General features: G+C 39.5%; 7 protein-coding genes and 1 long non-coding RNA gene across 17 annotated transcripts in view; 6 read left to right on the top strand and 2 right to left on the bottom strand.

The window, feature by feature from the left end:
- rnf150a (ring finger protein 150a) overlaps window positions 1-21,863 on the top strand; it is a 39,141-nt gene extending 17,278 nt beyond the window's left edge. The window contains exons 6-7 of the mRNA XM_053622032.1: window positions 236-428; window positions 11,121-21,863. Coding sequence (XP_053478007.1) covers window positions 236-428; window positions 11,121-11,239 — 312 coding nt within the window. The 3' untranslated portion in view covers window positions 11,240-21,863. The remainder of the gene's footprint in view (window positions 1-235; window positions 429-11,120) is intronic.
- Window positions 21,864-34,948: 13,085 nt separating this feature from the next.
- tbc1d9 (TBC1 domain family, member 9 (with GRAM domain)) lies at window positions 34,949-92,379 on the top strand. 3 transcript variants are annotated; one of them, XM_053622031.1, is made up of 22 exons: window positions 34,949-35,129; window positions 46,191-46,461; window positions 57,654-57,764; window positions 62,609-62,727; window positions 65,129-65,357; window positions 66,784-67,045; window positions 68,763-68,970; window positions 73,550-73,756; window positions 74,002-74,175; window positions 75,864-76,014; window positions 76,736-76,950; window positions 80,055-80,172; window positions 80,604-80,889; window positions 82,280-82,409; window positions 82,543-82,641; window positions 83,461-83,529; window positions 84,563-84,803; window positions 85,287-85,352; window positions 86,851-86,937; window positions 88,148-88,216; window positions 89,300-89,403; window positions 89,985-92,379. In XM_053622031.1, the coding sequence occupies exons 2-22, from the start codon at window positions 46,341-46,343 to the stop codon at window positions 90,678-90,680; spliced, it is 3,762 nt and encodes a 1,253-aa protein (XP_053478006.1). In that variant the 5' UTR covers window positions 34,949-35,129; window positions 46,191-46,340; the 3' UTR covers window positions 90,681-92,379. The 3 variants fall into 3 exon arrangements, with proteins under 3 accessions (XP_053478006.1, XP_053478005.1, XP_053478003.1); XM_053622030.1 differs by lacking the exon at window positions 34,949-35,129 and adding an exon at window positions 45,720-46,021; XM_053622028.1 differs by lacking the exon at window positions 34,949-35,129 and adding an exon at window positions 45,720-46,091.
- Window positions 92,380-99,290: 6,911 nt separating this feature from the next.
- ucp1 (uncoupling protein 1) lies at window positions 99,291-107,982 on the top strand. The gene is made up of 7 exons (XM_053622021.1): window positions 99,291-99,411; window positions 100,598-100,731; window positions 102,176-102,383; window positions 102,693-102,890; window positions 104,133-104,234; window positions 106,574-106,754; window positions 107,229-107,982. The coding sequence occupies exons 2-7, from the start codon at window positions 100,606-100,608 to the stop codon at window positions 107,341-107,343; spliced, it is 930 nt and encodes a 309-aa protein (XP_053477996.1). The 5' UTR covers window positions 99,291-99,411; window positions 100,598-100,605; the 3' UTR covers window positions 107,344-107,982.
- Window positions 107,983-108,128: 146 nt separating this feature from the next.
- On the bottom strand, window positions 108,129-118,639 carry elmod2 (ELMO/CED-12 domain containing 2). Of its 6 annotated transcripts, XM_053622026.1 has the most exons (10): window positions 118,330-118,639; window positions 118,010-118,062; window positions 116,482-116,629; window positions 114,470-114,498; window positions 113,666-113,763; window positions 113,381-113,510; window positions 111,998-112,131; window positions 111,777-111,845; window positions 111,520-111,653; window positions 108,129-110,216 (listed from the first exon to the last, which is right to left on the bottom strand). In XM_053622026.1, the coding sequence occupies exons 3-10, from the start codon at window positions 116,627-116,629 to the stop codon at window positions 110,047-110,049; spliced, it is 912 nt and encodes a 303-aa protein (XP_053478001.1). In that variant the 5' UTR covers window positions 118,010-118,062; window positions 118,330-118,639; the 3' UTR covers window positions 108,129-110,046. The 6 variants fall into 6 exon arrangements, with proteins under 6 accessions (XP_053478001.1, XP_053477998.1, XP_053477997.1 ...); XM_053622023.1 differs by lacking the exon at window positions 118,010-118,062 and having other exon boundaries at window positions 116,482-117,726; XM_053622022.1 differs by lacking the exon at window positions 118,010-118,062 and having other exon boundaries at window positions 118,330-118,518.
- Window positions 118,640-124,746: 6,107 nt separating this feature from the next.
- On the top strand, window positions 124,747-127,150 carry gprin3b (GPRIN family member 3b). Its single transcript, XM_053622020.1, has one exon. The coding sequence runs from the start codon at window positions 124,798-124,800 to the stop codon at window positions 127,006-127,008; it is 2,211 nt and encodes a 736-aa protein (XP_053477995.1). The 5' UTR covers window positions 124,747-124,797; the 3' UTR covers window positions 127,009-127,150.
- A 16,829-nt stretch (window positions 127,151-143,979) lies between these two features.
- zgc:154142 (uncharacterized protein LOC555481 homolog) lies at window positions 143,980-195,926 on the top strand. The gene is made up of 25 exons (XM_053622019.1): window positions 143,980-144,608; window positions 152,497-152,615; window positions 155,129-155,222; window positions 158,157-158,297; window positions 159,617-159,714; window positions 166,111-166,243; window positions 166,336-166,542; window positions 169,181-169,402; window positions 173,350-173,490; window positions 177,143-177,379; window positions 178,099-178,284; window positions 180,935-181,044; window positions 182,999-183,099; window positions 184,135-184,412; window positions 186,443-186,606; window positions 188,347-188,530; window positions 189,519-189,737; window positions 190,612-190,752; window positions 190,861-191,079; window positions 191,321-191,500; window positions 192,165-192,277; window positions 192,370-192,464; window positions 194,126-194,406; window positions 194,532-194,692; window positions 195,325-195,926. The coding sequence occupies exons 1-25, from the start codon at window positions 144,473-144,475 to the stop codon at window positions 195,520-195,522; spliced, it is 4,158 nt and encodes a 1,385-aa protein (XP_053477994.1). The 5' UTR covers window positions 143,980-144,472; the 3' UTR covers window positions 195,523-195,926.
- Window positions 195,927-198,244: 2,318 nt separating this feature from the next.
- On the top strand, window positions 198,245-286,216 carry fam13a (family with sequence similarity 13 member A). Of its 3 annotated transcripts, none has more exons than XM_053622003.1 (25): window positions 198,245-198,500; window positions 203,008-203,224; window positions 207,406-207,615; window positions 210,105-210,282; window positions 214,088-214,235; window positions 215,104-215,193; window positions 216,325-216,417; window positions 223,420-223,628; window positions 233,258-233,299; window positions 247,852-247,893; window positions 248,080-248,265; window positions 251,881-252,064; window positions 253,928-253,992; window positions 254,531-254,567; window positions 270,410-270,521; window positions 274,807-275,011; window positions 276,266-276,407; window positions 276,558-276,639; window positions 277,072-277,277; window positions 278,891-278,974; window positions 279,845-279,940; window positions 280,264-280,350; window positions 281,395-281,594; window positions 283,292-283,393; window positions 283,482-286,216. In XM_053622003.1, the coding sequence occupies exons 1-25, from the start codon at window positions 198,474-198,476 to the stop codon at window positions 283,603-283,605; spliced, it is 3,168 nt and encodes a 1,055-aa protein (XP_053477978.1). In that variant the 5' UTR covers window positions 198,245-198,473; the 3' UTR covers window positions 283,606-286,216. The 3 variants fall into 3 exon arrangements, with proteins under 3 accessions (XP_053477978.1, XP_053477977.1, XP_053477980.1); XM_053622002.1 differs by lacking the exon at window positions 198,245-198,500 and adding an exon at window positions 199,881-200,216 and having other exon boundaries at window positions 280,267-280,350; XM_053622005.1 differs by lacking the exons at window positions 198,245-198,500; window positions 280,264-280,350 and adding an exon at window positions 199,885-200,216.
- On the bottom strand, window positions 215,644-227,413 carry LOC128606047 (uncharacterized). Its single transcript, XR_008385623.1, has 3 exons — window positions 227,170-227,413; window positions 222,075-222,184; window positions 215,644-218,548 (listed from the first exon to the last, which is right to left on the bottom strand). It is a non-coding gene; the product is annotated as an uncharacterized LOC128606047 (long non-coding RNA).
- Window positions 286,217-288,358: the final 2,142 nt, after the last annotated feature.

Below are 288,358 nucleotides of genomic sequence, written 5' to 3'. Positions count from 1 at the left end.
CCAGAAAGTGATTAGCTGTAACTTGAGATTTAAGACCTGGATTAGATGGTGTGGGCATGTTTTTTTTTGTTTGTTTGTTGTTTTTTTTGCAGAAACAATGGAGCAAACATTAGGCAATGTTTGACGAGTATTATTTTACCAACTGCCACTGCGTTTAGTAATATTTCTTGGAATGTTTGTGCTCAGCTCATGTTACACAACGTTTATTTAACTCGTGTTCACGTTGTCCTGCAAGGTGAATGCAGACTGCTCTGACGACGTCCCTCCTGACTACGAGCTGTCCGTCGGCGGCCCTCCCACCAACCCTGTGAACGGGGGCAGCGACGTGACCGGGAGCGAGAGCTCCATGGTGCTGGACCGCCTGCCATACCTTCACCACGAACCCGAGTCTCTCACACAGCTTGAAGTGGGACCTCGCATCGCCAGCAGTGAGTACTCAAAAAAATATATATGTTTAAAATCCAAAAATCAACAGCTGGAGTTATCCGAGATGCCTTTACCACCTAACTATGCCCTGTCCAAATGTATAAAGTACCACAAACTGGCTACCAGTCCAGTACCAAATGTTCTAATCATTGCTCAGTGGTTAAAACGTTGGATCAGAAGGTCGTAAGTTCAAATCCCAGCACTACCTAGCTTCCCCTACAGGGCCCTTGAGCAAGGCCCTGAACCCTCAACTGCTCAGTTGTATAAATGAGATGAATGTCGTTTATTCGTGATCTCCACGTCGCAAGTGTCGTTTACTCGTGATCTCCACGTCGCAAACGTCGTTTACTCGTGAGCTCCACGTCGCAAAAGTCGTTTACTCGTGAGCTCCACGTCGCAAACGTCGTTTACTCGTGAGCTCCACGTCGCAAACGTCGTTTACTCGTGAGCTCCACGTCGCAAACAAAAGCTGTTTACTCGTGATCTCGACTTAATTTTTTTGTGTATTCGACATAACATGTTGATTTTATTGTTCTGGAAGCAGCAAAAGCTTAGCGCAATCCTGCAGCATCATGGATGAAGGAATGAGTTTTTTCTTTGATCGGGGACTCCCTCAAGCTGAAACGGCTCTACATCTTTCAGTGATTCCACCACTTCCACATTAGTGTCCGACACTTCAGAAGGAGGTCTACAATTGTTATCGTCAAAGACAACATAGCCACCCTGGTTCTCCTCTGGGACACCCCTCTCTTTTAACGTGGAGATAAAGTCCATAGCTACGGTGGGCAATTATTGCATTTGTGCTGGCGATGACGAAGAGGACAACGTACCTGCAACACCAGTCCCATTCAAGATCACTAGAAAACAACTTTTTTGTTATGTGGAGTTAACGAGACAAACGAAATCGTGATCAAGAAAAAACAAAATAACAACGCATCGCCTCTTAGGGCTCGTACATATCCCTTTCAGAGATAAAACCAAATGAGAAGCTCCGGCTCCAAGCAGATTTTGTGTTTTTGTCGTCTTTTATTCATAGCTAATCGGTGGACATGTAGGACAAATTTACTGAATTTCTATAAGTTTAATAGTCAAATCTTTGGCCAAAGACTTCTGCTACATTTAAAACTTTGTTCAGTGATCGTAATCATATACTCATTTGTTTCCATTAGTCTGTATTAATCCACATAACTCGCTAACTAGCTATCTCTCCAGATGTTATCACGTTACTTGTTAACCTGGTCAAGTAGGTTTCGAAGCAAAACCCGGGCTAGCAAATGAATTTACAATTTGTAAATAATTGGCTTGGGATCATGTGTCACAAGCTTCCCAAATCACGAGAATAATTTGACGAAACAAAACAATAACATGTACAGTTACAGTCACAGCATGTGCAGGGTATCCAGAGCTAATCGTCTGCGCAGCACGGAATTTCTAACATGCTAACGTGCGCTAATCAGGCCATGGCTCGGGGGTACGAGGTTGCCTGCTGAGCGTTTACTTTGGCCTGGTCCGCTTTCCTGTCAGCCGAGCCAAGATTCCATTCGAAGTAGTGTGAACACACACCCAAACCATTTTAATGAACACCATGTTCCAGAGAGAAGAGAGAGTGAATAGTTCCTTTATGTTCCCTTCTTCAAACGCCTCGATCAGTACTGGCGTGATGTAACCGATCGCTCGAGTGACTATGTCCATTCAACAGCTTGCTTTAATCAGCGATGCCTCATTTTCTCTGGAGCTTGCTCCTTGTTTAACGAGCCCCCGGTAGTTGTGCATTCATGTTCGGTGCCAGAAGGTTGATTTTAAAGCAAGGGCTAGGCACCCATGGCAAGGGATAACGAATGCTTTCACATTGACAGCATAGAAAACACCCCCTAATGTTAAATAACATTCTTTGATATAATTACATTAACTGTTATGTAGTTCACAGCGGTATGCAGTTTGCATACGGTTTTCTGGCATTTGAACAAGTTTCTAAACCAAGCGCTGCTCAAAGCCGAGACCGAGAGAGAGAGACGGAGTTGGAGAGAGAGACAGAGTCAGAGAGAGAGACAGAGTCGGAGAGATACAGAGAGAGAGAGACACACACACACACACACACACGGAGAGAGCGAGAGAGAGTAGAGAGATAGAGAGAGAGACGGAGACAGAGAGAGAGAGAGTCGGAGAGAAAGACAGTCGGAGAGAGACGGAGACACAGAGAGAGAGAGAGAGACACACAGAGAGAGCGTGAGAGAGAGAAAGACGGAAACACAGAGGGAGCGAGAGAGAGTAGAGAGAGAGACGGAGACAGAGAGAGAGTCGGAGAGAAAGACAGTCGGAGAGAGACGGAGACACAGAGAGAGAGACACACACAGAGAGAGCGTGAGAGAGAGAAAGACGGAGACACAGAGGGAGCGAGAGAGAGTAGAGAGAGAGACGGAGACAGACAGAGAGAGAGAGACAGAGTCGGAGAGAGAGAGACACATAAAGAGAGAGAAGGAGAGAGAGAGAGACACAGAGAGAGCCAGAGACGGAGAGAGAGAGAGAGACAGACAGGGACAGAGGGAGAGAGAGATACACAGACAGACAGAGAGAGAGACACAAACAGAGAGCGAGAGAGAGACAGACAGGGACCGAGGGAGAGAGCGAGCGAGAGAGACAGAGACTGAGAGAGAGACAGGGAGACAGACAGGGACAGAGAGAGGGAGACGGACAGGGACAGACAGTGAGAAAGACCGACAGAAAGATGGGGGAGAGAGAGCGAGAGACAGAAAGAGAGGGAGAGAGACACAGAGAGAGAGAGAGTGAGTTTTGGAGATTAAAATGTTAATAGGGCCTTCAGTGTAATTTTTGCAGCCAGGCTTGAACTCTACTAATACACAATCTGACCTGACTCAGAACAAGTTTCCACGGTTGCGCTCAGACAAAGGTTTGCAGTGTGTCTATCTGCAAACAATTCTAATATGGGGCGTCATCATCACCGCTCACATGCCTTCCCGTATTCCATCAAGTCTCATTCCATTGTCGCTGACGTATAAGGAGAGGAAAAAGAGAGGCAGCTGGGAGCGCTTAGCCATCTGGTTGGATCCCTGCTGGTTTGCGAGTGTGTGTCTAAACGACTGATAAAGCCACAAGTTTTTCTCCTATTCATTTGTGTGATGAAAGTCAGGGTGTTGAAGCCTGTTAAAGAAAGCGTATAGCTTTGATCACTGACAAGTAATCCTCCATTTTAGCAGAAGAAGCCTTTGTTTGTCACATATACATTACAGCACAGTGAAAGTCTTTTCTTCACACGTCCTTGTACAGTACTCTCACGAGAAAATAAACTCCGTGACTCAGTCAGCTTTTCTGAGCTGTTACTACAGTAACTGGTCTGAAAAATATCTTAGCCTCTTAAGAAGTTGGGCTCAGAGTGCAGGGTCAGCCATGATATGGTACCCCTGGAGCAGAAAGGGTTAGGGGTTCAAGGGCCAATCAGTGGCAGCTTGGAGGTGCTGCGGCTTGAACCCACGACCTTCTGCTCAGTAACCCAGAGCCTTGTAACCCAGAATCTTGAGAGTTGCAACCTGATCCTTTCCACACATCCTTGTACAGTACACTCACGAGAAAATAAACTCCATGACCCAGTCAGTTTTTCTGAGCCGCTACTACGGTAACTGGTTTGAAAAAATGTTTACAGCGTCACATCTTTATTAGAATTTTGTATAAAATTGGGGTTCTTGATTTTTATTTATTTATTTATTTTTTTCATTTTGTAGCCATCACTCTTATTTACTTGTGAATGTGTGGAATAATATTCTGTCTATTTATTAGCTTTCTATCCGTGAACATTCTGTCGACAAAACACACAAGGTCCAAGTTTGCGTTATTTATAGGCGACTTGTTTGTGAGTTTTTAAGGTTTGGATTAAAACCTTACGATCACAGACCCCTGGAGGTCCCCGGATCCCACTTTGAGAACGACTGGTGGACTTGACAGTAGATTTGGCGTTTGATGTCCGTTCGTCTTCAGTGACCACGTTATCCTGTTCAGGAACGCCAAACGTTCCATGTTTACTCACTGCTTAAACTAGTCAATGTTTGTAGAATGAGCTATATCCTTCAAGCACTCGGCAGCATGAGCTTGATGGTCTCACAGGACTTGTTCTCCTATATCTTGTGTTTGTCTGTGCCTGGTGTTTTTGTTTTTTGTTTTTTTTGTTTGTTTTTTTTATTATGTTGAGCTAGCTTATCTCCTCTAGTCTTTAATAGCTACAAATATGCTGTATGCACATGCTGTAGTCTTTCCTGTGATCAACTGTCCAGATGTCTTGGCTAGATTTCTAGATTTCTTTCCGTCTCTTCTCATGCTGTCGCTTCAAAGAACTGGTTTGTATGCTGTGGTTCAGTCTATTTTTCCTAAGTAAGGAATTGAACACATGGGGGAGCATTGTTATCTCATCGGCAGTGCTGGGGCTTAAACCCTGATCTTCTGAGCAGTAACCCAGAGCCGTTGAACCAACACTGCCTGTATAATCAGCAGCAGCATGGCGTGATGCAGCACAATGCAAGGCCCGAAGCATTTACTGCTCTTAGCCCACAGCAATTTGCCAACAAGTGCAATTTTTATTTATTAAAAATAAAACGTCTTACATTTTAACCCTTTATAGTTACACTTAATAGAAACTATCTTGTTTTAACATTATCACTTACATCCTTACTCTTTACAACTGATCCTACCTTATCGAGCCTGGGTTCTATCCATGGACAATTTAGAGATGCCGATTAGCCTACAACGCATGTCTTTTGGAGATGTGCTTTGAAACCCTCAAAGCACATGGAGAACGTGCAAACTCCATGCACACAGGGCGGAGGCAGGATTCGAACCCCCAATCCTGGAGGTCCAAGGCAAATATGCTAACCACTAAGCCATCTTGCCCCCTAGCCCTTACATTATAACAGCTATAAACATTCCCTCACTTCATAGTCAAAGGCTATATAATCATCCCCTGGTGGTGGTGTAGTTCTGCTGGTGGTGGTGTAGTTCTGCTGGTGGTGGTGAAGTTCTGCTGGTGGTGGTAGTGTTCTGCTGGTGGTGTTGGTGGAGTCCTGCTGGTGGGGGTGGTGTTGGTGGAGTCCTGCTGGTGGGGGTGGTGTTGGTGGAGTCCTGCTGGTGGGGGTGGTGTTGGTGGAGTCCTGCTGGTGGGGGTGGTGGTGGTGGAGTCCTGCTGGTGGGGGTGGTGGTGGTGGTGGAGTCCTGCTGGTGGGGGTGGTGTTGGTGGAGTTCTGCTGGTGGGGGTGGTGGAGTTCTGCTGGTGGGGGTGGTGTTGGTGGAGTTCTGCTGCTGGTGGTGGTGGTGGAGTTCTGCTGGTGGTGGTGGTGGAGTCCTGCTGGTGGTGGTGGTGGAGTCCTGCTGGTGGTGGTGGTGGAGTTCTGCTGGTGGTGGTGGTGGAGTTCTGCTGGTGGGGGTGGTGGAGTTCTGCTGGTGGGGGTGGTGGTGGTGGAGTTCTGCTGGTGGGGGTGGTGGTGGTGGAGTCCTGCTGGTGGGGGTGGTGGTGGTGGAGTTCTGCTGGTGGTGGTGGTGGAGTCCTGCTGGTGGGGGTGGTGTTGGTGGAGTTCTGCTGCTGGTGGTGGTGGTGGTGGAGTTCTGCTGCTGGTGGTGGTGGTGGAGTTCTGCTGGTGGTGGTGGTGGAGTCCTGCTGGTGGTGGTGGTGGAGTCCTGCTGGTGGTGGTGGTGGAGTTCTGCTGGTGGTGGTGGTGGAGTTCTGCTGGTGGTGTTGGTGGAGTTCTGCTGGTGGGGGTGGTGTTGGTGGAGTCCTGCTGCTGGGGGTGGTGTTGGTGGAGTCCTGCTGCTGGTGGTGTTGGTGGAGTTCTGCTGCTGGTGGGAGTGGTGGAGTTCTGCTGGTGGTGGTGGTGGTGGAGTCCTGCTGGTGGGGGTGGTGTTGGTGGAGTCCTGCTGGTGGTGTTGGTGGAGTCCTGCTGGTGGTGGTGGTGGAGTCCTGCTGGTGGTGGTGGTGGAGTCCTGCTGGTGGGGGTGGTGTTGGTGGAGTTCTGCTGCTGGTGGTGGTGGTGGAGTTCTGCTGGTGGTGGTGGCGGTGGTGGTGTTCTGCTTTCGGTGGTGGAGTTCTGTTGGATGTGTTGGTGGAGTCCTGCTGGTGGTGTTGGTGGAGTCCTGCTGGTGGTGGTGGTGGAGTCCTGCTGGTGGTGGTGGTGGAGTCCTGCTGGTGGTGGTGGTGGAGTCCTGCTGGTGGTGGTGGTGGAGTCCTGCTGGTGGTGGTGGTGGAGTCCTGCTGGTGGGGGTGGTGTTGGTGGAGTTCTGCTGCTGGTGGTGGTGGTGGAGTTCTGCTGGTGGTGGTGGCGGTGGTGGTGTTCTGCTTTCGGTGGTGGAGTTCTGTTGGATGTGTTGGTGGAGTTCTGCTGGTGGTGGTGGAGTTCTGTACTTTTTTTTTTTATTAGTGTACCATTTCCCAGGCTTAAAAAGTGGTGCAGTGTTCTTAGCTTTTGCTTGCAGTTACTTTTACCTCCACATGCATCAGCATTCTGGCTCTCAGGCAGGTTTTAATGTGTCCCTTCCTTTCATTGTGATATAACCGTTTTGTTTGTTTTGCTGAGCGGGAAAATCATCGTGGATTCACTAACATTGACAACCTTGCAAACTCTGCATTGCACCAGAGCCCCTGAAAAATATTCAGCTCTTATGTTCTCACACAGTACTGCTTTACACTGATGTAGTGCTCATATCATCCCAGAGCAGCGGCCTCAACCCATGAAGAGAATTTCTCTGGGGTTTTTTTTTGTTTGTTTGTTTGTTTTTTGTTGTTGTTGTTGTTTTTACACAAAGATGACAAGCTCGGTAAGATAAGCACTCAGAACTCGCTTAAGGCAGAATTCCCAAAAGTCCATTTTCAGATTCTTGTATCGAAGGCTCCTCCTGTAATTTTGAATAAATGAAGGCACCACATCTTCGTGTTATTAGGCCATACTTTTGATTCTAGCTCGTGTATTTCCTCCTGTTCTCTTGCTCCTGAGTATCCTGTTTGTGCGCCAGTATTCTGAGCTACATAGATGTAGGTCAGATAGCATTTTAGGCCACAGCAGGAGCGGATGTGGACACGCCAAAGGCACTGCATGACCTGGTTCTTCACTGTAGATTCAGTCTGATGATAATCTCTATGAGATCTCTGTTCCATGTTAGTATTCCCTCATAAAGTGCTTATACTGTACACTCACCGTCCACTTTAATAGGAACACCTGTATACCTGCTCATTCATGCAATCATCCAATCAGCCAAACATGTGGCAGCAGCACAGTGCATAAATAAGCATGCAGATACAGGTCGAGAGCTTCGACTAATGGGGAAAATGTGTGATCTCTGTGACTTTAACCATGTCATGGTTGTTTGGTGACAGATGGGCTGGTTTGAGCATTTCAGAAATTGCTGATCGCCTGGGATTTTCACACATAATGGTGCAAAAAACAAAAAAAACATTGAGTGGGCAACAGTTCTGTGAGCGGAAACACCTTGTTGATAAGAGAGATCAGAGGAGAATAACCAGATTGGTTCGAGCTGCCAGGAGGGATATAGTAACTCAAATAATCACTTTTTACCACCGTGGTGAGCAGAAAAGCATTTCAGAACGCACAACATATCAAACCTTGAGGTGGATGGGCTACAGCAGCAGGAGACCACAGCAGGTTCCACTCCTGTCAGCCAAGAACATGAATCTGAGGCTATCATGGACACAGACTCACTGTATCTGGTCAGTTAAAGATTAGAAAAAAGCATCACCTGGTCAGAGATCACAATTTTTCCCTATTCTGATGTTCGATGTCAACATTACCTGAAGCTCTTGTCCTGTATCTGCATGATAACTACGTTATGTTGTTTTCATCAGGTCCGACACTGTTCAGATACCTTACGCGAAAAATGAGGGTAGACACGATGATATTAAATCAAACCAAATTTACAGTGATTGAATGTAATCAGTACAATTAGGACTGTTCATGCAACAGTATACTAGCCTCCTATTAAATTGATTTCAATTCATGCCATTGTCTTGTTTTATATCATCATATGAGTCATTTTTAATTTTCTTTTTTAACCTGTCTGCTGCTATTATGTTACATCATATTACATTTGACAACACTGAGGGGGGACCATGTTATTTTCTTCTTCCGTCCTTATTTTCTAACTGTGATTTGGGAAGCCCAGAAAATCAATAAGCAGCTGCATAACCCAACTCTGACTACGAGTAACTTTCCCCATGTAAATATTGATAAACTTGTGAATAACAGACTTGGGATGAGCACAGGTCCAGGTTTATGATTACTGCGGCAGCTTTTATATACAGATCTACAGTATCCAGGTGAAATTATCAACTGAAGCAACTGCTTTTTTTTGGTTTTTGGTTTTTTTTTTTGGAAAGGGAAGATCTTTAGGGTATCCATGTGCTGTGGATCATCCACAGCAACAGAAACTGGAGGCTACAGCCTGGAGATCGCTGACGATGGTACCGCTTGAAGTACCATGGAAATGGTTTTAGACCTCAATTCCACATGGACGCTCTCGCTGTGGTTGCTGGGACTACGGTTGCTGCGATGGCCTTGGGACTGCAATCACCACATGAGTTTTGCACTCAGGTCTGCTTTAGTGAACAGTGGACTAGTTCAACAAACAGACTTCATATAAAACCATAATGAACTTTCTTTTACTTTCACACTATCCAGTGTTACCCAGGTGAGGACGGGTTCCCTTCTGAGTCCGGTTCCTCTCAAGCTTTCTTCCTCATATCATCTTAGGGAGTTTTTCCCTCACCACCGTCACCACCGGCTCGCTCAATAGGGATAAATTCACACACTTAAAATCTGTATCCTGTGTTTATGTTTCTGTAAAGCTGCTTTGAGGCAATGTCCATTGTTAAAAGCACTAAATAAATAAAATTGAATTGAAATTGAGTTTAGAAAGCTCAACAGAGCAAGAGTATTAACAGAGTATTAGGTATTTTCTTATCCCACAGTGGTTTAAAAGGGGTGTGGAAATGTGGTTAGAGTGCAAACAGCAGGTCTAGCCATGACAGTAGAACTAAAAAGGAGCGCCAGGTGGATTACAGTGATGTTCTTTCATGAATCATTGATGAATGAGGTGCTGTATTTATTGTTTTACTAAAATTTATCCAAGCCGCTGCCCAGATGTTACGTGTTCCAGTCATTATACATCAGCACAGACACGCATTCTTACTCTATTGTGTATTTTCCTGTACAGCATATGATGATGATGATGATGCTTTATTGTACTTTGCCACGAGATGACACCGGCCAACTCGAACATAATGAGCAGATGAGTTCAACATCACTTGTTATTTCTGTGGGAAGTTAGCGGACATCAGTGGCAATGTGATATCGGTCAGGTTTCGCTGTTTGCTCCTCAAGTCAAAAGAGCTTCTTTTCTCACTCACCATTTTTCAGTGGCGGTTAATGCATTATTAATAAGGAATCCGGCCCAATATCAGAAAACTTTGGACTCAAAGTCCCAGAATCCCCTGCAGCTATGCAGCAACTGAGTTACTCCAGAGACTTGGCTCAGCTAATTAGCAATCTACTACATGACGAGTGCGGCGGAGTTAGCGCGTACGTCGTAGCTTTGGAAGCGGATCGGTTTGAGGAGAACGTACAGATGAGGAGGTTAGAGAGCGTGACGGCCTAAAGCACCGCTGCATCACTCTCTGTAGGTAGAAATGAAACGAGGGATGAATTCCAAAAGCAGCAATTAAATTTTATGTGTTGCGCTTTTATCAATGTCTCAAAGCAGCTTTACAGAAATATATAAACACAGGATACAGATTTGAAGTGTGTGAATTTATCCCTATTGAGCGAGCCGGTGGTGAGGAAAAACTTCCTAAGATGTTCCGAGGAAGAAAGCTTGAGAGGAACCGGACTCAGAAGGGAACCCGTCCTCATCTGGGTAACAACGGATAGTGTGAAAGTAAAATAAAGTTCATTATGGTGTTTATATGAAGTCTGTTTTGTTGAACTAATCCACTGTTCACTAAAGGAGACCTGAGTGCAAAACTGCATGTCGTAATTACAGTCCCAAGACCATCGCAGCAACCGTAGTCCCAGCAACCACAGCGAGAATGTCCATGTGGAAATGAGGTCCAAAACCATTTCCATGGTACTTCAAGCAGTACCATCCTAAGCAATCTCCAGTCTGTGGCCTCCAGTTGATGAGAGCTCCATCCAGAGATAGGACATCAGGATGGATCAGGCCGGTCCGGAGAGCAGAAAGAGTCAGGATCACTGGCATCTCCATAATATCATGTGTGGGTCGACAGAAGAGAGGGAGAGGGAGGTAAAGAGAGGGAGAGATTATTATGTATGCTTACTATCCCGTGATGGATAAGACTGTGTACTTTGTGTAAAAGGAAGTCTATTCATGGTAAGCTTGAGTAAACAAATATGTTTTCAGCCTGGACTTAAACACTGAGACTGTGTCTGAGTCCCAAACACTAATTGAAAAGCTGTTCCATAACTGTGGATCTGTTCCATATCTTCTAGATTGAGTGTTAATTATAAAGATTAATATGTTTTGATTTTTCCTTGAAATAGTCAGCTATCTGTTCCATAAGCTCTTTCTGATCCACGGTTCTCGTTGTTGTGCCCGTTTCACTTATTGTTTACTTGTTTCTTTACCTGGTTTCATGTTTCCTGCGATTTTCTGCTCTTTCTGCTCTCCTCCAGGTGAGCACCAGCCTCCTCTGAGCAGCGACTCGGACACGTCACTCATCCTGCCGCTGGAAGTTAGCCTGTCTGACGTCGAGCTTTCTGCTGAAGCTGAGCAAGAAGAGGCCAAGTCCTGAGTCGCACAGCCTGGCTGCTACAGAGGCACAGCTTCGGAGGGGGCTCCTATGGAGCTAAATATAGACCAGGACCAGGATGGAGGGGGGGGAATAAAGAGGAAACAAAACGAACACGAGCAATACTTTCCCCCATACGGCCTCGTTGAGTCACAAAAAAAAAAGGGTCTTCATATCTCGCTCTCTCTGGTCACACCAGGTCGGTCTTGATGTCTCCTCTTTATTAGTTTTGCATTGCCACATTGGAAAAAGCACACAGAGTTTCAAGATGCCAGATTTGACAGCTCTGCCTTTTCAAATTTTCTTGTAGGATCACTGCCACTGTACACATATATATATTCCAGAGTGGATATATCTAATTTATATATACACACGCGAGTACGTACAGCATCCGAAGCAGTCCGAGTGCAGTCCAATCAACTGAAAAAAACAATGTTCTGTCGTGTCTCAAGTGGTCCCTTGAGATGTCACCAGTGCTCAACCTTTCTAGAATTTTTTATTTTTTTCCCCAATCTGGCTGCGTCAAACAGCGCTTTAGCCGTCCACGTGGTGCGTTTTTGCGAAACCCCCAAGCGCAACCATCATCAAGAGAGTGAGATATCGAGATGCGAGCGAGAAACGTAGATTATTCCAGAAACGTCTTTGCGTATTATTGAGAACGTTGGGATTTTATTTTGTTGTTGTCGTTAACTTAAAGAAGCCAGTTTGCTTGCTCAGCACACGATTTCTCCGTCCGTAAAAATGTGAACTTCGCTTATAGGGATTTTTGTATTCTGAAGTGCCACTCGAGCTCGTGAAGCTGAGTTTTCCTCGCGTTCATCCTGTCGTGCCATAGAGGACAGACAGGTCTTTACTCAGTGTGAGGATGAGCAGCGATCACGTTGAATGTTTCCTTTTTCTTTCCTTTGGTGTTTTTTTTTTTTTTTTTTTTTAACCACGTCTGAGGATTTCAGTACAAGCACTACTAGACCGCGTCGTCTTCTGCTTCTTTCCGAAGCATCCTCACGCACCAAGTCTCCCTTCCTCCTCACAAAGGCTTAGAGCCCTTGGCCAAAAGTCAAAACTTTTTGATACGCAAGCGTGTCTGCGGTTTTCCAGCGCGGAAGCCTGAGCTTGAATAGAATCGTCGTAGATTAACGTCACTCATTAAAGTCGGGTTTTATTTTCGAATCGCGCATCGCATAAAGGAGAGCACAAGTCTAATGAACGACTTTTATTTTAATATCAAAGTTTTATTTTTCTAAAAAGAAAAAAAAATCAAAGAAATGAACAGGCCCTGTTTACAGTCAGCAAGGAGGTGGGTGAAATAGACGAATCAGTCTCCCATTTTTGCATTTTTCCAATTTCATTTAATCATCCAAAGAATAGAGGATTATTTATTGCGTGTCTGTGTACAAGTTTAGTTTGAGCACATGCCCATGTGTGGTCTGAATCTGTAACTATGTCCTTTTCTACAGCAGGTGTTTTAACCAATCCTTTATTCCAGCATTCACGTCAATTAGTGCATCGGTGTTTATTTTTGTCGAATAATCTTCTTCAGCGCTAAGCTCACAGTTTCAAACATCCCCCCCCCCTCCCCCCCATACACATCATGTTTTAGAACCCCGACAAAAGCAAGTGTTTCCTTTTTTCCCCTGACTTGTCCGAGCTTTTTGTGTGCTGTCGTGTATTTTCCACACAGGCTCTCGAACCACAATGCATTTGACTGCCTGGAACCTTCGTGTTTATTTGAGCACTGAGTAAGTGCTGAAAGGAGCGTGCCGGGAGGAGCTGTGTGCTGGCGGTGGGGATTTATGAACCTCTGACAAGTTGCCCATTTAACAAGAAATGAAATAAAACCACTTTCATTCATTTGTTCAGTGGTGTAAAACTTTTGGGTCTTGACATACTGTAGCGTTAAACAGTGCTGCAGATCATTGGCCGAGAGTGATGTCACTGGAAAAGCTGGTATAAATGGGCTAACAGGGAACTCAGAACTCACAATGACGTCATTTTCGACCTCTGTGCGTTCGAGCTACAAAGAGGATTAAAGAATTATAATGAGTCTTTATTAATCACAGCACAGTGAAATTCTTTTCTTCGCATACCCCAGCATGTCAGGAAGTTGGGGTCAGAGTGCCGGGTCAGCCATGATACAGCGCCCCCGGAGCAGAGAGGGTTAAGGGCCTTGCTCAAAGGCCCAAAAGTGGCAGCTTGGCAGTGCTGGGGCTTGAACCCCCGACCTTCCGATCAGTAACCCAGAGCCGTAACCACTAAGCCAGCACTGCTCCACCACTGTGTGGAATCGATATTTTGTTTACTGTTGATGCTGAGCAGCCATGTTGACTTGATCTCACTTGCTGAACTCGGAGGTTGAGGAGACGGTCACGCGTTCTCAAGTAGGAATTTCCGAATTGTGGGAGTTTTTTTTTTTATTTTATTTTTTTTTATTTGTAGCATAATACATACTACGATATGAAGAAGCGATGCTGGGGCTGTTCTAAACACCCTCTAGACTTGATTTCCAATTGTGCCGATATATTCCAGACACATCAAAAACACATCATCAACAGTGATTAAGAAATCAGCAAATGCCTTTGGAGGACAAACTAAAAGTTTGTTAGTTAGCACATTGTCCAGTCAAAGTACAAATAATAATAATAAAATAAAATAAAAAACTGCAGACAAGAGCACCATGTGTTTAGTGGAGTTTTTTAATGCCTCCACCACTACTTGATTTTGGGTTGTCCATGCATCCATCCCAGATCCTCATTAGTGCTGTATCACAAGAACAAGTGCTTAAATGTTTGTAGGATTTCAATGGAGTCATCACTGTAACCAGCAGATGAACGAATTCGATTTTAGAATTGATCCAAACAAGGTCAAGGTCACAGCGAGGTCAAATACCTGGAATAAATTTCCTTCCTTCCTGTTTGTTACACAGAGATTTTACGTACACATTCGTATTCAGGAACTCCAGGCCTCTTTTCCGGCTGTATTTGATTTCTGCCATAAGTCTGTCCGTCCAGCAGTGTGCGCGTGTGTCTAAGGCTTTTCTTTAGCATGATATCTTCAGACTCAGTGGTTAAATGTTTGTAGGATTTCTATGTAAATATCATTGCAACCGGCAGATTTAGAACCGATTTAGATTTTGGAATTGATCCAGACAGGGTCAAGGTCATAGCAAGGTCAAATGTCCAGTAGCATTACGGACTTAAACGATTTAAAATAACGAATCATGCTGTCTTTAATGTTTGTGTGTAACAATTTTGCCCCACTTCTTGCTTATTATGCCATTGTTAAGACTTCCTGATATAAATGCAACCGGAATAGTTTGATTTTTGAGTTATTGATCTCAACGTTATCAATGATATCACCACCAGCTGTTACTAAACGCACAGTGAACTGAATTATCAAGCAAAACGATACTCGTTTGGTCCGGTTTGCGTCGACGCCACTCTCGGCCATGTATTAAAATCTATCTACCAGCACAAACAGCTTTTTACGGCACAGATTAACACGGACGTTTGACTCGGTTTCTTGTTCGGGTGCCAGCTTCACAGAGCTACATGATGACGATATTAGGAGGATAATAAACAGCTTGTGTTGAGTTTAGTCCTCAACAGTCAGTCAATAAGCAGAAGATATTGTAATGTGTTTTCTTTGAGATTCTTATTGGTTTTGGTTTTCCCCCTACTCATTTTGAATCGTTCTTTATATTTAAATATAAAGCCTTGCTCTCCGCAAGGTGTCTTCATTTAAGTGTCATATTATAGGATTGTTACTGTTACTATGTTATTAATATGTTCTCGTGGTGCTCATCGTGTAATTTATCATGAAAAGTAACTTTTTTTTCTGTTGACCCGTCACAGAGCTTGCTGTAATTCAGGCTGCGTATTTGCGAACCTGTGATCTGCTCTGGAGTCTTAGATTAGGTTATGTAATCGCACAGGGTTCAGCATCTTTCGCCAAATCCTCTTCAGTCTGACACACGGCTTACTGTGTGTGTGTGTGTGTGTCTTTACAAACGCAGCCCTTGTGAGCCAGTAAGAGGTCCATCTTGAATGAAACGATAAGACGATTGTAGCATCTACATGTGCATGCTTTGTTTTGTGTGTTTATCTCGTGTGTTAACTCCATTGCTGGTGCTCGAATGTTCAGCATTTCCACTAATACTCCATGCGTTACTTCCCACAATTCTTTTAGTGATCTAAACACAATTGCTCCATCTTCATACTTAGATTGCGAAAGTTACTGATAGACAGCAGGTTTGATTGGAAGAGTCATGAGTCATGTAGCATTTCATGCAAAAGTGGTTTCAGTGATAATTACGGTAAATCAGAGACCCTGGGAGGCGGTACGATGGCACAATCTTGCTTTTTTGTTAGTTTGTTTGTTGTTGTTTTTTAACTTAAATAATAACGGGCCTCATTTTTCAATCTTGGGTAAGTTGTTTAAATGTTCTCGTAAGCCAAAACCAAAGAATAAATTTTTTTTTTTTTGGGGGGTTAAGATTAGATTTTCCTGATACCCTTGTGTGTTCAGAGAAAAGCTCATTTACATTTACATTTAGTGACACCCACTTTCAGAATCGCTGAGATTTTCACGCTGTACGGCTGGAATACGGAAATGGACACTACTCAATTGCTCGTAGACGAAGTACACACTACACAGTCTTTCACTTGGAGAAATCCCAACTGAAGTGCGCCCCATCCACAAATCCCACTTTCTCACGAAAAATAAGACGTGAGAGCTGTCATGACTATTTTTAATACCGTACGCCGGTAGGAATCGTGTCGTGTTTGTTTTTATTTTTGCCGCTCCTAACAACCATTTGACTATGGCATGTCAGAGTATTTCTTATAGAAACAATTGTGTGTTTACGTTATGCTCTCTTACTCTCGCGTACATAGACGGATGATAAACTGGATTCAGGGATCTGCTGCGCATGAGATCAAGATACATGTTTTTCAGCGCTGTACATGCGGCTAATCGCTGACGGGGGTCACACTACACCATTCGTCACTTAGAAAATCAAACATGCTTGAAAATATCAGCACCTCGGCGATCGCCGAGATGAAGGATGTAGTTGCGAAGCGCCAGAATGAGTCCGTGACCGGATTATCGGGGTTAAAATCACGTAGTGTGCACTAGTACTAAATGGTGAAAGAGCGCCTCCTAACTGCAAAATCTTCCAATAACACAGCTCAGCCAGTGCAGCGTGTCAGCTACCGTAGACACACACTAACTCTGGCTTCTTTTATAGGGAGTCATTACTTTTATCCTCATTTAATACCTAATTTTATTTGTCTTAATTTATGGGTTTGTTCTGGATTGCTTTCTTTCAAGTCATTAACATGAAATGGCTAACAATTTTCAGTACCTTTAATGAGTGCAGTTCGGATGAAATCTGCCAAATCACGATGAGCGATTTAAACTTTGCAGCGTAATCCGTGTAGAAAATTGCAGGAACTTATCAATTATACCACCTGGAGCCAATTGATCGAGTTTCAAATGAGCGAGTCACCTTACACGTAAATTTCATACAAGTCATAGAAGAAAAATACGAATGTTTTTCCCGACTAACTACGTTTTTTGTTTAAAAAAATTTAGGAATACCGCATTTCTCGTGTAAATGCTCCTGCGACCGATTTATGAATAATTCTATTCATATCCAGTTTGATAAATGAGGCCCAATAAGAGTGTAAGCAACAGTGTGCCATTGTACCGTAGCTTCCTTTCGGCACTTACACCACTTCAGTCCTCTACATTTCATCATCTCATCATTTCAGTGCTCCTTATTTCAGTTAAGTTTGTGTACACACCCTTTCAGAAAAGCACTTTATCTCCGTGAAGGAGAGACAGATACAAGAAACACAAGTCCTCCTGATTTAAACTCAGCAGGGTGGTTGCTAATCCTGTAGCATAAGTTAGTTACTCTAGGGCTACCGGTTTACATATGGCACACGTTTAGGAGATTGTATCAGCGCTACAACCAGTCGTAAGTTTATTCCCCTTGAATGACCTTGGGTTTTAAAGATTGTTAAACAACTTGTATACATTATCCAGCGGAGTTCAACAGTATTGCTATTTTGTTATATAGAGGACAGTGTAAATATATTCAGCCATCTTGGTATACTGTTCTAGTACATTGTTGCACGTGTTTGAGTCTTTGATTGTGAGGTACAATAAATTTTATTGCAATTTTTTTCCAAATCTGTGTGTTGAGTCTTGTGTTATTTGTTTTATCAGTAAATTTGTTACAGCAAGTTTGTCATATAGAGTGTACAGATGTATTACATCATCACTGGTCCTGTTAATACATCAGGGTTTACAGTCCATTCTGAAAGAATTCGAACGGCAAGGCGGATACTTTTGTTTTTGCTATACACTGAAGACATTTGGGTTTGAGATGAAATGAATATGAGATGATGGATCAGAATTTCACCTTTCAATTCCTGATATTTACATCTAAATAAGTTACATTTAAAGTGAATGTCTGCTCTTGGTTTGAGCAGTGGGTTTCTCCTGTGACGGCTGCATTTGTTGTTAAAAGGGATAACCCCAAATGAAGTCCAGAGAGCTGTCTATGGGAGAAAAGATGGATCAATCGATTAGAGCCATTGCACAAGCATTGGGCTTAGCCAATACAACAATTTGGAATGTCCTGAAAAAGAAAGAAACCACTGGTAGTCATCAAACAGGCCGGCCAAGGAAAACAACAGCATTTCCTGACAGAAACATTGTTAGAGCTGTGAAGAAAAACCCAAAAACAACAGTCAGTGACATCATCAACAACCTCCAGAAGGCAGGGGTGAAGGTACCACAATACTCCATTCAAAGAAGACTTCAAGTGCAGAAATATAGCGGCCATACCACAAGACGCAAACCACTCATCAGCAGTAAGAATCAGATGATGAGCTACAAAAGGTCTGGAACCAAGATTAACCTCTACCAAAGTGTAGAGAAAGAAAGGATCTGCTCATGAGCTCATCTGTGAAGCATGGTGGAGGTAGTGTCATGGCTTGGGCTTGAGTGGCTGCTTCTGGAACAGCCTCACTAGTCTTTATTGATGATGTAACTCATGATAGTAGCAGCAGCATGAATTCAGAGGTTTACAGAAATAATCTGTCTGACAATTTACAGAAATGTATCCAGTCTAATCGGGAGGAACTTTATCTTGCAGCAAGACAATGATCCAAAACACAACAACTCAACAAAGGACTTTATCAGGGGGAAAATGTGGACGGTTTTAAGACTGGCCAAGTCAATCACCAGACCTTGACCCAATTGAGCAGCATCTCAACTCCTGAAGAGGAGGCTGAAGGTAGAAACCCCCTGAAACAAACAACAACTGAAAGAAGCTGCAGTAAAAGCCTGGAAAAGCATCACAAAACTAAAATGCAACAGTTAGGTGATGTCAGTGGGCTTGATGCAGTTATCGCAAGCAAGAAATACGCAACCAAATATTAAGTGTTACTTACTTTTAAGAACTTTATCTGTTCCAATACTTCTGCTCACCAAAAAATTGTGCCATGTTCTAAGTTGTTTAACACTACTAGGTATAAATATAAAGAAATGAAAGCTGAAATTCTGATCTATCACCTCATTTTCAGCTTTTTATCTCAAACCCAAATGTCTTCAGTGTATGTCTAGAAAATCTGCAAAAGTAGACTGATTAAATGCATTTATTTAGAGATGTTTCGAGATTCAAAAAATGTTGAATATTCGACTGAAATTCAGCTGAATTGTGTAAAGGTCCAGTTACATAAACGTTCTTGTTTACAAAAATCCAGATAAGCAACTAACTCAAATGAATGGCGACAACAGTTCCCCTTTAATGCTTACTGGAGGTTTTGTTTAGAGCTTAATGTTACCTTTTTTTATTTTTTTTTATTTTTTTTTTGACTAATGCCACGGACTCAGATTAACCATTGGTTACAATCTCTTTCAATTCATCTTTAAACATTGTTTTCATCATTGACTTTTAAACAAGCCATGTTGTCAGTTTTCTTCTCGGACCAGAGCGGGTCAATGAAATGAAACATCTATAGGAAGTCTGAAAACTGTTCACTTTCTGAGTTAATGTTTCTAGCCCTGTGAGCTTCCTTCAGCTAAATCATTTACATAAATGCACGTGATTAAATAAGCAGAGGATCTGCTGCAGAACCGAAGCTGGATGTTGGCGCTGCTGGGAACTATAACTATAGTATTACATTAACGTGTGATAGAACAGTGTTTCGGCAACGTGTCGATCCTCAGTTCAACCACATGGAGCCGATGTACGCATTTGAATTAAGTAAATTCAATGAGCTTTTTTTTTTTTTTTTTCCTTCACTGCAGACGGATCAGTTATTATCTAGTTTTGGGCCAACACCAGGGATCAATTCTGAGCTCTTTTATTGAAGATGTACAGTAGTGTGCAAATGTCTTAGGCTGATGTGAAGAAATGCTGTAGGGCAAAGATGCCTTCAAAAATAATGAAATCGAATGTTTTGGCATTAAAAACATACTGTAAAGAGAAGTAAATAGTAATAAATGAAACAAAGTCAGTATTTTATGTAAATAAATAAATAAATAAATAAATAGTAGTCTCTGGTACAATTTGTGCAGTTTTAGCTGGTAATGAAAATAGCTGGTATAAGTTTTACTGAGCATCGTGCAGAACAAGCCACAGTTCTTCTGAAGACTTTGACCGTCATGTGAAACCCAGCAGCCTTCATTATGTTTTTTGTCTGTGAAGTGGTCTCTTACATAACGTGCTGCTTTCTTCTGTAACATTTAACAATTTCGTGCTAGAAAACGAATGTTTGGAAGTCTAAAATGTTTCTTGTACTGACTCGATAATGTATAAGGCATACAATAAAAATCTACAAAAAAAAAGTTTGTACTAAAGAAATAGGGTGTCTAAGACTTTTGCACAGTACTGTATGTAAAACTGTTGCCACAAATATAAAGAATAATAATAATAATAATACTTAGATTTTTGGATGTGGATCCAGAGCTTATCCTGTTGGGAAGTAGGAAGAAAACGAAGGACGTCCACTCTGAGAACATGTTCTGGATCAAATAATATCCCTGGAGATGTGAGGCTCAGAGCAATGCTAGCCAATCTCAGATGCATTGTACCTCATGTATGAGGAACGGGGCTGTGTAGGGCATTCACCTGCCCGAAACATGGCATTTCTTTGAGGAAACATTTTTAGTGTCACTCCTCTATATAGCTACAATACATCAGAATGACATGTCGTTTCTCCAGGACCATGGTGCAACACATAACAATACAGTACACAAGACTACATAAAGTGCAAACACACAACACTGTGAGACGATTGCGAGGCAACATGGTGTTGGTTTGGAATTAGCGATGAATAAATATGGAGAAAACGGGGTAATAATTAGTGTAGACATTATGTCTGAATATCTAATGGTAGAAGAAAAAGAGTGTCAGAGGTAATGGTGTAAGAGAATTACGACAGGTTTATACAGTACACCCTGCCACAGATTAACATATCTGGTTCGCATTAACTGTCTGTCTCTCTCCGGGTGTGCAGTTGTTTCCTGGCAATGTCTTTCATCTGGAAAAGGTTCTGTTTCCTTTACAGCACATTGTTACTGAGCTTCATCTTTCCACCATGTCATTCGATTGGCCCGCAAGTAAACATGGCCACACGGTGACCAGCTGTCAAGACCTCGTAGACGATTATATTGTTTTATACTGCAGCACTGGTGATTTATTTTCTATAACAGCAGCTTGGACAGTAGTTCCAGCTGCAAGGCAGATCACAGCTTTATATTAATGCACTTACATTTACATTTATTCACTTAGCAGACGCTTTTATCCAAAGCGACTTACAAATGAGAAAAATACAAGCAAAGCGATATATAAAGCAGAGAACAATACAAGTAGTGCTACTATACAAGATCCATTAATTGAGTTCCAGAGGAAGCAAAGTGCGCAGAGTAGAGGTGTAAGTGCAATTTATTTATTTATTTTTATTATTATTATTATGAGTTGGTTAGGTGTTCATGGAAGAGGTGGGTCTTTAGCTGTTTTTTGAAGATGGTGAGAGATTCTGCGGTCCGGATTGAGATTGGAAGTGCATTCCACCACTGAGGAACAGTTAGCGTGAAGGTTCTGGAAAGGGACCTTGAGCCACGCTGAGTTGGAACTGCTAAACGTCGGTCACACTTGTTCCGATACGTTTCTATAGTAACTTACACAGAGACTTGCACGGTGGATTCTCTGCATAAACAGATTCAAATAACCTTGTGTTGATGGGGTGCCGTTTTCTGTGAGATGTTTATACACCATTTATGGAAGGAGTCTCCAGTGTCAACGCTTTACAACAGCCAGACGCAAAGCTGTAACTTATAGCTGGTACAAGACAAGACAATTTTATTTTATTTTATTTGTATTTATTTATTTATTTATTTACCCCCGGATGGAGAAATTAGGGTGTCACAGCAGCAGCAAGACAGGTGAAGAAAAAAGAGATAGTAAGGAGAACAATACAGGGATATATAAAGAGTATATACAATGATATCTTAAGTATAAATGTATACTTATGTATATAAGTATACTTATATATATACTTATATATATGTATATAAGTACAATGTATAAATATGTATAGATATAAGCGCAAACTATATATACATATATGTGTGTGTGTGTGTGTGTGTGTGTATATATATATATATATATACATATATACATATATGTATATATATATATATACATATATGTGTATATATATATATATATATATATATATATACATATATATATATATATATATATATATATATATACACACATATATGTATATATATATATATATATATATATATATATATACATATATGTATATATATATATATATATATATATATATATATATATATACATATATGTATATATATATATATATATATATACACATACGTGCAGTATATACAACAATGTACAGGCCCACTATACAAATAGCCCATGTACATATCGCATATGTACAGTGTACACAATACTTTATACATCTTGCAGCTGAACCGTATAGTCAGTGTAGATATATAACGAAAGTGATTTAAAACTGGAAAATGATGCAGGATAATGGTGGTTATTTTGCCAAATAAGAAGCAAATTACATCATCTTAGTCACATTAACTGTCTATCTTTTAACACTAAAATTGAGCTGTATATAAATGTAATGTATAAATGTTTCATGACAACACACATCCAGGTACCGTATGTCTCTGCTATCATTTCTAACATGATTTTTGTAGAAGGTCAGCAGTGATGAGCCATTAGAAATCTGTGAGAAGTGAAAATTTTATAAAAGAAATAATAATTTTAAAAAAATAAATAAAAAAAACTGGCTTTGTGGCCAAAGCTGATGGTTCACACTGGCTTTTATTCATCCTTCACTACATTAGCACTTTTAAACAAGGTTTCTGTTTAATTTGACATGAAAGACCATAAAACATTTTTACGATTACATCCTTTTGGGTGAGTGAATTTAACAAGAAGACCGGTGAAGTGTGAAAATTGGTACTGCAGTACTTTTGCCTTTTTTTTTTTTTTTTTTTCTCATTAAAAGGGAGTTGAAACTCACTGGTAGTGTTGAACATGTAACAGGTAAGTGTTCTTTCATCATAAAAACCAGGCATGTCTAGTACTCACCCTATATACTAGCTCTCTTATTAAACTTTCTGTGATTCCCTCGACTTTCTGAAGCTAACTGCATTTTTTTTAATTATCTGAAATGAACGGTGCCTGAGCGACGATGATCACTTTGGTGACGAAAAGAGCTGATCCACTTTTTTATATATATATATAGATCAGAAACCTCATTTTTGGTCCTGCTGTGTCTGAGAATATCTAGCAGTGTCCTGGTTTTACCTTCGACACAAAAATCATAAAACGTGTCTGGTTATCCTGCCAAGCCTGGATGACGATGATGAACATGATTCATGTCTGAAGTTTTTAGGAGTGGATCATCTATGACAGACACTTATAGAGTCTAGCCCTGACTACAGAATAATGCTGATAGCGATGTATGAAGCATGCCTCACTGGCTATGAAAATACTGCTGACGATTCATTCTTCTCCTCTGGCTCACAGCTAGCAACAATGTGAATAGCAGACAGCTGTTGATGGTTAAAAAAAATATTCGCTAATAACTTTTGTGACAATGCTTTGCCTCCCACTCCTCTCAGATCCCTCTCTGTTATAATATTTACCCTGTATATACCGATCAGCCATAACATTAAAACCACTGACAGGTGACGTGAATAACTGATTATCTCATTGCAATGGCACCTGTAAAGGGGTGGGATATATTTATTAGGCAGCAAGTGAACAGTCAGTTCTCGAAATTGATGTGTTGGAAGCAGGGAAAAATGGGCAAGTGTAAGGATCTGAGCGACTTTGACAAGGGCCAAATTGTGATGGTTGGACGACTGGGTCGAAGCTTCTCCAAAATGTATTAGTCTTGAGTGGTGTTCCTTTTATGTGGTGATTAGTACCTACAAAAAGTGGTCCAAGGAAGAGATGGCACCATGATGCACTATGGGAAGAAGGCAGAGGCAGGGAAATGTTCTCCTGGGAAACCTTGGGTCCTGGCATTTATGTGGATGTTACCTTGGCACAAACTACCTACCTAAACATTGTTGCAAACCAAGTAAATACCTTCCTGGGAACAATTTCCCCTAATGGCAGTGGCCTTTTTCAGCAGAATAATGCACCCTGTTGCACTGCAAAAATTGTTCAGGAAGGTTTGAGGAACATAACAAGAGTTCAAGGTGTTGACTCGGCCTCCAAATTCCACAGATCTCACTCCAATCAAGCATCTGTGGGATGTTCTGGACAAACAAGTCCGATCCATGGAGGCCCCACTTCGCCGGACTTAAAGGATCTGCTGCTAACATCATGGTGCCAGATACCACAGCACACCTTCAGAGGTCTTGTGAAAGTCACTTGCGTTATATCAGCTATAAACAGTCGTTCTGTCCCCAGCATTTTTTCCCTCTCTCTCAAAAACCAAAAAGTCCATGTGAATGAGTTGTTACTATGGAAACAATAACACTACTGACACTGACACTATTGTCAGAGCTGCTGTTATAGAAAATGAATCAAAACACCTTCTGATCAATCAGAGGGAAGGATTCACACAGCATTGTGGTGGAAGCGGCAAATAATAACAATGCAGGATCGCCAATACACGGCCTTTCCATTTACTGTACTGATATTAACTTAGCAGTATTTTAATGATCTTGTATATATGAGGATGTAAATGAGATTCTAGCCTCAATGCCAGCCATCAGGTTATTCACAGTAATGGACTTTTTCTAATTCTAGTTCTAGCCAGAAGGATTTTCAGTCCCGTGATGCCTTGAGTTAAACAGGATGTGTCGCGTTATGTTTAAAATACAAAAGAGGAGGTCATGAAAGTGACAGCAAAAGTAAATAAAAGGATGTTGTTTAAAAAAAATGGCTGTGAGGTAAGTAGAATAAGGGGTGTTAATGTAATATGTACAGCATATACGGTATGTATCTCATTTTCAAAGAAAGGAAGCCTTGAGAGGAACTGAGACTTAGAAAGGAGAACCCGTCCTGACACCAGTGCCTGACCTCACTAACACTCTTGTAGCTGAATGATCACAAATCCCCACAACCATTCTCCAAAATCTAGTGGAAAGCCTTCCCAGAAGAGTGAAGGTTATTATAACAGCAAAGTGGGAATAACTCTGCGGTGAGATGTACAACAAGCACGTGTCCACAAACTTTCGAACACATAGTGTATGGAAAAAAAAACATGTTCTTACATAGCATTTAGGGTGCTAATTCTACTAGAACCATTGCTTATACATGTAAAAATAAATAAATAAATAAATAAATAAATAAATAAATAAATAAACATATCTCTAGCACTGAATGTTATACTTTTCAAAATTGTAAATTTTTGTCAGTTTCACCAAATTCAGCAATATTATACTTTGTGGTTATAACAAAATCTAGTGCTTATTCGATGAAGAATAAAAACGAATTGTTTTACCCCACACAGAACACATTACAAGATACAAGAAAGAAAAATACCAGTGGCAGGTAGTAAAATTTATGAATTTCTTACTTCTTTGAAACCTTATAATTAAGAGTAGAAGCTATATCTGATGTCCATAATGGTGGTCGTGTCGTCAGAACTAACCTCTGTCATAGTGGAGCAGGTTTGAAGTCTCTGTCTTCAATGCTAGTCTTTCTTTGAGCACCTAAAAAATGCCTCAATATTACTATTTTTTTGCACAAATATTCCTCAAAATACAAAATTTTTTTTTTTTGCCATTTTGAAGGAAACGTTTTTTTTTTCTTTTTTTTAAAAATAAATAATAAGTCAGAAACAGCCTCGATATGAGCTTGACTACATGAGAATACAATAGCTCTGGTCAAAAGCAAATAATGTTTACAAGGCAACAACTTTGTAAGATTTTTCAATTGGAAGCCACCAAAAAGTGAAGAATTCTTGGTTAAGTGGATATGAAATGACCCATAAAGCACTTTGGGGCTGTTCTGTTATAGGAAAATAATCAACTTTGGGGTGGTTATAGTAACTCCACTTCACATTATGCTGAGATAAGAGCACTATGTTGTTGATTGTTTTCCTATAACAGAGATCAGGCTTTTGTCAGTTGATTAAGTCTATTGTTTGTATTTGTGTGTGCAATTCTAGAAAGACAATAAAGGGTTCCTTAAGGCTTAATTGGATGGTTTGGGATTCTAGTATACTTACAGTTCTACACAAATTAATGAGCCCTCTAGAGTGCTAGATGGAGCTACCCTTTTTGTTTTTTTTTGTTTTTTAACTAAAACTGTATACAAAATACCCCAGCAAACAGTTTTGCTGGGTTGAAAACTACCACAAACTTCAGCCAGCCATTTTTAATTTGCCCGTGTAAGTCTTTGTTTGTCCACTTAGGGGCGCTGACACACCACAATGATCACTCCGTTTTCAGTGGTTCCTGTTTTTACATTTGCAATGAATGACAACTGCATCACCATCAGTCATTAGTCATGTATCGTTAAACGCATTTGCATTTTGAAAACATGACACATACACAGAAATACTAGATTTAATGACAATCCCTATTCAGATTCCCAAAGGACGTCGTTAGTACAAGATTCTAGTCTCCCTCGCCCACAGATAACATCTAACATATTAGACTTGTTGCACGATTGGGATGTCATTTGTGTGCCAAATTACATTTACATATGTGATATTACATTTACAAATTTGTGTAAGTAAAAAGCACATTTTTTCACACTAGGCTCTTCTGTATTAACTTTCTCAGCTAAGAGACTACGTCCTCTATCTAAAAACTTATCCATTTTAAATAGTCTTTGGTTTTATCAGTAACAGTACAGTACACTAGTATATCAACTAGGGATGTCACGAGAACCGATACTTCGGTACCAAGTCTTTACCAACATTCTTAAAACGTGACGGTACTTGCTTTTCTGCAGTTGCGTTTGTACCGATTGTAACGAAAGTACTGTGGCTGCGATTCTTCCGGACGTGATGGTGTTTGAGTCGGTCCACAAGTGGTGAAGAAGAAGAAGAACGCCTACAAGCACATGGGAAAAACTACAGATTAGCTTAGTTTAACAAGTTTAGCTCCGCCCCAACTCCTTGAGAGGAAAAGAGAGGAAAGCTAGTATCGGTTTCCGGTGTGCAACCGATGCTATCGTTCATTTCAAACAAAGCGAGGAAACACCTGGAATTTGGCGAAGCACCTGAAAGACGGCCCTATATTATATTTGTTTGAGGCAGCTGGCATTTTTGCCGTGAAACCAGCTAACGTTATGCTCCATGTAATGTTAGCGATAGCCTGTTATTTGTTAACAACGCTAACACATTGCAGTGTTATGAACTACCTCCATATGGGCCACCATGCATTGCCATTCAGCCGTGTCCTGTCAGCAACATGTAACCTAATGTCACTAATAATTATTCAAATGTTCATGCTTTTAATAAATCTTTTTGGCCTACCACAATATCAGTGAATTTAAACTAATGCTTGCATTCAGAGTATAAGGTGTGTGTGTGTGCGTGTCTGTGTGCATGCGTGTGTGCGCACGTTTAGGAGTGCACCTCCACTCATTGTCACACAATGTTAGATGACTAAAATACCGCCCCCTCTCTCTCTTCCCCTCTCTCTCTTTGTCAGTGTCAGCCAGAGGAGGATGTCCTCCAGGAGAGTTTTTTAATTTTATTTTTATACCACACCGTGGTATCGACTTTGGTATCGAGTATTGTGTACTTTTGGTGGTATCAGTACCGACTACTAGATTTTTGGTATCGTGACATCCCTAATATCAACAGATGTCTCTGTTTGGTGTGTGTCTTAGTGTGCTGTGTATAATTTAATTAATTTATTAATATTTCTCATTTCTATGTACTTCATAGTTCAAAGGATGACAATCCTGACTTACATACAGTTCAAATTATTTAAAAAATAATAATAATGTCCTAGAATTTCTATGCGCCCCTGCCCCCCCCCAGCACCATCTGGCTCCAGGGGGCCATGGCCCCCAGTTTGAGAACCGCTGCCTTACATGAGGCAACCCTGTTGTTACATAGCATTTATGGTGCTTTAATGCTTGACTCTGAGCTTCATCTGTCAATTAAAGGAACCTGCTAGTCTTATAAAAGCTGTTCAATTCAGCTTAGAAATAAGGGTTATAGTATTAGCGTATGAATCAGTTTATTATAATGGAAGATATGTGGTTAAATAGGAAGTGAAATTATAGTGTATATTTTTTAAATAATTTGTGGTTCATTTTGCTAACCAGACAGTCGTCATTGCTAAAAATATATGAATGAGTCACCTCATGGATCACTACACGAGCCCGCCATCACTACCCCCTCTCTTCTTCTCCATCTCTCTCTCTCTCTCTCTCTCATTGGCTTTCGACTCAGGACGGTGTTTGGGAAGAGGAGGGATTTACATCCTGCATCAGAGCGGAAAATAAACCCAGCACCTCACGTGTTATGTCCCCTGTCTGAGAAATAAGAGGAAACAGGTGTGATATAAATAGCATCTCTATAGACAGATAGAAGAGGAGGAGAAAAAGGAAACCGGTTTCAGATATGATGAGGGTGCAGAGCTGGAGTTTGACACGTCAGCACCGAGCTATTTTCCTACCCACATTGTATATCATACAGTACAACATTGATTTTGTGCCTCTGGGGATGTCAGTGAGATTCTCATCTCAATTCCGGCATATTCCGGTCTTCAAGAATACAAACAGAGCTACATTGATTTTGCTGAATGCTCCAGATGTTCAGGAGAGACCATAAATCGTACCCAAATACTCCAGTATTACCACTTATTTACCTCGTCACGAGGCTGATAGTAACCGAGCAGCGGTAGAAAACTTGTCATTTTGAACATACTCTCGTTTGAGTGTTTTCTGAGATTACACTACATTCTAGTTAAAAAAAGACATTGTGAAGAAAACACCGCTTAGTCATTTCTGAAATGTGGTCTCAGACCTGTGATGTGTTTCTGACCTGTGAAAAATAACAGCGCAGAGGTGTGATCATTGGTGCTTCAATGTAAAGTCTGGGAATCAAGACTGGTATTAGTGCAGTCTTGATCTTTCAAATCCTTCATTGGGATTACGTTGCATTTCTTTAAATCTGGGAGGAAACATTTATATTGGCACCTAGTCACAGCCAGAGACATAGAAATCAAGTGAAAAGCATCAAGTTAACAGACACTGAATCCACCATTCTGATTGGTAAGAGGGTATTGATTCATTTTCTAGAGCGGCGGCTCTGACGGTAATCCCGGCTATTATTCAAGACACATGTTTATGTTAATGCACTCGTTCTAATAGGTTATTGTTTCTATAGAAAAAAAACTTACACAGGGACACAGAGACCCTCCGCAGAAACTGATTAAAAATGTGATGTTTCACAAAGAAAAATGTCTAATTGCCGATATGGTTAGGTTTCCTGTAGAGAGGTTTATTTGGCGTTTATGGAAAGAGTCTCCAGTGTCAGTGCTTTGTAATAGTCAGAGGTCTGGTAAATCTTTTCTGGATGATCAAAATAGTGCAGTTTCAGCAGAAAATTAAGATGTCTGAGGAATCAGGAGACCAAGAGCCAGGGTATAGTGCACACAAAGACAGCATGGGCACTCCATCGTCTAAATATCAGATGTTCTCAGCTAGCTTTTTATACTGGAATGTGTGTGTGAGGAGATCAGGCCAAGACAGGGAACAGACATAAATTAAGAGCAAGGATAATACATAAAAAACAGACACGTGCACGTTTATGGACAGACACGTATGCCTTTACATGTGTACATTTATGGACACAGGACAGGCATGTATACAATTTTAGACATCACAGAGAAGCAGAAATCACATAGGAGGAATCCGTCATGATTAAACCACATATGTTCACACATAATCATGGGAAATAAGAAAAAATGTGGCACTGATGGCTCCGTGGATAAAGGCTCTGTGTTACTGCTCAAAAGGTCAGGAGTTCAAGCCCCAGCACTGCCAAGATACCACTGTTGGGCCTTTGAGCAAGGCCCTTAACCCTCAACTGCTCAGTTGTATAAATGATTGATAAAGGCGTCTGCCAAATGCCGTAAATGTAATGAAAAATACTCCAAAGTGGTAAATCTATTGCGTTAGGTTTCACGCCACTGTAACCCAGGAAGTAACAATACAAGCTGTGTTTTCCGTCTTATTACATTTTAAGAGCGAGAAAAACAGAGGCTGGTGAGGAAATAACTGTTTATAAGTGTTATAACATACAGTAAGTGATAACAGGAACTAACTTGTTCCACAAATGGATAAAAAAGTGTAACGTGTCGTTCTTAATGAACCAAAAAATATTGGCATTAAATAAAATAATAAAGTTCGACTTGGTAACAGTAAACCTGCTAAATCATTTATTATTTTCATATAACAGCAGGTCCCAAAGTGTTTTATTCCTTACTTATCTAAAGCATACACAATGCCACAAAAATATTTGAAGAGTCCTCTTTGAAGCTCTGAACGTTTATTCCCAGTATGTGAAGTGCTGGATCTGAAAGCTTAAACCTGAGCTATATTGTGTACGAGTGTCAGCGTTGATCAGAGTACTATGAACATGACCTTGTCGTGGAAATTAGACAACACTCGCAGACTCGTCCTCTGAAGGTAAAAAAAAAGGTTTATTACAGAAAGATGGTTAATACAGGATAGAATAAAGCAGGATAGAATAACGAGAGCGCTCTGAAGTGCTTGTGCTGAACCACTACTATATATATGAAACACAGAGCATGACACACTTCTCTGTACGGATAAGAAGCAGTTTGAGGCAGTTCAAACAGGCTTTGTTTCAAGGTCTTGGAAGATGTCCAGACAAACCTTGAACAGAAGAACATGTTTGTGTCTCTGCGTGTAGATAAACATTCTGTACTGATCTCAGTGACATAACATGGCCTTCTTTCACGGTTCAACTGAATCCTTTCATGGTTCAACTGAATTCATCATGATACAGACATAATGAAGGTGCTAAGACTGTTTTTGCGGATATAAAGTATCCTGTAGTCAAGCAAGCTTATTTTAGAGTGAAATGAGAGTCGTCATTGTCAAATGTATATTTACAATAGACGTGAAATGGATGTCAATGGGTCCTCATCGTCAGTGTCGCTGGCAGAATCTAGTTCCCAGATGCAGCTCGGGTTGATCTTCGTAAGGGTCATAGTCACTTTTTGTGAACGTTTTAATTAGCATCACTGTTTGGTCATCAGTCATTGCTCTTAATGGGCAGAGGTAACTCCCCCGCACGCAGGAAATTACACATGGAGCCATGATTAAGACAATTAGAATGATGGTGAATATCCATCCATTCATCCATCCATCCTCTACCGCTTACTCCTTTTCAGGGTCACGGGGAGCCTATCCCAGGGAGCATTGGGCACAAGGCGGGGTACACCCTGGACAGGGTGCCAGTCCATCGCAGGGCACGCTCACATTCACATTCATACACTACAGACATTTTAGACATGCCAATCAGCCTACCATGCATGTCTTTGGACTGGGGGAGGAAACCGGAGTACCCAGAGGAAACCCCCGCAGCACAGGGAGAACATGCAAACTCCGCACACACAGGGCCACGGTGGGACTCGAACCCCGGACCCTGGAGGTGTGAGGCGAACGTGCTAACCACTAACCACTAAGCCAATGGCAATGATTCTTCTGACGAAAGGCGATACAGAACGGTTTACAGAGGCGGCCAATGTCTTGGCATACTGGCTTTTAACTTCTAATTGTCGTCCATTCCGCAGCAATAGTCTACTAAAGAACTTATGTGGGACCTATAGAAATCACGTTGCCTTAGGCACTTAGTCCCGTCACCACGATCAGCTAAATACCAAATTTGGGTAAAAGTGTGTGCGTCATGCACTCTTTCTGCTGTAATGATGTGATTAGCGTGATTGATCATTAAGTCTTCCACCCAATAAACTTCAATATCACGCTTTGGTGTATCTTTCCAGCTTAAGGTTCTACCCCCGGACCCCCAGTGTTTTCGGGAACGGTCCCAGTGATTTGTGAGTTTATTTCTATGACAGGGCTTACTAACAGATACCACCTATACCCGTAGAAGGGTGCACGATTAGGAATAGGTTTGTAGGTATGAGCGGATGTGCAGGTCGACATCTAATGATTTGTGTCTAGTCTGCAACAGTAGTCTGTGGTCAGGGAGTTTGGGACGTAAGAGGTGAGGTAGCAAAGTCACGTTATCTAACCTCTGTCCTGGTCATGTGGCTATATAGTATGCACTAATGAAGTTCAGTCCTCCTAAAGAGTGCAGTTTCCATGTCGTCAACATTTTCTCCAAAAACAACATGTCTGTGATTTCGCAGGCTACTAGATACCACTTAAGACCGTCTATCGTGGAGTCGCGTGGGATTGGTGTGTTGATGTGTCAGGGTGTAGTGTGTCGTGTGTGGGTGTGTATATGCAGATCGTTGCTCGTGAGCATAGGTCTTCCTAGAGGCCTCTTGATAGAGAATTACGTTTCTAGTTCTCCTATGGCAGTCCCATCTTCTCCAGCTCAATGCTTGGCTCTGGCAACCTCCTGCAGTGGCTCGCATGCATCCATGTGGCTCTCTGGTTGACTTTCATTGCTGAATGAGTGACAAAGAGAACCTGGAATGGCCCAGATCACTGTGGCTTGTTCCACCTGGTCCTGCGGAAGTCCTTGATCACGATCCACTCTCCGGGTTTCAGATCATGCAGCGGGCCCGTGGCTGGAGCTGGAAGTGCTGCCTTTACCTGCTTGTGGATAGAGTGCAGAGCAGAGGACAATGTTGCACAGTAATTTAACATTGCATCATCACATGCTGCAGCGTCGGGAAGAGGAGCTGTCACAGGTCCAATTCCTGTGTGTGGAGGTCTCCCAAACAGTATCCCAAAGGGGCTAAGCCCATCCTAAGCCTGTTTCAGAACAGCATTTGCTCAATCTGTTTTTTAGTGTCCCATTTTCTCTCCCTACCGCCCCACCACTAGCTGGATGATATGCACAGTGCTGCTTTAAGTCAATACCCAAATATCCACCCACCTCCTTAAGGGCATGGCTCACAAAAGGTGTGTCATTATCACTGGAGATTTTTTGTGGGAGTTCCCCATCTAGGAATTACTTCTCAAAGCAACACCTTTGCTACCACGTCTGAGCCCTGTTTAGACATAGGGACATGGCCTTCTCTACCTTCAAACCTCAACCCATGTTATGAGTTGCGCAAACAGCATAAACCATTTTTTTTAAATTTTTTTTTTAGAGTAATTAGAGAAACCAATCCTTTACGCAGCTATCATTGCCCCTTTTGACGCATGGTCCCTGCCATGTGTCAACTTTGAAGACAAGGACAGCCCTGGGGGCATCGCCAAACTCCGTCAACAACTGAGCAGCCTGCTTTGCGCCACACCGCCTTTTCCTCGTCCGTAGCTCGTGCTTGGAGGTCTGAAAGCTGTAAAAAAGTAGTAATTATTTTCTTTTGAGTTTTGGGACCATAGACGCAGCTGCTTGCTTTGCTGCACTGTCCACTCGAGCGTTTCCTAGGAAAACAGGGTCTAATTTGTTAGTGTGTGCATCACATTTGCATACTGCAATAGCTTTGGGGAGTAGGACTGCGTCCAGCAGCTCAGAGACTAGTTTGTGGTGGGCTGTGTGTGTTCCTGAACTCATCAGGAAGTTCTGTGTTTCCAAATTGTTCCAAAATCATGTACTACCTCAAAGGCATATCTACTGTCTGTGTAGATATTTACTGACTGTCCCTCAGCATGTCTTCATGCCTCTATGAGGGCATACAGTTCAGCTGCTTGTGCTGAAAGGTTTGAGGGGAGACTTCCTGACAGACCGTCTCGTGTGCGGTTACTGCTGCATAGCCCACTCAATTTTTATTTGTCTCTGGGTCACGTGACACTGACCCGTCCACAAAAAAGATCAGATCTGGGTTTTCCAATGGAACATCCTTCAGGTCGACTCTAGGGGAGCAGGTTGGGATCAGCTTTCTGCAATTTAGCACACTGAGAAACAGATGAGGGCCCTGCCTGACATTTTTTCACTCTTTTATGTGCCTCGCTCTGCCATTCAGAAAATACCTTCCAGTCAGCCGAAAACTGCACTTCGCTCTTTGTTTTAGGGGTCTCTCTCTCTCCTTTGTCTCTAAATTAAGTTTCTGTTGTTCTAACTGTCTGAGACTAAAACTACCTTTTTCAGGGAAAGCACATTCTTTAACCCATACAACATATTGGTTCAAACATTCTTCCCCATAATTCACACGCATAAATGTGATATTAGGATCAACATATGAGCACCCTGTACATACCATAGCATGTGTCTCAGGATGTGTTTTGCTACATGTTTTCCCCATATATTTTTTTTTTCTTTTTACACCTTCTATAACTTTCAAAGTTTTAATCAATTTAACATGCTATGAAAATCAAGTGAATATGCATTCTCGTGCACAGACAGAAAAGGTTCAGAATGTGTGCCAAATCTCTAGACATTCAATTAATCATATAACTTATAGGTTCAATAGAGCAAACCTTAAGAATGTAAAAGAGTTTAACTGTCAGGGCGAGTCCACATACAACAATTTGGTAGGACTTACAGTTTTCTCTTCCTTTCTTTTTTAAAAAAAATAATAATTATTATTGTATTTTTTTTTATCTCAGTAAAATTTAGTTGTGCATTAAATTTGCCAAACGTATCATGTACTGCTGATATGATGGAATGAGTCAATGGAGCATGCAAAAATACTGCGTCTCTTGCGCTTCTTAATAAGTACTCTCTTTACTTATTTATTGCTTGAACCGGACTCTTTCCGTTAGCAAATATTTTTACCGTTATTATCTCTCTCTCTCTATATATATATATATACCCGTCGGTATATATATTAGTTTTGTAGCTGTGATCTAAGAAACACCAATATCTCTGCCATCGCAGAGGTGAAGTTCCTGGAACTTCTTATAAGAACTCGCTCCATGTAATACTTCTCTCAATGTAATACACACATTTCTTATATCAATGACTCCCATCCATACAGACAGCAATACACAATGACTTCATAAAATTCTAATTCTAAATCATTGACTCCAATACACTATGACTTCATAAAATTCTAATTCTAATTCTAAATTCTTGATGATTCCTACCCGTCAGTGGTAAGTCTGCATCGGTCAAGTGGGCAAACCGCCTTCGCATCATCACGACTTCAGGGTGAAACTTTTCCATGGGCGTCCTCCGGTTTACTTGTTGTCCAGAAAAGCTGAAAAGATTTGCGCAGCCCAGCCAGGAGACGCCAAATTGTTCTGGAAATTAGACAACACTTGCAGACTCGTCCTCTGAAGGTAAAAAAAGGTTTATTACAGAGAGATGGTTAATACAGGATAGAATAAAGCAGGATAGAATAATGAGAGCGCTCTGAAGTGCTTGTGCTGAACCACTACTATATATATGAAACACAGAGCATGACACACTTCTCTGTACGGATAAGAAGCAGTTTGAGGCAATTCAAATGGCTTAGTTTTAGGGTCTTAGAAGATGTGCAGATGAACCTTGAACAGAAGAACATGTTTGTGTCTCTGCATGTAGATAAACATTCTGTACTGATCTCAATGACATAACATGGCCTTCTTAGGCGTTATCCTCTGATGAACAGAAAAAGAACAAGAACAAAACTACTACAAAGTAAAAATGAGAAATTCCCCTCACATTTCCCCCATTTTATCATTACAAAATATGATAACTAAAATTAACAGAGAAATTACAATGCTGTGAGTACATCAGAACATCAGAATCCTTTCACGGTTCAACTGAATTCATCATGATACAGACATAATGAAGGCGCCAAGACTGTTTCTGTGGATATAAAGTATCCTGTAGTCAAGCAAGCTTATTTTAGAGTGAAATGAGAGTCGTCACGGTCAAATGTATATTTACAATAGACGTGAAATGGATGTCAATGGGTCGTCATCGTCAGTGTCGCTGGCAGAATCTAGTTCCCAGTCAGGTTTAAGATACAGCTCGGGTTGATCTTCGTAAGGGTCATAGTCACTTTTTGTGAACGTTTTAATTAGCATCAGTGTTTGGTCATCAGTCATTGCTCTTAATGGGCAGAGGTAACTCCCCCGCACGCAGGAAATTACACATGGAGCCATGATTAAGACAAGTAGAATGATGGTGAATGTCCATCCATCCTCTACCGCTTACTCCTTTTCAGGGTCACGGGGAGCCTATCCCAGGGAGCATTGGGCACAAGGCGGGGTACACCCTGGACAGGGTGCCAGTCCATCGCAGGGCACGCTCACATTCACATTCATACACTACAGACATTTTAGACACGCCAATCAGCCTACCATGCATGTCTTTGGACTGGGGGAGGAAACCGGAGTACCCGGAGGAAACCCCCGCAGCACAGGGAGAACATGCAAACACAGGGCCACGGTGGGACTCGAACCCCGGACCCTGGAGGTGTGAGGCAAACATGCTAACCACTAAGCCACCGTGCGCCCCGCATGTGTTTAAGAACGGCATTATAAATAAAGATCTATATATTCTCTATATATTGTAAATCACAACGATGAGTATTTATGACCAGTTATAAACCTGAGAGCTGAAATATAAACCGTGTTTTCGGGTCTGTATAAAAACCATGTGTACTTACAGACCTGAACGACATTATATTCATTCGTTAAGTTAAACCATGGGCCTGAATGAATACTTATTGTAGTTTTTAGAGGTTTATGAGAAAAATCATTAGCATCTGAAAAAGGTGCTTGTGTTTTTGGTGTGCTATTTTTGGTTGCGTTTCATCTGAACTTCTTTTAACACGTTATAAAACCTACACTGGAATCATCGGATATCATGACATCATTGTGAACTTCCCAAATCTGTTTCTGAATAAACTCTTTTTTTTTTCTCCCTTGGCGTTCTACGTCTACTCTCACAACCTACATCATAAAATCTATTACATAGTATATTCACATTAGTTATTCAAACACAAGTGTCATGAAAACCCCACAATTATAATCAGCCTAAACACATGTGTCAAGTATCTAACCACCCTGTGGATGAGAAATGAGTCAGCTAGGGAGAATAACGCCAGAAAGCACAATGTTCTTGGTTTCATTCTGACAAATAGGTCAGTGTGGATTTTTAAAAAAAGTATACATATGGTGAGAGAAATTCGAAAGTTACGGAGCTCCAACAACAAAACAAAACAACTCAATCCATTTTAATTTAACAAACCACAAAGATAAAGAATGAGTAGAAGAACATGATTGTATTTTCATATTTTGTTTCACGAATGGAATAATTTAATTTGCCAGCACGTCATGGACATTGAATTTATCTCAGTAGCATTAGCTTGGGGACACTGTATATTAGGAGGGAATATTCACAATGCAACATATTCCATTCATTCATTCATTCATTCATTCATTCACCTATTCAACTCAAGTTTATTTGTATAGTGCTTTTAATAATAGCCGTGTACATACATTGTACAGACAAGAAATAAATAACATTTATTTATGTTTATCATTAGTAAAGAGCTTCATTCCAGGTCAGGGTCGAGGTGGCTCAAGAGCACTTGCAGGCGTAGGGGAAGCCTCACTATTTATATCAACTGTTCAACAAATATTAATCTTCATAAGGTCCCCATTCACAACTCCATCCATTTTAAATTGTACTGAAATACTAATTACCTCTTTTGAGTGATCAAAGATATTAATAAAAATGTTGCTATTTCACAGATATAAGCTGATGCTTACGGTTGCTATTAAGGCCCCGGGACTGCAATCATCATATGCAGTTTTGCACTCAGGTCTCCTTTAATGAACAGTGGACTAGTTCAACAAACAGACTTCATATAAACACCATAATGAACTTTCTTTTACTTTCACACTATCCGTTGTAACCCAGATGACGACGGGTTTTCTTCCGAGTCCGGTTCCTCTCAAGGTTTCTTCCTCTTAACATCTTAGGGAGTTTTTACCTCACAACCGTCGCCACCGGCTCGCTCAATAGGGATAAATTCACACACTCAAAATCTGTATCCTGTGTTTATATATTTCTGTAAAACTGCTCTGAGACAATGACCATTGTAAATAAGCACTATACATCTAAAATTGAATTGAATTGAAACTGAATTGATGGCTATCTAGAGGTGGCACATCACTTGGCAGAGCACTCATGGCCCAGGTTAGCTCCATAGAGTTATTATTGCACCTAGTGGTTAAAAATGGGAACAGTAACCAGAGTTCGAATCGAGGGGGTCCAATTGATTGTTTAACCTGGGGTGTGGGGTAGGGGTGTCCCCTGGTGTTTCACTGAAACTAGAATACTAGAAACATAAAACTAGTTTTTTAACAAATTATTGAAGGATGTGCACCCTCCAAGTACTTTGACACAATTCGGTATAACTCTTGGTGTAACAAAGGCTAACAGGAAGGAATCATGCGGCCTCATACTCAGGGGAGGGGTAGTGGACAGAGCTGTTTATGGGATTGCCAGAGTGAGATAGTTTAAAAATGTTCTGTGTCCACCAAGATGTTGTTCTATTTCAAATAATCAGAATTAAATCTAATAATTCAATCAATAAATAAATAAATAAATAAAGTGCAGACCGTGTGCCTAAGATGTACAAAAAGAACATTTCTATTGTAAGATATCATAAAGATTGGGAGAGGAAAAGGGGAATTATAGAGTTGATAATGTCCGTACATCAGAAATACATGTGAAACACTTGTTCTGAGAACACACGAAAAATGTCTCTTTTTTCCAATAACCAGTTTTTTGGCGGCTAGTTTCAGGTCTTCTGTGTGGTTTTTGAGGGCTGGATATTTTTCTGAAATCTGTAAACCCCAGTTAATGATGATTAACTCAAGCACATTTGAACAAAGGTACGTCTAAAATAATTTAGTAAACCAGCTGCTAGACTGCATGCTGTTTATTCAACACTCAGCTACCTAGTACAGGGTTACTAGATTGAATTCACTAGATAGTATCCTATAGCATAATTCAAGTGACTTCATTTTGTTTGAGGTTATGAAGTTATTCAAGTCGCCCTGCCTCACCAAAAGCTATGGTCACGTGCCACTGCTGATCCAGAACCTATCCCAGGAACATTACACTCTGACGAAGGCTTGCGTGTTACCATTTTTATTTTCAAAGCAATGCATTGTGCATTGCATTTTTGACAGCAAACATCTGCTGCAATCAACCACCATCTGCATCCCCCCATGTGAACTGTCTATTTGGATCCCTCTCTCTAAAAAAAAAAAACACTATGTTGATAAATTTTAACATAGATCCTTTGACTTCCCCAGATTGACAAGCCAAAGTAATTGTCTAGGGTTCTTGATGGAACCTTTTGTATAAAAAAGTCTAAACCTATACCATTAGGGAAAAAGTTTCTTCTTGACTTCTTAAAGGTTCTGGGAAGAACCCTATATGAGGCAGTTTTCCTATAAAAGGCTATATGAAATGATTCCAAGTAGAGTTTTTTTCAGGGTTGCACGGTGGCGTTGCGCAACCTGCAGTGTTGCCCCTAAGCTGTTCTTCCTGTGTTCACGTGGGTTTCCTCTGGGTTCTCTGGTTTCCTCCCACCTCCCAAAAATATGGCAGTAGGTGTATTATCTAAAATAAAATGGCCCTAGATGTGAATGTGTGTGTGCATGGTGCCCTGTGATGGACTGGCATCCCAATCAGGGTGTATTCCTGGAGTGCGAGAATTATTTTTGGACACTAAGAAGCCTTAAGGAATACTGAAGAACCCTTATTTCTAAGTATATGACAATGGCCTTAGTTAAACCCATCACATTGGTGCATTCAGTAGATTAATATAAGTCAGTACTGTTTACTGTTTAGTGAGTGAATGCGAGTGGCTGCCAACAGAACATCATTGCCTTTGAGGAAAGGAAGAATGAGTAATGATAAAGATCAAGATCGGCGAATTGCTGGAGGCTGTGCGCGACAGACAGACGGGTGGTGCAGATGGTGGTTGATTAAGCAGAGATTTGCCACTGGGAAAGAAATTCTTCTGTAGTTGTCAAAAATGCAATGAACAAAGCATTGCTGTGCAAAATCAGTACAGGGTGTAATGTTCAGTTGTTTATATAACATAATGGATCAATTTTTGGTCCATAATGCACAAAATGATGATTGTAACCAAATTTTATTGCAATTTACTCTCCCTATGAAAGTACACCCATCGTATTTACATCTCAATATGCACTCTCTACCACACTGGAAAAAAATCATTCGCATGTATTATTACAAAACAAAAATAATAAATCGAACATTCTAATGACATCGGTTAAAGCCGAATGTTCATCTCCATTAGCACAACTGAAAAACAAATGAACGCCAGCACCATTTACTGTTTATTGAGCGACTAAGTGGCTTCCAACAGACCACCGCTGTCTTTGCAGGAAGACATAATGAGTAGTGATAGAGATCCATGAATTGAGTTCAGCGAATTGCTGGAGGTTCTGTGAGACAGACACAGGAGGTGGATTAAACAGAGATTTGGCACTCTTTAAACACCTGCTGCTTTTGTTATGAATGGATGTAAAGTGCATGTCCTGGATTTTGAGGGATCTACAGCAATCTGGAAAATATTACACTGCTGCGAGGTCACTTCACAACATCAACGAGGTACAAAGAAGGAAGCATCGAACTCTTTATTATTAAATGCTGAATATCAACTTTGTTGATACTCTTTGGAAATAAATGGATTTGCGTGTCACAAGGATTACAGACCTGTGGGCTGCTGATGTGATATGTTTTAAGATAGCAATACTGTCAAGAAAGCACATATAGAGCTCACTTCTCTTGGATGGATACATTTATTAGCTTTATTTAATAATATATTATGCAGTAGCATAAAAAATGAACACATTGGGGGTGGGGGGGGGGGGCTTGGGAACTTTAGAAGACACCATAATGAAGGAAAATGGTGCACTTTTTGTGTTTGAGAGTATAAAGAGTGTTTCCGTAGGCATACAGTCATGACCTTGATGAAGTTTGGTCTTCAGTTAGGTTGCATCACAGCCCAGATCAGATCGATGCTGATAGATAAAAGTTGTGGTTTTTTCAGCTATGACTATGTTGAATTATAACAGGGTGTCTGTCAGAGGTCACAAAGGGGCTGGGTGTTTCTGTGGGGTTTTTTTTTTTTTTTTTTTTGTATTACAAGGATCAGAAATGAGATTTCCTTCTACAGTTTTTCAATAGCATTTTCTCAGGAGTCATGTATACATACTGCATGGGACACCACTCCATTACAGGGCAACATGCACTCAGTATTCACACCTAGGGGTAATTTCTAGTAGTCCATCCACGTACCAGAAATTTATAGGAGGTGGAAGGAAACCCACATGGACACAGGGAGGACAAAATCCATGTGAAACTCCACATGGACAAAATCCCTCATTGTGAGCTTGGGATCAAACTGGGGACCCTGAAGCTGTGAGGTGGCAACGCTACCCACTGCACAATGCCACCTTCATCTTCATCTTCCCTTATGTACCTACTTCCATTATTTTTCAATGAATACATCTATGATGTATGTTTCCTCTTGTCATTTCATAAGCTGGACTGAAGCATCACCAGAATGGTAGTCATTGGTGAGTAGAGCAGAGGCTCTGTACCATAGAATATATATTTGTGATCATCCAATCAGGAATCATGATGGATGGTTCAAACCTGATGTTGTAGGATGAAATGAAGACTGGTACTTATAGTACAACATCTGTAAAGTCAGCAGATCAATAATAAAAAAAACATTAATGTTGTTTCCATGAAATATGTAAAGGTTTTCCTTTCCTTTCAAATTAATATGAGAAAAAAAGAGGGTTCCTAAGCGGTTCTTTGGGTGGTTAAGAGCTCTAGCTTTCTAAAAGGAAATCCCTCTTTTATAGTGTTCTGCCTAAGAACTGCAACTAAGAACCATTGATGAACCTTTTTTGAAAGTGCAGAGCAAGGAAAACCTTTGTGGTGTACCTGTACTGGTAGTCTATATACTTATTTGTGATAATTGTCAATGTTTTAATCAGGGATGATGATAATGTAAAGCTAAAACCCATTAAGACATCTCTTTTCTCTGTACACCAAATGCTGTAGGATGAAGTAAAGGCTATTAACTGCAATACATGTAGTTAATTGCCACATCTATAAAGTCAGTAGATCAATATAATTCACTACAAATGCTGTGGGTGGTTGTCGTGAATGAAGGGTGAATGAAGAAGTAGTAAATAATGGGGATGCTGAGAGAAAAGGGTCTGTTTAAGTGCTGGGCAATTTGTAAGGAATAAAACACTTGGGGCGTGCTGTTTTAGTAAAGCAAATATTGCCGAGGTGGTGTGATGTGGCCTAGCATGAAGCAGAGTTACTCTTTCCTATGACAGAAAACATAGTTACAGTTTTACCTCTGACTGTAGCACTGACACTGGAGACTCCTTCCATAAATGTTCCTCATTGAAAACTTCACCATATCGACAATTTGTGGACTGTTTGCTACAAAGGTGCCAACCCGTCGCAGGGCACAATCGCGCACACACTCCAGACAATTTGGAAATGCCTTCAACGCATGTCTTTGGACTGGGGAGGAAACCGGAGTAACAGGAGGAAACCCTGGAAACACAGGGAGAACATGCACACAGAACTCCATGCACACAGGGCGGAGGTGAGATTTGCACCCCCAAAGCTTGGAGACATGAGGCAAACGTTCCAACCACTAAGCCACCATGCCTCCCTAGATGAAGGTCATGAAGAATAGGTGTCCTGCTGGTGGTACGTGATTAAGGTCAAACTGCTGTGAAAGGACAGTTAAATAGCTCTTCTTTGTCATCAAAGTCTGCAATAAGGTGGTAATGTTGTTTACTGAAGTTGATACGGATTCAGGTCAACGCGGTACTTTCCCAGTCTCATTAACCATGATCTGTAGTTCCCCAGTGCAGCTAGCTTTACATTTATATCAAAGTCAGTATGGGTGCTGAGGCTTTGTGGTTGAGGGCTCTTGATATGTACCTACTCACACAAATACCATATGTTTACCAGAGAGAGGGGAAAATTAACCATAGCACTCGCTACAGACTCAAAACGAAAATTCTGTCTGCTCCGTTTGGAGATATTTCAGTCTGGCATGGTTTGTTACTCATCAACACTTCCATTACAGTAGCTCCGTGACCAAAATGACCTACTTTTTATGTTTGTGAAATGTTTAACTATAAAGTACAAGCCTTATTGTCACCCTGTCAAAATACAGTCTCTGTGAGTCACTATTTCTTCAGTCTAGGCTCCTAAGGACTGTCCCTCCCCATAGGGGCCCTAATCAGTATTCCCCATTCTGTGAAGCTCTGAGCTTAAATTCAAATGTAGCATGATCTTAATGGGAAACACTTTCACTGGGGACATTTTGTTTTCGTTCAGAAATGACAAAGTAAAACTAAAGCATAGCAAAGTTCCACTTCCTATATTCACACCAAACGGGTTTCCTCTGGGGCATGTTCTGAAAACTGACGTATATCTTGTCTTTCAACCTGAGCTTTTTCATCCCCATTTTAGTCAGCAGTCACCATATGCTTAAAAAGAGTGCGTGGAATGCACACAATCCAGCAGCCTTGTTAGTTTCAAAACAATTTATAGAATTGCACGGGTTTTCCTTTTTAGTAATCATTTTGTTTGAACATAGGCCACCCACACTATATGCCAGACATATAACTGGAATTGGAAAGACTTTTTCCCAGAACTTGTCATTTATAGGAATTTTGCTTTGGCATTCAGGAAAACCCATGATACCGAAAGAGAACATTCTGGTCCTTTTCTAGCTATAAGTGGTATAAACAGTCATTTACGACCAACAAGTTGATATTTAGGGCCCTTGTAATAATTTACATACAGAGTATATGGTTTCCAGGGGTGTAACGAGACACAGAATTGTATTTTGGTATAATACAGTGGTGTCTTGATATGATAAGAGTACAATAATTATATCTTATTAATGACATAGTGTTTGTGTGATCCATTCAGACTCTTAGCAGGAGATAATCCAACACTTTGAATATAACTAAAGTAAACATGGTTTGCTTTCACTGGTGTGACTCTCGAGGGGTTGTGTGTGTGACGCACAGGACTTTTTCTAATTCCGCCATCTGAGTTATGCAGCTGTCTGTAGACCTGGGTGTATTTTTGAATACTGTTTTCTCCAACTCTAGTAGTGTTGCCTCTGAAAAATGCCATGCTTTGGAGAAACACTTTTTTTTTTTTTTTTTAAATCCCCATAGCCTAGCTTGATCTGATCAAATAGTAAATTACTTATTCAGAGGAGGGAGTCGCATAATATAAGCAGTATTTTATCACAAATAGCGTACTTAATTATGCAGTCTGTTGAATGTATTGGTTGATATTGCATCGAGAACCTTGCAAATGAAATGATGCACCTTGTCGTTACACTCCTAATGGTTTCACTTTCTACAGCCTCGGAAGCACTTTAGCGTATCAAAGACTTGTGTCTGTAATGGCCTAAAAGTACAAATGACTAAAAGAAATAACTGGAATGTTCAAGCAATTGTCCCTGTGTCCATTTTGGTTTCTTCCAGCTGATTTACTCTAGTTTTCTCCCACCTCCCAAATACCTGCTTGTGAGTGGATTGGCTAGGCTAAATTGCACATAGGCATGAATTTGAATGATTGTGTGAACAAGTCCTGTACTATAATGGCATCCCATTCAGGCATTGCCTTGTTCCCAGTGATCTGATCCAGGGATAGACTCTGGGTCCTTTATAACTCTAACAAAGTGGTTAATGCAATGAAGGAAGGAAATACTTTTATTTACCAGGAGGTACAAGGGGTAGGAGACAAAACAAGGTGTGTATGGGGTGAAACATTCAGTAGTCTTCTGCAACGAGACAGCCTTGATCTCTCCTGAGCAGAGCAGCATCTGCTATATAGCAGTTATTCCATCATGCTGCTTGATACTTTATTTTTAAGTTTAATATTAGATAACAGCATAAGAATGTGTAGGATGGACTAGGTCTTGCTGCATGCTGGTTTTAAATAGGTACACTATAAATACGAATCGAAGTGTTTAGAGGAAAACGCTGTCTCAGTGTAATGGTGTGGACTTCAGTTTGTAACATATAAACATCCTTTTTACACCTGCCTGCTGCGGTAAGACACACACACACGCACACACACACACACAGTTATTTTCCTTTGTTTCACCAAGGCAGGAAGAACCTCGGTGTAATAGAAAAACAAACACATTTACCCAGCAGTGAAACCATCAAACCGACACCACTGCTTGGTGTTTCAATTCATGCAGTGGGGTTGAGGTAAGGGTGTTGTACAGGACACTTGAGTTCTTCCACTGCAACCTCGTCAAACTATGTATTCATGGACCTCGCTCTGTGCAGGGGCATTTTCTACAGCATACAAATACATTCTATACTTTGTGTAATATATACATTATTGTATATTGTATACACACACACACACACACACACACACACACACACATATATATATATATATATATATATATATATATGTGTGTGTGTGTGTGTGTGGTAACAGCTTGGAGAAGACCCAAACATGGGTGTGATGGTCAGTTGTCCACAAACTTTTGGCCATATAGTGTATATACACAGTATACTACAATATACTATATAATCATACACTGTATATTATGCACAGTATACAGCACTTTTTATTATCTCTATTATTATTATCATATGTATACTTTAACTTTCTATGATTGTAGCTTTTTTTGTGAATTTAAACTACTGCTTCCCATCTCAAACAAATAAATATCATTTCTATAATAAGCATTTCACCTTAATCCTGTGACACTCACAACAAGCTATGCTGGTTTATCGTTGTAATGTTGTCACTCCACTTCAGCACTTACATCCAACAGTGTTAATAATAAAGCCCCGCTGAAGCCCCGCCCATTGTGCTGGCACGCGGGGGCGTGGTTTCGGTCGTGACGCGCGTCTCCTCCGCGGCGCTAGAGAGTCGATTCACCTCCTGCGGAAAAACGCATTGTTTATTTGCTTTGGATTGGACGCTCAGGTTTGTAGCGATGGATCAGTAAATAGGCGAATGGTTTCTCCTCCGATTCAATCATTTGGCACTGTGGTCTGATCTGAATTCTCGGACTAGACAACGACTACCCGAGGTGCACCTGACCATCAACAAAAGACTCTGCGGATTCATATTTATCCATGCATGTCATGTAAATATATGGCTAATTATATATTTACATATTATATAGAGCCATACAAATCTTACACTATTTTTTCCAGGTGTGTTTTGTTTAAGGTTTATAAACATCCCATTAGTCCCTTTGTTTATTATTATTATTATGATTATTATTATGATGATTATTATTATTTTCATTTTAGATCGTGTCATTTAAAGCTCGAGTCGTCCGAGTACGCAACCTCTCCAGCCCGCCTGCGCACAAACACCGCGGATCTAAGCTGAATCGGATCGGATCAGATCGGATTTGGATGCCGTGGTAAAAGAAATAAAGCGAGGCTGTGAAGGTGAATATGTGGCTACACCCGGAGGAGGTGTTGCTGGCCGGTGCGCTTTGGGTCACCGAGCGCGCAAACCCATACTTCATCCTGCAGAAGAGGAAAGGACATGGAGAAGGAGGAGGAGGATTAGCTGGTAAGATCCTCTAGCATCCATTGTAATGTTGTATACAGGCTATAAGGTGAGCCTCTGGTCTGGACAGTTTCAGGTTTTCCCTGATCTAGATAATATGAGCACCTGGACCAGGTGAGTGATGGGGGGGCGTGTGAGAACCTATACAGTACAACATAAAAAAACATCAAAGTGCTAAACTCTAGCTCTCTAGGGCTACAGTCGTGTGCCATTGTCAAGATCAGAGGTTCTTAATTCAGTCCTCAAGGACTCAACCCACATTTTTACTCTCTCAGAATAACCTAGCACCACCACAGCCCTACAGAGATTTGTGTTTTCCCTTCTCTAACACACCAAGTTCACTGTGAACACATTAGAAATTAGCTGATGAGCCATAGACTATGGCTCAAACCACATAATGGCATAGAAGATATGTATACCACGCTAGATGGTGTTTTATTCTGACTCACTATTTAGTGGAGTAGTGTGCAGTTTTGGATGTAGCATACACCTCCGCACTACTCGATTCCTTGATTCAGGCTGAATTTGTTGTTTGCTTTATACAGTGTTTTATACAGTGTTCTGTCATTTCTATCCTTATCATTAGCCAAATATCATTGTATTCACTACAAAGTGCACTATTTTGGAAATATTGCCTTTACATGGCAGTGTATGAAAGTGTATGAGAGAGTATACACTATGAATGCACACTCTTTGAAGGTTCCTCAAGGATTCCTAGTTTCCTAAATGGGTTATCTTTGGAACATTGTAAGGTTCTTCATAGAAGGTTCCCTCAGAGGAGAAAACCAAAGAGCTGTGCAGGGTGAGGGATTTGCTAGATTGAGCCTTTTACACTCTAAAAGTGTAGGTGGTACACTCTGGGGTAAGGGTAAATCTAGAACCTCTTGAGGATTCACAGCACTTTATTCTTGGAAGCAGATACCTTGCACGTTTTATGTACCGTAGAGCTTTACAGCAGAGTGCTGTGAAGATATTCTCTACCCTGTTCAAAAAAGGCTGTAAAGTGTATACTTTGTGCTGTTTATCAGGACAGTGTTTAAAACTCACTCTGGTTTCGTAAAGGTTCTTTTGTTAAGGGTTCTAGGGAAATTTGATCTTTACATGTCTAAAGGCATCTATAGGGATAGAGGGTGAAGCTAACCATTTGTGGTTTCTTAAGGCTTCTTTGCTTAATGGTTCTAGCTTTTGTAATCAGTTTTATTTTAAACTTTAATGGGAAGCTTTCTGTTGCAGGGTTCTACAAAGAACCGTTAAGGGTTCATTTGGAGTCTCGGAGTAAACAACCAGTATGAGTGCTAGAATGAAGCGTCATGTTGTTATGTGAGAGCCCCTGAAAGGGGTTGGTGTTTTATATGTTTAATTTAGAGCCTGTTCTACAAACTAGGAACCCTCCACCATCCATAAAGATCCTGAAGAACCCTTTTTTCCTCCCCATGGAGTATATTCTTTATGGTGTTTCTATGGATAGAAGGTGAAGGACACCATTTTGAAATCACTTTGGATTCTAGCTTTTTAAGTGGTTATACTTTGGAACTTAAAGGGAAGATGTCTGTTGTTGGGAACAATTTAGGATTTACAAAGTGAACCACCATTGAGTGTGCTGGATTGATCCTTTTTTCTGAAAGTTATTTGTAATTTCACAGGTCTTCTAGAACAACCTGTTACTGAATCCTCTGATTGTACCCAGAAATACATAGGTTACATAACTTTAAAATCACACAGGCTTGCACAAATGAAGCCAATCTAAGCTTTTCCCGTGTTACCCAATGTTTATCCTGATCTACTCAGCAGTGCATTGCGGGATAAACCCTCCCCCGTTTCTCTGCTTTAAATCACCCACAGGGCTTGTAGGTGAGCTCAAGCATGTTACAGCAGAGTAAAATTTATAAAAAAAAAAAAATTTATATGTGTGTGTATATATGTATATATATATATGTGTGTGTGTGTGTGTGTGTATGTGTATATATGTATGTGTATATATATATATATATATATGTATATGTGTGTATATATATATATATATATATATATATATATAAAAGTATATATATATATATATATATATATATATATATATATATATATATATATATATATATATAGTTGGAAGGCGGGAAGTACTTAGGATTGGGAAACATTTCAAAAAATCATCCTGTCAGATGATTAGCATGTGAGGTGATGACTGGTATCTGGTGAATAACCAGTGGTTAGTCTCAGATGAAGTTTAATCTTTGTTTGAAAAGATCACCTTAACATTTGGATCAGTGAAAAGTGTTGTTTCTTAAAAACACTTATATCTGGGTACGTCTATGTGATTCATCAGACTGTTTTTATACACGCTGTTCGGTTAAAACTAGCTTCTTTGGAACACTGACAGCGTGTGCAGACAGACACGGAGCAAAACATTCCTGCTGAATCATTGCCTTAGCTATGTGTGTGTGTGTGTGTGTGTGTCTTCGCTGTGCAAACAGTGTAGCTTGACTGGGCTTAAGTGAGCTAATCTCAGATATATGATTATTTACTGATTATTTTTTGTGTGTGCATACATTTTTTAGCATTTTGTTTATAGTAAGATTCAAGATATCTTTACTGGCCAACAAGCATGTTGGAATTCGTACTAGTTTCAGACAGACAATGCAAACACAGCATGTATATGTTTTGTGTGTTTATGTGGGGGCGGGGTGCTATTTTTTTCTTCTTCTCAGAATGGTCATTACTCAAGGTTACTCTCATTCACTGTACAGGAAAGAGCATAATCAAATTAATGGAGGGAGTCTAATAAACTATTCAGGAAAGTCAAGTGTGGAGTATGAAAGTTTAGAGGCTGACACGCTTACCTGGCTTTCCTTATAAATGCCCAAAATCAGGTCAGGGTTTTGTCTCACAAGCCTCTGTGATTGCTCAATTGAAGCTTCTTCATGCTTTGATCTTTTGAGTTTGGGTATCCTGCAGTGAATGATGTACTACTCTGGAGTAATTGATGCTATTAAGGGTTGAGGGGAGCATTTTTGAAAAATGTTATTTTGGTCATTTTTCTTTTACTCATTTGGCTTTTATCCAAATTGAAGCCAATTGAGCTGAGAAGATGAAGGCTAAAGGCTTTTCTCAAGGGCCCAGCAGGGGTAGCTTGGCGAGCTTTCTGATTTGCTGAACTGCTGAGCCACTATTACCATCATTTATAGTTCAAACACAAACATTAACTTCTCAAATTATATTCGTCAAAGTAACCAATTTCACGTATAAGCCATTCAACCAAACGTTAAGAGCATTTTCGTGCTCTTACTTGAGTTTGTACCCAGGTTTGATTCTGAACTTGTGTGGTGGAGGGGAATAATCATCAAGAAATCCTTTTGAAGAATAGATCGATTGCATAATTTTATACATTACTTCATGGTTTTCACAGAAATAAGATATATTGCTTTGTTGTTCCTATTAATATTTATGTAACTATGTATTAATAGTGCAGTGAGTTGCATTGCCACCTCACAACTCCAGGATCCTGGTTTTGATCCTGATTTTTAAATTGCCCCAAGATGTGTGAAAGGGTGTCTGAATTGGTGTTTGAATGGGTTTTTATGTGTGAAGCCCTGCACTGAACTGATGTCCTGTCCAGGCTATATCTCTGCCTTGCATGCATCCCTGACTAGGATAAAGCAGTTATTGAAGATAACGAATGAATGGAGTGTATTATTTGTTTAATTAATATCGCTTCACATCAGAAGTTAAAGCCTTTGAAGTCGGTTGGTAGAATCTGCTCACTTGTATACAGAATTTGTTTATTTATTATGAGGTCCTGCATTTAATGCCTTCTTTGGTTCATATGTCTGCACATATGAAGTTATGAAATGAGTGATGTTTCGGAGAAAGACCACACCTGATGCTCCAACCTCTTCATAGTTAGCATACTATACATCCCATATCTGTCTTTATTGACCAGTGACAAGGTTTCTGCACTCACCACCCCATGAATCTAACCCTCCTGGGCCCAAACCTTGGTCATAATCTGTCATGCTTAGCCCAGCTCTGGCCTACGGGTGTCCACAACACTGTGTTTTTGTTGTAACCATGTGAAAGCACATCTGACAAAAGCGTTGGTTGTTTTTGTAGTTAAATAAAGCACATGTGGTGAGAAGCTGCTGATTGCCCCACAGTAAATTCTCGGGTTCAGTAATCTTCAAGAAAAGCACCGGGTAGGTTATGTGAGGGGAGAAATGTTGGTTGAGAGAACGACGCATGCGCTCGTGCTTGACGATGATGTCACTGTTATGTAAATGGATGAGTGTGATGTGCCAGTTGGTGCTGAAAGGGGAGGCAGAGAGCCTGGCACATGGGTCCTGCCCTCCCTGCAGCCTGAGCCCAGAGGAGGCTGGGAAAGCTAGTGAGAGTGCCAAAGCTCCAGAGGCACATGGCCTGTACACCTAGAGCTCATTCAAGGCAGGGTCTGTGCACGGATCAAACCTTAGCATGTGGCCTTAAGTAACATAAGAAGTGAAGCTCAATCTAAAAGTAGCTTAATTGCAAGGTGCGCGACTCCAAGCAGTACATTTAAATTTAAGCGCTCTCCTTAAATGCATGTTCAGTACAACAGGCATCAGCGTCACGATTTCCTATGGTTGCTCATGTAAAATTAATGAGAATTTATAAACAGTAGTGAAGAAACAATAGTCGGTAAACAGTCAAATCCTCCATTTAAGGTCTCATGGCCAGTGTAGATTTCAATCAGATCTTTGTTTACTTAAGTCACAACAGTTTGTCTTGATGACCATGTGACAAATAAACCATAGACAATGATAAAGAGGAACGATGTTGGTTTCTGTGCTATGGAGAAGTACGTATTCAGGTAGCGGCTTCTCGGTTTATTGCTTTCCTCTTAGGTTCATGTTATTCGAGACTGTATTGATTTTAAGCTTTTGCCAGAGAACAGCAATCAGAGCAAAACCCAGAACCCAAATGGAGAAGAATCGAAAGCTGACTACAGTGAGAAGAAATGACAATGAGAGAAATTATTGTTCTGCTGAAAGCCTGGTCTGTGGTTTTCAACATTGAGCAGAACAGTAGGTTGGTTTGTAACTCAGGACAATACGTTCCCGGTAATAATCTTGCGTCCATCTCTATACTCAAAGGATCATGTGATGCGTACAGTTCCGCTCAAGCAAGCAAGGAAAGCCCAGCTCACCCTTTCCAGTGGATAAAAGAAGGAACTGAAAGGGTTATATGGGCGGGAGGAGTCTTCACTCTTCCACATTTATGGTCAAGATTAGAGAGGAAGCTGGATTCGTTTATGGCTGTTCGCTTCTCAAGGCATTTACAGACCAATTCAACGACTGGCTGTAATTTTTGCCAGGTGTTTTGAGTAATGTTGGCCATAGTCTGTGCTAGTGAGTGTTAAGTTAATAGACCATTTTGAATTAGCATTGGAGGTTGACAAAAGATAGCTAGGCTAGTTTGTTCGCCTCTGTCTCTCACTACTTTCATCTTATCAAAACAGAGCTAGGCTAAAACAGAGCTAAGCTAAAAGCCACTGTATGTACTGAAACTGCTATAGTACTGGTAGTGCAGTATATGAATTATTTAATACAGTAGTATACAATTTGTTATGTCTTCTTTATTTAACTTTATGCTAGGTTTCAGGTTTTCTTATTATAAATATAGACTAATGCCTCCTACTGGTCATGTTGTTTTTGGTCATGTGCTTAAGTGCAACATTTCACATAACATTGAGGCAACAGGAAGTGACCATAAATTGGCACTTGTTAATGATAATGAGTTTTTATTGATCACATATATATATGCACAGGGAAATTCTTTTCTTCACATACCCCAGCATGTCAGGAAGCAGAGTCAGCCATGATACGGCTCCCCTGGAGCAGCGGGGGTTAAGGACCTTCCTCAAGGGCCAAACAGCTGCAGCTTGGCAGTAACCCAGAGCCTTAACCGCCACACCAACACTGATCCAACACCGTTCTTTGACCTTAGGAATATGACTATGTCATATTCCTTCCTTCGACCCATTGGGTTTGTCTGGGACTTTCAGAGGAACATCCAAAATTTTGGAAAAGAATCAGATACTTTGAGTTTTATATGTTTATTATAAGATAAAACTTTGATAAGCGTGTCATTTCCTAGGTATGGGAAATTTGACTCAATATACTTTAATGATCAGGGTTCACTTATCGGAGGGGGAAAAGATTCTTCGGGTTGTCCTGAGAGGAGAACCCTTGAAATGAAGGTTCTGTGTAGAATCCTTCAGCAGAGATCCTGCTGGACCCAACAACAAGGTGACATTAAATTGACCTATTTTTCTAGTAAAAGCATAATAGTTCATGCATGATTCACAGTATAGTGAATTATGACCCTGAAACTGTGCATGGGGAACCATTTACCAAACACAAATGAGTCCCTGTGTTGTTTACACTCATCTAAGCCTGAATCTTAACAGTCATAGCATGCCCCGTGATGTAGCATGAGCAGCAGTTCTAAAAGATATGGCGACCAGTTTCACGTGTCTTGAAGGAAGCATGTGCAGCCTCCCCAAGTCTTGTGCAATAAAAACGAGCTAGTGGGTGGGAATTGGCAAATGACCAAAAATAAATAAAACAGGTGAACTCCCTTCGGAGGGAGGGATGATTCCTCATTTGTGTCTTTTTGGATGCAGATGATCTGGTATAAGTAGTAATTTTAAAGTTTTGTGTGTGGGTGTGTGTGTGTGATAACTATTTGAGTAATGCTGAGTATAGTGTGTCATGGATACGGAGGTGGCTGAGCAGGATGAACAGGTTCACTGGCTGTATGTCAAGTTACAAGAGACTTTGAACTTTTCCTTGTGGCCTAAATCCACAAAAGATGTTTACATCCTGTGTCTTTTACAATGCTCAATTAATATCTAGTCCTGGTGTTCAGAAACAAGCCTCGTATTGTGTTTCATCATATTATTCTTCCTCTGTTTCATCAGTATAACTCTGCTGATTAATTCCGTACCACTCAAGTTTGTGCTAGTCATCACATGATGGGCTTTTTGGGTTCAGTGATAGGCTACTATCAGCACGATTGCTTTTAGGGTTAGCCAAATTTAGATCTCATTTACATTTAGAAGAAAACATCAGATGTATATTAAATAATAAACAAAAACATACATGCAGACCATTGTATTGTATTTATAAGTGTGATAAGTAAGAGAAAAATTCAGATCTGCTTAATAGGTTCAGTAGTTTGATGACTGTGCTTTTGAACTTGGATTTTTTTTTTCTCCAGTGCAAGGAGAAGCAGCCTAAACCACATCTCGATTGGCTTTCATTTGGTCCACACCTGATTTGTTTAGAGCAGGTGCCTTTCCGTTTGTAACCTTACATGCGTGCTCATTTTTGTTTGTTAACATAAACTACATCATAGTCATAAAACACATTGTCCTCTTGTGTAGCTCTTTGTTTCTGGTGTAAAACCATCGCGCCTTTATCAGGTGCGAAGTTGCACAACAGTGCTGTAAAGACCATTTAGGTGTGAAAGTATTCACCTCCAGCAGACGTCTTTTGAAACACAGGAACTAACCATGATTCATCCGCAATCAGGTAACTAGCATGTTTTATCTCCCACCCAACACACACTCGTACAGTTTCATAATTGCACAATAACTGAGTATTACCAAACCTGGAAGTATGTCATGGACATCCCATGATACTCATGTATGAATAATATTTCTTAGACAAGTGCAATATATTAATCACTGGTCTTTGATTGGTCCTTGATTTCAAGGATGTAGAAGGTTATAGATAAGTCAAGGATATCCTCTCCCGATATCAGTACCTGATTATGTTACCCTTGGTGTGAGGAGAGAAGTCAGACGAACAATTCTACAGACCTATATGAAAAGTACAAAAAAGACCCAAGTGCATTAGGGTTACCAGGGTCCACCATTGGAGCCAGGCCTGGGGGTAGTATCCATAAGAGACCATAAGTGTCTGGTGAGCGTCCGGGCACCCCACATAACTTGGTCGATCACAACCCAAAATGGCATATGGGGCCATCATCTTCAAAATGAAGGTTAGAGGTCAGGTGCTATGCCATTTGGGCAGCCTGGACAGCCTTAGATGGAGTAGACCCTTGGATTAATGGCTTGACACCCCTGGAGAGACTTGGAGTAGAGTGTAGAAATGATTGTATGGAAATATCAGTATTCCCATGAACCAAGCATATTATGAGAATGTTCAATAATTAATTCCATCATTTTTTCATAAGAAGCTTTTCAGTGTTCTCCTCACACAACATTCCAAGCGAGACAAAAATGGAAATTATGCAATCTCTTGTATAATGTTTCTACAGTTAAAAATGTTGGAACAGGAATAGTCCCAGGACATCCAGAAACCTGTGACAGAATAATTGTTGTAGAAATCTAAAAATCATGAGATTGTACTTGGAGAACATCACCAGTAAGAGACCACACAATGTCTGACAAGAAAGCATGCAGAAAACCATTGGCAATCAACTCCCAGACCTGGAGGACACCTGTCACTTGTGCTGCCTACACAAATCTGCAAGAACCCCACTCCTCCTAGCTTCTGTTTGCAGCGTTTCCCTCAGGCAGGCATTATAAGACCCACACCTCCAGACTAAGTAAAAGCTTCTTATCCAGGGGAATCACGTTAAGAAGCTAAACCTGTATCCCGAAACATGCCATCAACTCCCAGCTCTGCAAGCACACACGCACACAATTGGTGAACCTCTGAGCACCAGCAACAGATAAGCTGATACGAATGAAAACGCAATGTCACACTTTCCTGTGCAATATTACAGCACTAATCCTCTGCACTGGCACAGACTGCACTCACATCACCGTCACTGTAATGACACACTGTGTGTTCTTCAACAGGTCTGGTCTGTCTATGATGAGCTAATGATCTCTTGTATGAACTTTCTATATACTTAGCCATATATTTAAGGTAGTACTCGACAATGTACCTGTTTTATCTATACAGATTATATATATATATATGTTTCTAGAGTCATATTTTATTCTTTTCTGTGCTATTCTGCAATACTCTGTGATATTCTCTTCTGCAGTATCACATTTTATTCTGCTGTATTCTGTTTTATTCTATTTTATTCTGGCGTGTTGAAGTGTCATTTAATTGTACTTGTACAATGACAACGCTATTCGTATTCGGTTCTGTGCTGCAATATTTTATTATATTCTATTAAATCGTACAACGCTCGATCATGCAGAATTCTATTCTATACAATTCTGTTTAGTTCTATTGTGTTGTATTGTTTTATGCGCTATTCGATTGTACGGTGTTCTATGACGGCGTTTCCCAACTGGGGTGCCGTCTGATGATAGCAGGGGTGCCATGTAAAAATCCATCAAACATTTCTAAAATGCTGAAATGTGGACAAAACATTTCATATTTTTGATAAATATCTGATGTCTGAAATAATAACACAGACACAGAAATAATCATAAGACACATAATAATAATAATAAGAAGAAGAAGAAGAAGAAGAAGAAGAAGAAAAAGAATTCCCTCCCCCTCGACCCCCCTCGCTGACCTGTCAGCAGCACATCAACATCAGTATGCATAACGTATGTGTGTGTTTTATCCTAATAATTAGCGTGTGACGATGTATGTGTCGTGCAAAAGAATATGGACAGATTTCTTTAAAGGAAAGCTCGGATGCTTCTGGACCATCAACTTCGTCCTCATATAGCTAACGCTGTATAGCCTTATTGTTTGTGTAGGGTGCACAAACTTTTTTAAAAAATGTTCAAAGGGTGCCGTGACTGAAAAAATGTTGGGAAACGCTCTTCTATGATATTCTTTTCTGCAGTAGTCTATTTCCTTCAGTGGTATTTTATTCGATTTAACAGTATTCTATTCTCTTCTGTAATCTGGGGTGTTGAAATTTTAATTTCATTGTTCATTGCTTTGTCATTGTACTTGTACAACTACAATTCTATTCTATTCTATTATATCCTCTGCTGTTCTGCAATACTAGATTTTATTCTATTGTATTGTTTGGTGTTTTATCCTGTTCTAACCCCATGTGTTATACTGCATATGTTGTATTCTACAGTGTTTTATTCTGTTCTCTGCTCTGTTAACTATGGGAGGATGATGTGTTAAAAATAATACAGGACATTTTTACTCTGTGTGATATACTGTATATGATGATAATGATGATATTAGGTATGGTCGATATGGACTTAAAATTATATCACGATATTTTCTGGTATTTATCGCGATAACGATATCAGCGACGATATAAATATAGTATCATTCACCACTGTTTTTGGCTACAAGTGACAGCTGCCTGCAGTCTTGAGAGCCTCAGAAACACAAACACTGATCTAAAAGTAAAACTGATTTTCTGTAACCCAACCAGTTCCAGATTGTAGAGGTAGCTCCTCATTTAGCAATAGACTCCTCCTCGGCTTCACGTCCACCTTCCGCAGTGCTTGTTTTCGCTCCGCACGTGAGCTGCGACCGTGTCGCAGACCGTCGCACACAGAAATACATCAACTAGGCTTTATCGTTATTATTGCGGGAAGACTCATTCATATTGTGGGGAGAATTTGTACATCGCAAACGATAAGATATCGCCCGTAACTAGATAATATTTATGCTCGCTAACCGAGTTCCAACGAAACAACAGTGAGGTCACTGCATACTTTTATTAAAAAGAGACAAACATGCAAAAGAAAGAAAGTGTAACATTCTGTACAAAATATTTAAAATATTTTCACATCCAGTCACTTCATTGTTGTAATAATAATGTTAATCAGTGTTATGAGTACGAGTGACACTCGGGGAGCTCTTAGAAACGTGTACTGTTACATCATGTATTTAAACATTGATAATATATTGTCATGTTGTGTTCTTAGTGTTATAAGGTTGTGGTTCTGGGTTAAAAACGAATGGGAGTACCTTAATATGTAATACTAATACCACTAAGCTCTCCATTTCTACCACTAAATCAAAATTATTAGTGAGATTTATATCAACATTAGTGGCTGTATAGAGTCGAACTATATTATTACTATATTATATATGAGAAATCAGCTTTACTGAAACATATCAATTCAAGATATAGATTTCAAATGTGTGAATTTATCCCTAATGAGCAAGCCAGAGGTGACGATATTATTCTCATGGATTGTGACATGGTATTTATTCCTGAATTCAGAACTCTTTTTGCTCCTGCAGGTTTGTTGGTGGGGACTCTGGACGTCGTGCTGGACTCCAGTGCACGTGTGGCTCCGTACAGGATCCTTTATCAGACGCCTGACTCGCTGGTGTACTGGGCTATCGCCCACGGTAAATCACTGTTCTTCAGACTCCGCTCTCACACCTGCTTCTAGAATATTCTCTCATATCTTGCCCCTTGTTCTCCTCCGGCCTCCAAATGCCAAGCATTACCTCATTCTCTACTGGGCTTAAAGGGGAAGTCAAAAGCTGAAAAGTAAATTATCCTCATCTCATCCCCCTCCCCTTTAAATGGTGTTTAGATGTTGGCTGTGGAATTATGTGCATGATCTCAGCCAGTTTTGCGTATATATGTATGATCTCAGCCAGCTAGTTTTGTTCAGGGTTTTGTGTTGGCTTTGCTGTTGTGTGCTTCAGCGTACGCTGCAACTAGTGCACTATTGATTGCAGACTCCAAAATCTCCCTCTTAGCTGCAGGCTTTTAAGAATAGTGCATCTGGGCGTGCTTAATTGAATTTGGCCTTGGCACTTATGCTAGCTGAGCCTGATATTTCTCCACGCGCCAGTCTTTTAAAACCACTGTTAAAGCTGTAGAGTGAGACAAAATAGAACAATTTTATGGGTTAATAATAGGACAAGTTGGATGTCAAATGGCAAAAAGATAGCAGAAGGGCAGTGCAGTCAATTGTGAGGACGTGTGTCTTTATTTCCTTTGAGATGGAACGACCTCCCGCAGTCCCTGGGGAGAGATTCTGTTCACTCCTTTTAGCTCTAATGTGGTTTGAGGAGAGCTGCAGGGTGGGAGCCACTCACTGGCACATTTTACAGGTTTCACTTCTTTACCGAGCTTAGCGTGACATATTCTTGACTCTGTATACGTTATTCTATATTGTATATGCATGTTTGTCTATCAGATGCAATATTCATTTGTTGGCTAAACACTTATAAACAAGGAATTTACTTGGGTTAGATTAGTTTTAGGTTGGATAATGAAGCAGGACAAAGTAAACACAGTGTAATAGTAAACACAGCGTCATATATATATATATAATTTTCAACATATCCATAAAATATATACTGTACATGTATTTTGGCTAATACACATGCAGTCTGGATGTAGGATGTGACTGCAATCAGGCAACATGTAAGGAATGAACCATGACCATGGGTGCTATTCATGCACGTCCTGAAGTGTTTTTAATTAAATGAAAGAATGATCGATGGTATTTTACTGTATAGTGACATTTAAATGTTAGGGAATGTCTGCAACACAATTACCCGATATCGGTTATGTTATATCGGCTATAAACAGGCGCTCCCTCGCTTTCTCTTAAAGACAAAAATATACAACTTGTTATAGAGAAACTGTCCTCCATACGATTTCTGACTCTTACAACGAGTGCTGAGATTGTAGACTCCTGCCGTAAAAGTGAAATAAACGTCCCCTCGCTGAAAACTTCACTATATCCATGATTAAATGCTTCCCATTCGTTCATCTTCAGTAATCGCAAAATGGGAGAATATGATTCGGATAGATTTCTTGTCAAACTGCATATTTTTAAGCTCTTTATTGTTAGGCTTAAATCCTCTGATTCTATAGGAAAATAATTCAAATCTTATAGAAAGCTCTTCCTTTCTATCATAAAGTAATGTGCATCCAGTACACACAATAGTAGTTGATGTAGTCCCACAATGATTCCCATTGTCTTGTCGCTGTCTTTTCAGCAACATACAGATATTCTTTGGAAAAATATTATGGAGCACCACTACAAACATTAGGTCTTGATAAATGGCCCCAATCTCTAGTTTTAATCCAATGGTGCATGGCCTGCATTTGCATACTGATAGAGTGCTGTATTTTCTCGTGCAATAACATTTGCACATAACTAACTCGGATTACCCGATGACATTCAAAGCCCTGCCCCTTTTCTTCACATGTCTCATAAATCTTTTATACTACAAACAGTTTTCCGCTCTGAGAGCTTTTCATGGGACCATCCTTCTCTTGAGAACCTTTACAGCACAATGGAAGACCATCAAATGAACCTGTATACCACCTCTGCAATAGAGTGTATTTTTATGCAGCTCCAAGGCTTTCACATTCTACTGACTGAGCCATAGAGTGTGTTTGTGAGTGGCCTAGTACTAACATTTTAACCAAATGATTTGTAGTTACTGAGAGTAACTTAAAGTCCTGAATTATTATTCAATTGTTTATCTTAAAGCATGTTATTCAGTGATTGGGGGGGGGGCATTTAGGGATGTGCTGTTATAGGAAAATAATCAAGAGTGGGGTAATATGATGAGGTTAGTGCACTGAAGTTGATTATTTTCCAATGACAGTGTTTTATTCCTCGTATACCACAGCAATTAGCCAACAATTACACATTTTTTAAATTTGTTGAAGAGTGACACGTCATACTTTTTATCCATTTAGACGTTTAAATACAGGTACATGTAATACTGTGGAAAATCCTTGAGACAAGTTAGTTACTGTTATTACTTGTGTGACAGCTATAAATCGGTCCCTCTAGGATTTGGCGATTTTGTAATTGCAGAAATGAACGCAAAATCAAGCAAACTCCGACAATATTTGGAGGAGCTTGCCATTTTTCAAAATTAGCGCAGATTTTTCACAGATTTGGGCCGAGACGCGTCATGTGACGTCATCAGAACGCACATTCCGCCAAAGCCCTCTTCGATTCACATGCATCGAACATGAGTACAGCTAAAAGGTCACCGTGAAAGACTGTGCGAAAGACTTTCATACAATTTCAATTTCACCAATTCAAGTAGTAATTTTTTTTTTAAAAAACCTGGCGCAAAATCAAGCATTTTTGGCCACAACAATCACAAAACACAACATCCTCCATGTTGAAAACTTTCCCATAGTAGAAAATATAAGAGAAAGGCATGTGCTTACTGAAGTCTGAACAAGTCTGAACTTGCTAACCAGTCCTTGGAGTTTAAAGGTGAACGATGCTGTTGTAGTAACAAGAAGCTTGTGAGTTCAAACCTAAAGACTGCCATTATTAAGACCAATAACCCTGAGTTTCTCAGCTCTACTCTTGGATTATAAATCAAGTGCATGTAATGTTTGTGAAAAGGAATAATACAGTACACAACAGTAAAATTCTGACCCTTATGTAATCTACAGCAAAACACTGCTTAAGACGAGGGCTGTGATTTGGCATTGTGCATTGTGGATTTTCCATTTTAAAGCCTACAGATTAACTCCAGTCTCATTAATACCATTTTATTAATAAAGTACTTTCCATGCTGTATTGTATTGAACTGCAGAGCAAAATATTCCATGGCTTATCTATGGATTAGAACTTCTTGTTAATATGCACCAAGCTCCAAAGCCCAACACTGATTTCCATAACTCGCATAATACTTCCACTTTATGGGAAACATAAGTAGGAAATAAAACAAGATGGGGTGTGTTGTTCTAGGAAAATAAATCAATGATAAGTTGGCTAGTTTCTGTTATCACTTATGTTAAAGCAGCTATAAACGGTTGTTAGTTACGGTTACATTTATATAGCGCTTTTCTAGACACTCAAAGCGCTTTACATAGTGTGGGGAGGTGGGCGGTCTCCTCAACCACCACTAGTGTGTAGCATCTACCTGGATGTTAGCATCCACCTGTTGGCAGCCATAGCGCACCAGAATGCCCACCACACACCAGCTATTAGTGGAGAGGACAGAGTGATGTAGCCAATTCAGAGATGGGGATTATTAGGGTGCCATGATAGAGAAGGGCCAATTTCGCCAGGACACCGGGGTTATACCCCTACTCTTTTATTATAATTGTCCTGGGATTTTTAATGCGTTTAACGTCTCATCTGAAAGACACTGCTGTTTTTACAGTATAGTGTCAGTATTAAGCCCCACACAGACTCCAGGATGAGCGCCACCTGCTGGCCTCACTTCCAGCAGGAACCATAGTTTTCCCCAGGAGGTCTCCCATCCAGGTAATGGCCATGCTCAACCCTACTTAGCTTCAGTGCAGGGAGATATGGCTCTGTTCCCTAAACACCGTCATCCTGAAGACAGTTACAGCTTTGCCTCTGACCATTACAAATAACTGGCACTTCCCAAAATGTTAAATAAACATCTTCTTAAAGAAAACTCACCATATCAATGATTACACACACTTTTCTGTTTATGTGGAGCATCTGCTATAAAAATCACCACGAATTAGCTGTAGAAATAATGACCTAGAACAGGCACATTAATATAAACCCTGTGATTTGTCTTGCAGCAGGAACTACTGTCCTTTAGACATTTATATAAGAAGTAATTGGTGAATAGTTATGCAACAAAACGTCGCAACCTCTGATAGAGATGTAATGACATTAGCATTGAAGAGAACACAGTGAAGCACTGATACCTTGTGTAGTTACTAAATAGCAGCATCTGAATTTGCTGAGGATTAATATAATATGTTAACCATCATGGCACAGACACATTCTCCGATTGATCTTCAGGTATTTAACTGAAATGAATCTGTGCAGGTCATTATCTTCCAGCGCGCTATTAAAAACTGTTGTATTTACATTTATTTATGCATTTTTCTGTACCGTGATTCAGCAGATAATGCAACAACATGAAACATGACACGTTTTTCATCACTAAGGATTGTATGGCTGGAATTCGATTTCATCAGTCTGGCTTTTGAAACGTGACCTGATACTATTTGCAGTTTTTTTTTCTTCTTCCATGCATGGTAATGTCGTACATTTAGAAGTGGGCAAAAGTCATTTACATTTCAATGGGAGATTTGAAAAAATGTTTTGTGACTGATATTTTAATGAAAATATTAGCATTTGCATAATATCCTTTTTTTTATTCCACAACAATGATGAATGAAAGGGAGTACATCATTTTTTACTCCGGCGGCTAATGGGAATGTGTGTGTCTGTGTGTGTGTGTGTGTGTGTGTGAGACAGGGAGCTCCCGTAGAGAGATCACTGAACACTGGGAGTGGCTGGAGCACAACCTCCTGCAGACGCTGTCTATATTCGAGAATGAGAACGACATCACTACCTTTGTCAAGGGCAAGATTCAGGTAACACACACACACACACATTAAACATTTTACCTTATTATTCCCAACCCTGTCTGAGTGTTCACAAGCGATTCTGAAATGGCTTGCGTTTCTGCATTGAGATCATTTCCTTAACTTCCTGAGCTCATTTCTGCATTTATTTACTGATTTAGCACTTTTTAATAATGGTCTGAATGGTCTGCACTTATATAGCGCTTTTCTACAAAGCGCGTTACACTGTGTCTCAATATCTATTTCCTGCTTTGATTAAAATAAAATGTTTTACACTGTTCAAAATTACCAACAGTGAAAAAATATAGGAAAGTATTGGAACGGCATGGCCAATTCTTTTGTTTTTGCTATACACTGAAGACATTTGGGTTTGAGCTCAAAAGACGAATATGAAACGATGAGCCTATAGATCAGAATTTCAGGTTTCGTTTCCTGAGGGCAGGAGCAAAGGTATCACAATCCACCGTTCGAAGAAGACTTCAAGTGCAGAAATATAGAGGCCATACCACAAGATGCAAACCACTCATCAGCAGTAAGAATCAGAAAGCCAGATTGGAATTCGCAAAACAAATGAAGAGATGACCCACAAAAGTTCTGGAACCAAGATTAACCTCCACCAAAGTGATGGGAAGGCCAAAGTGTGGAGAAAGAAAGGATCTGCTCATGATCCAAAACATACAAGCTCATCAGTCAAGCATGGTGGAGGTAGTGTCATTATTGATGAATTCAGAGGTCTACAGAAACATTCTGTCTGTCAATTAACAGAGGAATTCATCCAGTCTAATTTGGAGGAACGTCATCATGCAGCAAGATCCAAAACTCACTCCTAGCACAACAAAGGACTTCATCAGGGGGGAAAAAGTGGAAGGTGTTAGACTTAAAAAGTCAATTGCCAGACCTTAACCCAGTCACCTCCTGAAGAGGAGACTGAAGATAGAAACCCCCCCAAAACAAACAACAACTGAAATAAGCTGCAGGTAAAAGTCTGGAAAAGCAACACAAAAGAAGAATGCAACAGTTTGGTGGTCAGTGGGTCGCCGGCTTGATGCAGTTATTGCGAACAAGAAATATGCAACCAATTATTAAGTGTTATGCACTTTAATTTACTTTAAGACTGTCTGTTCCTATACTTTTGCTCACCTAAAAATTGGTGGACTGCCACCAAAGGTGCAATGTTCTAAGTTGTTTAACAAATCTTCTCACCAAGACCAAAACCCTAGTTTCAAAATGAGTGTTCTGTGGTTTAGTTTTGGTGGCTTAGTAATTACTGTAAAAGTACTTCATGATGCCTTCTGACATGCAAGACAAGAGCCGTACCTGTTAGTGCTGTTAGTGCAAAACGTCTCATAATACACCAATGATATTAAATGGAGTTGGTGCAAGACTACATCGTATTTTGTTTTGTTTTTTGCATTTTCCATACTGTCCCCAACTTTTTCAGAATTGGGGTTGTACTACTAATGAAAGGTTAACAATTAGAAGCAGTAACAACAATATCTCCATACATAAATAATAAGAGTATTTTGTCAATGTGTTTGCAGTAAAATTAGATATAGAAAATTAGAATATAGAATAAGGTATAAATTTAAGTCAAGTTTATTCTCATATTATACAGAATATTCATTCAAATACAAAAAAACAAAACAAAAAAAAAACAGTTATACAGCAGGGGGAATAAAAATAAAAGTTTATATTAAGGTGTAAAATAAAGTTATAAAGGGAAATATTGTTCAGAATAATGGTCCATATTACTAACTTTCTACAAAAAATAAAAGTAAATCACAGTAAGCCTACAATTTAAACATGGTATATGAATATTAAGAATATTACTTTAGAGTCTTTAAGTTGTTTAGGGAAATACTATTTTCTGTCTTTGTTCCATATACACACACATAAGTTTTAGGTACTTTAATTTTTATATACATTTTCTCTTAGCTGTTTATTATCAGTGGAAACGAGCATTAATTCCCCCTTAAATCTATGTTACAGAGAAATGTTTGTATTTTGTTCCATACAAAGGTAACATAGTATTAAGTAATAGAGTAAATTTCAGACCAAACCCTAAAGTCACTTCCCAGAAGAACTGTGACATGATCTCCAAGATGCAGGGCAAATATTTATATTTTTTTCATTTTCTTGAGAGCTGATGAAATTTCAAAGGCAAATTGTGGTCACATCAAATTTTAACTTGGTTTGTCTTTTTTATTTCATTTTTTATTTTTATTTTTTGCCGCTCTTTATTGTCAAATTTTTCTATGTAGAAATCTTTCTTATTTTTGAAGCCATTTTTGCTTTACAGAATTTCTTTTTATGTGCCTAAGACATACTTTTTTTTTTTTACGCAATCCATTTTACTTATAGTGTTGTTTGTTTTGTTTTTCACTTTCATTTTTCTCTCCTACCTTTAAAGGGTATCATTGCTGAATACAACAAAAATCATGACAATAAGGAGGACGACGACACGGACAAGTTCAAGGAAGCCACTGCTAAGTTTCGGAGGTTGTTCGGGATGCCAGACGAGGAGAAGCTGGTGAACTACTACTCCTGCAGCTACTGGAAGGGTCGAGTCCCCAGGCAAGGCTGTCTCTACCTCAGCATCAACCACCTCTGCTTTTACTCTTACCTGCTCGGCAAGGAGGGTGAGTGAAGCACCTAATGTAGATCCAAGCATATAATATGCACCTGGGTGTAAGTCTTGTTATGCTCTCGTTATTGATGTTTTGTGGAAAATAGATGCACGTAGGGATATTTACAGTTGTGCTCATAAATTTACACACCCCTTGCAGAATCTGCAAAATGTTAATAATTAAAATAAAGAAGGATCATTAAAATTGCATATTTATTTTTATTTAGTTCTGCCCTGAATAAACTATTTCAAATAACAGATGTTTACATCTAGTCCACAAGACACAATAGTATCTGAATTTACACAAATGAACCAGTTCAAAAGTTTACATACGCTCGATTCGTAATACTGTGTGTCGTTACCTGGATGATCATCGACTGTGTTTATGTTTTGTGATAATTGTTCATGAGTCCCTTGTTTGTCCTGAGCAGTTAAACTGCCCACTGTTCTTCAGAAAAATCCTCCAGATCCTGCACATTCTTAGCTTTTCCAGCATCTTCTGCATATTTAACCCCTATATAACTGTGGCTATATGATGTTGAGATCCATCTTTTCACACTGAGGACGACTGAGGGACTCGTACACAACTATTACAAAACGTGCAAACATTCACTGATGCTCAAGAAGGCAATACGGTACATTATGAGCCGGGGGGTGTAAACTTTTGAACAGGATGACTGGTGCAAATTGTTGTTATTTCATCTTCTGGGAAACATGTACATACCTTATGTAGTTTCTGAAGGGCAGTACTAAATAAAAAAAAGAGCTTTAGACAAAATAATAACTATTTACAATGATCATCATGTTCAAAAGTCCTAACACAGCAAGTCCTAAAGTCTTTCATTCATCTTATTCCACAGCAATTTGTCGGTGCTTATAATGGTTTTATTAATTAAAGTCACCTGTGTTATCTGATTATTGTTGAAGTTTGTGGAACAAACAAAGCAGGATAGTTCCTATTTTCACTTATGTTATAACTACTCAATAAACAGTCGTTCCCTCACAGGCCTCTCTTTTTTTTCTCTCTCTCACATACTGTAACACAGCTTGCAATGTTACAGAGAAATAAGAAAGTGCAAAGTCCTCCATCCTGCAGACTTTCCCATGTCTGAAAACTTCAAGTTATAACTTTCCCTCTGACACTTTCAAAGCACTGACAGTGGAGACTCCTTCCAAAAATGTTAAATGTTTAAAAAAAAAAAAACTTTACCATATAAATAATTACACATATTTTTGGAGCGTCCACCATACAAGTTGCTGTAAATGCCCTGTTAATAAAGAAACAATAACATATTAATTAATCAACACATTCTGACCAATCAGAATCAAGAATACAGCAGCACTGTGGTATAAATGTGTGTTTTTAACCACTGAAGCTCTGTAGAGATGATACTCTTTCTGGTGTTAACCCTGTACTTTGTTCCTGTCCTCTGTCATAGCCAAGCTGTTGGTTCGCTGGGCTGACATCACTCAACTGGAGAAGAACGCCACCCTGTTGCTGCCGGACATGGTGCGAGTGAGTACTCGCTGCAACGAGCACGTCTTCTCCGTGTTCCTCAACATCAACGAGACCTTTAAGCTTATGGAGCAGCTAGCCAACATCGCCATGCGCCAGCTCCTGGACAACAAGGGCTTCGAGCAGGATCGCTCACTGCCCAAACTCAAGAGGAAGTCGCCTAAGAAGGTGTCAGCCCTCAAGAGGTCAGCTGAATGTAAATGTACCAATGTTTCCGTAATTGTTATTGCAACATTGGTCTTTGCGATACTCATTGATCAGGAAATATATCAATCAGAACTAAATAATTGCTAAGAGTGTAGAGTAATGTCAATAATTTTTTTTTTTTTTTTTTTTTTTTACATATTGACCAATGAGGTCATAAGTTGGGGGAAGGGCAAGAGATAAATGGAGGATAAAATGTCCATTAAGATTGAACTGAAAATATTTAATTGCCAATATTTCATCATTGCAGTATAACCGAAAATAACGCCTTGTCTATTTTTGGGACGTTCACTGCAGTGCAATGAGATGCCCAACGTTATCTGTGACCTCATATGATCAGGAATTCAGCCCAAACCTATAGCACAGACAAACAACCTCCTCAATCTTTATTCCACCTTCATTACTGATAGCTATAAGTTTAATCTAGATAGCAATCTACTATAGTTGACTCTGGTAAGTGCGTCCTAATGGTGTCTGACGAGTTGCCTTTTTTTTTCTTTCCCCCATATCAACACAAAAAGTGCTCTGTCAAGCATGATAGCATTTCATTTCATCTCAAGGAGTATCATTATTTATGTGTGACCAATCAAACATGCCCTGGTTGAGTCACATGATCGGTGACTTAATCATGGTCAAAATATTGCAGGCTAAAATCTTTAACAGTGAACATCAAGCAGTCATGAATGATTGGGTTTTTTTTTCTTCTAGTTTTCAAGGTCACCATCACACTATAGAGTAAAACAAACATGGCGTGTTTTATTCCACATCATACAGCGGTCTATTGGAAAACTGTTCTGCTTCCCAATACTCACAGAGGTATAGCCTATATTTTACTAAAAGCACCAGTAGTATATGTTAATGCACTTGTACACTTCAGTGTAACTAAAGCGGAAGGTGTTGCTGAGAGCCATGACAATCATCTCACTCTGACTCACATGCTTATGGTGAGATTTAAGCCTCGGCAAGGTGCTAAACCCAAATTGGCTCCATAAAAGGAAATAAGTGTTCGAGCACTCTATGAAGTCCTGAAAGATGATGGTGTAAATCTTAGGAATATGTAGAGCTGCCAGGTTTATAAAGCTGGACGCCCAAATCCGACTTTTTGCAAAGCAAGCACGCAGGAGATGTCGGAAATTCTAAAAGGTCAAAGAAAACTTACGACTGGTGGTGAATATTTTTGATGCATGGTTAGTTGAGGTCGGAAAAGTTTCATTGGCTGTTTGAGAACCTGATAATGTTTGAAAAAGTCAAGGATTTGATTTCAGTAGAAGGTTCACTCAATCAACAAATCACCTTAACATTGTTTATTTTCCTACAACAGCACGTCCTGAAGTGTTTCATTCGTCTTGTGCCACAGCAATTTTCCATCAATTATACATTTTTTGTTTATTAAAGCGCGACGTCATCATTTTTATCCATTTACAGTTTCTGTTTAATGTTGTGGAACGCTGATAACACAAGTTATCGCAGGTTATCACCTGTTATCACTAGTCATATTGCCTCTCTATCTTTTTCCTCTTGAAGTTACTGAGACAAAAACAAAATGCAGCTTGTCGTTTCACATAGAAACAGCAAAGTGCAAAACACTTCATCCTGAAGAATTTCCCACGTGTGAAAACTACCTCTGACTGTTACGTCGAGGAGAAATTGTGAAGGAAGAACCTTTAAAAATGTAAAAATTTTCCCATTTCATTTCAGGGATCTGGACGCCAGGGCTAAAAGTGAACGATACCGCACGCTGTTCCGCCTGCCGAAAGACGAGAAGCTGGATGGACACACAGACTGCACGCTGTGGACTCCTTTCAACAAGATGCACATCCTGGGCCAAATGTTCGTCTCCACCAACTACATCTGCTTCACCAGTAAAGAGGAGACCATGTGCAGCCTCATCATCCCCCTCCGAGAGGTAGGTTTGGGTCTGAAGGAGCACTCTAGTTCCTTTTAAATTGAATAAAAACATGGATATTATGGATATTTCTGTCATATTTTCACTGACATAAAAGTCAAGTACCGGTACAAGGTAAGATGCCGTAGTAGAAGCAGGATTGATAGATGGATGTATAGTAAACTATAGTGAATTTTCATAGCAGTTAGGAATTTAAGTTGAACATTATATAGTGATTTAAAGGTGACTTAAAAGTCAGTAGTGACTGACACACAGGGAAGACATCAGGATGATACACTGGGTGGATGGGTGGATGGACGGATGAGTGAGGTGAATGGATGAGTAGTTTGGATGGCTGTGTAGGGTTGTTGGATGTGTAGGGTGAATGGATAGATGGGGGAGGTTAATAGTTGGGTTGATTGTGGATGGATGGGTAGGATTGGTGGTTGGGAATGGATGTATTGGTGGGTGGATGGTTGGATGGATGTATGGATTTAATAGGTGGGTTGATGGAAGGGGGAATAGATGTGTAGGGTGGATTGAAAGATGGTTGAGTGGATAGGTTGACAGGTGGATTGATAGATGGTTGGGTGGATGGATGTGTAGATCGTGATAATGGATTGATGGATCGATCGTATAATGGATTAGAAGATAGGTTGATAGGTGGGTGGATGGGTGGATGAGTCATTGGTGGTTGGGAGTGGATGGATGGATGGATGTGTGGATTTGATAGGTGGGTTGATGGAAGGGGGTGTAGGGTGGTTGGATGTGTAGGGTGGATTGATAGATGCTTGGGTGGATAGATTGATAGGTGGGTTGATTGATGGGTGAGTGGATGGATGAGTATGGTAGATGGATGTGTATGGTTGATGGATGGATCGGATGATGGATTGGAAGATAGGTTGATAGGTGGATTATGGATAGGTGGGTGGATGGATGGATGAGTCATTGGTGGTTGGGAGTGGATGGATTGGTGGATAGATGGATGGTTGGATGGATGTGTGGATTTGATAGGTGGGTTGATGGAAGGGGGTGTAGGGTGGTTGGATGTGTAGGGTGGATTGATAGATGGTTGGGTGGATAGGTTGATAGGTGGATTGATAGATGGTTGGGTGGATGGATGTGTAGATCGTGATAATGGATTGATGGATCGATCGTATAATGGATTAGAAGATAGGTTGATGGATGGGTGGATGAGTCATTGGTGGTTGGGAGTGGATGGATGGATGTGTGGATTTGATAGGTGGGTTGATGGAAGGGGGTGTAGGGTGGTTGGATGTGTAGGGTGGATTGATAGATGGTTGGGTGGATAGGTTAATAGGTATCTTGATTGATGGGTGAGTAGATGGATGAGTATGCTGGATGGATGGATTGGTAGATAGGTTGAGAGATAGATTATGGATAGGTGGATGTATGGGTATGGTGGATGGATGGATGAGTCATTGGATGGATGGATGAATGGGTGGGTTGTTGGTGGGATAGATGGAAGAATGGCTGAGGTTGATGGGTTGAGAGATGGATATGTTTTTTGTAATACATTTTTGCAAAAACCAAATCTAAATTTTGACAAACTGTTTACTTTCAGCTCTGTTTACAGAGTGATCCATAAACTCATAGTTGTATGCTCATAGTTACATCTGTCTATCCAAATAGTTCATCAGGACCTCTTAATTTATTTAGACATTACATCTCTTTACTAGAGGTCATGGATCAATCTTGGATGCTGTTAGCATGATGTCACATGATGAGTTGCAGTGTTTGACCATCTTAGACGTTTCCTCTATTGGGAGCTGTATATCCGTTTTAAAACCTGCAGCCTGAGACTACTTCCAGCTGATAATCTTTCTAAAGCTTGTATTAAATCCTACAGAATAGCAGAATAATAACCATGTGACATCTTTGATCTGCTGTGTGCAGGAGATGTGTAGAGTGTCCTTTTTAATAATGGTCACACTGACGAGCTGCTGATTTACAAAATGGGTTTCGCCTTTGTGAAGCGCGTGTGTGGGTGTGCGAGTGTGTGCACACAGGTGGGTGGTAATAAAAAAAACCATGATCAACGTGACATGAATAAAAGGCTGAAGCAGCGAGCTGTCAGACTCGCTTAGTATCTGGAAGTGGTTGCCATTGCCAGCTGTCTTCCCTAAACCCCTAAACTCCCCTCCACCTCCCGCCCCAACATTTATTATTTTATTTTTTTTGTGGCCACTGTGTGACATCAGTGGACTAGTTCAGCAAAACAGACTTCATATAAAAACCATAATGAACTTTCTTTTACTTTCACACTATCTGGTGTCACCCAGATGAGGACGGGTTCCCTTCTGAGTCTGGTTCCTCTCAAGGTTTCCTCTCATATCATCTTAGGGAGTTTTTCCTCGCCACCGTCACCACCGGCTTGCTCAATAGGGATAAATTCACACATTTAAAATCTGTATCCTGTGTTTTATATATTTCTGTAAAGCTGCTTTGAGACAACGTCCATTGTTAAAAGCGCTACGCAAATCAAATGGAATTGAATTGAATTGACAGACTATGGGACAGTTTTCACAATAAAGAGCAAACCGCCTTCGCGTCAATACAGACTTCAGGGTGAAACTTTTCCACGGGCGTTCTCCGGTTTGCTTGTTGTCCAGAAAAGCTGAAAAGACTCGCACAGCCCAGCCAGGAGACGCCAAATTGTCAATTAGACAACACTCGCAGACTCGTCCTCTGAAGTCCTGTAGCTCTAAACTTCTTCATGTCTGAAGCTTCCTCACTGACTATTTACACCTTGTGAACAGAGATCAAGTTTCATCATGAAGATCCTCTACATTCACTTCTATCTACTTGTGTTCTGTGGAGCTGCAGAACGTTGCACAGAGAAGTTGCTAGATTTGGGACAAAATGTGACTCTATAAAGTGTGAGGTGTATATAAGAGATGTGTTCTGGTTCCTGATTAAGCCATCAGAACCTCCAATGTTTATATTACGCTCTTTCATGAGTAAACCTTCAGTGCCAGAATACAGAAACATGACCTTCAGCAAGAGATCTTCAGTGCAATATAACAGCAGTTTATTTATACACAATATCAGTACTAATGAATTAGGAGTGTATTATTGTATTCAAACTGGTCCACCTTTCAAAACCAGCTGTGGAATCAGACTTTACATCCAGAATCATTCAGCTGAGGATCAGACGTGTGAAACTGAACAGCAGCCGAATCAGACAGCAGATCAATGTGAAGACGTCGGACTCTGGAAGATTCACTTCATCGTACTCGGAACAGTAAACTGTCTCATCATTGCTGTAGTCGCAGTCTCGATCGTTACCTGCTGTGGGAAAAACCAAATCTCCAAACTGTGATGTGAAGATTCAAGAAGTCAGTGCATCACTGAGTTGGATACCAAAAGTGCATAAGGAAAGCAGCTACACTGTGGTGTAACACACACACACACACACACACACACACACACACACACACACACACAGACGCACACACACACACATTGGTCATTTTTTTTTTCGTTCATAAGCTGTGCTACACGATTGTGGTTACAGTCTGCACGCTAACACGTCTCACACATGTCTATGGTGTACAGCTCCATCTTCCGCTTCTCAATCTCAGAGTGTGACCTTCTGCGGTAAAATTCTCACAGGAGATTTTCTCTACATCATCAAACTAAACCTTTGACCATGTTTCTCATATTTAGCTGCTGATTCTGACAGTGTAATGTTTCAGAAGGGAAGATGGCTGGAGTTTTACTGCACATCTCCTCTCGCTGTCTTTGTAACTGTTTAACATCAGGCCATGAAGCCACTGCAAGTCAAAAAAAAAAAAAAAAAATTTACTGTGTTTATTACCCCTGATTCAGCATCAGCTGTTTTTAAGAGGTTTTCCAAATGCAGACACATATAGATATCTCTTTTCTTTTACACATATATGATCTGAGCGTTTTATGAGGAATTACTCCACAGCACTGTTGAATTTGGACTGAAGGTGTGTGTTAATTTTCTATAACAGCATCTCTGACAGTAATCCCAGCTGTGATGCAACTCACTGGTTTGTATTAATGCGTTCGTTCTAATACCTTATCGTTTCTATAGTAACAGCTCATAACACCGGGACTTGCATGGTGGACGCAAGTTTACGCTTGAAGTCTAAAAATACACCGATTTTCAAAAATGTGCTGATATTTAAGAAATAAAAACGGTTATAATTGTCGATATGGTGACGTTTTCTGTAAGGAGATGTTTAATTTGATATTTATAAAAGGAGTCTCCAGTGTCGTTAAGCTGGAATTTTTCCGATACAGGAAAAGTCTTCATGATGGTTGGTTTCTCAGTAAAAATCTGCATCATTTTGTCTGATCAACTCTAAGAGAAAACTAGGCAATGGCTGTTTGTAGCTGTGATCGTATGATGACTAAGTAGTTTTGCAAAAACACTCCACAGTATTAAATATAATTGTGATTTAATAAATGCAAAATTGTAATCACTGGCAAATTGCTGTGCTATAAGAGGAATAAAAAACATTAGGATATGCTACTATATGAAAATAATGAACCACTGACAAGAAACTTATTTTTTTGTTTGAACTCCTTATTTATCCAACACTATCAGGTGACCATTGTGGAGAAGGCAGACAGCTCTAATGTGTTACCCAGCCCACTATCAATCAGCACCAAGAACCGAATGACCTTCCTGTTCGCCAACCTGAAAGACCGCGACTTTCTGGTGCAGAGGATCTCTGACTTCCTGCAGCAGACCTCCTCTAAGATCTACTTCGAGCGAGAGATCACAAGCAGCTTCACCAGCTCAGATGATGAGGTGAGTGTTGAGCTTTTTTTCCCTTCATCTGTATCTGTGTTTTATCAAAGTCTTCAAGCTTTGTGTTCTATCTGGTACACGTCATGCTGAGGTTTTTCTTTGAAGACCTTTCCTGGAGATTTTAAAGATATAACAAGATCTATTGCCACGTTAACTATAATGATCCATCTGCTGAAGGTTGTGTTTGCCACAGCTACAGATTTCTCCTTACTGACTTCAATCCGTGTGTGTCTGTGTGTATACAGGTGTACTCCCAGCACAGCAGTCTTCTCTCCTACAGTCCACAGCGCAGCAGTCTGGGCTCAGAGGGCGAGAGCGAGCGCCAGTTCAACCTCAACGACAACAGTGTTCCCACGGCAACACAGGCCCTCATGACAATGTACCGTCGTCGCTCGCCTGAGGAGTTCAATCCCAAACTGGTAAACACTCAAACGCACATTGTTCACATGTCTCACATGCTTAAACACTTGCTCAAGTTTTTTTTTTTTTTTTTTTTGGCGAATATATTTTTATTGACCCAGAATGTGTAAGGATTAAAACACTGTTCTAGGAATAGGAGTGGTGTGATGCAGCCTGACATGAAATGGAGTTACCGTTGATTATTTTCCACTAACAGAGCGCCTTATTAACAGAGTGTTTTATTCCTCTTACACAGCACCGATTTGCCGATGATCACAATGTTTATTTCTCATAGTGGGGAACTGACTGACTGTTACAAAGCCATGACTCTGGAGACTCCTTCCATAAATGTTAAATAAACGTCTCCTCACAGAAACGTTCAGCATGTCGACGATTTGACATTGTTCTTCGCTAAATAACAACGCAGTGTTAAAATCCATTATTGTTAGTCTTCGGATGATACGATAACGTATTAAAATGAGCGCATTAATTTTCATGTGATTTGCCTTGCAGCTGGAACTACTGTCAGAGCTGCTGTTAGAGAAAATTAACATGACACCTTCTAACCAATCAGAATGAAGAATGCAGTCTAAATCACATGTGACATTCTCTAGTTTTAATATCGAAACCCTTCAGACCCACTTTGCTGTGTCGACATGATAGTCTTGTGCTGAAACACTCATAAACAGAATTTATTTTTGCTGAGAACAGTGCTTTTTCTTTCACACTTTGTTGATCTTAGCAGCTTTAAACTCTACACACAGCACACATGCAGTATGAAATCAGGAAGAATGTGCACTAATGGAAGTAGATATGTACATCATCAAGTTAAAGTGCAAGGACAGCAGAGCCTTTCCCAGAGAACTCGGGGCACAAGACGGGGGACATTGTGTTGACCCATTGCAGAGCACAATCGCACACACACTCGCACACTACGAACAATTTGGACATGCTAATCAGCCTACAATGCATGTCTTTGGACTGGGGGAGGAAACCGGAGTATCCAGAGGAAACCCCTGAAACACGGGGAGAACATGCAAACTCCACGCACACATGGCGGAGGTGGGATTCGAGCACCCAATCCTGAAGGTGCGAGGCAACCGTGCTAACCACTAAGCCACCATGCCCCTCCCCCGCCTCATTTTCATCTATCTCTACCTATTATTAAAACCTTATTATATCTGTCCTAATAACTAGTAACATTAACAGTCATCACAAAACAAACGCAAGCTCCAAAACAAACGACAGCTGAAAAACGTATCTAGCTAAAGCTAGCTAGTTCGCGTATTTGCAGTGATTAGCTGGTTGATGCTAGCTAGCGAACTAGCCTTTTAGTTTATGGCATGTTTGTGTTTGTTTCACAAAATATAACAAGCTACAAAACAGTGACACAAGATAAATCTGTTGTTAGCGTTAGGTTTGTTTTTCTTAGCAAGTTAGCGAAGTAGCATTAGATAGATATTGGGTGTGTGGATACTTGGTGTTGATAAATAGCACATAGTAATGTAGAGGGCTTTATTCAGTTAATTGTACTTTGTAAATCTACAAAGTAATCTATATAACTGGTCGCTGTATGTCCGATGCACTGATTTATCTCAGAAGAAAATCTGCTTTTAACCAAGAAGACTTTTCAATTCTCAGTGAGAGAACCTGCGGCACTCCAGCAGTCATGTGGTAACAGTGTGTGTGTTTGATGATGTGTGTCCAGGCTAAGGAGTTCCTGAAAGAGCAGGCCTGGAAGAATCACTTTGCAGAATACGGCCAGGGAGTGTGTATGTACCGTACAGACAAGACCAAAGAGCTGGTGCTCAAAGGCATCCCAGAGAACATGAGAGGAGACCTGTGGCTTCTGTTCTCTGGTGAGACAAACACACACACACACACACACACACACACACACACACACACACACACACACTCTCACACACACACATATATTCCCTTCAGACAGACAAACCTGGGCCAAGTCTGGAGGCACTTTCTGATTTTTTCCTTTTTTTGCACTACATGAAAACTGGTTCAATCTGGAACCTAGAACCGGTCACATCAGGGACTTGAGCAGTGCAGTGCCATTTCTTTGAGCAGTTTATTTCATGACATGAACAGTCAGCTGGGTTTTGAAGACTGGTTTTTGGAAGTAAAATTAAAAAATGCCAAAAAAAAAAAAAAAAAAAAAATGGGCCATGGTTCCTTGTCGTTTCTTGTCAACTTACATTGACACGTCCATCCCAAATAATTCATTATTTAAAAGAAAATCTAAAGGAAAAGCTTTTGAGTATGAACTTATAGTGCATGTTGGTGATCTAACACCTTAGTAGGACAACTTATGTTGGTTTTTTTCCCCTTTAATATGCCACCTGTCTGTATAAGCACACACACACACACACACATATATATGTATAGCTACACCAAGGAGTTGACCTACTTTCTCATTGTTATTAGTAGACCTCAATAGCATGTGCACACCTCAGGTTATCTTAAACCATTTCCTGTTAACAAAATGAAACATAAAGTAGTTTAAGTTCAGATCTCAGATTTGTGTGTGTGTGTGTGTGTGTGTTTGTGTGTGCTCTCGAATAGGGGCGATTAATGAGATGGCGACTCACCCTGGCTACTATGAGGACTTGGTGGAGAAGTCGATGGGGAAGTATAATTTAGCAACAGAAGAAATCGAGCGCGACCTTCACCGCTCGCTGCCCGAACACCCGGCCTTTCAGAACGAGATTGGCATCGCCGCACTGAGACGAGTTCTGACTGCATACGCCTTCCGCAACCCCAACATCGGCTACTGTCAGGTATACACACACACACACACACACGTTTTTATATATATATATATATATATATATATATATATATATATATATATATATATATATATATATGTGTGTGTGTATACATTCATTGATCAAATTGTTGCAGCACTGTAATATGTAGTGTGTAATGTATAGTGTGTAATATGTAGTGTGTAATGTTATTTTTTCTTGTACAAAATCACCTCCTCAGTAGGAGCACACATGTACACATACTGTGCTTCCTGATACATCAGGTGTAAGTGATTTGTGCTTAAAATATGTATAAAACACATTGACCTCCTTTACAGTAATGTAAAAGAAATGATTGTGCATGTGTGTGTGTGTGTGTGGGTGCATTCGTGTGCGTTCGTGCGTACGTGCGTGCATGCGCGTGTGCCAGTGTGTGTGTTTGTGTGTGTGTGTGTGTGTGTGTGTGTGTGGTTTTGTTTTTGTTTTTCTATCAGGATGTCCCTCATTAAAATTGCATTGAACCCTGCATATATTTCACACCATGCATGAACAGGAACATACAGTAGAGACTACTTTTAGTTCAAACCACATACATACTCTGCAGGGTGAGTTATCACCTGCAGCACACACTCCTTCAAACCCACACACAGTGCGCGTTTACCGCTAACACACCTCTGTGTGTGCGCTGCATACACCTTCTGCATAAACACCACTTGCATGCACAACTTGGACAAGTAAAGTTTTTCAAGTAGTAGGACACTTTCACATTTAGCATCAAAGTCTTGTCACACAGGTTGTAACATAGACTGCATAATTGTTGAAAGTGGTATTTAGGACTAGGTTTCAACTGTGAGTTTGTTTTAACACCTGCATCTCCATTTACAGTCCCCTCCAAAAATATTGGAACGGCAAGGCCGGTTCTTTTGTTTTCGCTATACATTGAAGACATTTGGGTTTGAGATCGAAAGATGAATATGAGATATTTCCGCTTTCATTTACTCGTATTTACATCTAAATGTGTTAAGCAACTTAAAACATGGCACTGTTGGTGGCAGCCCATCCAATTTTTAGGTGAGCAAAAGTATTGGAACACGTAACACTTAATATTTGGTTGCATATGCCTTGTTTGCAATAACTGCATCACCCACTGACATACCCAAAGTGTTTTATTCTTCTTATGTGTTGCTTTTACTGCAGCTTCTTTCAGTTGTTGTTGGTTTCAGGTTGTTTCTCGCTTCAGTCTCCTCTTCAGGAGGTGAAATGCTGCTCAACTGGGTTAAGATCTGGTGATTGACTTGGTCAGTCTAAAACCTTCCACTTTTCCCCCTGATAACGTGCTTTGTTGAGTTCTCAGTGTGTTTTGGTTCATTGTCTTGTGAGGAACTCATTGTCTTCCTCTCAATTCGACTGGATGTATTTCTCTGTAAATTGGAAGACTGTAGACGTCTGAATTCATTCTGCTGCTACCATCATGAGTTACATCATCAATAAAGATTAGTGAGCCTGTTCCAGAAGCAAGCCCAAGCCATGACACTACCTCCACCATGCTTGACTGATGAGCTTGTATGTTTTGGTTCATGAGCACATCCTTTCTTTCAGCACACTTTGGCCTTTCCATCACTTTGGTAGAGGTTAATCTTGGTTCCAGAACTTGTGTGGCTCAATCTCTGTAGTTTTTTGCAAATTCCAATCTGGCTTTCTGATTCTTACTGCTGATGAGTGGTTTGCATCTCGCTTCTTATGGCCTTTATATTTCTACACTTGAAGGATTGTGATACATTCACCCCTGCCCTGTGAAGGTTGTTGATGTCACTGACTGTTGGGTTTTTCTTCATCGTTCTCACAGTGTTTCTGTCATCAACTGTTGTTGTTTCCCTTGGCCGACCTGTTCCACGTCTGGTTGTTCTTTTTCAGGACATTCCAGATGTATTTTATTGGCTATGCCCAATGTTTGTATAATGGCTCTGATAGATTTTCCCTCATTTCTCAGCTTCAAAATGGCTTGCTTTTCTCCCATGGACAGCTCTCTGGTCTTCATGTTGGTTTATCCTTTTTAACAACTAATGCAGTCTTCACAGACGAAACCTAGGCCTCAAACCAAGAGTAGACATTCAGAGCACATCTAGATGTAAATATCAGGAAATGAAAGCTGTCCTTCTGATCTGTTGTCTCATATTCATCTGTTAATCTCAAACCCAAATGTCTTCAGTGTATAGCACAACAAATATAGAATTGGCCTTGCTGCTCCAATAATTTCTGAGTGTGCTGTACATTATTAGCCCACATCTTGTTCTTATAATTTCATCTTCAAATGGCCAACAGCTTCTTTTATTTTTGAGTCACTTTTGAATCACGGATTTCCAGATATTTTTTGTACTGTTATTGTTCTTCATTGGTGTTAGATTTCCAGTTCGTGATTCAAAAGCGTCAGCACGTCATATAAATAAATAAATGCTAGAGATGGCGCAGTACCACTTTTTCTTTTCTAATATCCAAATCCAATACTGAAACCTTGCGTATCAGCTGATAACAATACCCATCCGATATTTTTTCTTTAAATACTACAAAGCTTTAAACTGTATAATTTTTATTGAGCGCTTCACAGTTGAACTCTTTCACAAAAATCACTTATACTGTAAATGTAATAAATATAATAAAGTGTCAAGTATACTTTATAAAAATCCTAACTAAAGAAAAACACACTTAAATCTGTATATATGTAAACAATTCCAGTTTCAAAAGGACATTTCTTTTCCAGTCTTTCCAGAAATTCCAGTCTTGTTACAGGATCTCTGGTATCCGATCCACCATTTTATTTTATTTAATTTTTATTTGCTGGTATCAGCCTAGTACCGTTACTATTTTTGTCTGTTCACACATTCAGATCATTTTGCAGAACTTGTACCAGGCCTCATACGGCTCGATTGCTGGATAAGTCTTCACAGGATTTAGACTCATTGCCTTCACATAGAAATCTGATTAAGTACTGTTGAATTCCTGCATAAAGTGCATGTGTGAAAATTTCTGCACACACATACACACACACTCATTTCAGATGCACTGCATCTCTGACCATGATAAAGTGTTGACTGAAGATGGATGGATGCACTACATTATGTGTTGTTTCTGTTCAGGCGATGAACATCGTGACGTCGGTTTTGCTGCTCTATGCTAAAGAGGAGGAGGCTTTCTGGCTGCTGGTAGCACTGTGTGAAAGGATGCTTCCAGACTACTATAACACCAGAGTCGTGGGTCAGTCATGATTATTAAACACACACACACACACACACAGATCAGATTTAAGCATTAATCCAAGGATTCACAAATTAGACCCCATATAGGGTCGCTTGATTTACAAATGGGGTCACAGAGAAATCTCCTCTTTTCTTTCATTCGTTTATTTTTTACAATTTTAATATAATACATTTTGTGTGCTGCTATTTTGAAATGTTACTTGTTAATATTCCAAAAAATATGACATTGAATTTGATGATTATTATTTTTATGCTCATGTAATTCTAAAATTTTGATCTTCTTGTGTCTCTTATTTTCTACCCTTATTTTCTGTGGATTGAAATTTAAAACAAAATTGTATCTAATCCTGTTCTTTATGCGCGTGTGTGGGCATGCCTGTGTGTCGTGGATGTGTGGATGCTCTCTCTCTCGCTCACACACACACACAGGTGCGTTGGTGGATCAGGGTGTGTTCGAGGAGTTGGCCCGTGTGCACGTTCCTCAGCTGTACGACTGCATGCAGGAGCTGGGTGTGATCTCCACCATCTCTCTGTCCTGGTTCCTCACGCTCTTCCTGTCCGTCATGCCATTCGAGAGCGCCGTGGTGGTGGTTGACTGCTTCTTCTACGAGGGAATTAAGCTCATATTTCAGCTGGCGCTGTCCGTGCTCGACGCCAACATCCACCAGTTACTCAACTGCAAGGACGACGGAGAAGCCATGACGGTACTCGGCAGGTCAGAGCGAGTCGCTAAAGCGTTCGTGTAGCAAAATAGCAAAAAACTGGCGTTGTTGCTGATGATTATTGGTTTGATTTGGATTGTGGATAAACTCGCCACTAAGAGGCGCTCTCAAAGTCACTCAGCTTTATAAATTTCAGTTTTTTATGATACAGGAAAAAGAAACTGGTGAATCTGATTGAGCGTTGAACGACGTGGAGGAAAATAACCACCTGACGTGAAGCGGAGTGCTTTAAAAGCATGTAACGCACACCTAGTCACAACTCGCCAACATTGACACGTTAAAGCCATCAGTGATGTTTGCAGCGCAAAACTTGACAGAAAAGATGACAATAAGGGTTCATTTTCATTAGTTATTTTATATACGGGTCATTAGATGTAGAATTCCAGCTCTAAACAATATACAGAGATAAAGTAGTGCGATAAGATTACGTTTATTTGAATGAATTATAATAAATAATTATTAGACAGAGAGAGAGAGAGATCAGGACAAACCATGGTATAAAACATAAGAGCCAATCGTATTTCAATATGCAAATACGGGCCACACAACATGAAGAGGACAGGGGACAGGGTGTATCGAGTTGGAAACATTTCTAATTTGCATATTCATAAAATCTAAATATCTGACTAAGCTATATTTTGTGCATGTTTAATGTTGTCTAATAACATTTATGTTTAATCGTTCCATAAATTATTTTATTATTAAATATTGAACAAAATTATGGTCCTAAAAACAAGTTTTTTGGGGTTATTTTAAGCTTGATATGCTTAATAATACTACGGTGTAGCAAAAAATAATTACTTGATAGTAGTTAATAAGTTGGTAGTTACATAACAATAACAGAATAATAATAACAGTAATTTAAACTCTTAACTCATATGAATTTTCTATAACGACAGCTCGGCCAGTATTTCCAGATGCAAATCAGATCACAGGTTTATATTAATGCACTTGGTCTAATACATTCTCGTACACAGGGAAAAAAGTCTAATCATCGATATGATGACGTTTTCTGTAAGGAGACGTTTAGTTAGCGTTTATGGAAGGAGTCTCCAGTGTCAGTGCTTTGCAACAGCCGGAGGTTAAAAGCTGTACGTTTTAAGTTTTCCATCATGGGAAAGTCTTCATGGCTGAGGATGTTGAAAAGCAGTATTTATGTGCTCATTCGCTTCAAGAGAAAGTGACGTAGCGACAGTTTATAGCTTTTTTTTAACATGAATGAGAACGGGATTAATTGTTAACAAATTGCTGTGGTATAAAAGGAATAAAACCCAGACCTGCTTGTGTATGAAAATTCATTTTATCGTTTATTTTCCTAGAACAGCATATGACAGTGTTTTATTTCTGACATACATCATCATACCATGTTATGTGTGTGTGTAGGTATCTAGACAGTGTTACCAATAAGGACAGTACCCTTCCCCCAATCCCACACCTGCACTCTCTCCTCACTGATGATGGAGAGCCTCATCCCGAGGTGGACATCTTTAAACTGGTCCGCAGCTCCTATGAGGTATGAAATTGTCAGCTTTTGTGTGTCTTTTGTGATGATTTTTGTATTTATATTTTATTTTGCTTGTGCAGTTCAGTTCAGATGGTCGCAGAGCCATTTTTCAGCCGATTAACTCATCTCTCACTGTGTGCAGAAATTCGGCTCTATTCGGGCGGATGTGATCGAACAGATGCGCTTCAAGCAGAGGCTGAGGGTCATCCAGACTATAGAGGACACGACTAAACGCAACGTGGTAATCGCTCACTCCGTACACTATCTTAACAAGCTGACTTATGGTTTAGGAATGTTTTGTGTGTATTATTCAAACGCCCTACAGTACATTTACCCCAAAGATCATTGTTTATTTATTTATTTATTTATTTATTTTATTTCAAGAGCTGTAATGACAATTTTTGGGCATCAAATTATATATACATTATATATGTATATATATCTCACAAAGTGAGTGCACCCCTCAGATTTTTGTAAATATTTGATTATATCTTTTCATGTGACAACACTGAAGAAATGACACTTTGCTACAATGTAAAGTAGTGAGTGTACAGCTTGTGTAACAGTGTAAATTTGCTGTCCCCTCAAAATAACTCAACACACAGCCATTAATGTCTAAACTGCTGGCAACAAAAGTGAGTACACCCCTAAGTGAAAATGTCCAAATTGGGCCCAATTAGCCATTTTCCCTCCCCGGTGTCATGTGACTTGTTAGTGTTACAAGGTCTCAGATGTGAATGGGGAGCAGGTGTGTTAAATTTGGTGTCATCGCTCTCACACTCCCTCATACTGGTCACATTTGATTTTGAGGATGTGTGTATATATATATATATATATATATATATATATATATATATATATATATATATCCTCACAATCAAATGTGAATTCTTTCAGGAAGTGGTTAGACACTTTGACTATTCCATGTGTTTAGGAAAATTCAATACCACTGGCCACCATATACATTTAACATTATGCATTATAGTCACTTTACACATCCTTCCCCTCACTCTTCCTTTTCCATTTCTCTCTCCTCCTCTATTTCCTTCCTCTGCTGCAGGTTCGAACTATAGTAACAGAGACAGCGTTCAGCATAGATGAGCTGGAAGAGCTTTACTCATTATTTAAGGTAGGTTACAGTCAGTGCACTTTTTTTTCCCCCTAAGAGCCTGAATTTTTGGCTCAGGCCACTTTATTCCGCTGCCGATCCAGCCAACATGTAATGTTTTAGGATTGATTTTTTTTTTTTTTTTTTATAGCACCCTACAGTTTCAGTAAATAATTTCTCCCCAAATGCTCATATTATCCATATATTACTGCAGTCTGCCTTATTTTATTTTATTTGTTTAACCACCTAATATACATAAGAATTTTAATTAAAATATATATATATATATATATATATATATATATATATATATATATATATATATATATATATATATATGCCCTATGTAGTGAGTGTGTATAGTGAACAGAAGGCCTGTGTATTGCGTTTAAAAAGCTGATGGATTTTTATGTTGATTCCTGATAATGTAGAAAATAATAATAAATTGTGTTAAAATATCAGCAACAACAACAACAACAACAAAACGTGTCAAGTGTTAAAGTTACTGATAAAATAATGCTTGGGATTGTTTTTGTTTGAGAAAGCGACACCGATTTCAGTTTTATACCGGGTTTATTTAAGACGTTCACTCTATATGTAGCGGTATAATATTATAGGCTTATTAATATTTGCATGCAGGTAATTCATGTTTGGTGTGATTTTTAATGGAATTTGACAGCCATAATGTGAAACAATTAAGCAAGCGTAATTAGAAGATGTGAGTGTGTTGGACAGAGATGTTCTTTATCTTTGAAGAGGCTGCCAGTAGGGTCAAGACCTCAGTAAAATGAGCTTCAGTTTGATGGCTTCACTGTGCGCTAGCTGTTAAGCAACACACACACACACACACACACGAGTCACCGAAGCGTATCTGGCCTTACTACTGAGATTTATGGCTCCTCTGGAGCCGTTAATTCAAGAAAATCCTGCAGTGTGACACTGATAACACACTGCTGCTGGACAAATCTCTCGGTTTGCTTACACTGCGCTTTTATTTCCGATATTTGTTAATACTGGGATTGTAATGCTTTTCCTCCTCTGCTGATCCGTCCAGGCTGAACACCTGACCAGCTGTTACTGGGGCGGCACGAGTAACCCGATGGACCGTCATGACCCGAGTCTGCCCTACCTGGAGCAGTACCGCATGGACCTGGAACAGTTTAAGGGGCTGTTCTCGGTGCTCTTTCCCTGGGCCAGCGGTACACACACCGATGGCCTCGCTGTCCGCTTCTTCCGCCTGCTCGACCAGAACGCAGACGCTCTCATCAACTTCCGAGAGTTCATTAACGGCCTCGGTGAGTGCAGGGTGTGAGTATTGAGTGTGAGACTTGATAGCGCTGTTACACTGCCCTGTGCTGCAGCATGAGCAGCAGTTTGAAAAGATGCCGTTGGTTGACATCATGTATCGTCCAAAAGAGTTCTGATCATTTCTAAATCCTGTTTCTTTTGCTATATTGGGCAAATGCTTCATCCGAATAATTCCTGGTTTAACAAAAACTACTAAATCTGTGTGGTTAGTGGAACTATCAAAGGAACAAAAATGAGCCCTGTTTCTTGTTTTGGAAAGTTCATGAAAAAGTTCCTGCAGTGGAAACATGGTCTTTCACATAACCCCAAAGGAACCTGAGTGCAGGATGGTCTTATGTAATGCCCAGAAATGGGTCGAAATGTTTTAATTAAGCAGTTCTATTTCCTAAGTCACTGTATCTTGAGCCTGAAGGTGGTGCTGCATGAGGATGTTCAGCATGTTTATGTGTAGCTGTTGTTCTGTGTTGTAGGTGTCCTGTGCCACGGTGACCTGACTGAGAAACTAAAGCTCCTCTACAAGATGCACATACTGCCAGGTAAAACAGGATCTGAGTGTGTGAGTGTGTGCAGATCTGCATGTGTATCTGCATAGTGCTTTGTTCCTTCCTTCCTCCTCCTTTCCTCTCTCTCTCTCTACCTCTCTCTCTATCTCTCCCTCTCCCCCTCTCTCTCTCTCTCCCTCTCTCTCTCTCCCCCCCTCTCTATCTACGTCTCCCCCCTCCCTCTCCCCCTCTCTCTCCCCCCTCTCTCTCTCTCCCCCTCTCACTCTGTCTCTCTCCCCCCCTCTCTCTCCCCCTCTTTCTCTCCCTCTCCCTCTATCTCTCCCTCTCCCCTCTCTCCCCCCTCTCTCTCTCTACCCCCCCACTCTGCCTCTCCCTCTCTCTCCCTCCCTCTCTCTCTCTCTCTCTCCCTCTCCCCCCCTCTCCCTCTCTCCTCTCTCTCTCCCTCTCTCTCTCTCCCTCTCTCTCTCTCCCTCTCTCTCTCTCTCCTTCCCCTCTCTCTCCCCCCTCTCCCCCTCTCTCTCTCCCCCCCCTCTCCCCCCTCTCTCTCTCTCTCTTTCTCCCCTCCTCTCTCTACCTCTCCCTCTCTCCTCTCTCTCTCTCCCTCTCCCCTTCTCTCTCTCCCCCATCTAACTGTGCTTGCTTAATTACTTCACATTACTACTGTCAAAAATCCATTAAATAGTGCACCAAATTGTAAGCACTTGCTTGCAAATATTAATGAGCATATCATTCATACTGCTATATTTACTTTAACTGCCTTTCTGAATATAATATTATATTGATTTTTCTGTTCCTTACCAGTTTCCATACACCACACTGCATTTTCTCATTATTATGGATAAATGTCTCCTTAAACACACATTTAAAAATGTAATATATGATAAAGATCGGTAATCAACGGTGGGGTGAGTTGCTGTAACTTTTCCTAATTCCCCAAAGTTGTGATTATTTTCCTATAGCATCACATCATGTGCTGTCTTACTCCTCTTAGTTATTAAAGAATGAAACGTCATTTTATTTATTGTTTGCAAAACAAGTTACTTCCTGTTATCATTTCGTTTATAGCCGGTATAAACAGTGATTAATACGACAGTCATGTTACTGAGAAACCACAAACTCTGCTGTCCTGAAGTCTTCCCCATGTGGAAAACTTAAAGTTACAGCTGTACGCCTGACGATTACAGCGGACTGAAACTGCAGACTCCTTCCATAAATGTTCGATAAACATCTCTTTACAGAAGACTATCAATAATTGCACAATTTAAAAAAATAAATAATAAAATCTGTAACGACCATTCACATCAGTTACATGAAAAAAATATTCGGTTAATTAAAGCAGGCCAGTCTTGAATTTCAAATCACCGCCTTGTTGGTTAAATTTGATATACTTTAAGGCACCATCTCTGTCACAGTGTGTAGCGCGAAGTGCTATTTTCGGCTAGCTCACACAGCTCTACTGAAAGACTTGGGACTTCACATCAAACAGCAGCAGCACTCATTTTTTAATTTCTTTCTTTTTTCCCCCTCTCAGATGTACATCATGAGCAGGATGAGCCAGATTCGGCTTTTGAGGCCACGCAGTACTTCTTTGAGGACATCACCCCTGAGACTTCCAACGGTACACACACAACACAACAGCATGCACACACTGACAGTGCTGTCGCTTCATATATTCAGTGTGTCTAGTTTGTTTCATGCTGTGTTTGCTTTCATGAGTTTATTACCAAGATATTTTAATATTTTTGTTTTTCAGTGCTCTATGGGCTCAGATCTTTTAGCTTAAAAGATAACGGCATAAAGTTAATAGGAAAATACACTATAATATAGACCGTATTCACAACATCCATTCTTAGAGCCTTATATATTCTTATATTTTGTTGTAATATTCCTGTTTCTGCTGTTTGAGTTTGAGAAATTCAGTATTGTGATGAAAGCCCTGTGTACTATTCTATGTATGGTTATAGGGTTACTTTTTAACCATATATAATAGGGGTGTAATGATACACTGTGATGCAAAAAATCATTGTGGAAATCGACGTTCTGTTAGTTATGCATGTGATGCAATTGCACAGTATGAACACCAGAGGTCCCAATCTGAGGAGCACAAAGTTAAAACATATATAGAGCACGCTGGTCACATGATCGGGTTCTTTCGTAGAGAGTCAAGTGCGAGATCTGTACTTGTGGAGTCCGATAGACAGATAGCTCTGGATTGCGAAGATCAACACGCATTATACGTTACAACAATTACAAAAAGAGCTCTTCAGAACACGGTCATTTTAGCCGACTTTGGAGCTCTGTTACAGCTACAGAGCTCATTAAGGTTAAGTCAATCATTTAAGTCCTCAGGAGAATTTATAAATGTGTTTATATATTTATTTTGAATATACGGTGAACCTGTAGTACATTTTGTTTACAATATTAAACCTATGTTTATAGCAATGTTTCATATATATATATATATATATATATATATATATATATATATATATATATATATATATATATAAATGCACATCGTTTTGCATATTTTATGATTCAGAAATCAAAAAGGAGTCTTTTCAATAATTTTTTTCTTCATTCATATTTTGTTCACAGTATTCTGAGAATCGACTTGAATCAAATCGTGACCGGAGTGTACCCTAATATACAATTATACCGACTGATATTATCAGAATTTCTTTTATTATCGTAACTTTATTGTATTGACTTATGTTGGGACCCTGATACCTTCAGCGTATATAGAATAAATATGTAAAAACCCCTCATACGCAAACGCTCTGTAGATAGTATTTGAGTTAACGTGACCTGTGTTCTCTTTAACACAGGCCTCGTCTCTAAGAGCAGGAGCGAGAAAGATGACGGATTTGTCAGAGTCACGTTCAAGAATGAAAAAGGTAGGAAACACACAAACACACACACATACACACACACACACACACACACACACACACACACACACAGAGGACTGCGTCCTTTCACAGCTGAATTGTTTTGCTGGCAGTTTTTGTCTCTAAGTGCAGTAGTTAGCGCCCTCTGGTGGTCTTTCTGTCCACTTTCTCTATTTAAAGCTTTGTGTTCATGCTCTTTTAATCATTGGTGCAAGAGTTTCATCAGATGATGTTTTCATATTTTTAGTCACTCATTGTGACCAAAGTTCAGGAATCCTCAGAAGTCATGTGACCTCTGTAGGTCTGACCAGACCATAGCAAGAATTTTAAAGGGACAAGACTTCCCCTTTGCCCAAATTATAGAGTCTAACGTAGCTAACAACAAACTAGCATTGTAAAAACATCACACTTTACAGTTTCTTTGTAACATGACAAGCTGTAATTTTCCATCTTGCCATATCACACCACCCTGTCATTGTTTATCATCCTATAACAGCACACCAGCATAACAGCATAATGTTTTATCCTGGCTTATTGCTAGATGAAGCTACTGCAGTTTTTATGTCTAGTTGTACATTTTTATAGACAGTTGTGCGTCATTCAGTGTCAGAAACCATATAAACAGGTCTGTTAGAGATACTGAACAACTCATGAGTATTTAATGTGCCATTTTAAGCATGTACTTTGATTGACGCTATACTGGTGTCTATAAGACTCCATTATCTGTATTGGCGGGGGAATCTAAAGATCTAAAGAAGCAAACTTCAAACCCTAAACATGTTAAGGCTTATAAAGTACATTTGGGGTAAGAGGAAAATAGTTCTGTTGCTTTAATGTGATGTTGGGTGTGAAATGAAGGCATGTGAAGCGTGACCGCTCTGCTCTTTTGGTCCGTAGCATGTACGTGTAACGTCTTTAATATCCGTTTGATCTTTTTAAACCCTCACCATGTCAGAAATCACTGCGGGGTTTAAACTTTAATGAGAGCAGCTTAACGTGCAGCGATAGACCCTTTTTGAAATGTAATCTCTGGTTATATGACTTTAATTGGGTTTTATTTATTTATTTATTTATTTTTAACGACTCCAGTGAAGAAAATGCAGACGCCGGATTATCGTACGTACCTGCGCCTGTGGAACCAGGAGACAAAATCTAAAACCGAGAACATGAAGGATCTCCCAAAACTCAACCAGGTACCTAAATAGCTCTCTGTTCATTTTCCATATTACAGCAGTTTACTTTCAACATGATTAATACTGTGCTGTGTTCAAGCAATCCTTCATTTTAAACTACAATCTCTCTTTCTAACTCTTTTGTCCTTACCTTCTTCCATTTCTCCCTCACTCTACCACATCTCCTTCCCGCTCGACCTTTCTGTTTCTCGTTTCTTCTCTTGCTCTCTATCTCTCCATTTTCCCTTCATTTCTTCCTCATCATCTCTCCCTTCTATACTCTTCCCCTCCTTTCCATCCCACTTGCTTATCCCCCCTCCCTCCCATCTCTTTCTTGTCTTCTCTCTCTCCCTTCTTCCACCTCTCCCACCTTTTCTTTCTCCCTCAACTCCATTTCTTTATCTCTTCCTACCTCCCTACCACTTGTCCTCCGTTCTTTCACCACTCCCTTTCTCCACTTCTCTGTCCCTTGTGCCTCCCTGTTTTTTTTTTTTGGTCCCTTTCCTCCCTCTGCTGTTTCCCTAAATACTTCCTTCTCCTCAATCTCCCACTCGGTCCCTCCGACTTGACTTCTTGTTTTTTTTCCTCCCTCTGCCTCTCAGGGTCAGTTCATCGAGCTGTGTAAGACGCTGTATAACATGTTCAGCGAGGACGCTAATGAGCAGGAGCTGTACCACGCCACAGCCACGGTGACCAGCCTGCTGCTGGAGATGGGGGAGGTGGGAAAGCTCTTTTGCAGCCCCTCTAGCAAGGAGGATGATGCCGACGATGAGGAGGAGGACGAAGACGAGGAGCGGTCCACCACCGTAAGATGCAGGAAGCAGCAGAGGACTCGGGAGGATTCGTTAAACCGCTCCGTTGGAGACAAGATTCCCAACACGGCGCCTATGGAGGACATCAAGCTGGACGAATCACCCAAAGACACAGGTGCATCTTCGGCCATGCTCGTCTCAGATGACGAGACCAAAGACGACACGTCCGTGTCCTCGTACTCGGTGCTGAGCGCCGGCTCACACGAGATGGACGAGAAGCTTCAGTGTGAGGACATTGCTGAGGACACGGTGCTCGTGCGCAGTGGTGCAGGAGAAGAGGGGATCCCACACAGCGCCAGTATCGATAAGGACTGGGCCATAACTTTTGAGCAGTTTCTGGCCTCCGTGCTCACTGAACAAGCTTTGGTGCGCTACTTTGAAAAACCTATGGACACCGCGGCTCGCATTGCGAACGCTAAGAACGTGCGTAAGGCGGGGCAGACGCACACGTCCGTCAGCGATTATGAGATCTCGCTCTCGGGCTAAACTTCTTCTGGATGGACAGTCTTACAATACTGACTGATGTCCTCCGCGTTTACCTTTAAAGTTTACGTCAACGTTACAAACATGCACAAAATGAGACAGGCCACAAACTCAAAACTAGTTTTCAACACCAGAGAAAACGTTGCAAAACCATGTCTTTTAAAAAAAAAAAAAAAAAGCTACAAAAGGTTGATCCGTATTTCAAACTGATCTCCAATCCACGTTTAAAGATCTGCATATGTACACACACCGCCATCATCTCGACTACCTTTTTCTTAATCTATTTAAATCCTGTATATTTCTCTGAGACACTGGATATTTTAGAAAGGAAACAAGTGGCTCTTGGCTGCGTATTTTCATTAATGTGAATTCACCCTGGAGAGTTTGAGATTCTGGATCAGAAGGACTGTGAAGGATCTTCGCTTTTGAAACAGGAACGAACAGATTCTCATCTTTTTAATCTGTAAAAAGCCAGGAAGGACTTGCATACATATTATATGCTTGGTGTACTTTATATGGAGTAATAATGTTGCTATTTAACAGTATGTAATACAGGTAGACAGTGTATAGTCGTGTCATGTCTACACTTATATCGATTGCCTATTCAGGGAGTGACCAGTCCTCGTCTTTGAGACGCGAAAGGAACTTGGTTAAGTCGACTTAAAGGAATACGTCACTCAAAAAGTGCTGCTTTTGGGATGCTGAACTGTTTGGGTTTGGCTAAGAGAAGCATTTCTGAGTGACGCTATTCCTTTAGCACGGTGATTATATTTTGAATGTAGGACACACGAGAAGCCATGAGACTGGAAGTGGACGAAGAGAACTGAAATGACCGGATTCCCTGCTTTAAAGACGAAGCATGACTGATTCGTCTCCGATTCAACTCTCTCCTGTCGGAAATCACTACATTAATGCTTCCAGACATCTACGGTCTATGGCTGTGTCTCCTTATTTTTGACCAATAATGCACTAGATAGAGCGCGTAAGGCTTGAACAGTGCAATATGTGTTGAAGAGGAAGCAGTCTAGGATTCATCATCTATCCACTTTGCTGTCGGTCATTGTTCTGTTTCTGGCACCTGCACTTTGAGTTCCTTTAATTCTTCGCTGTAACCCATGTAATGATGTACTGTATTTTACCATACCGATCTCACGAACTCCTTTATCTCATACATAACGCACCACATAACAACCTTTCTGAAGGTTTACAGTTTATTTTCCTCCTTTCTTTCCTCACCATCACACGCATGTGGCATGACGGTCCACTATCACGTATGCTTTTATGTTTTGTTTTGTTTTGTTAAATCATTTTAATGCTGCTGTTTTTAGTAGTTTCTCTGTGAACTGTTTTAAGTGTCCCGTAAAGATTTGCTCCAAATAATTAAAAAGTACAAAAGAATATGTACTATGCTACCTATCGAAAAGTGTGCGATCCTCTTATTCTCCATGCGTGTATTTTAATGTAGGAGTGTTGCCATGTGCGTGCCACGGCTTTGCCCTGCCCAAGTTCTACACTTTATCGGCTACATGCGAGAGATTTATTACGTTAGGAATAAAAAAAATAAAGAAAATAATTAACAGTGGGGGTGGTGTGGTGAAGCAGAGTTACTTTTACCACCCTGATATTGAATATTATCCAATAACACTGCAGAAATTGACCAATGCTTATTTATTTATTTATTAAAGAAGGACTCAAGAATGTACTTTTTATCTGCTTATAGTTACATTTAATATTCTGGAAGATGTGCAACAATTTAGTTCCTGTTATCACTTACATTCTAACAGCTATAAACAACTAGCCTCTCTTTTTTTTCTCTTTTTTGAAGTTAATTGTCATGTTAGCAAGAAACCCCAAAGACTTTCTCATGATGGAAAACTTTTACAGCCTCTAACTGTTACGAAGCGCTGACACTGGAGACTCCTTCCAAAAATGTTGAATAAACATCTCCTAAAGAAACATATCACCATATAATATATTACATTATATCACATCATATCAACAATTATACAATTTTTTAAAAAAAAATCTGTTCAGGCCATACAGGATTTCTCAGGTTTTTTTTTTTTTTGGAAAATCACATTTACATCAATGCACTCCCTTTAATACATTATTGTTTCTATAGTAACAACTTACACAGGGACTTGTATGAAGAACGATCCGCATTAACAGACAGTCCCTCTAGGATTTTGCGATTGTAGATATTAACGCAAAACTAAGCAGACTCTGCAATTTTTCAAAATTACCGCAGGTTTGGGCCGAGACGCGTCATGTGACGTCATCACACCGCGCAATCAGCAAAAGCCCTTTTCGAGTCGCGTGCGTCGAACACGAGTACAGATAAAAGGTCGCATTTACCAACAAGCATCACTGCGAAAGACAATTTCGGGCAATTGCACGAATAGTTTGCTATTGTCAGAATTGCTATCATAGAAAATTCATCAACACCTTCTGACCAATCAGCATTGAGAATTCAGTGCTGTGGTATAAATGCCGTTAATCAATCAGTGCAATTTGATCAAATGCATGTTTTGTCAATTAAAAGGAAGAGTATAATTTAATTGAATGATTTAAGCAATAGACAGGCAAAGATGAATAATAATTTTAATTATATATAAAATATATATAGATATACACACACATTTGATTATTTTGACAAATATTAGTCTTTGCCTATCTATCACTTTCGAGGAAAAAAGGGAGGAGTAGAAAGAGTCATCTCTTATTGGTCAGCTGAGTGAGTCGAACTGATTTGGCTTTCTTTCCATCTAGCTGATGATGCGTGTGGGTGTTGGTCTAATCATCCAATCAGGGCAGTCCGGTTGCCTCAAACCCTTCCACAGTTCGTTTGCAAGATGATGCTCATTATTGACATTTCTTCATGTTTCACTTGCACACACGGAGCACTGACTGACACTGAGGTTAACACTGTGTCCGTGAACTCCTGGGAATTTAGCATGTTTTCCCCCAGCTATTCAGTCATAACAGACCTCAGATAATTTTTTCTCTCTGTACATTAATTAGTTAATGATCTCACAGGTGCTTTTATCACTGTGTCTCCTTATTGGATTAGTATGTCTATCTGCACTAGACATGCTGAGTCAGCTGCACTCATTTATTCTCTGTAATCAGAGATTCAGCTAAGGAACATGTTAAAGTTTACCCTCAGGACAGTGTTTTATCTATAGGCTGGAGCTCTTCGTAGTCAACAATTGAGCTCAGCAGTTTCAAGCTTTTTCTTCCTGGTAAATTAGTGAGTTTCAGTAAGTTTCAACTGAGCAGTCATCAGTTATGTCGGGGAGGGAAAGATAATCATGTATAGCTATGTAAAACAAACGATTAGCTACAGTATGTTTTTTTTATTTTTTTTAAGTGTTAATTCAATCCATTACATTTTACTCAATCTACTCTAAAAAAGAAAAGGCATGCATTTGTGTCTAAAGTTTAAGCTTTAGTGTGACACTGGAGCTGTGAAGTTATAGTCTGATGGTTTAGAGATGAATTCGCATGTCGTAGCTCCATTGCAAACTTCATATACCAAACATGTTTGAGCTAATGAACAGTGTAAATTGCATTATTTGTCCATAGTGACTACGTAAGACACTATCCATCCATCCATCTAGCCATCCATTTACTGTATCCATCTATCTACTGTATCCATCCATCCATCCATTCATTTACTGTATCCATCCATGCATCCATCCATCCATCCAGCCATCCATTTACTGTATCCATCTATCTATCTATCTACTGTATCCATCCATCCATCCATCTATCTCCTGTATCCATCCATCCATCCATCCATCTACTGTATCCATCCATCCATCTACTGTATCCATCCATCCATCTATCTATCTACTGTATCCATCCATCCATCTATCTATCTACTGTATCCATCCATCCATCCATCTATCTCCTGTATCCATCCATCCATCCATCCATCTACTGTATCCATCCATCCATCCATCTATCTATCTACTGTATCCATCCATCCATCTATCTATCTACTGTATCCATCCATCCATCCATCTATCTCCTGTATCCATCCATCCATCCATCCATCTACTGTATCCATCCATCCATCTACTGTATCCATCCATCCATCTATCTATCTACTGTATCCATCCATCCATCTACTGTATCCATCCACCCATCCATCTATCTACTGTATCCATCCATCCATCTATCTTCTGTATCCATCCATGCATCTACTGTATCCATTCATCCATCTATCTATCTACTGTATCCATCCATCCATCTATCTACTGTATCCATCCATCCATCTACTGTATCCATCCATCCATCCATCCATCCATAAATTTACAGTATCCATCCATCTATCTACTGTATCCATCCATCCATCCATCCATCCATCTATCTACTGTATCCATCCATCCATCCATCCATCTATCTACTGTATCCATCCATCCATCCATCCATCTATCTACTGTATCCATCCATCCATCTATCTACTGTATCCATCCGTCCATCCATCTATCTACTGTATCCATCCATCCATCCATCCATCTATCTACTGTATCCATCCATCCATCTATCTACTGTACCGATCCATCCATCCATCTATCTACTGTATCCATCCGTCCATCCATCTATCTACTGTATCCATCCGTCCATCCATCTATCTACTGTATCCATCCATCCATCTATCTACTGTATCCATCCATCCATCTATCTACTGTATCCATCCGTCCATCCATCTATCTACTGTATCCATCCATCCATCCATCCATCTATCTACTGTATCCATCCATCCATCTATCTACTGTACCGATCCATCCATCCATCTATCTACTGTATCCATCCGTCCATCCATCTATCTACTGTATCCATCCGTCCATCCATCTATCTACTGTATCCGTCCATCCATCCATCCATCTATCTACTGTATCCATCCATCCATCTATCTACTGTATCGATCGATCCATCCATCCATCTATCTACTGTATCCATCCATCCATCCATCCATCCATCTATCTACTGTATCCATCCATCCATCTATCTACTGTATCCATCCGTCCATCCATCTATCTACTGTATCCATCCGTCCATCCATCTATCTACTGTATCCATCCGTCCATCCATCTTCTATAGCACTTATCCTACAGGGTCATGGGGAACCTGGAGCCTATCCCAGGGAGCATCGGTCACAAAGCAGGGTACACCCTTGACAGGGTGCCAATCCATCGCAGGTACTTAAGAGATGACAGCTATTAACACTGTTAGAATCCATATTAAGTCTATGCTATTGTTATTCAGATAAACTTACACAGGTGTCATGCTGGCACAGCAGGTCAGGTTTCCCCCAGGGTTTTCAAAAATGAGCCAGTAAGTGGTCTGGCAGCTCTAAATTGCCCCTAGATGTGAATGAATGTGAGGATGTGTGTGTGCATGGTGCCATGTAATGAATTCACAGCTGTTGTTCACTGCTCCTGGGATTTCTGAAACGGGTAAAAACTTGTCCCAATTGTATTATTATCGGAATATTAGTATTTATGTAGTAGTATTAGGTTTTTGGTAAAAGTCTTTAGTGTATTTAATGGCAAAATGCTGTAATATTTATGCAGTGGCTTACACTTGTTAAGTTTTGACATAATTCTGAGTTCTATTAAATAAATAAATAATTATAAATAATAAATGTCATCTCTGAATATGTAGATATTCTAGATATTTTGTGCTAGTCATCAGAAGGTTGTGAGTATGAATCAGAGTGCCAGTTCTGGTATTCGCAGTCGAGATGCTCTGTGCTTGGTCTCTATTCTGCCTCACTTGACTAGCTTTATATAAAATCATCTGCCAAATTTGATTACTTTAAACTCTATTGTGCACAGAGTACAAGTATTTCATCTGTGGTACTCCTGCTGTATGTGTAGATTAAAATCCCTGAACCTCAGCTTGTCCCTAGCTTGTCTATTAACTGCATTGTCCTGAAGTTGAATTTTAGGATATTTTAGTGGCATTTCAAGACTTAATCTAATCCAAACACCAAAATCCAATCACTTTAAACACACTGGCACTAATGCTTTTCCCTTGTGATAACAGATATCAAACTTTATTTTCTCATAATTAATCTTGTAATAAGAGGAGCTGTGACTCAGTAACTGCCTACATCTCTTCGATTAATTCTATGCTGCAGGTTCATGGTGTAGCGCCGGAAAACGTTACATAAGGAAGACTCCTTTGCGTTACTCAGGGCCAACAGATAAACTCTTGCAACAGTAAGAAGGTCTTATGTGCGCTGGGCACATTTTTTACGTAGGCACTCCAATGAGAAAACATGCAGTGAAGCAAGAATGTTATCTGTCTCCCAATGAACTTCAGTCACAGACGTCACTCTCTGAAAACTAGGACGTTGACTGGTTTTAACGTGTTTACCTGCTTCCTGCTTTTAGATGAAGGTAACTTGATTAGCATTAGCATTATTTAATGTCATGATATCATAAAATGATAAATCAATACAGTTATACGTTTACTCTTTACATAAGTGCAGAGGGATTAATATAACTTGATATTGACTTGTGTCTGTAGGCGTTACACCTAATTTGATTTTAAACTGATTCAAATACACTATAGGGCCAAAAGTTTGTGGACACCTGGCCCATCACACCCAATACGTGCTTGTTGAACAGTGCTTGTTCCAGATTTATTCCTTCTTTGCTGTTATAATAAGCTCCACTCTTCTGGGAAGGCTTTCCACTAGATTTTGGAGCGTGGCTGTGGGGATTTGTGATCATTCAGCTATAAGAGCGTTAGTGAGATCAGGCACTGATGTTGGGATGTTGAGGAGGGCTGGGGTGCAATCTGGGGCGTTCCAGTTCATCCCAAAGGTGTTTGGTGGGGTTGAAGGTCAGTGTTCTGTGCAGGACAGTCAAGTTCTTCTACTCCAACCTTGGCGAACCATGTCTTCATGGAGCTCGCTTTGTGCACAGGGGCATTGTCATGCTGGAACAGATTTGGGCATCTTAGATCCCGTGAAGGGAAATTATAATGCTACAGCATACAAAGACATTCTATACAGTTGTGTGCTTCTAACATTGTAGCAACAGTTTGGGGAAGAACCACATATGGGTGTAATGGTCAGGTGTCCACAAACATTTGGCCATATAGTAAGTATGTATATATATATATATATATATATATGCATCATGTGCAAATAAAATTTTTCCATTGTGTGATGTAAATGATTTTGTAATTGTATTATAACTATATATCATGGGAACACATGGGCGCTCCTATCATACAAGGTTTTTGTGTGTGTGTTTGTTACACTGCAAACATATTTTAGAATATATTTTCATGTATATTTAATATATAGGGCTTTATCTATTATTGTTCATTATACAACTAAAATAATAAGATAGAACCTTTCTATCACTCTAGACATGTTTTATATTAATTGTAAGTAAGGAAATTGTCTTATTCTATTGGTAGATATGCTGAGTTTGACTTAACTGGGATTTCAGAAATCGGAATTACATAATTTTTGACCTACAAAGAGGGAAAAAATTATATACGAATATATACAGTGAAAATCGTTTAAAAGTAGTGTGTTTTTTTTTCATACTGATGCTGTGAGCAGGCATGTTGATTTGATCACTTGCTGAACTCGGAGTTGAGGAGACCATCCTGTTTCCAAGTAAGAATTCAGTGTTGGGGAGGTTTTTCCTAGTCAGAGGTCTGAGTTATGAGTTTTAGTTGTATCAATAGTTTTGCTTAATTAAAAAAAAATTAAATGCATAAAAATAGAAAAATGATCTCCTGATAGAATGAGTAGCTTATAAGTTAATTACTATTATTATTATTAAAAGTTAATTACTATTATTATTAAAAGTAAAATATCTAGAAATGTGCTGTCTAAAAAAAAAAAAAAAAAAAAATTATGCCTAGAAATTTCACCAATAAAACTTGCAACATTAAAAATGTCTATCAGAAGACATTTGTACTATTTTTATGATTTTATTTTACCTGATGCAATTACTTAAAAGTAAAGTCAAATGGTATAGAAATGGGTTGTCTAGGAATTTTTTTTTAAAATGTCTAGCATTATATGAGATACAATAAAAGTCATACCAGATACGCACACCATCCACATCATGAGTATTTGCTCATAATATGCAGTAAACATCACTCCACTGGGCGTCCAATCGTCCTTTTAATACCCGGAGTGCTTGGTCCCAGAGTTGAGCATTGATTGGCTGCGAGCTCGGTCGAGCCTCCTGCCCTGTTGGAAATAAGGTCAAGCAAACAGCAAATCTGTGTAATTTAGTTAATAAACATGCAAGAATAATCCTTAACCTTTGTACAACAGTTAATTGGTGTCCGATTTAACACACTGTAAGACAAACACCTTGTAACAAATCTGTCTCAGTGAAAAGCAACAATAAATCATAGTACAGTAGATCATTCATTTTCCTGCTAAAAAAAGTGCAGCTCTTACAAATTCCTAGAGAAAGGTGTTTTTAGCTTTTGTGAAATGTGTGTGCGTGCGTATCTGAGCCGGCGCTGAAGTGGACATTGACACTCTTGTGTGTGGGTGGACTTTGAGTTCAGTTGTGATTGCAGAGAAACGCCTCTCCGAGTGTCTGCAGAAATGATGGATTATATAAAGAGGGAGAGATTAATCTGCCTTTCTCAAGGTTTAATCCAAACTGTCTGCTGCAGACACAAAACTACTGCCATCTCCAAAGGGATTACGTACCTGAGGACTAGACCGAAAAATGTAAGTAACACCTCGTTCTTCTCTTTCTCTAAATTCTCATAACACACTCGGTGAACTTTTCCTCAGCATGGATTAGATCTGGTTTTAATTCCAGACGATGATCAATCTAAATTACAACACCACTACCTCCTCCAGGGTCGGGGGTTTGATTCCCACCGTGGCTCTGTGTGTGCAGAGTTTGCATGTTCTCCCCGTGCTGCGGGGGTTTCCTCCGGGTACTCCGGTTTCCTCTCCCAGTCCAAAGACATGCATGGTAGGCTGATTGGCATGTCCAAAGTGTCCGCAGTGTATGAATGGGTGTGTGAGTGTATATGTGATTGTGCCCTGCGATGGACTGGCACCCTGTCCAGGGTGTACCCTGCCTTGTGCCCCATGCCCCCTGGGATAGGCTCCAGGTCCCACGTGACCCTGTAGGATAAGCGGTATAGAAGATGGCTGGATGGATGGACGGACAACACGACTACAAATTCACCATCCAGTCACACTTAATCTGAGTTTGGGAAAAGGGAAGACTACAAACTGCTTTAGTATTATAATCATTATAGTATTTAAATATTTTTTTTAATTGAAGAAAACAGAACAGGCTATGTTTTTAACATTTATCAGATATACAGAAGTTTCTTAAAGCCTGAATGCACTATTTGAATTTTTTTAACTGAACTGATACTTATTATTAAAAAATGTAAAACTCTGACAAATCTTTTTGTTTGTTTGTTTTTGTTTTGAGAAATCCATGTATGAAACTGAATTATATTTGCACATAATTTGTTTATTTCTTTTAATAACTTGATGTAAATGATTTTGTAATGGTATTAATATTACATTAAATTGGAACACATGGATGCTCCTAAGACACACTGTGTCACACCCTCTGTCTCCTAATGTCTAATGCCTGATATTCACTCAATTTGTAGATTTTCTGTGTGTTACATTGTAGACATTAGAGGAATAACAAGGATTGTAATGCACTATTAATAAAACTATTACACCAATTTCTGGAAACGTTGACATTTGCATGAAATTGCCATATTTTAAAGTCAGCGTAGGGGGAAGGTGTGACTCAGGTTGTTAATGGCTAGATATAGATATATGTTCAGTTTGATTAATAAATCTGTTGTATTGTATTATCACTGCTTGAAAACTATACTTGGATACAACCTTGTGATTCTGTTCTCTGTGTCTGTAGCTGTGATCATGGTGGGACTGAAGCCATCTGATGTTCCTCCTCCTTTGGGAGTGAAGGTACTGAGTGCAGGTACAGCCGCCTGCATCGCCGATCTTGTCACCTTCCCTCTGGACACGGCTAAAGTCCGGCTACAGGTACATACACACACACAGTCCAGTGCTGTGCATTAGTGTCTAGTTTGAACTGTATCCTGTGACATACCATTTGAACCTTTTGAACCTATATTGATTTGCAAAGTGTCTCATGAACTGCTTAGCGTCAGTGAAACAGTTTGGGTATCAGGGTATGTGACCTTTCAGGTTAAAGACTAACCGATATACAATAGTAAGATACTTAGATATATCATATTCTCCTCGTGTCTACGCTTTCCTCCCACTTCCCAAAAACATGCTGGCAGGTTTTGGTGAGTATTAACTGCCTCTAAGTCTGAATGAGTGAGAGTGAGAGGGTGAGGGAGGGAGAGAGAGAGAGAGTGAGAGAGAGGGGGTGAAGGAGAGAGGGAGGGTGAGAGAGAAACAATGAGAGAGAGAGGGTGAGAGAAACAATGAGAGAGGGAGGGTGAGAGAGAAACAATGAGAGAGGCTGAGAGAGAAACAATGAGAGAGAGAGGGTGAGAGAGAAACAATGAGAGAGAGAGAGTGAGAGAGAAACAATGAGAGAGAGAGGGTGAGAGAGAAACAATGAGAGAGAGAGAGGGTGAGAGAGAAACAATGAGAGAGAGAGAGTGAGAGAGAAACAATGAGAGAGAGAGAGTGAGAGAGAAACAATGAGAGAGAGAGGGTGAGAGAGAAACAATGAGAGAGAGAGAGGGTGAGAGAGAAACAATGAGAGAGAGAGAGAGAGGGTGAGAGAGAAACAATGAGAGAGAGAGAGAGAGGGTGAGAGAGAAACAATGAGAGAGAGAGGGTGAGAGAGAAACGATGAGAGAGGGTGATAGGGTGAGAGAGAAATGATGAGAGAGAGGGTGAGAGAGAAACAATGAGAGAGGGTGAGAGAGAAACGATGAGAGAGAGGGTGAGAGAGAAACAATGACAGAGAGAGGGTGAGAGAGAAACAATGAGAGAGAGAGCGGGAGAGAGAGCGAGTGGGAGAGAGAGAGAGAGAGAGCGAGAGAGCGAGAGAGACAGAGGGTGAGAGGGAGAGAGAGAGCGAGAGACAGAGAGACAGAGGGTGAGAGGGAGAGAGAGAGCAAGAGTGTGTGCATGGTGCCCTGCTCTCCACAGTGTATTTCCTCCTTACACCCAGTGTTCGTGGGATCACCCTTACCAGGATAAAGTTATTATCATTGCCAGTATAACTGGGTTAATGGTGGTGTAGTTGGGATTATTAGTTGACTTTAACATCTTGAAATATGCAAAAATGTTCCTTAATGTGTGCATGAAAACATTACATTACATTCTGCTGAGGCTACAACCACAGGAGAATTTTTTTTTCTTAGAAACATCCTTTGACACACACATGCTCCATGTGCAATATTCAATATTTAGCTAATAATCCCAGTAAAGCAGTCCGTCCGGTCTCATGTCCGAGATTTCCTACATACTCTCTGATTTGTGCCTTTTCCTGTTTTGTGTTCAGATCCAGGGTGAGAAGGTGGCAGTAGAAGCTACCAAGAACATCCGTTATCGTGGTGTGTTTGGGACGATCAGCACCATGGTGCGGACAGAGGGGCCTCGGTCACTCTATAACGGCCTGGTGGCCGGCCTACAGAGACAGATGGCCTTTGCATCTATACGAATCGGCCTCTATGACAACGTCAAGAGCTTCTACACAGGAGGCAAAGACAGTGAGTGAGATTAAAGGGCAAACTAAAATATATATATTTTATCGGTAATATTTATGCACACAAAAATGAACAAAAACTACATTAACCAGATAAGACCTAGGGATTGCATTCATACAGTTTCCTTTTCCTGAATACATGTTAAAAATTGTATGAAGGTATAATTCTATAGTTTGTGGTTATATTTTCACCTCACATCAATAATATAACAACCAGGACATTTTAAAAACAGGGATTTCAAGCTTTATATTGAAATCTAACAGAAAATTGTCTTTATTTCTTATTTATTAAGCCCATTCATTCCATCTACAGACCCCAATATAGGTATCCGCATCCTGGCCGGCTGCACCACAGGGGCGATGGCCGTTTCCATGGCTCAGCCCACAGACGTGGTGAAAGTGCGCTTCCAGGCCCAGATGAACCTACAGGGAGTCGCTCGTCGCTACAATGGGACCATGCAGGCGTACAGACAGATCTTCCTTCAGGAAGGCCTCCGTGGACTCTGGAAAGGTCAGTGGAGTAATCTGTACAGAAACTGTATGTTTTATTGTGAGATAAGAAAGCGTATTCACCCTGTTGTGTTTTTAATTGTACACCGTGTCAGTGTTCTATTGGTGACCGATGTTACTGACGAGAGATTCTCAGTCGTGGTCACGGAATTGCTGCAGAGCAGGTTTCCCTGTTTTTCTCGCTCTAAAACACTCAGCAAGTTATTAATAAACCTTTCATCAGGTAAAATAGTGTGCTATTCCTGTTTTCACAGAACTCTCCAATGAGAGTCTCAAGGCAGCTGCTCGACGTTTAATATGTTACTATTTAGGATGAGACTTGTAAGGTGTTCTTCTAGAGCTTTATCCATTTTAACTGAAACCTAACCCTGGAAAGTTGTGCTGTTTTTTTTCTGATTAGACTAGATTTAGATTAGACTAGACTAATTTTTAGTCATTTCTCACATTTCTTCACTAAACATTTCAATAGTAAACATTTCTCAATTCACATATGTATTTTTTTGGTTTATAAAACAAAAATAGAGCTAAAATATGTCACCCAGATGAGGACGGGTTCCCTTCTGAGTCTGGTTCCTCTCAAGGTTTCTTCCTCATATCACATTAGGGAGTTTTTCCCTCACCCCCGGCTTGATCATTATGGATAAATTCACACACTTAAAATCTGTATCCTGTGTTTATATATTTCTGTAAAGCTGCTTTGAGACAATGTCCGTTGTTAAAAGCGCTTTTATATATTGAATATAGGGTTATCAGAAAACGTTTGATATGTTAATTCATATATAAATACTGCAAGTTCAACAACTTCACTTAGACTTCCATTAGAAATTTGATTAGAGGTTTGATGTGTTGGAGTACTTATTTATGAATTGGAGTGCAGGGAATTCCGAACTACCATGGTAAAACCTTGGATTAGACTATAAAAATGTCTAAATCAAATGATAGAGTTATAGAAAAAAAACTACAATTAAAGCCTCAGGACTTGCTGAAATCGCATTACCTGTAGTACTGTTTTGCTGGATTGACTTCATTCATTATTAATGTGAAAGTAAATGAAAGTTTCCTCCAAAAAGCATGCTGGTAGGTGTACTGGTGACTCTAAATTGTCCCTTGGTGTGAATGAATGTGTGAGTATGCGTGTGTATGGTGCTCATGTGTAGTCCTGCCTCGTACCCAGTGTTAAAGTGAGTACTGATGATGAAGTAAAGAATGAAATATTCTAATAATGCATTTCATTATCTTTCAGGAACGCTACCCAACATCACCAGGAATGCCTTGGTCAACTGCACAGAGCTTGTGTCTTATGATCTGATCAAAGAAGCCATTCTTGGACACAAGTTGATGTCAGGTACGTGTGCTTAAAAAGAATTCACTCAAAATGCTGAAATGACTGACGTGTCACCTATGCTTATTAGCTAACAATGCTAATAATAAAACAGACATTGGGTGCATTTCATTATTAGCAATTCAGCATTATTCCCACTGTTGATCTGAGATCAGATTAATCTCCAAACCTGTCACTGGTTAGCACACACACAGGACAAAGCATCCGATTCCAGTTGAAGCCAGTTTAATCGACCAAAATCCAACAGCAGCATCTGTTTACGTCTAAGACTGATTGGCCAAAATACACACACCTCCTGTTCTCTATCCAGCCTATCCACAAGAACGTCTTGTGAGATAAAACATCCTGTGAGATAGACAGTAGAAGTCTTTTATTGCTCCATTCACAAGATACCTATATAACGCCATGTCGGTGTGCAGAGGTTTATAAGGCAACCTTTGTCACTTGAACTTTATACTGTAGGTTATATTACTGATCAGGTTAAAAATGAGGTTACATAATGAAATAATTATGATACAGTTACATAATGATAATCGTAATGATAGCGGAATAGTGACTGGTATCCAGTCATCTCCTGTGGGCATTTTAAATTTATATTAAAATTATTTCATTATTGAAGAAGCAGTATGGTTTTTTGTTTAAGTATCGTTTTTGAATATTTTAAAAGTGTTTTTGAAATATCTGTGACAACACAGATTTAATAATTAAAAAATAAATAACTAAAATATAGATTTAATCCACCATTTATATTTAAACTGTGATCTTATAGAACACCTGCATATACTGTACACTACTTCTCTTTATTTGGTATAAAATGAGCTTTTAGCAACAGTCTGCTGAATATTAATTATATAGATTTTTTTTTAATAGGCCAACAGAAGTGGAATGCAAAAAAAAAAAAAAAAAAAGTTTCTTAGGTGACTCATTGAAGGACAAAGCATGTTGTTTGCAGATGTTGCCTATGCAGATGTTCTCTGATGTTTTGCAGCATGTGCCAGGTATTGCTGAATGCTGATAGGACAGGGTCATAGGTGTGAACCTCAAAAACACTGTATTCTGCGTAATCAGCTTCACAGAAGTACACTGTTGCTTAACCTGTTAGATTATATAACAGCACATGGAGAAAGCCAAGCATGGATTTTCTATTCATTAATATTTGCCTATGTGACTATGCAAAACTGGGGAAATGGATAACAGATAGCATGCGCATCAGCAGATAGTAGATGTTCAGCAATATCAGCGTTACTGTGCTATAGCCACAGTTCCCTATAAAACCTGGAACCAGAACATGACTGCCTATTGAATAGTATCAATGGATTTGAATCAAAATTATAAGATTTGCTCAAAAAATAAATTTGAGACCATAAAGCTTTATGCCTATTGAGTAATGAACTTAAAAAAAAAAGTATCATTAGTCCAGAATGATAGTTTTAAGTGCAGGTCATACCAGTCTTGACTAGTATTAGCCAACAACCTAGCCTAGCTTTTTATCTAGATTACATTTATCATCATCATCAGTAATAAAGATGAAATAAAGATTGCTTTGGCATTGAGGAGGTTGTTTGTCTTCACTTTGGAGGCAGAAAATCAAGACAAGAGGAAGGAGCTGCTTGTATAATATGACTGTATGTAGCCACGGTTTAAATGAGACCAGTCCATGACAGATACGCTATATGGCCATACGTTTGTGATCATCAAACCCTTCACACGCTGTTGCCACGAAGTTGTAAGCACACAATTTTGTAGAATGTCTTTGTATGCTGTAGCATTATAATTTCCCTTCACTGGAACCAAGAGGCCCAAAACTGATCCAGCATGACAATGCCCTTGTGCACAAAGTGAGCTCCAACATCAGTGCCTGAGCTCACTAATGCTCCTGTGGCTGAATGAGCACAAATCCCTACAGCCATGTTTCAAAATCTAGTGCTTCCTGGAAGAGTGGAGGATATTATAACAGCATAACGGAGGACTAAATCTGGAATGGGATGCTCAACAAGCAAATATGGACGAGATGGTCGCATGTCCATATAGTGTACTCCACACAGATGAACATCTGAAAACAGATCTGTTATCTCTGGCTACATTGCAAAGTTCAAATATTAGCATAAAAAGAAATTGATCAGATTGAACAATCGCCAACACCACGGAGATGCACCCTCATTATTCGAGAGATTAAAAAGCCTTTGTCACTCTGCTCTTTTCTAAAAAGTTGCTCAAAACTATTTATCCAAACTATTAAATATTGCTTGCAATTGTGCATTTTACATAAACAAGCGTTTTGTGTAGCTTATATTATTATTAAACTATCACAACTCCACTTACTGTCTACCGATCCATTACAGATAACCTGCCGTGCCATTTCGTCTCTGCGTTCGGCGCCGGCTTCATCACCACCGTCATCGCCTCTCCCGTGGACGTGGTGAAAACTCGATACATGAACTCTCCTCCTGGTCAGTACAAAAGTGCCGTCAACTGTGCCTGGACCATGATGACCAAAGAAGGGCCTACAGCCTTCTACAAAGGGTAAGATAAACCCTCACACACATTCTTACTCATTTCAGTCTGTCCACCAATCAATCAATCAATCAATCAATCGAATAACCAGTTATAATAACCACTTTGGAATGAATAGTAATTAAATTATTAATTTAAAAAAAATGAACAAATTATTATTATTAAAGCAATTTTGTAATCAGTCAGTCAAGACTATTGTACATCTTTAGTTTTGCACTGGAGCTACAAGGCTAATGTACATTTCCAAGTAACAAAAATCATCCAAAGAATTGAGATTTTCACTTTCTTGCTAGCTACATCTGGGTGTGATGGGCCGTATACTGTGTTTTCCGAAATTCCATACTTTTCCAGAACCCTGGATTCACATACATGTCATGTTTTATACCAAATCGAGGTGAAATCAATGCCTGCTATAACCAAACCTCCACCAGTTTCAGTTGTGGTATATCTGACATTGGTGTGTTTCTGTCCATTTCCTTCTAGATTTGTGCCTTCCTTTCTCAGACTGGGATCATGGAACGTCGTCATGTTTGTGTCGTTCGAGCAGCTGAAGAGAGCCATGATGGCCTCTAAAAAGAAGATGGAAGCCACCATGTAGAGAAAAAGACTGCCGCTTCCATGTGAAAAGCACTGACTCGCTGAACAAGCTGCCATTTGTACTGCTGAAGGAAAAAATGTAACTTATTAGTCTGAACTAAAGGAAAAGAGGATGAATGCTCACCCTAAGCGTTAGTCTATACAGCGTTTTTGAGAGAGATGAAAGCATAGCCAGTTCATGTTTACTGCATGATAAGAATGATGCTTTCTCTCAGGGCCTGGTGTGTGTGTGTGTGTGTGTGTGTGTGTGTATAAAGCATTATGATGTACAGGTCCAGTGGTGCTGCGGTAGCTGGTGGATGATGAAAAGCCATATTCTGCACTTTTTTCCACTTTTTACGCCCCTTTTTTCCACTAAACTACTGTGTGTACAATGTGGCTTTACACACAACACTGCCCATAAGATGTCTTTGTTTTTTTTTTAAATAATTATTATGAATACAAATGAATCCTTTGTTTAAAAAAGGACAGTGTTTTTAATTTATATTGAACTGTTTACTGTATGTCTACTCACCGCTCGATTGCTGCAAGCTTGCAGGAAAAATGTGCAAGCCCCACCGTAAGCTATGACAGCAAACGACCTGAAACGTAGCCTAGCAAAGTCCATTTCTAAAATAAATACATATTTAGGTAAAGTACACTGAATGCTTTACAGCCTCTTGTTTGTTGTTTTCATTTGGGTCTCTCAACTCCATATCTACTTACCCCCTTCCTCCACCTACCTCAACCACATCTTCTGACTTCCAATTTGAACATATTGCAAATATAAAACAACACATATTTAACCATTAATCCATTTATTAACATTAGCCATGTAGCCAGCTGTACAAAGCAACTGTAATACAGGGGACATTAGATACATAAACTCTGCTAAACGCCTATACTTTGTTAAGTTTAGCAGACTTAAAGCAATAGTTTGGCCAAAAATTTTAATTCACGTGTTGCAACATAAATGTAGCCGATCAGATCAGCCAAGAACGTGTTTGGTGTCCACAGGTTGCTTCTTTAAAGTAATGAGGCAAATGTGACGAATATGCAATGAAAGCTAACTCTAAAGTCACTCGTCGTCTCATCCAAGTCGCTCATGTCGCCTGTACAGTAGATTCTCTGGTGGGCGTGGCCTGTCCAGTTTTTTATTTTTTAAGTTCTGTTGAGAACGGTAGTAGCCAAAATGTACAGCATACAGCTCCCTATACAATTTATACACGGCACTTGGGGTATTTAAGTTTGATTTACATTTACAGTTACGTGGCAGATCAGAGACACAAGCCAACTCGCCAGACGCACCGACGATCGCCGCTCCTTCCTTAAAAGCTTTTCTTTTCTTCAAATGTCTCTGTGCACATTTAATATGAAGTCATATAAGAGAAGATGAGATGAAACCACAAGTCTACATTTTCCTTCTATGTTTATGCATCAAACTAATGCACTGGGGACTAACTGCACATACAGTGCATCAGGAAAGTATTCACAGGGCTTCACTTTTTCCACCTTTTGTTATGTTACAGCCTTATTCCAAAGTGGATTAAATTCATTATTTTCCTCAAAATTCTACAATCAATACCCCATAATGACAATGTGAAAGAAGTTTGTTTGAAATCTTTGCAAATTTATTAAAAATAAAAAACAAAAAAAGCGACGCCGTAGTGTTGGTCGGAGGAATCATTCAAGCCAATTCGATTTGGATAATCGGAAATGTTGCTTGCTTCACTGTCGCTGAAATCGTGGCTCCATATCACAATCACATGCCTGTCGCTTGCTAGTGTGGACATCTACAGTTCAGCATCATGTAGGTGTAGATCGTCGCATACTCGCCTCAAATTGTTCAGTATTCAACAGATTTGCTTGGATGCTATTACACTTTATGATGTTGCAGCGAGAAATACATCAGTAGCTCCATCTTGAAGCTGTTTTTTTGTCTTCCTTAGCACATAGTTTGGTGTTACTTGGTGCAAACAATGCCTCAGGTATGAGAACCTAACTCTAAAATGATAACGAAAATGAAAACAATGCTGACACGTAAATTATATCTTCTTTTTTTTTTTCAGGAAAGTGTGGGCACAATGCTAAAATCAGACACTATAAGGTTCCCTTATTTGTTAGCAGACACCTGCAAAGAGTATCCCTGATTTAAAAAAAAATATATAATAATTTTAAGCCAAACTATGACTTTAAAAATAACTCCAGTACCATACAGCATTTTCACTGTTACTGATTACAGAATAACACATCAAATACATAAACAAACCGTTAATGTCGGTTATAAAGCTAGTGTTCGGTAGGGCTAAACGTATTAGCGAACGCATTAAAACATGCAAAAACACATTGAATTGTCCATGTGCAAGACAATTTAACATAAAACAAGTTTCAATTGGATCATATGCGACTTTCCCTATCGTCATAAATATCAAATTCCTGAGATGAACACTTAGGAAACTGACAGGAACCATAAATATAACTCAAATTTCAAGTATTAGGAGAATTGTTAATCATTTTATAGTATGTCCAAAATAAAAATCCTACTAGTAAATAGTGGTGAGAATTCGGCTCTACAGTATAGCATTGTGCTCAGGAAGGATCTTCAGGTTTATAAATCTGCTACTTGTTACTGTGTTTAAAAACAGGAAGCATAGGAGAGGGATGTGCTTCAAAGCTATTATTCAGTCATCTTTTTTGGTTAAATCAGTCACAGAACAAAAGACTCTCAGTCATCTGGGCATTTTTTAGATTCAAGCTTTAAGATGAGGGAGACCTCCGGCTCCAGAAGGAACCCTTTCACCTTGTCGTGGAACTTCTCTCTGTAGATGTTAAACTCCATGATGCTCGCAGGCTTTTCTTCCACCCAGAACTTATCAAACTCGTATGCCAGGTAACCTAAAAAGAAAGAAACAACACAAAAACATCTCGTTTGGAAAGCGGTAGCTCAGTGGTTAGTCGTTCTTGATAAGATCCTCTACCAAATGCCATAAATGTAAATGCGTGTAATATATTTATAGCAATACAGACAATGCTAAAATCCACAAAAGACTCTTTTGAATATTTTTGGATGTTAGCGTTAGTATCAGAATATCATTAAAAAGTTATTATAGCATCACACGGTTCAATTCTCCATCAAAATGCAACAACCTCTTCTGTTTTTTTTTTTTTAAATCAGCAAGCATTTATAAACAGTTATGAAAGTTAAACCTTGGAGTTGAATGCCACTTCAGTGGTATTTAACCTGAAAATTATTCACTGAAGAAAAGAAAAAAAAAAGAAACCCCACACAGATAGTAATCCCTCCATTTTCTATATCGCTTATCCTACAGGGTCACAGGGAACCTGGAGCCTAATCCAGGGCGCATCGGGCACAAGGCGGGGTACACCCTGAACGGGGTGCCAATCCACAGATAGTAATCTTTAAAACAAATTAAGAACAACAAAAATGAATGGAGAATTATACAACGAAGCAATATTTTTTTCCTCTAAGCAGACACTATTTTGGGGGATATAGTGCATTTAATAATTGATCAAATACGCTCATTTTTATCCCAGCTCTGTCTTAATCCATTTTTAGAGAGAATACCTCCAGCACGGCATCACCAAAATGGCTATTAATAATTTTTGGCCTCCTGATTAGCAGTCTATCATGCAGTATACAGAAGATGGGTTGAATTCAAAAATGTAATATTACTGTTTTGACTGCTTTTCCGTCGAATAGTGTACATAATCGCGGCGCACAGAAAAGTAATCACTCGGGGTGTTTGGTTGTAATCATGGCAAAAACATTTGTGAGTTAAAAAAATAAACCTTACAATAAACGTAACTTTTTAAAAAGACATAAATGGCATAATGTAGCTGCCCTTTTTTTTGCTTTTGTGTCCTGGGTAAACGTGTTGAATTCCTAGCGCAAGACTAGGACTCACTCAGGGAGACTACTAGTGAGACTGCACCCCCTCTAGTGAATAAATTATGAATCGCTTAATGAATGAAGCACACCTTGTTTACTGAGGGTGAGCTGTAGTCATGCATTATATTTAATTATTTCTTTTTTACTTTATCTTGTAATCTAATGTCCCATTGAGAAGTGCTTACATCCCCCACAATCCCCCCCACGGACCGCAAAAACCACTGGGTCACGCGTATGTAGAAGTGTATGTAAGACAAGTAGGGTTTAAAGGTTAATAAGCTAACTCACAGTAAAGCTGGTGGAAGTGGTGCATGTGCGGTTTCCCTGCCACAGTGTTGTAGAAGTGAGGCTTCAAAGCACCGCTCCTCAGTAAACTGTAGGCCATCTCAGTCAGGTTAATACCCACTATGGCGTACGAGTACCTGTGTGGAGAAACACACCAACCGTTAGAATGTAATATTTCATTGAAGTCTGAAAGAAAACAACACATGTTAGGGGAGAGCCTTTAATGTAATTAAATAGGTAAAAGACTAAAAATGATTTACCCCAGAGAGGGATGATTGGCATGGGACAGGACGTGCCATGCTGCTTTATTGTAGTTCTCACTGAAAAACCTTTTTTGACCAAACACACACACACACACACACACAAAAGCGTTCTCAACAGCACCAAAAACAACCGTGTATAAATCAGTTAAGTTCAGTTTGATTATTATTATTACTATTATTATTATTAACACAGATATTTCTGATGTTCTGAGACTTACACAAGGTTTACCAGGCCAAGCATGCCCATCCCTCTGAAGTCAGTCTTTGGGTCGTCACCTTGAAACCCGATGTCGCCCCACTGCTTGGTGACTCGAGATTCCAGCTTAACGGACGGCATCAGCAAATCCCACAACTAAGCCAGAAATCATTAAAACAACAATGTGGTTTGTTTTGGTATTGTTAGTTCATCTTCTCAAATCACTTAAAATATTCGAAATGTTCTTTTATTTACGTAATCTCCCATCTAAACGCCATGGTTTTCCCACCTCTGAACCTCTTCTGATTTTTAACCCCTTCAGAGATGGTCATGGTAACACACTATCGTGGAGTTAATTATTTTTAAGTGGCAATTACTTACTTTTCATTCATTAAACAGCACGTATTCTCTGCATACAGTTCAGTTTAACGTCGCCACAAGTTAGTTCTTATCATCACTTAGTACCGCAGCTGTAAGCAGTTGTTCCCTTTGCATTATCTTATACTCGATGTGTAACTTTACATTTCTAATGTATTTCTCCTGATTTCAGCCCAAATTTATGAACGCGATAAAAAAAATATATAACTGCAACAGATTTTTGAGTCAAGAGGAACAGGACAGTTGACCAACGTTTTAAGTCATTTCTCTTTTTCAACTGCACAATTAACAAATATATTAATTGCTGTTACATAAAAACTGATTCTTTTTATTGAGAGTTACTATGATTTTTGGTTTTTTATTTCCATCTACACTACCGGTCAAAAGTTTTTGTTTTTTCACCCTTTTTTTTTTTGTCACAAGACCGAGGCTCACAAATTCACAGGTCAAACATCACCTGGATAAATGCACTCCATACTCCAAGTAACCACTTCGAGAAGCAAATGCAGGTCTTGTGTCCCTGATCCTTTTCGGCTTCTCTTTCAGGTGAATTTTATTCGTGTTTGGTCTGACTGCTGCTAGGGCTGGGCGATATGTCAATATAATATTGCTATGGCGATAAATGACTTCACGATACACTTTTCTGAGATACCGTTGGTATGGTGATGTGTGTGTGTTTTTTTTTAATAATTACAAAATAAATGGTACTGACCAGATGCCATTGATTTGACTTTTTTTTTTAACATAATCTTTGACTTTGTAGGCATTAAAGTAAAGAATCATAAAACACAGTTTAACTTTTATTTTACTACTGTTTTACCTCCGGTTTGTTAACTAAATTATATATTGTGATACACATTATGTATCATAGAAATGCCCTCGAGTATCGTGATATAATATTTCTGTCATATCGCCCAGCCCTAGCTGCTGCTCTATCTGAGAAATCCTGCATCGCCGTAGAAAGGGAGGGAAAATTCATAGTAATGAATCTGACTGAAGGGTAATAAGAATCTCAAAAATCACACACCTTAAGAAGCATTTTCTCATGTTCTTCATTTTCCGAGTCAAACGTCACTTTTCTTAGCTCTTCAACTGTCGTGAACAGGGTGTTGTAGCCACTTATTTGTATGAGGCACTGATGAAGATTCACCTTAAACCTTCAATTGAAATAACAATGAATATCACGACAAGAGCGTCAATAAATCACTAACACTATGGTGGATTTTGAAAACAACGTTAACACCAAAGCGTGACTGAAACTATTTACGCTCTCTGTGTCTCTGAAAACGAGATCTATTGTCGTCACACTTACTTGGGATCTTTCTGCTCTTTGATATTCTTCTCTTTCACGATTTGTGTCACACAGCCCTCCACTGCATCTTCCTTCACATCCACAGCATCTTGCAGCACCTGAACAATACAAGGCATTTAATACAGTCTGAGAGAAGAAGTCACTCATACTGCGTTATAATCAGCATTACAACATGATGTTGCAGGGCTAATGTTCAGTATTCAGAATGGACTAACAAGTTCATATGCAAATCAAATTTAATTTAGGCTTTTTTTCGCCAAAAATTAAAAAGGTAAGAATCTTTACGTACTTCAGAGGAACTTTTTAGGTAATGTCTGAAAACTTCATTACAATTGTTAAATAACAAAAAATGAAAAGATGAACCGGTCCTACCCTACAATCGCACGACTTATTAATAAAATGCAATATTCATTAATAAGTTACATTTACAGATCGGTTTTAGTTTATTTTTTCCCCTCTGCTGAGAGATATAAATGTCATCTTTGAACCAAATTATCACTTATTTTGTGATAAGATTACATGTCTTTCTTTAATCCAAGCACATTTTCCAGGCAACTTATAAAAAAATAAATAAAATTAAACAATAATAAAAAAAAAGCAGCACTGGGAACATCATCCTTGTACACTAGCTAACCTGAAGAAAAAAACAAACAGAATAAACAGAATTTTAGACCCCGGGTTAGCCTTGACTAAGCCTAATGAGGCTCTAGCTTGAAACTGAATTTATTTATTACGCCGTTCTGTCTTGATCCGTTTTAAATAAAGCATCAATAAGTGATGTCACGGTGGAGAAATATATCTCACCTTGTTTTTTGAAGATTTCAAGGAGTTCTCTGAAATGAGAAAAAATACAGAGATCAAATTCTTCCTCGTTATTAATACAACTGACACGGAGATATACGCCAAGTCGTTATGCATATAAAGTACAGCAAACATGCATATATGAAAATATAATACAAAATATTTGCATCCAAAATTTTAAAACAAAATTGACTAATGAGATGCTGCAGTTTTCTTGATAAGAGAAATTGCTGAAAATATCTGGGTACGTCAATGATATTTGGTCATGCTTTTATGTATTGTATGATATTAGAATTAGAAATCCAGATGTTAAATTAAAACAAGCCTGAAGGATAGTACACTATATCTCCAAAAGTTTGTGGACACCTGACCATCACACCCATATGTGGGTCTTCCCTAAACTGTTGCCACAAAGCTGAAAGCACACAATTGTACAGAATGTCTCTGTGGGCTGTAGTAATGAACTTTTGTTTCACCTGTTCCATCATGACAATACCCCTGTGCACAAAGCGAGCTCCATGAAGACATGGTTCGCCCAGGTTGGAGTAGAAGAACTCGAGTGTCCTGCACAGAGCCCTGACCTCAACCTCACAGATCACATTTGGGATGAACTGGAACACCGACTGCAACCCTGACCTCCTCAACATCCCAACACCAGTGTCTGATCTCACTAACGCTCTTGTAGCTGAATGATCACAAATCCCCATAACCATGCTCCAAAATCTAGTGGAAAGCCTTCCCAGAAGAGTGAGCTTATAATAACAGCAAAGAGTGGACTAAATCTGGAATGGGATGCTCAAAAAGCACAGATGGGTGAGATGGTCAGGTGTCCACAAACTTTTGGCAAAAACCAACGTTTTTTTGTAGTCGCTGTGACTTTTATTAAGAAGTTCTCTGTTCTCAGACACCAGTGATAACAAGGACTCAATATCCATTCTCTTCTCTCTTCCATAATATTCTTCTTGTGTGTTTACGCTGGTTTTCAAAACAGCTTTCTGTGTTATAGTGTCACCAACCTCGCCCTTTTGGGCAACAGCAGCGGCTCGGGGCATGTGATCTAAAGCTCAGATCTAACTGGACAGCCCGTTTCATCACGAGACGACGGGGGAAAAAAATCCACACGCTGGTCGGAAAAAAAATCTTGCTTTATTGCGTCGGTTGTGAATAGCTCCACAAGGGTGTACTGTTTCGATTCAAGAGCGTCATCCATTCGCGTCGCTTAATCATGCTCGGTGTGAAAGGACCTTGAGCATGAAAGTTAAAGCTTTGGAAGGTGATCTGTTTGAGCAGAGTGTACAAATGAGGGGGTGAGAGCTGGACGGACTAAAGCGCCGCTGCATCGCTCTCTTTAGGTAGAGATGAAGTGAGGGCTAAATCCCAGCTGCATCTGCATCACTACCTGCAGGTAGTCAAATAGCATTGAAGGTGATGTAGGAAACCATTAACCAAAGTGAAAGTACAACAATTTTGAGGGAATGAAATTTAAACTAAAAATGTCAAGTTTATTATAAATTAAATAAATGGACGCTGATGATGATTATAAAGATTAATACACCTGTCAACCATAACATTAAAACCACTGACAGGTGAAGTGAATAACTATCTCATTACATTGAATGGTGAATAAGTATCTTGTGATTATCTCGTCACAGTGGCACCTGTAAAGGGGTGGGATATATTAGACAGCAAGTGAACAGTCAGTTCTCAAAGTTGATGTGTTGGAAGCAGGAAAAAAGGGCAAGCGTAAAGATCTGAGTGACTCTGACAAGGGGCAAATGGTGATGTCTAGACGACTGGGTCTCCAAAACTGCAGGTACCTTCCAAAAGTGGTCCAAAGAAGGACAACCGGTGAACTGGCAACATGGTCAAGGGCGCCCAAGGCTCATTGCTGAGTGAAGGCTAGCCCGTCTGGTCCGATCTGATTTTTAACGTTATGGCTGTTCAGTGTATGTGAGTGGTTCAGGGTGACGTTATAACAGTGTATTTACAGCTCAATATCTCACAGTGAGCCTCACCGATCCGTGTGGTCCTTGGTGCCCCAGGCTCATATCCGTGGCAGATCCGCTGCAGCTCGCATTTTCCAGTGATTTGTCTGAGAAACCATTTAAACCAGAACCGCAGAAAGGAGGTATACAGGTACTGCCAGATAGACCCCAACATCATCTTTAACACACACACACACACACAAACCTCAAAAAGGATAATCAGTCATGAAGAGCAAAGCTGTGTTACAGTTTTGTTTTTTTACAATCGCTAGGACCCATTTCTCAATACCCAAGTCACGTTTTCAAAACTCTTGAACACGGTGAGCACAACAGAGGAGTACGTATGCGAGAGGAAGATCAAGAGCTGTAATCTCAGATGAGATTAGGGTTACCGTAATTGATCATGTAATAAATCATGGTCTATCGATGAGAGAGGCTGGCGTGAGAGTGCCGCCAAAGGTGTAACGCTCAACAGTGGCATCTATTGTAAGGATTTTCTGGCAAAACAACAGGTAAAATGCGCGTTCTGAAAGGACGAGTGACTGAACATCACCCAGGATTCGAACCCAAGGCAACAGCATACCAGTCGAGAACTCTATCGCCTCCCCAACACACTTCCTTGTTTGACAAACAATTATAAATTGTTTATAATTGGTTATAATTCATCAACGCTTGTCTGAATCGCTGTCAAAGTTGTTTCAGATCAACACCTACAAGTGACCACTAGGTGTCACCGTGGAGACAAGTATGGGATTGTTGTGACACAATATGTTGCATTTGCTTCAACTGTTTTTGTTCCACGAAGCCTCGCTCTGCCCACCGCTAATAAACAATACATCAAGTTCAATTAATAGGTTATTACCGTACATAAAGTATGTATTAAATGGCACAATACAGAGCCATTCGTTAAGGAAAATCCTCACTTCCTCAGTGCATATTTAGTATCGGCTCGGCTGGAACCTCAACCGAGGTGGTACTAAATAAAGGTACCAGGTACTATCCACAGTGGAAAACACCAATAACCGAGCAGATTCGAGTCGAGCCGAGTCGAACTGTGCGGTGGAAAAGTGCCATAAATTTCCCCTAGGTGTGTGTGTACATGATGCCCTATGATGGACTGATGTCCCATCCAGGTTATATTCCTGCCTCATGCAACCCTGAGCAAGATAAAGCGCTTCCTGGAGATGGATGGATGGATGGATGGATGGATGAACAAATGAATGAACGAGCTAAAAATCCCAATCCTGCTACTTATTTAGGAGCAAAATGCAGCCGCTGTGAGGAAAGAAAACGAGATTATTACCTGGGATAGGTTAAGACATTAAGATGACATATTAAAAGCATGTTTTGTCAGATTCAATGTTGAAAAATGATTTTAAAAATGTAAAAAAATTTAGGATGGGACCTCAATCATGGACTCACCCCCCTCCCCGTCCCTCCCCGTCCCCGTTTGACCTACAGTAACAAGTACACATGTAAACAGCTCATCAGTCCTACAAATTAAATCAACTTGATTAAAGAGTATCTTGACTAATTTAATCATTTATTAGAAGTTTACCTTGGCTGTGTCCCAAATCCCAATAAGTGTAGTGCACTTATATAGGTAGCTAGCTAGTGTTTGGGAGTCAAATGCACAAAACAAAGTAGTGGAAACAAAGTTAAACTTATTACCTAACTTATTACCTAACCTACTTAGAAATTAGAAGTAAGTACTAATGAGAGACAAGTCCAAAAGTGCTCCAGTTAGCTAGCTAGCTAACAAGCTAAGTGACTCAAACAGGTTGTCAGTAGTTACCACTATAGACAGTTAGCTTAGTTTGCTAGCTAGCCGGTCACCAATATATTGTGAAAAGTATCTGTTTGTTTGTTTTTTCTTACGCCACTGCTTCTGGAAGAGGAAATTAATCCTTGGAAAACTTCAGTTTAAGTTTAAGTCACGGTGAAAAAGGAAAAATAATCCGTGTTTAATTCGGAGTTAGCGAAAATGCTAACTGGCGTAAAACCAACTGTCTGAACTGTATTCTGTCCTGACTCAATGGCCCGATCCTAACTGTGTGTCAATAGTAATATCTAGTGCACTAGATAGGGTCTAGAATCCACTAGTGTGACGTCAGTGTAGTCTCCCTATGTATGCACTACAAACCTATTTGGAACGCATTCAAGCGTTTATAGCGCACGCGCGGAAAATTTATTACCGTCCATTTTAAAGGCGAGACGGATTTTCGGCCACAAGATGGCGGCAGTTCACTGCAAATACATTAAACTAACGGCGTTGTAATAAACGTTGTGGTTGATGTCTCTTTCCAGTTTTTGACCACTTATACACCATTACAAATGGCCTCATCGTGTCAGAAAATATCCACTATAAGAATAATAGTGACTATTTTTTCCATTTTAAAAGGAACACCTGTACATCATGCAGTTACCCAGTCAGCCAATCATGTGGCAGAAGAGCAACGCATCAAATCATGCAGCTAGAGGTCAAGAACTTCACATCAAACATCTCAATGGGGGGAAATATCATGTGATGGCATGGGAGTTGGTGCTAGATGGGCTGGTTTGAGTATTTCAGAAACTGGGGTTTTGTCCGGGGTTGGTTTTTTTTAACGCACATCAATCTCTAGAGTTTATACAGAACAGTGAGGAAAAACAAAAAAGTTTAGCATTGAGGAGCCATTTGAGCAGGTGTATCACATAACCAGTGAATGCAGCTAGTTTGGTTTGAATGCAAATTGAATACTCTTCAGTAAACACTTAAACAAGCACTAAATCTTGATTTAGTGATCTAAATTATTTATTAAATAATGATATATATCTTATATATTTATTATATAGGGCGCACAGTGGCTTAGTGATTAGCATGTTCGACTCACACCGCCAGGGTCGGGGGTTCGATTCCCGTCGTGGACCTGTGTGTGTGGCATTTGCATGTTCTCCCCGTGCTGCGGGGGTTTCCTCCGGGTACTCCGGTTTCGTCCCCCATGGTAGGCTGATTGGCATGTCCATAGTGTATGAATGGGTGCACAAATGGGTGTGTGAATGTGCCCTACGATGGACTGGCACCCTGTCCAGGGTGTACCCCGCTTTGTGCCCCATGCTCCCTGGGATGTGCTCTAGGTTCCCGGCGACCCTGAAGGATGAACGGTATAGAAAATGGATGGATCAATATATTTATTATATAAGAGCCTTACGATATTCCTTAACGTATTTCTGTATGTCACTCTGGGTAAGAATGTCTGTTTAATGTTGCAAATGAAATTAAACGAAATGACAACTTATTTAAAGATAATACATTTCTAAAAAGCCTAATAAGAGTCCCAGGTTTTTATTGTGCTGGCATGCACAGGTACAGCATTGTATAGCTTGTACAGGTCTTATGTCAGTACTGAGGTCCGGAGGAGAAGTTATGCAGCGCAGCCTACACTATTTTCTGCAGAATACAGTAAACCCTTTTCATGTGATTCTAAAGACTGCAGTGCATCATGGGAGGAGCAACTCCTGCAAATCATTCATTCTCCTTCATCATCTCAGTTGGGATTCCTTAAAGGCAGAGGTCATCAGTCCAAACTGCTCTCTCTCTCTCTCTCTCTCTCTCTCTCATGGACACACACACACACACACACACACACACACACACACACACACACACAGGAAACTATCCTCTATCTCCCTTTAGTGTTGAGAGTTTACCCTGTGACCTTGTGTGAATATGTGTGTGTGTGTGTGTGTGTATGTGTGTGTGTATGTGTGTGTGTGTGTGTGTGTGTGTGTGTGTGAAGTTAACTGTGTAGTTTATGGGAAATTTTAATTTCATATCAGCTAAGAAAAATCAGCATTACACAAATCAAATGCATCTTAATTGCAGCCTGTTCAGTCTGCAATACAATGCCTTTATAAGTGTATAAACACACAGCCATGTTAGATAGCTCGTACTTATGGTTATTTAGATAGACATATTTAAATTAAGTAGAAACAATTAAAGAGCAATAATTGTTTATATATGTCAGGACACAATAAAACCATGATGGAGAAATGTTTAATAGAAAACCATTAGACAATATTTAGACTATTTTTATGTGCTATTTTAGCTCAATTCAATAAGCATAATCTTGTATGGGGGTGATCACACAGCCAGGAAGTGCTTTAACTGTAAAATAAATTCCATGGGTCCCCTCGGTAGAGAACATACTCAAAATATTCATATATTAAGCTCTTTATTTAAATGTTTACAGCAATATTCTGGCTATTTATTGGTGCCAACATGCTTTTTATTCCTGAACTTTACATCAACAGAACACATTAGGACCAAGTTGGCATTATTTATAGGATACATGTTTTTGGAGCTTTGGACTAAATCCATAAATTCCAGTCAAAGAGGCCTAATAACTATAAGAAACCAATGATAAATAATAAACTTGATAAGAGTGGGTTACGATTTCCACTAATGTAACGCACGCAATAAGAAAAAAAAGGAATGGCTATGGATCCCTGCGTTCTCACAAATAAAGCAAAAAGAGTTAACTTAGCGTTTAAAGCTTTAAGGGTACATTAGGTTCTTAAGTGGTACTATTATTCATTCATTCATTCGTTTACGTTTACATTTATGGCATTTGGCAGAAGCCCTTACCCAGAGCGACTTACAGAAGAGCTTTGAAGTCTCTATCAATAAATACATCCTGATTCTGCTTCACTAGGTCACAAACTAAGAGGGCTATCAGTCTAAACAACCCTGCTGTGGAGGTAGTTCATCTTCAGTAAGTGCTTTATTTTGGCCAGGGTTGTCGTGGATCCACAGTCTATTCTGGGAACGCTGAGCGTGAGGCGGAATACCCTGTGAATGGGACACACACCTGTGCAGACTTAGGGGCAATTTAGGGTAAACACCTTGCCCACCAGCATGCTTTTTGGGAGGTGGGAAGAAACTGGAGAACTCCGAGGAAACCCACACAGACACGGTAGAACGTGCGGAACTCCACAGCGGCGCTCAGGGGACCGTGAAGCTGTGAGATTGCAATTATTTTAAAAGATTAATGCGGCATAATAAAGATGTACTTTTGATGATAATTACCCCCCCCCCCCACCCCACCTTAGAGGAAATGAGGGCAGTTTGATACCTTCATTTCTGAGAGTGTGAGGGTTCCCAAGTACCACTCCGATAACCACTGCTCATGTGTAGTTACAATTTTAAGATACCATTTAAAATATGATCAGACGATCTAATTTCAAGCCCACTTGCTAGTTCAACAACCACAAAGCGACTATCATTTAAATTAGGGGCGTTTCCAGCTGCAGAGCATTTTCCAGAGGATCTGGCCAATCAACGAGCCGCGTTTGGCCTAATTAGCATATTCTCCGCTCCGGAGGGCGTGGCTTCGCGCAGCTGCTTCCGTGCGGCTGAAATCCTTCCATTGATATTCAGCCCAGTGTCCTATATGTGAGAAGAGCAGAAACACACACACACACACACACACACACACACACACACACACACACACAGCGCAGTGTGCAACCCTGAGCATGATGTGAGACTGAGACAAAGACAAGAGCAGGTAGGATTTCTTTTTCTTTCTTCTTCATGCACGTGCTTTCGCCTAGATTCTCCTAATAATGAATTTAATGACAAGGTCATCCATAGCACTCCCTTCCCACTGACCACTGCTTTGATCCATTTCATTAGAAACACTGGCGCAATGAATGTGCTGTGTAAACAGGAGGAGCAGGACAAATCCGTCCTAGTTTGTCTCTTAGTCTTTATCCCATGATGCACTCATGATCCCATGAACTGACAGGTGATGCTGAGTGTTTTTATTCACCTCTACTCATTTGGGTCTAATTAACCAGTTCATTTTCAACTTCAGTGCTTCAGTGTGACCTGCATACAAGATCTGAGTGCTGGATCCAAATTTAACCAGCCTCAATTTAGTCCTGTCTTTGCTGCTCATTGACTTATTAAATGATATAGCTTCATAATAACTCATATCAATGCATATTAATGTCATTATTAACATGCATGAGATTTTTGGAGCACGTTGCACTGGATTGCTCCAACACTATATTTTTCAGTTTTAATTCATCACGGGATATTTCACATTACAGTTTCAATATGAGACCCAGACGCCACATTTCACACAACCTCCTTTCTTTCAGGCAGTCCGTAGAGAGAGAGAGAGAGAGAGAGAGAGAGAGAGAGAGAGTGTGTGTGTGTGTGTGTGTGTGTGTGTGTGTCCTACAACATCCCCAAATTGTCTTCAAAAATCGGCATTATAAAAGTGGTGTCTCTTTTTTCAGGGGATGAAATACATTGCTCAAATGCACTTCCTTACCTGGCCATTTTTGATTCACCATTTATCATGATGTAAAACTGAGTTAAAGATGATCATGATGCAGGCATTTTACTCTTTATGTACACTTTTGGTCATCATTTTCCCAAAAGCACATAACAGCTCTTACCAAGCGTGCAGTTTATTTCTGTATTTCCGCCAGAGGTAAAAGGAAAAAAAAAAAAAAAAACCCCGCATCAATCATTATAAACTTGGTGCAGTGATGTTTATTATTTACATGCAGCCTGTATTCTGGCCAAGACATCAGGCAGCCTGCCAAAGTTTTAGGCATTACTGAATAAGAAGCTCTCTAATGGGACGAATTTAATAACTACATGGACAAAACAGTGCAGTGTGTCTCAAGTGAGGTTCACTGCTTGGATATGGTGTGATAAACGGGGAAAAAACCCACTTAATTATGGTGTAATTGGCTTGTTTTACAGTCCTGTGGGTGTATTTGTGTGATAGATGCAGAATTTTTTAATCTGTCAGGTCTCCAGGGCTTTGTCTTGTCCAAGATTTATTGCAAAATCACAGAGGAATATCCTGATGCTAAACAATTCCTGTCAAGATTCAATACATGATGCCAAATATCCAGTACATTCTTGCTAGCATCACTATTATGATATAGCAGGAAACAATGACTATATTATCGTGTATCATGTCACTCCAATGTAGCTTAAACCAAGCCGGGTTAATGTCTAATGTCTAATGTTAAGTTTAGGTTAGCGGTTCTTAACCTTTTTGTCAGTTTGACCCACTTTTAAGAATGACACCCCCCCGTCAGCCCGAAAGATCAGCACCACCCCCACCCAGTGTTTCGTACTACCTGCTCAGTGGGATGGTTGGGCTTTGATAGAGTATACGAGGCGATCCAGTCCGTAGGGCTGAGGAAAAGACGCGAACTATCTTCAACCATGAGTTTGGCTCTATACTTGTTCTTCAGGTAGACCGGCGCTGGAAAAACAGCCTCACAGAGATAGGTCGATGCAAATGGGAGAGTTTTTCTCTATGCCATTTCATTCAGTTCTTGGTATTTGGCGTGGATGGATATCACAACCCCCAGGTTAAGTCTAATTAATTTGTGGTTTGTTTTTCCTTAATAAATTCTTTCTGAAGGAGAAAAATGCTTATATCAATTAATTCTTCTTAAAACATAGTAAATGAAACTCCTTTTGTTATCTTTTAATGATCTTTTTGTCTTGTCAGGGCCTTCGTGAGTGTTTATGTCTTCTCGAGTTGTTATGTCTAGCAGTGCTGTTGCTTTGGGCTGAGAAAAACTGCAGAGAATGTATTTCTTTGTCTTCACTCCTCAGATTGTCCACCATCTTGACCTATTGCAGTCTGTAGTTTGAACCATAATTGGTGTGTGTGTGTGTGTGTGTGTGTGTGTTGCTGTGACATCTACAGTGATGAATCTTACAACTAAACTCAATGATTAAACTCGATCATAAACTTTAAACTGGAATTGGGGCTATCCAATGCGGATATCTGAAAAACATTGAGTAATGACCCAGTCGGTTAGAAATAGTAGTTTCCTTATGGAGCTGTTAGGTTTGAACTCATTTTTTTTCCTCAGCTGTTTGTATTCTCATTTAATATTGTCATTCAGATATCCAGACAAGATGCTACAGCACTACAAATCTCTCATGATTTTCTCTTTCTGAGTCTTTTTCATAAAAATGCTTGCACTGTTAGAAAACATCCCCTTTGGGGAAACCATTAAGGTGTTTTTCCTATCAGAGAAGCTTCTAAGTAAAATCGGAAACCCCATAACTATCTAAAGAGTCTTTGAAGAACTCGTTTTGCTATATGAGCTTGTCCATAGATAAAAAGCAAAAACATTAATCAGTTGGATAATTCTTTGATGTAGATATCATACTGTATATGGTTGAAACTTCTGGTGTTTTTATTATATATTAATTTACTACAATATGTCTAAATTTTGTGTGTAAATTCCATTCTTCCAGGATAGCCACCTTGATTTTGGACTAACAACAAAGGAAGCAATAAAACTGGATTCAGAATGGGAACTGTCCCTAACCCCAAAAGGACTGTCACTGTTCAAATGGTACCTCGACTATCTGGTACGGATACTTTGGGCAACAAGGACGCAAACACAATTTGCCTCCAAGACTCAGGTTTAAACCTGACAAAGGATTGTGCTTCTACCCAAAAAACAAAACCAGAGCAGGATAATATGCAACACAAGTCTGCAAGTAAAGGGAAACTATTGGAAGGGGCATCCAACTCTCCTTCTTCTAATAGTGAGGATCACAGAAAACCTGATGCGCAGGAACCTCATGCAAACACCAAGATGGAAAACAGCAATGTAAATTCAAAGCTGTTACCAACAATTTCTGCCAAAAGCAAGGATATTTCTTCAAGTAGCCCATCATGTGTAGAAACACTGCCTAAAGATGATAAGGGGAGAAATGGCAGTCTTGCTAAACAAGGAATTGAGGAAGAGCAGAGTGCGGAGAAACTACAGAATAGACCATCTGAGGAACCCACAGCACAAAGTCAAAAGCTATGTCACACATGTGATCCTAAGCTCACAGACTTACCTGCCAGCAACAGGAACTCAAACAAGGACAATTCCCATTTATATGAACTTAAAGAATCGAGCTGCACCATTAGTTCAGATCTAGCTCTGATCACCAGCATGGATGAGACTAATCAACCACATCCTGATTCAGCTAGGAAATTGCAAGGAGGGACTTGCCCACAAGGCCTTACAACAGAGGTTTTCAAATCAGTTCCTAAACCAGCAGAGGCCTCTCAGCCAGCAAACAGCATCGAGAAAGCTGAGGCAGATCTTGCTATATTACAAGCAAACAAAAAACAGTCCACACCTCTTAAAGAAAAAGAGTCCTGCCCCAAATCTGAATATGATGCAAATGATGCCAAATCCCATACTGTCACAATAAACAGCACTTCCCAGCACTCCGGGGACATCTCCTCATGTCACTCCTTTCATGCTGAAGTGATAGACGAGGCAATTCAAACACAAGGACCTGTTTCAGAGGAAAATAAGATGAAACACTGTAAGCTGTACCGTGAGGCCTCCACCATGACATCAGCAGCAGACTGTGGCACCTCACCCTGCAAACGGCACCAGGATGTAGAGGTGCAGGCTGTGGCTTTAGTCTGCACTCGAGCTGTTGAAACAAGTCCCAGCCTTTTCCCATATCATCCCAAACGGGTGTCTATTTGTCTTCAAATGGAAGAAATGGAGAGCCTTGCAATGGTATATCATAAGGATAGTACAGAGGCACCGATTATAATGGAAACGTCTGGCAGTTCATGTGGCCCATCTATCACAACCTTGTCAGAGGTACTTCCCCAATCTGGAGGTATTTTGGTGCACACAGATGGTGTTTTACAACACGAGACCAGGCTTGGAGCCAAGCCCAAGGAGCCTGGGCCACCAATTTACAATGCCCCAAAAGGATGTTCACCTCTTCAACCAGTTTATCAGATCAATATCGAGACATGCAATCAAAATAAGCTATCGAACGAAGCTAGTTGTCAAAGTCAGAGCTACAAAGTCTCCCCTGTGCTTTCTGTTTCAAATTCTGTGAAACAGGACTCCAAGGGGAAGGGCTTTGGTGAGATATCGACCACAACAACTGATCAGGCCTGTCAAGCTCTGTCTGTAACAAGTCCTCAGTCAGAACAACCTGCCAGGCCTCCTGCTGCTAAAGCCCCTATTTCACAGTCAAAGCCCTCTCCACATGTGGTCGGTCTTTGCTCAGCAGCTAATGATTCCAAAACAGAGGCTTCTGCCCCACCATCAAGCTCCACTTCAAATTACAAATTAAAGATGGAGCAGCTGGTTAACAAATCCATAGCCAAGCCTGCAAAGAAAGGTTCCAAGTTGGGGCCAGAGAGGGATAAGAAGGAGGATGAGAAGGCAGCCAAGCCGACCAAGAAGAGTGTTCATGACGTGGTGTGGGATGAGCAGGGCATGACGTGGGAGGTGTACGGTGCCTCGCTGGATCCAGAGTCGCTTGGTTTCGCTATCCAGAGTCACCTCCAGTGCAAAATCAAAGAGCACGAGAAGAAGATCATGTCTCAGACGACACTCAGGAAATCCGTTTCAGCTCCAGCGTCTGACTCACCATCGGGCAGAAAGACCAAGCGAAGGCAGGCTAACGCCTTCAGGTCCATGTTCCAAAATGTCCGACGGCCCAACTGTTGTGTACGTCCACCCCCCTCGGCAGTGCTGGAGTGAGAACTGCTGAGTAATCATGGTCCGATGATTGCCTGGTACAGAATCTTCCTCGAGGTTGTCCTAGTGCAAAGCATGACAGGACTATTCCCCGGTTCATCATGCAGAACGTGCGGCATTTTTAAAAAAAAAAATGGTGAGTGTGTAAGTGAAGGCAGTAAACACTATTATTAAAGGAAGTATTTTTTAGAAATTAAAAAAATATGCAGAGAGTAAAGTTCTAACAGTATTTAGAGTGAAATGGCAATAATGATAACTTATAAAATAATGAGGATAATGGAACATATTTAGTTATATGCATGTATATTGGTTCAGTTGGCTGTCTATTAACTTCCCATTGTGGGATCTGCAGTTATACATTGCACTGAATATCAGATGTAAGCTTACTGCTGTTACTTTTTACAAAACCTTGTGCAGTGGAATTTAAAATCTTATTGTATTCTGAGTTTGGTAAATAATTGTTTTGCATTTTTGAGGGTGTTTGCCCCTATTATTTATGATATTCATATTCATGAGTTTGTTTAAACCATAAGCTTTGCAAATCGAAATAGGTTGTTAATTAGAAATGATAACGTGCAAGAACAACAGCAACAAAAAAATCCTAAATCCGGTGTGCTTGTTGTCATATGTATAGTAAAGTGCCAGTGTACCCTGATTTTATATTAAAATCATCAAGAGAATACCATTCACTCCCGGTTTACTCCGTTCTTCATTACACAGTGCATTTGCCTTAGGTATTAATTTTTTTAATAGTTTTTTTTGGATTTTATCTGCAGTTATATACCATGATGAGAAGGTCATGTTCATGTGTATGTGTATGTAAAACACTGGAAGGTATTTCTGTCCATTTGCTCAGGCATGTGTCTGCATTACCTGCTGATGCATCGTATGACTTATCATATTTCGTTGCTTTGCCATAACTGTAACCATTTACTGATGTGACCGATGGTGGCATTTCAGCCACAGATGGAAGCCATATCACCATGAATGATATCACAAATCTGTTTTTGGAGGTCTTGACCTCTACAGAGTGAGTGATATTGAAATTGGCAGCAGGGCTTTTTCCTTCTCGCTTGCTCTCCTTCTCTCTCTTTCTTCATTCTGTCCCTCCATGGCACTACTCCTGCAGCTTCGTTCTCTGTCATTTCAACACATCACATCTCTTAATTAGCTCCTGTTTCAATATTTAGCGTCCTCCCTATCGCTGTCACAGTATTGTTGCATCCGTTTAAAGGCTCTGATTAGATCTTCAGCAAAGGCCCTGCTTTAACTCTGGAAGAGATTAATGCTACCGAGCTCTTCGCAAAATTCCAGTTGGCTTTCGGGATCTTCATTTCCGTGATGCAAGGTTTGAAACCCGAAGCCCACGGGATGATATAAGAGATTGTTTGTCAAGTTATTAACCGAAAAAAACGTTAACAGATAGCTGGTCTGTCCAATCAGAGTGTTTAAGAATGGCTGAAGTGAGGACGTGTATGTATCAGCGAATTCCAGCCAGAGGGATTGTTGAGATGACACATAATAACACGCATTTTATGGGTTCAGTCACATTGAAACATCTGGTGCAATAGAGCAGTGTTTAATTTTGCTTTGGAGGATGTTTCTGTGCAAACCCCAGGAGGCTGTTTGATGTTAGATATGTGGTGTGAAAAATGTACATGATAACCTTAACTCGGTGTGACAGTTTTTGGCATATCACAGTATCTGCTAATGATGTTTCATTTTGAAAGATGATGACATTAAATGCCAACACTATGGCAGCAGTGCAGGTTTTAGATGATCTGAAAATGGAAAAAAAAATTAAAAATTTAAAAGAGGACTTGTTATCATTAGCTGTTGGTAGTTAATTAAAACAACTGCCTTTTCACGTGGTATATTTGATCAAATGTAGGCTACTTGGTCTTTACATTTTGTAGAATGCACCATTTCCTCTGTAATGACATTATATATTTTATACATTATCTAAGGAATAATACACAATGGGGTATCTTGTTATATGAAAATAATCAATGACAGCATGGTGTGATGTGGCCCAACACAAAGCAGAGTTACTGTTACCACCACAAAGTTGATTATTTCCTAATAACAGCATGTCCCAAAGTGTTTTGTTTCTGATTATATCACAGCAATTCGCAAACTATTACAAGTCTTTTTTTTTTTTTAATCATTATTATTAAACAACAACACGACATATATACATTTATAGTTATGTTTAATTTTGTGGACATCCGCAAAACAAGTTAGTTCGTGTTATCACTGAAATTATAGCTGTGTAATTATTCACGGTCATTCCTTCGCGTTCTCTCAAAGTTAATACGACAATAAAATTCAGCTCAAAACCTCAAAACCTCAAAACACAACGTCCTGAAGTCTTTCCAGCTTTACCTCTGACTGTTACAAAGCACTGAAACCGGTGACTCCTTTGAAATAAAATAAACATCTCCTTATCGAAACCATAGCAACAATTACATGTATTTGTTAAATAACATCTTTTGTTAATCAAGAATGAGTGCATTAATATAAACGTGATTTTCCTTGCCATCAGAAGTACCATCAGAGATGCTGTTAGAAAATTAATCAATAACTTCTGAGAATCCAGAAGTGCTATGCTATAAAATTTTAACATTACATGGTGCAGAATTACATTTATGGTATAAAATATTCAGGTCACGGTATCCCATCGTAACAGTGTAACAAAATGAAACCTACTATTTAACAAAAAAAAGGTAATTACCATATTAGATATAGATATAGATATAGATTTGCTAGCAATGTTCAACTTTCAACATTTCAATAAGAATTTTATACGGACGTTTATACTGTGTCTATTTACAGTGGAATGACTCTACAGATAGTAAAGAATAATAAAAGTCTGACTGGCATGATGCAGACTGCAGTGTTAATGCACTGTGAGAACGCTGACCGTACACATCACTCAACGTCCACTGAGCTTTTATAGATTGCAGAATTGAATGCTCTGAAATACTCACTCCTTAGTGATTGCTTTTCCTCGGGGAAAAAAAAAAAAAAAAAGACTGAAGTTCAGAAGCAGGAAAAAGGGAGTCTATGGACAGATTGGGGTCGTTATTCTTTCAACATGATATATTTCACCTAATCTACTTATTTGAGGTTGGTTGTTTGGAAGGAGGAGTATTCATTAACAGGATAGCAATCTTGGTAGTGGGAACACTGCAGAGAACTAAATGCTGATGTAAGGATCAGCTCTTAATCACAGCCCATTTTACATGTTTGTTAAATTTTCAAGTGACTGTGGTTTTAATTGCTTTCAGACTTTTCACACAGTACTTAGTCCGTGAACTCTGCATGAATTTTTGGTCTTAAAGTGCTCCTATTATTCTATTTTTAAGGTTTCTAATTTTGTTTCGGAGGTCTCCTACAATAGGTTTACATGCATCCAAGGTCAAAAAACACTTTAATTTTCTCATAATATACACTGCAGTATTACCTCTTTTCTCACAGTGTCTGAAACTGTTCGATCAAGGATCCGGACTCTCTAAACTCCTCCTTTCCGAGAGCCTACTCTGCTCTGATTGGTCAGATGACCATGTCTATTGTGATTGGTTTACCGCTTACAGCGCGTGTCGCAAACGAAACGCCCATTACCATATCTGAATTTCAGATACTTCCGGAGGCTTCCTCTGCAGTAAAATGATGGGAACACAACGAAAGGTTGGAGTTAATCTGCTGTATTATCATTGTAAAAATTTAAGAATTTTAACCACTGACTCTTCACATCCTCATTGTTTGAACGTGCATGCGGCGTGGATTTGCTTTCACAGCGTAGAAAACAGCGTCTTCCCGACATGCCGACAACACGAAACAAACTCTTCCAGGCCTCCGCTACAACTGTAGTGTTTGAGGGCGGGTCAAAGTAGACGTTGTTCGCGGGCAACCAATGAAAACCATAGGCAGGCTTTATGCAAATTTGTTACAAACCTACATATTTTCGAGCAGGAAGTAAGGCTGGAATTACCGACAACTCGTTTCAGTTCAGAATTGGTTCTTTCTTTTAGGAGAAAATAACTCCAACTGTCGTATACTTTAATCTTTGAAATGTTGCAGACCATTTACATTCACAAACAGCTATATTACACAGTGCATGAAAGGGAATATCCGAAAAAGTATAATAGGGGCTCTTTAAATGCGCAGTTGTTTCAGGGACACACCAAGTCCTAAAACTGGGCAGCATGGATAGGATGGATAGGATGGTAGTCTATCACAGGGCATCATGCATACAAACATTCAGACACTCATTCAGACCCAGGTGCAGTTTAGAGTCGCCGATCACCTACTGCCATGTTTTTGGAGACGGGAAGAAGCTGGAGAGATTGGTGAACATGTGAATCCTCATCAACCCTGAGCTTAGGAATGAACTTGGGTCCTTGGAGCTGTGAAGTGGCCCTGCTACACACTGTATGACTGTGCCACCTTTTATTTAACAGTAATAATAAAACTATCCAAGTTAGCTTAGCACTCAGATTCTGTGGCTTGTCGTTCCCAGGTTGATCCTCTAACATATTAGTAGCTGCTGTAAATACTGTGTAAGTAATAAAGAAACGGTTTGACAGTTCATTATGAACTAAGCAATAATCATTGAGGTTTGCATATCTCCTGGAGAACTACTAGCTAAATACTAATTAATTAACCACATCAGCATCTCAAATGCTGTCTTACCTACATGGTAGGAATGTAACTGACTACGAATATATACTCAGCAAAAAAAAGAAACATCCCTTTTTCAGCAGACTGTATTTTAAACATAATTTTGTAAAATCCAAACAAGCTTTACAGATCTTTATTGGAAAGGGTTTAAATGATGTTTTTCAAGCTTGTTCAATGAATTATAAAGTATTATTGCACATGCACCTGTGGGACAGTCCTTAAGACACGAACAGTTTACAGGTGGCAGGCAATTAAGATCACAGTTACAATAACTTAGGACACTAAAGAGACCTTTCTACTGACTCTGAAAAACATCAGAAGAAAGATATCTAGGGTTCCTGCTCACCTGTCTGTAATGTAAGACAGCTAAGACAGTGCTATAGGGAGACAGGAAGGACAGCTGATCGTCCTTGCAGTGGAAAATCACATGTAACCTTGTGTCCCCCCAGAATGATTGAGAACTTGCAAATGTCTTGGTGCAAGAGTGAGGGAACATCTCACAGCAAGAACTGACCAATCTGGTGCAGTCCATGAAGATGAGATGCACTGTAGTGCTTAAAGCAGCTGGAGGCCACCAGATACTCACTATTACTTTTAATATTGACCCCCCCCTCCCCTTTGTTCAGGGACTCATTATTCCATTCCTGTTCGTCAAACGTCTGTGAAACTTGTTCAGTTTATGTCTCAGTTGTCGAATCTTTTTATATTAATACAAATATTTACACATGTTAAGAAATTTTCTGGAAATAAAAGCAATTGATTGCGAGAGTTTCGTTTTTTTTGGCTGAGTATACTATTCTGGTTGAACAGATAATGTGTTTTAAACAGATAAAAATGTAGTAACGAATAAGAGGTGTGCTATTGCACTAGTTTCATCTTCTTTTTCTTCATTATTAAAAAAAGAAAGAAAAAAATTTTTTTTAAGAAACTTTCCAGAAAGGTTCACATGACATCTGGTTGAGACTAGATGTGTGTATCAGCTTGCGTGTATGGGATCCCACAGGATGCAACAAAAAGTTGGGCAAACAGGAGGTTTTTGCCTTCATGCAGGTGAGAGGTCAGTTATGAAGCTTGACCACATTCATTAATTTGAACAATACATACACAGTGTTCACAAATTCATCCTTAGTAACTGCCTGGTGGTTTACATTGAGCTACTAGTTTATTTATATTTTGGGGGAAATAGAACAAACTACTACATTTGGCAGAAAATATGTCACAGACAAGTACAAACAAAATACTAACTGTGCTAATGGGATAAAAAAAAAACAAACAAAAAAAACAAAACAAAAAAAAACAGTCCCATGTGTCAGGTATACAGGTACAGACACATGTGCTGGTATACAGAGCTTCATTAATCGTTGCAAACAGTACCAAGACGTAATCCAAAATAAAGGGCAAGGTTCAGGCAATCAACAATCAGCATGGGTAAAGGCAGGCAAGAGCAAATAGAGAAATCCAGAAACGAGATCAGAAACCAGAATAGCAACGGCATGGTAACGTCTTGTATAAACAAACGCACAGCGTATACTTCGCCACGAGGGTTTAAATACACAAACTAATTAAGGTGCAAACACTAGACACACTAGGGAGACAACCTATGACAAAACATGGGAGGAGACAAGACATGAATCAAAACAAAACACACGTGCAAACGTACGTATACAAACACCCGACAACACGGAGATATGTGGCGTAGTGCTGCGAGTCGCTATGCGTGCTGAGAGCCTCGCCATGCAGTGCTCAGCATGAGGGGGAAATACGTGACACTGTGCACATCCTAATGCAAAATCCAAATCCATAAATCAAAAAAAAATAAAAAAATAAAAAGCCATTGTTGGACTAATATGTGAATATTTGGAGCACTAAACAAATACAGAAAAAAAAAATACAGATACAGATAATGTCATTGCTTTACACCCCTACTACATGGTGTCACTGTGTCCTTTCTAAAGAGTTAATGATGATCTGGAATTTATTAGTCATTCTCATTTCATTACATTTGCGACATTTGGCAGATGCCCTTATCCAGAGCGACTCACATTTTTCTCATTTATACAATTAAGCAGTTGAGAGTTTAGGGCCTTGCTCAAGGGCCCAACAGTGGAAGTTAGGTAGTGCTGGGATTTAAACTTACTACCTTCTGATCAGTAGTCCAACGTCTTAACCACTGAGCTTCCATTGCCCTATTATTTACGTTATGTGGAACACTAGTTAGCTTGTAGTTCTACCAAAGGACTAATAATTCCTAAGAATAGGCTAGGATTAGGATTAGGAATACTAATCCGATGAAATTAAAGTTACTGAGTTCACAGCCACATGTGGGTGAAATTTACCTGCAGCTATGATAAATTGGTGGAACTTTGGCAGCAATGTTCCCACTTCCAGTATATTAGCTGTACAATACATCTACTTTTAGCAAGCCTGTTAGCAGTTATCAGTAAGCCTTATGTCTAGAACGCCATTTTGCTTCTCGTCTCTCATGAATAGCCCTGCGGTATCCACCCACACGTAGAATAACGGTACACACGCAGGGTAAAATCACTCTGCAGCACAAGGTCACCTTCCTCTAGCTTCATTAGAGACTGCTTTATTACCGCTGACAGATGCATTCATAAATCACTGGCCCCGCAGTGGCGAGAGCCGCAACACAAACCTAAATCTTTCTTTCTCTTGCTCTTTCTTTCTCTGTACTTCTGCTCCCATTCTGTCTGAATGATATCAGTTAACCTACAGTATTTCAGTGAGGATTGCCGTTCATTAGGTGTTACTGAACACCTACGGTTAAAGGGATCGGATAAAGTGAAGGACGTTATATTGTATTGTGTTCAGTTTATGGTTATAGATTTCTCACTGTTCAGAACTGGTGAGTTTTCACCTAGGCAGGAGAAAGGCAAGACTTCATTTTGAGAAATGGCTTGCGTTATGATGAGATTGAAAGGAATTTCCCTCAGTGGAGAGCTATTTGAAAATGTTCTTGTATGTTAGCGGCAGAAAGACAAACAAAAGAGACTGAGCGCAGATGAAATCCATCTCATTTTGGTATCGTCTTCAGATTTGTCACATAAAAGAGCTGTCATCTGTAATGCTGCCAGTAAATCCCTGTACACTCCTTATATGTGTGGTGGTCTGGGAAAACACGCCAGATGTGGCTGTGGCTGAATTCTGGCAAACAGCCACAAAAATAAAAAAAGGTTTTGGCCAAAATAGGTTTTTTCTCCTGCCTGTAGCATGCTTCGACAGCTCTCTGACATCCAAGAAACCATAAATATTCTGTATTTCAACGAAATGACATGGAAATGGGGCGCATGGTGGCTTAGTGGTGAGCATGTTAGCCTCACACCTCCAGGGTTGGGGGTTCGATTCCCGCCATGGGCCTGTGTGTGCGGAGTTTGCATGTTCTCCCCGTGCTGTGGGGGTTTCCTCCGGGTACTCCGGTTTCCTCTCCCAGTCCAAAGACCTGCATGGTAGGCATGTCCAAAGTGTCTGTAGTGTATGAATGGGTGTGTGAATGTGTATGTGATTGTGTGCCCTGCAATGGATTGGCACCCTGTCCAGGGTGTACCCTGCCTTGTGCCCCATGCTTCCTTGGATAGGCTCCAGGTTTCCCCGTGACCCTGAAGAAAGGATAAGCGGTATAGAAGATGTATGGATGGATGGACATGGAAATGTTGTTATGTACTGTCTAACCTTACCTTGGTGTCTACTTGCAAAGATAATGTTGTGTAAGAAGCCAGTTTGCTTAATGATAATAATAATATGTTTAATTTTAATAAAAGCCTTTCCAGAGCTCAAGGATGCTTGAAAGATTTCTGAAACATTGCTAGTTAAACCTGGGTTTACACCATATGATTTTCAGCCTGTTTCTGCCATCACAGATAAAAATCTATTTAAACTATTAAACTCTGCTACACACCAGAACTGATAAACTGAACTTTTTTTTTTTTTCCATGTCTTTTGCTATGCTGCTAATTTCTCAGCTTTCAGTGCATATATATGTGTGTATGATTGGGTAATTTGTGTTTATTTATTTATGAGTGGGTTAGCTGTTATTACTTATGAGTGGTTTTAACCGGACCTTTGGTACTTAATTTCGTGTGTTGGAATGACAATAAGAATTCTTGAATCCTTGAAATCTGTGCATTGGAAAATATCTCTTTGGTCATAGGTTGAGACAGATGGTTGTAGAACACATAATGTGACATGCTCATTGGCGAGCGATTTAGTGCCATTTCGACCAAATACAGGTGATGACAAAGTTTTAGCAGTGTCAGAAACTTCTGATTAAAATCTCAGAGTGTTACGTTAATAAAAGCGAACAATAGGAGAACGGTGTAGGATTACGTGAATCTCACGGGACAACTACAAATACGGTAGCAGCAATGACAAAACAATCTAACAACAGAGGGAAAAAAATCATATTAGTCGAGTTGGCAAAGATTCGATACCCAGTATAAGTATCGGTGTGATACTAGGAAAAAATGCTAGATCGGATATCAGAGAAAAAATATCGGATATCCTGTAACAAATGTCAAAGATTGGAATTGGATCTGGAAAAGAAATTTATTTTCCGAACTGGAAATATTTACATGTAAAGATACTTGAATTTTGTTGTTGTTGTCAGGATTGATTTTATTATATTTAAACTTAATACTTATTATTATTAATTACTTATTATTACTTAGTATATTTACAATATAAGTGATTTTTGTGTGAAAAAGTTTAACTTCTATCCATCCATGCATCCATTTTCTTTACCGCTTATCCTGCAGGGTCGTGGGGAACCTTGAGCCTATCCTAGGGAGCATCGGGCACAAGGCGGGGTACACAATGGACGGGGTGCAAATCCATCGCAGGGCACTGTTAAATTATCCTCTGATTAACAGCTAAACAGCTGAAATATCAAATCAGTACCAATGGTATTAGTGTGTTTATGTTACTGTAATGTTTCTCGTCTCACACCTAGAGCTAATACCTAACATTAACCAATTAGCAGTCGATGTTTGGAGTCCAATGTTTGCTTCTTTAGCTTTGCATTGATATGAAGAGAAACAGTAATGGAAGCTAACAAGAAATGGAAGTCTGTCTCACGCATAATTGTGTTGCTAAGTACATTTAAAACTCCATGAGAAATCATTACTTTTCTACATAATGTTAACGCTACACCATAAATATATTAAGTAATGCCACAGACGTGCCAATAGTTATGTTTCCGTCCATGTTGCGAATTTAATTTATGCGAAAAACTGGAATATCGCACAAAACATTTGTGAATAGAGCACCGTTTCCATCCCGTGTGTTCAAGAGAACAAAATTGCCACGTACAGGGAAACTGGTGCAAAGTCGTCTATCTAAACATACCTCTCTGCCATTTTACTTTTCTGAGACAGTTATCCAATCACATGATTTGTTGAGGCAAAGCTATATGACTTATTTGACGTGCATCGAGGAATTTATTCGATAAATGTGTTTCCATCGTAGTTTACGCGAAGTCTTCTTATCGCATAAAAAAAAAAGATCTGCCTCAGTTGAGCGCACAAGTTTTTATGCACATTTTGTAGATTTTATTCGCATCTGGTGTTTCCAACCAGCAATTTTTTTATGGAACACTATGGAACAATTTATCCCAAAATTTGCACCAAAATATGTGGATGGAAACATACCCAACTTGGATTAGTTTTAATGAGTCCGAGTCACTAGTTTTCCAAGGTGAATCCATATCTCTCTGGTGAGTCCTAATGCATCTTTGAGGTTTCTTTTTTTAGTCAAACAGTGTTATCTGTGCTAATCTCAAAATGGAAGACTACAAATGGAAGACTCGGAGGTTGTGGTTCAGGTGGTAGAGCGGGTTGTCCACTAATCATAGGGTTGGGGGTTTGTTTGCCGGCCTACGTGACTCCACATGCTGAAGTCTCCTTGGACAAGACACTGAACCCCAAGTTGCTCCCGATGGCAAGCTAGCGCCTTGCAGGGCAGCTCTGCTACCATTGGTGTGTGAGTGTGTGTGTGAATGGGTGAATGAGAACCAGTGTAAAGCGCTTTGTAGGTTAAAAAAGCACCATATAAGTGCAGACCCATTTACAAATTACCATTTACAAAGGATATAACTGGTGCATATACTGGTGCATACTGGTAATATGGGACTTGATGATATTGGAATTTTTTTTCCTTGCATGCAATCTGAATTTCTTGAGACAGAAATCAGTGAAGAGGAAGTCCATGTTAAGTTGTGGAATCCTGTTTTTTTAAGGGCTTGATAGAGAGAGAGAGCAAGAGAGAGAGAGAGAGATAAATGTCCCCATGACTGTATAATTTCTTCTGATTTTATCTTTATGAACAAACCTTCATTGTGTAGCTGAATACTGTAACATTATCTATCTTAACTGAAATCCCTTTTTTCCCCCCCTTAGCACAATTTCCAGACACATAATAAACAGTATTGCAGCCAAACCCAGGAAGTGATGAGGACATTAATATAGGTCCACTTTGAACTCTTGGGTAAGATAGTTTTCTATTACCTGTTAGTTACTGCAGCTCCATAATCTTACAGCGTTGTCACATTTTTCCGAATACCAGAGCGTGCACCCTGAACTGATTCTAGGCTCCTTTTTGGAAGGGGCTCATAATCACAGATGTCACCTTGAAGAATTCCTTCTAAAACATGGCTTTATTGTGCAGTTTCATTCCTGTGTGCTTTTGTGGTAGGCACTTGGTCAATCTGTTCGCTGGCTTTTATTGTTATCTATTTTTGTACCAAAGATTCATTGCTTTTTGGATACATGGCATGTCATCATGCAGGAATAACTCCAAACTAGAGCAGTTCTCATACAGTATAAGAAGACTTTTAGCCCCGCAAGCCGCGTGAGATGTGCATTTTTCGCCATGCACTCAATGTAAACACTCGCAGAAGAAATGTGAACTAATTCACAATGCTCCAGTCATGTGAAAGTCTGGTTCCATTGTTTTGCGAAAGGAAAAAAAATAAAACAGTGGTTACACGGGAAGGCATAAATCTGTCCGCCCTATCTGCGTGACCAAATAACAACACACAAATTATTGTTCGATTAACAGCAGTATCAAACACAGCTATCTCAGTTGGCCATGCAAACTGGCCATGCAAACCTAGCACAATCACAGCATGGCACCTCAGATAAAGACATGGTCAAGGCCTCTGGAGGAATGAGTGTAAAGTGACAGCATAATCTTACTGATAGCAGTTAATAACAGGCTTCATGTCTTTATGGGAGCTGCAAACAGCCCTTGTCCTGCTCTCCCATTATCATAATGAGATAGTGAAGTGCCTCTCACTGCAGGCAAGCACCATCATATTGGCCTGACGCTTCCCTGAGCCAGATAACACACACACTTGGGTGGGTTAACATGTTGAACAAATGTAGTGACTCAATTAAATACAGTATGCAAAAGCTGTCCTTTGCTGTTGTCTTGAACTGAAGTTAATTCATCTCTAATACAAGAGAAAGGGACGTAAAACAATACACAATGCCTTACTTGTGTTTCCTCCAAATACCAAACATGATAAACAGAAAAGTTGTCATTTGCTTGTTCAAACCGCACTAAGAAACATTAAATTTACAGTTCGTTCATCTGTCCTTGTGTAATTTGTACTTGTACATAGTGTGTGTGTATGTGTGTGTGTGTGTGTGTGTGTGTGTGTGTGGCTTATCTTCTTTTAGTTTTTCAAGGTAAAAAAATATGTTACCGGTTTCTCTGTAACATGACAAGCTGCGTTTTTTGCCTTATTAACTCCAAGAGCGAAATAACGACATAAGTAATATGTCCTGTGTCGTGAAACTTACTAACTTTTACAAAGCGCTGACACTCCTTCGATAAATGTTAAATCAATGCAGTATCTCCTAACAGAAAGCAGCACCATATCAGTTTTTCTTTGTTATATAACAACATGGTTTTAATCAGCTAATTATTCGGCTAAGATTATGTACTTTTACATTTATGGCATTTGGCAGATGCCCTTATCCGGAGCAACTTACATTTATCTTTCTGAGCGGTTGAGGGTTAAGGCCTTGCTCATGGGCCCAACATTGGCAGCTTGGCAGTGCTGGGGTTTGAACTAATGACCTTCCGATCACTAGTCTATTATGTAGCTACGATAACGTAGTAGAACAAGCGCATTCATATAAACCTGTCATTTATGTTACAGTCCTAAGCATTCAAACTCGTGTTGCTATTGACGAAATTAATCAACACCCTCTAATTGAAGAACTGAGTCATGCTGTAGAATACATGTTGTAATCAACACACAATCTCTGTTAAAAGAAAAATTATTTAAATATCATTCAGGTTTGACCAGGCTTGGGGAGTAACGGTGTACATGTAGCAGTGTTATGAAATCAGGATACAAAAAAACTGCACAACAAAATCTCCAGTGTTGATTTCACACACAGAGGGTTGAATTTACACCCTACAGTGTATATATAAATCCATTGGACTGAAATGAACACTCTGGGTGTTAATTCAGGTCTAGGGATTTTACTGTGTGGTAGATGTAATCCATTATAGTTAAGTCAAAAAACAAAGTAATCAGATTACAGGTGCATTTTGTGAAAAATGGGAATACTATCAGGATAAATTTTTTTTTCCATTTAGAACCAGAGAAATTAATGTTTTGACATAACACAATATAGACAGCTGCTTGATTATAATTCTGATTCTCTTTTTCTAGTCGTGGCACATGTGAGCAACCTCCCGATGCATACGCAAATAAATTTTGCACAAAGTTAATCTGGTGGAAATTAACATAAATTGTTCTCTGGAAAGCTTTTGTTAGGGTGAACTTACGTCCTCTTTTCCCGGACATGTCTCTTTTTCTGAAAATGTCTGAGATTCAGATTTAGTTTCATTATGATGTGCTTATGGTCTAATACTGCATCATGTGTGTGCATGTTTGCATTGCTTTAACCCCTCTCTGTAATTCCCGCCTTCTCGCACACCAATCGGTCGATTATAAAAGGCTTGCAGCAACTATTGCCCAAATTCCTGCCACTCAGCCATTAGCGTAGTCTCAGTGAACGCTCGAAGGTGAAGCGCTGTTGTGTACGGCGTCAAACAGTTCAGCAAACGCCAGCTGTCCTGAGTCGAAACAATGCCCATGGCCATATAAGGTCATTTTTAATTTCGTGTTATCACATTGCTTCATATCACATGGTCATTCAAATGTGTAAATGATGGCAGAAGGTTCACTCACGGAATTTTATTCCATGGACATTCAAAAGAATCTAGGAAAAAATGTAAAACGTGGGTAGAGTGAAACCAATTTTATATATATATATATATATATATATATATGTGTGTGTGTGTGTGTGTGTGTGTGTGTGTGTGTGTGTCGCTAATAGTTTGTCTTTTTCAGTATATTAAAGTCTGCATCATAGTAACACTGTTTTGAATGCTTTTAAGACACCCCCGCACCGCCCCCCAATTTTTTTTTTTTTTTTTTGGTAAAGGTGTCCTCTTTTTGGAAAACCAGAAAATGGTCACCTTAGCTTTTGTGATGTAATGTTACAGTGATCTTTTTTGTATTTATATATTTATTTATTTACTTCATTAAAAAAAAAAAATCCAAACATTGAACATGTTTTTAAGCTCTAAATAAAAGTATTTTAGATCGTGTTGCTTTTCTCTTGACTTTATTTACATATGTGACCTTGAAGTAATCCAAAAATGATCAATTACTTCACTTTCATATTGTGATACTTGGATTACATTACTGATGACATTTTTTATGAGGTAATTTGTAACTCTGACGGAATACGTTTTTAAAGTAACCCTCCCAACCCTGTCTGTGACTTCATCGCTCATGTCACTTGCTTAAAATACCCACAACCCCCAATGTAAAACATGTTCCAATTTTCCTATTGGGGAAAATGATGATAGACTAAATAGTCCACTGCATTTCATGTGCATTTTATTAATCACTCCTGATCACGTGATTAACGTTACAGATGTCTCAGCAAAGCAGGCTAAAAAATATGAGCCCAAACGAAGAGCAAATCTAGGTGTATTTTACTCAGTGTAATCCCCTGACCTGGCCTTCACTGATAACCTGCATGAATCTACAGTCTGGGCTAGAAAGAAATCAGCCCCAGCATCAGTTCTTCATACCATTCTGTGCTTTTCTTATGACCATCGTTGGTGGTGTTGTACTTGGTTCCATAAAAGCCTTGCCATTAGATCTGACCTCATACTGATGTCTTTTGAAAGACATGGTGAGCTTAGCCCTGCGGTTGTGGCTCATGTGGTAGAGCAGGTTGTCCACTAATCATAGGGTTGGCTGCTTGATTCCTGTCCCGTATGTCTCCACATGCCAAAGTGTCCTTGTGCTCAGACACTGACCCCCAAGTTGCTCCCAATGGCAAGCTAGCGCCTTGCATGGTGTGTGAATGAAAAACAGTGTAAAGTGCTTTGTAGGACCGCTAAGGTTATAAAGCGCTTTATAAGTGCAGATCATCCAGAAACCTCTTTTTATTATGGTCTATAAAGATCCTGTGATTTCAGCTCTTGATCTCTCAGCATCCACTGGTAGATCCAGACTTAATTATTCACTCTCATAACTACACGTTTTTCCTATTCGCTTCACTGCAGTTACAGAATAATTTATAGCAGGTATTGAATTCATGCTTTAAGATAAATAATTGAATAAGCCAGAGAGTTTGAGCTGTTATGGACAGATGTTCTTAGCTAATGAGCATATGCTGTGTGAGGAAGATTCCACGGTAAGTGTTGAAGGTTAATGAAAATATTGCTTGGTCATATACACCACACAGGCACGATTTACGAACTTAATATAGTAACAGTGGTGGAAATCAAAACCCCTAGAATTTTCAAAGTTATTATGTTTATCATTACATTCTTATAGTTATAAGCCTGTTTGTCTGGTCAGTTGAATTGAACAGCTTTAATCCAAACAGCATAAACTCAAAAGCAAGTAGGTCTAGAAAAGTCAGCTTGAATCCAATGACAGTTTAAATAAAAATGATTGGAAAAGTTTAGAAATTAAAAAAAGCTCCATGGCTAAACAGCCAAAATCATAATACAGACATTATACACATATAGACATTATATGATATGTTTGTTAAATTAATCTGTACTGAGGGGGTCCTGCAGATTATTATTATTATTATTATTTTTTAACATGTGAAGGGGTCCCTGGAAGAAAAATGTTGAATAACTGCTGTCATATACAGTATGAGTTCATTTGAGAGGGCGTGCGAGGGAATTCTCTTCAACTGGTTTATAAACATTCATCATCTTATAAACAATCATCCATCTTATAAAATCACCATGCCTTTTTTTTCACCCTGTTCGGATTAATGTCATTATGTGGCATAACATAAAATGCCTGCTTTAACAACCTTAAGAAATAGCAAAGTGAGAACTAAAAGACATATAATAATAATAATAATAATAATAATAATAATAATAATAATAATAACAATATTTTAAAAATAAATAAATAAAACTATATGCACTCCTGCTAGATATTAGATATTAGGAGTTAATTAAATAGTACATTTGAGGTTGGAGGTTTTATTCTTGGGAGCCATCATGATATTTAATATTGCTAAATCACATTAATTAGTCTACTGCATTATTAGGCTAGTTAGATAGAGACGTGTGATGAATTAAAGGAAAAACGGTGACTCTGTGAATGATGTGAGGGGCGTTTATTTATTGTGCTGGCATGGTTTGGCTCCTCTTTGAGTGAAGTGTCACTGCAAATCAATATAAAATCCTTCAGGATGACTCCACCTCCATCTAATGGCATGAGCGCTCACTGAATAGTTTGATGAGTATTAAGATGATGTAAATGATATGATATGCCTTCATGCCTTCACACTCACTACATCTCAACCCAACTGAGGGTTTTTATCCCTCCAGTACAGTTCCAGAGATATGGTGCACTGAAACTGGTTCTGGTGATTCATGTTGGCTCAACACCTTACAAAGACACTTTATGTTGTATTTTTCATTCATTTTTGAGCAATCTGTAGCTTTGGGTTTTGTGGTCTTTTCCTGTCCAGTGAAGGTTAGCGTGGCATTTTATTCGTTGTAAAAATGGGATTTAAAATGGTGTTTTTGGATGAACTGAAAGCCATCTGGAAACACCTTGACAGCTAAATTCAAAAATAAGCATTTGAATGTACCCCTAAGCACGGCCTCATTTGCAACCCACCTTGAACCTTGAAATGTATCTCCAACAATTTTTACCTCCACTCGCTGGACTTGTGTTAGATGAATAATAAATATATTTCACCACTTATCCAAGGGGCTTCATCAGATTATCAGAAGAACATCATCTGAACTGAGAAAAGATTCCATGGATTCCACATAATGTTGTAGACACGTAAAATGACCTCGATGACCAAAAAAGGGGGCGAAAAGTTCAAAGAGAACCTGCTGTGAAATCTGGTTTAGGATTTGAACAGAAATGGTATAACATAAATCATTTTCCTATTGATACTACAATGTAAATCTAAATCAGACTGCAACACAGATCCCATCCTAAACCGCATACTGAACTCACACACCGCTATCAATGCTCAAAAGCTCTAGGACTGATTGCAACGAGAGATCACTATCACCAGCAGGACATTTGCAGATGCAGCCTGTCAGCGTACCAGAGAACAAAGTACAGCCTTACAAAGTTCAACATGGAGCGGCATTTATAAACATGGGGTAGTTATGTGGGAAAGCAGCATTACGCGGCCACCTGAAGACGACTTGTGGGTGGAAAAGCAAGAAGAGCAAGATGCCATTAAGGTTTGGCCTGACCTCCCTGGAGAAGAGCCTCATTCTTCTGTTTGTGGCCATGACTGCAGCCTGCATCGGCTTGGTTGTGGTTTACGCCACCGGGGCCAACAGCTCGACTGGTGGAAATGGAGGAGGTGAGATATTCCAAATATCATATCGTGATAATTACTATGAAAAATGTATTGTGATACCCAGTGCTGATGATATTTAACTGAAAAGTGCAAGCCAGATTGGAAAATCGCAATAAGTTCATCAATTTCTTTAGCCATAAGTGTTATAAAAAGAAACTACTTACAAATAAAAATGGTGAAAAACTTAAATCAGTGATTAAAGAGCATCGAATTTAAAAAATGAAATCAACTACAATCAGATACACTGTAGGTGTAGTACCGACAATGCGCATAATACTGGATCAGAACAAATGATCACAATATTGATGCCATACTGACATACATACACAGCAGAGATAGAGTATATCGCAGAATACACACTCATACTCCTACATTCATTCATTATTAATGAATGAATTTATTTCAAAAATATATTCAGTGACCGCTTTATTAGGTTCATGTATTATGTACCTGCACTCACTGGCCTTTTTAAAAAATCTGGTTTAATTCCAAAAAATATATGCATGTATGCCACATTTTATTTCTATTATACATTATATTACAAACTGGATCTCACAGCTCCAGGGTCCCCAGTTTGACCCTGAGTTCAGGTGACTATCTGTGCAGAACTGTGCATGTTCTCCAAGTGTTTGTGTGGGTTTCCTTTGGGTTCTTCAGTCTCATCCCACCTCTACTGACTACTCTAAAGGATAGACGTCCAAGGATAGGCTTCAGATTCACTGTGACCCTGACCAGAAAATGAATGAAAATTATATGAAAAATTGTTTCATTTATTTTAGAATATATACAATAAGTCAGCAAAATTATTTTTGAAAATTATTATTTAATTTTTAAAAAACAACAACAACAGTTTTTGTCTGTTCTCATTCTGGCCATAATTGATGAAATGGTACAAAAAATCCTGGTCAAGAATTCAAAAAATAAAAAAATATAATATAAACAATATCCTGTGATATATATTTATATAGGAAACACCCACCACAAGGTTTCACTACTGGATATTTATGATTTATGTGCTAAACAACAAAATTCTACAATACTAATCTCAAACACTAGAACTTGTGTTTTAGATCTGTGACTTTAGTGGCTATGGTTTGTATTTTTTAAATAAGGTGTGGCCATGAATCAATATATTGAGGCCATGAGTTAAGTTCTATTTTGTGGCTTTAAAATGTTTAACATGTAGCAATTAGCAACTACATTTTAAAATAGATAACACTGAGAAATCAATTTTAACCACAAGAACCTAGGCATGGAGATGACTCTTTAATTTTTAAAAGACGTATGAAGACATACTGGAGTCCTTGGCTTTACGTCTTTGGGTACACCATTAGGTCATCGTAAGGTCACCTTACGTCACCTACGTCATCGAATTCTTCAAGTGAATAAACTCCCCCCACCAGTTTCCACTAAATAATTAAGTGGAGGCCATGTATTAAGTATGATGCTCTACAACACATTAAGTTAAGAACTCAACTTTGATGAAAACATAATAAATTGTGGCCAGGAGATGCTTAGTTTGTGAGCTCAATATATTAATTAAAATAACCACCATGCCACCTCGATGCTTCTGTAAAGATCTGCTCTAACGAAGCTTTCTAGGATTGCTGTAATTCACCACTAGCATAAAAAATTGTTACCTATTAAAATGAATGTGTAATGAAATAAAGAGTGAAGTTACGTTATGAAACATACTGTATTGCTGTAGATAATATATTTAGTGTTCATTGTTCATGTTCATTGATTTATTTGCAAAAATACTTTTCTTTTCTAGTAACTGCTCTTTTATATATACATATATATATACTGATATATATATATATGTATATATATATATATATATATATATATATATATATACTGATATATATATATATATATATATACTGATAATGTATGAAGTATATGAAGTATCAGAGTACCAACTCTAGTAACACCTCTATGTAACATACAACCCAAATCAATGGATTAAACCGAAGAGTAAAAATTGTGAGTAATCCTGTCCGATAGGCTACCCCATGCTAGCTTCATTAACTCCAGGGACATCTGATCTATTATCTCATTTAGGAAAATAATTAAATGACCCGAGTTTAGATATTACTGTAGTGCTGCACTTTCACTCCCTTCAGCAAGGACTAACTTAATTACAATGGCCTGAAGCCATATTTAAAATGGGTTTTGGCTTAATGAACACTAATCTATGTTGACAGTGCTGGCATTCAGCTAATACTGTAAAAAAGGAAAGAAATCTGAATAGATTACAGATGTATCCTAATCTACTGAATTGGAATAAAATGTGTGATGACCCCAAAGATATACTGAGTTATACAAGTAGTGTGTTTTTACTTTGGTTATAGTTAATGAGGAGTGTGTTTGGAATATTATCCAATGTTAAATACTAAAAACACACCACCAGAAACTGTTCTAGAGATTATTGATAGACTGTAACAGTGTTGTGGTTCTAAATTTTAGTGATCATTGTGTAAATATAAGGCATTATATATATATATATATATATATATATATATATATATATATATATATATATATATAATATTATATATATATATATATATATATATATATATATATATATATAACATTATATTATAATATATAATAATATATATTATAATAATATTATAATATATAACATAAAATGTTGCAAATATATATATATATATATATATATATATTTGCAACATTTTATGTTCATTCTCATATAAATCGCAGATAACCTGGCACAGAGTGAAATAATTGTAAAAAGGGGTGGAGTTAAAATGAATACATTATCAATGCATGTATTAGATCAAGAGATGTCAAAGATCTAACTGATATTTTTCGGTGTAGTGATTTTTCCTTGTTATATACATTATAGTGTACAATGTTCCCTTATAAATGTAACACAAATGGGGTTTCTGTCTTGTATACTATAGTGGGTGACACTCGCAGGTAAGACAAAAATTGGCTAACTTCCAATCTTTATTATTATGGCAATATATTTAACGAGTCTGCTATTTACTTTATTTTTGTTAGTCAATGTTATTCATCCACCCATTTTCCATACCGCTCATCCTACATGGGGTCACGGGGAGCCTATCCCAGGGAACTCAGGGTACAAAGCAGGGGACACCCTGGACGAGGTGCCAACCCATCTCAGGGCACAATCACACACACATTTACACACTATGGACAATGGAAAATTTGGAAATGTCAACCAGCCTACAACGCATGTCTTTGGACTGGGGGAGGAAACCGGTGTTCCTGGAGGAATCGTTGCCACGAAGCAGTTTTAGAGGAACAGTTTTACCACTTCTTGACTTCTAATGAGAAATCTGAAGGCTACAGTGGACCTAGGAATGTTAGGAAAACATCTTGAGAGTACTCAGTAAAGGAACTCATCCTCCACTGGTCAACTTGTAATAGTGAGATTACAGTAAGACAAGTACATGTATAGAGCAAGCAGGTCAAGTGAGATTGATTGACGGAATTGGCTCAAACTGAGATCTCAGTGGTGTTAAACAAATCTTTACTTAAGAACATGACTAGGGATGCGTCAATACTGATACTGGTATCAGGTACTGGTCTGACACCATCCAATACCGGGTGATACTACTATGTGACGTAAGCCCGGTGTACATTGCTGCGCTAATTAAGAAATGACTTGAAATGACAGCGATCTGTCAAATTTAAGCGAATCAGTTAAAGCAATTAAAGCAAAATATGTAAAAAGGAAGAATTACAGCATTTGCCTACAACACAAGTTATCTGACACACACCTTTCAGAGTGGTAGAGCAGTATCAGTGAGCGTGGTCATTAAAAATGAGCAGAGGTTTCATGAATGCGATGTCAAATGAGAGCACTTCACTTCTGCGAGCACTGAGCACGCAGACATTCACGGCACACTGCGCTCATTTTTACTGACTACTTTCGCTGATACTTCTCTGCATGCTCAGGTCAGCTTAGTCTTTATTAAACTTACTGTTTAAATGCCATAACGTAAATAACATTAAGCATACATCTCAGCACAAGGAATTCATTCGTGGCAGCCCACAACAGCAACCCACTAAAACAAAGCGAAATAAAATGATTAATGCTAAGTAGGTAGCTCCTTTCAGTACCACAATCAGAATTGACAAGTAGCAAAAACATGTACTTGTACTCATACTTGGTCTAAAAATAAATGGTATTGATGCCTCCCTAAATATGACAGCTTTTGTCATGAATCAATGCAAATTTTTTTCCAGCTCTGCAGCACACTTATTATCACTTCGAGCTTTCCAGAACATCTTTCTTGTGAGAAAACAAAAACATCGCCTCACACTTCCGAGGGTGAGATGCAGCAAGAACGTTCTGGAGCCTTCTCTCGTGTCGTATATCCATCAAGTGCAGGAGAAGAGAGTCATTTTTCAGAGGGTTCAGGCTGACAAGAGTGGCACTGATGTGTTCAGCAACTGGCCACAGTTCACACTGACAGACTCAGAGACACAGATGTACACGAGGGAATCATCACTATGTAGGTTAACTTGTTCCAGAAAGGACAGCCATGCTGCTCTTAGGAAACTCATTTGTTTAATGATTTATTGATTGATTCGTTTCAACTGCACCGGCATTTCCATTCCCCAGTTTGAATTTTGTATCTAAACGTACTCAATGTTTCATGGTCAAGTTTTAGAAGAACAAAACCTTTCCTTTCCTTTCAAAACTCTGGACCCTGTAAGAATTAAGAATTAGGAAATGACAGAATAGGAGACTAATATGAGACGAATTTATAATCTCTTCAGAGTACAATCACACCCTTGGGGCTTGTCAGCATTGCAGGATATTTTCACTTATGGTTAGATGATGTGGCGTGTCATCCTTACATAATCAATTAAATTGCTGTACTCTCTTCTATAATGTGCTGCAGGCAGGACATTTTGTGGTATAAGAAACATGATTTTGTGAGTAATTATTTTGTGAGTATGCAACTCATCACGCTATGCCCTGAAACTGCACATATTATCTCAAGTAAACACATCAAGTCAAGAATTGTGATCACACGTGCAAATTAAACCACATGCACTACAGGTGAAAAAGCTAACATTTGGAAAGAAATGAATCATGTGGAAGAGTCACGTGTGAAAATGAATGAATCAAGTGGAAAAGAATCACATGAAAATAAAAGTGTCATGTGGAAGAATCACATGTGAAAATCAATGAATCGTGTAGAAGGATGACATTTGAAAAGCAAGGAATCATGTGGAAAAGAATCTTGTGAAATTAAACAAATCATGCAGAAGAATCATGTGAAAATCAATGAATTGTGTGGAAGAATCATATGTGAAAATCAATGAATCATGTGGAAGAATGACATTTGAAAAGCATTGAATATGTTGAAAGGAATCACATGAAAATTTATGAATTGTGTGGAAGAATCAAACGTATAAATCAATGAATCATGTGGAAGAATGACATTTGAAAAGCATTGAATCATGTTGAAAGGAATCACATGAAAATACATGAATCGTGTGGAAGAATCAAACGTGAAAATCAATGAATCATGTGGAAGAATGACATTTGAAAAGCAATGAATCATGTGGAAAAGAATCACATGAAAATCAATGAATCATGTAGAAGAATCACATGACAAAATTGATCAGATTAAAAAAATACATTAATCCTATAGAAGAACAAATGTAAAAATAAATTAATAATGTTGAAGAATCACATGTGAAAAACAATGAATCATGTAGAAGAATCACATTATTTTTTTTTAATCAGATTTATATTTTAAAAATAAATTAATAATGTCAAGAATTACATGTGAAAATGAATGAATCATGGAAAAAATCTCTTGTCTCATAATCAGATTCAACATTAATACTGAATCTAAACTTTTTTTTTTTTTTTGGTTTTACAAAATGCTGTATTGTTAAAAAACAAAAACAAAACACTGTATACATTACTGCACTTACCTTCTTTAGCCAAACATCACAGTTTACTTTATAGTAATGTATATCCTCAGTCTTTTAATCTAGTAGAGTAGAAAACAGATTTTATGGCAAATGGTACGTTTAAAATAATAGCACTCTAGCCTTTTTCTGTGCTGCTGTCGAGTAGGCTTGAAAAGCGTGAGTTACATCAACTTGCACAAAGAAATAATCCAATATAAATCTGCCAGGAGCAATCTCAACAGTGCACATTTTTTAAAGTTTAATTTACTGTCTGACATAAATCATAAATATAGCCTTTAGTTTAGATAAGATAATCTATAAATTTTATAGTGGAAACTCTGCAAAGCAGGACAACGTTTAACAGACCATCTGTCTGCATCGTACATTTCATATACAACCTCTTTTAACAGACTATGAAAAAAAACCTGCCAAAAGCACCTGAGCGCCATTTAAAAAAGCCCAAATCAATGAAAAGACATTCTGAGCCGCAGCATTCATTCGGCACTGTTGATGCTTTCATTTTCAGTCAAAATGAACAGCTAGAAAAACTGCTGAAATGATTTCTCCTGTCTTGCTGCTTTATACTGCAGTTTTATACTGTACAGTTCAGCCTCAGGTGGTACACACTCAAAATGTAGAACCTACGTATAGTGGAACCACAAAACCCATCATTCTTTTTGTTTATTAAAACTATAAGAGGATAAAGTAACAGAATATGAAGTGAAACTGTTGCTGTGTTGTTCTTTAGGACTCATCACTACACATTCACTGAACAGGCTTTGATCTTGAACCTTAAATGTGTGTTCATTTGACGCCAAATTATGTACAAGCTTATAAAAGCCAGTGCGTGTATAAATAACCTGCTGGCATTTTATACACCATTGAGCCAAAAGTTTACGGACACTTGACCATCACATCCATTCTTCCCCAGAATGTTGCCACAATGTTGGAAGCACACAATTAGCATAGCAGAATAGCATTATAATTTCCTCACTTGAACTAAGGGGCCAAAACCTGTTCCGGCATTACAATGCCCCGGTGCACTTCAGTGCCTGACCTCACGAATGCTCTTATGGCTGAATGATCACAATTCCCCACAGCTACGCTCCAAAATCTAGAAGAAAGCCTTCCCAGAAGAGTGGAGGACATTATTAGAGCAAAGTGGGACTTGGAATGTTCAGCAAGCACATGGGTGTGACGGTCAGACGCCAATAAACTTTTGGTCATATAGCTTATTTCATAATCCACTATGTAAGCAATAAAACACATGTGGTCATCCTGTCATAGGAAAATAGTCAACCTCAAAGCAGAGTTACTGTTCCCACCCCAACGTTTGTTATTTTCCAATTTCAGCAAATTGTATTCATCTTATATCACAGCAATTTGCCAAACAATTGTGATGTTTTATTTATTAATGACCAACACATACATTTTTAAAATAAATTTACAGTTACATTTAATACTGTGGAGCATCCATGAAGCAAGTTGTGTTATAACAGCTATAAACAGTCACCACTTCACTTTCTGTTGAAGTAAATATGACAAAAAAAAATGCAGCTAGTTATATTACTGAGAAATCGCAAAGCAAAAATTCCTGTCTAGACTTTCCTGTGGCAGACAACATAAAGGATCAGCTTTAGCGCTGACTGTTACAAAGCACCGACAATGGAGACATTTTTAGTAACTGCTGCATCCAGGTCAGGGTGGCAGTGAATCTATAAATGTTCAACAACCCCTCCTTACAGAGAACTTCACCATATGCTACCCATGTGTACATTAGAACGTGCGTTACGATAACCCTGTGATTTGAATCGCAGCCGTCACTAACGTAAAAGCTGCTGTTATAGACAATTAAACAACACCTTCTGACCAGTGAGATATAAATTATAATTCACACATATGATTGACCTCATTGATGTCGATCGGCTGTGTGCAGGGATCGTGTCGCTTTCAGGATGTGGGACTCCGGCGCAGCTGAATGGTCAAATGGGGGAGTTCAGCAGCGAAAATTATCCCAGCAGCTACGACAACGGCAAGAGCTGCAGCTGGACCATCACTGTGGACAGCAAAAAGGTGGGCAATCTGAAGAGTCTGGAGACTGAACAAGAAGGGTCAAGGAGGTCAAGTAAAAGCTAACTTATTAAAATACAGATTTTAGAGACTCACAAAAACAAACAGCCGACTGGGTCTTATTACCCTGCTGAAAAAAACAATATAAAACCCTCATGGAATTTGTAATGGTTTTAATGGTTTTAATGGGACTTGTATTGGTTTAAATGGAAGCCTTGGTTGTAATGGTCCCTTCGGCTACCTACTTGTAATTTGTTGCCTTCTATTGGTGGCATGTTATGTTTACTGGATACCATTAAGGACCAATAATGGTAATGGTTTTAATGGTTAGATGATGGTCTGTAATGGTATTTTGTAGTGTGATGGTTTCTAATGTATTTTCAGCGGAGTAATGTTGGATAGAAATATCTGATAGACGGAGTTCCGATGAAGTCATGGAGGAGTCAAAACCGTACCAATTGAGGAGGTAAAACCGTACCAATGGAGGAGTCAAAACCGTACCCATGGAGGAGTCAAAACCATACCCATGGAGGAGTCAAAACAGTACCCATGGAGGAGTCAAAACCGTACCCACGGACGAGTCAAAACCGTACCCATAGACGAGTCAAAACCGTACCCATGGAGGAGTCAAAACTGTACCCATGGACGAGTCAAAACCGTACCCATAGACAAGTTAAAACCGTACCCATAGACGAGTCAAAACCATACCCGTAGAGGAGTCAAAACCGTACCCATGCAGGAGTCAAAACTGTACCCATTACATTTTACATTAGAGACTAAAGGAGGTCTCAGAGGCAAAATGTTTAGCATTTTACCACATGCAACACACTAAACTATACATCAACTAATTAGCAAACCTTTACATGCTACATCTGTTGTGTTGTTGGATCTGAAGACCTAAAGTGCAAGAAGAGATGCTGTAATGTTAAATAACACCCTGGTTGACATGAAGAGAACAAAGACTCAGGATGCATACATGAGACACAGAGAGAGAGAGAGAGAGAGAGAGAGAGAGAGAGAGAGAGAGAGAGATCAGTGTTACATTTATTTTAGTTTTTTTGAGCTTTTCAGCTCAGCAACTCTGTTAACTGGAATAATTCGACATCAACAAAAACATCAAAATTTGAATGAGCAGACACAAGCTCAGCAGGAGGCTGTCAGAGAAAGTCACATTCCTCTGCACCCCTGTCCCTCTCTCTCTCTCTCTGCTGTGTGTTTCATGCCTCACTGCAAGACACACATGCTGCGTCCCGATTCGCCTACTTATACTGTACTCTTTTTTTGTAAAGAAAAAGTACATACTTTTGAGTGTGTAGCAAAAGAATATGGAAGTTCTGGGACATACTAACACGTCACGTAACTGAAGAGAACGTAGTTGCCTAGATATGCACAATGTCACTGTAAACTAACTCCTTGGTGCGTTTCTTCATTCATTATTCCTTATTATAATTGAATTTATCATTCCCTTGATTTATTTTTCCACATTTCATTTGCATTTCTCTAAAATGTGTTCTTTAATTTTTAATTAATTAATTTATTTACTTTTTAACAAAACTCCTCCTCCCTCGCGCAAGGAGTCGTGGGCAAAATTAGCTGAAAAAGATCCACACTTTGAAAATCTACCGGAAATAGTAGATCATCCAGGTACCTTTGGGATACTCATTTCAACATACTATGATTTGGGACACACTCATTCTAATCTCGGATACTATTTAGGATGGAATGTAGGCGAATTGGGACGCAGTAACAGTGTATAAATAGAACAATATCCACAGGTGTACACATCTTCCTTCAGACTCCGCCCTCCATTCATGAGCAGCATTCGACCATGCCCCTGAAACCACAGGGGTCCATCCATCCATCCATTTTTCATACCACTTATCCAACACAGGGTCTCAGGGAACCTGAAGCCTATCCCTAGGTACTCGGGGCACAAAGTGGGGGACAACATGGACGGGGTGCCACATTATGGGCAATTTAGAAATGCCAGTCAGCCTACAACACATGTCTTTGGACTGGGGGAGGAAACTGTAGTACCAGTAGGAAACCCATGAAGCACAGGACGAACATACTGTACAAACCCAGCACACAGGGCTGAGGAGGGAATTGAACCTCCAACTCCAGAGGTGCGAGGCAAACGTGCTAACCACTAGGCCAGCAGAAGTGTCAAATTTCTAAAACGGATTTTCATTTCAAGTTTATATCAAATATATAAAATTGTATGGACTTTGACCTTAATGACGGTTGAAACTTTAATGCTCAGAGAATTGTCTGATGGCACTTTTGCAATTAGATGATTTGCCTTCAAAGCAAACGTATTAAAGCTACATAGAAAATATATCATCATTTGTTTTTGAGTGATAAAAACAAGTAGCTGAGGCTAATTTTTAATTAGAAATATGGAAAACAGATAATGTGCAGATTGAGAGAACGTGAACGCGACCTCCATCCATCTTCTGTTTAATTAAAGTAGCTAAAGCCTTCCAGAAACACCCTGCATGTGTTTATCTCCCCAGGTGATCGCTTTGTGGTTCCAAGACTTCTCTCTTGAGGACTCAGGCACATGCAGCGCAGACGCCCTCACACTCCAGGATGAGATAGGGATCATCGGTGAGAATCCTACAATATCCCAATTTAGACTGTAATGTTCTTAGGCAGGAGTGTAGTCAAGCGAAAGCTTTTTTTTTTCTCAGTAGTGAAGATGAGGAGTGAGAGGAAATCAGTAGGCTAGGGAACATCCACCTGTGCGTATCGATCATCTTCAGGTTTGGCTTTTACACATACTGCTCTGTACTGAGTGAAGGATTTAGTGTGCATCAGTCTTTGCTCTTCCAGGGAAATGCAATGTTTTTAGGCCATGCCAGTCCTGGGTGTGCAGTTTCAAGTTTATTTTGCCAAGAGAATTAATTCGGAGGTCTTCAAGGATTATAGCTCAGTCTTCAGATTTTGAGTAGTATTCAAATACGGAGTTTCCACAAATCCTCACACACATCATGCATATCACACAAGTGCAGGCTCACTATTCAAACACAGCAGTACAGATTATACAGTATATACAGAGCATTAAATCTTGGTTTTATTGGTAGTCCAACTTTTTAACAACTTCAGCATGGATCAGTGCATTTTTTGTATCATGCAATAGTTTATTTCATTTGATTTAATTTTTACTTATTTTATTTCTCTTTTTTTTTTGTTGGTTCAGTTCAATTCGATTTTATTTATACAGCTCTTTCAACAACAGACATTGTCACCAAGCAGCTGTACAGAAACCTGGATATGGATGGATATATTTTTCAAATTCTATACAAATTAATGAATAGTGGAAGGGAATTTTAAAACTTTCCCATCCATCCATCCATCCATCCATCCATTTTCCATACAGCTTATCCTACACAGGGTCATGGAGGAGCCTGGAGCCTGGAGGGTACTTGGGGCACAAGGTTTTGGAAATCCTGGATGGGGTGCCAACCCATTCAGGGCACAATCGCACACATGCACACTCATTAACACATTATGTACAATTTGGAAATGTCAATCAACCTACAGCACATGTCTTTGGACAGGGGGAGGAAACCAGAGTAAAGCGCTTTACACTGTGTCTCATTCACCCTTTCACACTTACACTCACACACCAATGGTAGCAGACCTGCCATGCAAGGCATCGGGAGCAACTTGGGGTTCGGTGTCTTGCCCAAGGACACTTCGTTATGTGGAGTCATGTGGGCCAGGAATCGAGCCGCCAACCCTACGATTAGTGGACAACCCGCTGTACCAGTAGAGTACCTGGAGGAAACCCCTGAAGCATGGGGAGAACATGCAAGCGCTGCACACACACATGGCAGATGCACTTTCCCATCCAATTTGAACTATTTTTAAGTTAGAAGCTCTGAGACATTTCAGTACTGTACCTTTATAGCAGTGAAGGTGAATAACTCTTCATGAGGACAGTAGCTGGTTAGATTGAGTCGAGACCTCAGATCTTGAGATTAGCTACAGTACACACCTCATGCAGTGTACTCGTATAAGTGTGGTCATCTGGGAAAACCCGTCACATATTGCTGTGGCTGAATTCTCACAAAATGTATTTTGACGCCTAAGCTTAAAAGAAAGAAAGAAAGAAAAAAAACTAGGTGACAATGTTTTTAGTTACCTTTTAATCTTTCCTTGGCTTTTAAAAGCCAGTTTAATAAATGCAGTCAGTCTGTGTACAGATGTGTCAAATCTTGTAAATTTTCTCTAACCCCCCCCCCCCCCCCCAATAAAAAAAAATAGAAACAAACACACTCTGAGTGAAGCAATCACAGTGAATAATATGCTTTGCTGATGTTATTGGATAAGTACATGCCAGAAATGGACATAATCCTTATCAGAGGCACAGTTGTTATGGCATAAATTAAAGGCAATATTCTCCTTCTTTGCTTTCAAATGCTAGAACTTTTTTCTGAAACATTTTTCAGTTCAGGAAATAGCTTTTTAGAACCACATGTAGTAGAAAATGTCCTCTTAACCACGTGAAGGGGTTTCCCAAGGCTCATACACATTTATCCACCCTCTCTTTATAATTTTATATAAAATATTCAATAAAGTATGAAACCCAGGATTAAAATATGGCGCCATGCTGCAATACACTTACGACTGGATCATTACACTGTGTCTTCAATTATCATTCGCCAGATCCAACAGAGGTTGTGCTCTGAATCTTGATAAGTAGATCTTAGGCATTATATATCTATAGGAAAAATGACACTGTGCTTTCTTAAGTGGTTTGAGATGATTCTCATTTTAGAATAAAACAAAACAATTAGACGAGCAATTTATCTCTCACTGGCAACCGTAAAACTGAGCAATTGCATAGGTTTCTTAAAATTGAGACATACTGTGATTTGAGTATTCTGGATACTGATACTTATAAAATATTGATTGCGGGCTCTGACCAACTTAGGAGCCACACACACACACACACACACACACACACACACACACACACACACACACACACTTCCCCCCAGCCCTACAGCTTCAGTCCTCCTGACTCCAAGGCTCAGAAGATTGCGCTTTGATGTCATGCCCCAAATTAGTCCCCCACCACAAACCACTTGGGATTCTGGGTCAGATGGAATGTTCCACATTAAACCATCCATCCTAACTAAACTGGAGTCAGTGCCGTCCTCCACATCTTAAGGAGGACTGAGTCATTTCATTGAAACTTTCAGATTTGCTGGAGTGGGATTTTATTGGAACATTGTAGCAGTAGATCATATTAAATTGTTGAATGAGTCACAGAGCAATATCTCTGATAGTTTTGTTCTATTGTGCCCCATCCCCCCCCCCCCCCCAAAAATCTGTTCCATGCCATTTCTTTCTCTTTCTCCAAAACAAGTTCAAAGAAACAAAGACATTTTGATTGAAGCAATGACTACTTTCCATTTAAACCCTATACATACTTCAATTCCTGAAGTACTTTTTTATTTATTCATGCTTTACCATGGATCTGCCATTTTGTTATTGTTTATTGTTTTTGTTTTTTTGGGGTTTCTTTTGCAGGGAAATACTGCGGTTATTCCAAGCCTAAGCCGATAGTGTCTCTGGGAAGCAGTTTGATGGTGCATTTCAACACAAATGACAGAAACACAGACAAAGGATTCAAAGCTGTGTACCGTGCTGTGGACCCTAATACAGTTAATGGTAATTGGTTAAAATATAATATGTAATGTTTACTCAACTGCATAACAGTGCTATTTACCCTTACAGGGACCTCTTGCTCAAAGAAAGGGTCTTGCTTCGTCTACTCTAACACATTTGAGCCAATTTTTGATCACGAATGATAATCATTTAAAATTGTACTTCAATGTATAATGTCATATTTCAGTTTACTTAGGGATAAAAAGTGAGTGAAATTCCTAAGCTGTAGCACTCCAACAAAGCAGTCAGTTAAATAAGAATAGGTAGAGGTAAAGGGAAATAAAATACAGAAATATACAGAAATATTCATATGCAGAATAAAATACAGAGGTAAAAATAACATTGTTTGGGAGCTGGGAGCATGGTGGCCGTACTCGGTGCCATCTTGAAGACCCCATTATGTCCCCAGGGCTGGAGTTATTTTGAACATATCAGCTTTACCTGATTGCATTTGGAATGATTTTATGTCTGAGCGATAATGAAAATAAAATAATTGTACTCTGTTCAGCATGAGGATTGAGGGAGGGCGAAGTGTGCCTCTGTTGTATTTGACCTAGAAAACCAGCAGCTGCATCAGTGATGCAGAAGGGAGATGGGATTCATAAACTCAATTCATTTTTATTTGTATAGCACGTTTAACAATAGACATTCTCACAGGCGGCTTTCTGGATGTAGATTTAGATCCCCAATGAGGAAGCCAGAGGCGAGAAAAATACTTCCTGAGATGGCATGAGGAACAAACTTTGACTCAGAAAGGAACCCATGATGCTCTGGATGACACTGGATAATGTGATTATAAATCATTACAGTATACAGGCGTAGATTGTGAACAGATTGTGCATATGAATAATTACAGCAGCAGTTCTTAGATATAAACCTACAGTATCCAGACGAGATTAACCACTGAGTCTGGTTTTTGGGAATGCAAAGCTTAATTTGTCACATATACATTACAGCATATGAAATTCTTTCTTCGCATATCCCAGCTTGTAAGGAAGCTGGGGTCAGAGCGCAGGGACAGCCATGATACGGTGGCCCTGGAGCAGAGAAGGTTAAGGGCCTTGCTCAAAGCCCCACCGATAGCAGCTTGGCAGTGCTAGGGCTTGAACCTTCTAGTCAGTAACCCAGAGTGTTAACTGTTGAGCCAGCAGAAAGTGAATACGAAGGGCAGAAGTAGAACATAAGGATGAATCGGGCAGGTACGGAGAGTGAGAGGAACCACCTCTGACACCATGAGTATACGTAGAGCTTGATATCTCCACATCATCTCCAAGTCATCGATCTGACCCACTTTCTGAACCACTCTCTTCCCCTCATTCTAGATATTGTAGGAGCTGGTGGCTTTCTGCAAGGTGACCATGGGGACCTAATGACCCCCAGCTTCCCGGAGAAGAACTATGACAACGGTGTGGTGTACCAGGTATGCTCAAATAATTTCCTTATTTGTTTTTTTTTTACTCATTTCCATCTCTGTTTTTTTCTCTACATCTAAATCATTAGTATATGAGTGACATGACCACCCATGACTTTGGCATAAACTGTTCATGAATGTGCAGGAAATCCTTTATCATAAACCTTTTAGTATTTGCTCCTAAAAATAGATAAACAAATAAGATAGTAAATAACAATAGACATGCTTACCATGACTCTCGCTATATATGGTACCATAAAAGTCCTGTCATGTGGTGTGACTATATTTTTTAATGATCTAGGTTAAGAATAGTGTTCCTATCATAACACAGCACTGTTGAATTCTCAAAAGGTGTTGATTCATTTTCAACAAGCTTTTCTGATCATAAGCCTGTTATGTTTACCTGCTTATTTAAAATGAAATATCCAAATCCCAGAAGCCAGTACACTGGACTCATATGCTCAGTTCTACATCTAGTGATCATTTTTCCATGTCTTTTAAGGAGGCTTGACAAACATATAATCTTGAGTGCCCTTCCAGTTAATTAAATGCAGAAGAGCATCTTATGATGTTTAATTCTATCTGTACTGACATCTTGGAATTTGTAGCTCCAGTGAGAATAAAAGAGCAAAAACCTAAGTCGGATCCTTGGTTAAATAACACCACACAGGCACTAAGATGGGCTTGTCGAAGAGCTGAGCGGAATTGGAAAAAGAAAAGTTACAAGTGTACTTTGAAATATTAAATGACTCACTGAACAGATATCAGAAAGCAGTCAAAGCTGCATTCTAAGTACAGTATGGGAATGCTTTCTAAAGTTTTTCACAGATAAAATAACTGATATATTGTACCTTCAAACTATGATCCGTCTGATCCTCCTTGGTGTATATCGCTTTTTAAAAAAAAAAAGAATTTGAGCTGATTTCTTTAAGCTCATTTCAAGATATAATTAAGCAGTTAAAGCCTACCATGTCTCCATATGATATTATCCACAAGCACTTGATATTATCCCCAAGCACTTGATATTATCCCTAAGGTGTTGATGTTGTTGGGCCGAGTGTTTTAGCAATAATAAATAAATGTCTTCTTACAAGGATTGTTCCAAAATACCTTAAACATGCAACTGTTAAACCCCTGCTTAAAAAAATCAAACCTTGATCCGACTCGATTATCTAATTTTAGACCAGTTTCCAATTTACCTTTTATTTCTAAAGTTTTAGAGAAGCCTGTTCTCATTGAATTGCAAAGTTTTAAGTAGTACTTTTGAAACATTCCAGTCCGAGTTTAGGAAACACCACAGTATAGAATCTGCTATAACTGCGATAACTGGGATTCTGTGATTCGTCTGCTTTTAGACTTAAGTGCTGTGTTTGATACCGTAGACCACAGTATTCTTATTTCACATGTTCAACAAAGTGCAAGCATTAAAGGTTGTGCTCTGAATTGGTTTAAATCTTATTTGGATGATAGAACCTTTTTTTTTTTTTTTATCACCGTCCAAATCCACTCTGACCTGTGGGGTTCCTCAAGGCTCCATTCTGGCCCCTGTTCTGTTCTTAATATATATGCTTCCCTTTTTTTTTTTTTTTAACAGACATGGGGTGTCATTTCATTGCTAAAGATGACACTCAAATTTATCTGCCCTTGAACTCCTTATCCGCTTGCCTGCTGAATATTTTAGGCAGCTTAAATTATGATTTGGGAGATTTGGTGTCTTAAGAAAAGACGCCCTGTGTGAAAAATGTGGGTGTTGCATTCGATTCTGCACTGAAATTTGACCAGATTATTGATGGTCCCAAGCTCTAGACTGAAGTTGTGAAGTCAGTGACCGTGCCTTTGCTATTGCTGGACACAAACTGTGGAATCTTTTACTGATATCTCTCAGATCAATTTAGACAGAATCAGAATTTAAATCAAAGTTAAAAAATGTATCATTTTTTTGTGCAGGCTTACAATTGTTCTTAGAGTCTGAAGGTATGAATTTATAAATGTGCTTTGATGTATTTCTTATCTTGCGTTGCGGTCTGTACACCATAGTTGTATTGATGCATCTGTGTGATGTTTCTTTTATTATGGTTGTACAGCACAGTGGTCAACTACTGTTGTTTTTATTGTGCTGTATAAATAAATGGATTGATTGATTGAATGATTGATTGATAGTGGAAAAAAATAATTAAAAAGTATGAACGTGTCATTCTTTAATAAATACAATTTGTATCCATTGGCAAATTGCTGTGTTATAAGAGGAAAACACTTGAAAACGTGATATTTATAGGAAAAACGTGAACCTTGGATTGGGAACAGTAACTTTGCTTCCCATTACACCAGCCCGTTGTTGTTTACTTTCCTATAGCAGCGCTCCCCTTATTTTTTTATTATTTTTTTTCCTGACTTCAAATCAAATAACTGTTTATCGGCTCATGTCTCCATATGGAGCATTGCCTGCAAAAATGTCATAAAATCAAGTGCATGCAGCTGGATTAAAAGCTTGATTAAAATAATTATTACATTTGAAAAACAAACAAACCAACCAACAAACAAACAGTAAGACATCTTCAAACACAACCTCCTCCACGTGAGCTTTACTGCTGTGCTTGAACAGCTAAAATGTTGCATTCGCACAATTTGTGTCTGATATTTTAGATAATGTTCAGAGCTCCTGTAGTAACTCTTCAAATTTGCTACAGTTAAATTTACTGTAGTTCTTTTTCAAAAATACTTTAGTTCCTCAGAAGGTTCTGGATCCTCTGTGGAACCGTGCCTTTATCCTTGTACTGGTCACTGTAATATTGTGAATATTGGCAGTGAAGTGTGAAAGTGATTAGCTATTTCAGTCACATTTCCTCAAGCAATAAATAAATAAATAAATAAACAAACCCCATCCCTTTGAGGCGATTGTGACATGAGCTTGTTTGATTATGGAGTTTGGATCCTCGGGAGCTTCTCTGCTGCTCGGTGGCTCCATCTGGCCGGGCGTAGAGCCCACGTCGGCTAATCTGCAGTCAGTCTGTCAAGCTGCAGTACAACAGACGGATGCGCGGCAACATAAGGGCGCATACAAAGCAGGATAATCTGAATCACTATTGCAGTCACTGGGTTTATAATTGGATGGTAATTCTTGTGTGTGTGAGGTAGTGAAGAGTGAGAGAGAGAGAAAAAGAGAGACTGTGTGTGTGTGTGTGTGTGTGTGTGTGTGTGTGTGTGTGTGTGTGTGTGTGTGTGTGTGTGTGTGTGTGTGTGTGTGTGTGTGTGTGTAAGGCAGATTGGTTTAGCGATTAAGGTAATGGGCCAGCAATCATTGAGCGGCATGTTCAATTCCCAGGTGAAATCTGTTGTATGCAGACAGATCGCTGTTGTCATGGCCCTGAGCAGGACATGGCGTCACTTTCACTAGCCGCAAACACCGAGCATCTGCTCCGTGTACAACCTGTAATGAAGCGAAGTCGTCAATGAAAACGAATCTGGTGTTATTTATATACATCACCGCGTCAACGATGAAGTAAATACAGTACAGTTTGGAAATGTCCTGCATACAGCAGGAACGTTTAGAGCTAAACCAATCCTCTACCTTGTTTTATATCTAATTAAACATTTAGTTTAGAAACAGGCTCAACAATTTTCTTGCATTCTGATTAGACAAATAGCATACTAAGACTTAGAAATATTGCTAACATTGCTAGATTCCAGTTCACGCGGTGTTCGTGCGATCTTTCTAATACATTATCGTTTCTATAGTAACCACTTACACAGAGCATTGTCTGGTGGATGCGCTGCATAAACAAATTTACACCACCAGAGGGGCTAGTAGTGGCTTGGCGGTTAAGGCTCTGGGTCACTGATCAGAAAGTCGGGGGTTCAAGCCCCAGCACTACCAATCTGCCACTGTTGGGCCCTTGAGCAAGGCCCTTAACCCTCTCTGCTCCAGGGGCGCTGTATCATGTCTGACCCTGCGCTCTGATCCCAGCTTCCTGAGATGCTGGGGTAAGCGAAGAAAAGAATTTCACTGTGCATATATGTATACTGTATGAGATCAATAAAGACTCATTAACATTATATGTTTGATAAGTTATAGGGTTGATAAGTTGTAGTAAAGATTTCTTTGAGAAGATGTTAAGTTAACATTTATGGAAGGAGTCTCCAGTGTTAGTGCTTTGTAACAGTCAGAGGTAAAGCTGTAACTATAAATTTTGCAGCACAGGAAGTGGTTTTGTGTTTTATCGTTAAGCTAAATCTGACCTTTTTTGTCTTATTTCTTTCATATGTTTTATAACCTAAATGGTAACAGGAATGAACTTGTTTTCCAGACGTTCCACAACATTAAAGGTAGGTGCAGATGGATAAAATGTATGACGTGTCATTCTTTAATAAGTCAGTAATTTACTGTGGATTAAAAGCAAGCTGCATCACAGCCCTTAGACAATCCTCTACCTTGTTCATACATCCATCCATCCATCTTCCATACCACTTATCCTACACAGGGTCGTGTGGGAGCCTGGAGCCTATCCCAGGGCACAAGGCGGGAGACACTCTGGACAGGGTACCAAGCCATTGCAGAGCAAAATTGCACACACATTCACACACTACAGACAATTTGAAAATGCTGATCAGCTGACAACGCATGTAGTTGTACTGAGAGAGGAAACCGGAGTACCCCGAGGAAACCCTAGAAGCACGGGAAGAACATGCAAACTCCACAAACACAGGGAGGTGGGATTCGAATCTGCAGATATGCGGGGCAAATGTATTAACCACTGACCCACCGTGTCCCCCCCCCCCCACCTTGTTCAATTAGTAATCAAACATTTAGCATTTTTCCATTTTCTAGCATAGTGGTAACATGCTAACACATAGCTAGTTTAGAATATTGCTCAAATTACTATATAAATGGAATTTCGAATACCTAGCATAACAAAATGTTTTCCACACGTACTGCGCACAGGATATCTTGGTTAACACTGTTGTGAAAATATTCTGCATCTAGGACTGGGACTGGAGGATTTCTAACTTATTCCAGTTCCAGTTCATGATCAGGGCCATCCATCATTGCTGTCAAAGTAAATTCCATCAACTTTGATTAGCATGACAGATTCAAATGAACTGGCACTAATGAACGCCTTCACATGCCACAGGAGAGAACAAATGAGTTATATTTGAGCACTGAGCATGGTACAGTCACAGCCTCAGATGCTTCACCCACCGCCATGGTAGCAACTGATACTGTATGTATTGTACATTCAGAATCGATGGCTGCATCTGATTGGCTCTCCACACGTTTGTCTATTTTCACTTAAAACCGAATGAACGTTTTGGAGCAAGGCACAGTCACTGGATTGAAAACAAAAAAGTTCATGGCGTTTCGTTGTTATTTTATTGGTTTTGATTGTTCCTGTTTACCGCCGTTTTAACCTCATGAAGAGTTTAATGATGAACAATTGAATTGAATCAGGTGTGTTAGAGAAGGAAAACAGTGAGATCTGCAGTACAGGAGGACCAAATGAGCAAAAACTGGAGCAAGTTACTACGTCCTGTGGGTTACATTTACTGTACACAACGTGATTCCTCAGCAGAACTGATAGCACGGCCAATAGTTTTCTACTATGCTACAGAATGCTACGGAGCGTACATAACATTTTAAAGATTTAAAGCTTTGATCCTTAAGTGAGTAAATGATGTCATCTCCAGTTAATGACTAGATTTCTGGACAGGCAGTTTCACTCATTTATTTCACTCACTCATTTCACGCAGTTATTCATTGGTCGTTTTTGCTTTGTCTCTGATGCTTGCTTTAAGTTTATAGATATGACAGATTTAAACGCAATGCCTGTCTATTAGTATGTAAGGAATAGAACACGTTCTTCATGCTGTTAAAGGAAAGTAATCCACAACTGGCTTTTGTAATATTTTATCACCCCAAAGTGGATTATTTCCTATAGCAGCACGTCCCAAACTGTTTTATTCCTCTAATACCAGGTCAATTTGCCAACAATACGCTTGTCAAGGCAATTACCATGAGAAATTGGTAAGTGTAAAATCTCCTCTGTCCTGAAGACTTTCCGCTGGTGGAAAACGTCTGTTGCAAAGTGACACTGACACCGGAGACTCTTTCCCTAACGTTAAATAAACGTCGCCTTACAAAAACGTCAACATATCACTGATAATCACCATTCTGACCAATCAGATTCGAGAACTTTGTCTTGTAATGGACATTAGAACATTTAACATACTTGAATTCATTTACATTCCCAAATCCTCCTTATGCAGTAGTTATACATTGACAGTAAGATTAAACAGCCCACCATATCTTAGAATATAAAAAAGCTTGATTGCTTACAGCGATGTTCTTTTAGATCAGTTAAGTGTTGAAATAAATGAAGAATTGTATTCTCCTGTGTTTTAATTCCACAGTGGAGGATAACAGTCCCTCATGGAGAAAAGGTTCTACTCACGTTTACGGCCTTTGACCTGGTCCCGGACTCCTGCGCTGACTTTGTAGACGTCTTCGAAGGTCGTTCAGATGGTGTCAGTGCTCCCAAACTTGGTGAGTCACCGTAGAGAGCAACAAATGATCCTTGTCATCATATACTTTATTGGTGCAATCATTAAACAACAGCAAATTATCAACGATTTCAGGTCACTTCTGTGGAAACAAGGTGCCTGAACCGGTGTTGTCCAGTAACAATGAAATGGTGGTGCGATTTAAAAGCGATTCAAGCCACAATGCTAAGGGCTTCAGTGCAGTTTACACTGTGGCCAGTGCTCCAGCCATTACAACCACAACCACCACCAAACCAATCACAACCACCAGCACTAGGCCATCCACCATCCCTGAACCAACAGGTGAGTGCTGAACCCATTTTCTGAACTGATTTCTTGGTAACAGTAACAGTACATGAATAACGATGCACACATACCTGAATTAATACTTACTTAAATATGAACCAATGATGAGTTAAGGCATGTACTAATCACGAACCAATGACAAGCGAACCTTAACTACGATGTGAGTCTTGTAAAGCGTTACCGATGTATTTCCTGATCGCATAATGTAAAGGAGGTTCTCTGACACCATCTCCAGTCTTTCCCCCTTGCAGTACGACGCATATGCTGATATATTTATATCATAATAATTCACTTTGCAATACCATCACAGTAAAGTCACATATATTAAAGAGGGAGTTTTCTTTGAGTTCTCTTTATGACGTTGCATGAGAAGCTGTACGGAACATTGGAGGAAGCATGTGTTAGCCATCACTGTCCATCACTGTCCCAGACTGGTCATGCCATACAGGGGAAAATAGCTAAGGGGTGGGTTGCTAATCATCTCGCAAGCCAGATTTTTAGCATTTGTTAATAAATGTGGCCCAGAACGGAACACTTTCACAGAAATGGAGGATCACCAATCACAGACATGCAAAATGTTCAAAAATGTGTCTTCCTGATGGAAAATGATGTACAGGAGCGTATATATACGTGTAAAGAGCGAAGCTATGGATAGCATTCACTCAGCAAGTGGCCCTTAGCAAGAGAGTCTGGGGCTGAGATGCTGTCGGAAATGGCTAACTTGAGAGAAAATGATGTAAAAATCCAAAGTAAATGTATAAATAGTTAAAATAAAAAAAGGTTAGCTGCATGTAAGTTGAGTGCAAAAGTTTGCACCCCCTTGAGTTTATCTACAAACCAGAATTTAATGATAGTTTAATGTTCTGAAAGCACATTACAACATACAGCCTTAATGTTAGATTCAGGACTCAGGCTCTAATTTAATTTATTTTAATGTGCCTCATTATCGCATCTAATGACTTAAAACAGTAAACACATTCATTTTGCTAAGTCTTATTTAACATATGACGTCAAATTAAGAGTCAACAGAATCAGGAAATCCAGGTATCCAGTTGTTTATCGCCACCCGGTGAGATATTTCACAGTGCTGGAGAAGATTATAAAAGGATAATAATGCAAATAGGGATGCTATTTTTAACAACAACACAACATTAATACAAAGACACAGGCCAATGCTGGAAGAAAAACAGCGTACAGAGATATTCATAAAAAGAAGAATAATAATAAAGCAGGATTCCGTAAAGGTTAAAAGAGGTAAAAAAAAAAAAAAAGTTAAACGTGTAAGTGCACATTTATAACACAGTCAGCAGAGCTGTTAAATTCCCCCCATTATTTTTAGGAGAAAATTAGGAGGAGGATTTACAATTCATTCTGACAGACACCGTAGTCATTGGAGAGATTAAAAGACTGGTGTAAATGATTACAGTAGTCTTACTTTACACGAAAAATGTAGGCTTTTTTTGCAATCTGACAAGGCATGCATTTCGTGTAGTATTTTGGAGATCATGTGAAGATGATAGTAAGCTGTTTTGTATGGAAAAAATGGAAATTATGGAACAATGTCGCTTGCAAAAATACTGGGTGACCTATATGTAGTTATATATGTAAAGTGATGGAATTTATTGACCCCTTAACCCCCAACTTTCATAGCTCACTCTCATAACCGGGTGTAAATTAAGCAAAATATTATGGTTGATATTTTCTCTCTTGTTTCTTGTTTCTGACTGTTTACCGAAAAGGCAAACATTAAAAATGCACGAACACTGGGTACAATAGTGTACGATACTGCAGCTAGCAAGCTGATTTGGCTAACAACACTCACATGTATATCCTATGTTCTGACATAAACACACACACTGATATCATACTGTTTGCTACTGTATGTCAGATGTCTCTCAACAAGAAGTCTGGAAATATCCAAAACAATCGACCTGACACAAAACAACCCAAATTACCCCAAGGCGCAGATCTCCATGTCCTCATAGCTAGTTATGTCCAGGCTCATAGCTACACAATTTAGTTATTCAAACAACTTTCCTCCCATGATTAATTGACTTAAAGTGTCTTTTTTGGTGGGGGATCGTTAACCTGGATAGCACAAAACTGCCTACTCAGCAGCTGAGTAAATAATCCTCTCCATGTTTTCTCCAGCTAATGAAGCCTTAAACCCAAAGACCCTGACAAACATTAGCAAAGTAATGGAACATAATGGAGTGCATTTCTTTTCTGAACTCAGAGTAGTTTGACTTTCTGATGGAAGTACTCTAGCGACGGAGGCCAAATTGACTTTCGTGCAATCTCTCTCTTACAAAAATTGCTGCAGGGCAGCTCATGAAATTAACTTCTGTTTGCCTTTACTTTTTCCTTAATACTAAGACTAATATGAGTTAGGGATTGCTGAGCAAAGACCTGAATACTGAATTGATATTTAAAGCTCTATGACATTTAGTGATCTTTCTTATATTGAGAATACAAAGACAATCATTTTACTGCAAATATTTGTCAGTTAGTGATTGTGTGCTGTTTACTTAATGCACTCTTGACGCGCAAGACATGACATTTATCCACATAACATAATAACACACCATTAAAAAAAATAATCATTTTTTCATTTGTTTTCTTATTGTTTCTACAGATTCGGGGTGCGGTTCTCAGGGGAGTCTGTTCGGTCGGAAAGGCGAGATCCACTCTCTGGCTTTTCCCAATGCATATCCTGCAAATCTGCACTGTTCCTGGAGCATCAACGTGCCTGAAGGCTTTCTGGTCAAACTGCACATCACTGATTTAGCCATCGTGGGTGAAGCAGGACAGTGCAGTCAGGACAAACTCACCGTCACTGACAGCCAGCAGTCACTGGGTAAGACCAGGTGTATCATTAGTGTGCACATTACACTAGCTGGTCTAATCTTCATGTTCATTCACATTCATTTCGAGTATTCTTTCAGTGAAATAATTAGTCAGGGTGATTCAGTTGCTGTTCAGTGGAGAGCAACTCAAAGTTTGCACATATGTAAATACAGGTGTTCGCTATTATTTTCCAAAATGTTTAATTCAAAATAAAATTATGTAGATTTAGGGTCATTTGAAAAAAAAAAAAAAAAAAAAAAAAAAAAAAAAAAAAAAACGTATATGGGGATGTAGAATTAGGGAGGTATTTAGGAAAAAGTATGGTTGAGACAGTCTGGATAAATTAAATTTTTGGGCGAGCTATGCCTTTATGATGATAAAATTCAATCAGAGTGACTAAAAATAAAAGTTTGGGTTTTTTTTTAGCTAGAACATCTCTTCAGTCAGGCGGTTTAGCACGTTTGCCTCGCACCTCCAGTGCTGGGGCTTCAAATCCTGCCTCTGCCCTATGTTCCTCCTGTGCTCTGGGGGTTTCCTCAGCACACTCAGGTTTCCTCCCCCAGTCCAAAGACATGCATTGTAGGCTGATTAGTGTTTTGGCTGGCACCCTGTCCAGGGTATCCCCTGGGATAGGCTCCAGGTTTCCCACGACCCTGTGTAGGATAAGCAGTCTGGAAAATGGATGGATCGCTTCAGTCATGCTAAAATGCATTACAGTGCTGTCCTAGAATTCTCAATTCTGATTGGTCAGAAAGTGTCGATTAATTTCCTATAACTTTGACAGTAGTGCCAGATGCAAGGCAAATCTTCTAAGGTACTCAAGTTTAAATCCAGTGTGCTGGCTTTAAAAATCCATGTATTATTAGTCTGCTGTTATTTAATAAATCAAATCGTAGAATCATTGATATAGTGAAGTTTTCTGGGAGGAGGTGTTTATTACACATTTATGGAAGGAGTCTCCGGTGTCAGCATTTTTGTACCAGACACATGGATAATCTTCAGGACTGAAGAGTTAGCATTTTCTAGTTTTTTGTTAACATGACATGCAACGTTTTTGTTTTGATGGGGGTTTTTTTTGTTTGTTTTATTTACTTCAAGAGAGAGTTCAAGAAAAATAAAAAGAGATAGTCCTCACTGCATAACTAAACATCCAGGGGGCGGAGCTGGACCTGATCCAAAACGTCCTATCCAAGCCTAAGCTCTAATCCTAACCTACACAGTGATGTACAGCACAAATTACTGTACTCCATACAAATTACTCTACTCCATTGGATTTTTGGTTTGACCCCACACAGACAGTAGGCGCTAGATCAGGTCCGACTCCACCCCACGGACTTTTATTAGTTCCTCACCGAGGGGTTCACTTCAGGATTGTGCTGTTATAGGAAAATAATCAACTTCATGGTGACTCAATTTTGTGTCTGGCCACATCACTCAACCCTGTTGTTCCCCAGCACGTTCCTTATTAAACAGTACTGATCACAGAGATAGTGATGACGTCCTATGGGTTTGGTGGCACGCACGGTTCAGCTTTTTTTTTTTTTTATCCTTGCTTTGTATCTGTACAGATTTGTGTTAAAATCACACTCCTTTTCATACAACATGCATTAATGAGTAACAAATTGCACTGAAGCTCCAAACACGACTCAGCTTGTGGCCAATTACAGAACAGCGACTAAACCAGGAGCAGTCATAAATATAAGTAGACTGTACGTTCCTATGCTGGTAAAAATGCTATCCCTGCTTCATGGATGGAAAAAGTATTTTGAGTTTCTGATGTGTGAGACTCTAGTGCATTGCTGTTCCTTTTTTCCTGCTTTGTCCAGGAGCTGTAAAGTCATCTGACTGTAAAGTCCCTGGAGACAGACAGAGGCAATGAGCTAGCTAGGTGTAAATTATTGCCCCTTATTGCTGAGCTACAGAAGGACAGAGAGCCTGTACGTGTTTTATCCACATACCTTTCTCAAGGACTTCTTCGCTAGATTCCGTCAGCTAAAATACACAGCAGGAAGAAACAGGAAGAGGCGGGGGTGGTGGTGGTGGCGGTGATGGGGGGGAGTATGACAGTATGACAGTATGACACAGAGTATGACAGTGAACAGAAATGCACTTCTTTTATAATTGGCATCAAACACATTTTGCGATGCAGAGCACAAGTTTCAGTTTCGACAGTTTACGTGAATAGAGTTTGAAAACGACTTCCACGGCGTGGCAAGAAAATCACATATTGTACAAGCTTGTTTCGGCTCTACGGCTCACTGGCGGTGGCAGTTTGTCCTTGGAAGTGTGCGTGTGTGTGTGTATGTGTGTGTATAGGTTGCATCATGCTGTACTAAGCAAGCATCACAGGGACACACTCCTAAACAGAATACACTGTCATGCACGTAATTTGGCATGTGCTGTTATACAATTTACAATCACGATTATTAAACAAGTCTTTTATCATGGTTTACAATATCATCAGAAGAGCTTATTGAAGTATTGCTACTGCTTTATTGTCCTGAATTACGACTGAGTAGCACTTTGTTTTACAGTGCAGCTATTAAATTGTCTTTATAAGGTACATACATACATTACATATTGGATTGTAAAGTGCATAGTAACATGCAATAATTACTCAGCATTTTAATAGGTACAGCAATCGTGTAATACTTACTTCAGACTGAATACAGTAATGTGCTAGTTAATAATAATAATAATAATAATAATAATAATAATAATAATAATAATAATACATAGCATAATATTAGGAGGAACTATAACTCTACTATTTTAACTAAATTAATATGAACTATAATGACATGTTTGATTAAAATAAAATAAAAAATACAATTAAAGAATAATGGATTATGGGAAACAGCATGTTTTAGGCATCTACTTAAACACTTAACCCCACCCTGTCCTTGATTATTTTCCTTTACCAGCATATAGTGTAGTGATTTATTCCTCTTATCCCATCTCTTACCAAAGACTACACATTTTATATATTAAGAAGTGACACATCATACATCTTAATGCTGTGAAACAAGTTTCTCTTATCACTTCCATTATAGCGACCATAAATCGTTGTTCCCTCACCAGGTATTCTTTTTTCTCTCTCTTGCAATTTATAAGATTCATTGACAAAAATGCAGCTTGTCGTGTAACCGAGAAACTGCAAAGGACAAACTTCTACGTCCTGAAGGTTACAAAGTACTGAAACCCCAAACGCCTTCCATAAATGTTCAGTAATGTCAGCATTCATCATACATAAGTTATGTTATCTCATTTTTAAAAATGAATAAACGATAAGAATGAATATTTTATGGTTATAAATTTAAGTTCAAAGCTATAGGTCGCACGATTGTGAGTGCAATAGTTCTACAAACGAGAAATTAATATCAAGCAAGTGAGATTTCAGAGACAAAATGGCCAAATGTTCTATTTATTGTTGCTCCGCTAGTGGAAATACATCCCGAAGAAGCCACATTCCCTTTATAGCATGTCATCTAGCTGGTTGCTTAGCTCACTTTGATTTGTACATTCCCATTAAGGCTGAAATTTTGCGTCACTTCTTCCTTTTCATCTTCATGTGATGAGCTTATATATTTTAAGCCAAAAGATATTGTTTCTGAAATGTATTGTTTGTTATGTCTGCTGATGATGTCACAAAAACCAGGAACTAGGAAGTGGAATTTTACATTTACATTCAAGGCATTTGGCAGACACACTTATCCAGAGCAACTGGCAATTATCTCTACTTTTCTTTTTTTTTTCTTTTCTTTCTTTTTTTTTAATATAACTGAGAAGTTAAGGGTTAAGGGCCTTGCTCAGGTGCCCAGCAGTGGCAGCTTGGTGGTTCTGGGATTCCAAAAAAAAATGTGTAAATTGAATTTTCACTTAAATTCATGTCTTTAAAGTGCTGATGAGTGCCTGCAGGTTCTGTCTAACTGATCTGTCTCTTTCGCTCTGTCTCAGGCATACACTGCGGCTTCATCCTTCCTCCTGTGCTCGTCAGTGTCAGTAACGAGATTGCTGTGAATTTCCAGTCTGACAGCCGGCTAGCTGACCGTGGTTTCTCTGCCAGGTGGGAGGCTGTGTACGCAGAGGACATAGCTGGTAAAATACCTGCTTCACACCTACATCAACACACATCCACACAACACACACACATCCATCCACCTAATGCTGAGTCCCGCTGGGGCATCTGTTCATGGTCATACCATCAGCTGTGCATTTGGGTATGTGTGAGTGTGTGTGTATCTGTGCATTGGTGGTGCCTGTGTGTCTAGGTCTGTATCCATGAACTGTGTATTGCCAGAGCCATATCTCCTTACAGTTCTCGCCTGGTTTCCCTGGGTTGAGCCTGACCAGTACCTGGATGCAAGACCTCCTGGGGAAAACTAAGGTTGCTGCTGGAAGTGGTATTAGTGAGGCCAGCAGGTTGTGCTCACCCTGTGATCTGTGTGTATCCTAATGCCCCAGTATAGTGACCGGGACACTATACTGTAAAAACAGCACTGTCTTTCAGATGAGACGTTAAAAAACCGAGGTCCTGACTCTCTGTGGTCATTAAAAATCCCAGGATACTTCTCGTAAAAGAGTATGGGTATAGCCCCATTGGCCGTTCTCTATCATGGCCCCCTAATAATCCCCATCTCTGAATTGGCTACATTACTCTCTCCTCTCCACTAACACCTGGTGTGTGGTGGGCGTTCTGGTGCACTATAGCTGCCATCGCATCATCCAGGTGGATGCTACACACTAGTGGGGGTTGAGGATAACCCCCCCCCCCCCCCCCCCAATGTAAAGTGCTTTGAGTACCTAGAAAGGCACTATATATTTCTAAGGAACTATTATTGTGTGTGTGTGTGTGTGTGTGTGTGTGTGTGTGTGCGCACACACACCGATGCTGGGGTACATATCAGAAGGCTGTGAACGGTTATTTACACCTATCGGCTGTGAGCAGGAAGCACTAGATTACTATCATTTGGCAGTACATTCATTGTGGCCTTAAGTGCATTCCTGTAGCAGCTTCCCTGCTGAACGTTCTCACAGACAGAGCCGGAGAATGGAGATTACCTAGCCTCAGTAAACAGATTGATTGAACATGCCTGCGTGGAGATTTCACTTTATAGTCTTTACTGCGGTTCTCACCTGGCACCGTGCCTTACAGCTTCTGTGTCAAGGCTAATAAATACAGACTACCCGCGCCGCCTAAACAGCAGCTCAGGAAGCTATATTTCACACTGAATATAAATATAGCTGGATTTAGCTGGACGTGTTTTTCTGCTCCAGCCTCAAAAGACCCTTTAAACTCCCCTCTGTCCAGCAGGGGGGGGGGGGGGGGGGGGGTTGGGGGGGGGGGTGGTCCATATTTTGAGAGATCTAACACTGCACCAACATAGACTAGTGCTGCTGTTTTCACAGCGTGTTTTGATACTCTACAAAAATTCTCTCTGTAGTTTCCTTTTCAGTGGAAGAGAACAAAACTGTGTTTTATAGCACTTTATTTTTACAATACAGAGCAGATTTAAACGCCTCATGTTTGAATAGTAACACTTGAGCCTTATTTAATAAGATTACCATAAGCACATCAAATAATAATAATAATAATAATAATAATAATAATAATAATAATAATAATAACTTTTATTTATGTAGCCCCTTTCTCATACCCAAGGTCAAATTTGGGAAAAGGCACCAACTAACTAACTCTCAATCAGAAATGGACAGTTGTCATATATGATCATATATGAGTTATTGTTACTAGGCTATTGTTTTCTACTACTACTACTACTACTACTACTACTACTAGTACTACTATTAAAAAAGAAAGAATCACAGAAAGAAGAAAAAAGAAAGAAAAACAGAAAGAACGAATCACAGAAAGAATCGCAGAAAGAATCACAGAAAGGAATAAAGAAAGAAACCCCAAAAGAAAGAAAGAAGCAAATAATCACCAAAAGAAAGAAAGAAAAAAGAAAAACAGAGAGAAAGAATCACAGAAAAAATTGCAGAAAGAAAGAAAGAAAGAAAAAAAGAAAGAAAGAAAGAATCACAGACATAAAGAAAGAAAGATAAAAGAAAAAATCAGGGAAAGAATAAACAGAAAGAAAGAAAGAAAGAAAGAAGGAAAGAATCGCAGTAAGAATCACAGAAAGAAAGAAAGAAAGAAAGAAAGAAAGAAAGAAAGAAAGAAAGAATCACAGACAGAAAGAAAGAAAGATAAAAGAAAAAATCAGGGAAAGAATAAACAGAAAAAATTTGAATTCCAAAAGCCTTTTATTTACAAGAAAGAAAGAAAGAATCACAGAATAAATCACAGAAAGAAAGAAAAAAGAAAAATAGAAAGAAAGAATCGCAGAAAGAATCACAGAAAGAAAGAAAGATAAAAAACAGGGAAAGAATAAACAGAAGAAAGAAAAACAAGACAAACACCCAGGTAAATGAAACAAAACAACACAAACACACAGGTGAATGAGACAAAACAAGACAAACACACAGGTAAATGAGACAAAACAAGACAAACACACAGGTGAATGAGACAAAACAAGACAAACACACAGGTGAATGAAACAAAACAAGACAAACACACAGGTAAATGAAACAAAACAAGACAAACACACAGGTGAATGAAACAAAACAACACAAACACACAGGTGAATGAAACAAAACAACACAAACACACAGGTGAATGAAACAAAACAACACAAACACACAGGTGAATGAAACAAAACAACACAAACACACAGGTGAATGAAACAAAACAACACAAACACACAGGTGAATGAAACAAAACAACACAAACACACAGGTGAATGAAACAAAACAACACAAACACACAGGTGAATGAAACAAAACAAGACAGATACACAGGTAAATGAAACAAAACGTCTTGTCTTGTTTACCTGTGTGTACGGCTTGTTTTGTCTCATTTATCTGTGTGTATGTCTCCTTTTGTCTTTGTATATATCACATTTTGTCTTGTCTTCCTGTGTATACATCTCTTTTTGTCTTGTTTACTTACGTATATGTCCTGTTTTGTCGCATTTACCTGTGCGTATATCTCATTTTGCTTGTTTGTGGTTTGTAAAGTCTTTTAAATTCCATAAGGCAATTGTAATTCAGGTCTCTGCAGCTCCTAGCTGTTCTTCATCGCTATATTTTCATGTTTCTAGTTCCTAGAGCTGTACTTTCTGCTCTTTCCTTGAACTTAGCTTGACTGTTCATGATTTTTATGACCGTGTTCATCTGTCATCTCACATCCTTGCTCTATATATCCACCTTGAATATTTGATATGTCTAAATAAAGAGATGATTACTTCCTCCCACCTCTGTCTCCTGTTCGGGATAGAAATATCAGCTGTCGTGGCAGCGGGTGCTGGTCTCATGCTATGATTATAGCCACTATTTTTTGTAGTTCTGTTCAGAAGGAATGTATGTACTGTATATTGGAGCTCTCTGTCCAACTACTCTATATGTGCTCAGTTTCACTGATATTACACTTTAATTTCACTCTTCATTCTACAGATAACTATAAGAAATAATGTAAGGATTAAGACTTTCTTCATTCCATTCTCTTAACATTTTAAAGATCAATTTTCACTCGTGAGGTTTGTCTCCGTGCAGTCATCTTCTTTTTTCTTACCCTGATATTGGTAACAGTGTAGGCTTGTTCCAGTGCTGTTGATGTGTTATCTGGGTTTCATTACACACTTCACACTTCACTCTCACACCACGTCAAATCTTTTGTGTTCCCCCCACTCAGAAATCCAAGGCTGTGGTGGTTTCTCTAGTGAGGACTCTGGAGTCATCAAGTCTGATAACTGGCCCATGAACTACACCCCCAACAGAGAGTGTATGTGGAGGGTGCAGGCGCCTGAGGGCAAAACCATCACACTGACATTCACCCACTTTGACTTGGAGGCAGCGAGCATCTTGTTTAGCTCCTGCCTTGACAACGTGGTCATTTATGATGGAGCACATGGCACCGCTAAGAAATATGGTAAGCATTGATTTCACTTCCTACTGTAGTAGTAGTAGTAGTAGTAGTAGTAGTAGTAGTAATAATAATAATAATAATAATAATAATAATAGAATTAATTAATTTGGATGATCTGCAGGTTTCATTTGCCGACTGGCTTTTACTTTCTGAGACAATTTTTTTTATAGTTTTTATGTTTTATATGATTTTTACAGTTACAGTGGGGGGTGACATTTTTCTAGAAAAATTCCACAAAGATTAATTTGACTTTGAATATTGCTTTGTTAGGAGTATAAGGAAGAGGTTATTTTTAATCACAATTTTGAAAAAAATGAAATTGCATGGTATGTTTGACCAATAAATGTAGCTGGTATTTTTGTGAAATTGACATTTTTTGAAAATAAGCTTACATTTAAAAGCCTTAAGACTTCGAAACTAGACGAAACAACAGGTAAATAAGACAAAATAATACACAGGCAAAGGTAAAAGAGACAAAACAAGACATATACACGGGAAAATATCCTATGAAGGGCCACTTTTTACTAAGACTGAATTATTATAAACATTAGAGCAAGTATAAAAGGAACAGAAGGAACAAAAGAAGCGTGATAATTATTATATTTATAATTACTTATTTCTACATTGCGTAACTAAGGCGAAAACCTTTACAGTACGTATCTCTGTTTAAAATCCTCATCCGATAAATTTTCTCATTGATGTGCATGTTCATGCCATTACAGGTCCTTACTGTGGGGACAAACTCCCCCCAGTGATCAAGACGACAGGAAACGTGCTGGTGATGCGTTTCCATACTGACTTCTTCCAGGAGGAGAAAGGATTCAGAGCGTACTGGAGCACCGATCCCACACTTCCTGCTCCCACTGAAGCGCCTGTACCACCAAACCCATGGGACGACATCCCTATCGGTATGTCTGATACTGTTTCATTCACACTGATGCCTTTTATGCAGGAAATCTGACTGGTCAGAAGGTGTTGATTCATTTTCTACACTATATTTTTGACAGTAGCGCTAGCTGTAGTTCAAATCACAGGCTTTTATTAATGTGTTCGTTTTAATATGAAATCTTTTCTATAGTAACCACTTGTTTGGTGGTCTTTCTAAATAATCGTAATACTAATAATAAACGATGTGCTTTTATTTAACAAAGAGAAACGTAATTGTTGATAATAGCACAAAAGCATAGTTTTCTGTGAGGAGATGTTTATTCAACATGTACGGAAGGAGTCTCCAGTTTTAATTTGAAGGTATTTGTATAAAAAGTGCGATTTACTCAGGAATGACACTTTTGTACATATACATAGTGTTAAGAGGCCATGTGTAACATGAGAATGAGCTTATGAGTTGTTTCTTGCTGAGTTACAGGTTGTTGCATCATTTATCCGTGAACAAAAAGGTAAAGATAAAGAAAAGATGAGGCGTGTGTTTGGAGCATTATTATGTTAAAAAAAAAGGCCATGTTTCCTATACATCCTGCATTATAGATGTAAATAACTTTGATTTCAAAATTTTAAAAACAAAACAGTTTGCATTATTTAAACCCTTGAAGATTTATGTTTAAACTATTCCTTTGTGTGAGTTTTAATTAAAAAAAAAAAAGTACTTATGTAAACAGCATTGTACTCATTAACATTTTATAAGTTCATTCACATGAGTGTACCAACTCAAGCTCATCTAAGGTCAAGACTCCCCTCAGCAAAACAACATCCAGTCTGGAAAAGGGCGGGTCCTCTGCACAATGCTGAGTTTAGCCCTGCAGGGATTCAGCAGCTGTTTTGCATGGTCTCAGGTGGCCTTGTTGACTTAATGAGAGTGTGTGTGTGTGTGTGTGTGTGTGTGTGTGTGTGCATGTGTGTGTGCGTGTTTATTATTTCTTCCTCATGTTCCCATAGTTAGTGGTAGGATAGTTAGGGGTCGTTAGTGATTAGCACATTTACCTCACACCTCCGGGGTTGTGGGTTCGATTCCCTATGCGCCGTGTGCGTGGAGTTTTCATGTCCTCTCCATGTTTCTGCTTTTCTCTGGGTAGCCCAGTTTCCTCCCCCAGTCTGAAGACATGCGTTGTTGCCTGTTGGGCATTTCCAAATTGTCTGTAATGTGTGAATGTGTGTGTGTGTTGGGGTGAAGGTTAGGGTTTGTCATAAGTGCATTCATAGAGTGTGTGTATGTGTGTGTGTGTGTGTGTGTGTGTGCATGTAGCCATGTTTTTAACCCTTAATAGGTCAAAATGTGATAAGGATATATGTCAGTTTTGGCCTTTTGTCTGGTCACCATGAGGAAAATGGCATCTTTGGCAAATACTTGAAAAATAATTTCAGAAAAAAATAGAACAATTTGCTTTGTTTTGTGCGTTTCAGCTCCAGAAACAGCTGCAGGACATTCTAAATGCAGGCTGCAATCCACACACAGTGCTGTAAAATACAATCCAGATAGTCTTTAGTGCTGTTAGTGCAGCGAAAAAGACTTAGTGATTTATCTGTGTTTCTATAATGATTTTTCTTTTTTCTTTTTTCCCCCCATTTAGCAGTAGGCTATTTAGTATGCGAATGGACCTGAAGTTCAGTTTCAGGTTAAATCACTTAGAAAGAATGAAAGCTACCTTGAGAAAAGCTCTTTGTAAGAAAAAAGGATCCCAGATTCCCACCTCATTCTGTTTTAAGTGATTAAATAAACGTACAACATAAATGATCTGAGTTTGGCCAAAACCTTAGCAAATTGATCATCACTGTTTTAGATGTGTGATTATGTCACTCTTATGGAACAATATATATATATTTTTTATCATAATAAGTGCCTTACCATTTATCACAATCTATAGCACAGCGATGTTGAATTCTGGAATCTGATTGGTCCGAACATGTTGACTGATTATAATTTTCTATGCATTTATTCTAAACGAATGTGTTGTTGTTGCTATAGTAACAGCTATTTCACAGGGAATTTTGCACACAATCTAAAGCTAATAATAAAAGGGTTGGGGGGGGGGGGTGGGGGGGGTGTTGAACATTTAGGGAAGGAGTCCCCAGTGTCAGCGCTTAAGTTTTCCACCATGGGAAATCTTCAGGATGGAGGACTATGTGCTCTCTGTTTTTTCAGTAACAAGATAAGCTGCATTAAAAAAAAAAAAAATCTTATCAATATCAACTAGTGAGGAATCAAATGTTTTATAGTTGCTCTAAAATAAGTGACAACAGGAACTAGCTTGCCTCGAGGATGTAATACCCACCACATTAAATAGTTAAAAAGTGTGATGTCATTCATTACCATATCAGAAATATTGATATAATAATATTATGATATATTGATATAATAAACTGTTGCCAAACTATAGGAGAGAATAAAACAGCAGCCTCACATTACAATACAACTATTTTACGATGCTTTACTAATGTGACATAATGTGAATAATAATATTATATCCACAATAACAATACTGTGCCTTTTATAACACAGTTCTCTCATGTAATCAATTATGATTATATGACAGTCTACTGAGGAAAAAGCAACCCTGAAATCTAATATTTACCCCATGCGTTCTCCTCACCGCTCTCCTACAGACTGGCCGGAGACGTGCGGAAGGCCGAAGGTCCCCCCCGTGGTGAACGCTCGCATAGTGAATGGCGAACAGGCCAAACCTCACTCCTGGCCCTGGCAAGTGTCCATGCAGGTACAGCCAAAAGTCTTCACACACAACCCTGCCCACATACACCTCACACTTCCTCTGCACATGTCTCAGAGACACTGTGATACCAAACACAAATACGCTGGAGTGACTAGTGTAGTGGAGTGATTATTTAGCAGATTTAAGATACAACATAACATCAATGATGTGAGAAAACCTTGTAAGGGAGCAGATTTCCATTAAAGCAGAATGTTACTTACTGTTATTTCCTGGAAACTTTCCATCCAGATCGCTTAGATCTGGGGATCTTGGACTGCTTTCTGTCCCCAGGTCCAGATCAAAGCATATTCCGGACCTAGGCTCTGGAACAACCGGTATCCATTAGAGCAGTGTCAGCTCTTTCAGTTTTTAAATCCATCCTTAAAACTCATTTATTTTCACTGGCTTTTAACTTGCCATGAACCCCTTGTGTGTGTTTTATTTCTATTACTTTCTGTTTTGTTGTTGTTGTTGTTTTTGTTTTTGTTTTGTTATGCTTGTGGCCTGCATTATGTTAATGTTTCCTTATTGGTTATGCTTGTTTTTGTACAGCACTTTGGTCAACTCGCGGTTGTTTGTAAATGTCCTTTATATATAAATGTGATCGATTGACTATACGGTTATTTGTAATTAAACAAAAATAGAAAATACAGATGATTTTTCTTAACTTCCAAGTAAATTACTACCACTACTAACAACAACAACAACAACACAATTTTTTTCATTAGTTTTCATTTTTAAGTCCAGAATATAGTGTTTGTTTAAACAGAAATTGTTTTATAGATAAATTACATCTGAGAATAACTAACAAGAAGGAACAAAATGACTGATGTTTGTCAAGTTATTATTTTGTTTAAAGAGATTTAGACAAAAGTACTGCCCTTCAGAAGTTTCCCAGAGGACAAAAGAATAACAATTTACATCGATCATCCTGTTCAAAAGTTTACACACCCCCAACTCTTAATCTATCGTGTTGCCTTCTTGAGCATCAGTGAACGTTTGCACCTTTTGTAATAGTCCTGTACGAGTCCCTCAGTTATCCTCAGTGTGAAAAGATGGATCTGAACATCATATACTGACTGTTGGAAAGGGGTCAAAGATGCAGAAGGTGCTGGAAAAGCAAAGAATCTGGAGGATTCTTCTGGAGGATTTTTCTGAAGAGCAGTGGGCAGTTTAACTGCTCAGGACAAACAAGGGACTCATGAACAACTCTCACAAAACATAAACACAGTCGATGATCATCCAGGTAACGACACACGGTATTAATAATCGAGCGTACGTAAACTTTTGAACTGGTTCATTTGTGTAAATTCAGTTAGTATTGTGACTTGTGGATTATATGTAAACATCTGTTATGTGAAATAGTTTATTCAGGGCAGAACTAAATAAACAACAACATGCCATTTTTATGATCCCTCTTATTTTTATTATTTCTTAAATTACTAATATTTTGTCGGTCGATTTTATGATCGTAATTGTACATAAGATATACTGGGTAACTATGAATTATGCACACACTGATATATCAGTGAGACAGCATTGAACAAAAGAGCACCTGAGGCAGCATGTCTGTTAAAAAAAAAAAAAAAAAATCTAAAATGATATTTTAAGATCCGTCTTATCACCCCGGTTAAAATGAATAATTAGCCATGAGTCATCATCACATCAAATAACTAATTCTCAAGAGCATGTGTAGTAGTTAAGTCGCCCCACCGGAGTAAGATATTCATTATTATTACATTCTCCATTCTCCATCAGGCTTCAGTCTCTAACTTATCTCACTCCAGTGCTGTGAGAAAATATCAATAATTTATTCACCATAAATAATCATGCATGTGAACCATTCACTTCTAATAGCATCCCGTAGCTGCTGTTAGTTTAAAAAGGCAGCTGTGCTAATACAACCTTTTATATATTATATATTATATCTGAATGATGCGATGTGTTTGTTTGTTTAAAGGTTTGGCCCGAATCCTTTCCCACGCCTGCGTTTTTCCACACATGTGGTGGCACTCTCATCCATAAGAATTGGGTTTTGACTGCCGCACACTGCTTCATCAGGTATCGCTAATAAATAAAATTTTGCCCGTTAGCCACCTGGTAGCCATTTTCAGTGTAGAGCGTTGAACCTTACAGCCTCCAGTTCACCTTAGACCAATTCAAACAGAAGTGTTTATGTGATGCTAAAAGCAGTAATAGCATGTGCAAGCAAGATAGCTAATGGTGCAAAAAACTGAAAAGTTGACAGTGTACAAAAGTTGCTTGCTTGTCCGTGTGTTAGCCTAGCTCACTGTGAACAGAGTGGAGCGGTAGTATCGCTAGTATGGCTGTTAATCACACATTTTCATAACTACATTTACCAGTAGTGATGTGGTAGTACTTTAAATGATGTAGCTAGCAGTTAGCTAAAGTATTTTGGTCTGATTGGTCAAAAAGTGTTGATTCATATTCTATAACAGCAGATCTAACAGTAGTGCTGGCTGTATTTCAATTCAGAAACTTTTAGTGTTATACTAATATACCAATGTTTCTATAGTAACAGCTAATACACAGGAAGTATGGCGCTATGGAATCTATGGAAGTCTAATGATAAGCAAACATATTTTTCAATATATTGTTATTTTACAAAGAGGAATATATGGAATATATGGCTGATATGGAGATGTTTTCTGTGTGGAGATTTAACATTTATGGAAGCACGTTAGCCTCACACCTCCAGGGTCAGGGGTTCGATTCCCGCCGCTGCCCTGTGTGTGTGGAGTTTGCATGTTCTCCGTGTGCTGCGGGGGTTTCCTCTGGGTACTCCGGTTTCCTCCCCGAGTCCAAAGACATGCGTGGTTGGCATCTCCAAATTGTCCATAGTATATGAATGGGTGTGTGAATATGTTTGTGTGTGTGTGTCCTGCGATGGATTGGCACCCTGTCCAGGGTGTACCCCGCCTTGTGCCCCAGGCTCCCTGGGATAGGCTCCATAGATCCCCGTGACCCAGTAGGATAAGCAGTATAGAAAATGGATAGATGGATGGAAGACAGTGCAACTATATGTGTGTACATGCATGCAAGAGTGTGTATATGACAATGCATATCTCTCTCCAGGTACGCAGATGAGATGCAGAGATGGCAGATGTGCTTGGGCAAACACAACCTGACCCAGTCAGAGCCAGGCGAGCAGTGCTACAGCGTTCTAGGCATTTATCGCCACGAGAGCTTCAAGTATCCCACAGTGCCCAGTGTGGAGTTTGACATCGCCCTGGTGCGCCTGGACGGAGAGGTCACCCCTAGCGAACACATCGACTTCGCCTGCATGCCCTCAGTCAAGGAGATGCTTCCAGGAGGAAAGAAATGCTACGCTACAGGCTGGGGAGATGAAACAGGTTTATGCTGGGTTTATGCTAATGCTAACACAGTGTGACTGCAAATGAAGGACTGGACTCAGCACAAATCTGAATTGAATTGATATTTATTCATATGTCATCATATGATCATAGAGCAGAGTATTTCCTTTCTTTAGCTGGCCCGTGTATATGATTTCTGAAAGGACTGCAGTGCCATCCGCTGGTTATCAAGTGTTAATGCATTTGAGCTGATAAATCTTTACATAGCTGATTGCATCATTTTCAGAGTGAGGTAAAGTCACACAGCTGACATACCGTTCCTTCTGTGGGCTGTAGAATAGATGTCTGTCTATGGACATAATATATAGTCACAAAAAATGCAGGGACTTGTTACTGTCTTGGTTGTTTCTGTGATTAATGCTCTCTTTACCTGGTCACTGATTTTTAGTTTAACATTTAGAGAAGGCCTTCCAGGAACAAATCCATTCACCTAATTATTTGACTTCTGATGTGATTTATTATTTGACACCAAAACTAATCATAGCAATGGGCGTGAATACCTTTGCAATCACAGCTTTTACAAAGTTTATTTGAAATTGACAAGTTGAAATTTCAAATGGATTTTTTTCACCGCACTTCTATATCATGGATTAGTTTGTGTAGATTCATGACATAATCCTGATCAAGTCAATTTCAGTTCCAGATACTGCATACTACAAAATGTGGAAATGTTCAAGGGGGGTGAATACTTATGCAAGACACTGTATAATTAAATTCATAAGTTTTGTGGCACTCAAGACTTGTTAGAAATAGCTTTATTTTAGTGACTACAATAGCAGCCACTTAGCAACAACCTAACAACATCTTAGCAACCACCCGCAATACCATAGCAACCACTTAGCAACACCTTAGCACAACGTTAGACGGTTTCTCGGGTATTCCAGCTGATTGCTAGGGTGTTGCTAAGTGGTCGCCATTGTATTCCAGGTAGCTGCCTGGTGGATGTTAAGTAAATTGTAGTTCAAGGACATAACACTAAAAAATGTGGAAAAGTTTAGAGGGGGTGAATACTTCTGCAAGGTGTTGTATAATTAAATGTAAAAATGTTGTTGCAGGACATGTTATGTACAAGCTTACCAAGAAATAGATCTAAGTGAATCAAAAGATGTTTATTATTAAATGTTTAGGAAATTTTAAAAAAAAAATTGTTAGAAATGGCACTCTAACAACAACCTCAATTACCACAGCAAGCGCCAAGCAATACCCTAGCAACTACCTAGCAACACCATAGTAACCACCTGGAATATCAGAGCAAACACTTAGCAAAATCCTGGCAAGACATTGTTGTTATGACATTCCAGCAGATTGCTAGGATGTTGCTCAGTGGTTACTATGGTATTCCAGGTGATTGCTAGATGGTTGCTAGGTGGTTGTTATGGTGTTCCAACTGGTTGCTGGTTATAAGTGAGTCAAATGTTTATTATTAAAAATGTTAGAAATGGCTTTATTTTAGCAACACTCTAGCAACAACCACCAAGCAAACCCATAGCAACCACCTAGCAACACCATCCTAACCACCTGGAATACCAGAGCAACCACTCAGCAACACCCTGGCAAAATGTTGTTGCTATGGTATTCCAGGTGGTTGATAGGTGGTTGCTAAGTGGTTGTTATGTTATTGAAATTGGTTGTTAGTGTGAAGTGATTCAAAAATTCTTATTATTAAATGTTTAGTCAAATAAGAAATGTTAAGAACTGCTTTATTTTAGCAACACTCTAGCATCAACCTCAACTACCACAGCAACCACCAAGCAACACCCTGTCAACCACCTAGCAGCACCATAGCAACCACCTGGAATTCTAAAGCAACCACTTAGCAACACCTTGGCAAAAAGTTAGGCAGTTATATTATTCCAACCGGTTGCTAGCTATAAGTGATTCAAATGATGTTTATTATTAAATGTTTAGGAAATTGAGGTATGGTTATTATTAAATGTGTATAAACTGTATAACATTCCATTTATATTTTACAGTTCATACTGTCTAAAACACATTTGTTTTGCCCTCAGGCAACTCGATGGCTCCTAAAGTGGCAGAGTCTCTGAACCAGGTCGCTCTTCCTGTGGTTCCTTTTGATACGTGCAAACGCATGGACTACTGGTGGTTCCAGGTCAAACCGTCGATGATCTGCTGTGGATACACTCTCCCCGACGAGCTGAAGTCTGTGTGTCAGGTGTGTATCCACACTGGAGTCTGCAGGAGATGCAGCAGCAAATGGCAATCCAACATTTTACCTTTTCATTCCCTTTAATACACTAAGTTAGAAAACATTACTTATATAAAAATTCAATATAACGTTTATTAGCGCTACTTCTAAAACACAAAATACTGGATGGCAATTACATTAGGAAAAATCTCAGACTAGTGTTCCACCAGCATTAACTGTTAATAACTAGTCACTTTTACAGTAAATCCTAAAGTCCGTGAGTGCTTTATTACAAGCAGATGCACAAATTTTAACCCTGTAGGTAAAAAGTGCAATATACTGTATGTTGTATGCTACATGTACTTTAGAGTAATCAAGATTAAGGCATTTTCCAATTTGATCTAGATTATTTCCAATAATAGAACACAAGTTACAAACATTTCTCAGTTCACTTACACATTCTCTCTTACAAAAAAAAACAACAACCTAAATACAAGGTATTCATTGTTAAAAGCTATTTACTTCTTTAACTAAATGTACATGTTTGAAGGTAATGACCCTTCAGTACAATGGTACTGATTCTTACAAATGCACTGTATGTAGTACAATATTTTCATTCTGATTGATTTTACAGCCTCTTGCTTAAAGACTCTTGTTTAACTATATACACTGAGAACATGACAAAAGCTTTGCTGTGCGTCTGTATAGAAAGAGAAAGTCTATTTAAAATAAATAATAATAATAATAATAATAATAAGTACAATATATATATATATATATATATATATATATATATATATATATATATATATATATATATATATGATAGCTCGCAATACAATCAAGCAGTAAAAATGTAATGATAAAATGTATCATTACATATAATTATATCTATATACAATACAATTATATTTAACAATAAAATAGAATGCACAGGATAAAATAAAAGATGAAGTGAAAATATAAGTAAATATGAAAATAAATATACATAAAATATATTTTAAAAAATGTAAATATACATAAAATATTTAAAAAAAAACCCTATAATATATATATATATATATATATATATATATATATATATATATATATATATATATATATATATATTTAATAAAAAAATAACAATAAAAGAAATAAAAGAATTTCACAATAAAAAAATAATAAAATGCTATGAGTAAGTGCTTTAAATTAAACAATAACTAAAATGTTAAATGCTTTTTAAAAGTGTGTATGGTGTGGAATATTTTTTTTAAATAAAGGAACGTTTTTTTAATTTATTTTTTTTTAAAAATTTTTTTACAAAGGGTAATCTAGAAATACTGCATTTTCATTTTCTGATTTCTGAATTACTGGAAAGTGGAAATGAAATCCCATCTGGATTTTTAAACCTTGGTAATAACGTTCTGTTTAGTATTTTTTTTTTTCTTTTTCCAAAAATGAGTTCTAGATATGACATTAACTAATCATGCGACTGAACATACTGTTTGTGAAAAATCTACAAAATATAAAGTTTTGACTATATTTGATGATAAAAACTGACTCAGTATCAAAACCACAGGACTGTCAGCGAGAACCTAGGTGTTGATTTGCCAAATCGAAATATTGTGCTGACGTGACGATCGCTTGTGTGTTCATCCTTGTTGAATTAACACTTACAGTGCACACTGGGGATTAGTGATGCTACACACTGTACACCAGAGACCAGACACATACTGGAGGTGATTATTAAATGTATTGTATAATCTGATTATCTGTAATTCACAGGGAGACTCAGGTGGTCCCCTGGTGTGTCAGGACAACCCCTCGGCCCCCTGGGAAATCCACGGTATCACCAGCTTCGGGCCGGTCGGCTGCATCATGAACAAAAAGCCCAGTGTGTTCACTCGCTCGTCTGCCTACACGTCCTGGATCGAGAACATTATACGCAAGGATATCTACCACCTCACCTGTATGTTAGCATTGCAGACGAATGATATATTCTCTACACTTTAGAGCAAATTTCATACAAACGATCATGCTGAAAAGAACAATAGAAACCATCACAGAAATTCAAATGGTTTCCACTACAAATACCATTACAAAACATCAACTAACCATTAAAACCTTTACCATTATTAGTCCTTAATGGTATCCACTAGATACAACATCCCTGCAATAGAAGGCAATAAATTACCAGTAGAGACCCACAGGGACCCTTACATCCATCCATCCATCCATCTTCAACCGCTTACTCGTTTTCAGGGTCACGGGGGAACCTGGAGCCTATACCAGGAAGCATCGGGCACAAGGCAGGGGGACCCTTACAGTTTGAATTAAAAACCAATACAATTCCCATTATAACCATTAAGACCAATTCTATGAGGGTTTCTATTGTTGTTGTTTTTCAGCAGGGGACCCACTCTCATGTGTTGTACAGTCTTGCTAAGTGCTCTTGAATTCATATGTTAGTAATTTAACAACACATCTGAATGAAAACTGTATTATTAAACTTTTAAAATAATATTACAATATTATTGTTAAATAAAAACATCTCCACGGTGTCTTTTTTTTATCCATATAAAATATTTAGCTAGCTAAATTGGGAGCCATTAGCTAGCTTGGGCTCTGTGTCCATAATTCTTGGTTGCCTCGCAAGTGTTCTCATGACTTTAAGTGTATCATGTGTTCATATGTCAAAGGTACAGGTTGGAATGCCCATTATCGGGGCATTTCCCCCATCTTCATTCCAACAACAAACTAGTACATGAACATGTGATTTGTAATAGAATGACTGTCAGAGCTGCTGTTATAGCAAACTAATCACCACCTTCTGACCAACCAGAATCACAAATTCAACAATACTGTGGATTAAATAAAGTTTTTTTCTGTTGCGTTATACTGTAGTTTCTCCCTTTAATTACCCGGTTTCTCTCTTTCTTATTGCTGTTGTTTTACAGCTTCTGGTTGTGGTGGGCTGATGGACCAGACTGGCACTGCAGGTGTGTTGGCCTCAATGAATCACCCTGAGACTTATGAGAACGGTGCCCAGTGCCGCTGGAACATCCGTGTACCCTCAGGCAAACGCGTGCACCTTCACTTCGAATCGTTCTCACTAGAGGAGAGCCAGATGTGCATCAGCGACAGCGTCTCCATCTCGGACCACCTCAGCCCTCTGGGTATGTGGGGCGTCGGAGAACTCCGAATGTTCATTTATTATAAATGCGTCAACGAGATTTCTGTAAGGAAATATTAGATATAAGATATAAGAGGCAAAAAATGATGTAAACAGCTATATGTCCAATTACATAAGTTACAGTACTACTGCAAATATACAGCCAACATTCATAACTATATATTATATATATAATATTAAAAATAAGATCAAAAAGTCACAACATAATTGAAAATGAATAAAAAAATATGAATTCATACAGCAGGTTCTTAATACAGCACTGCTGAGATGATTGTTAGTTTGTAAAAAATGATAATGAATTATTTATTTTCTAATTTTAAAAAAATATATTATTAACTAATATTAACTTGTGTAGGGGGCATGGTGGCTTAGTTGTTAGCACGTTAAGCTCGCACCTTGGGGGTTTGATCCACTCCCTGTGTGTGTGGAGTGTGCATGTTCTTCCCGTGCTTCGGGGGTTTCCTCCGTTTACTCCGGTTTTCTCCCCCAGTCCAAAGACATGCGTTGTAGGCTGACTGGCATCTCTAAATTATACGTAGCGTGTGATTGGGCCCTGCAATGGGTTGGCACCCCATCCAGGGTGTCCCCCGCCTTGTGCCCCGAGTCCCCTGGGACAGGCCCCAGGCTCCTCGCGACACCCTGTGTAGGATAAACGGGACAGAAAATGGATGGATGGATTAACTTGTGTATATTACGCTATTAATTTTATGGCCACACTTTAAATAAATACCATCATTATATACAGTTCAAAAAGTACAATTAAATGTGCATTAAATATCACTTAAAGTACACTTAAATGCCACAATGGAACTACTCATGAAACTGTCAATGTACACTTGCTTTGTTTTCTCCTTCAGGAACACACTGCAGTGCATATCCTCCAGCAGACGTGGTTTCTGCCGGTGATGCGCTGACCGTCCTTTTCTCCTCCAATACCAGAGTGGTTGACACCGGCTTCAGCGCCACATGGAAAGCCGTGAACCCGACTGATATCAACAGTGAGTCACACACATGCTGAACATGTTAATGTAATCCATGTATACAAGACAAACATATACAACATTAATTCTGCCTTATCCTCTGTCTCCGTATCTGTATGGATATAGTTGGCTGTGGTGGAGAGTTCACCGGACAGCAGGGGGAGCTAGTCTCACCAAACTGGCCCAATAACTATCCGAAGCAAACTGTCTGCACATGGAGCATCTCCAGTCCGTCAGCCAAGAGCCTCCACATCATCTTCACACACTTTGAGCTGCAAGCAGTTAACGTCCTGGGCAAGTGTATGGACTTCGTGGAGGTGTTTGATGCAGCTGGGAAGTCGCAAGGTTAGAGCAGAAGCACGATTGTGAATATCAAAAGAACAAAATTCCCTCGGACAGGAAGTTCAGAAAGCATAGTTATCTTTCCGTGTCCATCTTTCTGTTTATATTTCCACAGCAGAAACCTGTCACACTAGCTAGAAAATGACCTTTTGACTCACCTTTAGCAATGTTATAGCACCATCTGCTGGTCAAAACCTGATTTAAAGTCCTTTAATCCTTGTTTTGGGAATGCTTCCCCGCCTAGGCCAGTTCTGTGGATTTGCACTACCCAAGCTGGCCGTCGCTGGAGACAAAGCCACTGTGCGCTTCCTCACCAATGACGCACGCCAAGAGAAGGGTTTCCGTGGTTACTGGACCACTGATCCGAGTGTGTTTCCCACCCTGCCACCGCTGCCACCCAACCCGTGGGATGACGTGAAGATTGGTGAGTAGTAACTTTTAGATAGTTTCGTCGATTTATTTTCAATAACAACAGCTCTCATTTATGGAAGGAGTCTCCAGTGTCAGCACTTTGTAACAGTCAGAGGTAAAGCGCATGGGAAAGTCATCAGGACAAATGACTTCACGCTTTGGGGTTTCTTGGTAACACAACAACCTGCAGGTTTTTTGTCTTATTAACCTCAAGAGAGAGAGAGACTATAATGTTTATAGTGACTAACATTTATATATATATATATATATATATATATATATATATAGTACAGCATATGGCTGTTAAAATCCACTATAACGGCAGTGAAAACAGGAATTAACTTGTATTGAGGATGTGGCACACCATTAAATGTAACTGTAAATGTATAATAAGTGCATTATGGTGTTTTTAAATGAATAATAACTTGTTAGCATTGCTGTGGAATAAAAGATTTAGTAAGAGTTTATTTAGGAATTAAACTAAACATATCGTGTAAAAGACAACATATATTGTTAAACAATTTCCTGGTATTGGAATTTGCTCAGGTTTAGTTGAAGACCATGCAATTTTATTTGAGCATAGCTTGCCAGTCTGAATGTGCAATGTCTCGCAAGGTTGTCTTGAGTCCAGATGTCAAAAATGTTAGATGTTCTAAGGTTATTTTCTCTCCTCACAGACTGGCCTGCTGAATGTGGGACTCCTGCAGTGGCTCCAGTTACACTTGTAATGAGGGTTGTGAATGGAATGGAGGCTAAACCTCATTCTTGGCCATGGCAAGTGTCTATGCAGGTGAGAAGGAAGGATGAGCACAAGACACGGTTACTCGTCACTGTTGGTTAGCTCTTACTGACAATAATGGATGTGTTTTGTGCCTCCATCAGGTCAAACAGCTTCCTTTTATGCCTTTCCAACATGTGTGTGGTGGCTCATTGATCCATGAGGAATGGGTCCTGACTGCTGCCCACTGTTTTTCACAGTAAGAAAACACACACACACACAGACACACTTACATATGCAGCACAATGCCCTAAAGGGTATCATGAATGTAATCATGCCACAAATATAGCATCCATACATCCGACAACTGTCTTCTATCACCCCTTCGATCAAATTATCCATTTATTCATCTTCCACCATATCCATCTATCTTTTAGCTCATCTATCATCCATCCATCATCCATCCATCCATCTATCCATCCATCCACCAACCTATCCATGTATCCATCCAGCCATGCATGCATACATCCATCAACCATGCATTAATCTTTCTACAAGACTATGCACCCATTATTCCACCATCAAGTCCATCCATCCACTAACCCATTCTCTCATGACCCCATCCATCCATTCATCCATCCAAGCATCCATACATACATCCACCACTCTGTCAATCTACCTACCCAACCATTCATCAACCAACGTATCTATCCATCTTTTCCCACCAAAAGAGCGACTCATCCATCCATCCATCCATCCACCAACCCATTCACCTATAACCCCATCAATCATCCATCCATCCATTCATTAACCAACGTATCTATCCATCTTTTTTCCACCAACTGGATGACTCATCCATCCATTTATCCATCCATCCATCCATCCATCCATCCATCCAGCCATGCAGTAATTCTTCCTAAAGCCTATTCATCCATTATTCCACCATCAATTCCATCCATCCATCCTTCACCCTGTCAATCTACCTGTCCATCCATTCATCAACCAACGTATCGGTCCATCTTTTTCCACCAGTCTGTCATTCAATTCAATTCAATTCAATTTTATTTGTATAGTGCTTTTTACAATAGACATTGTCTCAAAGCAGCTTTACAGAAATATATAAACACGGTATACAGATATTAAAAGCGCAAATTTATTCCAATTGAGCAAGCTGGTGGCGACGGTGGCAAGGAAAAACTCCCTAAGATGTTAAGAGGAAGAAACCTTGAGAGGAACCAGACACAGAAGGGAACCCGTCCTCATCTGGGTAACAACAGATAGTGTGAAAAAGTTAATTATGGATTCATATGAAGTCTGTTTGGCCTTAGAAGCAGCCGTAGTCCCAGCAATCTGGAATTGGAATAGATGAGAGCTCCATCCAGAGGTAGGACATCTGAAACGGATCAGGCAGGTCCGGAGAGCAGAAAGGATCAGGATCTCTAGTATCTCCATAAAATCATGTGTGGCTCGACAGAAGGAGAGAGGGAGAGAAAAGATTATTAGGAATGTGCTTAGTGTAACAGAAAGTCTAGTCAGGGTAGGCTTGAGCAAACAAATACATTTTTCAGCCTAGCCTTAAACACTGAGACTGTGTCTGAGTCCCGAACACTAATTGGAAGACTGTTCCATAAATGTGGGGCTCTATAAGAGAAAGCTCTTCCCCCTGCTGTAGCCTTCGCTATTCGAGGTACCGTCAAATAGCCTACATCTTTTGATCTAAGTAGGCGTGGCGTATCATCTCATGCACACATGCATCCATCCATCCATCAACTCACCAATCATCCATGCACCTAACAAATGATCCCTCATCCATCCACCCATCCATTTATCCATTCATTCAATTAACCCACCCATCAATCTGTTCCTTTTTCCATCAACTTGTCCATCTGAAATCTTGTTCTCTTTATCTGTCCTCTTCAGAATCTCAGTTCCTAATTCATGGCAGATGTGTTTTGGGAAACACCACATAAACTCCAGTATGGACGGCCCCACAGAGGTGTGCGTTCCTGTGGTCGCTATCATCTCACACAAGGATTTCGTCTACCCCCAGATCAATGACCTCGCCAATGACATTGCCCTGGTGCGACTGGCCAAGCCCGTGTCCATGACACGAGAGATCAGCCCTGTGTGTCTGCCTAAACCTGAGTCCCTAATGCCTACTGGCCACTTCTGCTATGTCACTGGATGGGGAGATGAAAAAGGTCAGGAAGAAGCAATCTTCTCAGAAACTAAATTGTACTTAATTATTATTGTAAAAGGAATAACGCTTCCAAAAATTACATTTATATCAGTCAGTAGCTTTTAATTTGGCATATTTGTCTTACAGGCAGTACAGTTCCTGTAGTGGCTAAGAAGCTGAACCAGGCTCCTCTTCCTATTGTCTCCTACGAGACGTGCAGCAAACCAAACTACTGGTGGGACAGTGTGCGGCCTTCTATGGTCTGCGCCGGCTACGAGTCGCCCGATGAGCTTAAATCTGCCTGTCAGGTATGTGAGCGAACGAGAGGAAATGAATATGTGCAATATGTCTCGGTCTAGTGCAGTTTACAACTTCTGCTGAGTTAGTAATTACTGGTTTTAAATACTTCACTACTAAAAATGCTAAACATATTACTACGTATATTATAAGCAAATGTTTCCGAATCATTTCTGCATAGAAATGTATTTTTTAAATAAAAGTATAAAACAAAAATACAGCACAGTGTTTGGAGCTGTTCTATTTCAGTCATCTTTCAATATATCCAAGAAATCCTGCACTATCACTATAGAAATGGCGTAGGCTTCATAGCACTGATGTAATACCTGAGGCTGTAAAATACAAATGGTTGACAGTCAGGCTGAGTCTCATGGGGCCCTGTGCAGTTACATAAGCTCTCACTGTTACTCATAATTGCACTGTGTTATATAAAACCCCGAATGATGCCATGTGGCCATCTAATTAAACTAATGGGTCCAAATTATGGCCTTTTGTTTTAATGACATTCCACAAATTATTACTTACACACTAGGTAATGAGCATCAGAGGTACATAAGGTTTGAATCACATATTGTGCTTTTCTTTTTTATTTCTTTGTCATTTTGTTTAACACGAATCCATCTCTCCCGTTCTCCTGGATTAGGGTGACTCAGGTGGGCCATTCGTGTGCAAATCAGCTGACACTGGCTCCCTTTGGGAGGTGCACGGCGTGGTGAGCTTCGATCCTCGTGGCTGCGTTGTGGACAAAAAGCCATCCGTGTTCACTCGAGTCTCAGCCTTCAACCACTGGATAGAAGACAACGTCAAGCGATACGTCTATGAAAACACTCCAGCTGCTTAAATCTGAGCAAGAATACCTGAAATAGACTCTCCATGACTTTCTCGCCTTTAATCTCACCTTTATTTTTTGCATTTTCTTTACAACAAGTCCTTAGTGGACGCTGGGGGTGGAACCAAGAACCAACTAGACACAGAAAGAAAGATGGAGATGTTATTACAATCTCAGTACGGTGGTTTATTTAGTCAATCAAGTCATGATGCTGAGTTTAACGAGAGTCAATGTAAGTAGATTAACTGACCAAATTTAACAGGCTAAAGTTGCTAATGTAAAATTTTTCTCACACACAACCAAAAAGCCTCATATAATAATCTGTATACTATTATAGTTTATATGATTCAGTAATATCATCAGTATATCAAGTTCTCTTAAATGGTTCTAAACCTCATTCTGTGAAGTTCTTCCTCATGCATATACAGGTCATTCTATGGAATTATTATGCTATTACTTATTCTAATTAACGGACAGTTTGCCATCATGTCAAAATATGTCAAAACATGTCAACAATAGAAGCATAACGCTTCAGGAAAAATAAAATAACCGCTCATTTTCATATGTTTACATTCCTGCTGTTATTTATCCAAATAAATTGATCCAATTTAGATTTATCCAAATAAATCGAAATAATTTAGTTGAAAAATAATGCAAGCCAATCTTTTAAACTGTAAACATTGGGTCTTCAGCTGTGTGTTATCAATATACTGCAAGGTATTTTGGAATAAGCATCAAGCAATGCAATAAGCAATGTTATACTTGTTATATTTAGGGTCCAAGAACCAGGGATCCATCCATCCATCCATCTTCTATACCGCTTTATCCTTTCAGGGTCACGGGGAAATCTGGATCCTATTCCAGGGAGCATCGGGCACAAGGCGGGGTACACCCTGGACAGGGTGCCAATCCATCGCAGGGCACAATCACATACATATTCACACACCCATTCATACACTACGGACACTTTGGACGTGCCAATCAGCCTACCATGCAGGTCTTTGGACTGGGGAGCAGTCCACGGGGAGAACATGCAAACTCCGCACACACAGGGCCGCGGCGGGAATCGAACCCCCGATCCTGGAGGTGTGAGGCGAACGTGCTAACCACTGTTTATTAATTTTCAGCATTGCCCATTTTTGCGGTGCTTGGCATGCTTGGATCACTAGCACCCCTTTAACATTTTACTTAATTATGAGCATCCAGTTTCACCAACACGCACCAAATTTAGTAGTCACGTGTGTCTCCTTTAGCCAAATAATTTCACCATCACATCCTTTAACTCTGCATAACAGGAAGTTAGGAAGCCATTTAGATAGGTATGAAACTTTTACTCCTCAAACCAAATTTTGTCAGTATGATATCAATCCAGGATGCTAAACTGTGAAAGAATGTTCGATATTTTAAATGATGTTCCCATGGCGGTGCAATTAATTAACTTGCAACAACAACGGCACACAAACAGGAAGTGTGGCATTATTCCAATGCACAACATGCATTAAAAACCTGCTGCTCCAACAGAATAAAATGAAGTTCAGGGTTATTTGTTCAATGGTTTGGTACCGGTTCTCTGGCAGTCCTGAAATAGAAACTCACAACCTTTCAATCACTAGCTCAAAACCTTAACCACTGATCCAATACTGTCCGTAATCCAAAATACGTTAGGAATGAAACACAATAAGGTATACTGATGTAGAAAAAATTCAATAGCAAGGTGGTATGATATGGACTTGTGTGATGCGATGTTGCTGAAGGGTTTTATTCTCCTTATATGGCAGCAATTTGCCAATATTTATAGATTGACACGACATAATATGCATGCATTTACAGTCACATTTAACCTTGTCTGACATCTGTGAATCAAATTAGTTCCTGTTAACACTTACTTTACAGCACCTAACAGCTGCTCCCTCACCAGAGTCTCTTTTTTTCTCTACTGAAGTTTCTAACACAAACAAATGCAGCTTGTCATGTTACTGAGAAAATGCAAACTCTACTGTCCTGCAGATTTTAGGTTTACTACTGATTGTTAAAAAAAAAAAAAGTGCTGACACTGGAGACTCCTTCCATAAATCTCCCCATAGAAAAGTGATTTAAAATCCATGTATGTGTAGTGTCCCTCTTACTATAGAAAAGATAGCACATTAGAACGAGTGCATTTATATAAACCTGTGAGTTGGCGTGCAGTCAGAACTACTTTCCGAGCTGAAGCTGTAGACAGTTAATCAACACCTTCTGGCCAATCAGATTCAAGAATTCAACAGCACTGTGGTATAGCCCAATTTAAAGCACAGCTAGTGTAAAACAAACAGAAATGTCAACTTGAATCTACTGTAAATGCAATTTAAACAGCCCTTGGAAAATAACTGTACAATATTTTTGGAATTTCCTGATATTCTGATAATAGAAAGTTCAAGAATAATATTAAATATGATAAGCTATCCCTTTTAAGTGCCTCTAAGAGATAAACATGACGCTATGCTGTATATTGCTTAAAACGAAATAATAGTTGGAGTATATAAGGAGGTTCAGGGGGTTAGTGAACCCCAGCACTACGAATTGTGAATGGAGGAAGTGAATAAAGGCACATGTTGCGTCTTCAGCACTTCACCCCCAGGCAAAGACACACTCAAAGATTCAGCCTGTTGGTCACATGACTCATCTAGCCAACCAACTGGAGTGCAGGGCTCAGATTTCAGTTCAAGAGGAGGCTCTAATCCGTGTAGAGGTTTTCAGACAGAGAAGGAGGCTGACTTGAGGGACTCCCTTCTGTCTCTGACTCAATCCAGACTTTGTTAGACTTCCGCACTAGACTACAAATGGACGACGGATGGATTGAGTTCATGGTTCTTGGCTTTGGGCTTTGTTCTGGAATGTTTCTAGGACCTGCATGAGGAGGAGGGGGTGGATTTAAGGAAATCATCCTTCGTGCTTTAAAGCCACCACGTAGAAGAAGTGAGAGAATGGGGGCAGGAGCACTCACCATTTGTGTAAGTATGGAAAAACACCAGGCCGGAGGCTCCTTTTAAGGCAGAGAGACAGATATTTAAAGACTGAGACAGACTTTTAAGATCAAGAGAGGCTTTTGGGGAAAAAGTTTCGAAAGACGTGATGGTTTTCTTAAGAGGAAAAAGTTGATAAAGAGCAACAGAGCCAGTCATGCAGTGTGCATCTCTGTGTCTGTGTGTCCATGCCCGTGTGTGCTTGTGTGAGTGTATTTGTGTATCTGTACTTTTCTTGGCTGTCATCCTAGACATGACTTTGGGCAAAGACAGTTTGCTCACAGTGGTCAGTTTTTCCGCATGGCCTCTGCTTAAAGGCTTCTCTTGCATCCATTAGGACACGCCAGCTTTTGCACTCTTACACGTCCCAGTTAAAGCTAAAAACTACACATTTCTCTTTCTCTCCTGGTAGTTTTAAGTGGTCTTCTGTAGATGTGAGAGAAAAGGCCATGCAGATCTCTTAAAACATGCAATCCAAACATCCAGTCATTGTGTGTTCAAGGAGAAAGAAAGTAAGGAAGTTTGGTAGTAAAGCTGTCCTGTGTTAGGTGGTTAAAGCCCATTATGGAGGCATGATCATGTTCTCTCTAGTACAGCTGTTGCTGGTGGTCTTCTGAGCCCCAACACGCGCTCCAACAGTTGCTCCTCAGCCCACACAGAAAGAGGCAAGGAAATTGAGAATGGAAAAAAAAAAGAAAGAAAGCGCATGCTGAGGCTTGTTGCCAGTCATGCAGAGTGGAGAACTGTGGGTATTGACTCCATCTGCACAGAATCCCAGATAAAACAAAGCCTTATATTCAGATCATCAAAGCAAAGACTGAAGATTGGGAATAAATCCAGCTTTTCAGACAGAATCAAATCCAAGGACAGAGTTGCGCAGTCAAGAGCCAGCTGTAGGGTGCGACTATAGTTCTCTGGCAGTCCTGGGGTTTGAATTCACCACCATCTGGTGTGAGGGAAATGATTCATTTTTTTTTATCTCAGGAAAATTTACTTGTGCATTAAATTTGCCGAACGTATCATGTACCGCTGATATGATGGAATGAATCAATGGGACATCCCACTTGATGATAACCCTCCACAAAAATACTGCGTCTCTTGTGCTTCTTAATAAGTACTCTCTTTACTTATTTATTGTTCGAACCAGACTCTTTCCATTAGCAAATATTTTTACCATTATTATATCTCTCTCTCTATATATACCCGTCGGTATATATATTAGTTTTGTAGCTGTGATCTAAGAAACACTAATATCTCTGCCGTCACAGAGGCGAAGTTCCTGGAACTTCTTATAAGAAACCGCTCCATGTAATACTTCTCTCAATGTAATACACACATTTCTTATATCATTGACCTCCCTTCCATACAGACAGCAATACACAATGACTTCATAAAATTCTAATTCTAAATCATTGACTCCCTTCCACACAGACAGCAATACACAATGACTTCATAAAATTCTAATTCTAATTCTAAATTCTTGATGATTCCTACCCGTCAGTGGTAAGTCTGCATCAGTCTTTCGCTCTGCATAACAAAGGACAAACTGCCTTCGCATCAACACGACTTCAGGGTGAAACTTTTCCACGGGCGACCTCCGGTTTACTTGTTGTCCAGAAAAGCTGAAAAGACTCGCGCAGCCCAGCCAGGAGACGCCAAATTGTCATGGAAATTAGACAACACTCGCAGACTCGTCCTCTGAAGGTAAAAAGGTTTATTACAGAAAGATGGTTAATACAGGATAGAATAAAGCAGGATAGAATAATGAGAGCGCTCTGAAGTGCTTGTGCTGAACCACTACTACATATATGAAACACAGAGCATGACACACTTCTCTGTACGGATAAGAAGCTGTTTGAGGCAGTTCAAACAGGCTTTGTTTTAGGATCTTAGAAGATGTGCAGAAGAACATGTTTGCGTCTCTGCATGCAGATAAACATTCTGTACTGATCTAAGTGACATGACATGGCCTTCTTAGGTGTTATCCTCTGATGAGAATGAAACAGAACAAGAACAAAACTATTACAAGGTAAAAATTAGTAATTTCCCTCACATTTCCCCCATTTTATCATTACAAAATATGATAACTAAAATTAACAGAGAAATTACAATGCTGTGAATACATCAGAACTTCAGAATCCTTTCACGGTTCAACTGAATCCATCATACAGACATAATGAAGGCGCTAAGACTGTTTTTGCGGATATAAAGTATCCTGTAGTCAAGCAAGCTTATTTTAGAGTGAAATGAGAGTCGTCATGGTCAAATGCATATCTACAATAGACATGAAATGGATGTCAATGGGTCGTCATCGTCATTGTCAGTGTCAGGATCTGGTACTCAGTCAGGTTTAGGATACAATTCAGGTTGGTCATCATAGGGATCGTACTCAATATCCGTCAACCTAAAAATAGCGGCAATTTGAATAGTTCTAGGAAATGGAATTGTCTGGGAATGTACTTATTATTCAAATAGTTCATTAGAGGGTTCCATTGACTTTTTTTTATACACTGAAAGGCATCCTTGGCTGCGAAAAGTTAAGATTGATAACCCCTGCTCTAGTGGGTACAGAAGACCCATAATGCACTTTGCTGTTTGTGGGGAATATGATTAAGACACGGTCATCTGTGTGAGTCAGCTCAGTCTGAGAGATCAGGCATGTCAGGAGCAGCTGGTAAAGGACGTTTGAGTTTTCACAGCAGGTGGGTGAGGAACGGGAGAGCAATCGACACTGCTATCAGAAACAATGGACAAAGTGCCATTAGTAATTAAAGAGCATTGTCAAGGAGATGGCCAGTGAGTGGATAGTTTCCTAGAGTCGACCAAACAGTATTTCGTGAGTCAGTTATGCATTTATTAGGACACTGCTGCAGTGAATAAAAAAACCACCTCGGTGTGTGAATATAAATTAGCATTCTGGTATAAATCTAGTGTTTAATGTTATGTGTATTGTATTGTATATGCAATATTGTATCTCTCTCTTTTAGCTTTTTGATAGACATTCCTATTGTCTTGGGAATCCCTACGATGATCAGCTAATCCTGACTGCTAGATTCTGATGGAAGCGTTAATGAACACATCAGTGCTAGCTTTAGTGGTGTACTGTAGGTCTTACCTTAACTCCTTAAACTTCCAGGATCAGTGAGAATCATTTATAGAAGTTGAAGAATAATATGGTTTAAGCCTCATAGCTCGGAATTGAAGGAGTTACTGAATGTGGGATTAAACCTTGACCAAGGTGATTGTAATGATGCAAACTTAATTATACCTTCACGATGCGTCATGGAAGGCTTTTTGAAGGCTTATAGGTGAACTGAATACTTTAAATTGCCCATAAGTGTGACTGAATGCGTGCATGAGTGTGTGTGTGTGTGTGTGTGTGTGTGTGTATGGTGCCCTGTGATGGACCGGTGTCCCATCCATGGTGGATGTGCTGATGCGTAACAAAGTAAAATGTATAATCATTGATAAACTGATGTTTTCTTTAAGATATTTAAGATTTTAACATTTTGGGAAGGAGTCTCCAGTGTCAGAGCTTTGTAACAGAGAACATTGTGCTTTGAGGTTTCTCCGTCACATCCGTTTTTTTCCCCTTATTAACTTAAAGAAAGAGAATAAATTAGACGCTAGTGAAGGCATGTTCCATAACATTAAACTATTTTATTTATTTCTAAATTTAAAAAATTGGCAAATTGCTGCATTTTTGCATTGGGCCACATCACTGATTATTTTTCTATACCAGTGCTCCTCGAGTGTTTTATGTAAATGTTTAACAGTACACTGACAACAACCGACCGACCGATTGTGTCTGGTCAGTAGTCATCCCTTTCCATTAATTAATCTGGTAAAGAGGAGTTGACCATTTATGAATATCTACAGAAGGGCTACAGTCAGTAATTGTATACAAAAAAAAGTGCACCTGTATATGGCTGGTGTACATGATGTAAGTGTAAGTGAATACAATAAAGTGGCAACAATTGTAAGTACCTGACCTTTTCTTGCTTCAGTAGTTCACTTAATGCTTCCTAACCAAGCCTGTTCTACCCAGAATTGTTCATTGTTCTACCTGCACGATCGTTTGCACAGACCTCTGTTTTGCGCAGGTGATATTAATAAAAATTCAGGCTTCCCCATAGAGAATATTTACAAACAGCTTGACTACTCTGTCCATAAAAGCTCTGTCAGCTGTCTTTTCTGTGTGATAAGTCCCTGCTCGCTTTAACCGTCACCTCTCTTTCCTTAAGATAAGTCTTTGCTTGCTTTAGACGATTCCCTTAGCTACAGGTGCGCGGCAACCAGAGTCCTGAACGTTCCCTGCAGGAACTGGTGCACTCCCTTCTCTCTCTCTGATCCACGGCGTTGTGTTTTGTCACGTCAGACACACCGTTACGTCCCCGTGGAGGCTCTCAAGAAAGTGATCCGAGGAACAGCGACGATGTGGCCGAGGGCAGCCGTGCCCGTGGTTGACTTTTCTCCTTTCTTGTGTTTCTCTAAGCACAACAAAACAGCCGTGCAGATCAGGATCAGGGAGGACATGAAGAAGATGGTCCAACTGCCTGTGCTGAAGAACCTGCCGACTTCTGCCACAGCCGGAGATGAGAGCGGTCCAAGGGTGTTCGGCGTGGCCCTGATGGAGCTGAGCAAACTGGGATTGGTGAAGGACGGCGTGCCCTCGGTGTTGAGGAGCATGGTGGAGTACCTCAGACAGAACGGTGAGTAAGCTGGAGAGTCATGATACACCAATGACAGGCTTTATTAAAAGTATTTAGAATCAAATGTAACATATAAAGCATACAGAACAGAATGAATTCATTTCATACACAATGCACAACATGCTTTAGTGATATGCAAATAACTTTATTTCATAACTATTGACTGTGCACAGTATTTTATTTTCTGAGGTCTGCTAACAAACCGACACCACAAAACAAAACTTTAAGAGGCTGCGAATCAAATGAATTCAATGTTTACAAAAAGGAACAGGAAGAAAAAAAGTCATACATTTGGTTAAAATGCTGTTTAATTGGTTACCATTTTGTTTAAACTTAATGGGGTGAAACCACTGTGGGTTTACACTCTGGGTAATTTCGAATTGTTTTTATAAGTCACTGGTCAGCGTTTCTAAAATCACAGATGATACCCATAATATACCAAAAAAGCATTAAAAAGCAAAAAGACCACTAACCGTACACACAGGAGGGAGTATGCATTGAATTCATGCAAAATAACAAATACAAAATTGTCATGCAAATTTAACCTAATCAAGACTGCTTCATTTATGTAGTACATTTCATTTTCATTCAAATCTTAAGATCCTTTGCACAAGCAAGAGTAAAGACAATAAATCAAATTAATAGAAAAAAGAAAGCAAAACAAACGTAAAGCAGGAAACTAGGACTAAGTTTATTATGCTTTGGGGAGGATTTGGTGTAAGAGCCACTCACCCATGTATTATGTAGTGTATTATATATTAGTGATGTTCTGTTATATGTGCTGTTACTGAGGGAACAAATCATGCTTTTACTTAACACGCTGCTTTGTTTAACATTCTGTTCCAATGTCACACCCAGCTCCACCACCAGGTGTCCCTGCTCTCAATCCATGGCCAGTCCAGACTTTACAGTTCACTAACTCACCTGAACTCTAACTCACCTGCTTCCTGTGTTTAGTAAATCACTCAGCACTGCAAAAAAAAAAAAAAAAAAAAAAAAAAAAAATGGACATCTTAGCAAGTGAACATAGTCCAACTTATTTAGTGTTTCCTATTATAACATTACACTAAACCAAATATAAGATTCAACATATTTTTAGACTATTTATTTATTTATTTATTTATTTTATTACTAATTCCGAGCTTTAAAAAAGTATTGTTCCATTTACGAATACATTTGCTTTTTTCTAGATATAAACACTTAAAATTAGACACATTATACGCCAACAGAACAAGACTATGTCAAGCTTGCAATCAGTGAAAATGTCTCCAAACAGGTTTATATATATATATATATATATATATATATATATATATATATATATATATATATATATATACATATATATATATATATATATATATATATATATATATATATGATTGGTGGTATTAATAGAGCTATCTGAAGGATATTTTACTGCCTTTCTCCTTGGACTACATTTTAATCAGAAAGCTAACAACACTGTATTCAGGATTTCTTTGAATGAAAACAGTTACAGTTTTGCCCTGTTTTCCAACTTTTACTGAACACTAAACAGAATGATAGAATGACTATGCCTGAAGAGTATATACACGTGATGTTGCCTTCACATTTGTCCAGAATATAATATATTGCATAGCTCAGTTCATAGAAAAAGTTCTAAAGGGCAAGGTTAGTGGTAATACCTTTACTTTACTGAACTGATTCATATGCAATCAAATGAAATCCAACCACATCATCCATACTAGAGTGTTTTTATGAAATGAGGTCCTAGAAGACAGCTGTTTTATATTGCCTTTCAAATTGGGCAGCCTTTATACTGGCCACAATTCTTGCCTACCTATGCATCTTCTCCCAAATTCAATGACTGTAGGGCTAGGGACGATATTTTAGAGAGACTACAAAAACAATATTAGGCCTTAATCATTCACAGAAGCATTTACACATGACATATGGTATTCATGACAATGCAGTTAGTTTAGAAAAAAAAAGTTTATATCCCATGAGAGCTGCAGAGTTTGTGTAAATGTATATAAATTTCGCTTAATGGACTTTAAATCATATAACTGGAGAATTACTGCAATTGTATGTACGGATTACTCTGTCAAGTTTACATTGCTTATTTCAAATACAGATATTTAATGAAAATTTTGATATTAATGACAAAGAAAGCAAATCCATAAATTAAGACAAAGCGATTCAATTAGGACAAAGGTAATGGCACCCTAGAAAAGGAGGAAGAATTAGTGTGTCACTGATGCGCTGCAGTGGCTGAGCTGCGCTACTGGAAGATTTAGCGCACGCTGCATTTAGAAGGCACCGTTTCACCGTTGTCGTCTTCATCGCTCTGTAAGCTTTGCCTTTTATGGAGTTTTGTGGGCATCACTAAAAGTAAATCAGCTGTGACGTCATTGCACTCAGATCTACGTCTGACTGGCATTTATCAACATACGCACAAGAGTACAAAGTAAATCACTAAAACTTTTGTAATTCTGGCAGGAATTTCTGTTTGAGCTACGAAAACATTTACACACAACTTTATTAAAAGACTGATAAATGAGATCCACTGTGTGTATTATAGTATGTACAGTATATTGTATAATTGATTCTTGCTACATAACTGTATTTGATCTCTGAACTGGCTTTTAAGAAGTTACAGCCAGTCCAGGGTCAATCAGCTCTTTATGTCATGAGTTAAGGCACTGGTAAGGACTCTGGCTCGCTACACCTGAGAGAGCATGAGATCATTTCCGGTGACATGACTACGTACTCGTGTTGTAAAACATCACCGGTGGCATTTCTCAACAACAGGCAGGGCCGAAATCTTTCTGACGTTATATACGTCATATACATTTGTTCGCTTAATCACACGCGTTTCTGTTATGGTACTTCATTAAACACTTAAAAGTTGTTAGACTCAAACAAACCATATATAGAACATCAAATAACAAATAAAGCGAAAAATCGGGAATGTACGCAATCATTTGAGAACTACAACAATGATAACAAGCTACATTGGTAGATGAAGTTGACTGAGAGTTCGTCCGCCATTTTCTTTCGAGCTGAGAGGTTTCAGAGAATATGACATCATTTCCAGTAAGGGAACATAGAGAGCATCGATGCTCCCTGGTGCATTGTGGGATACTTTTAGGGACCAAATGTTCAGTACACTGGAAGGATTTTGCGATTGAGACAGCGCTTAAAATGGCCGACTCCCTGATCGGTGTCCTGATTACTGAACTAGGGCGCTGAGTGAGACAGACCCCTGGTTTCTCCAAATTTATAAAAACCTCGACAGAATTTTTTATATTTTGAAGCGTATTGACACATTAATGGCAAACACACCTAACATTAATGAATATTAATTAATGAACACCAAACATTAATGAATATTTTTCATCAATCCCATATGTTGTATTATTGTCTAATCCTGATTTTAACTATACTTCACCATAAATATAACGTCATGCGAGGCGAAAACATGGTGTTGTGTTCAGTCTGTTTCTCAGCAAATACAAACTTTCACCTCCTTTTATTGAACACAATTTTCACAGGCTGCACTTTGAACATTATGTTTTGTCAATATGTGAACTGGCAGCTAAGGCATATTGTTATGTTGAGCAGTCATATCTCAAAGTAAATAGTGCTGTGGCGTTAAAATGCCAGTTTAAACTGGACATAAACATGTGCAATACAGAGCTAGTGTAAACGAACGCGAATGGCAGTATTTACAGTGAGTTATTAGTTCAGAAAGAGGCCATGGATGTTGACACTGGAACAAATAATATTTGAACAAACGCTAGATCGACAGTTTATAATGGCTTCGTAGACAGTAACCTGAACACATGGAATGGATTCTTAGCATAATTTATGGAGGATATTATGTTGATCTATCACTCCTTTTTTTTTTGTTCAAATGCATCTTAATACTCAAGTTTATTTTTTAATACAGTCCTAGCTAAATTACCATTTACTTCAGCCACATGATAAATACTGTATATTCTGTCAGGGCTGTGTTTTTGTTCCACAGACTGCAGTTCTTCTTATTCTCCTCTGGATGGCAGTATAACACAATGTCTTACACTGATACACTGTCTTACTGAACATTACAGCATAGTACAGTGTCTCTGCTGGAAGCTGCACGATTAGTGAAAAGGTTGAAATGATAAAACCGTCGTGTTTTGTATGTCATTTGTCAGGACTGCAGCAGGAAGGTTTGTTCCGTGTGAGCGCTAGCGTGCGTGCGGTGGAGAGTCTGAAGCAGAGGCTGGACAGGGGAGACGAGGTGGATCTCGAGCAGGAGGCTGAGGTCTGCACCGTGGCCAGCTTGCTGAAGCTATACCTGAGAGAGCTTCCTGAGGGCCTCGTTCACTCCTCCATCCACAACAAACTCATTCAGCTGTATAACGGTGAGCAACACACTCATTCAGCCTCGGCGCAGCTATGGTGGAGTGATACTGTGACTCAGTGGTGTGTTGTGTGCATTGTGTCATTGGAAAACCGCAGAAAGATCAAGATTGACATATCCTGTGTCTTCCCCAATGCATTTTCAATCAATATTAGGTAAGGAATAAAACACTTAGGGGGATGTGCTGTTGTTAGAAATTAATCAACAGCAGGCTGGTATGAAGAAATGGAAGCAACCTGAATTTTTTTTATTTCACTTACACCACAGCAATTTTTATTTTTATTTTTATTAAAGAACACCACAGTGTACTTTTTATTCGTTTATAGTTACATTTAATGTTGTGGAACGTCCACAAAACAAGTTAGTTCCTGTTATCACTTACATTATAGCAGCTATAAACAGCCATTGCTTCACTAACCTCTCTTTTTCTCATTTTTCTCACCTTGTTTTATTAATAAAACACACACACACACACACACACACACACACACACACACACACACGGAGTGTTTGGGAAGTAGGAAGACACATCTGTATGGATTTGTGAACGCAAAACGAAAATGATACTGATTTTAAAGAGCTAATATCAAATATCAGATCAATATAACCAAATATAATCTCTAATTTAAGCAGGCACCAATAAAATAAGATAAACAAGGCTTCACTGATATGATGATATCGACATATGATTAAATAAACAGTGATATCAATACAAAACAGGCCATTTACAAAGAATTATTATTAAAGGACATCGTGGTATCTCTATTGGTGCAACTATCTAAGATTTAATATCAGATGATTGCTTATATAGGCATCCGAGAGTCCTTAATTACCATCACACACATAACAAGGACTTATCACATGCTAGTACACTACAATATGCTTGAATGCTGTTCAAAATAGCATCACATTCCACTTAAATATGGTTTCTCATAGGAGCTTTAGAGCCCTTATATTCCCATACCAGCACACCGCATCGTGTTTTATTTCTTACTAGGAGCATTCGAGAGCGTATATCCAAGAGAAGTTCAGACTCTATTTTTATCACCGAGTCGATGACCTGAAAGTGCCACTCTCGTTCTCTTTCTCTTTCCCTGTGTCACACACATGCCTGCATGAACATCCTGCACAGATGGTGCACCTGGCGGCTCAGGAAGCAAGCGTAACAGCCACGTTTGTGTGAGGTGACAAAATATACAATGTACCGTATGTACAGGTAACATCTCACTGGTCAATGTTTGCCACTCACTGTAGACGTGACAATGCCATCATGTGACAGAATCTGGGAATTTCCCTCGAACATCAGGGCAGGAAATCAGATTAGACCAGTCATGCCTTCTTGGAGAGCGGGAATCGGTTTAACCTCATTTGACGCAGTTTGGTTAAAGTCAGAAGGAAAGCGACGGTGAATAATGTAGAACAATACACAAAGCTCTTCTAGGTAAATAGTCTCTTTACTGCAGGGAATGATGAGTCATTATGGGAGAGACTGGTTACAATTCCTGATTTATCTACTAGTTGTTATCTTCTAGCATTTATTGCCTCCTATATGCAGTTACTAGTTTATCAATTAGAGGTTTCCTGGCATCATTTGGTGCTATTTCCCGGTCTCAGCAATATCGATAGGCTAATAATCTATAGGCTATAGCCTTGTATTGTGCAATGAATTAATTAAATAAACAAATAAACAAATGAGTAAATAAATTATTTTTAATAAACGTATGGTGGATTCTGATGGCTGAATATTTATTTATGTTTAATTTGCTCACAAGAAGTGGCTGTTCCCAAACAATTTAATATTCAAAGGCACTATGAAACCAGTCATGGTAGAAAATCAATCCATCATCCATCCATCCATCCATCCATCGGCCTATAGGAAAATGATCAAAGGGAGGTGGTATGATGCGGCTGATGCGTTAACACCAGAAACAGTTGTAAAAGCTGAGCAATATGACACTATAATATTTACACTGTGTCACAATACAAGGGTATCATAATATGTTTTTATAAAATTCATAAATGTGTAGGGATTCTGAGTTGAGGGAGAATTTTCTTCGGTTTTCCCAGTCGGAGGTCAGAAATTCCGAGTTACCAGATTTAGTCGAACGCAGAATCTGATGCTGGCAGTCTGTGCTACACTTCATTAGCTGATTGTCACAAGTGTGATTCAAGTGTGAATACACATGCACTTACACACACACACACACACACACACACACATCTGCTGCCACAGCTATTAAATCCCCAGTCCTCCTTATTTTCCCAGCAACTCTGACTCAGCCTTTCTGATTTCCTCGTCCACCTTTCACCCAATTACAAAACTCATGCTGACTCTGCCTCCTGTTTCCTGTTTCTGAGATGTATCTTACTCTTCAATCCTATTCTGTAAAAGAATAAAAGCGTTTTTATAGAGTGAGCTGGGAGGTCTTACCATGCCGTTCATGTTTATAATCCCGGACATTGTGTTTTTGTGTGTGTTTTTATGTACAGAATCCAGTGAGGATGAGTTCTGTAAGAGCATTCAAGAACTCCTGCTAAAGTTACCAGACGTTCATTACAGCGTCCTGCGCCACCTGTGCCACTTCCTCACCCAGGTGGAGCAGCAGCAGTGCCACAACAGGATGACTGCATTCAACCTGGCAACCGTGTTCGGCCCTAATGTTTTCCAGTGAGTATACAAGCACCGCTGAGCCACTACTGCAAAGAACAAAAAAATATTGCATCTATTTCGGTTGCCAGATTGATATATTTTATGGAAGACTCATGTTTGTTTGCCTGAACAGCTTTTATAGGTTTCCCACTCCACACATCCAACATAAAAGTCTAATGAGATTTAAAGCCAAACAACAACAACAACAACAACACATGCACAAACGTATATGTTTTTATCATTTGAATGTAGGACATGCTGCCTTTGGCTGCTAGATACAGTACAACCCATGTGCTTGTGTATACATCATTTTTCTCAGTTCCCTTCATTTCATCCCTTTAATCCAGAGAGGACTGTTCATGACGTTAAGACAGTCTTGTTAGTCTTCAAATAGTGAGCAGGCTTTCTTAAGTAAGCCTAAGGGACAAATGCAAAGCTAAGAAGCACCGTGAATGAGTCATGGGTTTTGTCTACTCAGTGTCTCTCCAGATAAAACTGCCAGTACACTACAAAGCGCTGGTGTTGTTGTACCATCTGTCCATGTAACCATGAGTATTCATGAGGATGTGAACTGTCACTAGAACATCCTAGATCTGAAAATATCAATATGCATGCAATAAAAATCAGTGTAACTGAATTGCTGCATCATATGATATTGAGACGTGTTTAATATTACTGTGTGTTACGCTATGGTCTATGGTCTTCACTTATATAGCGCTTTTATCCAAAGCGCTTTACACTGTATCTCATTCACCCATTCACACACACTCACACACCAATGGTAGCAGAGCTGCCATGCAAGGCGCTAACTTGCCATCGGGAGCAACTTGGGGTTCATTGTCCAAGGACACTTCGGCATGTGGAGTCACGTGGGCCAGGAATCGAACCGCCAACCCTACGATTAGCAGACAACCCGCTCTACCACCTGATCCACAGCCGCCCTCTATGACTTCTGATAATGGCTGTTTTTGTATTCTGAAGGAATAGGAGTGAGGTTGTACTGGCCAGGAAGCATTGTCAGTACACCAGACATGACAACGTTTCTCCAAACAGACAGACAGGCTCAGGGTCAAAATCAGAGAAAAGATAAACATAAGGGATTAGACACTAGTAAAACAAGGACCTAGAGACCTAGAGAAGTCGAGACTTACAGAAGTCAAGGTGGTTGATGTTTTACGACCTATAGTCGCTGAACTGCTGTCGTTCTTTTTTTCAGTTCAGTGTAATCCAGCTTGCATGCCTTAAAAGACTACCACGACGATGGTACAGTATACTGGGTCAACATGGAGTCATTTGCCACTAATAACTTACACAGTATTTTATTTAATATCCTTCTTTTTAAAAAAATAAAATATTCTAATATGTAATGTTACTACAATGCATATGTCTGCTGTTAATCACTGGTTCCCCCCGACTGCATCAGTCATTGACGTGATGCACTTGTCGGTTTTCAGCTTTGCCTTCATCACGAGCATGTGTAAGGTCATGACCCCTAAATTTCTCAGCTATTATTATTAGGCTAACAAATGATAGACATCTGTAACATGTGCACCGCCAGGGTCACCGTATCCCAGGATACTGTTTTGCCTTGAAACATTGTAGAGGTCAGTGTGAACGTCATTAGGCGTCACAGTTTGTCACATGTTCCACTACATGTCAGTGAGCAGTTGAAAGTTGGCCATGTGTGTGCCCTTTTGCCTACATAATCCTGCACTACTGGGTATATATGTAAAATGACACACACCATGCATTCATATAGGTTATACACTAGTGCTGTCTAAAGGTTGGTGGTACAAGCGGTGGTACTTTTTGTAGGTCAGGCTATCAACACACTACACAGTGCAGTATTCACAGCAGCCATTACACCGCTAAAGTGATTCTGTGTGCTCGCTGACTCTTATCACAGACTCTAGTACACTGCAAAATATGTATTGTGGATTTCACAGTAATTTACTGGCAACCTGGGCGGCCACGAGTACTGTAAAATTGGCAGAAAACAACCGTAAACCATATTTACAATAAATAACTGTAATATCTTAAAGAGTATAAAATAACACATAAGCCAGCACATTTGCTCGACGTAGCATACAAATGTGCTGAAGAACCCAATCAAGGTGGTGCTGGGATTTGAACACGTGACCTTAAAGGGATAATTCACCCAAAAATGAAAATTCCGTCATCAATTACTCACCCTCATGTCATGCCGAACCCATGTTCATCTTCAGAACACAAATGAAGACATTTTAATGAAACCTGGAAGATTTATGTCCGTCCATTTACAGTCCAGGTATCCATCCATCCATCCATCTTCTATACCGCTTACTCCTTCTTCAGGGTCACGGGGAACCTAGAGCCTATCCCAGGAAGCATCGGGCACAAGGCGGGGTACACCCTGGACAGGGTGCCAGTCCATCGCAGGGCACAATCACATACACAGCCCTATTCATACACTACAGACACTTTAGACACGCCAATCAGCCTACCATGCATGTCTTTGGACTCGGGGAGGAAACCGGAGTACCTGGAGGAAACCCCCGCAGCACGGGCAGAACATGCAAACTCCGCACACACATGGCCCCGGCGGGACAGTCCAGGTAGATAGAAGATATATTTTGTAAATAAAGACTTCATTTTAGTTTTGTTTTTGTGCAAACAAAGCCTCTGTATCGCTTCATAAAATTGGGATTAAACCACTGGATTACTTTTACGACGCCTTTATGAACTTTTTGGAGCTTGAAAGTTTTGGTTACTTGGACTGTAAACGGAGGGACATAAATCTCCCAGGTTTCATTAAAACGTCTTCATCTGTGTTCTGAAGATGAAGGAAAGTCTTATGGGTTTGGAACGACATGAGGGTGAGTAACTGATGACAGAATTTTCATTTTTGGCTGAACTATCCCTTTAACCATTGAGCCTTCACAGCTAGCTCAACTAGCTTGCATTAATTCAGTGCAGTCTTTCAGTGGAGTTAATTCAGTGGGGCAAGTAGTTGAATCAGTGCAAGCTAATGGCTTGGTGTTATTCTGGGGTATTTGTAGTGGCTCATTGGGAAAGGCTTTGAGTCACAGATTCACAGGTTGTGTGTTCCAGTCCCAGCACCAACAAGCTGTCAGCTTCATACACTACCTTGCTAGCATCTTCATCTAGATGGTGTTGTCTTCCTATGAAACCATCCATTTCACATTTTGCTACAAAAAGCACTGGACAGTAGAGTTTATATAATTACTGGGAAACACACACTTCAGATGCTGTAATCCTATAAACAGCCATTAGGCAAAGCCTCACTAGTCACCAAATTGCATCCTACTTTAAAGTGACTTGGCAGACAGACATGACTTTATAGTCATAACTTCACAGATCATTGAAGATTACATTTTAGGCTTTTTTTTTTATTCCAAGCTTGCATCATCAGCATGGAGCTATCGTCCAAATTAAGTGTGTGTACATAATGTTATTGCTAACTAATCCACCGGTTCAAGCTAGTGTTATGATATGGCTTTCACTAATGGCTGTTTTCAACAGAGTATCATTAAAATGTGTGTTTTTCCCAGTAATTATTTAAATTAGTGGCCATGGCTTTAGAAATTAGAATGTGAAATGAATGCTTTTCTGCAGAATGGTAATCCAAAAATAATCACCTCATCTAAAAAGAAAGAATGAATCAGTACTTCATCAAATGTAGCTGTGCCCTTTCTACTGACCTGGTGAAACACAAAGCCCCCAGTACTCGAGTGTTCTTGGATTGGGAACTGTTTGGATCTCTTTGCACGGATCACAGTATGTAATTAGTTTAACGGTGTTCTGTTTCTGTTTTCTTCCTCAGTGTGTCTCCTAGTTTTGAAGGCATCCAGGAGCAGGATGTCTGTAATAAGATCATGACCAGGCTGATTTTGAACTACAGTGCCATCTTTGAGCCAGATGGCGGACAGGAGCTGGCCAAAACCAAGCCTTCAAACATCATCGTGGTCAAAGTGGGTGTTGACACACATTAATGTTCTTCACTAGTCGGTCAGGTTTTACACTTTTATGACTTCAATGAAGGCGCTGAATCATATAATCAAGCAGATGGAAAGATCCTGTAGATATTGCACAGAAGAGGTGATTTAACGAACGGGCCCAGAATCGGTCCTGTTGTCCTGGGGATTTCAAGTATTCGGACCAAGCGTGAAAACGCCCTAAGGGGAAAAATACCAGAAATGTGTTTTGTAATATTTCTAAAGAGCATGATAATGATTAAAAAGTGCTTCTGAATTTTTCCCTGGTTTTCTCACCTACTTGCATATATAGATGCGTAGTGGATTATGGGAGTCACCTTGACACTACGGTGATGGCACACTGAGGTGTAAGATGTGGGCTCCTGTTTTGCTGATGCAGACTTGAATGACGCTGGTAAACAGCATTAACTAGAGCAAGATTAAAAAGCAAAGCATGAACTCATTGCCCCAGTGTTTTGGAAAAATAAACATTAGGACATACATTAGTTCTACATAAACGTAATGTTTAATTAGAATGATAATATCCTCCTCTGCTTAGCACTCAAAGAGCCAAACTAGCCACCTGTAAATATCTTATAACTCTCAGGCTAAATAACCCCTGATGACCTTTGCATTGTTGAGGTGACGGATATGGCTTCGTTCTGTGACGCTCTGCTTTACTATGGATCTTTTGAGTTTTCTGGTCCTGAATTAATTCAGCATTTCATTTCAGGGTGAATGTCACTTCACGTATGAGTATGATGCGAAGCTACAGTACATATACCTGTGCCATATGTGCTTCGTAAGCAGTGTCAGTAGAGACTGCTGAGCTCATGTGAACTCATTGCATTTGTTTTGTTCCCAGGAGGCCCTCATAGATATAGCACACACAGATACCATGTCAACATCCTGTCTGACACCAAAAGCACCCACTCCACTTCCCAGAAAGAAGAAGGTACACTTGTGTGTGTGTGTGTGTTTTCATGTTTGTTTGAGTGTCTGTATATTTGTTTGCTATCATTTGCTATCATGCATGATGCCAGTGTGTTGTTGGCACTGTATACGAGGCACAGTAACCTGGAATGACCTGCATGTCCTATATATCTCTCTATGTATCACTTATTCAGATGCTTAAAGCTTATTTCCCTGCCTTTTCTGAGACAATAAACTGTGAAGTATGACCCTTCAGGGCGAGATCTGTGCAGCTTATAAATAGGCTTGTTTACATAGAGTATTTTTAGAAATCGAAAAGGAACAGATAGTTTTTACTTCTTGGATATTTTGCAATCTTGTGTATGCTAAACCTGCGCCATTGCCTTATTTAGTCGAGCTCGGCTAAACCGCCAAGCTATAACCACAACTTCTTGTTCTTGGACGCTTTAATATTTGTGCCTTGTGTCTATCAAAGGGTATATAAAGAAGGTGTTAATATAGACTGCAGAATGTTTTTTTTTTTTTTTTACAGTGTTGCAAATGCAAAATTAAATTCAAGTTAATTATCAGACAAGCACGCATTATGACTTGCAGTGCCTTGCATATGCATTTGCTTATAAAACAAATGATCCAAAACTTTGAACATCGTGAAAAGCACCATTAAATCCATTATTGAAAATGGAAAGACTAAGTCACAACTGTGATTGTGAGCCTAGAGAAGGCTGTCCACCAGAAGTCAGTGATCAGATAAAGAGGTCATTAGTCAGAGAAGCAAAGAGGTCAAAGAGATGGAGAGGTCCATAGCTCAGATGGGAGAAGCTGTTCACGGGATAGCCATAACGTGGACACAAGCGTTTTAAATAACATTTAAACATATAATGCCGTGAACATTGTTAATGCATGGACTAAAATCATTGGTAGATTGTCATGATATAAGAAGAATAAAACTCTTTCCTATTAGTTCTTAATCCATATTTGTATAATTTGGGGGCATTCTAATTTCTGCAATGCCCATGTTTCACTTCCTGTTTCATTTTGTAATGGTTAATGTTTATAGCCAAACATGTCAGGATGCAAAGGTCCATTGCTGCTGACTTTTATTGACTCATAGATCTATTAATTATCTGGCAATGGTCATTTCCTGTTTTCTCAGGCCACACGGAGCAGTGCAGTCGAGGACAAGGTCTCACCGAGAGAAAAAGAATTGAGCCTAGAAGCCCCAGTACCCATGCCAAGAAAAAAGAAGGTAACAGTCTTTGTGTGTGTTTTATTCATGTGTGAACTTCCCGTTTAAAATGCCAATTCGAAAAAAGTTGGGACGCTGTGTAAAATGTAAATAGAAACAGAATGCAATGATTTTCAAATCTCATAAACCCATGTGTTATTCACACTAGAATATACAAAACATATCAAATGTTTAAACTGCATAAATGTAACATTTTTAGGGGAAAAAAAAAGGAAGGTAATTTTGAATTTGATGGCCGCAACACGTCTCAAAAAAGTTGGGACGGGGCAACAGCTGGAGGTTAATTGGCAACAGGTCAGTAAGATGACTGGGTATAAAAAGAGAGTCTTTCAGAAGTAAAGCTGGGCAGAGGTTCACCAATCTATGAAAAACTGCATCTACAATCCGTGGAACAATTTCAGAATACTGTTCCTCAATGTAAAATTGCGAAGACTATGAATATCTCATCATCTATAGTACATAATATCATCAAAAGATTCAGAGAATCTGGAGAAATCTCTGTGCGCAAGGGACAAGGATGAAAATCAATACTGCATGCCCGTGATCTTCGGTCCCTCAGGCGGCACTGCATTAAACACATGCATGATTCTGTAGTGGAAATCACTGCATGGGCTCAGAAACACCTCCAGAACTCATTGTCTGTGAACACAGTTCGCCGCGCCATCCACAAACGCTGGTTAAAGCTCTATCATGCAATGGAGAAGCTGTATGTGAACATGATCCAGAAACGCTGCTGTCTTCTCTAGGCCAAAGCTCATTTAAAATGGACTGAGGCAAAGTGGAAAACTGTTCTGTGGTCAGACGAATCGAAATGTGAAATTCTTTTTGGAAACCATGGACGTCGCGTCCTCTAAACCCATGTCACACCCCTCAAATTCAAGGCCTTGATGCTCACCTACAAGACCTTTTCTGGAACAGCACCCTCCTACCTCAACACTCTCCTGAAGGCTTACGTTCTCTCACGCAATCTGCGATCAATCAACGACCGACACTTAGCAGTACCTACTCAGCGTGGCTCAAGGTCCCTTTCAAGAACCTTCAAACTCACTGTTCCTCAGTGGTGGAATGAACTTCCAACCTCAATCCGGACCGCAGAATCTCTCACCATCTTCAAAAAACAGCTAAAGACCCACCTCTTCCGTGAACACCTAACTAACCCATAAAAAAAAAAAAAACCTTACTCTGCGCACTTTGCTTCTTCTAGAACTCAATTATAAATCTTGTATGGTAGCACTACTTGTGTTGTTCTCTGCTTGATATATCGCTTTGCTTGTATTTTCTCATTTGTAAGTCACTTTGGATAAAAGCGTCTGCTAAATGAATAATGTAAATGTAAATGTAGTGTAAACTAAAGAGGACTAAAGAGGAGAGGGACCATCCGGCTTTTTATCAGCGCTCAGTTCAAAAGCCTGCATCTCTGATAGTATGGGGGTGCATTAGTGCATATGGAATGGGCAGCTTGCACATCTGGAAAGGCATCATCAATGCTGAAAGGTATAAACAGGTTTTAGAGCAACATCTGCTTCCATCCAGATTTCATCCCATCTTTACTTCTGAGAGACTCCGCCTCTCTAAGATACTCTTTTTATACCCAATCACATTATTGACCTGTTGCCAATTAACCTAATTTTCTGCAAAATATTCCTCCAGCTGAAGGACTCCGACTGAAGGAATATTGAAAGAACCTTTTCTCTTGCCACGGCTTGATATACAAATCACGTTGATCTTTTCATCGAAACTTTGTGAGCGCAGGAGCCTATTTAAAGCACGTTGAAATGGTTTCTTTGTAGTGTTCAGTGAGAGCTATCTAGTTTTATTTAAACCCCTTCCCATCAGTCTGTTAGGCTTATCATTCCTGCTTTAATGCTCTGCCCAGGCTCTGACACCTGCTGACTGCTCACATGACTTTGATGCTGTTTTCGGAAAAAAGGAGAAATCGGCTATTTCGTAACATCTTAGACCACCTTGCTAAGATACCAGCGTACGCCGTGTTTTCATACAGGGCTTGAAATCTAAAACTGTTTACCTAGATTGGCGGTGTAGAGCTCATCTTGCTGAGCTGCCCTAGATAACACCCGCAGGACATCATTGCAGTAACTCATAATCAGGGCAGTGGATCGATTGGGAAATGCTGATGGAAAAAAAGCAAGGTGAGATGGTTGTGAAAAGTAAGACCAGCTCCAGCTGAGGAGCTCGCTTAAGGGGTCCGTGAAATCATTCAAATCAGCACGTAGCACAAGTGGAACTGGGTTATTTAGGTTACATTTTATTTTTAAGTTTCTTAACAAACGAAAGAAGTAAGATGACTGAATTATAAGCTGCTCTTTGTTCTGGACATAGTCTCGTAGGTTGTTTGATTGCAGAATATGAATGGTAAAACCGTCAGGCTAACACTGTGGAGAATACTAATTGCAGCAACGTGGTAAACAAACAGGCAGCGGTCAGGAAATGAGCAAACAACATAAACTAGGCAAAACACTAACAAGCACTAAAGAAGATCTGCAACCAGGTAGACTATAACACATACAAAGGCTTGGTAACGAGTGGAGAGAATCGCAGGGCACAACCAACAAGTGTTGGTTGGAAGTCCATATATACTGTGGTCTGTTATTGTGAACAGGTGTGTGTGGTTAGTAAATGGTCTTCACTTATATAGCGCTTTTATCCAACACTGGTTCTCATTCACCCATTCACACACACACTCACACACCAATGGTAGCAGAGCTGCCATGCAAGGTGCTAACTTGCCATCGGGAGCAACTTGGGGTTCAGTGTCTTGCCCAAGAACACTTCGGTATGTGGAGTCAGGTGGGCCGGGAATCGAACTGCCAACCCTACGATTAATGGACAACCCGCTCTACCACCTGATCCACAGCCGCCCAGTTAGTAAGATTTACATTTACATTTATGGCATTTGGCAGACGCCCTTATCCAGAGCGACTTACATTTATCATCTGAGCAGTTGAGGGCTAAGGGCTGTGCTCAAGGGCCCAACAGTGACAGCTCAGTCTGAACGCCTCATATATATATATATCCGTCATTCCGGAGTGTAGTTGGACGCCATTTCCGGCACTGACGTGTCAACATATCTGCATTGTCATTGTCACAAATCCCCACTCTTATTGTGACATTCATTTCTTTTCATTTCCTGGTCCTGTCTCCTCACGTTCGTGTTGCCATGTGTAATCATCCTGACTGTATCCAGCTGTTCTCGATTAGTTTCCTGATTACTATATGTATTTATACACCCTCATGTTTCACTGTGTCTTTGCGAGGTTTCGTTCCATGCACGTGCGCCTCTGAGCCTATTTCCTTCATTCATTTTCCAAGCGCACAAGTTTCATGTTTGTCGTTTTTGACCTCAGACCTGTTTTACCTTTATGAATATGGATGATCCTTTTGCTGATGCTTCCTGCCTGTATGATGACTTATCCTATGGACCGAGAGCACGATTTCTGCTTTGCCCACAATAAACACGATGAGTATGCACACTTGTATCTTGCCACGCACATTACAGTCATAATTCAGCATTTGGACTTGGTCCCATCTGTCCAGCCCCATTCCCAACGAAAACACACCTCAGAATGATTCCAGTCAACACTAGCAATCAAACACTACAGGAAGCTATACACATAAAAATGTCCTGAATTATGTTTCTTTGTCTGCGTGGCGCTGAATTCTACAATCTGATTTGTCCGAAGGTGTTGATTAATTTTCTATAACAGCAGCTCTGATAGTAGTAGTGGCTATAATTCAAATTTATACAAACGCTCTCGTTCTAATATGGTATCATTTCTATAGTAACAACTCACACTGGAACTCGTATGGTGGACGATCTACATAATTGAAACCTAATAATACGCAGATACAAAAAAAAAGTGCAAAGAAAGACGTATCGTTGTTAACGTGGAAGGTTGATTATTTTCCATTTACAGCATGCCCTGTTGTGTTTATTCCATAAGTTGAGTTCACAGTTGCGTGAATCGCAACAACCAGCCAAGGCTGTTTAAAGTTTCCAAGGCTACCCGATAATTTTTCTGCTTAATCGTTATCAAGAAAAAGATTTTATATGGCTTTATGGATTTATTTACTACTCACATTTTCTTAACCTTGAGAGTGGCTGTAATGCTTTATAATTCAAGGTCATGCCGTAAAGATTCACAACTATTATTGATACAAATGATGGTGAAGATATTGAAGGCTAAACGGGGACAATCGTAGGCAGTTTGTATCAGAGATTTTTTTTTTTTTCTACACAGAAGTTGAACCTCACGTTTTTTTTTTAAATTAGATTTCTTAAGACCTGGAAGTAGAGGCTGAGAGTTTTACAATCTCCCTTAACAGTTTTACAACTTCCCTTAATTTTAGGTGTGTGTGTGTGTGTGTGTGTGTGTGTGTGTGTGTGTGTGTGTGTCTATAGGCCACAGTTTAAAGGACGATGCTCATTAATTGCTTGTAAAGCAAAACAAAATAACCACTGGAATAGCACTGAAACTGGATGGAGATTATTGTACAAATAAATATACATTTTTATTGTTCAGATTATTTATAATACAGTTATTCCAGTACTAGCTTTGTGTTCATCTTTGCATTAAAAAAAAACTATATATCCGTTTATATCCATATGCTGTGATTCAGTATGATATTATTTTAACACTTTGTATTAAGGAACATACAGAAGGATTTAATTAAAGCCATGTTCATTGTTTGATAAAGCTCAAATTAGACACTATGCATTAGAATTTATTCTTAAAGACATGTATTGCTACAGGACTGGACACCTGCCGGGTGAAAATGAATTATAATTGCATTATTAGTTGTGATCATCAGAACACGTCACTTTTTGGTCACTTCTCCTTTAGAGTATTGAAGGCAAATAAAGTATGGTTGATTTATTCAGCTTTTATTAGCTCTTAAAGCCATAAACTGCAGTCATGTGACGCTACCTGGAACTTAATGGTCTACCATGGAACAGTACGACGAAGAAGATGTCAATTTAAGTTATTAATTCATTATAACAGCTAACGATGCAATCATTAGTCTTGTTTACATAACAAATCCCCAGTTACGTAGTATTACATGTCTCGATGAATAAAGACTAATACTCAGTGAATAAACCATTATAAGTCATAAGAAATGAACAAGACCTTAATTAACCCTGCACGTTAACTGTACGTGTTGCTTAAAGCAAAATATTACGCCATTATCAGTGTTATAGCCAATCAATTTTCAATATGACGCTCATATCAGAGCTTTGTGCATCAGTCAAAACTCGACACTGATCTAATACTGACTTCCTCTTAGTACCCGAGTCAGCTGTCTCACTTCTTTTGCCAAGTCACGTGAAATGTTAGAGATGCAATATTCAAAATCTTAATCATGTCACTTAACACATGGAATAAGATACTTCAACTGATTGGATCGGAAAATATTTCAGATACATTCCAACAGTTATCTAGTGTCTCAGGCTGATAACGTCCAAGCCGAGTCTCAAGTCTAAATCAGGTTACTAAATAGTCAAAGTCCAGGACTTGAGTAATGTATCAATGGCACACAAGCACAACACACAAAGCCCTACATACAGTTACGTAAAGCACTTAAAGCAGCAGTATGTAACATCTGGTTAGATATTTTTTTTAAATTGAAAAGTTACTTACAGCAGCTTTAATGAAACTTAAAATACTTCTTTTTTGAGTTGTACTGGTGAGCATGAGATGGAATGCAGTCCGTTGGTTTGTTCATGATTATGGTTTTGCAGTGTTGAAGCCTGAATACCACAAAACGAGACAATCATCAGACAAAATCACACGTCACACAATGCCTCAAAACAACTGTTGGACATATCATTTTTAGTTAAACAATATAGAATTGCAATCCTTTATCCGTTCCGCATGAATGTTATTATATCTCATGTTCAAACAATGTGCCAAAGTAGAACTTCCTGCTTTACTTATTACAGCAGTAGTTGTGCAACTGTCTGGTATCTACAAGACTATTGTTTCATACTTAATGTATTAAATTCAGTTTCTCAAAAACCTCGAGTCACCCAACATGATCTGGCGCTTGTGAAATTTGTAACAGTTTGCCAGAATCAAAAGCTACAGCTACGGTTATGGTTAGAGTTGGGGGTGGAGTTTACGTTTGTGCATTTTCATGAAATCATACAAACTGCATCGTCCACAGATTTTATCAGATCAGGTTCAGTCACCTCTTAACTAACCTGAACTGTATTAATGATGACACATTTCCACAGGCCGACCACTGTAGTGGTCATTTCAGTAAGATCTGAGTAAAATTGAGTAGATTTACTAGTAGTGAGTACTAAGTGAGTGTATGATTAACACATTACTGTTCGCCTCCATTCCAGTTTCTAAAAACTAAAAGGCTTTACTTTTTTTTTTTTAATCAACAACATTATAGCATTAAGTATTCATGTATTTGTGTGTAGTCTTGTCTGATATCTGACTTTGCACTGGCATTGTTTATCTTGTGAGTTTTCTCCTCGTTTAATAGAGATTTCAGTCAAATGGGCTGCTCTTCCTGTTTTCGTGTATGGTATGGGGGTCAGAAGGCTAATGCCGTGTAATTAGCTCTTGCATCACAAACCAATGGTCTAGATTTGGGCTAGACTAGAGAGATACATGAGTGTAGTTAGACAGCAGGAGTTGCGTGGAAGCTAGCATCGCTATTATCATCACTAAGCTCCATTCACTGGAAGACAATGAGGACAGCCGAAAGTTGATTTTGCTCTCATCCTCACGAGACTTTTCTATTCAACTGCTTCAGGATTACGGTGCATTTCGTTTCACGGGGTACGAGAAATATCTGCTGCTTCCGCTTCCTCATTCTAGCACGTCCATCTAGTTCAGGAATCCTGGAGTGGGTGGCTTGCACAAAAACAAGCACCAGCCTCATGTTTAGGTTAGGGCACAGTGTAAAATCAGCTTTAGTGAGTGTTTGAGCTCATGCATGTCTCTCTCTCTCTCTCTCTCTCTCTCTCAGGTGAAGAGAGTGATAGGTGAAACAACACTGAAATCAGTACCCCAGCCTGTTCCTTCGACAGGTCTTCCCTTCTCCAGACATTTATCCCAGCCTCCAGTTCACAGAGCCGAATCTCAACTCCACACCCTGGGCTGGAGCTCTCACGACGAAAGCATGGATCTGAACCCTCCTAAACTCAGCCCCATCGGGAGCATGGACAATGTGAGCAAGTGAGTGTGTGCTAATCGTATTATTACTTAACAGTGTCTGCACTATACATACTGTAAATAATACCCTAGATTAGTGAGAGAAGACATACTCCTGAGATCACGCTTCCAGCAGTGCATACCTCCTGGAAGTAAATGTCCCCCTCGCCTCAGTGTAAATTGTTATTATTTTGTTTAAAGATCTTTTTTTTTTTTTTTTTTTTCATTTAATACTGCCCTTCAGATGCCAGAAGACAAAATACTAACAATTTACACCGATCATCCTGTTCGAAAGTTTACACCCCCTTGGCTCTTAAAGTATCATGTTGCCTTCTTGAGCATCAGTGAACGTTTGCACCTTTTGTAATAGTCGTGTACGAGTCCCTCAGTCGTCCTTAGTGTGAAAAGATGGATCTCAACTTCATATAGCCGCTGTTGGAAACAGAAATCATGTAATCAAAGTAAACATGATCATGATCAGACTCTTTATTTGTATGGATACGCAAAGGACGACACATATCAAGCGTCCACCTTCATAACCAAATCCAGTTCCAAGCACAACTCGCCCTTGTGGTTCTAAAAGTACAGAACATGCTTGTCGACCTAAAGGCTTTCTTTTACACAGTAGAAAGACTGCGTCTCAATAATAGGTTGTTGTTGGATTTTTAAAAATTTATAATGCCTTAAAACTGAAAGATGACTAGCTGATTCTGTCACCAGCTGGTGTTTTGTCTTTGTTTCTAGAATTTTTATTATCTTTCGTGCAGTGATTCTGGCACAGCAGGAGTATTTATTATTGGGCAAAGTTCTTTTCTAGTTAATGGCAGGCCTATAAACGCAGTAATGAGAAAATAAATATGGGTGCTGTAAAGTAACAGTAACAGTAAAAGTACAAGATGACTGTTATTGCTAATTCAGGATCATGTCCTCTTTTTGGACAGCATGGGTTTGTTTTGTTTTTTTTTCCCCCACCACACTACTTTTAAGAAGCTGTTCTCAGATAAGCACAAAGGGCTACATGATTACAAATGGATTGTATGGTGCTGTTTTGCCTCCTTCCTTAGCTTTGCCGAGCATCCACTTGCTGTTTTGCTATCATTGCATAGTTAAAAGCATGCTATAAACACCCAGATGGCAGGCATACATATTATAAGCAGCTGAAAGCTGATCAGCTGTGGAGATCAGGTGTCTTCTGGAATAGCAGCACAACAGCTATGCACTGTGATGTCGTGCTGTGTGTACTGCCACTGCTAGCATGGGAGCATTAGAGTTAGCCACAGAGATAAGTCCTCGTCCGAACCGAGACAATGAAACAAACGGCTTGTTGGTTACTTGAAGGACTGGTGATGTTACATGTGCATGAGTTTTATATAAATGTATCAAATCAAAGGGTTTAACTCTGTGTCATAGCTGTTCGTCTTAATCCTGATCATAATAAGATTCATTTTTAAACTGAATTTTACTATTTATTATTCTGAGCACTGGTAAGTGGTAGAATAGCATATATTATTTAGTCATCTGATACCGTTCTGATTCAATGGCTGCGAAAGCAATCATTTATTTGCTGCAGTTTCATAAATTGAGGTTGTACACTAAGCTAATAAAGAGCACAGATCATATTTCTGATCACAGATCTCAGTATATTATAATATTAAACGTGTGGTGGCCCAGAAAAAGAAGAAGAAGAAAAAAAAAAACATTCACGTGAAACATTAGGTAAGGTTAAATTGTAAATAAAAACATTTACACACCATTTTGGAGAAATATACAGTATGTATGGTTTAGAAAGATGAGGTGTAAAAAAAAAAAAAAAAAAAAAAAAAGGGTTATAGGCAGATTAACAAAAGGCCAATTTTGACTAAAACCATCAGAACTAAAACATCATTTTTGCTAGGATTCAGCCATCTGATGGGTTTTCCCAAACCTCCTCACCTCATCTTTAACCACCAGTGCATAATGTAGAAATAAATGTGTGGAATAAGTGACATTAGGAACAGGGTTTCAAGGATGAGGCACTTCCTCAGCTTTATTTTCCTGTTAATGAAAGGAAATTAAATGGAAAATGAACTAAAATATTCATAATACAAATGTAATCATTTTACAGAACGATCGTTCTGTATGTGTCACCCAGCCCCAGCCGCCCCCCCCCCACCCCCACCATCCCCCCACCCCCCTTCCAACCAAGCATTCGGCTCATTTCTATGATGACCAACTGGTGACTAATGATCATAGCATCTTTGCGTAATCAGTCACATGCTCGCGCATGTTGGATATGGCGAAAAATGCAGATGACTTTGTAGTCATTTCTTAAAGTAGGAAGCAAAAGTAATGTGGCAGAACAAGATGCTAAAAGAGCAAGGGAGACGTCATTTCTGGTTCTGAAACTTGTTGTCCTATCGCTCATGTTATTTAGCCCAGTAAAACATTCAGTTACACTACATCACATTACATTAATGGCATTTGGCAGACGCCCTTATCCAGAGCGACTTACATTTACCTCATTTATACATCTGAGTAGTTGAGGGTTAAGGGCCTTGCTCAAGGGCCAAGTAGTGGAAGCTTTGGAGTGCTGGAGCTTGAACTCCTGACCTTCTGAGCATTAAACCAGAGCCTTTAACCACTGAGTACACTACATAGTGAAATTCCTACTCTGAATTTCTTCCGATAAACCATCAATACTGTATAGATAGTGTTATAAAATGTTTGGAAATTGCACTGTGGGATGGAGTAATGGCTGTTTTGATGGCTTTAAACACTACTGTATTACATGAGGACCTATATAGACCTTGCAGTGTTTATATATTCCAGGTCCTTTTCCTTCCCTGTCCACTTCCTGGGTCACCTCACGCTTGGTGTTCCTGTAACTCATGTTTTATAAGTTTAGCACTGGTTGCCAGTTTGCAGCTTTGAGTTCTCGTTGGTGCATTTACACATACTTATGTTCATACGAAAAGGTTTAATAACAGGAATTTTATGAATAATTTTTTTTTTTGAATGATTAGACATCGGTTCCTGAATGATCAGATTTCTGATAATGAAAACAAGCTGTAATGTCTAGTGCACTCAGGAAATCACACAATACTCTCCAAATATTTGTAAGGCTGATTTGTACTTGCTTTTAACTATGCATGCGTGTATGCAAGATGGCCGCTGCGGTCATTTGGAGCGTTGCTTTTGCACGTCCACAGCAACGAACACGACCGCATGGTGCAATACCTGCATAAATCGCGGTGGCGGCATAGCACCATGTGATACTGGGTCCTTTACTGAATTAGTCATATATATTCTTACATGTACGGTGAGGGTTTTCGATTTGAGACGCAGACCTCCGACATCAATTACGCCAACAGCAGAAAGTTTTAAAGAGAAACAGAGCTTGTGAGAGCAGTTCGAGTTGGAAACTAGATGAACCGGGATGTGCCATCTAGTGAACACCACTTTTAATCCTTCAGATGTACGTAAGGTACGCAGGCGAGTGAACAGTACCAATTGCATAGAAGTTGTGTGTGTGCATGTGTGCAGGGTGAAGTTAAGTATATTTGCACTTTTAGTCCAAATGACATACCCATCATCAACATCCTCATCATCAACATCTTCATCATCTTCTTCTTCTTCACTTTCTTCTTATTTGAGGCCAAGCCTTTGCTTCAATTATTCAGCTTCATTCGAGTATTAAGCCAGTGATTAGGCTGATTTGCTCTGTGTGTATGCAAAAAGAAACACAACACAAGCATTATTTTTTTACAAACTGTCAGCCGAGACCAAGACCACATTTACTGTAGCAAGACCATTTCCAAAACCAAGACAAGTCCAAGTTAATACATTTTATTATTATTATTATTATTATTATTATTATTATTACACTACTACTACTACTACTACTACTACTACTACTACTAATAATAATAATAATAATAATAATAATAGGGAACACATGGCTTAGTGGTTAGCACGTTCGCCCCACACCTCCAGAGTTGGGGGTTCGATTTGCACCGCTGCCCTGTGTGTGTGGAGTTTGCAAGTTCTCCTCATGCTGTGGGGGTTTCCTCCAGGTACTCTGGTTTCCTCCCCCAGACCAAAGACATGCATGGTAGGCTGATTGGCATGTCCAAAGTGTCCATAGTGGGTGAATGTGTTGTATGTGATTGTGCCCTGTAATGGATTGGCACCCCGTCCAGGGTGTACCCCACCTTGTGCCCCATGCTCCCTGGGATAAGCTCCAGGTTCCCCGTGACCCTGTAGGATAAGCGGTATAGAAGATGGATTAATGGATAATAATAATAATAATAATAATAATTATTATTATTATTATTATTATTATTACTACCACCACCCAACTGTCAAGCTCTGGGCCCTATTGTAAATCGTTCCCATGCTACACTGAGTGTCCTTTTCTCATTACCAATGGTACTTGAGAAACCGGACATCTCCTGTCTCATCTGGTCCAGACTGGATCTTGCAGACATGCAGTACTGAAGTAGGTTAGGTTGCACCGAGTTGTGCCCTTTGACCTTTAGCTAGACGTTAGCTAAGGTGCCAGGGCTTCCCCACTGATATAAAACCTTTTTGGCTAACTGCCAGTGTTCTCCTGGTGTGTGTTGACAGCATGTGTGACTGATAGCCTGGTTACTGGAAATGGGATTGGCGTACTGAAAATATTGTCCCCAGTAGTGCATATGCATCTGGATAAGTGTCAAGTATACCTTCACAAAGTACACCCTATACACCCATCAAATATCAAATAAGCCTTGATTCCCCGAAATAACCACAAGCTTCTCATGTGTTTCAGCTGAGCTTGTTCTCACGTTCTGTAGCTATGACTGGACGCTGCATCAGCAGCATCAGCTCAGAGCGCTACCCAGCTTATTCACTCCACGTGCTAAATAACATAGGAACATATCCGGCCATGGATAAGGGTTGAATCAGCACGTCTGTGTGACACATTAAGGTGGTGTATGCACATTAGACTTCACCTTTGGCACATTTCTCACTTAGCTCAGTGCATCTGATGTTCCAGGACATCAAGCTACCACTGGAGGTGTGAACAATCTGTAATACCGAAAGTGACATGTCATCTGTAGATCTGTCAGTAACGCTAACTCTGTGCCCTCGTACGTGAGAGAATAAGTGATTTGAATTATATAACGTCCTGAAAACATTATTTACTTTCTGCATAAATACATATTACCAATACTACAAATGGATAGACATGGTTTAAATAAAACATCTCTGTGGTATAAGACTGTTGAGACCACAGCAAGGAAAACAGTGTATCACGCTGATAAATCACTGGGTTGCTGTGTATAGATGAGAAAAGATGATGTAACCATCGTGCAACTGACAGCGCTTTCACATCTCCCTTGTTTGGTGAGGAGCAAATTTTTTCCCCTCAACTTTCTTTTAGTTCAGTTTGTTTTGATTTTGTCTGAGATGAAGACATCAAGGTGAACTGTGCATTTTCTTGACATGAAAGGGACGAAGCCCTTGGATTGCCACGATGAAGTTATCATCTTTCTGGCTTTAATCACAGCTGAACAGACTGAATGGCGTCACTACCTGATTTGCACCCCCACTCAATATACGCTGAAGAATAAAGAGCACAGCGTCCTGCGAAACAAAATGCATTTGTTTTTAGAGCACGTGCAGATCAATGCACACGCACTTGTTTTCCTTTAAATGTATTAAATACTACTACATATCTGTTGAATTCTCGATTCTGATTGGTCAGAAAGTGATGATGAAAGTAGTTTTCTGTAACAGCGCAAACATTCATATTAATGTGCTTGTTCTAATTTGTCATCGCTTCTTTAGTAACCACTTACCCAGGGACTTTTGATGATTTGATTAATTTATATTTGTATTGAGGGTACTAATATTTAAAACCCTCAGAACTATAACCTTTAATGTGATATATTCATAATATTATTCAAATATATACACTTCAAATAGATATTGATATGGTGTTACTAAGTTTTCTACGATGAGACCATTTTTGGAAGGAGTCTCCAGTGTCAGCGCTTTGTATTGGTCAGTGGTAATGCTGTAACTTGAAGTTTTCTGACACGGAAACTTCCTCAGGATAGAGGGGTTTGCAGTCCGCTGTTTCTTGGTAACATGATAAGCTGCGTTCTCTGTCTTATTTACTCCGAGAGAGAAAAAATAGAGGCTGATGAGGGAACACGTGTTCATAGCTGCTGCTATAATGGAAGTGATAACAGGAACCAACGTGGATGTTCCACAACATTAAACTTATCTATAAAAATATTTTTTAAAAGTATGATCTGTCATTATTTTATTTTTTAAAAAATGGAAATATTGGCAAATTGCTGTTGTATAAGAGGAATAAAACATTTCGGGATGTCTTGTTAAGGCACAATGATGGTAAGAGTAACTCTATGCTTTGCATTGGGTCACATCACACCACCCCATTGGTGATTATTATTGACCTTAAACCAAACGAACTAAATAAAAAATTTAAACAAACACTGTAACGAAATAAATTGAACCTTTGAAAACATCCTCTAGCAACTCTGCTATCTACTGACCCACATCTACATCACTGAGAACTGTGGGAAAATGGCGTTTCTCTACAAACTTTTTAAAAATAAATAAATAAAGGAGTTTCTCTATTTTTCAGTCTCTTTCTCAGTGTTTTTGTTTTCTTGCCTGCTGTACACGTAATTCAACTCAATGACTAATCATCGAGTGTTTTGAATGCTGACTCAAGTGTGTGCACGCAGGGAAAACGCTTAACTAAGCAACGCTGTGAAACGTCAGGGTAGGACTGGGGGGAATAACTGATCTGGTGTCTGTGAGAACTAGGTTATGTTAATGTTCTTCGGGTGAGACCGATGCAGGTGCTTATGGTATGATGTATAGGAAGACTGAACGAATGAAAAACGAATGAAAAGACCAGCTGGATGTTTGAGACACTGCCTGTGGTGTGTCACCCAACTATATCGGTGGGACAGATCAAGTTTAACATGATGACACACACAGCCAGGGTTACTAGTTCAGGACAAGGCTCCTGCAGATATTACATGTAAAGAGAAAAGTGCACTGATGTTTTGTGGCTTGGTTTAAGTGTCTACTCAGGCAGGAGAGGTGCTAAACAGGAAGCTTAGTCAGTCTTATCATGACAAGCCCTTATACTGGAATGCAGGATAGAGAAGTCAAAGGAAAATGTTATCAACAAACGTTAACACTGTATAGTATTGAATAAGCGGGATTACTGTTACCTTTGCAAATTTGATGATTTTCCTAAAACCACATGGCCAGAAGTGTTTCATCTTCTTACATTTAATGTTGTGGAACTTCAATGAAAAAAGTTAGTTACTGTTATCACTTACATTACAGTGTCTGTCTGTCTGTCTGTCTGTCTATCCATCTTTATCTCTCTATCTATCCATCTATATCTATCTATCTTTATCGATCTATCCATCCGTCCATCCATCCATCCATCCAACTATCTATCTATCTCTCTATCCATCTCTATCTATCTATCTATCTATCTATCTGTCCCTCTATCTATCCATCTTTATCTATCTATCTATCTATCCAACTATATCTATCTATCTTTATCTATCTATCCATCTGTCCATCCATCCATCCATCTATCTATCATCCATCCATCCATCTATCTTTATCAATCTGTCTATCCATCCATCTATCTATCTATCTATCTATCTATCTATCTATCTATCTATCTATCTATCTGTCTATCTATCTATCCATCTTTATCTATCTATGTATCCATCTATATCTATCTATCTTTAACGATCTATCCATCCGTCCATCCATCCAACTATCTATCTATCTATCCGTCCATCCATCTATCTTTATCAATCTATCTATCCATCCATCTATCCATCCATTTATCTATTTTTATCTATCTATCTATCTATCTATCTATCTATCTATCATCTATCTATCTATCATCTATCTATATATCTATCTATCTATCTATCTATCTATCTATCTATCTATCTATCTATTTATAAACAAGCATTCCTTCACCCTCTCTCTTGAAGTTTATAAGACATACAAAAAAATGATCTCAGAATCCAATCAGAATCAAGAATTCAGCTGAAAGATGCCATTGTTCTCTCACTATGGTAGTATGTAAGCAGGATTTCCAGCTTGTAATTCACAACAGTAGACACACTCGTTTAATCCCATCACCAGACTGTAACACCACTGAGGAACTCGAGTAAATGCTGAAAAGTTGTGCAATTCCCCCTAAAGTATGTCTGGCATCTTAATACCTGAGAGATTTCACAAAGGGATTAGTGCATGTGGGTTAGAATCATGAACGAATAAATATTATGAGCACACCACCCATCTACATGTGTGCACGTAGTGTTCGTGTTAGGCATTTTTATCTTAATAGCACACCCACTCATACACACACACACACACACACTCACACGTACACACACGTACACAAATAATTGCCTACGTGAAGGTGAGACACAGATCATAATTTGTTCTGCACCAACCAGGTTAGAGACTGGGCAATAACACTCCAGCTCCACCCTTGCTTTTTATTATTTTATTACAGCTCAGTCTAACAATATGGAAAAAACACTTTAATTTATTAATGTATGACCTTGATTTATTTATTTTTTTTATTTGTGTGCTTCTGTTTTCACAAGCCGTACATGTTGTGGTTTAACAGGGTGTTAAATGCCCTGTACATTTACAGCTTATACAGTCTAATAATCAGTTAAAAATCAGAATTACAGAGTTAAAAAAAAAAAAAAAAAAACTTCAGGTACACATATAAATCGGGATATAGGAAACCAATCGGCCAGTCTAAATGAAGTTCCTCTCTGAGTGAAGAAAGTGAATCATCTGAGGGAATTTAATGAGACCGTGTAATGATGAAAAAATAATGTTTTATTTATACCGCACTTTCCATTTGAAGGCAAATCTCAAACTATAAAACGAAGGGAAAATATGTTTAAAGAAGTAATACTAAAAAGACAGCAGTGCTAGGTCATAAAATAGTAAAGGGTGTACCATTGCAAAAAAAAAAAAAAACCTTACAAATTAAAAGTAATGTTAAAATTAATTTTTTTGAAATTTCTTTGATAAAATAATAAGTCTGCGTTGCCCTCAGGTTATCTGGGAGATTGTTCCGTGATGTTGCAGAGCTTTAAATCATATTCCTTGCACAGCTACAATCATTGCATACTTTCCATCATCAACTTTGCATGACAGAATAGCTACTTGTAGCTACTCCGACAGCATATCGTGCTTCTCGTTGTTTAGTAAACATTAATTGGTTCATGTGACGTGTAAGAATACGCAATCCGTGGATTACTGAAGAATGAGAGCAAAGTAAATCGAGCAGCCACATTATCACTGTATAGACTTTCGAATGTTAGATCTTTATTACTGCGTAATCCTTCCTGTGTTTTCGGCAGAGCTTCACACACTCGTGCGGTGTGTAGCTGTGCCGTGACGCTCTCTGAGTGTGATAATTACTCAAGGCAAGCCTCACAAAGGCGCTGAGCTGTGGCACTCTCATTGTTCTACTTACAAAAGCAACTCGGAGATTCTTTCGCCAATGTGCTGCCACATGCTTGGTCTGTGTTACGCTGCTGCAGGGTCCTAAATCCTGTTTTTGTCTCTCTTCTCTTTCTTTTCAGCTCTCAGGAGGACGAAAGACCAATATCTCCTTTCTATGTGAGGTAGGCTGCTGCTGTCACGGTCTCTCTATCTCTCTCTATTGCTATCTTTCAATCTTTATCCTTTTTAGGGAAAAAAAAAACCATGAAAGCATTAATCCAGGAGAAAGGTAGGATGGAGTCAGCATGTGCCTACATGCTAGAGTCGTCCTTGCTGTTTCACGTGCACATCAGAGTGCAACAGGTTATTGCAACCTCATAGTAAATAAGCAAAGCAGTCTTTACAGGAATACAGTATGAATTAAGGAAAAAGGATGCAAACTTAACAGCTGTCCCCAATGTATAAGTCTTGCTGATCTCAAATCTAAAGGTGTTGTATTGCTATTAATAATATTATGCTTATTTTCTTTTGATCTTGAGGACAAAGCTGAATTTACCCAGACAAGTGTGAGCAAACTACACACTAACTAAAACAGGATTCAGTCTTGGCTTATCCTGTTCAGTTGGCTTGGATCATTTCTGGCTCTCTAAAGCGTTTTGTTGTTGACATTTCACTGTTTACAGTGCTGCTGCTAAAAAAAAAAAAAAAAAAAAAAACCCAGCCCACACAGGACATCACCCATTTTCGAAATGAGAAATAGGAACCTGGATATAAATTCTTAGCTGCCGACTGTATGTTCCCGCTTTTAATGCGGACTGATTGCACTTTCCCACCAAGAAAGTGCCCATCATAGTCAGAGCGAGAGCACAAAGATGGCCAGATGATGGGTTTATTGTTGATGTGATGAACCATATCTAGCTTATCAATGTGGCTCTGTAGGTGGTTTGACCAAATCCATATAGTATTAGGAACTATTTATAAATCCAATACAGCTATTCCTTCTACATCAATGGAAAAAATAAATCAGATATTTTAGAAATGCAACTTGGTGCTATGCGTAATTTAACGGTGCCACACGTTAGTGAGCTTTTGTGCCCCTTTGCAACCCCATATCTAATATGCTGGACACATCACTGGGTGCTGCTACTTAATCTCAAACTATTTCGTGTGTTTGCACAGCAGGCAAAGACCGGTCTGTAATTCTGGACCAGTGAAGGCAGGGTGAAGTGAGGGGCAGCGTCTTCTTTTTTTTTTATCGTGATGACAACTCAAATTATAGTGGATATGAAAATTCTACACCCCTCACCGTTCCCTAAAATGGCAGGTTTTTGTGATGTAAAAAAAATGAAACTGAGATAAATCAGGTCAGAACATTTTCCACCCTCAATGTGAAATTACAACGTATAAAAATGAAGTGAAAAACAATCAAACGTTTTAGGGAAGAATAGGAAAAATAAAAAGGTTAGAACAAGCTGGTTGCATAAGTGTGCACACCCCTAAACTAATACTTTGTTGAAGCACCTTTTGATTTTATTACACCACTCAGTTTTTTTGGGGTAAGAGTCTGTCTGCGTGGCACATCTTGACTTGGCAATATCTTCTTGCTCTTCCTTGCAAAAACATTCTAGAGCCGTCTCACTGTAAGGACATCTCCTGTGCACAACCCGCTTCAGGTCACTCACAGATTCTGTTTAAGCCGTTGCTTTGTTGATTTGAATGTAAGCTTTGGGTCATTTTTGTGCCAAAATTGAAATTCCTTTTCATCTTCAGCTTACTAGCAGACACCAGAAGCTTTTGCACTAAAATTGACTGGTATTTGTAGCTATTCATGAGTCCCTCCACCTTGATAAAAGCCCCAGTTCTGGCTGAAGAAAAGCAGCTCTAAAGCATACCTGTTCACAATCACCTGAGTATTAACCTGCCACATCTGTCACATCCCAATCAAGAACCCTTCATAAGCACTCAGCTTTCACTTACCTGTTGTCCGGTCTCGTCAGTCTCAGCATGAGAGTATACTTACCTGACTTCCTTCATGGTTACTCCTCACCTTCATCGTCATTCAAATCCCTCGATCCATCAGTCCACGGTTCTTCTGTGCTCTCCACGCTTCATCCTAGAAAAAAGGAAAAGATTCTTCAGTTAACTGTGATTATCCATATTGAACGGTTTGTGCCATTCACTCACCTGCTGACGGCTATCAAAAAGGATTGCTTATGCCATTTACTGACCTGCTTGATTATCGCAAATATATCGTTCGTTCTGTGAATAAAGATCCTGTTCAGGTGATCTATTGTTTCTTCCCCTGTTTGTGACAGCTACATCATCGGTATGGTGCTTATGGTGATGTGCTTTTTTTTTTGTTGCACCAAACCATAATTATAGAAAGTAGCTCCTTTAATGTTTGTCTGTATGTCTCTTGGAGGCCTCCCTGGTAAGTTTTTGTCTTGTCCTTTTGTAAATTTTGGAGGGTCGTCCTGTTCTGTTGGTGATGTCACTGTCGTGCTTCATATTCTCCACTTGATGATGGCCTTCATGGTGTTCCATGGTACATCTAATGTTTTGGAAATTCTTTTATACCCCTCTCCTGGTCTATACATTTCAAGACTAAAAGTAATAAACGCATACATTACTGTGCTTATAGAATTGTGCTTATATAATTTCTTTGATAAATTTGTCAGTTGTAAATGTTGTAAATTTTTTCTTCTTCTAAAAATCACATATTTAAAAGTAACTTAGGTGAAAATGTTACTACTGAAAAATAGGTGCAATATACAAAATTGTACAAAAAAAATGACCTTTTTTTTTTTTTTTTTTTTTTTTTTTTTTTTTTTTACTTTGACATCCATAATATACTGTGTATATATAACAAATACCATAAGCTCTGAAGTTCAGCTTCTTCTGAATGTTCTCAGATGATCTCAAAAGGCAGCGTTCTATGCAAACATCTGTTTTGGACATGATTCGATGCCTCCCTGCTTCCAGATACAACCTTATAAGACAAGCATTTATATTACATAAACAGACACAACCAAAGACAGGGGCAGAGAATAAACCAGTCCCAGAGTGTGTTTATGAGTAAAAGCTCCTGTACAGGCTTGGAGGTTAATGGAGGAAAACACTAGCAGTGAAAAAAGGAAGCCTGCTATTAGGACTCATCCCTTACATTTCACGCAACACTAACTACTCACACAGCCTCTGCGTCCTCAGAGCCAGAGACATGCTATAAACATTGCCCTATTTACACAGACCTCCGATTTGCCCTGTGAGTGTATTTATACTGGGTAGAGTTAAAAAAAAAAACAAAAAAAACATCATACTCCTGACAGTCCCCATGGAACCAGTGACCCTTGAACAACAAACATAACAAGAAAGAAGGATTTTACACGGTGGACCTCTGACTTTGAGACCATATTTTAATATCCAAAATCAAATCCTTCAGAGTCTGTACTCACACTGCTTGTCTGTATATCCGACATAAAATGATCCGTTTGAGATCAACGGACCTGCCTGATTCATCCTGCTGCCCTACCTCTGGATGGAGCTCTCATCAACTGGAGGCTACAGACTGGAGTTTGATTAGGATGGTACTGCTTGAAGTACCATAGAAATGGTTTTGAACCTCAATTCCACATGGACATTCTTGCTGTGGTTGCTGGGACTACGGTTGCTGCGTTGGTCTTAGGACTGCAATTAAGACACACCATTTTGCAATCAGGTCTCCTTTAGTGAACAGTGGACTAGTTCAACAAAACAGACTTCATGTAAAAACCATAATGAATTTTCTTTTACTTTCACACTATCCGTTGTTACCCAGATGAGGACGGGTTCCCTTCTGAGTCCGGTTCCTCTCAAGGTTTCCTCCTCATATCATCTTAGGGAGTTTTTCCTCACCACCGTCACCACCGGCTCGCTCAATAGAGATAAATTCACACACTTAAAATCTCTATCCTGTGTTTATATATTTTTGTAAAGCTGCTTTGAGACAACGTCCGTTGTTAAAAACGCTACACATATAAATATTGAATTGAATTAAATTGAATAAAATTCCAATTCTAGCAATTCTAATTCCTTACATTGAAACCGTTCCTACACTTACTACAGGCTGCCGGTCAGTCTGTGCTCTATACAGCTTTGGGAATTGTTTTCATTTAAGGAGCAAAAAATAAACAAAATATTCAGCCACGTTGTGTCTGAAATGTCAGTTACTCAAAATGAATTTCTTGTTCATAGAACTGTTGTATAAAAGCAATGTCCTACTCGCCATCATGCTGATGTACTGAATATATGATATTCATTACAATTATTACTCTTGCTTGTGTTGTATTCCTTAATTGTTCACTTATTGAACCTCCACTTATTGTTAAGTTATTGAGTTCCTAGCACAACTACAATGTACATTGTCGACCTATTAATGATCAAACGTAATCTGCGCAGCCATGAGCCTTAGAACAGATACTTATACAAAACATCAGGGCAATCCAGTTCCATTAATATGAAATGCACGTAGTACACGTGGAACTTCACTTCTATTGGTGTTTACGCCCATGGTTTATTCAGGTGTGAATCAGTCATCGTCACTTATCTGGAAATCTTATCTCATCTGATTAGTACTTCCGTGAGTTCTTTTGTCTTTTATGTATTGTTATTGGTCATATAAAATTTTACATTGTATCCAGACCTGCTGCATACTAATGATGAAGCCAGATTAAAATATTTCGCAGTGAATCGAACAGCCTTTTTCCACCAATGAGGCTGGATTCCTGAGCCGGTGTCTAATCTCAAACTCTCATTTGTGTTTCCACTTCAAAAGAGCTGGCCAGAGAAAATCGGTACAGATCCAGCATCGAAATGCAAAATGTCCTGTATTCATGTTTGTGATCTGTGTATTGTCATGTCATGACAACATCATTTGCATTCATGAAATATGTGCTAATTTTGTATAATCGCTTTGTATAATCCAGGCAGTTCCAGTCCACTTGTTCAATTCTGAGACAATATAGAGACCTATGGTTGTATTAGTGCATCCCTGGGTTTCCTTTTAATGTCATTATGTTACAATTAAACAATAAATGAACAATAAATTTTGCTCCAAAAACACCCACATTTGTGAAGTTGTCACATAAATATATATAACGGAATGATTTATGAAATGATTTGGGGGGGGGGGGGAATGTGGTCTTTGAACATATGACCCACCCAATTACAATTATATTAAATTAAGGAAGCAAAACTTTAAAATCCCATATCACTCGTGCATAATTTTGTTTAAAAATATAGTGCAGTGTTGTCTCATGTTCAGATTAACTCTTAACAGACTTAACGCTGTTTCACAGATATTTCCCATCAGCTGATGTCCGAGTTGCCTCACTATTGGGTTTTCCAGTGTAGTGCTTTTCTGCTCAACCTCTCTTTACCTCGTGTACAGTAATAGTAGTTGTATGCATCACATTTCCCCAGCTGTAGCTGTTTAGTTATTGTTTTGTTTCTGGTCTTGTTGTGGCATGGCCCAGTGCTGACAGGTGGATTTGTGTAATCATGTCTAATTGGTAACTACACTGTCAAACTGGATTACCAGGTCCATTAGGCTAGATCTTTTTCCATTTGTTTACATATTAAGAGGAACTCAACACATTTGCTCATAATGTCCAAAGATTCTTGTTTTGAGTTCAGCAGATTTTGACTATTTAAAGTGAGTACTTTTAAATGCTCTTATTCTTACAAGTCTGGATCAGTGATAGTTAAAAACAAACAGACAATCAAGCAACAACAAAAAAATAAATAAATAAATAAATAAACTATGTGAAAACTATATGAGAAAGCAAAAATAAATCTATATGTTCATCACAGCACCTGTGATACGTAATCACACACAGCCAGTACAAAGAGCCAATTGCCAATCAGACTATTCAGATGAAATTTTCACCAGACATCAGTATTAACTCAGGAAATCCACATGTATAAAGAAATCCAAACATTTACATCCATAAATAAAGTTATGTGTAATAAACTGGAATGACACGGGGGGAAAAGTATTGAACACGCTAACTGAAATTTATTTAATACTTAGTGGAGAAGCCTTTGTTTGTAATGACAGCTTCAAGACACTTCTTGCATGAAGAAATTAATGGGCCGCAGTACTCAGGTGTGATTTTGGCCCGTTTTTCTAAACATATTGTCTTTCAATCTTGTTCAGTTGGATTCAAGTCAGGTGATTGACTGTGTAATTCCACTTTATTACACATAACTTCATTTATGGATGTAAATGATTGGATTTCTTTATATGTGAGGATTTCCTGAGTTAATACTGATGTCTGGTGAAAATTTCATGTGAATAGCCTCATTGGAGATATATTTACTGAAAACAATGTTGATGCGCTCAATACTTAATTCCCCCACCGTATTGCCCTATTAGTTGTGGAGGAATGCACTTTAGCAGGTTGCACTGAAGCGACTGCGTAAGTTATAGACACAATTTTGTTTTCTCAAATTTTAACAACCATTTCAAATCGATGTCAGTCCATTTCTGGTCTTGTGTGACTGAAAATAACTAAGATGAACTGTCGCCAAAAAGGCAGCAGAGTGGACAGACTTTACTAGAAGGACTTTATCTAAATTTGTCTATAGCAGTTGCATGTTAAAATGCCAATAAAACTTCATTTGACGCGTCTCTGGGCTGAATTCGGTCACCTTTCGGATGTAAAAACTTCTGAGTCTCAAGGTTTTTGATGGCAAAAAGAAATGAGACTTTTATTACAATAGTAACAAGAACCAAATCGGTTTGCAAAGCGACTCCCCGACCCCATCTTGACACATTATTTATTACCCCTCCAAAATGAAGACACTCAACATTGGTGCATCTTCTCTATAACAGGTGACCTTATCGGTACGTGCATATCCTGTATCTTTATAACTTCTGCAATTTAAACGACATCCCACTCATAAAGCTTGGCAATAATAGTGGATACATGCCAAAGAATAACAAATTCCAAGCTAAAATTCCAAGCTCAAAAAGATATTAATTAGGAGTGAGAAATGTGTGCTCAGTGATTTCCCTCAAGCTGGAGTTAGACCAGTTTGTCCCAGTTTCACCTACATGAATATTCCCTTATTATTTTCTGATCAATAAAATATTCCATATACTATTACAACATAATTATGTTTAAATGCTGATTTAGCATTAAGTCACTCTCTCTTCATGACTGAAATACATTTCAAAGTCATTATTGGGCCTGTGATGGATTAAAACATTTCTTATCACTCTGATTATTTTAACTTCTGATTGGACCTGATGGATTACATAATAATCAGATTTAAATCATAGTCTGATCAAAGAAATTCTTCTATACTTCTTCACAGGGTAGTCAGCACACTGAACAGGGACATATTGTATTAGTATTTAGAATAATACTAATAGTATTTAGAATAATAGGCTATGTGCTTTGGGCCTTAACCATCTAGAATTACTTTTCCAACAGTGTCTATTTTCAGCAGTGTTTAGTAACATTCACACTGAGTACAATGGACAAATGTAACGTTTTGTTTAGTTTGGTCGGCTACGGTATATTTCTTCACATTAAACCAAATGGTGAGTTCAAAGTAAATCGGACCTTGAAGCTCCACCGACATCACTGTTATTTTTAGAAGTTTCTGTCAACCCTGGCGTCAACTTGAGAGTCCTTGTATTTTCACAGGTTCAGATTTGTATCCATACCAAGCAGTACTACACTGCCCAGTGACAAAGCACTACAAGTGTTCTACATATCAAATGGCAGCGATGATACAGCCATTTAGTCCCGCTGACTGGAAGGGAAGGAAGACATTCCTCTGTCTAGCAGACATCGTTTAGCTCATGTATACAAATGGGGTGGCTGACTCTCTGCTTCCAGTGGACTCAGATACCTTATGACTGATGTAGCTGGCTGCATGTGTCTCAGTAGACGCGAATGTTAGTAGCACGCTCATGCTTCCCAAATTGGTAGATGTCATACAATTTGCTATTGGAGAAAGGTAAAGGGGGAAAAAATGATTTGGTGTAATGTAATTCTGCTATCATTAGCATTACTGATACTACACCACTCTAACAAGCTGTTTTAGTGGATTACCACATGCATCAGTGATGTCAGACTCATCAAATACATCTGATGAGTTGCATAAGACGTATTAAATAAGGTAGACACCAAGACTGGAGCCTGACACCACCACTCTAATCCTAAAGACTACATATCATATGCCTTTCCCAAGGGTGACTGAGTGAGTTCTGTTTTAGCCTGAGACCAACAGGCCAACAGCACTGTAGCATTACATCAGCCAAACGCTCGCTGTGCTGCTTCGGTTTGTGAAATGTCCCTGAGTGTGTTTAGTTTGCAGGTGGTTTGTTTATCTCGCTTGCTGGCTCAGCAGAAGCCTTATCATGTTTTCCTTTATTAACCAATCACACACAAGCTATATTTGATAAGTGCTGAGCTATTCCATGCTGTGCCCTGTTTCACTATTTAGGCTTGGACCATTTACAATAGGTTAATGAGCTATTTATTTACTTAAATTGAGTTGATAATTCATTACCTATGAGAATTAAATTAGGAGTACTGTATAGTTGTTTAAGAAAAAAGAATGCCTCTCAGTAACATTAAAACATGTTTGGTCCATCAAAGGTATATTTTAATATTTTCACATTTATGTTGTCATTTCATTTGAAAAAAAAAAAAAATAGTGATTCGATTACCTCGTATCATAGTGCTTTGGAATTCTTGAATCTGATTGGTCAGAAGGTGTTAATTAATTTTCTGTAACAGCAAGTTTTATATTAATGTGCTTGTTCTAATATGCTATTGCTGCTATAGTAACAACTCATTCAGAGGGACTTGTACTGCAGACACTCCACATAATCTAAGGTGATATGTTGATAAGTCTTTTTGTAGAAGGAGATGTTTATTTAAGATTTATGGAAGGAGTCTCCAGCGTCAACACTTTGTATGAGCAGCCAGTTTTCCTCCATGGGAAAGTCGTCAGGACAAAGGACTGTACTCTTTTTGGTGTCTCTGTAATATGAAATATAAGTGTTTATAGCCGTTATACTGTAAGTGATAACAGGAGCTAACTTGTCTTGTGGGCCTTTCACAACATTAAATGTACCTATATATGGTTAAAAGTGTTGTTGAAATGTCTATTTGTTGTAGTATAAGAGGAATAAAACACACACACACACACACACACACACATATGTATGTGTGTATATGTAGTAATATGTATGTGTGTACATGTATGTATGTATGTATATATTTTTTTTAATTCCCCAAGCTCTCTCACATAGAATATTAGTTGTCTTTATCACAGCAAAATCCCCAGTGTTTATTTAACACCCAGAGGGTTGAGTTTGCACTCTTCAGTGTTTATACAAGTCCACTGGACACAAATGTACACTCTGGGTGTTAATTCAACACTAGGGATTTTACTGTGATTAATCCACTGTTGACTCACTCACACTGATCACACTTTCTTCCGTATCCTTATATATCCTTACCTGAACGCAATGTGCAAGTAGAAGTAGTTGTAATCTCAGTACATTTCCCAGTGCTCTATTCATAGCTCTTTGGTTTAGACATGAGTGAACAGACGTTGTGTCTACAGACTACAGTATCATAGCAGGGGTTCAGAGACCTTGACCACAACAGCCTTCACTGATATCTGCAGACACACACTTAGATTATCAAAGCAGGTCTGACTTTTGTGAGTGGTCACTGGACCCCTAGTTAGAGGGCATGGTCATTCATTTAAACATTTGTTGCTTCCTTGTTTACTTTGTCTGATACCAGACAAATCTTACCTCATGAGTAGTCCTCACCTTGGTTTGATAGAACCAAGTTTCCAATAAATGGGGCGATTCTGCAAAGTGACATAAGGCTGAAGTGATCTGTCAGGGTTTATTTTTTTATGATGCAACATCACCATTTGGGATAAAGGAGTCATTTCTGGAAACATGTTGAAGTATCTATAAAGGGTGACTGGTTAACTGGCATCTCCTTGAGCATAATTATTGTAACTATCGTCATAGTTTAAATTTAGACCAGACAAAACAGAAGATAATCACTCATCACTGTGGACTTGAGTACAGTGTGAGCTGCTGCATCCCCGGTGTACAAGCTGTTCAGAAAAACAAAATGCTTTATGTATTTACAAGGTAAATACCTCGTTTCACGAAATCATTTCTCATAACGCCTCATGAAGGATGTGCACTTTTTAAAAAGGCCATATAATTAAGATGAATGACAAACATGGTAATAAGGCAAAAGTCTGTCGACTCACCCTGTGCTTTGGCATATTCAAAATATAAAATGTTTATATACACCCACTTTTGGCAATTAAATAAATAAAAATACATTTTGACTAGTGTTCCATAAAATCCCTAACATTTCATATTTAAGGACTTCATCAACCACTTGTTTGGTGAAGCATTTACTATAACACTGGGCCACTGTAAGCTGAGATTGGTCTTTTCTCGTTTTGTTTCAGCAGAAAAACAAATATGTGTCGTGGTGCTAAAAGTGCCGAATTTGAGTGATCCAGATCTGACTTTTCTAGTTACAGCTACATTTTTCCCAATAAAATAAAATAAAATAAAAAGTCACATTTCTCAGTTAACTCAGACATATGTCTTAGATTTTCTAATTTTACAGTATTTAACTTGACCCCATTTCAACCAAATCCATCCATCCATTTTCTACACCGCTTATTCTATACAGGGTCACAGGGAGCCTGGAGTCTATAACAGGGAACTCGGGGGACACTCCATCACAGAGCCCAATCACACACACGTTACAGACACTTTGGAAATGCCAATCAGCCTACAACTCATATCTTTGGACTGTGGGAGGAAACCCCCGAAGCACAGGGCGGGCACGCAAACTCTGCGCAAACACAGTGTGGAGGCAGGATTCGAACCCCCAACCCTGGAGGTGCGAGACAAACATGCTAACCGACCTTGCTCCTACCACCATGCTCCCCATGCTCCCTCATTTCTGTGTTACAGCCGTGTTAACACCGGTGTTATCACTTTTGTCTACTAAGAGTAATTTTGGAGGGAATGTAGTGGTAAAATTAGCTAGCTTTTGAAATCTTTTACAATCATGCAACAAGTGACATTAACAAAAAAACAAAAACAAACAAACAAACAAAAGGCACAAGGCAATTTTATGTATTTATATACACCTATGTGAGTGTGCCCTGTGATGGACTGGCACACTGTCCAGGGTGTACCCCGCCTTGTGCCCGATGCTCCCTGGGATAGGCTCCAGGTTCCCCTGTGACCCTGAAAAGGATAAGCGGTATAGAAGATGGATGGATGGATGGATATACACCTACATGAACATTCACTTATTATTTTATGATTAATAAAATATTCCATGTACTATTACAATATAATCATGTTTTAATGCTGATTTAACATTAAGTCACTCTCTCTTCATGATTGAAAATTATACACACTTGATAAAATTAATATATAAATAAATAAAATAGTTACCCATGGGATTGAACCCAATGTAAAGATACCTATTGCCTTTCTTTCTTTCTTTCTTTCTTTTGTTCTTTCTCTTTCTGTATTTCTTTCATTCTTTCTCAACTACATACATTCAGAAAAATGGCCTGCAGTCAAGAAATGATTGACTATTTAGTTTTACAAAATACACCTTTAAGTAAAATAACTATGTTGACTATTTTCACATTTATAGTCCCTGGCAATACTGTATATCTGTGTTAATATTCATATTTCTTTCTTTTCATTATTTCTTTTGTATGTACTTTTACTTACCTACTCATGCTTACATCATCAATTATTCATGTACGAATGTATTTAAGAAATTACACTGTGATTGCTTCTATAAGCATCAGAACTACTCGTCATTTCCACATTTATATTCACTGAAACAGAAAGGAAATTCCTTGAACGCACATTAATGTAATAAAATCAGGCCTTGATTGTGACACTGAGCTCACCAGGTTTCCCCAGCGCTTTGTAGAATATTCCCGTATAAATCGGTTATCTATTTTTCACCTCTCTTGTTTGTAGTCAGTGTCGTCTTTGCGAGCTGCCAGGAGCCATTAAGTATTCAGTAGTATGTCTTAAACCAGGGAGCAAATAACCCCAACTTTGTTCTTCATTTTTTTTTCCTGTTGGTTCAGACTATCCACTACTATTGGAAGTGAGTTATTTTATCTTCTTTCTCATTGGACATTGGAAGTGGATCTCAAGTGGATTGTTTATTCCAGAAATTTTAATTGCATTCAGTCTGAATGTTGCCTAAAACTACCAGAGCAGACTGCAGTCCAGTGATATGTTCAGGTTATTAAGTTATATTGCTGCCCTAGGAATATAATATAATATCCTTTCCTATCAAAGTGTCTTTTACAGAATTTTAAAGCCTGAACTCTCCCAGTGAATTCCAGGTGTATTTTCCTTATAAGAGATATGTCCGACTCGTTCAGAAAGCTTCTGCACTACATTGTGCACTCTCTCCTTGCTTTTGGATTGAGAGCAAAACAAGCCTGTCTATGAAATTTGGTCATCAGGATAAAAAAGCAGAGCTGCTGGGATGATCCCTGATCACATTTGGCTGGTTTAACTGGGCTGGCATGTTTATTATTGGCCACGTCTTGGCGAAGTCTTGTAATCTCTGTCATCTGGTGTAATCAGTTGTTTCTCTTCCATAAATCATTTGCCACAAAGCACTTCTGGTCAGGGCAAACTGACGTGTTTATGGACAACCACAGACAGCGTCATTAGCCTCTTCGCCTTAATCCCAGTCATTTTGAATTCCACAAAGATGTCCGTATATGTAATTATTGCTCTTCTAATTACGCTTCCTTCAGCACAGAACGACAGGTTTGACGGCAAAACACCTGTGTTTTGAATGTATAGGTTTCATTTGGGTCCGTGTGGATTTCTAAAGACACTCATAAAAGGTTCTTTAAAAATGTACGTGAAATTAAAGCCAGGTCAGCACCACCAGGTCCTCTCTAATATACCGTTAAGGCAAATAGTGTAGCTGCCTTAGGAAGGCAAAAATGTGTATCATAAAAAATCAACTTTGGCATTCAACATCCAACATGATGATGATTCAACTTGTTTATGAACATTGCGTCTGCTCGTTTAGACAGTGGTTGAGTCAATCCTCTAAAAGAGACGGCAGCGTGTTCCATGTGGCGAATCCCCGAACGGACCTACGTCCCAGGAAGAGTCATTCGGTTCACTTGGACGAGTGACAGTTCAAGTATCAAACCCTACACACTGCTCTGTGTGTGAAAGATAGTGGAGGAATGGTACCTGGTGCAAGCTATACATTTGGGCCCTATGCATGTTGTCTTTCCAAATACAACATTTGCACATGCATACTGTCACAGTACTAATAATTTCAGTAGCCTGGTAATCCTTTTATGGCCAGTAATAGGGCTGAACAATTGATTATATAATGTAGATATGGTGTTAAATTGTATCATAGAAATGTAGTGAATCGTTATGTGATATTTTTATAATACCGCCCACCCCTAACACTGTCTATACCCGCTAGTACTATTCCTGAAAAAGGAATGAGTGACATTTTAAGCAATAGTGGCATTTAAATATGCCACAACAAGATGATTCAATATATCATAAACCGTAGCTGTTAGCTAAATAATCAGGTGTATTGAAAGTATCAAGGCATTAACCTTTGTTAACCTAATTATGATAGTTTACAAATTTAATCTGGCTTCTGTTTTGGACCCCGCTTTTATGTTTATAATTCATTCGGATACTTTTAGAAACAGATAAAGTGATACCATGAGAACAAGCTTGACAATTTGGGCAGTAGTAGCTCAGTGGTTAAGGTGTTGGTCTACTGCTCAGAAGGTCTGGAGTTCAAACCCCAGCGCTGCCAAGCTGCTGTTGTTGGGCCCTTGAGCAAAGCCCTTAACCCTCAATTGCTCAGATGTATTAATGAGATAAATGTAAGTCACTCTGGATAAGGGTGTCTGCTAAATACTATGAATGAATGACCTTCTACCTGATCAAATTAGACATATCCTACTCTGGATATAATACCTTTTCCCCCCAGACATCTCAGATCTCTACAAACTGGGGAAAAAAAAGATGGCTTACCTTTATAGCACAAAATAGCGCAGTATTTCACAAGGAAGAACTTTCAGTTGAATATAAAGTTATAATGCATGAAGTCAAATAGAAAAGTGAATTGTAACCATGACGTACATTTATTTGGGTTCCAGTGTTTATGTCTAAAAGTCATAAGGAATGAGCTAGAGTTGGTAAATGGAGTATCTATTGGATAACTGTAGGATAGTGTCATTATTCACACTTTTACAGTTCGGAGAAAGCAATAAGCCATACAGTGGTGTCCCACCTCTGTCGTGAGCTGCAGAGTGATAATATTTATTCGGCTTTTAGTGTCTACTTCTGAAACTTGAAAGAAATGAGTTAGAGTGGTTCAATGGACAATTTTAACAGTTGGGTAGTTCAGAGTAAGAAAATTGCCACTGGTGTCCCTGTGCAAGTGCACCAGCTGGACCGTGGTAAACACACACCTGCTTTACATCATCATATAACTTCTTGGCTTATATCTGAATAGGGAATTGCATAGTTCTTGCTTGATTGCGTTGTGAGTTGCATTTGATTTACAGAAGCTTGATTAATAAAGCACTTGTTTCATTGTCTAATACATGCTGTGTTGTCTCCTCTCTAATCCAGCTCCCAGCTCTCTTCTGGTCATTACAGGCCTGACTTAGCACAGTAAGTGGTCATACACTGATTTAGCATTAATGGCAGATTCCCTTGATAATACGTTCGCCCTCAATCCATCATTGTTGTAAGTGACTCATTGTAATAAACATCTGCGTAGAGGAAATGAGCTTCATACTCGTGCTATGATGAGAGATGGCGATGTCTTCACCCCAGTCTGTCCATCTCCTTGTGCAGTTATCTGGAGAAGACGATCCGCTCAGCGGTGGAGCAGCACCTCTTTGATGCTCACATGCAGCCAGATCAGAGTTTACAGCAGTGCTCCGAGGCAGCAGGTCAACCTTCGTTTCCCGCAACCACAACCACGGCTCGTCAGAAAAGGCGACATCAAAAAGAGCAGGAGGAGAACCGAGAGAGGGGCAGGTAAGAGACCTAGGAGCATAGCCATACACTTTATAATGTCAGGGGCCAGGTTAGACCCAATAACCTTACTGCGGTGGCAATCTAAAGTGGGGCAAAATACTAATCCACATTCATAGGAAATGACAATGTGGCTCCTACATCTGGCACACACCTAAGCAGCATTTGTTTCTCCTCTACAGTATAGCTGACATAACATTATGCTAGTGTTACGAATTCAATATCATTAACTAGCAGTAGGGGCACACGGTGGCTTAGTGGTTAGCACGTTCGCTTCACACCTCCAGGGTCCGGGGTTTGAGTCCTGCTGGGGCCATCTGTGTGCGGAGTATGCATGTTCTCGCTGTGCTGCGGGGGTTCCCCCCCAGTCCAAAGACATGCATGGTAGGCTGATTGGTGTGTCTAAAGTGTCTGTAGTGTGTGAATGTGTGTGATTGTGTGCCTTGCGATAGATTGGCACCCTGTGCAGGGTGTACCCTGATGTTGTGCCTGATGCTCCCTGGGATAGGCTCCAGCTTCCCTGTGACCCTGAAAAGGAGTAAGCAGTAGATGGATGGATAACTAGCAGTAGCGAATAATGTACTGAAGAAATCCAATGTTAATTCCTTCAAATGATGAATATGGTTACAACCAGGTTTCACAAGTGATTGCTCACCAGTTTGTTCATTTCAAATTTCCTAGAGATGTTGTAGTGGATGTTCTGTTATTATTTAAACTAGTGAGGTTTACCAAGTCAGTCAGTTTCACATCACATGACTTTGGTGAACACACACATTGACAACAACAAGAACAACGTCATCTTGTTGGGGTGGTCAGGTCTGATTTGGCAGCTGCTTTATGATATAATATACTATATCATAGTATATATATTATATGATATAAACAAACACACATGAAAAGTAATATATATATATATATATATATATATATATATATATATATATATCTGGCTTCTATGGTTAAAGTTAATTTTGAGTATAATGACACAATTATTCTTTCCACACATCTATTAAACATTTCCCATCATTTCAAACATAACAATAACAGCGTAATTAACAGTATAGTTTAGTCTACTTTTTTAACCTGCAGAATTTCTTCACCCAAATCTCGGCACACTTAATTCTTGTTTAAAAAAACCTACCTTTTCTTTTGTCTAGCTGTAAGAGGTGTGGTGTATGTTGATGCAGTGGCATGCATTGTCTGTATTGTTCATTTATTTAATATTTTACTGGATGTAATTTTGTATTTGATCTATCTTTTTAGTATTATTATTATTATTATTATCATCAATTCCTTTCATCATTTTATTAATCTTGAGTGATTTTATTTAAGCTTTTGTACAACACTTTGGTCAATAATTGTTGTTTTAAAATGTTCTTAACAAATACTGATATTTTATGGTCTTAGGGAGTTTTTCCTTGCCATCATCGCCTCTGGCTTGCTCATTAGGGATAAACACATACAATTTAAAATCTATATCCTGAATTGATATGTTTCTGTAAAGCTGCTTTGGGACAATGTCCGTTGTTAAAAGCACTATGCAACTAAAACTGAATGAATGAATGAATGAATTGACTATGATTATTCACATTGCCTAAGGAAAATCACATGGAGTCTGAGGAAATCAAGGACTGAGTTGTATTCAAAGTTCCATCTCGTAGTGACTGGACTTCACACATGAAGTGAATACACTACAGCACATTTGTCTCACTATTACAGACAGTTATGTGATGGTGTTACCTACAGCTTGAAGCTGAAACTTCAGTGAAAACAAATCAGACTCGGTAAAGAATAGCTTGAGAATCCATTGGTGTGTTTTTTTTTCTTCTCAGATTTACAGTGTTTAGTTCATTTGAATCAAACCCTGGCACGAACATAGTAAACACAATCGAGTCTGGACCAAAGAGATGTGATTTTGGTCTGCTTCCAAGTGAACTCTAGTGCATGGAGAAAGCGTTTCCTCTCTGAATTGACCCGAGTGCAGGAAGTAAATCAAACCTGACACATATTTTGGGTTGCAGCATTGTTTCTAGAGGTGTTGAGCTGCATCAGGGAGGGCAGGGGGCCAGTGGTGGCTTAGCAGTTAAGGCTCTGGGTTTCTGATCAGAAGGTCAGAGGTTCAAGCCCCAGTGATGCCAAGCTGCCAATGTTCAGCCCTTGATCGAGGCCCTTAACTCTCTCTGCTCCAGGGGTGCCATGTCATGGCTGACCCTGTGCCTTGACCCCAAATTCCTGACATGCTGGGGTATGTGAAGAAAAGAATTTTCACTGTGCTGTGACCATTAAAGACTCATTTATTATTATCATCTGACTAAAACCTATAAAGCAGGACATTCTGACCAGAAAATGACAAAGACAATGTCACATCAACTCAGAATTCCTACTCATAAACCGGTGGCGTTAAATCAAAATGACAGTAAACAAAGTTGACCCTAGGTTATGCTGTATATAATTGCTTAAGATGAATCAACACACAGACACATTCACTTGTTAAATCTATAACACTGACTGTACAGTTTGCTGATTTGAGGAGGTAAATATACATCACTCAGCACAATTAGCTGGTGGACAAACATGGTTTGTTCCACTTTGCAGCTCAAACGCATGTAGGTCAGGAATGACGTAATTCTGCGTTCTGACTTGCAGCATTAAACTAAACCACGATGCACAAACTAAGCCACAGGACAGAGCTGTAGCACCGCCATGAGTTCTGGATATTTGAACCGATGAAGAAAAAGAGAAAAACATTGTATGTGACAAAAAACACAACATGTTTTAAATTATTTATCCCTTTTAAACTAGCCTCTGTTCCTGGTGCTTGGGTGATTTTTGTGATTTCTACGTGGGTTTTTTCCGTCGCCGTATTCCTGTATACAGATTAATAAAGGAGTTTTACGAGGACATTTTCAGCCCTACATGTCCCTCAGCCAATATATACATATATATATATATATATATATATATATATATATATATATATATATATATATATATATATAGTGTGCTTTTTGCTTCCTGTAATTATGTGCAGTGTCGCTCTAATTCAGACTCAGCAATAGGTGTGAACGTGCACGTAAATAAAACCTATGTTTGCTTGTACAGAGAATGTTGTTTCTGCCTTTAGATATGCTAATTGTCTTTTTACTCACATAATAGTCTCATTATGTGGATTTGGGGGGGTGATTTTGGAGTCTGGTCTCAGTCCAGGGAAACATGTTGAAATACTTGTTTGTGGGAATAACACTTGCTACAGGATAAGTGGATAGAGATTAGATTAAAAATAAATAAATAAATAGAATAGCCCTGGTCCTCTGAGGTTGTTTGGCTTGGAGAAGGGACTTTGCTCTCCCGCTGTCTCTCTGGATTCACAGCATTGCTCCAGTCGATAAAGGGACTCTGCCAGGAATAGACTGTAAACTCAAGGTCAGAGACAAAACTGTTCTGCTCAGTCATGCCGACTTATCTAGACATAAGAGAAGATGCAGACAAATATGCTATGTCTTATAAGTTACATTAGGGTGACTTGCTTGCCATAGTATGAGAGGAGAAAGTTCAGTCGAATGTGCTTACTGTATATTTTCTGCGCTTTTCTGAAAGCAGGTTGTGTTTCTTTCTCAGGAATGGCATTGATAAAGAGAACATCCCGTCTCGTGGGCTGAGCAGCAGCGCTAGCGTTAGCATCAGCACCACCGAGGAGAGTGAGAGGAGGCTGGCGTCTGCTGCTGATGAGGACTCCAGGTCCAGGAAACCCAAACAGAGCCCTACCTTCTCCGAGCTGTCTCATAACAAAGGCTCACTCAGTGTGAGTACTGCTCTCCGTCACTCCTCCTGCACACTCCGTCTTTCCTCCGTTCTCATTCTTAGTTCAAACCGTGTTTTTGAATAGTCCCCGAGCAAATCCTTTTTCTCAGAAACCATCTCTCCATTCCACAGAAAGGCAGGGACTCAAGCCCGGTAATTGATGGCAGTATAGCAAGAGAGATCACGGGTAGAGATGTGGTATGTTCCAGAAAACGATGGGGGGAAGAAAAAAACAAAACAGACAGGCTAATAAGCCCTAATTGTACCAGAAGCAGGGCAGGCTTTCCTGTGGAACGTTCGAGCGAAATTGCAGACAGCCTAATAAGGCTTCAATTACCACAAGCTTTTATGTGAAGCAAGGGACTGCTGAAGCAAAGAGGTCTTGTTGACATGTTTATAGGCTGGTATGTTCAGATCCCTGTACTGATCAGCCATTACATGCATCAGCTGCCATTAGAGACGCCCCGAAGGGAAAACTATAGCAGAGAATCACCACAACTGCTTTGGTCTGTTTTATGATTTATACCACATCACTGTTGAATTCTCGAATTTGATTGGTTAGAAACTGTTGATTCATTTTCTGTCACGGCTTGATAGTAATGTGCTCGTTCTAATATGTTATCGTTTCTCTAGTAACAAATCGTTCACATGTACTGGAATGCTAACACACTCACCAGCCACTTTAATAGGAACACCTGTACACCTGCACATATCTAATCAGCCAATCATGTGGCAGCAGCGCAATGCATGAAATCATACAGATACAGGTGTAGAGCTTCTGGTAATATTCACATCAAACATCAAAATGGGGTAAACGTCTGATCTCTGTGACTTTGATCGTGGCATGGTTGTTGGTACTAAATGGTCTGGTTTGAGTATTTGAGAAACTGCGGATCTCCTGGGATTCACACACATACACACACACACACACACACACACACACACACGTCTCTAGAGTTTATACATAATAGTGCCCCCCCCAAAAGAAAAAAAACATCCTATAGTAACTCAAATAATCACTCTTTACAACCGTGGTGAGCGGAAAAGCATCTCAGAACCGCACAGCACGTCAAATCTCGAGGTGGATGGGCAACAACAGCAGAAGACGGCATCAGGTTCCACTCCTGTCAGACAGAAACAAGAATCTGAGACTATCATGGGCACAGACTCACCCACACTGGACATTCGAAGACTGGAAAAAGGCCGTGTGGTGCAACAGTCCAGTTTCAATAAGCCCATGATAGACGTGCTGAGAAGGACAGATTAGTCTATGCTCAGAACAACTGTTTATCATTGCTGTAATGTAAGTGATAACAGGAACTAACTTGTCTCGTGGACGTTCCACAACATCGAATCTATCTATAAACCGTATAAAAATATGCAACGTGTCGTTCATTAATAAATGAAACATTGCAAATTTTGACCAATCGCTGTGGTACAAGTGGAACAACACACTCCAGACCATGCTGTTATAGGAAAATAATCCTCCGCTTCGTATCAGACCACATTACACCACCGCAGCATGGATTATTTTCTTATAACTACACACCCAATTGGGTTTTATTCCTTAATATTCACACATGAGCTCAATATTGACTTCGGAGTGTTGCGAGGCAGTCAGTATTCCACCCACACTACAGGATGTTGACCAGCTTACTATCGAACAGTTTTTATAATCGTTGGGCAAAGCAAATCTACAGTATACAGCTACGGTATTATTGACTCTGAGAAAATGGCATATCTGTTAGCTGTTATGACTTAAAATCAGAAAATCTGTCAAATTACAACTAGCGAGCATTAGTAATTAGAGATTTGTTCTTTATTTATTAATTATATTATTATTATTTCTTTTTTTTTATTTCAGCATCACAGCTCACCCAAATCACATGACAGAAACATGGCAGATACTGTGGAGCCTACACATAACAGGTATTAATATTATAAAATATTTATACTACTGCTAGTAATTTAACAAGACGACTGATTGCTGGATTGCATTTAATTGGACTGTTTTTGAAAATATACACACACACGTTTATCTGCATATTTAATTTTTTTAATAACAATTTTTTTTTTTTACATATCTGATCATTTATTTAGATTTTAAATCAAGACTGCAGTTCATTTGTTGTTTCCTTTTTGAAATATGTTGTTACCACTTCAATGCAGTGGAGTATTTATTAATGCAACACTTTTGGGGACTCCTAAGGCAGGGGATGCAGTGCTTTTTAAATCAGTTTTAATCTGCTTTGGATGAAAGTTATCACTTAGACTGTAAATCAAAGTGACGGGTGAACGTTCACCGTGTCGTATCAGATCAGCTGTGGAGCTGCTGAGACTGGAGTGAATTTGCAGAAGAGTAGCTTCAAGTAGCTTCCTGTTTGGTTTCGAAATACTTTCTCTTCTACCACAACTACGAATGGATCTGTAAAATGATGCCTTTTTTTTTTTTTTTTACTTGTTCCAGGGAAGCATGGAAAACAAACAACTCGGCTCATCCCAAGGTAAGCCCGTGCACTTTGTTTATCTTTTCTGTCCCTCCTTTGGTTGTCTTGGTGTCTTTGTGGGATTTTACACATATGATGCAATCAGACTAAATGTTAGCGATCACGTTGATAGATGGAGACTTGGGTTTGGTTTATGCATATTTCTCATATCTCATAACAGACACACAGTTTAATGTAAATGAGCTATGCGCTATGGATAAGAATGCCGCTCATGAAATTTAATATATCTTGCACGGTAGCTTAGTGGTGAGCACGTTCGCCTCACACCTCCAGGGTCGGGGGTTTCATTCCCACCGTGGCCCTGTGTATGCAGAGTTTGCATGTTCTCTCTGTGCTGTGGGGGTTTCCTCCGGGCACTCCGGTTTCCTCCCCCAGTCCAAAGACATTCATGGTAGGCTGATTGGCATGTCCAAAGTGTCCGTAGTGTATGAATGGGTGTGTGAGTGAGTATGTGATTGTATGCCCTGTGATGGACTGGCACCCTGTCCAGGGTGTACCCCTCCTTGTGCCCCATGCTCCTTGGGATAGGCTCCAGGTTCCCCGTGACCCTGAAGGAAGGATAAGCAGTATAGAAGATGGATGGATAGATGGATATATATACATATACAGTGCTGTGCATTAGTACAAACTTTGTTATAGATTTTTATTTTATGACTTCTACATTATTCTTGAATATTACTCTGCACCTGTATCTGTATGATTTCATACATTGCGCTGCTACCACATGATTGGCTGAGTATATAACTGCACGAATGTGCAGGTGTTCCTATTAAAGTGGCTGGTGAGTGTGTTTCTGCAGTGAAATCCATTATGTTTTTTTGTCTGAAAAGTGTCTCTTACGTAATATGCTGCTTTCCTCAATGACATACAAACATTTGATTTTATGCTGCAAAACTAATGTTAGGAAATCTAAAATGTTTTTGTACTGACTCAAAAATGCAGAAATCATAAGACGAAAATCTATAACAAAGTTTGCACTTAAACAAAATCAGGTGCTTTTGGACAGTACTGTGTATAAACACAATTATTTTTTATTTATTTATTATGCTAAAATGTCCCTGTAGTCAGATGTAGCTTTCTGACTGGTTGCGAGTGTGGGAACATCCTGGTGCGGCCGACCCCTCACAGTGGTCCCACACCACAACCCATGTGATCCCGTCAGCTCTCACACACACTGAACTCTCACATTGCTGCTTCTTGGACAAACACTCCGTACCCAAGTGAAGTGGCTTGTTTTCTGCCATCACCTCCTTCTTGTAGCATTGTTGTCTGGCCAGCTGGCATGCTCTCACACCAGCATCACAGCCATGACCGAGCCAGTCTGCTGTGGCACTGTGACAGAGCAGCTGCACCAAGGAGGTTAAATAAAACATGCCACTTACTCTGATTAGGCGGTTTGTATTGTTTTAATGAAAGAATTCTTTCTTAGGAATTGAACGAGAATGAGCACATTTCTTCATCTTGTTTTGCAACTATTATTTTTTACCTGAAAAAAAAAACCTGTTTATTTTGTGTTTTTGTCATTTCTACAACTCTGAGCTGCCTTTAAGACCAACTGCAATTGACTCTTCTTATTCTTCTTCTCCTTCTCCTTCTTCTTCTTCTCCTTCTCCTTCTTCTCCTTCTCTTCTTATTCTTCTTCTCCTTCTCTTCTTATTCTTCTTCTCCTTCTCTTCTTCTTCTTCTCCTCCTACTTCTTATTCTCCTTCTCTTCTTCTTCTCCCTCTCTTTTTATTCTTCTTCTCCTTCTCTTCTTATTCTTCTTCTCCTTCTCTTCTTCTTCTTCTCCTCCTACTTCTTATTCTCCTTCTCTTCTTCTTCTCCCTCTCTTTTTATTCTTCTTCTCCTTCTCTTCTTATTCTTCTTCTCCTTCTCTTCTTATTCTTCTTCTCCTTCTCTTCTTCTTCTTCTCCTCCTACTTCTTATTCTCCTTCTCTTCTTCTTCTTCTTCTCCCTCTCTTTTTATTCTTCTTCCCCTTCTCTTCTTCTTCTTCTTCTCCTTCTCTTCTTCTTCTTCTTCTTCTCCTTCTCTTCTTCTTCTTCTTCTCTTTTTATTCTTCTTCCCCTTCTCTTCTTCTTCTCCTTCCCCTTCTCTTCTTCTTCTCCTTCTCTTCTTCTTCTTCTTCTCTTCTTAATCTTCTCTTCTTATTCTTCTTCTCCTTATTCTCCTTCTCTTCTTCTTCACCTTCTCTTCTTCTTCTCCTTCTCTTCTTCACCTTCTCTTCTTCTTCTCCGTTTCTTCTTCTATTCTTCTTCTCCTTCTCTTCTTCTCCTTATTCTTCTTCTCCTTCTCTTCTCCTTCTCTTCTTCTTCTTTTTTTCTTCTCCTTGTCTTCTCCTTCTTCTCTTCTTCTTCTCCTTCTCCTTCTCTGCTTCTCCTTCACTTCTACTCCTTATCTCCTACTTCTCTACTTTTTTTTCTTCTCCTTCTTGTCTTCTTCTTCTCCTTCTCTTCTACTTCTCCTTATATTCTTCTTCTCTACTTCTCCTTATTTTCTTCTTCTTCTTCAACTATCATTTTCCCCTCACCCTCTCACTAAGTATATGGATGCAGACCCAGTAAAGTATTTTAATGGACTGAAGTGAAAAACATACCGTAGCAAAGTGTTTCATGTATTGGGAAAAAAAACAGGCAGTAATTCAGAAAATAAGGTTTTTTACCCATGATCCAGCTTGGCTTCTGTAGTACTACGTCTATTGTGGCTTATCCGGTCACGTGCATTTACATCAACTGTTTAGCTAAAGGCAGCTTATTGGATCAGAAACCAGCTACAGGGCTAAAGACAATCGGTCAAGAAAGGGGAGAATTTTCACTTTCTTTTCTTTTACCCTCTCTGTGCTGACCTGACGACACGCCTTGTACAAAAAAAAAACAAAACGTTGACGCCAAGAACAAATGTTTGAAGACAAATTGGCAGAAGTATGCATTTATTCTTTTGTTTTCAAATTCCAAATGAATGTATGTGTCTCATCAGTTCAGAATCAGAGTCAGGTCAAAAGCAGTGTCATGAAGCACCACTGTAACACAAAACATAATGACTTTTATACAGCAGCTGTCTATTATTAATCATTAACGGTTAAGCATTAAAAAGATAACTGCTGCCATCATGTTAGTTGCTCATCCAGATCTGGTCAAAGAATAGTAGTTAAGTCGTCTTTTATTGTCAATCGTCTCTTCACATACAGGTGTAATGTTGAAAATAAAATATAGTTCCCACAGAATCACAGTGCTAGTTAACGGGTCAGACAAGAGGATACGTAACAGTCATAGACAGTGTAAATACTGATAAATACACACAACAGACAGTAGACTATACACGATACAGTAATCATTAAGCAATGCAGGAAACTGAAATCACACGTATGGTGAACCCCATGTCTAAAGAAACGGCATTTAATGAAAAGCAGGGGGGGCGGAGCTAATTTCCACCTCTGGAAATTTTTCATCAAAACTAGATCCATCGCATGGTAATACTGCAATCCGCAATTGTTCTATAATATCTTTTAAACAACAATTTGAACACTTTTAAACAATACAAACCGCACCCTTAAACTAATTTATTGCCACCTTTTAAACTAGCTCCTGTCTAACCTCACTGTATTTACACACGGACACATACAGATACTGTGCATGCCATTTGCAGCTTGATACCAGGCTACATTCCAGTGGTTAGAACACAGCGTTTCAACTTTGCATATGATTTGCGACCCATGACAATAACATTACTGTACACACAGTACAGTGCTGTACATGCTGACAGCTACAGAACAAATACTAAAGACTCTTAGTGGTTAAGGCTCTGGGTTATTGATCAGAAGGTCGGGGGTTCAAGCCCCCGCACTGCCAAGCTGCCACTGTTGGGCCCTTGAGCAAGGCCCTTAAGCCTCTCTGCTCCAGGGGGTGCTGTATCATGGCTGACCCTGCGCTCTGACCCCAGCTTCCTGACAGGCTGGGGTACACGAAGAAAATCCTGAACGTCTGAGTTTAACACTGACACTTTCATTCATTGAATTAGTATGTGAATATTTCATTAGGAGTAGTGAGGTCATGGATTTCATTTTGCTCGTAATATACAAAGATAAAGATCTGCTAAGTGCACACGTAGTTTTGAAAGCATTTAAGAGCAGAAACGGTGTTTCCTAAAAATGTCAGGGTGCAGATTTAAAACAAATTTAATTACTTTTTTTTAAATAAATGATGCATGCATTATCCAATCTTAGAAAAAAATGGTTCTTAAAGGGTTCTTTATGGATTCATTGGATAATTAAGGGCCCTTGGAAGACTCCACTGTAGGGTTTAAGAGTTCCCCCAGAGGCAGCTAAAAAATCCTTAAGGGCCATAAAAGGTTTTCTTTCTTAGACTCTTAGCTCTGTCCTTGCCTCTATATTCAGTCTATAGAATATGATATTTTGCCGTAATGTGTTTTATTCTGTAGAGAACAATATCTATCTATCTATCTATCTATCTATCTATCATCTATCTATCTATATATGTAGAGAGAGAGAGAGACAGATAGATAGATAGATAGATAGATGGATATACACACGCACACACATACATACTTACAGGTATTTTACTAATAATGTACTTTTGCTGATTTTCAAACTCATGCCGTTTATGGCCGCTGTGGCAGTGTTCCAGAGTTGAACGAGTTTATAATGCGAGTGATTTTCAGGAAAATGTATTTTGGGTTTTGCACCAAAGGCTTAATCAGAAGGCTGAGCTATAAAAATTACGACTGCACCCCATGCTAACAATGCATTTTAAATCAGCACACAGGGTTTATGGCACTTAAACCGTTTCTTGTTTAGAAAGGACACTGGATGGTTTCTGAGAAACAGGTTTCCATGGAAGGAATTAAAGTGACCCGCATGGTGTCCAGCATTTATTTATTTATTTATTGTTTGTTTAAATGGGTTTCTTAAAAACCTTAGGTGTATTGCTACTAAAATCCAATGTTTAGATATCTGTAGATGAACTGATATTTGTTAACGAACTGATACAAAATGTATTATAATGTAAAAATGTAGTTCTATTGGATAGAAGCTTGATTTAAGGAATATTTATTGATAATTAAAACTGTCACACTGTTATGATTTTTTTTTCATTTTTATTTTGCCTGACATGGTCATGGTATCCAAGTGTGTCAATAATCTGAACAACACATGGATGATATTTCAGTTTGTAGTCAACACTGACATCTTGGTAAGTAAAATGATCTTGAATACAGTCAAATTTATCTAATATTACAACAAACGAAATATAAGATGAATTATATTAAACCTATTTCTAGATATTTTTACTTATTTTAAGCTTGAATTAGCATTATTCCATTGGCAAATAATTTTGCTAATTGTAAGCATTTTTTTTTTTTTTTTTTAGAAAGAAGCAAAAATATTTGCCTTGTAATAGAAATTTCTAAATCAATCTCACTGTATTCAAGATATTTTTACTTGTACTGTAACCATGCTAATCCTGACACAGAGCGAAGGAGTGAAAATCTCATTAGATTAACGAACCTTGTACTTGATTGTATGCAGTGGTAATAAACGTTTATCTTATTTACAGACATCTGCAAGTTTTATTTATTAAACAGGGGTACATTTATAAAGTTAACATTTATATCCTGAATTTCTATATTTCTGTAAAGCGGCTTTGTGACCATGTTAAAAGTGCTATACAAATGAAACTGAATTGAATTAAACCAGTGCGAGTATGCACAGAATTGAATGCTCCACTTCTCGTCGTGAGAAGGCCGCAATGCGTTACATATAGTTTAAAATTGAGGCTTTAGGCTCATGCTAACATTATGTGAAATGTAATATGTGGAGTTGACTAAACAGACGAAACTAACTGTTTGCTAGCACTTATTTATAAGACGTGGAGTCGGTGACCTTGTGTACATCAAATCGAAATAGTGGTCTAGATTAGATGTAATAGATGATGGATGTCTAATCATCTCACTATATATGAGTGCAGAGTGTGGGCTCTAACACACACAAATTCATCGCTGTAATGCAGTGTGAAGGCTCATCTACTGCCAGTTTTTATGCTTTATTGATCAGTACTCACACACTAGAAGCACTGTGTGTGTGTGTGTGCACATGTCTAAGATCCCACTCTCTAAAGCTTTAGGCAGTTATTAGGGCAGTCGTCCTCATGGGAGACTCGGACTGAACTGGGTTACTTGTGATTATGTAACTAGAGTGAAGAACCGCAGCACAGTCACACACTTTCAGATAAAATCACATAGTTGCCTCATTCAGAAATCAGCCTTGCCCTTACGAGCTGAAGTGATTAACTGAGTTCTGTTTACTGCTGATTTGATCTTGCACTGTTTGTTGTTTTCTATTAAGCATCATGTAAAGAATGTGGACTGATTGAATTAACTTTCACGCGCTTCCTATTACTAAAAACAACCAGCACTGGAGACTGATTAAAGGCTGAATCTCTCATACTCGAATATTTACATGAGAATGACGCCTGTCTGGATTGATTGATCAGGCCACCACCTAAATACCCCGAAAGAAATCCCATTAGTTAAAACCTGTTTCTCAGAAACCATCTTTCATCCGGAATCTTCCAATCAAGAAATAGTTCAGGTGGCATAAACTCCGATTTAAGAAGCATTATGTAATGGATTATGGTAGTAAATGCTGTATACTTGGCTCAAGTTGTCTCGTTTAATGTGCCGGATAAAAATATTTTATGGGGCTGACCTGCTCTTTCACCATGTTTACGTCATGACTCAACATTTTGGTGGGAATTAAGAAAATAGATATGAGAACTGCTTCTGGTTAGATCAAGGCATTTTACTGCCTACCAACAGATGTTTGTGTACTGCTAGCTTTGATGTGATTTATTTATGTGTGTGTGTGTGTGTTTCTGAATTGTCAGGACCAAAATGTCCTGATTATGAAGGAAAACATTTTTTGTGGTTACTGAAGTTAAGGTTAGAGCTAGAAAATTCCTATTAGATATGTAAGGAATAAAACACTTAGGGTGTGCTGTTATAGGAAAATAATCAACAAAAAGGTGGTGTGCTGAGGCCCGGCACAATGTAGAGTTTCTATTATCAACCCTGGAGTTGATTATTTTCCTACAGCATGCAAGTAAGCGTTTTATTCCTTTTATACGGCAATCTGCCAATGATAGATTTTGTTCTTGATTAAAGAATCTCATGTGTTACTTTTTATCAGTTTATAGTTGCATGTAATCTTGTGGAACATTTGGAACATGGCCAGAGCCATAGCGCCCTGCAGTTCTCTCCTGGTTTCCCGTTGAATCGAACCGTTGTTGAGCCTGGCCAGTACCTGGATGCAAGACCTCCTGGGGAAAAGGTTGCTGCTGAAAGTGGTATTAGTGAGGCCTGCAGGTTGTGCTCAACCTGTGGTCTGTGTGGGGCCTAATGCCCCAGTGTAGTGATGGGGACACTATACTGTAAAAACAGCACCGTCTTTCAGATGAGACGTTAAAAAAACGAGGTCCTGACTCTCTGTGGTCATTAAAAATCCCAGGAAATTTATAATAAAAGAGTAGGGGTATAACCCCGTTGTACTGGTGAAACTCCCCCATTGGCCCTTCTCCATCATGGCCCCCTAATAATCCCCATCTCTGAACTGGCTACATCACTCTCTCCTCTCCACTAATATCTGGTGTGTGGTGGGCGTTCTGGCACACTATGGCTGCCAACAGGTAAATCATCCAGATGGATGCTACACACTAGTGGTGGTTGAGGAGACCCTCCACCTCCCCACGCTATGTAAAGCGCTTTGAGTGTCTAGAAAAGCGCTATATAAATGTAACTGTACTGTAACATAAGTAAAATCTCACCAGCCACTCTATCTCTCTTTTTTTTTTTTAATAAGATGAAAAAAAGCACTTGTCATGTTACAGGGAAAGGGCACAGTGGCCTCGCACCTCCGAGGTTGGGGGTTGGGGGTTCGAATCCCGCCTCCGCCCTGTTTACCCTGTGTTTTGGGGGTTTCCTTCAAGTACTCTGGTTCCCTCCATCAGTCCAAAGACATGCATTGTAGGCTGATTGGCATTTCCAAATTGTTCGTAGCATGTGTCCATAGTTGTGCCATGCGATGGGTTGGCACCCTGTCCAGGGTGCCCCCCGCGTTGTTCCCAGAGTTCCCGGGGATAGGCTCCAGGCTCCCCCATTCAATTCAATTCAATTCAATTTTATTTGTATAGCGCTTTATACAATAGACATTGTCTCAAAGCAGCTTTACAGAAATGACCTCTGTAGGATAAGCCATTCATGGATGGATGTCAGAGAAATGGGAAAGTGTAAAGTCGTCTATCCTGAAGATTTCTCATGCTGGAAAACTAAAACTGACTCTTTCAAAGAGCTGACACTGGAGGCTCCTTCCATAAAACTTCACCATATCAATGATTATATGTTTTTCTTTGTTAAACAATATCACATTTATTTATTTAATTTTTTGCTTATCATTAGTCTTAGATTATGTGGAGAATCTGTTCTACAAGTTCCAGTCTAAGTTGCTAAATGACAATATATTAAAATGAGTGTATTAATATAAACCTGTGATTTGAATTACAGCCGAAACCACCTACAGAGTTGCTGGGATAGATAGTGAATCAGTACCTAATGTTGAGAATTCAGTACCCCTGTGGAATATACATAATGTCACAAAAACAAACGTATGTGCGTGCATGTGTTTTAATAAGAACCAAGTGGCATGTTAATGTAAACATTAACAAGAACGCGAACAGGAATTTTCCGTTCTTGGAGCTCCGACTAGGTTCAGCAGCAGCAGCAGCAGATGGCGTTTGCACATTACTCGCTCTCCATGGAGCATGATTCACTTGTGTGTCAGTTTCAGCAGCCATACGGCTGCCAGATCACATTCAGGCTCTTATTATGGTCAATATCAAGATGCAGGTAGAACGGTCTGTGCCTCAATCAGTGTTAACATGCCAGAGGTGCTAAACCATGACTGATCAGCTTTAATCAGCTTTTATGGACCACAATATGGAAGTATGAGTAATTTCTGATTTTCCAATATCTACATGCCAGAATTTCTCCACTGGCGTTCTGAAAAGTGGGCGGGGCTAATCTTGGGTAACGTGTAAGCTTGAGCATGACCAATCACAAGGCTGACGTTGCTTGTTCCACCATGTGTTCACAGTTTGAACAGGCTCTTCAGGTTTCTCCAAGTCTGTGATCATGCACGGTTTGGTTTTAATGCCGAACAAGTCACGTAGCAGTACGATAGGATGATAGTCAAGGGCCGAAGGATATCTATCAAGCATGCTCTTTAGAGTATTAGGACCACACACACCCATTAGGACAGTTCTCAGATCAGACTACTTAGTGCTGTTTACATTATGGGTTAGAAAACGTTATGAGTGACTTGATTAGAGAATTAAGCTTTTTATATACACATAAATATACCCAGGTATATATTACACATACATATACCCAGGTATATATTACACATACCCAGGTATATATTACACATACATATACCCAGGTATATATTACACATACCCAGGTATATATTACACATACATATACCCAGGTATATATTACACATACCCAGGTATATATTACACATACATATACCCAGGTATATATTACACATACCCAGGTATATATTACACATACATATACCCAGGTATATATTACACATACATATACCCAGGTATATATTACACATACCCAGGCATATATTACACATACCCAGGCATATATTACACATACCAAGGTATATATTACACGTACCCAGGTATATATTACACGTACCCAGGTATATATTACACATACATATACCCAGGTATATATTACATATACCCAGGAATATATTACACATACCCAGGTATATATTACACATACATATACCCAGGTATATATTACACATACCCAGGTATATATTACACATACATATACCCAGGTATATATTACATATACCCAGGTATATATTAGACATACATATACCCAGGTATATATTACACATACCCAGGTATATATTAGACATACATATACCCAGGTATATATTACACATACCCAGGTATATATTACACATACCCAGGTATATATTACACAGACATATACCCAGGTATATATTACACATACCCAGGTATATATTACACATACATATACCCAGGTATATATTACACATACCCCGGTATATATTACACATACCCAGGTATATATTACACATACATATACCCAGGTATATATTACACATTCCCAGGTATATATTACACATACCCAGGTATATATTCCATATACCCAGGTATATATTAAACATACCCAGGTATATATTAAACATACCCAGGTATATCTTACACATATATATATACCCAGGTATATCTTACACATACATATACCCAGGTATATCTTACACAGACATATACCCAGGTATATATTACACAGACATATACCCAGGTATATACTACACATACCCAGGTATATACTACACATACCCAGGTATATATTACACATACCCAGGTATATATTACACATACCCAGGTATATATTACACATACCCAGGTATATATTCCATATACCCAGGTATATATTCCATATACCCAGGTATATATTAAACATACCCAGGTATATATTAAACATACCCAGGTATATCTTACACATATATATATACCCAGGTATATCTTACACATACATATACCCAGGTATATCTTACACAGACATATACCCAGGTATATATTACACAGACATATACCCAGGTATATACTACACATACCCAGGTATATACTACACATACCCAGGTATATATTACACATACCCAGGTATATATTACACATACCCAGGTATATATTACACATACCCAGGTATATATTCCATATACCCAGGTATATATTAAACATACCTAGGTATATATTAAACATACCCAGGTATATCTTACACATATATATATATATATACACCCAGGTATATCTTACACATACATATACCCAGGTATATCTTACACATACATATACCCAGGTATATCTTACACATACCCAGGTATATATTACACATACATATACCCAGGTATATATTACACATACATATACCCAGGTATATATTACACATACCCAGGTATATATTACACATACATATACCCAGGTATATATTACACATACCCAGGTAGATATTACACATACATATACCCAGGTATATATTACACATACCCAGGTATATATTACACATACATATACCCAGGTATATCTTACACATACCCAGGTATATATTACACATACCCAGGTATATATTACACATACATATACCCAGGTATATATTACACATACCCAGGTAGATATTACACATACACATACCCAGGTATATATTACACATACCCAGGTATATATTACACATACCCATACCCAGGTATATATTACACATACCCAGGTATATATTACACATACCCAGGTATATATTACATATACCCAGGTATATATTCCATATACCCAGGTATATATTCCATATACCCAGGTATATATTAAACATACCCAGGTATATATTAAACATACCCAGGTATATCTTACACATATATATATACCCAGGTATATATTAAACATACATATACCCAGGTATATCTTACACATACATATACCCAGGTATATCTTACACATACATATACCCAGGTATATATTACACATACCCAGGTATATATTACATATACCCAGGTATATATTACACATACCCAGGTATATATTACACATACATATACCCAGGTATATATTACACATACCCAGGTATATACTACACATACCCAGGTATATATTCCATATACCCAGGTATATATTAAACATACCCAGGTATATATTAAACATACCCAGGTATATCTTACACATATATATATACCCAGGTATATCTTATACATACATATACCCAGGTATATCTTACACATACATATACCCAGGTATATCTTACACATACCCAGGTATATATTACACATACATATACCCAGGTATATATTACACATACATATACCCAGGTATATATTACACATACCCAGGTATATATTACACAGACATATACCCAGGTATATATTACACATACCCAGGTATATATTACACATACATATACCCAGGTATATATTACACATACCCAGGTATATATTACACATACCCAGGTATATATTACACATACATATACCCAGGTATATCTTACACATACCCAGGTATATCTTACACATACCCAGGTATATATTACACATACATATACCCAGGTATATATTACACATACCCAGTTATATATTACACATACATATACCCAGGTATATATTACACATACCCAGGTATATATTACACATACATATACCCAGGTATATATTACACATACCCAGTTATTTATTACACATACCCAGTTATTTATTACACATACCCAGGTATATATTACACATACATATACCCAGGTATATATTACACATACATATACCCAGGTATATATTACACATACATATACCCAGGTATATATTACACATACCCAGGTATATATTACACATACCCAGGTATATATTACACATACATATACCCAGGTATATATTACACATACCCAGTTATATATTACACATACATATACCCAGGTATATATTACACATACATATACCCAGGTATATATTACACATACCCAGGTATATATTACATATACCCAGGTATATATTACACATACATATATCCAGATATATATTACACATACCCAGGTATATATTACACATACATATACCCAGGTAAATATTACACATACCCAGGTATATATTACACATACCCACGTATATATTACACATACCCAGGTATATATTACACATACATATACCCAGGTATATATTACACATACCAAGGTATATATTACACATTCCCACGTATATATTACACATACATATACCAAGGTATATATTACACATATCAGGGTATATATTACACATACCCAGGTATATATTACACATACACATACCCAGGTATATATTACACATACCCAGGTATATATTACACATATATATACCCAGGTATATATTACACATACCCAGGTATATATTACATATACACCTGGCTATGTGTAATATATACCCAGGGGTATATGTACCTGATCATGAGAAACATTTCTGTCGGACGTCCACAAACTTTTGACTGGCAGTGTAGGTCAGGTTCAAGCCGTCTTTCTTAGTCAGACACTTTAGATATGGTAGGTATGCTGATATTTAGAAACCGGAGGTCGCAGTACAGCCAAGTCAAAAGGTCGTACTTATTTAGAAGCTCTGTGAGTTCTGGTTCAGGGGAAAACAAGCGAAGCAAGGTGTTTTATGACTGACATGAGAATTTTATGTACTTCATGTACAGTTGTGCCCAAAAGTTTGCATACCCCTTGCAGAATCTGCTAAATCTTAATACTGTTAACAAAATAAGATTGATCATAAACATCCCATGTTGTTGTTTATTTACTACTCTCCTGAATAAGCTATTTCACATAACACATGTTTACATACAGTCCACAAGACAAGATAATAGGTGAATTTATAAAATCACCCCGTTTAAAAGTTTACACCCCCCTGGCTCTTAATCTATCGTGTTGCCTTCTTGAGCATCAGTGAATGTTTGCATCTTTTGTAATAGTCGTGTACGAGTCCCTCAGTCGTCCTCAGTGTGAAAAGACGGATCTCAGCATCATATAGTCTCTGTTGGAAAGGGCTCAAATATGCAGAAGATGCTGGAAAAGTAAAGAATGTGCAGGACCTGGAGGATTTTTCTGAAGAGCAGTAGGTAGTTTAACTGTTCAAGACAAACAAGGGACTCATGAACAACTCTCACAAAACATAAACACAGTCGATGATCTTCCAGGTAACAACACACAGTATTAATAATCGCGCGTGTGTAAACTTTTGAACGGGGTAATTTTTATAAATTCAGCTATAATCTTGTCTTGTGGACTGTATGTAAACATCTGTTATGTGAAATAGCTTATTCAGGACAAAACTAAATAAAAAAAACAACATGGAATGTTTATGATCAATCTTATTTTGTTAACAGTATTAAGATTTAGCAGATTCTGCAAGGGGTATGCAAACTTTTGGGCACAACTGTATCTCTGTACGATTACACAGTATTTGAATTAGCGGCCATTTTAATTTCCACTTGTCCTGTAGCTAATGTACAGTATAGTATCCATCCTGCCCTGTGTCTTCAGTGTTGCACTTACAGCATCCTTCAACCGAGCACTACTTGAGTGTTAAGTAGTACAATGTATATAAATTCTGTCATGATGTGATAGGTTGAACAACATAAATATGACAGGATACCTTAAGGGTTCAAAGGTTACAACGGGGACAAAGATCAATTCTGGGCTCGTTTTGACAGAGAGGAATTCCTTCTGCAGGTTGACACGTGATTTCTCCGCTACTCACACCACAAAGTTGAAGTTACTGCGTTAGTTACAGAGTCGGGTGGATTTAGGCTACAGTAATTATCTGATGCCCAGCCCTGGAAGTGGAGAACTTACTGTAAGTGAAATAGATCTGTTTTCGGGAACACATCTGGGGTAAGGAACAGGTTCAATGTGAAAACGCTCTTAAAGTGCTTTAGCCTTATGTGGCAGAAGAAACAATATTGGTTTTAATGGAAAATGTAATGGTCCCTGTGGGTCTCTACTGGTAATTTGTTTCTTTATATTGCTGGTATGTTATGTCTAGTGGATACTATTATATAAGGACCAATAATGGTAATGGTTTTAATGGTTAACAGCAGATAGTTTGTAAAGGGTATTTGGAGTGAAAACCATTAGAATTTGTTTGATGGTTTCTTAGGGGTTTTTCTTTCCAGCAGGGAATGTTCTAGTAGTTTTAGAACTGTAAAAATCCAAATGTTTTTTTTGTTGTTGTTTTGTTTGGCTTTGCAACAATATAAATTACACTGATGAAATGCTTTATCTTGATATAGTAGGTTAAAAAAAAAAAAAAACATCCAAAAGGCATTATGTTGCCTTAAACAGCGGTGTGTTTCGTAGCACTAGATCAGCTTATCAGCTGTTAAAAGTCCATCAGCGTGAGTGCGTGGGGTTTGTACGATGCCGTATCAGTAATAGCAGCCGCAGTCAGAGGGCTAGTGGTAATGGAGCTCTTAGAGGAGCTTGTTGTCATGCAGTCAGTTATGCAGAGCGGGAAAGAGGGAGGAGAAGCATTCCACATCCTTACTGCACAGCCAGGATCTGCTCTGAAAATAACCAATCCCACGCCTTAACCCTGGAAGTCTGGGTGTGTAGGAGTGTGTGTCCATGTCATGTGTGTGTGTGTGTGTGTGTGTGTGTGTGTGTGTGTACGTGCATCTGGTTAAGAAGGACAGACATGTCCATCATTCACTGCCTACGTTCGAGCTCAAGTCAAAAGCAGAAAGCAAGAGCATTTCGAAAGAGGGAGAAAATGACGAGGGAGTGATGGAATAAAATCCGAAAGAAAAGAAAAAGAAAGGGAAACCTCTATTGTTTCGTGGTCATGTATGCAATAGCAGAAGTTCCTGTCAGTCGGATTGCGTGCCTTGCGTGCTCAGTGTGTTCTTTTTATCCTGCTCCTCCTCCCTTCTCCTTTTTCCCTCCTCCCCTCTTCGCTTCTCTCCCGCCTTTTCCAGCTACTGAGACAAACAAGTGTAGGGAGGCTCAACAGGGAGGTGTGTGTGTGTGTGAGGCAGATGGGAGGATGTTTTTCTGCTCAGGACAGATCAGCAGGCAGGGGTTTGGTGTATAAGCCCCGCCCCCCCTCCCCACCCTGCCTCATGGGCTGGACTACAAGGAGGCAGCACTCCACTGAACTTAAGGAGCACCCAGCTCCTGCTCTGCTGTATTTTACATTGATCTCTCACTCCTTTTCCATTGCTAGACGCCTGCCATGAAGATCCAGGAGGCCATCAACGGCCCGGAGCCTTCAGACGGCTGCGAGGACGTTCCTCGACTGGACCTGTCCGCTCTAATGGAGGACAACAACTGGGGAGGTCAGTCTCTCTGTTTTTATCTCTGTCTCTTTCCTTCTCCTTTTTTTTTTTTTTTTTTTTTTCCTTCCTCCTCTGCATGTTTTGCTCCTGCAGCACATGGGTGGCAGCTGCAAAGCTTGTATTTGAGTGATCAGATTACACTGCTTTGGGTCAAGTTTTTATTTCATGGGAATACAGTACGGTGACTTCTTTTCTAAATGAAAGGCTTTGTTTTGCTTGGAGTTTCAACAGTTTTGTGTAAAAATGTTGGGATTAATTAGAGAGATTGGTGCTGTTTCTGAGATCTGGAGTTTGTTTAATCCTGCATTTGAAACCTCATGGACATTTTAATGAGACTGAATTGGTATCATGCCAGGCTGTTCCTAATTTTTTTGGTTTAAAAAAAAAATAAAATAAAATTTTATCCTCCATAGCCTAGTCGTACTTTTGTGCATGTGTAGCTTAACCATTTCATTACGTTCTCAGTTGTGGATCTGGTTTTTAATTCATTTTGTCTTTATTAGATACAACATACTAGTCATTTTGTGCACAGCATGCAAGAATAATAGGAATAATAAAAAATAATCCCACAAACAAAGTGGGCAATGTGACAAAAATATCACGACAATCTTGAAGATATCCGCTTACTGTGACATAATTAATAATGATATAATATCGTCATAGTACCAATCCTTAATGCAAAAAAAGAAGCTTTAATATTGTGGATTATATCATATTTATGGGCAATACACAAGAATACATCTCTCTCTCTCTCCCGCTCCCGCTCCCTCTCTCTCTCTCTCTCTCTCTCCTGCTCTCTCTCTCTCTCTCTCTCCTGCTCGCTCTCTCTCTCTCTCTCTCTCTCTCTCTCTCCTGCTCGCTCTCTCTCTTTCTCTCTCTCTCCTGCTCGCTCTCTCTCTCTCTCTCTCTCCTGCTCGCTTGCGCTCTCTCTCTCTCTCTCTCTCTCTCTCTCTCTCTCTCTCTCTCTCTCCTGCTCGCTCTCTCTCTCTCTCTCTCTCTCTCTCCCCCCCCCTCTCTCTTTCTCTCTAGCTGTGAAGGACACACACACAGACAGACACAGACACACACACACACAGAGATTTTATGGGCAATACACAAGAATGCATCTCTGTCTCTCTCTCTCTCTCTCTCTCTCTCTCTCTCTCTCTCTCTCTCTCTCTCTGTGTGTGTGTGTGTGTGTGTGTGTGTGTGTGTGTGTGTGTGAAGGACACATACACAGACACACACATAGATTTTCATAGAGATTGAAGTTTGTTTGGAAGAGAGAAAGCACTGAGTGCCTTCCTGATTTTATGATCACGTGGAAACAGATTAAACCGGGTGAAATATGGGGAAATCAAGCATTCTTATTTCTAAGGTCTAAACGATCACACACACACACACACACACACACAGAGAGAGAGAGAGACACGCCTTTCTTCCTCTATGCAAAGTAATTTCTTACATTGCTGCCAGTTACAGATGTGCACAAACCTGCACACACACACACACACACACACACACACACACACACACACACACACACACACTCTGCCAAGACCTTGTCAGTGTGAGTCTCGCCGAACAGTGGTAATATTCTGCAGTGTCTCTCCGTCTTCACCCCAGTACAGACATAGTTCCTGTCTCCTCACTGCTACCCAGAGCTGGCCTGACTACGAGAGTTGCCAGATTGAGTCACTTTTACCCTGCTGCAGCTGCAGCTTTTTGCTTTCTCATTTCTCATATTTTGAGCTTTTACCAAACCGCAAAATGGTGCTGTGTACAGAAGGACAGTTTTTACAGACAGAGGGCACACTCATATTCTCATCCAGAGATGCCCCTGAAGGTTAGGCATGGTTTTACTGTGTGGTGGATTTTTTTTTTTTTGGGGGGGTGGTGTTACATCATCTGCATTTTAAAGGAATACTCCAATGCTTTTCAGTTTAATTTCAATCTACTACAGCTATAGTGTGTGTTTGACAAGATTCTCCACATGATTGTATTGAGCAGAGAACAAACCTGTACTTGAAACTATTTCACAATAGAAGCCTACGGCTGTGTAGGAATCAATAAACGCTCATGCAAAGCGCTGCACAGAGACTTCTAGCCAAGGTGTTTGTAAATCTCTGCACTTATACAGCGCTTTTTTAACCTTAGTGGATCTACAAAATCACTTTACATTGGTTCTCATTCACACACACTCACACACCACTGGCTGCAGAGCTGCCATGCATGGCGCTAGCTTGCCATCGGGAGAAACTTGGAGTTCAGTGTCTTGCCCAAGGACACTTCGGCATGTGGAGTCACGTGGTCCAGGAATCGAACCGACAACCCTACGATTAGTGGACAACCCGCTCTACCACCTGAACCACAACCGCCCCAGAATAACCTGTCCACAGGCAGATCAGGAGGGGGAACTACATTGTCAAAGGGAGGAATTTGTGTTACAGCCATAACTGTGTGGCACATGGGTACCACAAAATGTTTGGAAAGCGTCAAGTTAGAGAAGACTAGCGCCTTTATAGTTTTGGTGAAATGGGTGGAATAATCTTCAGTAAAATCAAGACTCTATGACTCTGGTCAGAGTCATAGTGAATCCGGAGTCTATCCCAGGAACACCGTGTGTGTGGTGGGAAAACGCCCTCAATGATAAGACAGTCCATTTCAGGGCTACCATGCGCGCACACACACACACACACACACACACAGTGTAGAGTAGGCAATCCACATCCAGCATGTTTGTGGGACGTGGAAGGACTAGAGAACCCGGCAGAAACCCACAAGGACACGGGGGTGGGGGGGTGGTAGGGGATGCACAAACACTGCCAACACAGTAACCCAAGCTCGGGATCGAACCGAGGAGATGTGAGGTGGAAAAACACCACCTACTGCACCACCGATTGTGGCTTATTTTAAACAAACATTGTTGGAGTTTAAAAAGTACCCTCAATCTTTCATTTCATTCCATCATTTCAAAGTTCTTTTTTTTTTTTATCAGCATAGAAATGTGTCTGTCGTGTTCCTTTAATGGATGAGCCCATTTTAAACAGTAGTCCATGATTAAAGGAAAATACTGCAAGATAAAAAGGTAATCCTATGCGTTTTATTCTTGATTTTTTGTCTTTGAAGTCTTGCCTTAAGGGGGGGGGGGAACCCAGGAGCACATGTGAGCAGCAATTTATAGAGGATCTCCCCTGGAGAGAGGCTGTACAGACAGCAGATGAGCCTGCTGAAATGGACATGTTAGTGAGGGAGGGGGATCAACCTTTGTCCTAGTGTAACCAGTGCCAAAGCTGTTTGTTTCGGCGACCCGCTGTGACCATAAGTGCCACGATATAAAGCCCAAACATCCGAGTCCTCATTTTCACCTCACGTACGAGTCCCTCAGTAAGTCCGATTGCGTCACTCGGGGCTGTTATCACTTCATCGTCCTTTTCCTCTCTCCACACACTGTTAAACTTTAGTTATTCATGACTGCAAAAGTAATAAATAAATAAATCAAAAAAAGTGATGCAAACTCTCACGTTAAAAAAAAAAAAAAAAAAAAAAAAAAAAAAAAGGGCTACATTTATCTTTTCCAGGCACGGTCCTGACAGAATGATTTAGACCTTCAAGTGACATTTAAGCTAATAATGGAATATGGTGGTTGGTTCGATTTATGAGCTTGTCAGGGAAAGTGTGACATGTTTAGATGTATCAATCTACACTACAATAACCATCAAACAAATGAATAGTGTATCTCACACGTTAGCGCTCAGACCAAGAACAACAGCAGTTACTATACATGTGGAGATAAAAACAAAGAATCCGTGGGAATAATACTCTTAAAATAACACTTAAGCATTGAAGCATGATGCACACCCTGACACGCGTGGGTGTTTGTTTTATGCATGTATGCTCTTAAATGACCTTGCGTCCTTTGCTGCAGTCTTGGCATTGTCGCTGCTTGTTTCTTGGCAACAGCTCTACGGTGCTTTTTTTTTTGTTGCTTTTTTTCATATGTTTGAGTTAGGCTTTATTCCTCAGTCTAACGGACAACTTAACAAGCCTTAGATTAGAATTTCTCCCATTAACCCCATATTAACCCCATACTTTCGTTTGTGGACCGTGTCAACGCCCAGAAGGTTAGAAAAACCTGTAAAGTTTATTTGTTTAACCATGACGTTCTAAAGGTCATGAACATGTTCGGCATGAACACCATTCTGTGTGTGTTTCTGTGTTTTTCCAGTTTGGCTGCTTGGTCTGGATGTGTCTGAAATATATATATGTAAAAATATGTATGTATGTGTGTGTGTGTTGTTGATAGAACCAGTGCCAGCGTACAGAGACAACATGGACAGTGAAGAAGCTCACCTCTCACCCCACACCGGGGGCAAAATGATCCGTCAGCTGCTGGAGGAAGACTCGGATCCCATGCTCTCACCACGCTTCTACGCCTATGGGAAATCGCAGCAGTACCTGGACGACACCGAGGTCCCTCCCTCACCGCCCAACACACACTCTTTCATCAGGTGAGAGCAAACCTGGAATTAAAATCAATCGAGAACTAGAGAAAGGCAATTATCAAGGTGTATTACAGACATGTACACACCTTAATCACACTATTAACGTCGTGTGAGAGTTTTCATCGCATTTTGCGACAGGACACGATCACACACGGCAGCGCTCAACCGTTTGACGGCAAACAAGAGAGCATGGCTGCGTCCCAAACTGTGTACTTACCTGCTATATAGTATATGCTATATAGTTGTTAAGTACGCGGTTTGGGACGCAGCCCACGGCTTCAAGCAGTCGTCTATTTGCACTTATAGTATGACAAATAATTAACTGCACTTGAAGTGTTTGTAAAATTTAAAATAAAAGCACCCAAAACTGTATACGGTTCCATAACGAAGACGAACTGTATGTCGATACGTGAAATTCTGGAGGGAACGTCGGACGGCGTGGCGCGGTGACGTAATGACGTGTGCTGTTAAAGTAACCATGTTCTATAACATGTAAAACCTGAACATGAAAGGAATATTCTAAAAGCAACTCGTGTAAACACCTTAATCACAATATTGTCTTACTCAGAATAAGGTCAATAATTAGATTACTGCTGTCCATGTAAACGTAGTCAGTGAAATCAGACTGGGTGAAGCACCAAAGTCTGCATTTTACATTCGCATGTTGTTCATTTGGCTGAAGTTTTTATCCAAAGAGACTTGAAACTGGGACAGGATACAACTGAGCAGTTGAGGGTTAAGGGTCTTGCTCATAGGCCCAACAATGGCAGCACGGCAATAGTGGGATTTGAGCTCACAACTGACCAATAAGTAGCCCAAACCTTTAACCACCGAGCCACCCATTTCCAGTCTGAATCCAAGAACCAGTGACAATCAAGGCTTTGGAGTCATTTTGTTTTAAAGCCATTAAAATAATATATATTAAACCAAACAGTCAGTGTGAATCAGTGGTTGTAGGAGGAAATCCATTTTACTGGCAGTTCCAACTAAATAAATAGGAGCTATCCTTTGAAGTCGTTATTATTTTTATGTCTTCATTAACCAACTCCCACATTATCGTGATCATTTAACAGTTTGCCGTATAAATTGGTGGACGTGTCAGTGGGAAAGCGATATCAATTTAAGAGTTTTCTGATTAGGATTGTAACAGTCTGTGAAAGAAGATTCCTCAGTTGTGGTGAGATTGTTTTGTTACGTTTAAAAGAACTGAGGATGATGTTTCAGGGGTCTGATAACGTTTCTATTATATTTTGTGTTCAGCCGGCGGCGGAGTTCTTCGCTCGGCTCGTGCGAGAACGAATGTGAGGAGCTCACGTCGACGCAGCTCTCTAAAAAGATCCACAGCCTCAAGAAAAAGATCCGCAAGTTTGAGGAAAAGTTTGAGGAAGAACGCAAATACAGGGTTAGTAAAAAAAAACTTTCCAAAGGTTTGCGATACAGCAGCAGGAAAATCCAAACGGATACCAGAACCGCTTTTTCAAAATGGCCCCTTGTGAGTCTGTTTCCTGTTTTCTGAGACAACAATAATGGGCACTGTGTTTTCCCTCTCCAGCCGTCACACAGTGACAAAGCGGCCAACCCCGAGGTCCTGAGGTGGATGAATGAGCTGGCCAGGCTTCGCAAAGACCTCAAAGGTATGCACGTAACACTTCATGTACAAAGAAGGAAGGAAGAATTAGCCTGATTAGCATCTTATAAGTCAGGATAATCCAACACCCATGACGCATTTGTTAAATAAACGGAAAAACCAAAACACACAAACCTCTCTCAGTTTCAAAGGTCATTCATTGGCTACTTAGCTGGAAATTTAAGAAGTCGCTTAGTCATGCTTTTGTAGTGCTGTTTTGTAAGGTTAACCACACAACTCTCCAGGAATCATAGATGTCCAGCCATCAGACTTATGTAATATTAGCTTAAGCGTTGTCTTTCGTGTAGATACCGGATAATAAGCCATTGGGGTTAAAACTGTAAGTGGTAAAAAGTATTTAAGGAAAAGCATTTAATCTAAAAGAGAAATCGTCACAGTAACCGAGTAACCCCTTAACGTTTCTCCTGACCGCTCACAGAGCACAGTTTGCTGAAGTCAGAGGAAGATTTGGCTCCTTTGCCGAGGCAGCGCAGCAACACGCTTCCCAAGAGCTTCGGCTCTCAGCTGGAGAAGAAAAGCAACGAGGCCAAGACGCCCAAACCGCCTGTGGAGAGCACGCTGGAGACGGTGATGAACAAACTGCAGGAGAAACGCACAGAGACCGGTCGGCCCGAGAACATCAAGGCAAGAGATTGGTCCAAAGGCGCTGATTAAATTTCTATAACAGCAGCTCTGACAGTAGTTCAGGCTGGTTTATATTAATGCAATCATTTCTATAGCAACAACTCATTCACAGGGACTTGTATAGCAAACGCTCCACTTAAGGCTAATAATAATTAACGAAGAAAGACCTATAATGATTTCCAACACTGGAGTTCGCTTTCCCCTCCACAAGTAATGGATGCTAATATATATATCAGTTTATCATCGTGGAACCTTAACGTTTAAATTCTCAAACCACATTTTTGCTCTACCCCAACGCACCAAACACAATAGGGGTAAATGGTGAACTGCATGTAGGGCCCTGAGGTTTAGATCATACACTCCCTTCAGACAGTGTTTCAAATGGTTCAGTATCAAAAACAGACTTCATTTTGTCAACATCATAAAGCTAAAAAGAAAAGTAGGTAGCCAACTAAATGCCATATAGTTTTCTTCTTCGGCACAAACAGCAAGGTGCCGTTGTTAGACATAGTTATATGTCTGTTTTAATACAGACTTATTCTTATGTTCTGGAGCGCATCAAGCCAGAAATGTTGCTCGAGGGAAAGATCTCCAGATTCTGGCTCACTTACATTGGTCACGTGATGCAATCAGATTCAATGGAGAAAGCAATGATGCTTGGAATGGTCAGTGGAAAGAGAAGACGAGGCCGCCAAAGAACGCGCTGGCTTGACACCATCAAAATGGACACTGGCCTAGGTGTAGAACAGCTAAAAGGGAAAGTCCAAGACTGGAAAGCGTGGCGAGAGATGGCCCATAGAATCGGCGAGAATCGGACCCGATTGAACGGATAACATCGTCATCATTCATTCAATTCTAAACTGGTAGCTAGATCCTTCTCTAGGGTGACCATACGTCCTCTTTTTCCCGGACATGTTCTTAAAAAATCGTCCGGCCGGTCTGAGAATATGTCTTGGATTCAGCTTTAGTTTCATTATGATGTGCTTATGGTCTAATACTGCATCATGTGTGTGCATGTTTGCATTGCTTTAACCCCTCTCTGTAATTCCTGCCTTCTCGCACACCAATCGCTCGATTATAAAAGGCTTGCAGCAACTATTGCCCAGATTCCTGCCTCTCAACCGTTAGTGTAGTCTCAGTGAACGCTTGAAGGTGAAGTGCTGTTGTGTCGAAACAATGCCCATGGCCATATAAAGTCATTTTTATTTCATGTTATCACATTGCTTTGTATCACATGGTCATTCTAATGTGTAAATGATGGTAGAAGGTTCACTCACGGCATCTGATATTTTATTCCATGGACATTCAAAAGTATGTAGGAAAAAATGTAATACGTGGGCAGAGTGAAACCAATTTTATATATATATATATATATATATATATATATATATATATATATATATATATATATATATATATACACATATACACACACACCGTCTCTTACTTTCTACAAGTTATTTTCATATCATTAGTGCAAAGGTAAAAAGATGCAGCTTTCACACGTAGTACAGTACAGACCGTTTGTTCACAACCCGTTTAGTTAGATATGCGTGTCAGAATTGAGTAAATAATTCGGGTTAGTAACCAAAATACTTGTGTTTCCAAAACAGGACATGACCAGAGAACAGATCGGTGCAGAGAAAGTAGCTCTGCAGAAAGCGCTGCTGCATTATGAAGGCATCCATGGCAGACCGGTGAGTGTATGTGGATGTGTGTGTGGATGTGTGTGTGAGGGTGGCACCATCGATACCTCACATAAACCTTCCCTTTCTGGTTATTTATTACTCACTTTCATGGTGCACCAGATTGCCAGAGAGGGAAAGGGAATAATGTGTGAAAATAGGCTGTGTGTACAGTGTGTGTGTGTGTGTGTGTGTGTGTGTGTGTGTGTGTGTGTGTATAGCCCGCTGAACAGACATGCGAGGGTTGTGCTCGAGTTATCCCTGCATTGCTATGTCAAGATTAACATGTAGAATGCAAAATACGACCATTACTCCAAGTCAGTCTCCTGCACTTCTACTCCCATTCAGACTTTCTGAACATCTGGCTCGTTCAAAAGCCAACAAGAGAATTGTATTGTGATAAAAGCTGTTTGTTATTGAACCAAGGTTAATCACAGCGCCGTAATTACCGTCATCTGCATCAGGGCTTGAGCTCATTAACCAGGTCAAACACAGCTCAATTTCTCTCTTCACTGTTACACTGTTTTTACAGATTCACATCCGGGATAAAAATCCTAGCGGACTAGCTAAACATTATTTAATCGCTTATTCTAATTTTGCTCATGTGATTATTCCAAAGCGACTTACAATATTCGAGAAAGGATACAACTCCGCTGATGAGAGTTAAGGATATAAAGTGATAAGGCTATAACCTTAACCCCTGAGCCCCCTCTAGAAAATAAAAGAAATAAAATTTCTATTAATACACAAACAGGAAATACCCCCTAACCCAAAACATGTTGCACAGACTTCATTTGCATACTGGAACGTGATTGGCTCGCTTATTATTTAATGCAGTAACACATGCCTGTTCAACACTAACTCTAGTTTTCCTCTTTCAAGATCACAAAGACTGAAAGACAGCTCATGAAGCCGCTGTACGATCGATATCGCCTCGTCAAACAGATCCTATGCAGAGCGTCCACCATCCCAGTCATTGTAAGTACAATCTTTTTACTCTTTTATCTACACATCTGTCCAACAGCAGGAATTTTTTATTTTATTTTATTTTATTTCAGCAGCCAGGAGAGAATTGTATGGCCTCAGAGCAGTAATGAGATTTGAAAACATGACACACAGCATTGGCAGCTCTGAAAATATTACAACAGGAACATGTGTACTGAAACGACACGCTTACAGGATTTTCGCTGATCTAGGATCAGTTTAAAGTGGCTGGTGTAGTGGGTTAAGCTGATTTTTTTCTTTAAAGCTGATCTGAGGTCAGTGTTCTGAGTGGTTCCTTCCTTATGACCCTCCACAAGCAGGGTTCTCCGTCCAGCAAGCGCCGAGGCCCTCAGCTGCAGCCCATTATCGAGGGGGAACCCGCTCTCTTCTTCGACCACGGCAAGGTGAAGAGCTGCTGCTCAGCCAATCAGAAATGCTCTGACTGTAACCTCAAGCCCTTCAAATTAACAGCCTGTTGATTCGGGGTCACATAATCATGCTAAATCAGTAGCTTTCGAGTACCATGTGATGATTTTTATTCCCCCCCCCTCCCCTCACACTGATTGTGATTGTGAAGCTCTGATTAAACTCATGCAGATGTGTGTTTTTGTGCATGGCGTGCGGTGATATGAAGAAGAAATGTCCCGTGAGAATCAGTGATATTGACTTCAAGCTTCAATGGACAAAGAGGCTTCAAGGAGTTCTCCATCATGGTTTTAACCTAATCTCCATCCATTGCATCTGTAGCGTGTGCGGGATTACCACGGACAAGAGCAGACACGTTTCCCCAGAACCGAAAAGCTGTACACTTGCTAACTCGCTCATAATGCAAGTCTTAGGGCAGCTGTTGAGGCAGTTCACGTACAAACACTTTACTGCTGCTCTAGCTGTGAATCACTGGATAAAACTCCCTAGGAACAGCTTTTCTAAGACGACATTTTCTCATCTGTTTCATCCTTTATTGTTATTTTACAAAAAGTCGTAGTTTGTCATTTTTACGTTATAGCCACATATTTTACACATTTTCTGCACAGAATTCAACATCTGCCCTTTGACTTTCATTCTAACTAAATTTAGAGGAAACAAGCTTCTTTTCTTTTCTCATTAGAGGAAAACCTATCAAAATTCCGGTCCGTGATAATGACGCATACGCTACAAATGCAGTGGATAAGGATTGGGTAGAGAAGAAAAAAAAAAAAAAAACTCTGGAGTATTCCTTTAACACTGTTGATGATTTGTGAATGTGCAAAATGAGTACATCTCGATCACACTTTGGATGATGAGCACCTGTCAGTGTAATATTCTGCTTTCCCTCACTAATCGAACGGATTAAATTAACAGCATTGATTGAGTGAATCCTGCATGGCGTTTACCTGAAGATCCTCGAGTCAACCAGCTCTGCCATTCATAGTTTTTAACTAACCTGGCGTAAAACCTTGTCTGTGCAGGAGGAAGAGGACGGCTCGGATGAAGACAACGACAACAGGATGCAGTTTGCGCAGCTGACGGTGCGTCCGGAGCTGAGCATGCTGGGATTTCTGGACCACCTGGATGAGGAGGTGGACGGTTTTATTTCGCCCGTAGACGAGTTGTCGCCTTCGAAGAACAGCTCCGACATGAGACTGTCCAACCTGCACTCGGCCACCATGTGAGTGCCGCATGCTAACGAGTACAAAAGAAAATAAGTAAGGGATGCAGTAATACATTAACGTGATCGACGACACGGTGGGGTGATATGGAGTTCCAGTGACCACCCCGTAGTTGATTATTTCAATAGAACAGCATTGTCCTGAAGCGTTTTATTTGATTCCTCGTATACTACAGCAACTTGCCAATGATTTCAATTGAAACTTTTTATCCGTTTATAGTTACACTCAACGTTGTGGTACGTCAGCAGAACAAGTTAGTTTCTGTTACCACTTTCTTTTTTCCGCGATCGAATGCAAAACCAAGCAAGCTCTGCAATATTCGCCTGCGATTTTTCAAAATTACCGCAGATTTTCCGCAGGTTCCGGCCGAGACAAAGCCCTCTTCGATTCACGTGCGTCGAACACGCGTACGGCGAAAAGGTCGCATTTCATGATAATGAGTCTTAATTGGTAACTTATACATTACAGCACAGTGAAATTCTTTTCTTCGCATACGTCAGCATGTTAGGAAGTTGGGGTCAGAGCGCAGGGTCAGCCATGATACAGCGCCCCCTGGAGTAGAGAGGAATAAGGGCCTTGCTCAAGGGCCCAACATTGGCAGCGCCAGGGATTGAACCCCCAACCTTTGTTTACCAACAAACATCACTGCCAAAGAGCACGCAAAACTACTTGGTGCTGCTCCACTTTCGCCAGTTCACGTAGTTTTCCAAAAAAAAAAAAAACCCAAAACAAGACTCTGCAGGTTGCAATTTTTTTTTTTTTTTTTTTTTTTTTTTTAAATCCGCACCAAAAATCCATCATTTTTGGCTGCAACAACCACAAAAACAAATGCTGTGAAATCCTGTACGGACTGATTACAGCAGCTACAAACTTATTTCATCACCAGCCTCTTTTTTCATGAAATTAATAATAATTTTTTAAAAAAAAACACAGTTTGTCATGTTCCCAAGAAACCACAAAGTGTAAACACACTCCTATGGTGGAAAACCTAAAGTAACAGCTTTCATAAACGCTAAATAAACATCACCATACGAGTGATTAAATCGACGATTAAATCGCTTTTTGTAGCGTCCCCCTCGGATTCTTTGTTACCGTAGTAAACGGGTGCGTTAACGTTAACCCTTGAAGCCGTAATTAATGTCAGAACTGCTGTTATGGAGAACTAACCAGCACCTTCTGACCAATCAGATTCAAGAATTCATCAGCTGTGCTGTAAATAAACATGGCACTTTATCTAGAATTCTCCATGTTGATGTGAGGTACAGTGTACAAACGCTTTACTCTGTAGCTGCTGGTTGTAGAACAGGATTGGTAAAAATAACGTATAACATAGAAAGTAGCTGTGTGTGACTGGAATAGATCTCTATAGAATTTACACTTCGTTCGCAAACACAGAAGGACGAGACGAGACGTTGTCAGTTGACAGCGTCTCAGAAATTGATGCAAATTGAGACGATACAAACAGAACCACATTTGTTCTCTAAGACTTGCACCAGATAGAGCACAAAAAGCATCTTTACAAATGTTTTTGTATTGACCTTTACATCATGTGAAAGAAAAGGAAGAATAGAGGACGTCCGGAACAGACCGTGCTCACTGAATAGAGTTACATTTGTCCGTACAGAAACGTTTGCAGTATTGATTGTGTGGTACTGAATGAGCTTCTGAACGTCCTCCTTCTTTCACAAAAACGCAGACAGGAACTGGTGGAGCAGCTCCAGGAAGCTCGAGAGGAAAAGAAAAGACTCCGAAAGAACTTGCGCGAATTCGAGGACCAGTTCTTCAGGCAAAACGGCAGGTAAAGAGGAACAAAACAGGTGGTAGAGGATCATCTGAGACCATAACTTTACGCTTCACAGAAAGATAACGATGCTCTCGTTCTACAGAAACGTGCAGAAGGAAGATCGCTCGCCCTTGGCGGTGGAATACAACGAGTACAAGCACATCAAGGCCAAGCTGAAGCTGCTGGAAGTCCTGATCAGCAAAAGAGACTCCTCAAAGCTCATCTAGCATCCAGCGTTGAGGAAATAAAAGCACAAGGACAAGCAGACTCTGCTCATGCTAAAGCTAAATAAGCTCATTGACAGCCCTCCTGTCGAAGTCGCACATTGGGTGGCCATCTGTAGCGAACAGATTCGGCTGAAGATGCCCCTCCTTCCTCCTGCTCCTCCTCCTCCTCCTCCTCCACCACCAACCCTGTTGGATTTCTCTACCACTATTCACACACGCTCAGAGTGATACGAGTGATCTCACGCTCCTTCTGCTGGACTGCAAACAGATGTCATGTATCTCAGTCTCAGTATCCCATCAACCAATCAGCTACGGCTTTCGTCAACCAAACTTCCACGTTAATCACCGACAGATCTCACGTCTCTCACACTCATGGTGGTATTATAATTATACAGTATTTGTAATAGATTTGATTACATACCGTGTTGTATTTATTAGTCCAACCCTTCAGTTTTAATAGAGCGTCTGTTTAATCAGAAAGGATTAGAAACATTTCCCAGGATAACGGACCTCTTCGTTTTTGATGACACGATATTAGATTTGCGGATGATTACCGCTACACTGCCAGTCAAACGTTTTTTAAACACCTGGAGGTTATGTTTTAGATTTAGATAGAAGAAATGAAAAAAAAAAAGAAAAAAAAAAAAAAAAGACATGACACTTTTTATGTGAGGATTATATTGATACTCACAACCTAGCGGCTTGCGAGTGGCGCAACAGGAAAGCACGAGCCCGAGTTTTCTGGACGAGAGGGATGTCGTTACTGTCTCCCTGTCAATCACGGCGAAATCAACCAATTGTGGGCATGCGAGAGCTCATGAATGAGGAAGAGGGCGGATAGGACTTTCCTCCGAGTGTGGTACGCTTCCTCGTGACGCAGCGTGAAGAGCAGCTCTCACTTTTAATTTTAGCCTTCACCTTTGCCATTTAGTATCCTTTCATAATTTTCACATTTTTTTCCCGACCTGAGATTTCGATTTTCTCATTTCGAAAAATTTCTCGTATGCACCGTTTAGTCTGTTTGAATCGAACGCTGGTGCGTTTTACCCCTCAGTGCGATTCTTTTAGGTAGGTGAGAACATGGTGCTCACACTCGCACCGGTCCGAGTGCGTCTGTGCGACGTTGTCTCATCCACGTCCGAGTCCAATCTGTCGGAAGAAAGATTCGACTCTGAATCGACTTCTGGAAACAAAAAGAGAAGTCGATTTTGTGGCTGCGATAAACACAATGTTTTAAACTACTTATTTATCTATCCATCTTATCCTACCTACACAGGGTCGCGGGGAGCCTGGAGCCTATCCCAGGGAACCCACAAGGCAGGGGACACCCTGGACGGGGTGCAAACCCATCACAGGGCAGAATCACACACATCCACACACACACACACACACACACACACACTATTGACAAATTAGACTCTCTAATCAGCCTACAATGCATGTCTTTGGAATGGGAGGAAACCAGAGTACCCAGAGGAAACCCCTGAAGCATTCACAGACAGGGCGGTGGCAGGATTTGAACCCCCAACCCCGGAGGTGCGAGGCAAACGTACTCGGCACTAAGCCACCCTGCCCCCAACTAGTTATTTATGTAGTTCTCTAATTATTTATTTAGCACAGACTCCGTGTTCAGTGCTCGGGTGATTTTTCGTTCTAAGCATGCTTCCTTTAACACCGCATGCCCTCAACAGTTTGTTCCTTTAATTAGGCACAACAAATTCGCTCCGATTTACCCCTCAGCAATCAAACGAAGAGGTGTAACCGCACTGTTAATCAGACTAGTGACGTTCAAAGACATTTGACTGGCATTGATTTATTTTTATTTCTTAAATCACAAGAGGGATTCTGTGTCTGAAATCAACAAAATGAGAGAAGGTTAAGACAATTATGGGAACTTCAGGGAAACAACAACAACAACGACATTTTACCATTTGTGAATTTCATCATAATTCATTATGTGCCATATTTCACACATTTCTGTTCGACATATGTATAAATGTCGCAGCTGTTAACAACGTTGCATTTAAAAACAACAACAACAACAACACCACCAACTCTATATTGTATTCTTTCATGCTTTCTCTGTGCAGTCATTTGCTCAGTGTAGCCAAAGCAGGTTATTTAGCGACAATCAGTTCATACCATTTTCCTTTCGAGTCTTTTCATACGTCATGTGGCGAAGACGCACAATATCTCCACCGGAGATAACCAGCGAAGCTGACGTTTTGTGTGTGTGTATTTTTTGTTATTGACCGCTGTAACCAGCTTTTATTGTAAAGTCACTGTATAACAATGACATGGGCCAACAGCGTCACAGCAACCTGGCTGCCATTTCTTATTGCAGAGCGATAGTTCTATATAAGAGAGAGAGAGAGAAAGAGAATAGGTTTGGATAATATAGATTCAGAGTTTAAAAAAAAAAAAAAAAAAAAAAAGCAGCATGATAGTCTCTCCTGTTGTTCTCTAAAAACAAATATTTTGCAGTGTGACCTTCGTTTTTACTGAACGTGAACACTGATTGGTTAATAATGAATAAGGGTGTGTACATTTTAGTACATGATTTATTTGTATTTTGTATATATGAATTAAAGCAAAACCTATTTTTACTGAACTCACTGGTGTGGTGTGTTTATTCCCGCCTACTTGGTTTGATGTGCAGTGTTGTGATGTGAAGAATTCGTTGCACCATCTTGCCCATAGTATGACAATTCTGAAAAACTTTACCCATGTATGAATACTCTGTAGTCAAAGTACCAACTGAGACCAACTGTATTCATTTAGCGACTTACAAATGAGAAAATACAAGCAAAGCGATATATCAAGCGGAGAACAATACAAGTAGTGCTACCATACAAGATCTTTTAATTGAGTTCCAGAGAAGCAAAGTGCGCAGAATAGAGGTGTAAGAGCCAGAGTAAGGTTTTTTTTCCCCCTCTAAGATAAGGTGGGGGTTGGTATTTTAAGGGTTAGTTAAGTGCTCACGGAAGAGGTGGGTCTTTAGCTGTTTTTTTGAAGATAGTCCGGATTGAGGTTGGAAGTTCATTCCACCACTGAGGAACAGTTAGTTTGAAGGTTCTGGAACGGGACCTTGAGCCACGCTGAGTAGGCACTACTAAGCGTCAGTCATTAATCGATCGCAGATTGTGTGAGGGAACGTAAACCTCAAGGAGAGTGTTGAGGTAGGAGGGTGCTGTTCCAGACAAGGTCTTGTACGTGAGCATCAAGGCCTTGAATCTGATGCGGGCGGCTACTGGAAGCCAGTGGAAGGAGATGAAGAGGGGTGTGACATGGATTCTCTTGGGCTGGTTGAAGACGAGGCGTGCTGCTGCATTCTGAATCATCTGAAGGGATTTGAATCATATACAGGGTGTCCAAAAAGTCTCCATACGTGAACACTTTTTTGAGCAAAATGTCTTCCAAATGTTTTCTTTTCCAGATAGCCTTTAAGAATACTTTTGACAAAAGAAGAACTCATTCACTTGGCTGGATCGGGAAGCTGTCACAAGGTTGCGATGGGCTTTAACAGGAAACATGGCGAGCACACCACACACACACACACACACGACACTGTCGCCAAACTTATTAACAAATACAAAAAGACTGGAAGTTTTGCAGACCGAGAAGTGGACGACCATGAACATCCACTGACGAAGGTACAGGGTACAGGTACCCTGCAGTTAAGAGCCCTTTTCAAATTGGATTACTTTAGCCTGGGGAGGGGGGATTGGTATGTAATTATTACTGGATTATCTCTGGGATTTTCGTCCTGTCAGAATCCATCATGTCAGTAATTATTACAAAATGCCCATTTCCACCATCAGGGCAATAATTAAGACGTTCCAGTCAACTGGACATAATATGAATTGGACACATGTCTAAATTGTCTCGATGCATTGTGAAGAGGATGGTTCACGTCACCAAAAAATCTCCAAGGATCACAGCTGGAGAATTGCAGAAGTTAGTTGCGTCTTCGGGTCAGAAAGTCTCCAAAACTAGTATCTGAAGTCACCTACATCACCACAAGTTGTTTGGAAGGGTTTCAAGAAAAAAGCCTCTACTCTCATCTGAAAACAAACTCAAGCGTCTTCAGTTTGCCAGACACTACTGGACCTTCAAATGGGATCGGGTTCTATGGTCAGATGAAACCAAAATAGAGCTTTTTTGGAAATAAACACCAGAGGTGGTTTTGGTGCACACAGAGAGGTAGCTATATGGAAAAGTACCTCATGCCCACGGATAAATATGGTGGTGGCTCTTTAATGTTTTGGGGCCGTTTTTCTGCCAGAGGACCTGGACATTTTGTTAGGATACATGGCCTCATGGACTCTATCAAATATCAACAGATATTAAACGAAAACCTGACTGCCTCTGACAGAAAGATTAAAATGGGCCATGGTTGGATCTTCCAGCAGGACAATGATCCAAAACAAAATCAACACAAAAGTGGTTTACTATCCTGACCTGAACCCCATAGAAAACCTGTGGGGTGAACTGAAGAGGAGAGTCCACCAGCGTGGACCTCAAAATGTGAAGGATCTGGAGAGATTCTGTATGGAGGAACGGTCTCAGATCCCTTGCCATGTATTCTCCAACCTCATCAGGCATTATAGGAGAAGACTCAGAGCTGTTATCTTGGCAAAGGGAGGTAGCAAAAAGTATTGACAAAAAGGGTGCCATAATTGTTGCACACCTATATTTAACAAAGATATGTATTGATAAACCTGTGTTTTGTTTGCAATTGTTTGATATCCAT

The sequence above is a fragment of the Ictalurus furcatus genome, chromosome 3, assembly GCF_023375685.1.
Source record: "Ictalurus furcatus strain D&B chromosome 3, Billie_1.0, whole genome shotgun sequence".
Taxonomy (NCBI): domain Eukaryota; kingdom Metazoa; phylum Chordata; class Actinopteri; order Siluriformes; family Ictaluridae; genus Ictalurus; species Ictalurus furcatus.
This window is presented reverse-complemented; position numbering and strand designations above follow the sequence as displayed.

Excerpts from the sequence above, each read along its gene's own strand:
- tbc1d9 (XM_053622031.1), top strand. The coding sequence starts at position 46,341 with ATGTGGCTACACCCGGAGGAGGTGTTGCTGGCCGGTGCGCTTTGGGTC. Across the intron at positions 82,410-82,542 it reads TGGTCCGCAGCTCCTATGAG|AAATTCGGCTCTATTCGGGC; the intron begins GTATGAAATTGT and ends CACTGTGTGCAG. Across the intron at positions 84,804-85,286 it reads AGAGTTCATTAACGGCCTCG|GTGTCCTGTGCCACGGTGAC; the intron begins GTGAGTGCAGGG and ends TCTGTGTTGTAG.
- ucp1 (XM_053622021.1), top strand. The coding sequence starts at position 100,606 with ATGGTGGGACTGAAGCCATCTGATGTTCCTCCTCCTTTGGGAGTGAAG. Across the intron at positions 102,384-102,692 it reads CTACACAGGAGGCAAAGACA|ACCCCAATATAGGTATCCGC; the intron begins GTGAGTGAGATT and ends TTCCATCTACAG. Across the intron at positions 102,891-104,132 it reads CCTCCGTGGACTCTGGAAAG|GAACGCTACCCAACATCACC; the intron begins GTCAGTGGAGTA and ends ATTATCTTTCAG.
- elmod2 (XM_053622026.1), bottom strand. The coding sequence starts at position 116,629 with ATGATGTTGGGGTCTATCTGGCAGTACCTGTATACCTCCTTTCTGCGG. Across the intron at positions 113,764-114,469 it reads TGAAATCTTCAAAAAACAAG|GTGCTGCAAGATGCTGTGGA; the intron begins GTGAGATATATT and ends TGTATTGTTCAG. Across the intron at positions 110,217-111,519 it reads CCACTTCCACCAGCTTTACT|GTTACCTGGCATACGAGTTT; the intron begins GTGAGTTAGCTT and ends CTTTCTTTTTAG.
- gprin3b (XM_053622020.1), top strand. The coding sequence starts at position 124,798 with ATGGGAACTGTCCCTAACCCCAAAAGGACTGTCACTGTTCAAATGGTA.
- zgc:154142 (XM_053622019.1), top strand. The coding sequence starts at position 144,473 with ATGCCATTAAGGTTTGGCCTGACCTCCCTGGAGAAGAGCCTCATTCTT. Across the intron at positions 158,298-159,616 it reads GGACCCTAATACAGTTAATG|ATATTGTAGGAGCTGGTGGC; the intron begins GTAATTGGTTAA and ends CCCTCATTCTAG. Across the intron at positions 194,693-195,324 it reads AGCTTAAATCTGCCTGTCAG|GGTGACTCAGGTGGGCCATT; the intron begins GTATGTGAGCGA and ends CTCCTGGATTAG.
- fam13a (XM_053622002.1), top strand. The coding sequence starts at position 200,178 with ATGGAAATTAGACAACACTCGCAGACTCGTCCTCTGAAG. Across the intron at positions 277,278-278,890 it reads GTCGGCCCGAGAACATCAAG|GACATGACCAGAGAACAGAT; the intron begins GCAAGAGATTGG and ends TTTCCAAAACAG. Across the intron at positions 280,351-281,394 it reads TCTTCTTCGACCACGGCAAG|GAGGAAGAGGACGGCTCGGA; the intron begins GTGAAGAGCTGC and ends TTGTCTGTGCAG.